The sequence below is a fragment of the Vombatus ursinus genome, unplaced genomic scaffold (genome assembly GCF_900497805.2).
Source record: "Vombatus ursinus unplaced genomic scaffold, bare-nosed wombat genome assembly UNPS02015398.1, whole genome shotgun sequence".
Taxonomy (NCBI): domain Eukaryota; kingdom Metazoa; phylum Chordata; class Mammalia; order Diprotodontia; family Vombatidae; genus Vombatus; species Vombatus ursinus.
Genome location: NW_020955176.1, coordinates 3,258,835 through 3,532,695, shown reverse-complemented (window position 1 = coordinate 3,532,695; position 273,861 = coordinate 3,258,835). Strand labels below are relative to the sequence as shown.

Below are 273,861 nucleotides of genomic sequence, written 5' to 3'. Positions count from 1 at the left end.
AAAAAATGTTTCACATGCAACTGGGAAATAAGAAATACAGGAAATGGGTTACAGAAATCTATCCTGCCCTACAGGAAAATAGAAGGGGAAAGGGATAAGAGAAGGGGGGAAGAAATAGAAGGGAAGGCAGACTAGGGGAAGGGGTATTCAGAATGCATGCTGTCTTGGGGTGGGGGGAGGGGCAAGATGGGGTGAAAATTTAGAACTCAAAATCTTGTGGAAGTAAATGTTGAAAATTAAAAATAAATAAATTTATTAATTTTTTTTTAAAATGACCTATTGTGATTTTTTCTCTTAGACTTCCCCATTACTACTTAGTCTGCTGCTCTTCATAGATGTTTTAAGGAGGAGTCATAGGAGAGACTTGGTTGTATTGTTACCTCCCACTCCATAATGTTTACTGGTTTCAATGTTTGTCATTCTTTTCTGAGAATTCCCATACCCACAGCCTATTTCAGCTCTTTTGCTAATCAGCCACATCCATTTGGCATCACACAAAGTTGTTCAAATCAATTGTCTTTCTTTTCGATAATTTTGAATTCCTTCTGTGGAAAGGATCACAGGATGATTTAATATTTAGATTGAGGTGAGTAAATTCCTTTCAGTTTCCACCATGGCACTGGCAACTAGCACCCAGGGTCATTCAAATTATCTTGGAACTTCAGCTGGCAATCCTGGAAGGGAGTTGAAAGAATATGCCCTATAGTTGCAGGATCATAGATTTAGAGTTGGAAGAGACCTTAGGTTACAACCTCTTAATTTTACAGATGAAGAAACTGAGATCCACAGAAGTTACAATTGTCAGGGTCACAAAGCTAGTAAGCTGGGGCAGCTGTCGCTACATCCAGATCACTGCCCTCTTTGTATTGGCTTTTTTTTGAAAGACTAGCTAGCTTTTGTTCTAGAAAGAAAATAATTTCTTTTCTAAAAGGAAAATTATTCTTTTAGCAGGTACTTAATAATTTTTGCTAGATTGAATTTGGTTGAGCTGAACTTTTTTTTTATTTCTACAAAGAAGGTTGCTTAGATTTGTTGATTCAAGATAATTTGACACTTAGCAAGTAACACTCTTAAGATATGTTATGCTAGGTCTTTTTGCTATGGGTGAAAAACAATATTCTGTCTGTGGAAGAGCTCTTTTTTTCTCATTATAAGCTGTAACTTAGTAAGCCATTCCCCTAGGAAGGAAGGGAGCATGAGTTGTATATAGCATGTTGAAAGCAATGAAGTAGTTGGAACTAGTGTGCTGAAAACAGGGTGTCCAGTATCTATCGGCCCTCGATTCCTTGCTACGAAAAAAGTGCTATTATATTTTTGTACATAGGAGTCCTTTCCTTCTGTCTTTGGCCTCTTTGGGATATATGCCTAGTAGGGATATCACTGGGTCAAAGGGTATACACAGTTTAACGACACTTTGGGGTATAGTGCCAAATTGCTTTCCAATATTCAAAGGTCTTTTATTTCATCCATACTCGGTCTCCAACCAAAAATGTGTTTGCATACAAAAGGTCAAGGTGAGACTAATGTTATTTGTGTAAACTGGCAGAAAAAGAGGAGAGTAAGATAAAATCTAGGAGCCTTAGCTACTGCTCTTCATCTCTTGTGGAGAACTGAATAAGAGGAAATGGCACAAATGGCCCAGCACAAAGATGTAACTTGGACCTACAGAAGAACTTCCTGCTATTGACAATTGTTAGACCTTGGACTGGAACACAGAAGGAGTCTATGGAAATCTTCTCTGGAAGATTACAAAAAGGGCAAGCGATGTGATTGGGTTCTCATCTAAATGTAGCTAGTTTAATAGAGGGGAATGAGCAAGAAGACTTTTCATGAGCCTTTCTGATACTGTTACTTTTAAATAAGTAAAATAAAACAAAAAGTGTGGGGGGAAATTTGTCTCCTGGAACAGTTGCACAGCTCTACTAAGAGTGGATTAATGTATCTGTCCTCCCACAGCCCCTCCAACAATCTCCATTTTCAAACTTTGATATTTTTTAACTGGTAGGTGTGTGGTGGAGTTATTTTAATTCACATTTCCCTTATTATCAGTGATTTGAAGCTTTTTTAAAAAAATATGGAGGTTGATAGCTTGCGTTTATTCATTTGAAACTTGCCTGTTTCTCTGCTTTGACCATTTCCTTACTGGTAAATAGGTCTTGTTCTCACTATTTTTATCAGTTCCTTACACAGTTAAGCTATCAGAGAGTTTGCTACAAAGATTTTTCCCAGTTTGATTCTTTCCCTTCTGATTCTAACTGCATTAATTTTGGTTGTGCAAAAGTTTTTCAATTTTATATAGTCAAAATTGTCCATTTTTTCTTCTATGGTTACTTCTAGTCTTTGATTAGTTAAAGATTTTCCCCACAACCATAGTTGTAAAAAGTATCTTCTTCCCTTCTCCCCCAGTTTTTTATGGTATGATATTCAATGCATAGGTCATGTATACATTGAGAACTTATTATGATGCATGGTGTAAGCTGTTGATCTAACATTTAATTTCTGACATCTAACATTTAATTTCTGACAGCTTCCTGGTTTTCCCAGTAGTTTTTGTCAAATAGTTGCATGAAGTAGAGTCTTAGTAAGTGCTTGTTGAATTAATTTGCTTTAAATCCCCACACCTAGATTAGGGGGTAGATAGAGGCAGGGCTTACCTTAGAGGGTTTGGGGACCTGGGAAATTTTTTTTTAGGGGGCGGGGATTGTTTATATAAACAATTTAATTAGAAAATTAGCGACCACATGTGAGGTATGCTCATTTATCAATGAAGACTTAGAATAATTATCTTACAATGTTCACCTCTTCATAAGATATACTGGGATTTAAAACACTAAACTATACAGAGACAAAATGGTTGTCTAAATTTAGATTTCTATTGTAATTCAGTAGCTCACTTGTTTTACAAGTCCATGCAGTTTGCTGTTTAAAGAGTAAATCCACCCCCACCTTCCATTCTTCCAGCTATTTAAAACAGTATTGGTCAGATATTCTGGGAAAAGTTTAGGCCCATAACAACTCCCCTCATTCTTAGGCTACCTGTGGTCCCTCAACTCCTCACAAATACCTGCATGCCACAATATCAACATGCCACAAATAGCTTTATTTACAGAAAGTCTTCAATACCATTTAACAATTGATTCCTGAAAGTTATACTACCTTGAAGAGCTCAGTATCACTCCCCAATAATACACATTCCAAGAAAAATTGAAAATATTGCCCTTTTTGCATGTATCAAAGAATAAAACACAGTGAATAACATGAGAACTCTGTTTTGGTGCATTTCGAATGAAAAAAAAAAAAAGACTTTTCATAGAAGGCCCTGATAATGGTACTTATTTTTAAGAAAAGGATAACTTTAAAGATTTTTTTTGCTGTACCTCATACTAAAGTTTATGTTGCTATTTTAAAATATTATTTGTTCTGTTATCAGTAGAAATAAACCAGAAGATAAAATGCTGACATTACATTTACATTTCATAGTGCCCTATTTTTTGAAATCTTAGCTATAATGCTATATTTCTTGAAATTAAAACAATAATCACTTTGTATTAAATGCACAAAATTCAACAAAATGATAATTTAAAAAAATGAAATCAAGTGGAACTTACGTTTCAATTACTGATGCAAACTTATAACAATATTTTCATATTAAAATTTTTATTACACCTTGTTTTTGTTTGCACTATTGTTTATGACAGTTTAAACACACACATAAACATGAAAAGTACAAAACTAAAATATTTTTGTCGTTGGTCAGTCATTTCAGTCACGTATGATTCTTCGTGACCCCATTTGGGGTTTTCTTGGCAGAGATAATGGAGTAGTTTTCCATTTCCTTCTCCAGCTCATTTTACAGATGAGAAAACTGAGGCAAATAGGGTTAAGTGACTTGTCCAGGGTCACATAGCCAGTAAGTGTCTGAGGCCAGATTTGAACTCAGGAAGATGAGTCTTTCTGACTTCAGGCCCCACACAAACTCTCCAGTCTCTAACAAAATATTACTTCTGTAACAAAAGCACCATCTTCCCCACTATGATCAACTAGTTCAAATGCATGTTTTCATGGCATTCATCAATCTGCCCCTTCTTTAAATAGGAGAATTTTTTTTAATTTAAGCTTATTACAGTTATAATCATAATATTAATGATTGTGATATATATTTTAAAGCAAATTTGAACAATATTAGTTTATTTAGTGAATTACTAAGAATTTAGGTAAAGCATTCAGAATTTTGAAGCAGCTCGTGTGGGACATACTAGAACATCTAAGAAGCAAATACAGTTAAGTGCTCATAACATATGCTACCAATATACATATTTAAAGATTAATATTCCTCAACTGCAATGTAATATATACCATCTCATCTCCTTTCTCAATGTCTTTGCTGTACCCCATGCCTGGAATTCTTCCTTTCTACCTCCACCTTTTGAACATTTAGTACCCTTTAAATCTCAATTCCAATGTCACCTCGTTCAAGAGGCCTTTGCTGAGTCCCCAAGTTGTTACCCCCACTCCAAATCACTGTGAATTCACTCTGTATGTAACCTGTACTTACTTATCTATGATCTTACTGCCCCCCCGCAGTAAAATGTAATCTGCCCCTTGAAGATAGGGATTGTTCATTTTTGTATTAGTATGTCCAGCACCTAGCACAGTATCTGACACATAGAAAGGCTTTTACTACATGCTTTGCAACTGACGTTATGTAGATAAAGCTACAATCCCTGCCCTCATGGACTTTACAAGTTATGACATGTAACAGGTGGGCTAGAGCAATCTCCAATAGCTGTGAGAGCTGATTACTAAATTTTCAGTGTGAGCATTCCTCAGAAACAGGCAAACATATCAAGACTTCTTCTATTGGTTTGTTTATTGTTCCCAGAGGAAACTACAGAGTAGGGACCCAAACCAGACTAAAATGTAATTAGGAAATGTTTAACAAAATAAATAAAAATACAATATAACATGAATAATGTTAACTTATAGTTTTCTAAGTCAATATGTGATCTAAAGGGATCTGTTTCTATTTGAATTTGACATCACAGATCTAGAAAGTGATGGAGAAACTGTCAATACTGCAGATTAAACTTGGTTGTTAAACATTTACCAGCACACCCCTACAAGTACACAGATAACTACTATGTAGAGTAGGTTATGACAAGTGCAAGGTTGAGATACGAGAGCTCAAGGAAAATTTAGGTTGGAGAGAACTTACGGCTCTGAGGATCAGGGAAGAGGTGGCTCCTAAGCTACACCTTTGGGGGAATAGGAGGTTTCTGACAGGTTTGAGATGAAGAGGGAGTGAGTGCATTCCAGACCTGGAGGACAGACTAAACAAATGCACAGAGACAGGAGATGGGACTTAGAGTTTTGAACCATAGCTCCCAGTCCAGTCTGGGTGGAACACAATTATTGTATAAAACTAGTTATGCGAACAAAATGTAGTAACACACAATTTCAAATAAAGTGTGGAATGAAATAGCACCACCAAAGAAACTATGTAAAAAGCTGCAGAAATAATGAGGCAGTTGTGGCATAGTAAACAGAGGACTGGCTTGCCCTCTACCCAGGGTAAGTCCTTGGGAACATCAGAGTTTGGCTCCAGTCTCTCAAGGACTCTGTTCACCTTCAAGCTCCAAAGCTAACAAAACATTCATCCCAGAGCAGATGTACTAAAGGCAGTAAGAACGCAGAAAGGGGCAGTAAGAAATAATACCCTTCTAGCAAGGTCCTCTTCTTCCTGAGGTTGTGAGGTCTGCATAAATTCACAGACCAGTAGTGACTCCCCTCCTGCCTGCTCAGGTCTACACTATCCCCTTTCACTGCTGCTCTACAATCCTAACAGTTCTTGGCTGAGCTCTCCAACTACAGTCTCTCTCACAACAGCATGGCCACTTCCAGTAGACCCACTTCTGTGCTCTTAGGAGCTCCCCACTCCTTTGAAGCTTCTTCTTTACCTGGTAACAAGATCACTTTCCCTAGGTTGACAAGGTGCCATGGATCCCAGTGGACATTGACACCAGTCTTACTCCCTCAGGCTCCTGGGCATGCCTCACTAGGCCTGTTTGTGCCTTACACTGACAATCATTCCACTTCAAATAGCTAGAGGTGTTTTGAGAAGTATTAGACTGGTTAGTCAAATTTGTTAGAAGCAATTTCCATTGAACTTGGAAATGGGAAGACCTAGGTTCAAATCCAGCCTTAGACGTTTACTAGTTGGATAACCCCGAGCAACTCACTCTCAACCTCATCTGTAAAATAGGACTACCAGTAGCATCTACAGCACATGGTTTTTATGAAGATCAAATGATATAATGTACTTAAGGTATTTTGCAAACCTTAAATGTTCTCCACACATCAGGAATTAACATTAATATTAATAAAGATGAGTACTGGTCATTGTTCAGTCTCCAGCTCAGGTGAGCCCTTCAAATGCTTGCTCCACCAGCTCACACCCACTGTCCTTTGTTGGTTTATCTGAATTGTGATCATTTTCTGTACACATGTGTGGGTGTATATGCCAGAAATAAGTACAAACTCAGCAGCTTGGATTTTAGGCATTTTGGACTCTATCCCAAGGAGCTCGAGTAGCAAAAGGTAGAAATGTTATTAATATAAATGTTCTTTTTTTTTCTTTCTGCCTTTCCAGGGAAACTATAATAAATAATCATGATATCCAAGTCAAACAAATCCAAAAGAACCACCAGGAATCCCAAATGTGCAAATGGGCCAATGGTCTTTTGCAGAACGTGTCCATATGGGAGGGAGAAAACTACAGAAGTGGTTACAGGACTTTCCTATGAATGGAAGCTGCCAATATAGACTCTGGAGAAGTCAACCGAGAAGCCAAATACCAGCATTTGTTTCCCAAACATTGATTAAAACAAATATTTTTTCAGTTGCCATAGCTTTTTGATCTATTTTTGCATGGAAAATGAATGTAGAAATAATGTGGTTTCCTCAAGCCTGCCTGACTTTCAGAATTCTGCCTTCTCTGCGTGGTACTAAGGGAAAATTAGCATAAGACCTTTTCTTGGTCTGAGATCTATGGGCAGATGAAGAAGAGGTGAGGCCCTGGAGCAGCCCTGCCCCAAGGAGGCCCCTCCAAGAGTAGTCACTATTTTACAGTGCTATTTAAAGAGTAAAATGGAATGCTGGATCCCCTCCTAGTCACCTAAGGACAACTGTCCCTTTTCCATTTATCCCCTGCACATGACCCAACATCCTAGTCAGCTTTATGATTTGCTGCACTTTTTTTTTAACTTTGACCAATGTCACATACTTATATACTTAATGCATCTTTAAAATAACCTTCAAGTTTTGAAAACAGATTAAATGAGCCAGAAGTCCAATATGCCATAGGTAGCAAACATGACTCCCAAGTGTAGCCAAATCAGATTAAAATATAAATGAGAAATATTTAACAAAAATAAATAAAAATACAATAGAACATAGTGTTAATATGTGATTTTCTATGTCTACATGCAGCACACAGGCATCCTTATGTCAGACCTCATTTCTATATTAGTTTGATAGGACTGGCCTAAACAATGAAATGAATACAAAAGAATCAGCACAGGAGAGAGAGGGCTGAATTTGGAAACAGAGCACTTTGGTTTGAGTTGTTTGATCCAGAGCAAATCACTTAACCTTTCTACACTTACAGCTCAACTGTTAAATGAGAAGGTTGGACTGCGTAGCCTTTAACGTCGTTTCCAACTCTAAGACTATGATTTGGATCTCAGTTTTCTCATCTTGAAAAATGAGAAGGTTAGACTAGATGACCTCTAATTTCCCTTCTAGCCCTTGAGTCTATGATTTTATACTTATGAGACTACCTTACATCAAGGTCGTTAGAAACCAGGTTATGACTTAGCTTAAAAAAAAATCTTAGAGAATTATGTGAGGTACTTAGTAGTTTTTATTTACCCAAAGAAATACAGCTGGTAAGCAGCCCTGCTAGGATTTGAACTCATGTCTTACCGGCATTAGGTCCAACACTGTCCACTATGCTCACACCGCTTCTTGTAGGGAAGGATCATAATGATGTCTAATATAATTCCTTTGTCTGGAGGGATTCAGTTGCCCATTTATTAATTCTAACCTAATCTGTGAGAGTTAGTTAACAAGTATTTGTTGAATATTTGTTTATAGAACACGCTAGAAGTAACCTGAAGACTTCAAAAATCTAATTTTATCTTCTAATAATATAGGTCACAATCCATTTTGTAACTTAGTAGGTGGTTGATGAGTTGCTGTAACCAAAAATAATTATCATCTGTTGGCCAACCCTTCAAACTTTAATTGGCATCCCTGAATGTTGTTGTTCTTTGTCATTCGTTCTAGAAGAGGACCAATGACATCACAAAAGTGATGTCTTGACTTGCCCGAGAATTGGATTTAAACGAGGCAGAGTTGAACAAAGTGTCAGCCTCATTCTCTCCTCCAGTCATCAAAGTCAAGTGTCAAAACAAAAGTCAAGATGACTGGTGACCACCCAGGATGCAGTAGACAAGATATCTACTGCTGGACCCATATTAAAAGTTTGATAGAACTTGCCATAGTTTGTACTTCCCCAGCATAATCTTTGAGATTGAAGAGTTACCACCATGGTACAATAAGGCATTGAAGGACTTATAAAAAAAAAAAGAAAGAAATTAGCTAAGGAGAGATATAAAAGAAAGAGAAAGATTGATAGGGAAATATGAAGAAACCATACAAAGTTAGAGCTGCGAAAGGTCTCAAGTCACAATCCAAATCTTTCACTTTACAAAAGAATAAACAAAGGACCATTAATTTCATTCAAGGCCACTCAGCTAATTATTAATAAAGCCAAGACTAGAATTCAAGTCAGATCAGTGATCTTTCCAAAATATCATGCTGTCTCTCAAAAGCATAATTTGGGGACGGTAATCAAGGGCTTTCCCCATGGCACTGAAATTTAACAGAAGTCAGTTAACTGACTTAACTTAGCCATAGTAGAGGAAGGATATTCATCCAGGAAAATGGATTGATTCAATTGGGTACAGCTTCCTAGGCTTATTCATGTTGATGGTCTACAGTGTAAAGCTTCAAGGAAAGGCTTCTTCTAAGGTCCAAGCTTTTATGTATCCAGGTGACCAGGAAGCTATATCTATGACCCAAGTCTTAGTCCCTTGAACTAATCAAATCTCAATCAGTTAATCAACAAGCATTTATTAACTACTCACTATGTTGCAGGTTCTATGCTAAGTGCTGAGAATATAAAGAAAAGCAAAAAACAGTCCCACACTCAAGGATTGTATATGCTAATGTAAATAACTAAGTACATATAAGATACAAACTGAGTTGATGAAAACAATCTGAAAGAAGAGGGCATTAGCTACCAAGGGGTACCAGAAGGGGCCTCCTTCAGAAGCCGGAATTTGAGCTGAGTCTTGAAGGAAGCCAGGAAAACTAAGAGACAGAGGTGAGGAGACAGAGAATTCCAGGCATGGGAGATAGCCAGTACAAAGGCGTGGGGATAGGAGGAGAAGGGTCATGTTCCAAGAACAGCATAGGCCAGTGAAACTAGATCAGAGTACATGGAGAGGAGCAAGGTTAAGAAGGCTGAGAAGGTTGGAGGATGTCAGTTATGAAGAGCTTTAAAAGAGAACTTTTATTTGATTCTGGAGGTAATAGGGAGTCACTGGAGCTCATTGAGGAGGGGTTGAGTGACATGGTCAGATCTATGCTTTAGAAAAATCACTTTGGCAGCTTAATGGAGGACAGTGGAGTAGAGAGACACTCAAGGCAAACAGACCACTTAGGAATCTACTGCAGTATTGCAGGTGAGAGATGATAGTATCTGACCTAGAGTGGAAAGAAGGGGACATATGTGACAGGAGATGTGAGGGTAGAAATGATAGATTTGGCTATGGATTGGATATGTGGGTAAGAGTAAGGAATCAAGGATGACAATGAGGTTGCGAGTCTTCAGTGACTGGCAACATAGTAGTGCCCTCAACAATAATAGGGGAATTCAGAAAAGAAATTAATTTGGGATACATAATGAGCTCTGTTTTGGGACAGATTTGCGACTATATGAGTGGAAGTTTGTGATGCCTATAGGACATCCAGTTTGAGATCTTCTGGAGGCAGGAGGAGATACATGACCAGAGCTCAGTGTAAAGACAAGGGCTGGATATATAGATAAGGGAATCATTTGTACAGAAATAATAATTGAACTCATATGAGCTGATGAGATCACCAAATTAGTATAGAGTGAAAAGAAAGGGGTACCTTGTGTTTACAAAATTGGTGGGCTTGACATAGATGAAGACCTAGCAAAGGAGATTAAGAAGGGGAAGTTTGACAGATAAGAGAAGAACTAGGAGGAAACAGTACCATGAAAACTTACAAAGGAGAGAGTATTCAAAAGAAGAAAGCAAGCACTGCAAAGACATTGAAGATTAAGACTGAGAAAAGGCCAAGAGTGTTGACAATGGAGATCACTGGTAACTTTGCAGAAAGCAATTTCAGTTAAATGATAAGGTTGGAAGCCAGATTTCAGGGGTTCAGAAGAGAGTGAAAGAAGAAGTAGAAACAGATTGTGGATAGATTTCTCAAGGAGTTTAGCCACATAAGGATGGAAAGATTTAGGACAATAGCTATGGTAGGATCAAATGAGATCTCTTTTAAGATGGAAGGGATGTGGGCATGTTTGTAGGTAGCATGGGCAGGCAGTCAGTAGTTAGGGAGAGATCGAAGATTAAAGAGAGAGTGGGGAGGAGAGTGGGGCAATTTACTGGAAAATAAAGGATTTGCCTTGGGAAAAAAAAAAGGCTACCTCTTCACTTGAGACCAGAGTGAAGGAAGAAATAGGGGAGGAAGATGTCTAAGTGATATGAGATGAGGTGGAGGAGAGAAAGGGTTACCCTCCACAAATAGTGTCAATTAGGGGAGAGGGAGAATCATGAGTCAAGGATCTCAACTGAGAAGGATGCCATAGGAGACATGAAGTGAGATGAGAAGGTTGGCAACAGCTGCTTTGGAGAGTGCATAGAAAATAAATTAATCAGGAATAGAATGTTTACCTTTCTGCTATGAGGGCCCAATTAAGATCATAAAACATTGATTTGTAGCAGATCCAGTCAGCACAATTATTGTTATTAGCACAAAAAAATAATAATAGCTAGTATTTGTATAGTCCTTTAAAGTTTGCAAAGTTTTGCACATTTTCTCATTTAATCTTCATAACAACCCAGAGAAGTAGGTGCTACTATTATCTCCATTTTACAGATGAGGAAACAGAGGCTGAGAGAGGTTAAGGGACTTCCACAGAATCACACAGCTAGTAATTATCTGAGACAGGATTAGAATTCAGGTCTTTCTGAGTTCATGATTTCTTTCAGCTCCTTTCTATAGTACATGGTTAGGAACAAAGGAAGCAGCTGGTGGGAGTAACCCAGGGTTGGGATTGACATGACATTAGTGGTGGCAGGACAAGGAGGCAAGGGAATTGATGGTGATGGGTAGTTCAGAGTGGAGCTGGTTCACCAAGAAGTGAAGATAGAAAAGGAAGGAAAATGACCTATAAAAGAATTAAAGAGTAGAGGGATTAGAGGCCACGGTAAAGAAGAATTGCAGGGTTAGGGGTCAAAAAGCAGAGAGAAAGATAGAATGATAAGATATGGTCAGATAAAGGAATTTCAGAGTTCACAGACAGATAAGAAACACTGTAGATGATGGTAAGATCAAGGGTATAATAATCTTGAGGTGTATCTGAGGTAGAATGGAAGAGTGGATAAAGTGAGAAATTGGGAAATTAGAGTATTTGGGGGGGTTTCACTATGTATACTGAAGTCCCCTAAAATGGGGGAAGGAGAAGGGAAGGAAAGAAAGACTGTGACTTGGGCACTGAGAAAGAGTGTCTTAGGAGTAGGGGTTTATAAATTAGAGCCACAAGGATCTAGATTAATTGATAAGTTTGGAAAGCATGAACCTCAGAGGAGGAGAGGTTACTTTTCTTTTTAGGTGACTTGCCCAGTCACACAACTAGTAAGTGTCAGGTGTTCAGTCTGTGGCCAGATTTGAACTCAGGTCCTCCTGACTTCAGGGCCAGTGCTATATCCACTGTGCCACCCAGCTGCCCCGAGAGGTTACTTTTGCAGATGGTTGAGGATAGGTCTGGAAAAGTGACAATGTAGAGAAAGGAGTATTCTGACTCTTCCACCGCCACCATTAAAGGCCTGAGGGTATGAATGAAAACATAGCCAGTACTGGAAAAGGATGAGGGAAATAGTATCATTGGGAGGGAGCCAGGTTTCTGTGAGGGCCACAAAACTGAAGGAGTAATAAAGAGGCTTAAGATGAAAAGAGGTTATGTGAGTTATGGAGCAGGCTTTTCAGAGGGCACAGTGGAAGGGGCAAACAGATCTGGAGCTGGACATTGAGAAGGAGAGGAGACAGAGAACAAGTTGAGCATTCAGAATCAGATTATACAATGTCAGCCAGAGGTTTAGAGTCACTGTGATGACGTGTGTATAAGGGGACAACGTTGACCATTAAGTAGATAGGATCAGTAATTAGAGAGAAGTCCAATGAGTGAGGCACTAGATTAGACTGTTCAAGGTCAGTCCTTGAGGTTCAGTCCCCTGACAGATGAAGATGTTATTTCTTAGGCCCAAAGAGTCCCACAAGAAGCCTAAGCAGGTATAGGAACCCTGTCAGGAGACTGAGAAGTCTTGCTTTTCCCTGGAAGCAGGATATAGGAAAGGTCTTTTCTCAAAGGCAGTCAGGAGAAGGTTCTGGGGAGGGAGCCCTCTGAAGTGGAAGGCAGGAAGTAACCCCCCCAGTCACACACACAAGGCCCAGGAAAACAGAAGGGGTGCCAGGAGTCTGCTCCCTTCCTTCCCACTCCCACACATAAGTGGAGCCTAGCACCGGAGGCAGCTTTGACTCAACACACAAAGGAAAGAAGTCGGCAAGCGCAAAGGCAATTTCAATACGTTTAAGGAAAAACCAGCCCAACTCCTTGTAGGGAGGGAGGTACACTTAGAATATTGCTCTAACCTAAATGTTCACAGGCTGTGAACCCCAAGGAAACTCTCCAGGCCTGGATCTGCATTCCTCCCCCTGTCTTTCTTTTGTCCCAACAGTGTGACACTGCAATAGAGCTGAGTCAAAGGACCTGGGTTCAAACCCCACATCTGCTGTATGACCTTGATCAAGTCAATTAACCTTCATAGGCCTTAGTTTCCTCCTCTGTAAAATAAGGCTGTTGGAATAGATGACCTCTGAGGTCCTTCCAGTCCTGGAGCTATGATCATGTGATACAGCTGAATTTGACTTTAAAAGTTCATTTGATATGTTTAACATAAGTGCACATGTCTATCCTAGATCAGATTGCTTGCTCTCTTGAGGAGGGGGATGGGAGGGAGAGAAGGAGAAAAATTTGGAACTCAAAATCTTATAAAAAAATGAATGTTGAAAACTATCTTTACGTGTAATTGGAAAAAATAAAATGCTAAAAATAAAAGTTCATTTGAAGGCAAGTTTTGTGAAGTTTGTTCCTAATGGCTAATTAAGGTTTTGTGGGCTCCCACATCATGCTTCAGACTTGTACCCATTTTCCACAGAGAAAATAGATGCAAGTTAGGGAAGACTTCACTCTGAATCACCTAAGTATTTGAGACCATGGAACTCAGAATTGGGAGTATGCAGTGTCCTAAGCCTTTTACAGATTCAAAGAGAAGACCAGCTCTCTACTCTTAGCAGAAAAAGTGCCTTTGGTTGTTGTTTTTTTCCTAGCAGTCTTCATAGAATGAACCAGCCTTATTTTCTCTCTGCATTTGCCTTGTGACAAATGTCACATATTTGCAAGATGTTTGGCCAAGATTAAAAGTTCCTAATCATGCAACCAAACACAGCTAATTAAACCATGTAGAAATTGAATGTGACCTTGGCCTTATTAGCAGCACACACACACACACACACACACACACATACACGTCATATATGAAGTTAATTGGCAATGTGTCCTAATGCCTTACCACTCTTCTAATCAAGAAGGCACCTCTAACTTAACCAAAATTCCTCTTGTTGAAATCTAATCTTATCTCCTTTTGACCTGTTATCAGTAAATGAAGAGAATAATTGCTCATATTTCTGTATCTCAAGTAATACTAGAGATAGGGACTAGACCTGTGATTTCATTGGTAAAAGGAACTCATGGATAAGGAAACTCCTTCTACTGATTCAGTTCAGCATCTTCTTTATACTTTATAGCCTTACAGATGTGATCAGAGTATTAAGAGGTTAAGTGATTTACCCAGAGTCACAGAGCTACTGTGTGTCAGAGGCAGGATTTGAACCCAGATACTCCTGGCTTTCAAATCAATCCACTACGATACATTGCCTCTCACATATTTATATTGGTCCAAATATAAGCCACTCCTGAATATAGGCTGTATCCCTAAAAAAGGAATTTATTTGAAAGAAAAAAATGCCTGGAGTCTTGTAAATAGAATCAAATGGCTCTAAAATTAAGAAGAAGGAGAAGTGAGAAAATTACCTCTGTATAGTCAACAAGCTATGTACCATATATTGCAGCTACCATGTAAGGAAAAGGGTAGCAGTAGACATAAATAGAGTTAAAAAATGAAAACAAAAAACAAAGGAAGAACAACAATAACACCTTAGGCTCCTTAGCTTCATTCAAGGACCTACTCAAGAGTAACCCCATGTAGGAAGACTATATTAATATCACCAGCTATTAGTAGTCGTCCTCAAATGTTCTTGTTGTTACCTGTACATGTCACCTGTGTACACATGCCACCAGATGAATCCAAGTTCCTTGAGGGTATGGACTCTTTTAAATTTGATCTTTGTACCCATAGCATCTAGCACAGTACTTAAAAAAAAAAAAGGAACAAATAGAAATTCAGTAGGACACAAATCCAAGAAAGCAGCCAGCAAACAAAATAAGATACACAAATGTGCAAACTATGGCTAACATAGTTTCATAATGTAAGGAAGCAAAAGTAATCTCAGAGTTACCATTGAGAATCAGTGGAATGAGACCCCATTCAAAAGGAATGCTCTATTTTATTCAAAAGGAACAGGATAGGTAAAAGGGAGGTTGGTGTGAGGCAGCATTGTAGATATAGTGCTCATCTGAGGAAATTCAGGAGATAAAGGAGGAAATGTGATCAAGAGGATTTAGGTGAAGATCATTAGATGATATTGTAAGTGTATACTGAAGGCCACCTGGACAGAAAGTGGAAATAGATGAGGAATTTAAGAAATGAATCACAAGCCTCAAAGGGAAATGTTATATAGTGGAGCAGTGAATAGTGTACTGAAGTTAGAGTCAGGAAGACTGAGTTCAAATCCTGCCTCAGACACTTACTAGATATGTAACTAACTTCCTATTAGACAAGCCACTTAAGCTCTTTCAGCCTCAGTTTTCTCATCTATGATAACACTGACTTCACAGGGTTGTTGTAAAGACCAGAAGAGATCATCACTTTTCAAACCTTAAGGAGCTCTGTAAATGCTAGCTAGTATTAGCTAGCTAAGGTGGGACTTTCATCTGGATATCAGCTGGAGCTCTCCCTTACCAAATGAAGAGCAGCTAATAATTTATTCACTTGCCTTAATGTTAATTTCCTCCTCTAAAGGTGAGACTTCTCTTCTGGATCTGGTTCTCACTAACAAGAAGGAATTAGTTGCCTGGATGAAAATGACAAAACTTTTGGGGAAGTGAATTTTTGATAGAGGAGAGGAAAGCTGGGCACTGTCTGACGTGCACCCTTGACATTAGAAGAGCAGATTTTAAAAGTCTCTATGAAAAGATGATTTAAAATTCTAGAAAGAAAACCAGCTCAGGAGGGATAGAAAGTTTTCAAGAATGAAATTCTGAAGACAAAAAGAGAAAAGAAGAAAAGGAAGTAATTTAAAGAGACCGATGTAAATGTATAAGGAACTCATCAAATAACTTTTAAAAATAAACAGAAGATAGAAGGGAGGTCAAGTAACAAAGAACAAATACAAAAATGTGGCGCCATCTTGTAAGGGTAGTACCAGGTTAATCAAGCTCTAAATAAGCTGTTGAGTTGTTTCAGTCATGTCTAACTCTTTGTGATCCCATTTGAGGTTTTCTTGGCAAAGATAATTACATTTCCTTCTCCTGCTTATTTTATGGATGAGAAAACTGAGGCAAACAGGTTACGTGACTTGCCCAGGGTCACACAGCGAGTAGGTGTCTGAGGCCACATTTGAACTCAGGAAGATGTCTTTCTGACTCCAGGTCTGGCACTCTATCCACTGTACCACCTACTTGCCCTCTAGCAAGGAAAGTTAAGAACAAAAAGATACTTGGGGTGCAGTTTTCCTTTTTATCTAAATAGAGGAAAAGAGGATGAATAAAGAAGAAAGAAGAATCATAGATTTTCATAGTTTCTAAGTTGGAAGGGTCCTTATTTTCCATCTGGTCCAGCCCAGATGCAAAAAAGAATCCTTTCTACAATATGTCTAACAAGCAGTCAGTCATCCAACCTTTGCTTGAAGATGTCTACTGAGGGGGAGAATACTACCACCCAAGGCCTCCCATTCCATTCTGGGGTCATTCTAATTGTTAAGAAATTTTCCTTAATTCAAGCCAGATTTGGGGAGAAAGTATGGCCAGTACAATATCTTTCATGGCTTAGTGGCATACTCCCCACTCTGATGTGGGTGACAATTAACCTCCTGCCTCTCAGAGTTACTCCTAATTTCCTGCAGGACTTTTAAAGACAAGTAGTATACAATTCAAGAATGGAAGTATAATCCAGGGCTCAAAATCATTTGCATACGGCTGTCTTTATTGGTGGAGATTGATTACTCAATGCTCCATGCATTTGTGAGAGATGGAGTTGAAGAGAATTTGGGAGAAGAGAGATCTTGGTCCTCTGGCTTCTAGCTTCAAAAAGGAAGACATGGGGCTCTAGTTTCTCTTCAGGTCCCTAAATAAAGAGAAAGACTCTAGAAAGAAGCTGACATGTAGAGGAGTGGGCACCTGAACCATGTCTCTATTCTTTGCCGGCTACGTTAGAGACTTGGGGAAATTTCTCCTAAGGGTGTAAGATATGGGATTCTTTTGAAGAGCTCATTTACTCTATGTATTGCCTATTATATCTCATCTGTATAACTTCTCTGATTTTTCTTTGCTATCATCCCAGTTAAATGGGTTTATTTGCTGTTCACTATGTGTGTTTTTTGTGAAACTGGCATTTGGTAGGCAAGGATTCAAACCTTGGATATATAGCTTGGAATACTTCTTCCCCAATATGAGAGCAATCAGGAGCTCAATTTGAGCCAAGAAATGATTTCCTCTACACTAACCATATTTAGGGGGGTAGATAGATACAATTCTAACCTAGTACCATCTAAGGAGAACTCTGGCCCTTATCTCCTACTCTTTGAAAGGCAGGAATCAAAAGTCTTCCTTGTAGATGAGTGTCTCTAGAGATATCTATTCATCTTTCCTTGTGAGTCACATCTGGACACGTTCATGGAAAAATAACTATTAATAAGTTGATGTTATTCTTTGTGTGGGGGTTAGGGATCATCAATATCAGGGTGGAGAGAGAGAGGGTTTCAGTGTCCCATTATATGATTCTACACCAGACTGTTTCCTGTATCTGATTGTCAAATCCTTCAAAAACCTGGAATTAACCTCATCTAGTTTTTCCCTCTCTAGAAAATATTCCTGGGGCAGCTTCAAAATCCCTGAATCCAGTTCTCTAGTAGGGATGTTGATGCTTGTCTTTCACTCTTTGGATTTGGATTCCCTTGGGCCACTGGGTGATAATGTTCCTGTTTCTAAGTGAGTGATTGAGACAGTTGGCTAAATAGTATAATTAGTATTTACCATTTGTTGTGCACCATTTGGGCATTTGGGGCTTTATGCACCAAAATTAGATATAATCTCTAGTCTCTGGGCTCATAATTTAACTTTGATGGATCAGTGAGATTCCTAAATACAGGGTAAGGAAGGGAACAGCTTCAAGTTCTGAGAATACAATGCCCAGAAGGAAAACACATACCTAATAGATACTATGTAATGATGGTTGGAACTGATGTTGTGGATTTATATTCTATCTCTGGAGCTGAGACCCTCTGAATTTTCTTCCCAAGAAGTTTAGCTATACGACTTCTAGGGCTATATTTCAAAGAGATCACACAAATGGGAAAAGGACCTACATATACAAAAACATTCATAGCAGTTCTTTTTGTGGTGGCAAAGAATTGGAAATTGAGAGGATGCCCATCAATTGGGGAATGGCTGAGCTGTGGTATATGAATGTGATGGAATACTAATGTGCTATAAGAAATGATAAACAGGCTGACTTCAGAAAAACCTGGAAAGATTTGTATGGTCTGATGCTGAGTGAAGTGAGCAGAACCAAGCGAACATTGTACACAATAACAGCCATGTTACATAATGACTAATATTGATAAACTTAACCCTTCCTGGCAATACAAGGATCTAAGACATCTCCAGAGGCCTTGTGATGGAAAATGCTATCCACACCCAAAGAAAGAACTATGGAAACCGAATTGCTAATTTTTTTCTCTTCTGTTGAATTTTGTTTCCTCTTTCTGATGATTCCTCCTATTGGTTTTAATTTCTACTTAAAACATCACTAATGTGAAAATATGTTTAACATGAATGTAAATGTATAGCCTACATCAGATTATGTGCCATCTTGGGGAGGGTGGTGGGGAGGAAGGGGGAGAAAAATTTTAAACTCAAAAGCATATGGAAGTGATTATTGATAAATCAAAATAAATTAATAAAAAAAAGTTTAGCTATACGGCACCTACTTCTCAGTCATGTGTGGCAGACATACTTAAATTCTAGATTCCTAGCAACTCCTTGTTAAACACAGATTTGACCATATCACTCTCTACCTAAAAATGTTAATGACTTCTAGGATAAAATATAGAGTCCTCAGCCTGAGATTTAAATATATGCTCCCACTTACCTTTCCAGTCTCATTATTCTCTTTTATATACACCTGTTAATCCAGTCAAAATAGTCCACCAGCTGTTCTCTACACATGATGGTACATCTCCCATTCCCAAGCTTCTGCACAGATGTCAGGAACATCCTCCCATACTAGTACTTCTTAGGATCCATGATTCCCCTCAAATCATAAGTCTGGCAATGACTCCAACAAGAGTCCTTACATTGATTCTCCTAGTTCTCTCCCTCCCTCTACAAATTCTTTTGCATTACTTTGTACATGGTTTGTATTTGCTTTATCTGTGTACTGGACTCCTGCTTGAAGTAGAATGTAAGCTCCTTGAGGGTGAGGTCAGCTTGATTTTTGACAAAGGCACAGTGCTTTAAATATAGTAGGCATTTCATAAATATTTGTTGAATTGTATTCATTCTTTGTCTTTCAAACATGTTTATATAGGATGACCTTTAGATCATTCAGAGGCTCGAACATCAAAAGTCAAGGCATCTTGACTCATGGCAACATTGAGAACCTCATCCTCTGCCATTCAAAATGGCTTTAGGGATGTGCTTATGATGGGATAGATGTCCTTGACCAGTAGAGGGAGCATTAGCCTTATAATCAGTGTTGTTTTTAGAACTAAAAATGACTTTGAATGGAAACTGAGGATTTAGGGGTGAGATCATATAGTATAATAAATTAGGCACTTGGCAAAAAAAACTTTTAAAAAGAAAATTTTATGTTGTGTGATAAGGGCTATCCCCCTACATGTAGCATGAGGGTGTTGTTGTGTAGCTTGAAGGAAGGCAGAATGGGAATATCTAGTCTCTTCTTCCCTTCCCCCACTTTTTTCCCCAAAGGAAACTTTATTTCCTGCCAATAGGGGAAACGGAAGGTTTGGTCCAGAAGCTTGGTCACTCTACTGTCCTCAGAGAGAGGAGGCACCAGAATAGAATCACATCTATCTTCTCCTTTAAATGTTATTAGTCTAAGGGATATGGTTTTTAGGTTCAAACTAACTTCTAATTACCACTCCATTAATTGGTAGACCCCCAAATTTCATATCCAAGGCTTGACTCCCCACCAAATGCCAGTTCCACAATGAACATAAACAGGAAACTGTAAAGAAACTCATGTATCCAAATCATATCAAAAGAAAAATCAGAGAAAGTATACATAAGATATTATGTACCAGACAACACAGAATGAAGAAGCTGTCCCATTGGGTGGGAGGTTACAGCTCAAGGGAGTGTCCTGGATCTCACCAAGAGAAAGTACTGCAAAATCTGCAGAGGAGCAAGCTGGGGATAGGGAATTGACAGAGACTGCCAGCTCCTCTCATGTCAGCTTCTTCCCAATCTTTTCCTTCTGCTACATGAAGTAGGGTTGGTGTCTTCCATCTTCTTTCTCGAAGCTGGAAGTGTGAAGAGATTGGAAGAAAGCCCAGAGAAGACTAAAGGGACTAAAGCTCCCTCCAGTAAACTTTGCCCTGCCCTTCATGCAGACACAGGACATTAATCTCCACCAATAAAGAAAGAGTCCCATACCAATGAGCTTTAAAATGGGAATTACAGATGTTTCTTTTTTTTCCCTTAGTCATAGCTACATGCACTTGTGTGCCTACATTTAACATAGGACATTGTGCTAAGGAAGAATTTCACATTCTCAATCCTGAAAGCATTAAAGATTTTCCAGAGCTACTTATTTTAAAATTCCACAAGCGTGTAATGATGTTCATTATTTAGTCTTTAGTAACAACTGACATTTATATAGCACTTTGCATAGATTATCTCATTTGATCTTCTTTAAGCACCCTCTCTGGCAGGCACTAAAGTTATTATCTCCATTATCTCTAAGTTTCCTTAGAGATGGTAAATGACTTCCCCAAGATCACATAGCAATTAAGTGTTAGATATATGATTTAGACTCAGGTCTCTCCTAAATTTACATGGGCCAATCTTTCCGGTGTACTACAGTTGCTCCTAGGTTCTAAGTAAACTCAGACAGTCCCTTTACATTTCCTCCAGATAAGGAAACTGAGGTTCAGAGCTGGTAAGTGACTTGCTCAAGGTCACACAATTATTAAGTTCTAGAGGTAGGACTTAATTAAATCCAAGTTTCATTACACAGCCTGTTGGGGGTGGGAGAACACAAACTTCTCCAGTATTTCTTTGCAAACTTTCCCATTCCCAAGCTTATGCAGATTTCTATACCTCTGGTGCCCTCAAATCAACAAGTTAGATGCATGTGCTCACATTCAGGAGTCCATCTGACCCCATTAAAGGCATTCTTTCTTTGCTCAACTTCTCTCTATATAAAATGAGCCTAAAGATGCCTACTTACAGTTAATGAGAAATAATAAAATAAGAGTCAAATCTTTTTGCAGATGAAGTGCTCATGAAATTAGCCTTCCTGTAGTTAACATGTCATTTCTCACGTGAAATTTCTGCACAACTTCTCAGCCACATGGGTTTTCCTACCCCAGCTTGTAACAAATTGTAACCATGTGCCTCTCTTTTTGAATCACATTCACATTCCACCTTAAATAAAAGCTATGTGTGCTTGTGTATCTCATCTTCCATACTAGACTGTAAGTTACACACAGGAGAGGACTGTCTTATTCTTTCTGTCTTCCATAGCACTTTGCTGGTACTCAGTAAATATTTGTTATCCAATGAATTGTTATTGCTAACATATGTGAAACCATCTCAGTCACTGAGATAATACTTGGCTTCACTCAGATGTTTCTCAATTTTTAAATGATTCAACTCACTTGACAAAACTACATATTATTGGGTTTTTTTTTCAGAATAAGTTCTCCTAAATGGAATATCTAGTTTTAGTATTATAGTTATTAATATTATTATTTAAAACAATAGCAATCGACTCCAAACCCTTAATTAGTTAAGGTAGCATAAACACACATTGAGATGCTTTCCATGGGTCTTTATCTGATAAAGAATGACCCTCCTCTATTCTCATACCCAATGAACACAGGAAAAACATATGGAACGTTTTGTCTTTGGTCCACTTCATAGAGTACATTACTGCACCTAGAGAGCTATAATGAAAAAAGGTGACATTATAGAGGTAGCTGGATTCCTGAACTAGCACAGGCTGTAGGAATGGCAGCTCTATCACCTATTACCCAATTTCAGGTTGGACTGAGGGAGGAATCTGAATCCAGGGAAGTAGAAAGGAGCAGTTACTAGCAGGCCCCGGGCAAGGAAGAAGTTTGGAAGCAAAGAGTAGCTAGGTGGCTTGGTTCTAGTCTCCAGTCCAGTCTGAAGCCTGCAGTGTAATAACCAGTGAAGGTGTCCCACACTAAAGAGGAACCCATGGTTCAGTCTGTCTGAACCTGCAGAGCTTCCCAACAGGTTAATAGTAGCTGAGTCCAGCCACAATTTATTGAAACTCCCAACCAAGGACAAGCCCACAGAACCAAACTTCAGATAAGAACTTACAGAGCTCAGATCAGGAGGACAGTGAGTAGACTTCATCTCAGATCACATCACTTTGGGAGCATTGAAAGCTCAAAGGATCCCAGTCTGAGATGTGAAAGCAGCAGAATGATATCAGAGGACAGAAGCTCAGGCCAGACATTTATGCCAGAAGTGAGCAAAGCTCAATACTTATGCCAGAAGTGAGCAAAGCTCAATACTAACTTAAAGTCCAAAGTTAAAAAGTAGACTGTAAGAATAAGCAAAGAAAGAAAGAATCCAACCATAAGGAGCTATTGTGGTGACAGGGAAACTCAAGACACAAACCAAAAAGTATAGAATGATTTAAAAAACATGCAAGCAAAGCCTCAAAGGAAAATGAAGCTTAGACCCAAGGTCATCCAGAATTCCTAGAAGAGTTAAAGCAAGAGGTTTGGGGTTTTTTTGAGTTAAAATAATTTTTAAAAATGAAGATGATAGAGGAAAAAATGGGAGAAAAGTTGAACTATAGAAGAAAGATATGAAAAAATAATTAATAGCTTGGAAAAAGAGATATAAAACCTTACCCAAGAAAATAACTCCCTGAAAATTAGAATTGACCAAATAGAAGCTTATGAGTCCATATCAAGAAATATTAAAACAAAGTCAAAAGACTGAAAAAAATAGAAGAAAATATGAGGTATCTCATAGCAAAAACAACTGACTTGGAAAATAGATCAAGAAGAAATAATTGAAGAACCATTGGACTACCTAATGGCTATGATGAGGGAGAGACAGAGAGAGTAAGCGCCTAAATATCATATTTCAAGAAATCGTAAAACTGCCTAGATTTCTTAGAATCAGAGGGCAAAGTAGAAATCAAAAGAATCCACTGGTCACCTCCTGAAAGAAACCCTAAAATGAAGTCTAAGAATATTATATCCAAAATACAAACCTCCTAGGTTAAATTTAAAAATACTACAAAAAGCCAGAAAGAAAGAAAGAATTCAACTATTGAGGACCCACTAGCTGAAAGCTGAAATATGATATTACACAAGGCAAAGGATCTAGGCATACAAACAAGAGTAATTTACTTACCTAAAACTAAATATAATCATACAGGGGAAAAATGAATCTTTAATAAGGTCTTTCAAGTATTCGTGATGAAAAGATCAGAGCTAAGTAGAAAATTTGACATACAAATACAGGAATCAAAAAAAAGCATAAAAAAGTAAACATGAGCAAGCAATCATAAGGGACTAAACAAGGTTAAATTGTTTACTTTATATCTGCATTACAAATCAACATCCAACAAATTGTTATTTATAAGTAACACACTTGAAACAAAAAGATACAGAGAGTTAAAAAAAAAGAGTTAAAGCAAAATCATTATGCTTCAGCTCAAGAAGAAAAGGCAGGTGTTGGCAACCATGATCTCAGCAAAGTAAAAGCATAAACAGACCTAATTAAAAGGGACAAACAGTGAAACTACATTTTGCTAAAAGGTACAATGGATGATGAATTAATATCTAGATTAAATGTATATAGACCAAATAGCATAACATCTAAATTCTTAAAAGTCAAATGAGTTATATGGAGAAATAGACAAAACTATAAGTGTGGGGGATCTCAGTCCACCTCTCCTGGATCTAGTTGAATCTAACCAAAAATAAACAAATAAAGAAACTGAAGACCTGAACAAAATTTTAGAAAATTTAGATATGATAGACCTTTGGAGAATGTTCAATGGATAGAAAGGGACACACTTATTTTCAGCGGTACAAGGTACCTCAACAAAAATTGACTATTTATTAGGGCATAAAAACCTTACAAACAAATGCAGAAATATTAAATGCCTTTTTACAAATGCAATAAAAATTATGTTCAATAAAGGGTTTAAGAAGCAAAGATTAAAAACTAGTTGGAAACTAAATAATTTAAACCTGAAGAATGAGTAAAAGAAGTGGATGAAAGAGCAAATCATAGAAACAATAATTTCATTAAAAATAATGATAACGTTGAGACAACATGATAAATTTGGGAGGATTTTTAGGTGAAAATTTATATTTCATAACACTTTCATCAATAAAAGAGAAAAAGAGCAGATCAACAAATTTGCATGAAATTGTTTGGGAAAAGTAGTCTTCTGGCAGAAACTAGATATAGACTGACATCTCACACCAGATACCAAGAAAAGATCCAAAAAGGTACATGACTTAGACATAAAGGATAATATCATAAACAAATTAGAGGAACATGGAAGAAATTATATGTCATGTGTTTGGAGAGGATAAGAGTTCATGGCCAAACAAGAGATAGAAAGATAAAATGAACAAATTTGATTATATAAAATTAAAAAAAGGTTTTGTGCAAACAAAACCAATGCAACTCAAATTAAAAAAAAACAGGAAATTGGGTAGAAAGTTGCCACAAGTTTCTGATAAATATTTCATTTGAAAGATATATAAGGAACTGAATCAAATATATAAGAAGAGCCTTTCCCCAATTGATAAATGGTCAAAGGATATGACTATGCAGTTTTCAGAGAAAGAAATCCAAGCTATCAATAGCCACATTTTTTAAAATGCTCTAAATCACTAATAATTAGGAAAATTCAAGTTAAAACAACTCTGAAGTACCATCTTACACCCAGCAGATTGGCAAAGTTGACAAAATTGGAAAATGACAAATGGGAATTGACAAAGAATTGGAAACTTAGGGGGTACCCATCAATTGGGGAATGGCTGACCAAGTTACAGTATATCAATGTGATGAAATGCTATTGTGCTATAAGATATGAAGAAGATGGTTTCAGATAAATCTGGGAAGACTTCTATGAAATGAAGCAAAGCAAAGTGAGCAAAACCAGGAGAACAAGTTATAGAATAACAATAATATTGTGAAGTCACCTTTGAAAGACTTAGTAATTCTGATTAACACAATGACCAACCACAATTCCAGAGGACCCATGATGAAATATACCACTTACTTCCAGATAAAAAGGAGATAGACTCAAGAGCTCAGATTGATACTTTTTTTTTGGACAAGGATAATGCAAGAATTTGTTTTACTTGACTGGACATATTGTAATGGGTTTTGTTTTTCTTGATTTTTCAATGGGGGGAGGTGTGGAAGGAGAAATGAGAGGGAGAGAATTCAGAACTGAAAATAAAATAAAATTGAATTTTTTTAAAAAAAGAAAATATTTTAAAAGAGAGGGCTGAACTCAACTTCTACTTTGCCTCCATCTTTTCTGGGGAAGAAATTTAGCAGAACAGGTATCACTGAAAGTAATAATGTCCAAGATAAAAGGAATCCTAGTCAAGTATCTAGTCTCAATAAAGTAAAACCCAGGATACTTTAAAAAAAAAAAACAACTCAAACAGGTACAGTGGAAAAATACTAGATATGTGATTAGCAGATCTGGATTCAGATCCTGGCTCTCCTACTTGTGTGATCTTGAGTAACTTAACCTCTCTGGGCCTGTTTCCTCATCTATCAAATGAGTAAGGTGTACTTGACTAGATGACTTCTAAGGTCTTTCCTTATAGCTTCAAAACTATGAGCCTAGAATCCTGTAATCTCTGAGAAATCAGGGAGAAATGGAGAAGGGCTAAAAGTCTGGAAATGTGGAAGGATCCTAATTTTTAAAAAAAGAGGAAAAAAGATGTGTTTCAGAAACTATTGAGTGGTAAGATAGATATTTCATGTTGGATTATTAAGCAAATGATTTGTGGAACCTTGGAAAAGAGATTAATGCCATGAAGTGTCATAATAAGTTCATTAAGAATAAGCCTTGCTAAACAAATTTCATTTACTTTAATCTTAACCAAAGAGTGTTGATTGATGGATTGATGTCAAACTGAAATGAGGTATCTAGAGGCATGTTACAGAGCCATGGCTTTGGTCCTGGTCCTGTTTATCATTTGTACCAATGACTTGGATAAAAGTCATGTTAACCACATTTATGGAGGACACAAAGATGGGAGGAATAGTTAATGCAATGGGTGATAGAATCAAAATTTAAAATTATCCTGATAGGCTGGAACTTGGGCCAGAACCAACAAGATGACATTTAATAGAGATAAATATAAATTCTAGAATTTACATTGCCAAAGTACAGGATAAGACATACCTAGTTTGATAGTAGTTCTTATGAAAGAGACCATGATGGGAGAGTGTGGATGTGGGGGAGGAATTTGACCATAAACTCAACACAAGCCAATGGTACGACCTGTTTCAAAAACTCTAAGGCAATCTTTAATAATATAACTCTAGCATCCAAATCAAGGGAGGTGCTTATTCTGTTGTGTTCGTGCACTGGTTAGGCCACATCTGTAGTATTGTAATCAGTTTTGGGTGCCACATTTAAGAATAAAGATTGAAAAATCATAATGCAGTTCAGAAAAAGAGAGAGTATAGTGAATTATCCAGGAATGATGTCATATAAAGGACATTTGAAAGAGCTGGAGGTGTTAACCCTCTCTTGAAGTAGTAAAAGGCAAAAATTTGGACAAGGCCCCTAAATAAAGAAGCAAGCAAAATAGCACATCGTTTGTTGTCTGAGTTCACAGGCATGTAGTCTCAAAAGAAAAATACGCACACATATGTGTGTGTATATGCATATACACATACAGATATATCCATATATCACTGTGATTCAGGAGATTTCTCTTTCTCACATTTTCTCCATTTCTTCATTCTCTTCTTGCTTTCATTGTTCTAAATGAACTCTGCTCTAGTATTTCATCTACTAGAACATCTATGCGTAGGTTTTTCACTTTTGTCGTCATTGTTATTATCATAATCATTATTATCACTATTATTTGTTGTTCAGTTGTGTTCAACTCTTTGTGACCCCATTTTGGTTTTTGTTGTTGTTGTTTTCTTTCTTTCTTTCTTTTTTTTTTTTTGACAAAGTTACTGGAGCAGTTTGCCATTTCCTTCTCCAGCTCATTTTACAGATGAGGAACTGAGGCAAACAGGATTAAGTAACTTGCCCAGGGTCACACAGCTAGTAAGTGTGTGAGGCCAGATCTTAACTTGGGGAGATGAATTTTCTTGATTCCAAGGCCTGGCACTCTGTCCACTGCACCACCTAGTGGCTAGCTATTAGTTTGCAAGATTATTTGTATATTGGCATAATTTAACTTTCTAGAGTGCTAAAGGAGAGGGAACAGGGAGTGCTTACAAGGTAATTAAGAGGATTATTTATGCTAACACTTTGGAAATGAATGAGGCAGGGATTACAAAGCTTGACTTCGATTACTGGAAAAATATTAGCATGGCTCACTGGAAGCAATGATTACAAAGAGCCAGCATAGCTTCATCCAGAGCAGGTCATGCCAAGCTAACTTCATTTCCTTTTTTGTCAAAATTGCTGAACTACAGGATAAGGAGAATGCTGTGGATAAAGTTTATCTAGTTTTTTGCAAAACTTTTCTCTAACATATATCATGCAATTCTTATGGAGAAGATGGAGAGGTACAGATAAAGAGTAGGTACTGGACCTGCAATTTAGTGATAGAGGTACTTCCTAGAGAAGGGAACTCCATCCACTAAGCAGGTCATTTAACATCATAGTCAGGAAGGATAATGAAAAGCCACAAACACCTTCTCTGCAACTTAGTTATAGAGAGTTGCCTAGAACACTTAGATTAAGAGACTTGCCCAGGGTTACACAGTAAGTAGATGTCAGAGCCAGGATTTGAAGCTAGGTCTTTCTGGATTCAAGGCCAGCTCTCTATCCATTACTTTATGGCTGCTAAACAATAATACAATCAAATGGATTCAGAATTGGTTGTATGGCTGAATTCAAAGAATAGTTGTTAATAGTTCGTTGTCAATGTGAAGGTCTCTAGGGAAGTATTCTAGGGATCTGTGCTTATCTTGTGCTGTTTAACATTTTTATCAATGACTTGGATAGAGGTATAGATGGTATGTTTATCAGATCTGCAAATGACAAAAATCTGGGAGGGATAACAGAGAAAGGATCCAAAAGGATCTTGATTGGCTAGAACTTCAGGCTGAATCAAATGAGATTCAAGAGAGATAAACGTTAAGCATGTGGGTATAAATAACTTTACAAGTTACAACTTTTCAGTGTTCTGAAAAAGATCTGGGGGTTTTAGTGGACTACAAGCCCAATATGAGTGATATGGCAGCCAAGAAAGCCATTGCAATCTCAAGCGGCATCAAGAGGGGCAGAACTTCCAGCAATAGGAAAGTGATGATCTCACTGTACTCTGAGCTCATCAGACTTCATCTGGAGTGTTGACTTCAGTTCTGGACACCATAGTTTTAAGGACAGTGATAAGCTGCAGAGTATCCAAAGGAAGTCATCCAGGATAGTGAAGGGCCTTGAGTTCATACCAGATGGAGGAGATCAGTTGAAGAACAGGCAGGGTGTACTTTGCCTAGAGAAGAGATGATTCACAGGGGACATGATAGATGTCTTCAAATGTTCAAAGGCCTGTCATGTGGAGAAGGAATTAGATTTGTTCTGTTTGATCCTTAAGGACAAAACCAAGAACAATAGATGCAGGTGGCAAAGAAGCAAATTCAGCCTTGAAGCAAGGAAAAGATTGCTAACAAGTTGTACAATACTTAAATTAACTGCCTAAAGAGGTGATGGGTTTCCCTTCCTTGGAATTCTTCCAGTGGTGGCGGGATGACCACTTATTGGGTAAACTATGCTGGGGAATTCCTTCATGCATGGGTCAGACCAAATGGCCACTGAGGTCCCTTGCAACTCTCAAATTCTATGAATCAATGATCATCCCTTGCCAGCTAGGATGAATCAGTGCCATCTATCCTCCCTTCTAGAAGAAGCCCCAATTAATTTGACTAATCCAGGCCATCTGCCTAGGACGAGGAGGGGTGAAAGGGATATCAGATAGAAAGACAAGCAAGCAGAGAGTAGAGGGGTTTCTCTGAACTCCAGGACCCAGTGTAAGGTGCTTATATGAGCTGAAGATGCACAGCCTCGTGAAGGAGGAAATAAAGGTAAACAGTAAGATAAAGGCTCATATGAGAGGTGCAAGAAAGAGAGGCTCCTATGACTATGCTCTCCCCAACCCACCATAAAGCCTATCTTGTGAGGTTTCGTGCTGTGTGCAAAAGAAGACTTAAAGATAAATGGAATGTAGGGGTTGGACCTATAAAAAGCACCCTCAGGTGACCAACCTGTTTCCCTGGGAAAGAAACAGACACTATTTGTAAAGGAAAGCCAAATTGTGGAAATTAGTGAGAAGTGAGCGACAGGAAGCCAGGAAGCAAGGGTTACTGAAGACAGTAATGGCAGTGAGAGAAATGTCACCTACTGGGGATTAACAGAGACCACAGAAGAATAACGGTCAACATGTAGGAACAATAATGGGGAACAATAACCAATGATACCTTTTAGGCATGGAGGAGAGATGCAAAAGGCAAATCACAGATAAACTTAGAGGAAAACATTGATTTGGAGAAACAAATCTCAATCACTGCTGTCTGGAACCTTCTAGGTCATTACTATGTCATTGAGACTGTAAAATATTCTGTAGAAACATTACTTGTGTGTGTGTAAGGGGGTGGTATTGATACCTCAATGGGCTCAAATACAAATCCTAACTCTTTCCATTAACTTATAAATGAAACTGTTCATATTTTGAGGCTTTGGAGCCCAGGTGCTTGTAAAGGAAACCTAGACAGTATCTCAGGTGAATGCCAAATGCTGAATTTCCTGGAACATCTCAATGGGGGCAAAAAAAAGCAAAAACAAACACACACACACACACACACAGAAGTAAGATGTTTCCAAAGGATACTTGGTCCTTGCATATCAGGAGGGTGTCTCTAACAAAGGGTTACACCAAGAAATGTAAAATATAGCAGAACCAAAGCATTTTCATCAGACACATTTTAAAGGTCCTGTAATAATGAGGGAGAAGGACTGATTTGTGGTAAGAGAGTGGTACATATCTTCATATCTAGTTCCTTTTACTCTTTCTTTCTTCCCTTTTCCTTTTTTTGGGGGGGAGGGGATTGGGCTGGAAGAGAAGGTGACTTGAAAAATGAAGAATTTGCCTATCGTAGACTGAGAAGATGAGATTGAATTTGAGCTGCCTTTCAAAATTAGCTCTTATATCTCAACTGAGGCATTGGCAGCCTACTCAAGGATTTTCAGTGTCACATCACTGGTCACTAGGGACTTATAAAAATTGAGAAGTAGGCAAAGTTTTTCTATGATATCCTCCCAGTTCCCTTTCTGAGCCCTTTCCCCACTTTTTGCCTTCTCTCTCTTACCTACTCTGCACGCCCCTCTCCAATGTCCTAATGCAGCCCTTTGTCCAACACACTACCTCCCATCGGAAATGTGGCTTGCCCTGGCAACCGTAGTCAAATCACCAGTACATGTGCTTCAGGAAAGGGCATATCAATCACTGCAGCCCCGGGTCTACAATCACCGTCTCCATGATTCCACCCCCAACTCCAACCAAAACACTCTTCCTGGCCCACTCATCCCGTTAACTCTATTAGAATGTAAGTTCCTTGAAGGGAGGGGCCAGCCTTGCTTCTGTACTGTATAAAACAGAGCTAAGCACTGTGCATTGTCTCCTCGACTCAGATCTCGGTGCTAATCAGAAAAGTCAGCTTAATCCTAAAGCTCTGGGGCGGAAGGGCATTGCAACCTTCAAATTGAAGCGGGCTGCACTCTCAGCTAAGCAATTTTGGCTGCCCGGTCCCAGAGAGGGGAAATCGCTGGGGCAACAGCCCCGTAGGGGGTCGGAAAGGGGTTGACAGAGAACAGTCGCTGCACCCCTAGGCTCTGTCCGCCAGAGCTCGCTCTTTCTCTTCGCCTCCGCGGAGAACATGCACTGGAACCCCGAGCTCACCGCCCCCCTCCCCGGCGGGGCGGGGAGGCGGGGGCGGGAGCAAGGAGTCCTGGCCCCGTGTGCCCCTCCCCATCCCTTACTCCCTCCTTGTCCCAGCGCCGGTGCCGACGTCGGCGTTGGCTCCAGTCGCCATGGTGACAGATCGAGTATCGAACCCGCCCCCCTTTGCTTCCCTCCCCCACCCCCATCCCGGCCTCCCTGACGTCGGCGGACGTCAGCGACGGCGCGCGCCTGGCTGGGCCCCGCAGAGCGGGAGGGAAAAGGGGCGAAGGAGCGAGCGGAGCCGCCGCCGCCACCGCCGCCGCTGTCGAGCCCGAGCCGGAGCCGTGTCCGCGCCCGCGTCCGCCCGCCCGCCCGCCCGTCCTCGAGTCCGCCCGTGTCCAGCAGCGCGGCCCAGCATGGTCATGGCGGATGGCCCGAGGCACTTGCAGCGCGGGCCGGTTCGGGTGGGGTTCTACGACATCGAGGGCACGCTGGGCAAGGGCAACTTCGCCGTGGTGAAGCTGGGGCGCCACCGCATCACCAAGACCGAGGTGCGGCCCGGGGACCCGGGCACCGGGGGGGAGGGGAGCAGCCGGGCGGACCGAGAGGCTGGATCCCCGAAGCCGAGGCCAGCGCGGCCTGGGAGAAAGCCCGGGGCGCGGGTCCGACCCGAGGGCACCGGGGCCGAGCTAGGCGGCTGCGGGCACGGAAACCCGACCGCCCCCAAGTCCGCGCCCCGGCCCGGGGACCGGAGTGTTTGCTCTTCCCGGCGCCCGGCCGGGGGGGGTAGGGTGTCTTCGGTCTTCGTGGGGTTGGGTGGCATCACCCCCATTTGTAGGAAAGGGACCCTGCCTCCGTCTTCCCTCCCCTTCGGGTCTCGACCGTCCGGGTTTTGCAAAACGGACAGAAGGCGTGAGACCCCTCGGGGCAGGGGTGGCGAGGCTTGCTCCTCGGGGAACCACGGGGGGTCTTCCCTTTGCCCCGCACCTTGAGGAAGCCCCCTTGTCCCTGGGGAGGTCTGTGCCAGCCTCTGTCCCTTTCGCCCCTCCTGCAAGGCGCTCTTAGGTCTCTGGGTTCGGGAGTTGAAGTCTCTCACCTAGGTGGCTTTTGCATTTCACTCCGAAGACAATGGAACTGGCTCAAATATTTAGTGGTGTTGAAGATGTCAGTGCTTAGTTACCTCTGGGTCAGCCTCGCACCGAATCTGAGCTTTAATCTAGGAGGTTGTGCCTTTGCCGCCGGCGCTTGGGAGTTGTGAGCCTATTCCTTTAAACCACAGAAGATTTTGACTCTACTAAAAAAAAAAAAAAAAAAAAACACAAACAAACGCTTCATTACTAACAGAAGGTAGACATCCTTCCATGTATTGCACATCCTGATGCCCCTCACAAATCTCACTACCTTCCCTCTTTAGTCAAACTCATTCGCCTGCAATTTCTATTTACTGCCTCAAGCTGCTTTCTTCTTTTTCTCTATTTTAAGTCTTTCAAATTAGATACCTTTGAAAAACCTTGGAAACAAAAGCCACTTCTCTTGGAGGGTAAAACCCTGTGTTTTTGAGGTAGGCTATTGTGTCGTATTTTAGTTGCTAATAGAATCTTTTCCCTGGCCACCTTTTTCAATTTGTACTAATGGCGATCCCAGTTTGAACGTGAGGTAAAGTTAATATACTTTCCCTTTCTAGGGGTTGTTTTCAAAATGCCAAGCGGCCTGAAAGTGCCATTATTATTTTTTGCTCATTTTTTTTTTCCCGATTGGCTTTCAGAATGATTTTCTCCAAAATCCCTTCTTAATCTGACATGGTGGGCTCCTTTCTTAGGAGAAAGGAGCTTTGTTATTGTGTCATCTTCTATCTTTGGCTTCTCTGCTGATGCTAAAGCATCCCAAATGTGAGATACCTCCTTGTTCCTTTAACAGCTGGACCAAGGTCACAAGGTTGTTTTCTCTTGGTCACCAAATTTACCAGTATTAGCTATCTGCATCAGGTTTGTGCTGACAGCCAGGAAGTAAACATAATGAAATTACCAATTCGTTGATCCATATTATCTCAATACTTATTTAATTTTAAAACAAACAGCAACAACACATGTCGAACTACACACAAATTCATGTGATTCCCTCAAAAATTAAGAACTAACGTAGCAAATTAAATACATGGAAATTGTATTTTAACATCTTTTTGGTTAATATTTGTCTGGAATATAAAGAACAATGTTTCTGAGCAAAAGTTCAAAGTATGTAAGTATTAGAATCTGCATGTTTCATACATTGTGTTACATTCTAAGCAGTTCAGTCTGGCAGTATTTTTTAAATCAGTTCTGATGATCTTAGATAGCAGAATTTACATATGTCTTGTCACTTTGTCATGGCCATCCTAGGTGCTATCTGACCCCTAGAAAATGGCAACTCAAATCCTCCCTGTATTTCCTTTTGAGCAGGTATTGAATTAATACATTATTATGGAACTAGGTGTCTCTATGCTGTAGGTCCTGTCTTTTAATAGAAGTATAAAAGTGAAGGGTCTAATAGCTATATGTTAGATATATCAAGACTCTTTGTAATAGTGTGGTGGAGTCAAGGAAGGACTGAGTATACCAGAAAGTAGATTTCCAGTCTACAGAGAACTGGATCTAGCTTTGAAAATGAGTTTTATTAGTAAGTAAAAAGAAATTTGAAGCCGATTTGGAAACGGGAAGAGGTATTTTCCTCCTATGCTACCCCTTCCTGCCATAGTTCTTGGGCTTGTGTGCCGTGGTTTGGTGAGTGGCCTAATAATGTTAGCTCATGTTTGAAGAAAGAAATGAAGTGAAAGAAGTGGAAAGTCAATAGCCAGTCAAACAGCAAAGAGCTTGCTTCTCTTTAGTTGAAGTTTTAATTTTCATGGTGGCTTTTAAGTAAGAATTGCTGCACAAGTAGTACAGATTCAGATATGGTACTTCACCTGCCTTACAGAGTTATTGTGAGCATCGAATGAGATAACATAAAGAGCAGATTGAAAATCTTAAAGAGCTATATAAATTCTAGCTATCCTTTAACAGACAATGACTTACATGGATAGGACCTAGATAAAACATTTGTTGTCCTGAGTTGTCTGAGGTTTGGAATTATTTATAACTAATTCAACGAAGAGCTATGGAACTAGTTACTTCATTTTACTTCCTCATATGTTTATTGTGATGGGATTTTACCTTATGTATTAAAATTTTCTTATATTCTGGGATGATTTTTTAAATAAACAACAATTATGTCAAAGCTTAGTAAAGCCTAGATTGAAATACCAGTTATGAATTCAGCCTACAAAACTAGGCTACTAGTGGAATTGTTTCTTAATTTTAAACATTTCAAATTATAATGCTATTGAATGAATTATGAGAATTATAATGAGAGCATTTAAATACAAATAAGTAACAAATTTTTGAAACTTCTGTTTGGAATTCTAAATTTGTATATATAGCAATAAAAATATGTATGGACAGCATGTTATTAAATACATCACTATATTTACAATTTTTTTTGAAACTTTTGATTTGAATAGACTTTAGAATTGAATATTCAATGTAAATACATGCTTGGGAAGCTAGAAATGACATCTTGTTCTGAAGTTTAAACGAAAGGTAAATCTTAGGCTTTGCTTGAATATTATGAACAACTAAACACTGGTTCTGTTTTTAATTGATTCCTCCTTTCCTCCTGTGTCTCATTTTTTTAAAAAGTAGTATATGTGAAATGTTCATAGGCGAGTCACTTATCCTCTCAGTACATCAGGCAATTATCTAAAACTTAAGTTGCAATGAAGGTTCTCTCCTGCATTGGTAGAGAGAAAAGACTTGCAAGAAGAGCATATCCACACTTGGCAGGTGACTTTATTCACTGAAATAAGAGGTCCAGTTCCTATCCCTATGTGCATTGTATGAACCTTAAGGAATTCAGGTTTATTTCTGTGTCTCAGTTGTAGCAAAGACTCCAAAGTTGTAGCAAAGTGAAGAACACTAGATTTTTCAGGCTGGGGACTCTTGGATTCAAATCCTGCTTCTGCTACTTTGTCCTTTTCTCCCTCTGGCAAATCACTTAACTCAGTCTCTTCGTCTGTAAATAAGGGGTTTGATTTTGAAGATCTAAGGTCCCTTCCAGCCTGAAATCATGTAGGCACACTTCATTTTGGTTAATCCAGGGGTCTGAAACTACTGAACTGCATATGGCTTCTTGAGCATATGCTTGTTTCTTTTTAAGCCAATATAAAGGAATGAGTCTGTACCTGTGTGACTCATCTGCACCAACTTGTCCTGGATTAGGAATAATGAATCACTAGCCTTGGAGTCCATTAAAGCTCAGAGCTCTTAAGCTTCCCTTTTTTTCCTTCCCTCATTCCCATTCTCCTTTCCTCTCTCCTCCACCCAACTTTGGAGTACTCTCCTTTGGCTTTTTCTCTTTAGATGTTAATTTAATAAGTATTTATTAAACACCTGTACATGTGGAAAAGTTTAGATAAGAATCTGGCTTCATGGAACTTAAAGCTTCTAGGGGGCACGATATACACCAAGAGTTTTAATACAAAATAATGCATTCAGGGTTTATCAAAGTGCTATGCGAAGTCTGAGGGTGTTGAGGAAATGGTAGCATATAAGCTTCATTTTTTAAGGCCCTTCCATCAGTTTCTAGGCCAGACATATAAGCTTTTATATCTTATAGGAACTTTCTAGAGAAAAATTATTACTTGGTCTCTCTATTATTTTAACCTATATAAATAATAATAGTAACTAACATTTATAGATACAATGCTTTAAAGGTTACAGTGCTTTACATACATTTTTCTTATTTGAATTTCACAGCAGTCCTGTAAGACAGGTACTTTAGGTGTTATTCCATTTTTTTACAGAATAAACTGAGGCTTAGAGAGCTTGTGATTTGCTGAAGATTCCACAGCTAATAATAATTAGAGGTGGAATTTGCATTCAGGTCTAATTGATTCAAAGTTATCCTTCTATGTACTCTATTACATTACCTGTTGAAATTAAGTAAAATAACAGAAGTATAGGAATCAAAACATTGATGGAGTTAATGTAACATCCATCACATCATTTGAATATATGTATGTGTGTGTATATATGCATATACATATATTATATGCACACAAAATAGTCTATTTTTAAAACTATAGCCTAAGTGCTAAAATAAATAGCTCTTCTCTCTTAAAAACAGTTATTGACCCCATCTAGTCTTTCAGATCACTTCATGTTATCCAGTACCTTTGGATTATTTCTGAGGTTCTTGTTTCTCCCTTTGTTAATTTAATTTTACATGAAAGAAGAAGCTGGTTTCACTCAGCTGGAGTGGAGAATCTAGCTTATTTTTATTATATATTCCAAAATATATATTCCAAAAAAGCTTTCTATTTGTTTATGGCTTTTTTTAGTCTGTATCAGAGAAATAAGTTGAACTTTCACATGTCATTGAAACTGTGTAGGTTTGACTATTGTTTCTCCTCCTGCAAATTATAATACTTCCATATCTTCTCATTTTGTGTGATTCTTGCCCAAGTTTTCCCAAACCAATCATCCTTTCCCCTAAACCTCGTAACATTTCAATTTTTTTTTTTTACACTAAGCTACTGTTTTTGTAGTTTGAAACAATCAGGCAACAATCAGGCTTTAGCTCTTCGGTCCCCTAGATGGCCCTATCTAATTAGTTGCCAAGTCTTATGGATTCTTTGGCCACAATATCTCCTGTATCTGTCCTCTTCTCTTTACTCACCGTAGCCACCACCCCAGTTCAGTGTTTCATCACATCTCCCCTGGACTGTTTAGCAGCATTCTAACTAATCATCCTGCTTTGAATCTCCCTTCTCTCTGATCCATCCTCCATACGTTTGCCAAAATAATATTCCTAAAACACAGACCTGACCATGCCATTCCAGTGCCACTCTTTTGACTCTAAGAAAAAATACAGGGGCAGCTAGGTGGTGCAGAGGATAGAGCTCTGGCCTTGGAGTCAGGAGGACCTGAGTTCAAGCCAGCCGTAGACACTTGACACTGTCTAGCTGTGTGACCCTGGGCAAGTCACTTAACTCCAATTGCCTCACCAAAAATCAAAGAAAATAAAAATAAAAAATACAAACTCCTCTTTTTGAGATTTAATACAATTTGGCTGTAACCTCCCTTTGCAGATTTAGTACACCAAACTGGCTTACTTCTCTTTCCTTGCACATAACAATGCATTGCTCATCTCCATGTACAGGCAGCCACCCATGTCTGGAATGTAATTCCTCCTCACATCTGCCTCTTAGAATTCCTAGTTTCCCTCAGAGCTCAACTCAGGTGCTACCTCTAGCACAAGACCTTTCTGGATTCCAGACCTTCCTGACCCCACCCACTCCCCCACATACCCCAAGATACTTTGCACCTATTTTGTTTCCACTTACCTGTGTACATATTGTTTCCACAGTTGTGATGGAAACTTCTTGAGGGAAGGACTGTTTTCGTGGCCCAGTGCCTGATACATTTTAGATCCTTAATAAGGGATAGTCTTCAGTGAGTTTAGTGGATCCTTAAACAATTAGCAGTCATTCTTCTTCTTTTAGTGGCTCAGAAGTTTCAGTATACCTATGTTTTTTCTCTTGATTCTTAATTTTGTTGTTTAGTGGTTTTTCAGTCACGTCTGATTCTTTGTGACCCCATTTGGGGTTTTCTTGGTGAAGATGCTGGAGTGGTTTGCCATTACCTTCCCAAAACTGAGACTAACAGGGTGAAGTGACTTGCCCAGGGTCACACAGCTAGTATCTGATTTTTAATTAGTCACTCTATTTTTCTAGGCTTGGATGTTCTCAGTAATATCTTTTATGCTATTTTTCAAGAGGAAGTTATCACTGGTAACTTACGGCAGCCTATTTACTCTTTTTGTCCCCCTTTGGATAATGTGTATTTTATTTTTTCCACTTTGTGGTGTTGTGATTCTCAGTCATGTTGCATTACTGGGAAAGTATTGCTATTAAAAGAGATGAGCAGGTTGGGCTCGTTGAAAGCACTATGTAACTTCCAAGCTGTAATTCAGCCTGATAACCTTTTCCAGCTCCAATTCTGGGCTCAGCTTATTGTCCATCTGTGGTCCTTGCTCGAGTTATACGGAGTGCTGGACTACTTCAGTGGATTGTTCATCTACCTGCATCTCATAGTTGACATACAGCATGAGTCAAGACTCACAGGCCCTAAGTGAATTCCTTCAGACAAAAGTAATGGCTTATATATTATCCTGCCTGTGTAGTTGGTTAGTGGTTTTTGTATTTTGTTGTTTTTTTTTAATAATTTTTTTTTTGGTCCTAACCCGTGTATGAAGAACTTCCCTTAATTTAGATGGGCAACTTAAGTGCTACTTAGCTGTAATTTAGCTGTAGTCTTAAGCAGAAGTTTTAAACCTACTATCCATGAACTTAAAAAAAATTGACAATTGTATTTCTATATAATTGATTCTCTATGTAATCCTGTGTATTTTATTTTATCCTCAAAAGGGGTACATAGGTCTCACCAAACAGGGGTCCATGATACAAAAAGGTTAAGAACCTCTGACTAGGGAGTTGCCTGGGGCACTGAGAAGGTTGCTTAGCTAGTACCAGTGAGAGGGACTGATACCCAGGCTTCATGACTTCAAGGCCAGCTTTCTATACTCTTATTATGATGCCTTTATATTTGGTAGTACTACACAAACATTAAAACCTTTGTCTTGGCTATAGCCAGGGATTTCAGCCAAGGGCCTAGTTTTATTCTTTCCATGCCTTAGACACCTTACCTGGATACATTTGAGCCATAGTCAGAGACCCATTGCTAACTAGTTTGGACCTCAGATACAAAACTGAACAAAAGAAGGACTAGGATCTTGGACACTAGGGGACGTACACCAATTGTGTGTTCCAGGTGTGGGATGTTCCTTCTGGATGTGCCTCATTCCCTACTATCCTAGTATGTAACCACTAAGCTGGTGCCACATGTGAGTCCAGTCCAGTCTCTGGAGACCCAGCCCTGTCTCCTGACCTCCCTTCTATCTCTACTCCTCAGCTCTTCTGTGTGTCACAAAACCCTGGGAAGCAGAGGCCACAATCATTGCCTCATCCCCTGATCTGAATGATTTATAGTGGACATGTTCTCTTGGGATCAAAGGTCCTTCTCTCTGCTACCTCTCCTTTTATTCTTGTCCATATATGATTCAGTCCTTCGGTTCTTTTCCTCCTTGGCTCTCCTTTTCCTTTGTGCTCTGTGTAATCCTTGCTTAATAACTGACAAACTTTTCTTCATCCTATAGACCTGCTTTTCACATTCTTGCCCTCATAGAAACCTGGCTTTCCCAAAAAGGCAGTTTATTGCTAGCCAGAGTCTCATGTAATACTGTTTTTCTTATGTCTCTGACACACTCAAAGTGTTGGCCTTCTATACCACTTTTGTCTGTCATCATCATTTAGCAGTGACACCCCCTCCTTTGAGGTTCATTCATCCAGATTCTTGCTAATGTGATCTGTTAGCTTCCAGGTCGTCTCCTTTTACAAGGAGTTCTGTACCTGGTTCACAGTCTTCTTCTCCAACCTAAACCATGAAGTTGTGTTTGTGAAGTTCAGGATGCACATTGATGTTCCCTCATACACACTGGACTTAACCTCCTAACTCTCATGACCTACAATTTTCCTCTGTCCGAGGCATTCCATATGAATAGGCATAGCACAGGCCTCACCGTCAACCAGAAGTGTACTTGATTTTGAACTCAGAAATTCCTTTCTCTCATCACAGTTTCCTGGCTTTCTGTCTCATCGTTTTTTCTTCTCAGACCTATTCTTTTATTCTTTTTACCTTCCTTGCTCCCTTTTCCCTGAGTTTATCATTCCTGCTTTGTCCTCACTTTCCTCTCTTCATGGGTCTTGGTCAGTTCCACTACATTCTAGCTTCTGCTCCTTTACCTACTTGCTCTACTGTGATTAACGTTCTTCTGAATCAACTCTACCGTCTGCCTTACCCTTTCATACTCTCAAGTTGCTGAAGGCTGCTGCCAGAAATCATGCCACCTTATTGATTGAGTCCATTACAAATTGATACTGTCTAATCTCAACTTTCCCTCCCTGCTGAACAACAAAACTTTTATTGTTTGTTGACTCAAGCTTCTATTCCCTTCTGTGTCTTTTTCCAAATGTCTCTTTTCTCCTCAGCCCCCCAGTGCCTCCTCTGCTCTTCTCTATCCATTCAGCCCTTGTTTGTAAGGGCCTCCTAAGGGTCTTCATTGAGGATACAAAGATAGAAATGGAACAGTTTACCGTCTATTGGGGGAAAATGTGTGCTGATAAGTAAGTACCAAATAGTTTGACAGGAGGTCTCTAGTGGAGTGTTACAGGCATGTGGGCTGGGTCTTTGGCTATTTAACATTTTTATCAGTGTCTTTTATAAAGACTGGATGGCAGGCTCTTCACATTTACCAGTGGGAAGGATAGCTACTAACCCACTGGATGATAGAATTAGGATCCAAAAGGAGCTTAAGAGACCGGAGCATTGAACTGAATCTATTAAAAGGAAATTCAGTAGGGATAAATATAAAGTCTTACGCTTGAGTAAAAAAAAAAATTATCTTCACCAGGTATAAGATAGGGAGACCTAGTTAGATAGCAGTTCTGAAAACTACTGGGGGAGGGAGAGGGCTAGTAGACTGCAGGTTCAGCATGTAGTGGCCAAGAAAGTTATAGCGATTGGGGCTGTATTAAGAGAACCATAGCTTTCCAGAAAAGGGAAGTGAGAAGTCGCACTGTATTCTGCTCTTTTCAGACGTCATCTGCAGTGTTCCCTTCAGTTTTGGTTGTCACCATTTAAGAAGCATCTTGATAAACTGGGGGAGTGTCTAGAGGAAGGCAGCCAGGATGGCAGAGGGCCTTGAGTCAGTGTCACAGGAACATCAGTTGAAGGAACTCAGCCTGGGGAAGAGAGGATTCAAGCAGAGTTTGGATGACCACTTGTTGGTCAGGTTATAGTGGGGATTTCTTTGTGTCCGTGTTAGACTAGATGACCACTGATGTCTCTTTCTACTCTCCAATTCTGGGCTTCTGAATACAAAGCCATCTTGAGGAGAAGGGACGCCAGGTCCTGAGAGGAGCAGGACAGGCTCCGTGTTGGAGGTTTCATCTGTACTGAGTCTTGAAGGAAGCTAGGAATTCTAAGATCTCACTCCCTACCTTACTGTGAGAATGGAGATCATCTGCTCTTGATCTCCCTTTTCTCTGTTCTACCCTCAGAACTGTCTCTCTAAATCTTCACCCATCCTTCTCTTTTTCTCCTGTCTTTGAAGAAGAGGTGCCCTTCCTTTTGAAAGCCAAATTTTCCACCTTGCCCTTGATTCAATCTTCTCCCTTCTCCTCCAAGACATTGTCTGATTAGTTGTTCACTCATTTGCTATCGATTTTAGATCTTTCCCTGGTGTCTACAAACATACTCAAACACACCCAATCCTTCAAAAAAACCAAAACTCTTCACTTGACTCTGACATTCCTTTCAGTTATCACACTATACATTTCTTCCCTTTGACTGCCAAAATTCCTTGAAAGAATACCTTTACCTCCTCACCCACTTACTCACTTCTCTTATAAGCCAGCTTCCAACCCCAACTACTTGGCTGTTGACAAAATCAGAGAAAAAAATTCTAATCCCCTAGTTGTTAAATCCGGTATGGCCTTTCAACCTTCTTCATCTTCTTAACTTCTTTGTTCAGCTTTTGATACTGTAGACTATCCCTTCTTCCAGGACGTGTAGTCACATTATTTGAAATAGGTAGAGTCTTCATCAGCCCCTTAGTCCAACCCAAATCTGAAGAGGAATCCCCACTGACATACACAAGAAGTGATCATCGAGCTTCTACCTAAAGACCTGAAGTGGTAGAGAACTCTTACCGACCATACTGAGAAGGCAGCCTGTACAGCTCCATTGATTAGGAAACTTTTCCTCACTTTAAGCTAAAACTTCCCTCTTTGCAGTGGGTTTCCCTTCTGTTGCTGCAGGCTCAGCTGTCTGAGACCAAACAGAACAGGTCTCATCTCTCTGCCACATGACAGCCCTTCAAATATTTGAAGACAGCAATCATATACCCCCTAACCCTTCTCTTCATATTAAACACCCCCAATTCCTTTAACCTGTTTTCATGTAATGTAGATTCAGAGCCTTTCACCATCCTGTTTTCCTCTGGATGATATCTAGGTTTTCAATATCTTTTTTTGAACTATAAAGCCCCCAGAATCAAATATAATACTCTTGATGTGGTCTGACCATGGCAGAGTATAGCAGGACTGTCACCTTCTTATTCCTGTAAGTTTTGTTTTTCAAGGCAGTCCAAAATCACGTTAACTTTTTTTTTTTTTTTACTATAATATCCCACTGGTGACTCCTTGAGCTTGTGGTCCACTCAAACCTCCAGAACTTTTTCAGACAGACTGCTGTTGTGTCCCTCATCTTATGCTTGCAAAAGCAATTTCTTTGTACTCAAGCATAAAACTTTACATTTATCCCTAAAGTCTTATACTTTTTCTTCCCTTGGCTTCAATGATACTCTTTTCTCCTGGTTCTCTTCTAACTTGTCCAACCACTTCTCAGTCTCCTTTGCTGGATCATCATCCATCTTCTGCCCCCTTACAATTGGTATTCCCCAGGACTCTGCCCTGTTTGCATCCCTTTTTACAGATACTTTCTTGGCAGTCTTATCAGGTCCTGTGGCTTCCAGTATCTTCTCTTCCAGCTACCTCCCAAATCTGTTTATCTGAGCCCTAATCTCTTTTGTACTCCATTCACTCACTTGTCTACTATCTACTGAATTTCTTTCCTTCCATCTTCAATAGGCAGCTCAAACTCAGTATTTCCAAAATGGAAATCAGCACCCCCTCCCTAAAAAAAACATTCCTCTTCCAAACTTATATATTTCTGTTGTGGGTGTTATTATCCAGTTACCTAGATTCATTAATTTAAAGTCATTCTTGACCCTTTCCCCCTCCTTATCCAAATCATTAAAAAGTTTTATTGGTTCCACCTTCATGACATCTTTTGCACCCCTCCCTTTCTCTACTCATACAGTCCTCATACTAGTTCAGGACTTTATTGCTTTCTTCTGTACTGCTACAATTTCTGAATTGGATTCCCTTGCCAGTATTTCTCTTATCAAATCCATCCTCTACAAAGCTCCTAAAATAATCTTCCAAAGCGACAGGTCTGTGAACTCTCTGGTTCAAAATCCTTTTCCATTTAACTGTTTCCTACAAACTTCTTAGCCTTGTATTTTAAAGCATTCTTTTATTAGATTCCACCTACCTTTCCAGCTTCATTTTATATTATTACCTTCCTGAATGTTTTGTATATTCCAAACTGCTAGCTGTACCCTGAACTTGTTATTCCTCTCTGCCCTTCTTCATTCACATAATCCATCCCTATGCCTGGAATGTACTCTTTCCTCATTTACTACTCTCAGAATCCATATATTTCTTTAAGATTCAATTCAGCTTAGAATATGATTGTGATGGAATACTACTGTGTTATAAGAAATGATGAGCAGGTTGATTTTAGAAAAATATGGAAAGATTTGCATGAAATAATGAAGAGTGAAATAAGTAGGATGAAGAGAATATTGTAGGGGCAGCTAGGTGGGGCAGTAGATAGAGCACTAGCCCTGGAATCAGGAGGACCTGAGTTCAAATGTGGCCTCAGACATATAACACTTACTAGCTGTGTGACCCTGGGCAAGTCACTTAATCCCATTGCCTAGCCCTGCCCCCCCCAAAAGAGAATATTGTATACTGTAACAGCAATATTGTTCGAAGAGTAACTCTGAATGACTAAGCTATACTGAGTAATATGAATATTCAAATCAGCTACAAAGGAAGTATGAAGGAAGATGCTGTCCACTTCCAGAGAAAGAACTGATGTGTGGAAGTTTGTATTGAATGATTGCACATATATATCTATGTCAAATGTTGCCCTTCTCCAGTACTGGATTGGGAGGGGGGAAGGGAGACAGCTTTGAAATCAAAATGTAATAAAAAGAACAAAAAAAGACCTTTTAAAAAAAAGAAAAAGATTTAGTTCAGGTGTCACCACCACCCTTGCAAAGTGTTCCTTATTCTCCAGGTTAGTATTTTGTTCCTCACTAGGCAGCTAGGTGACTCAGTGCATGGAGGGCCTGACTCCTGAACCTGAGTTCAGATCCTACCTCAGATACTTCAAAGCCATGTGACCCTAGGGAAGTTACCTTATATCTCTGGGCTTCAGTTTCCTCATCTACAAAATGAAGAGTTTGGGCTCACTGGCCTCCCAAGTCCCTCTAGCTGTAAATTTATGATCTTATGTGATGTCTTATAATAACATTTCATTACTTTCTCATATCATAATTTATTCAACCATTCTCCAATTGGAGGTAGCTAGATGGTGCAGTGGATAGAGTCAAGAAGACACAGCTTCCTGAATTCAGAGCTGGCCTCAGACACTTACTGGCTGTGTGACCCTGGGCAGGTCACTTAACCCTGTTTGCCTGTTTCCTCCTCTGTAAAGTGATCTGGAGAAGGAACAAGGAAACTACTGCAGTATCTCTGCCAAGAAAACCCTAAATGGGGTCAAAAGTCAGGCATGACTGAAAAATGAGTGAACAACAAAAATTCTCCAATTGATGAGTACTCAACTTTGTTTCCAGTTCTTTGCTACAGCATAAAAGTGCTGCAATTAATGTTTTTGTACATATTGAGCCTATCTAGCCTCTGTCTTTGACCTTTTTGGGGTAATTACCTAGTACTAGTATTTCTGGATCAGGGTATGCACAGTTGAATGACTTTTTGTGTGTAGTTTCAAATTGTTTTCAAGAATAGTTGGACCAGTTGACAAGTCACCAACATATGTTAGTGTGCTGATTCTCTCACAGTCCCTCCAACAATTTCTATTTTCGTTTTTTATCACACTTATCAGTTTGATAGGCAGTTAGGTGGCTTAGTGGATTGAGCACTGAGTCTGGAGTCAGTAAGATGTGAGTTCAAATTCGGCCTTAGACACTTACTAGCTGTGTGACCTGAGCGAGTCACTTAACCTCTATTTGCCTTAATCCACTAGAGAAGGAAATGGCAAACTACTCCAATTTCTTTGCCAAGAAAACCCCATGGACTGTATGGTCCACAGGGTCATGAAGAGTCAGACACAACTGAACAACAATAAATCAGTTTGGTAAGTGTGAAGTAAGACCTTAGAGTTGTTTTAATTTGTAGTTGTCTCTTCTTTTTTTTTTTTTAAAAGGCAATTGAGGTTAAGTGACTTGCCCAGAGTCATACACCTAGTAAGTGTTATATGTCTGAGGGCGGATTTGAACTCAGGTCCTCCTGACTTCAGGGCCAGTGTTCTATCCACTGCGCCACCTAGCTGCCCCTGTATTTCTCTTTTAATCAGTGATTTGGAGCCTTTTTTTATATGGTTGTTGATAGCTACCGTTTCTTTTTTTTTGAGAACTGCCCGTTATTATCCTTTGACCATTTAACTATTGAGAAATAGTTCATATTCTTCTATATTTGCATCAGTTCCCTAAATATCCTAGATATCATACCTTTCTATCAGAAATTTTGTGCAAAGATTTATTTCCCAGTTAACTATTTCCCTTTTCCCAATTGATTTAATTTTGTTTGTACATTTGATGTAATAAAAATTGTCCATTTTTATCTGTATGATCACTTCTAGTCCCTGTTTGGTCAGTAACTCTCCGTAATTGTTAAACGTTATCTCCTTCCATTCCTCTCCAATTTGTTTATGGAATGACCTATGACATTTTGATTGTGTATCCATTTGGAACATACTATGGCATATGGTGTGAAATGTTGATGTAAACTTAATTTCTGTCAGATTTCTCTTGGCTTTTTCTTGTTACTTTGTGGGTAACAGTGGAGTACTCAGGTTCTCTGTCTCTTATCCCTCACATTGCAGATGTGGCCAGCCCATTTCTTTTTCTTTCTTTTTTTTTTTCCATTTCATACCAAAATAGTGTTCTATTCTGAAGTTCTTGAGATTTGCAGAAACAGTTGTGCTTTGCCAATTTCTAGCTTAAAAAAACATAACATTTTATGCAGATAATAGACTCTTTAAAATGCCACATTTCCTCTATTGAGCTTTTCCTGGTTATCTTCTTTCCCCAAACCAGAAGTAAGCTCCCTATTTCAAATTTCTATAGAACTTTGCACTTCTTTTCTTGAGCTCTCATATTATATGCCTCTCTTCTTGCACTTTATTATCACTCTCTGTATACATATCACAAAGGTAACTCAGAAGTTGGCTCCACTCTGATCTTGGGGTCTAACTAATTATTCCCTTTCCAAGAATTATTGACTGGAGACATAGCCACTGTACCTCTTGGATGAGCAGGAAGTCTACAGCTACAATACTTGTGATAAGATGGTGTTCCACTGTTCTTTACCACCTGCCCTGTCACTATGCCCTCCAGATTCATAGGTATTTTATCCACCTACCGTTATACCCTAAGAATTCCTGGAATTTGTCATCAACCTTACCACTGAACCCAAAGGACCATCAGGCCTTTCCTGCTGTCCTAAAGCCACATTCTACATAGGTGTTATCTCCTTTAAGTTAGAATGTGAGAAGAGAAGTCTTACTTTTTGTATACCTATCACTTAGCATTGTAGTTGACACATAGGGAATGCTCTTCTGTTCCATTCTATGTCTTGAGAGGAAGTCTGATATAGTAGAAAATGTGTGGGATTTGGAGTCAGACAACTTCAGTTCAAATTATAGTTTTGTCACCACCTGACTGTATGAGCTTGGACAAGTAATTTTTCTGTGATTACATTTCCTTATTTGTAAGTTGAGAGGTTTGGACTAGATCAGAGGTGTCAAACTCATTCTTGACTCAGATTAAAATATAATTGGGTAGTGTTTTACAAAATAAATAAAAATGCAATTCAACATAGTTAATTCAACATATTAATTTGAAGTTTTCTAGACCTAGATTAAAATGTAATTGGGAAATGTTTTATAAAATAAATACAAATATAATACAACATAGATAATATTAATTTGTGTTTTTCTAAATCAATATGCAGCCTACAGGAATCCTTTGAGTTTCCTGTAGGTCCCTTTTTTCTCTAAATCTATTAGTCTGTGGTATATTCTCTGCCACTTGATGGTTACCTGAAAAATTATTCATACCCTTTGTTTAATTCCTTAGTAGCCACATTATCCAGCTCTGAGTAAGCATCAAATAAACATTTATTGACTATTAGTAGTAAACTTTATGCACAGGTCCAATCCACAAATCAGCAAATTAATAGGTTTTAGCTGTGATGTTTATGGTACTAAAGCAACTAGGTGGCACAGTGGATAAAGCACCAAGCCTGGACCTGACCTCAAATCTACCCTCAAACAGCTGTGTGACCCTTGGCAAGTCACTGACCTCTTTTGGTTTGCCACAGTTTCCTCATCTGTAAAACAGGGATTAATAGGAGCACCTATGTTGTTGTAAGGACCAAGTGAGATATCAGTTGTAAAGTGTTTAGCACAGTGCCTGGTAGACACTATGTAAATATTAGCTATCATTATTATTATTATTACTCAAGGATTAGTTCTGTAACAGAATACATTAAATAATTTATGCTTTAGCCATGTAATAAAAATACTATACTTATTATTTTGTAATTGTTTTGCATGTTGTGTTACCAGTTTTCAATAGTAAAGTCTATGGAAAATTGTTTGAATTATTTTTAAAATATTTTTTTTTTGCAGTGGAAAAATACTATAAAAATGCAGAGTAATTATTGTGTAAAACTTTGATATTCTGTAGAAATTTTGAACTCTAGCAGAGTTTCAAATACTTCTGATGTAAAACTTTCCTCCTGGGAAATTCATTCTCAATATAAAGCACATAAGAAAACATTTATTTGGAAATAACTGTAACTGGCTTCTCTTCTAGGAGTCACATGAAGGCATTTGATTAATGGTCTGTTGTAGATTGCACATTGATTTCCTTGAAGCTGAATGGATTCCAGAAATTTGTTTAGACATTTTCTGTTTATCTCTTTCCCATCTTTTTAATTTAAACTATTCCTATAAAGTGTCTTTAGTAAAGAATATTGCTGAAAAGTGCTTTTTGTTCTATCAAAAAAGACACACTTCATGGGTAATTCTAACTCAGTAGTCAAAAACCATAGGGTTAATCAAAAAACTCATAACATTAAAATTAAATTGATTAATGATAGATCCAGAGTGAAGCAAACTGGAAATCTGTACTGAAATTTTAAGTTTTAAGTACATCTTAAAATAACAAATTGCTGGTATATATACTCTAGTAAGTTGCTTTTTACATAATCCTGAAAAGCCTAAGTATGCTACATTTTTTTTAATATCAAAGTATTACTTTGATTTTGAATATTTCTCCAATTCAAGAAAGTTTATCCTAACCACCATGTAATCAAATTAAGGCTCTGCCATTCATTTTTATTATTAAATTCTCTCTTACTTGAAGTGTGAATTTGAAAGGAAAAAATCTGAAAATATTTATTCTCAAAAGTTCAGAGTTACTCAGTCTAGTAAATTTTAATCCAGGTGTAAAATTTTAGTACTTCTTTCACTGACATTTTTTTAGCCATGCTCTTTAACATTGTATCTCATGATGGGATTTAAAATCTGGAATTTTATCTTTGATCCCACGTATTGCTACATTTTTGACCTTGAAAAAGTATATTCCTGCCTTGATAGCTTCCATTGTGTAATGGGTCTAATAACACCTGATACCTTGAAATGACATTGAAGAATTAATGCATTATTAACTAAATGGTAATAAAACAGAATCGGAAACAGCAAATGTATGTTAATCCTTCCTGATGTGATGATTAGAAAAGTATCTCTATGTAATTTCCTTGCAAACCCTCAATGCTACTTTTTTGCACATCTTTCTTTTTTGTATGATTTGATGGATCCTCTGCAAAATTGTTATTACTTAAAATATTTTTAACACCTTTTGTGTGTATGTTTTAAATTCAAGGGTTTTTTGTTTTGCAAATTCAAGGTCTTTTTGTTTGTGAGAAGGAAAATAACTTCTTAAATATTCTATAGTAATAAGCAATGCTGTTTTTTGTATTAATGTGGCTTTCAGACTGAGACATAGTCTCATTCTAATGCTAAGCTTTGGTAAAAAACTAATCTTGCCATAATTTCTTGAAATAATAAAACTGTAATTGTGTCATACAGAGTCAGTGATTTGTTAGCCCAAATTCTAATATAAGGTACAGGTCAACAGTTGTATACAAACATATGGAAAAGTAGTTTTGAATATGCCCTGGATTATAAACATAGCCTATTTAAAGAGCACTTAAAAACCAGTTCATCCACTTATAAGGCAGTAATACAGTGAAACATTCGTCATTAATATTAGTGTTGAGACAAGACTGTCACCTCAACATATATAAGCAAACCTTTATTACCCTCATTTATCAGATTTTTACTGTCTGTATTCTGTGGTATAAACAAATCAGAGTGATAATTGATAATGAACTTTGTTTATAACAGTTCTACTTTTTCTTCTCCCAATTTATACTAGTCATAGAATTTTAGAATTGGAAGGGCCCTCATCAGCCATCCCATCAAACCTATTTCTGGAAAGGAATCATCTGTATATGTCCATAAAGTGGTTCTCCAGCCTTTGCTCTAAGGGGAACCCAGTATTCTGAAGGAGTTCATTCTACTTATAGATAGCTCCAGGTGTTAGGGAGCTCTTCCTGGTCTCAAGCCTCAATTTTCTTTGTTAAAGCTTCTACCTGTTGTTTTTCTCTTTAGGGCCAAACAGGACAGGTCTAATCCCACTTTTATAGGACAGCCCTTCAAAACAGCCCTTAAAGATAGCTATCATGCCTCCGATGACTCTTTTCTTTTCCAGGCTAAACATCCCCAATTTCTTCACTTGATTATCATATAACATGGATCGTATAACAAAGTCCATCAACCATTTTGATTAATCTTGTGATGCTCTCAGGGTTATCGGTGTCTTTCCTAAATTAACCCCTAGAATTGAATTTGTTATGCCAGATCTGCTTGATTGGGGGCTGAGAGTTGGAGTACAACAGGATTAGCTTGTCCTTCCTGTTAAAGTTAGGCTTCTCTTAATGCAACCCAAGATTAAATGAGCTTTTGGGGTTGCCATGTCACAATATTAATTGGTGTTGGCCGACCATTAAAACTCCTGCTAAATTTTTTTTTTTTTAGAAAAACGATTATCCAACCTTGCCTCCCCCACCTTGTCTGTGTGAAGTTGAGTTATTGAACCCAAGTAAGATTTTATATTTATCCCTATTAACTGTCAACATAGATTCAGTTCTAGTCTGTTAAGATATTTTTGGATCCTGACTCAATCATTCATTGCATTAGATATCCCTGCCAGATTGGTGCCATCTAAAAACTTGATAAATGTTATCTATGCCTTTATCCAGGTCATTAACAAAACTGTTAATAACACCAAGCAGAGTGCCCTGGGTCACTTTATTGGTGAACTCCTACCAAAGTGACATCAAATATGACTACTCTTTGGGTCTGGCTATTCAACCATTTCCAAATCTGCCTTGTAGTCTACACCCCTCCATGTTTTCCACAAGAACAGCATGAGATTGCCAAAAGGAACTTTACTTAGTTCTGATCCCATCTTGACCTCTATAGCATTTGACACTATTGACTATCCCCAACCTCCCTTGCTTCTTTGATCCAGTGACAATAGCCTCTTTGCTGTTCCTAGAAGATGTTCCATCTAACTCTGGATATTTTTACTGGCTGTTCCTCATGCGTGGGATGCTCTGCTTCCTCATCTCTCCTTCCTAGCTTCCCTGACTCCCTTCAAAACTCAGCTGAAGTGCCACCTCCTGCCCAAGGACTTTCCTTGTCCCTTTAGCTGCTAGAGCCTTCCCTGCTAAGGTTACTTCATATCTATGTTCTGTATATCTCAAGTATACCCACATATATATTTTTTCTCACCTATTGGAATGAAAGTACAGTCTGAGAGCAGGGATTGTTTTTGCTTTTTGTAGCCTCAGTACTTAGCACAGACCCTGGCATATAAGAAGCCCTTATAAATACTTACTGGTTGATTGAGATGTTTTAGCAAATCTTTTACTAAAATTTATTAAAGTAATATCAACAGTATTTCTCTGCTCTATTAGTTTGGTAACCAAGTTGGAAGAGGAAATAAGATCAGCCTGGCATCATCTGTCCTTGTTGAAGCCGTGGTAATTCTTTGTGATCGTCACTTTCTTTTCAAGATATTGATTAACCATCTCTTAATAATATGAACTAGACTTGTTTCACAAATCCAGGTCATTGTCACTGGCCTAATTTACAGGCTTTCTTTTCCTTTTTTTGACCCTTGCCTTTCCGATCCTATAGAACCTCTCCTGTTTTTCTACTCTTCATACATTACTGACAAAGTCTCAATAGTCAACTAATTAATTAGCAAGCATTTTTAAGCACCAACTGTGTGCCAGGCACAGACTGGAGATGTAGGTACAGAGAATGAAAAAGTCCCTACTGTCAAGGAGCTTATATTCTATGAGTGAGACAACACATATGTCTATAAACATATGCAGAATAAATGCAAAATAAATACAAGCAGCTCATCAGAAAAAGCTTCGTGTAAATTTTTATTTTTAAAATTCTGGACTTAAAAGAATATCAAATAAAAGGAGCATTTTTATATGTGTTGTAGAGCAGAAGGAAGGACTTATACATGAAACTGAATATTGTGTAGAGCTTGCTATTCTAAAAGGTGGTGCTTGAATTTGAAGGAAGAGAGGAATTCTATGAGCAGAGATCATATCTCCCAAGATATCTTGGGGTTTGGGGGGCAGATTTTTTTCTTCTTCCCTACTTATTTATTCTATCATTTTAAAATGTAGTTTCATTTATGATTTCTTGAAATAAAGCTCTGAAAAACCAGGCTTTGATAAAGCCCTTTGGGATTCAAATGGAGCTACTTGACCATGCCTTCAACTCGTTTTCAGTGATTGGTCCCAGCCCAAGCCTCCTTTGGTCATTGTTTGGGTTTTGATGGCTCAGAGTGAGTGTAAATAGCAATTGTTTCTGTTCTGGCCAGAAATCCTGAGGGTCTTCTCCTCCCAGATTGATTTTTTTTTTAAGTAGGCAAGCTAGACCATCTTTTGCCTCATGTCTTACCTAACATTAAATCACTGATGGAATGTTTCCTCAGACAAACTGAGACCTGGGAAAGATCTTAGCTTAAAAAAGCCAAAGTTTCCCCTTGCCACCAGACACAGATGACCCTAGAGAAGAGAGTGAGGCTGATGACTTTGCACAGCCCTGCCTCACTTAAATCCAATTCACTTGCAAGTCAAGATATCACCTTCCTGATATCATTGATTCTCTTCGAGAAGAAAGTACAAATAACAACAACTTGAGCTGTGACATGAAGATGAGCAGAGGTCATATCTACCCATACTTTAAATGTGGATCATTTAGGCCAGGTGATTTAAATTCATCTAGGTCAATGAGGTACTTTCTTATTGTTTCCTTATTTATATTGGGTATTAACTCCCTACTAGTCAATTTGTTCTCTCTTACAATACAAGGATCCTTCTCCTTAATAGAAAAAAACAGAAGCAAATTTAAGAATTGAACTCTCTCTCTTTCTCTCTCTCTCTCTTTGGTTATCATTGTCCTATGTGCTCCAAAGAGTGGTCCTTTACCTTTGGAACTCCTCTTTCCCCCAATATAGCTAAAAAACAAAACAAAACTTTGTTACCTTTAGCCTCCTTACTGACCTCAGCTCGTTCTAAACTTTAGCACTCTGGATAACATTAACATTCTTAAGAGATTGCTTTTGTGTTCATTTTCTGTTACTTGCTTTCATTTTCTGTGTATATGTTTTTTAAAACTTAAGTTGCTTGGTAAATTTCTGTTTATCTATATCCATCTCTTCATAAAACTCCCATTTTTCCTTTTCATAGGAAGTATTCCTTTGTGCCCACAGAATTTCATTCTTGAGAGTTTCCCATCTCTCTGGGACTGATTTCCCTATAGAATTTTGGAATATGAAGTTCTACCTGTCTTTTTTTCTGAACCCTTTGAAATCTGTGCTACCAAAATCTAAGGTTCATGTCAAACTGTGCCTGGGTTTCCTTTCTTTTATCACAAATTATAAGAGGGAGTGGTCACTTCTCCCTCAGGATCCCCATCATTTCCTATGCCAGCAACAAGTTCTTTCCTGTTAGTGAAACACATCTAGAATTGAATTTCTCTTTGTTGGTTCCTTCACCTTTTAAAGGATGAGATTACCATTAAAACTGCTCTGCTTTTGACAGAGAGACACCTGTATCAGATATCTGGATAATTGAAGTTCCTCGTTACTAGTATATGTTTGTTTGTGCCTAGCTTGTAATCAGTTTCCCAAACTCCTCATATATTTCTTCTTTCTGCCCAAGTGGTACGTGAATCACTTCTGTTTGTCCTTCCATTGATCTTCACCCAAATGTTCTCCACTACGCTTAACCCCCTCTGGTTCTTAGATTTTCTCACATGAATATGTCTAATTGATACACATTGTCATATAACTTCATGGTCCAAAACTCTATAAGGAAATTCAGTCCAGGAAAGATGGGAATTTCTCAAGAATAGGGCATAGATGGACACTTCAATGAAGAGTTAATGAACAAGCATTTATCAAAATGCTTACTATTTCCTAGGTGCTATCCTAACTGCTGGGAATACAAAAAAAGGCAAAAAGCAGTTTCTGTTTTCAAGGAGGGTATATTCTGAGGTGGAAGATGAGATGTAAATAACTAGGTGCCTACAAGATGTACAGAACTGATGAAGGTTATCTGAAAAGGGAAGGCATTAGAAACAGGGAGATCATGAAGAGTCTGCTGCAAAAGGTGGAATTTGAACTGAGTCCTGAAAAAGACTATGCAGGGGCAACTAGGTGGTACAGTGGATAGAGCACCAGCCCTGAAGTCAGGAGTTCCTGAGTTCAGATTTGGCCTCAGACCAAACACTTGACACTTAACTAGCTGTGTGACCCTGGGAAAGTCACTTAACCCCAATTGCCTTAAATAAATAAATAAATAAATAAATAGAAAAAACTCTTGTTTAAAAAAAATTATGGAAACTAAAAGGCAGAGGTGAGAGGGAGAGCATTCCAGACATGGGGTGTGGCCAGTGCAAAATCACAGAGACAGGAGATGGAATGTTGTGTTCCAGGAGGTGCAAACAGGCCAGTGTCACAGGATCATGGAGAGGAGAAGGGCCTGAGAAGGTTGAAAAGGTAGGCAGGGACCAGGTAATGGAGAGCTTTCAATATCAAACAGACTTTATATTTGATCCTAGATGTAATAGGAAAGCCATTGGAGTTCATTTGGAAGGGTGGTCATGGTCAGACCTGCCTTTGGAGGCTTAGTGGAGGATAGACTTGAGGCCAGATGATCGATTAGTAGACTATTGCAATAGTTTTAAGTGAGGTGTGATAAAGTCGTGAACTAAGGTTGTGGCTGTATGAATGGAGGGAAAGGGACATATATGAGAGATGTTGTGAAGGTAGAAAAGACACTATTTGGCCTTGTGTTTGTTACATACATAAGTGAGTAAGAATGGGGCATCAAGAGTAACCCTGAGGTTGGGAGTCTAGGGTAATTGGAAGGATGGTGGTACCCTCAAAAAGGAACAGGAGAGTTTGGAAGGAGAGGGGGGAAGTTTTCAGGGAAAGATAATTAAGTTCTGTTTTGGACATACAGAGTTTGAGACTCATGGATGGGACAGAGAGTTCAAAATGCAGCTGGAGATGCCTAATTATAGCTTAGTAGATATCCCAGACCTTATATAGAGATCTGAGAATCATCTACATAGAGATCATTGAACCATGAAGATAAAAGTAACCTCCTTTCCACATTTTTAAAAAAATATTCTGTTCTTTGAAAAAGGTATATTCATTCAGAGCCGTATTCTAGGCATGGGTCTCATATCATCAAAATCTTAGTGATACCTATAAGGTCAAATTCACCTTTTTATGTTAGGACCTCTAGTTGATATTGTTTGTTGCCTAAACTTTGTGTAGTTGCATATAGGCATTTGAGGCCACAGTTTTTATTTCTGGACCCTTTGTTGGATCTTGTCTCCTATAAACTCCTGAGTATTTCAACTGATAGTTTTCTTGCATTTTAGTTACTCAGTATGGGATTTAGCTTGGGGGAGTGCACATAGACAATTTTCTTCTTCTTGCATCCCTTTTAGGTTAAAGCTCTTTTGATTAGGTTTTTTTTTTTTTTTTTTTTTTTTTTGGTGAGGTGATTGGGGTTAAGTGACACAGCTAAGTATCAAGTGTCTGAGGCTGGATTTGAACTCAGGTCCTCCTGACTCCAAGGCCAGAGTTCTATTCACTGCGCCACCTAGCTGCCCCTCTTTTGATTAGATTTTTAAGACATAAGGCAAATATATTTTTAAATTAATTTTTTTTAATTAACAAAAATTGATTTTCTTTCCTTCCCCTTTCCTGCCTTTGTTAGTTACATGTTGTCCCTGGCTAGGAGCCTGTGATCCTTACTTTTTAAGTTGTATATATATATATATAATATGTATCTTAAGTTATGTTATATTTTAAGTTGTATTATATATCTATATTATAGAACTCCAAATTATGTTCTCAGATAAAAATTTAACCTTAAGGTCACTTTCTAAATTGTTTTTTTTTCTTTGTATCTCTTGCCTGCAGAAGATAGTAGTCAAGCAAATGGCACTTGTATCCACGTTTAGTCTTCATTTTATTGTCCAAGACAAAATGATCTTTGACAATGCAGTCTAGGTTCCTTCTGGCAATATAATTTGTGCCACTGTGAGTCATCAGACGTAGATAGTTATCCTCTGTTTTGGCACATCTTGAGAAGTTTATTTATTATGTCTCATTCATGGCCTAGGAAGACAGTAGACCTCTCTATTGTTGTTTTTAGGTTGAAGATAGTTGCCATAGCACCTCTTGAGCAGGGAGTCACCACCACAATTCTTCTCTTTTTTCTTCCTTTGTCACTGGATGATGTCTTACTGGAGAGCCCCTGTGGATCTTGTTCCTTAAAGGATAAGCAGCTACTGCTTCTTCACAGCACTCTGATGGCTCTTCAAGAAGAGTTTCAGATTTGATTTAAAAAAAAAAAATCATAGTTGTACAATGTCTCTTTTTTTCCTTTCTTCCTCTGTATGGGACATTCTTCTATTCTCCAGCCTCCTTTTTCTCAACAATTTGTTTCATTGAAGTTCTGCTTCTGCTTGTTGGGCTTTTTTTTTTTTAAAAGAACAATTCATTAATCATGATAACCTGCAGGATAGTAAGGTATTCCTTGAGCCTCTTCACCTTTTACTAGGAGGGAGACCAGCCTACCCTTTGAACATAGGAAGCAGTTACTTGTCTGCAGCAGACATATAAACATCACACAGTCATTATGAGTCACTCCAAATTCCTCTCTGCTTTCTGTACTAATTGAGATTGTGAGCCTCACTTTTCACACGTTCAGTGGGTTTTTCCAACTCTCCTTCTACCCACTTAGTTCAGACCTTTCTAGACTTTTGTCACCAGGACAACTTGATGGCTTCACCTAGCTTCCTCTTCTTTCACTAACGTCCTATTTGTTTTATCTACTTACTCTTGCCTTAGCATCTGCCTTCTAAGACAGGGGTAGTAACATAGTAATTGTAAGACACTTTTACTATTTTTCTATCAGGAGATAAAGAGATAAATCTAACTTAACCAAGAAGGGAAAAAATGAAGGGGAACAAGATGGTCAAACTATTAGTTTGGCAGTTTCTGGAGGTAGGGTTTTTTTTTAATATATATTTTCAATATCATGTGGAATCCTTATGTGCAAGTATATAAAGAAGTCAAATGTAGAAAGTTACAAATAATAGACATTTATTTTAGAGACTATAATAAAACAAAAATGATAAATGGATAATCATCTAAATTCTCAAATTCTCTGAATTCCTTATGTTCATTGTTTCTTCCAACTGCCTATGCATAGACATACCAATTAGTGTATACTAAAGACCTCTGATATGTTTCTACCAGTCTGTAATGGATGATCTTTTACATTATAAGTAATTCAATTCAGTGAATATTAAGCTCTTACCATGTATGTGTGAGGCACTATGCTAAATGCTGGAAATGGAAACCAAGAAGGTAGCATGGTACAAGTGAAAGAATGGAATCTGCAGGCAGAGGAACTGATTTAAGTCCTGGTTTTGCCATTTACTATCTGTGTATCCTCAAACAAGTCACTTTACCTTTCTAGGTATCAGTTTCCTCCTCTGTAAAATGAAGGGATTGGACCAGATAACCCCTGAAATCCCTTGAGTCGTCTAAGGTCTCTTATCCTGTGATTCTAAAGATACAAACTGAAGTAAAGGTAGACTAAGTAAAGATACTCCAAACAAAAAGTTGGCTAAAAAAACAATTCATAGAAACAGGAAATTATGTTTGAGTGATAACAGTGAGATTTGCCTATCAAAATTTATGGGAAGCAGCTGAAGCAATCAGGGACATTTTTCTAACTTTTAAAACATTAACAGGATTAATGAATTTATCATAGTTTAAAATAAAAACAAATCACAATGTTAGCAAGTTAATCTCAAAAGAAGAACTTTTGAAAATTAAGTAAATAGAATTGGAATTCCAAAAGACTATTGAACTGATCAACAAGCTACTTTTTAAAGACTCAAAAAATCCATAAACCAATGACTGGTCGGTTGTTGTCCTTCATAATCAAAGAGGACCAACATGACATCACTGTTTTGGGGTCAGTGTATAGTGTGTCTGACTGTGACTGATCAGACCAATATGAGCTCAGAAGCCTCTACCATAGATAGGGCACAAATAGTCCATATGAACATTTGGAATGGAGATGTCACTAAATTTGCTCATTTCACGTTACTTTTGAGCTTTGTTCAATGCTGCTTTGCTCAGAGAGCACAGTGCCTTCTTTGATTCAGGCATGCTGTGCTGGGTAGTCCTGTGCCACTGTCTCCCATGTCTCACAGTCTGTTCTTCAGAGACACCTTGAGAATGTCCTTGTATTGCTTCTTCTGACTTCCATGTGAGCGCTTGCCTTGTGTGAGTTCTTTGTAAAATAATCTTTTAGGCAAATGTACATTTGGCATTCGAACAACAATGGCCAGGAGAAAAGAAAAAATATATTACCAGGACTTTTTAGTACTATTTAAAAATAGAAAAGATCAGTGGAATTATTGAGGCAAAGATGTAGAAGAAAATACAATCTCACTTTCAGTAAACCAAGAACACAAAGTACTTGGGAAAGGATTCTCTATTCAGTAAGAACTACTGGGAAAACTGGAAAACAGTATGGCAGCTATTAATGCTAAATACTGCAGGAAACTTCATATGTATGTGATCTAAATTTGACAGATTTCAAAAAAGAAAATACAAATAGATACCTTTAAGAAGTATAGTGAGGGACAGATTTCAAAATAAAACAAGTAATAGAGAAAGTCACAAAAGGCAACATAAACCATTTATATTATGTAAGATCTAGTAAACTTTTGAATAAACAAAAACTATGCAACTAGCAGAAAAGGAAACTGAGTAAAGCAAAACAAAACAGCATCAGATATATGAAAAGAAACCTAGCATATATCCATTATATACATATACATATATGTAGTATATGTGTGTATAGATACATTATATATGTGTTTATGTATACATATGCATATATATGTACACACACACACACTTAGATATATGAAATTGACAAATATAGAAGACCAAGAACCATTTTTCAATGGATAATGGCAGCTAGGTGGTACAATAGATAGTGTTCTGGGCCTGGATTCAAGAAGACTAAATTCACAATGCAGCCTCAGACACTTAATAGCTGTGTGATTCTGGGCAAATTACTTACTATCTCTGTTTCCCTCAGTTCCCTTAATTTAAATGAGGCTAATAATAGCACCTACCTCCCAGGGTTGTTGTGAAGATCAAATGAGAATCATTATAAAGTGCTTACTTAGCACATGGCAGGAATTATATAAATGCAATATTGTTATTATTATCATTATTATTAAAAGGATCCAGGGGATGAATAAAGACATTTTTGAAAGGAGAGTTGCAAACCATTAACAATTATATTTTTAAATGCTCCAGATCATTAATAACAAGAAAAATCCAAATCAAAACATCCCTGAAGTTTCACTTTATACCTATCAAGTTGGCAAAGATGAAAAAAGATAAGAACAGTATTAGAGGGTCTATAGGAAGATGGATATACTGATACACTATTGGAACTCTTAATTGGTCTAGTAATTCTGGAAAACAGATTGAAATTATATGAATTAAAGACTCTAAACTCTTTGTGCCTTTGATGCAGCTGTCCCCTACTGGGTTTGTAATAAACAAGATGGGGCCAAATATAGGAAGAAATGTCCCATATCCGTAGTAGTTTGGAGCAAGCAGCCTCCCCCCCAAGCCCTGGAAACAAAGGGAGTGCCTGTCAATTGGAGAATGTCCAAAGAAATTGCATTATGTGAATTTAATAGAACATTATTATATTGTATGATATGACTAATGAAGAGTTCAGAAAACTGAGAAGACTTATGAACTCATCCAAAGAGAAGGAATTAGAAGCAGGAAAACAATATACAGAGTGACTATGACTACAATAATGTAAATGAAAATGACATCAGAAGGCAGCTGAGCTAAAATGAAATATGTTGGCCAGTCCTAGCTCAAGAGGACAGATGATGAAATATACCATCCTCCTCTCTGTAGTGGGGTTGGTGGAGACTCTGGATACCAAAAGATGCCAAGGCTGTGTCAGACACTATATTGGTTGTTTTTTTCTTAACTGTTTTTCTTTGTTACAAGAGAGGGCTGTATGTAGAGTGAGGAGGAATGTTGGAAAATTACTGTGGTGAAAAACACACACAAAAAAAATCAATACAACTTAGAAAATAAAAAGTTTCCAAAATGTAGTTCCAGAAAACAAAGGTAGGATTTGGTCCACAGGCCATAGTTTGTAGACCCTGATCTAGAGTATTGTGTTAAGCTCTAGTTACCGTGTTTTGAAAAGAAAAAGGAAATAGGCATTTATTAAGTGCCTCCTATGTGCCTGTCTAGTGATATAAATACAAGCAAAAAGAAAAAGGCTCCTGCCCTCACTGAGCTTTTGTTCTGATGAGGGAAGACAAAGTACAAAAGGGAATAGAAAAATAAGGGAGTGGGGTTGTTGATAAGTAGCCTGGGAGAAGTGGTTTAGAAGTCTGGAAAATCAGGAGTAGGGCTGGAAGGGAATGAAGGCAGGGTGGCCTGGGACACCAAAATTACCAAAATGCAGGCAGCAGGAGGAATTCAGCAGTATTGAGAAGGCTGTAGGCCTGGTAAAGGGATATTCCAGAGTGGGAAGGGCACAAGGGCAGTTGGATGTTCCAGAGGGACATCACAGGTACTGAAGGAAATTCAAGGATGGGGAAAAGCTTGGTTTTGAAGCCTGGAAGTTTGTTGACAAGCTGGAAAGCATCAAAATCAATAAATGTCAAAACTAAAATAAGCTAACAAAACTCGTTATACTCTTACTTATATTTCAGATATCCCATTTGTAATTTGTGTAAAGGTTAACCTCTGGGGGGCACCTAGGTTGTGCAGTGGATAGAGCACTGGCCCTGAAGTCAGAAGGACCTGAGTTCAAATCTGGCCTCAGACACATAATGCTTACTAGCTATAACTCTGGGCAAGTCACTTAATCCCAATTGCCTAACCAAAAAAAAAAAAAACCTCTGTAAACTAACTCTTGTTTTTTATTTTGTGATGCAGGTAGCAATAAAAATCATAGATAAATCTCAGCTGGATGCAGTGAATCTAGAGAAAATCTACAGAGAAGTCCAAATAATGAAAATGTTAGACCACCCTCACATAATAAAACTCTACCAGGTATGATTTAAACTTTCCAGTTTCAGCTCTATGTTTTATTACAAAATTAATCTGTTAGTTTTTCCAACTGTAAAAGAAAAACTTTGCTGTTCAGCTGAGTAGGTGTGATATTGTACATTATTAGGATTATCTCTAAATGGAAAATGTTGAGAGAGTAAAAAACACTTATATTCTTCTACATCCAGATGGGACCTGAGGGTATTTTTATAAATTGAACTTGATATTTTTGGTGAACATGTCTAACCAATTAGGAATGTGGTAGCCTCACAAAACATTTTGGTAAGGTGTCCATGGTGTGGACATTTATTTTGTCAGCATTATAATACCTTGATAAAATTCTTCAGTTTATGTAGCTTATGACATGTGAGTTCATTATTTATTTTGTATAAAATCTGGAAATGGCTAAAGCTTGCATTTTATTTTAAATTATGTTATCAGATGTGCTTATTAAGATGTGTTTCTAAAAGGAAATATCTGCTTTTTCTTAAGAAAATGCACCCTTTAGGGGCAACTAGGTGGCACAGTGGAAAGAGCACTGGCCCTGAAGTCCGGAGGACCTGAGTTCAAATTCAGCCTGAGACCAAACACTTGACACTTACTAGCTGTGTGACCCTGGGCAAGTCACTTAACCCCAATTGCCTAAAAAAGAAGAAGAAAAAAAGGAAAAAAAAGAAAAACACAATCTTAATTTAAAAAAAAAGAAAGAAAATGCACCCTTTAGTGTCAAAAGATGATGTTATAATACATAACACTTTCAAGTTTTTAGTCATTGATATTTGGACTTTTTTGTATTTGAAAATTGTTTTCCACCTATGTATAATGATGTGTTAATATTATATCTGCTTTATTATAAAAAGGTGTACCCCTCAAACTATTATATATTCTCCATCTACAAAAATACATTATAAAAATCACATAATGTCAGAGCTGGAGAAGACCTTAAAGATCATGTAGTTCAATCCCACTGTCTTATAGATGAGAAAACTGAGGTGTAGAGATATAACATGGCTTGCCAAAGGTCTCACAGTTTACTAGTAAGTTGTGGAACCGGGATTCCAAGCTCTTAAGTAAAAGCTGTGATGGCGGACAATATCCAATATACGTAAGTCCAAAGTAAGAGAAAAGAAGGCCCAAATTCATGGCTACCAGGGAACTCTTGCTATGTTCAAGGAGTGACAGAAGCTTCCCTCGTTCAATTCTAGGAGATTCACTAATTCAGTTTAAGTCCTGAAAGATCTACTCTTGTTGCTTATTTCTACCTTTCTTGATCATCTATTATTGATAAGCTGGAGAATGTCCAAAGAATGACAACTAGAATGGTGAAGGGCCACAACTCATGCTAAGTGAGGACCAATTGAAGGACATGTGTAGGGTTGTAGGGTCTGGAGAAGGAAAGATCAAGGGAAGACATGAAATATCATGACATCACTTGAAGACAAAGATATCTTCAAGCATTTGAAGGGATATCGTATGAAGAGGAAATAAACTTGCTGTTTCACTCTAACTCAGAGTTAGCAGCAGTGGGTAGAAATTACAAAGGGGAAAATTTATACTTGATGTCTAGAAAAATTTCCATTCAGAAATGTAATGGACTGCCTCGAGAAGTGGTGAGTTTTCTCCCTTGTTAGAAGTCTTTGTGAAACTGGATAATTGCTTGTTGGGTATGATGTAATCAAGATTCTTTTTCAGATATGTGTTGGATTAGATGACTTCATGAGGTCCCTTCCAACTCTGAAATTATTTGATTCTTTTTATCTATAGGAAATAGGTGGAGGAGAACAAAGAAAGGTAAAGGGAGAAAGGTAAAGGTCTTTTTACCTAATGTTTTTGCATTTTGTGGAAGTGAAAACTCTTAGTATCTTTCAAAGGGTTAGTGCTTGCTTTCAGAGCAAAGAGACCTAGCAAGAAAAACTATTATTTTTCTATTTGAGCCGGGGGAGAGGAGGAAACTCGGTCTGAAGCAGCTGGTCCAACCTCCTGGCCTTCAAAAGAAAAAAGAAAAAGAAAGAAAAGAAAGTGAAAGGGAATCCATCCCAAGTGAAAAGTGTCCTTGGAGCACTTCATGCCAAGTGGAGACCAGTTTCCCTACACAGCTCCTCATCTTTGCTTACCATCTCTCAACATCCTTTCCATTCTTTCCTCACTCATGTCCTTGCTGCTGCCTCAAATCATGGAAACCACATGATGACTTAGAGTTTGAGAGTTGCAATCTTCTTGTTGGGGTTTGATTACAGGATAGGGCAGTGTAGGTGTGTTCCTGGCACTCCAAGTTGATATTCCAAATGTATTTCCTCCTGTAAACTTTATTATACATAGTGTGAAAGGTTTATAGGATATAGTACTCTACTTCAGGTACATTATGAATTAAATAAGTTTTTGTGGAATGGCCTGGGGCCCAACAACTCTTTAGGGCATTGTTCCTTTGGCAAAATGTGTTCCAAGGACCTAACAACCAACTTATGAATGAGCTTTTAGAATACAATCCTTTCAAAAATTGGAACTGCCTGTATTACCTTCCTGCAGAGTCTTGCTTTTCTTAGGCTATTTTTAAAGACGATAATTACAAGTAACTATTCAAATACTTTCAAGATTGTGGTGAAACTAAAGGCCAAAGTAAGGGCAGAAATTACCAGTGAGTCACACATATAATTTTATCTTAGTTGAACTGGAGAAGTTACAGTCCTGTTAGTGTCTGACTTGTTTAGGCCCAAATTGTAGGTAGCTTTTTCGTTGTTGTAGTCTGATTCTCGGAGGACTAAGCCAAAGTGACTTACATTTTACAGGAAAAATAATTTTCAACCTTTCAGCAGATAGCAGCAAAGTTGTAGTCTAAGTAATAAGCATAATAAAAGAATGAAGAGTGGTAAAAAGCATGTGTTTTACATCATGAATATGTACAAATCATCTTTCTAAATAGGCATAGCTCCAGAAGCCAAATTTTTATAATATGACTTTTCTTAAAATAATCATTATAGAAACACGAGCACCAGGACTACAGAGAAGAAGCTTTAGGGTGGTCTCCTTGAACTAAATACGGGTTAGGTATATAAAAGCAATATCACAACACACTGTTCAATCGGTGGGCATTTATCAAGTGCCTGCTGTGTGTCAGGCACTATTCTAGACGCTCAGTATACCAAGACAAAAATGAAACTGTTTCCTCCCTAGCTAGACTAACCATTTTACCATTTTCTTCCACTTTTCCCTTGGGATTCACCATGATGGCTTTTGTCAGTGGAAAAACAACAGAGACAATAGGTTGTTCAGTGTTGACTATGCCTTTTCTCATTAAGTCAGTAAGAGAATGTGCTACAAAATAGACATTCAGGACTTCTGGTATGTGCATTCTTCATAATACTGTAACATATCAAATGATCACATGCTTCATCATAGTCAGCTTTTCCATTCATAACTTTTTAAAAAGTAGTTTTAATTAGGAAGTCACATAGACTTTGATGTGGTCATTCCTCATTCTTTCCCATTAAATTAATATGGAATTCTTTATTAAATAGGTGATGGAGACCAAAAGCATGTTGTACCTTGTCACTGAATATGCCAAAAATGGAGAGATTTTTGGTAAGCTTCTTTACTTTTTTTTTTGTATGAAAAGTTTTCTGAACTGTATTGTTTGAGTAGAATACTGTTAATCAGATGCTTTGATGAATAGTTAACTTGTAAACCATGCATGTGTGTGGATTTTCAAAGAATTGGAATATAATAAAATGTACCAATCTTTCTTTAAGGATATAAAACACATTTTATTAGGCAGCTTCTTTGACCTGTGTTGCAGAGATTGTACCATTAAATACTGGAAACATTTTTTGAATTTACATGAAGTTGGGAGGATTTTTCTGCCCCACCCCTACAGGAGTGAAACAAAAAAGTTATGGCTTCAGGTGTTACATTTGTAGTTTTTGAGGTGAGAAATGGATACTTAGGTTGTATGTATTTTGTTCTAGAAGTTAAATAAATTCAAAAGTCTAAATTTTTTTGAAAGCTTAGGTATATAATTATAATTCTTTAAAGTCTTGCAAAGGACTTACATGCATTTTATAGATTGGAGACTGAGGTTCAAAGGGGTAGAAGTAATTTGTGTAAGGCAGATTTAACACCCTTGCCTCTGACTCAAAGGTCAACATTGCCGATTTTGCCCTCTCACTTCTGTACACTTCTGGTCTATTTTTAAAAATTTACTTTTAAAAGTTTAATAATAAATTTTCAACTCTGGTTGTGAGTATTTCACCTAACTTTCAGGAAATATAGCCTATCTAGCCTTCATCCCCTCCCTTGTTTCTTTTGTTAGAAGTTATTCTTTTTTTTTTAAGATTAATTTTCTTTTTGAGGCTTCTTAATAGTTTTTCTTTCATTCAGTAAACAGTTAATTGTATGTCTACTGTATTTATTATATCTGGGACCCTCTTACCTAGGTATTGTTGTCTTTGATACTGATATGATGATTATGTGATGAAAACCCGGTTATTGTTTCAGATTTGTTCTGGAATGGAAGGATTTCTCATAATAAATTCTTATGAAATGATAAGTTACATAAGTTCTGACATTTAATCAGGTAGCTTGAATCTTATGTTCTTAATAAGCTTTTAACAACTAGGAAGGATTCAATAAAGATATTTGGCTGTATTTTAAAGTGCAAGAGTATGATCTTCCAAGTTTTATATTTAGTTTGTACTTAACATGGAGACTTTTGATATTTTTTATCTCAAAACTCACCAAAAAGAAGGTAAGGTGTAATTACCTTGCAGATAGGGTGCTGGAGACTGGTGTTTCTTCATGTGACCTTTTGGTGTGGGTTTGGATTACATTCTTTTATATGAACCAAACTACAATTTGGGCATTAATGTATAAAAACTGATTTTTTCGTGTAAAATTTTTAGTGTGACAGTGAAGCTTAAATACAAAAAGAAGGATTTGATTTATAAAATGAAAACTTGAAGTATTTTACAAACAAGTGACCTGAACCTAACTAGTAAAAAAATGTTATTTTCAATTTTTTGTTGATGTAATTAAATTGAATAAGAGATTTGATACCATTCATACCTCTTTACTTTTACTTCTCAGTGAAACATGCTGCCTAGAGGATAGGTATTTGTTTGTTTTACCCCAAAAATATTTAGTTATCTTCTTCAGCCCAGGAAAGATGTAAACTTTTTTTTATTCTTTTAACAATTATACTTGTTTCTTTTTTAAAGTAGTAGCTCACATTTATGTAGTTCTTTACAGTTTATAAAGTATTTTTTCTCGTAAAACTGAAATATAGGCAGTATTAAGCTGTCATATGTAAGGTATTGTGATAGGTGAGATGAGTAAACCATAGCCTTGCTCTTGAACTTACAATCTATTTGGAGGATGAAGACATATACATATGGTAATATGTGGGGAGTAACTTTAGAGGGGTACATAGTGCTTTATGCAAGTTCAGAGAATGTAGAGATCTCTTCCAGCCCAGGGGATGAGGGAAAAGGCCATTGAAGAGGTTGATGTTTGATCCAGGGCTTGAAGAATGTGTAGGATTTTGATAGGTGGAGATGGTCAGGTGGCAACAGGTAAGGCTGATGCTTGAAAATTTGTTTTCATTTGTTTTGGCACAATCTCTACTCAATGAACAAGCTTTTCCCCTTCCCTTCTCAAATTCCTTCCCTTAAAAAACAGTTAGACCAAATTGTCTAATAGTGATTACATCTGACAATGCATGTAACTTTCCATTCTTACAATTTACATTTCTTAACAGAATGGAAGTGTATTTTGTGTTAGCCATATGGAACCGACATTACTCATTGTATTTGATCTAAATTCTGTTGGATTTTAATGTGTTCATTTTTGTTATTGTAGCAATTGTATAGACTCTTATCCTGGTTCTGCTTTCTTCACTTTTCATCAGTTCAGAAAATCTTCCCATCCTCTCAGTTCTTCATATTCTTTGTTACTTACAATGCAGTAATATTCAATAACATTTATGTACTATAACTTAGTCATTCTGTAGGTGATGGGCTCAGACTGTATTTCCTGCTTTTTCTTACCATAAATTGTATCAGTGTGAATATTTTGCTACATATATACCCTTTTTTCCTGTCATCGACTTTTGTGGGATATAAATCCAATTGAGAGATTTCTGGATCAAAGAATATGAATGATTTAGTCACTGTTACCACAAAATTTCCAATTGTTTTCTAGAGTTATTGGACAAATTCACAGGTCATCACTAGTATATTAAGGTGCCTATCTTCCTGTAGTACTTCCAACATTGATTGTTTCTCCCTTTTGCCATTTTTGCCATTATGATGGATATGAAGTGATTTCTAGGAATTCTTTTATTATACATTTCTCTTATTATTAGTGATTTGAGACCTGTTTTCATGAAGTCATTTAGAGCTTGCCATTCTTCAAATCACTAATCAGAGAAATAAATAAATGCAAATTAAAACAACTCCTAAAGTCCTCCCCTGGAAGAATGGGCAGATGAGAACGATTTGTTCCAATGGCTTTCCTGGCCAACTGAAGCAGGCACTATGGAGTTCACTTAGACATCAAAGAAGCTAAAGTCATCCATGATATTCCAGGCCATCACCAGTCATCCTGACTTTTGTCTTGCCACTGGACTTTGATAACTCTGGAAGAGAGAGTGAGCTGACAACTTTGTGCAACTCTACCTCACTTAAATGCAGTTCATGAGCGAGTCAAGATATCACCCCATGATGTCATTGGTCCTCTTCGAGAATGAAGGAAAAACAACATAATTTGAAATTTAGTAATACTAGGCGTCCTTCATTCACTCATACATTTTATATTTATATATAATATATATTTTATACTTAATATATACATTGCCATTTTAGATGGATTTGGGATATATATATATATACATATATACATACATATGTGTGTATGTATGTGTATGTGTGTGTGTGTGTGTGTGTGTGTGTGTGCGCGCGTGCGTGTATTTCCATCCATCCCACCTGGCTGCTCTCCCATACTTCATCATCTCCAGAAACCCCACATTCTGCAAGATGAAATCAACCAAGAAACTTGTACCTCCTCAGATCATTTCCCGCTGGGACTATAAGACTTCATTGTGGCCTGGCCCCCACAACATCCCCTCACACCCCTTGGGTAACCTCCTGCACCTGCTTTTCAGCTTTTTTTGTGTGTTGTCTCCCTCACTAGATTGTGAGCTCCTTGAGGGCAGGGACTATCTTATAGCTTTCTTTGTATCCGTAGCATTTAGCATGGTTCCTGGCACACAGAGGCACTTAGTAAATGTTTATTGACTGACTGACCCATATAATTTTGAGATATGGTGATGCTCGGGATCCTTTATTTCTCTTCTTTTTCTCTTTTCTTTTTCTATTGGAATTTTTCCTTTTTGTTTCTTTCTATGAATTTTCTTATTATTTTTCTAGCTTTATAAATATATATTTATATATGTGTGTGTGTGTATATATATATATATATATATTTGATATAGCCAGCAAATCTACTTATTAAATTAGGTATTGTTGACATTTTTGTTATAATGAAATTGTCTGGTCATAACATTATCTTTCTCAAGGACTTCATTTATTTCTGAATAGATTGTTATATTTGTATTTATAGATGTCCTTTAAATGGAATTTCTCCTTGTATTTTCCATCCTAGTTTTTGTTTGTAATATAGGAATAGAATGGAATAAGCATTTATGTGATGCCAGCTATATGCCAAGCACTGTGCTATGCACTTTTTGCAGACATCTCATTTCATCCTCACAACAGTCCTGTGAGGGAGGTACTAGTATCATCCCCATTTTATTGAGGCAAATGGGTTAAATGACTTTTCCAGGGCCACACAGCCAGTAAGTATCTGTGACCAATGTCTTCTGGATTCCAGGCCCAGCCCTCTATTCGGTGTGCCACCTAGCTGTTGGCTACCAAATCCACAATCCATAAAATTGTCATTTTCCTCATCTTTGCCAATCTGATGTAGCTTTGGAGTTGCTTTAAGTTGCATTTCTCTTGGTGATTTGGAGCATTTTTTCATAAGGTCATTTATAGCTTTTTTGAGAACTGTCTGTTCATATCCTTTGGTTGTGTTCTATCTTCTCTGCTAGAAACTACAGCGCAAGTCAGTTGGTAGGTGCCATAAGAGAGTTACAAGTAAACTGTTGTGAGACTGTGAGGAAGGAGAAACCATTTTTGAAGGGGATTGGAGTATGGGAAGGCTTTATAGAGAAGGTAGCATTTGAACTAGACTTTGAAGAATGAGTCGGATTTTAGGAGTTGGTGGTGATGTGATGATCAAAGGCTAAGAGGCTAGAAAGGATGAAGTGTAATTGAAGAACAGTAAGTGGTGTGTTTTGTTTGGCATGCAGCTCCATCGTGGCATGGAGGTGACTCTGAGTACTTGCAGGCCATGCCAGGGCAGCATCACTTTGTGTGTGGGTCTGGTGACATACTACATATATATTTTCCAAGGAAAACTGAGCTAAATTCAAAGAGCTTAATCACTAGGTTAGATATCCGGTGATGCATTTTCCAGCCTTTCTTGAAGAAAGCTTTTGAACCTTGTTGATGGGGAGAACTATTGACTCATTAACAGAAACAAGGAAATCGTATTAAGGGGAGGAGTAGATTAGAGGCAGGATGTTAAATTTGAGGTGCCAGTGAGATAGCCAGGCATAAATGTCCAGTAAAGAGCTAGAAACATAGGACAGGAGCTTAGGAGAGAATTTTGTGCTAGAAATACCTGCTTGGTAGCCAAGATGTAATAGAACACTAGTCTTGGCTGCCAAACTGATTTTCCTAAAGCACAGGTCTGACCATGTTGACTCTCCCTCCCCCAACTCAATAAACTCTCATGATTTTCTGTTTTACATCCGGGATCAAATATAAACTCCTCTACTGGAAATGTAAGGCCCTTTTATGATCTAGCTTCTCCAGAATTCTGTGATCTGGCTACGCTGACCTGTTTGCATGCATCCCTCCATCTACCAGATTCTCTGCCTTGTGTCTTTTCACGCACGGCTCCTCATGAAGTTCTTCCTCCTTCCCCTTCCTCCTGGCTTCCCTCAAGATTCAGCTCAAATCCCACCTTCCGACAGGTCTTTACAGGTTTCCCATTCCGTGCTCCTTAGTCCCTTTCCTCTGAGATTACCTTCCATTTACACTGGATGTATCTTATATGTCACGGGTATTTGCATATTGTCTCCCCCGTTAGAATGTGGGCAGGATCCTGAAGAGCAGGGACCATGTTTTTTACCTTTCTTTTTATCTCCAGTGTTTGCTTATAGGCAGCCTTACTTGTGAGCAGCTAGGTGGCACAATGGATAGAGTGCCAGGCGTGGAGGCAGGAAGACCTGAGTTCAAATTCAGCCTTAGACACTTGCTAGATATGTGACCCTGGACAAGTCGCTTAACTTCTATTTGCCTCAGTTTCTTCATCTGTAAAATAGGGGTAACAATAGCATCTACCTCACAGGGTGGTGGTGAGGATCAAATGAGATAATAGTTGTAAAGCACATAGTACAATGGCTGCTGCATAGTAAGTACTATATAAATGTTAATTATTACTATTACTGCCTCAATGACTGGCACATAGTAAGTACTTAATAAATGCTTGTTGACTGACTAAGTTTTGAGCTCCAGCTATGATATTAGCTATGTGATTATGAGCAGGTAACATTCCAGAGTCAACTGACCTTCCAAGAACACTTGGGCCCCCTCCTGAAAGACTGGCTCAGAACCTCTGTCCCATCTCTCAGATCCTTCAAACTCTCCTAGGATCCCTGAGACTCACCTGTGGACCCTGGTGCTCTCTTCGCAGCTGACAAGCCTGGGTCCCCTGATCTACCTCCTCAAATCTTTCAGAGAAGAGAAGGTTTAGTTGGAGACAGAATAACTGTCTTCAAATATTTGAAGTTTTGTCACGTGGAAGAGAGATTGGATTTGCTTTGTTTGACCCAGAGGACTGCATTGTGAACAATGGATGGAAATTCCAGGGACAGATTTAGGTATAATATAAGGAAAAATTTCCTAACTATTAGAGCTAGTTCTTCAAGCTAGAGTAGTTGCCTAGGGAAGTAGTGGGATCCCCATCATCGAGGTCTTTAGGCACAAACGGGATGACTTCTTGTTGAGAATGTTATGGAGGAAATTTTTTTTTTACTCTTTGGTTTGGACTGATTGGATTCTGAGGTCCCCCTTTGTAAAGTCTCCCTTTAGATTTTTTGATTCATTATTCTTTCTGAACCTCAATTTCTTCAACTATAAAGTGAGAATAATAGTACTAGTATTATCTACCTCAATGGATTATTATTTTTTTCTTTTTTTGGTGAGGCAGTTGGGATTAAGTGACTTGCCCAGATTCACACAGCTAGTAAGTATTATGTGTCTGGGGCCAGATTTGAACTCAGGTCCTCTTGACTAAAGGGCCAGTGCTCTATCCACTGGACCACCTAGCTGCCCTTCAATGGATTATTTTTAAAAAGCATTTTGTAAACCATAAAATGTTATATAAGTATAAATTATTATTATTAATTGTTTTATAAAGTTGATTGTTGAAACTGAGGGGGAAGAATATTTCAATATGACATTCCAAAACTGAGATAAGTAGTATGCCAGCCTCTGTCCGCACTCTGCGCATTCTCACCTCAGGGCCTTTGGTTTTGCTTTTTCCCCATCCTGGAATACCAGTCCAAATAATATATTTTCTTTAGGATCTGATTTAAGACTGAGCCAGAAGACACTGTCACTGATATCACCCAATTGTATTTCTTTCTTTGTTTTGTATTCTTTCCACACGTATTACCCTCCCTTTCTATATACCTTGTTTAACCTTGTAATAGCCTCAAGATATTGTCTTATATTTTTTGCCTTTTAAAGACAAGCTTATTAAAAAAAAAAAAACAAGTCTACACTTGTTGCCTACTCTTAGATATTTCTCAACTTCTTGCAATCTGGCTTCTGACCTCATTACCCAAATAAAGCAGCCTTCTCTAAAGTTACCAGTGATTTCTTAATTGCCAGATATGATGGCCTTTTCCTCAATCTTTATCCTTGACCTTTCTGCAGCATTTAACAGAATTGACCAACTTCTCCTCCTGGACACTTTCTGTTCTTTGGGTTTTTAGAACAGTACTTTCTTGGTTCTCTTCTCATCTATCTGACTGTTCTTTCCTCATCTCCTTTGCTGGGTCATTTTTTGAGTCGTGTCCCCTGACTGTGAGTTTATCCCCAAACTCAGTCCTCAGTTTTCTTCTTTTCTCTTTCTACACAGTCTCTCTTGGGGCCTTATTGGCTTCCGAAGGAACAGTGATCACATCTGTGCAGATGACTTTCAGATCTAAATAACCAGCTCCAGGCTCTTTAGTCCTAGTTCTGTGACACTGGCTATCTATTGGACTTTTCAAACTAGAGTAGTTGCCTAGGGAAGTAGTGGGATCCCCATCATCGAGGTCTTTAGGCACAGACGGGATGACTTCTTGTTGAGAATGTTATGGAGGAAGTTTTTTTTTACTCTTTGATTTGGACTGATTGGATTCTGAGGTCCCCTTTTGTAAAGTCTCCCTTTAGATTTTTTGATTCATTATTTCTGAACCTCAATTTCTTCAACTGTAAAATGAGAATAATAGTACTACTATTATCTACCTCAATGGATTATTATTTTTTTCTTTTTTTGGTGAGGCAATTGGGGTTAAGTGACTTGCCCAGATTCACACAGCTAGTAAGTATTATGTGTCTGGGGCCATATTTGAACTCAGGTCCTCTTGAACATGGTTACCATGAACATGTCAAATCCAACATGTCCAAAACAGAACTCATATCTCCCCCCCCCCAAAAAAAACCCTTAAATTTATTCTAATTTCCCTATTTCTGTGAGGGCATCCTTAGCCTGTCAGTTGTGTCAATGTTGCTTGACTTCCCCTCTCCTCATATGCAAGTTGTTGAGCCTTGTTGATTTTTACCACCACACCTCTCACATCTGTCCTCTTCTCTCCACTCACCTGTCCACCACCGTAAGTCAAGCTGCTGTCCTCTCTTGCCTATACTACTGTAGTAGCCCTTCCTGCCTCTAGTCTCTCCCCATTCAAATTCATACTCCACACTGCTATCAAAATAATATTCCTAAAGCACAGGTATGACCATGTCAATCCCCTGCTCAATAAATGCTAATAATTCCATATTATCTCTAGTATTTACACACTTTTCTGTTTTGCATTTAATACCCTTTACAACCTGACTCCAGCCTATCTTTCCAAAGCTTATATATTACTCTCTTATATATTATATGTTACTCTCACTCACACTAAATACACTAAACTGGCCTTCTGGCTATTGTTCACATGCCGTATTCCCATTTCTGGTCTCTTCTTGTGAACACACTGTTCTTCATGCCCGAAATATCCTCTCCTCACCTCTACCTCTTTGAATCCCTGATTTCCTTCAAATCTCAATTCAAATACCATCTGCTCTGTCAGGTCTTTTCTGACCCTATTTCTTCTCCCCAGCCCCCCCTCCCCCAGCTATTAGTACTTCCCTCTTCACCTTGTCTATTTAGTTTGTATGCATTCTGTATTGCAGAGCTGTACAACCACACTGATAGAACACTGGTATAAAAATATTTGTTTCCAAGGAGAAGCTTGAGGTCATTAAAGGAACTTTGCGATTTCCTGAAGACATTCCAACCTTCTCTCTTTTCTGTGGAATTCTTAGTCCACCTCTTTTATTTGAATTGTCTGCCCCAGATATACATAGTGGTGGACAAGCTCTCTACATTTGGCAGGTGTTTCCCAAGCAAGGTGCTTCTTGGGTTTCTTTGGTCTCCTTTTTAATGGCATTTGATTTAAATTTTTTAGATCCTTATAAATTATTATAATTGTTGTCAGTGCTCTTTCTGTTGTGCATTACACATTTTCATTACCATTTACTTGTTTAAATAGTTTAGGATTCATTTGATTCAATTGCATCCCATATAATTTTCTAACTCAACTGCTAGCTTTTTACTAATTCTTATCTTTGCTTCATCAGTGATTTCCATATCAATTAAGAACCTTTTCCTGTCTTTTAAAATATAATTAACTTGATTTCTGTATGACTTTTATTTGGCTATCATGATACACAGGGCCTGCAGATTCTTTCCTCAAAGAAAATATTCATGATGTAAAGCCATGAACCTTCTGTATAGTCTACAAGTCTTCATTTTCTCTCATTCTTTCTTCTTGCCTTCTGCCTTCTGATAAATTTTCACCATTTCCACCCATCCCTATGTTTGCATTGAATTACTGAGTATCAAAGTGTATGTTGATTTAATTTGGAGGGTCTTACCAAGCTCTTTTTAGAAATTTCCTACTTCATCTTCTGCAACTAATATTGAGGCACAGCTGCAATTATTTTCATGATGCTCCTTTTTGTGAATACATTGAAGCACTGCACCGCAAGATGGCCACATGTCCCCTGAGATAATGCCTTGTTGCTTTGAGCATATGCTAAAACCAACTCTTAAATCTCCTTAACCTCTCTTTTTCTCTCTCTCTCCTTTATAGGAGGACGTTCCTACAAGGAATACCATTTAACTGAAACTTACTTCTATTTTCTGGTTTTGCTTATAGTGGGAATCTAAGATTGATATAATCAAATTTCTCCAGTATTAGGTTTGCTTGTTAATTTGTTGGTCAATGGACAATAATCTTACGCTTAGAGTGCCAGGAGCCAAGTTAAAGTTTATAGATGGTATAAAAATTATGTTATTCTTATCATCTTCCTCCTCATTTTTGTCACATTGCTACCATTGTTGCAGAAACAGAAGGGGGCCCCATAAGAACAAGGACCGTTTTATATTTTTCTTTATTGCATGGATTTCAGTGGCCAAATAATTCATCACCAAATGTCGAGCCTACTAGGGATGAGTCTCTTCATATTTAGCTAGGCTAGGCAAACTCAGTTTGTTGCTATATTTAAGCTTTTCTCCAACATGAAAGGCAGCCAGTCAACTAGCATTTATTAACTGTGTGCCAGGCACTGTGCTAATGCTAGGCATACAAAAAAGGGCAAAGGACAGTCCCTGTTCTCAAGGAGCTCACAGCCTAGTGCAGGAGACAACATGCAAACAGTTCTGTGCAAAGAAGATCTATGCAAAGGAGGTAAATGAGAACATAGGTACTAACTGTAAGGGGGATAAGGAAAGGCTTCTTGCGGAAGATGAGACTTTAGCTAAGACTTGAAGGACGCCAGAGAAGCTCAACAGTGGAGATGAGGAGGAAGAGAATTGCAGACGTGGGGCATCTATAGTCATGAAAATGTTCCACATTGGAGGAAATGGAGTGTTATATGTGAGCAAGAGCAAGGAGGCCAGTGTCACTAGATCAAATAGTACATGGGGGACAGGGCCAGAGGTGAAAAGTACAAGAAGACTGGTAGGCTAGGAAGGAGTGAGGAGGTTATGAAGGGCTTTATACATCAAACAGAGGGTGTTCTATTTGGTCCTGGAGGCAATAGGGAATCACTGGAGCTGATTAAATGGGGAAAGGGAATGGTAACATGGTCAGAAGTTTAGGAAGATCAATTTAACATTCGAGTGGAGGATGGATTGGAGTGGGGAGAGGCTTGAGGCAGGCAGACCCACCAACAGGCTGTAGCAATAGTCCCGGTGTGAGGTGATGAGGGCCTATACTAGAGTGGTGGCAGTGTCAGAAGAGAGAAGGGGACATATTGGAGATATGTTACAAAGATAGAAACTATAGAACTTGGTGACTGATTTGGATATGAGAGATGAGAAATAGTGAGGATGACACCTAAATTGTGAACCTGAATGACTGTGAGGATAGTGCTACCCTTGACAATAAAGGAGAAGTTAGGAAAAGGGGAGGGTTTTAGGGAAAAGATAATGAATTCAGTTTTGGAGATGCAAGACTGGAGGTCAGGAGAGAGGTTGTAACTCAACAAATAAATATGAGAATCATCTGTATAGAGATAATAGTTGAATCTGTGGGAGCTGAAAGAACACCACCTGAAGTAGAATGGAAGGAAAAGAGAAGGGGGCCCCGGACAGAGGATTGGGGGAAGCTCTGGGAGAAGCCATAATTAATGAATGTGATCTAGATGAAGATCCAGCAAAAGAGACTAAGAAGGGACAGTCAGATGAGAAAAAGGAGAACCTCTAGTGAGAAGAGGAACACATCTAACAAAGTCATTTAAAAGTAATCAAGATTATAATTTGATTTGCTGTTTTAGGTAGTGATTGGTACTGAAGCCTAAAGAAGACTTACTCTTTTCCCTGGCTGCTTATAACATTCTAATAGAAAATGAATTTGACTAGTAAAACCTTATATAATTAATTTATAACTATTAGAGACTTTGATGTTTTAAACCTTTTAAATTTTCTTAATTGGTCATAAGTACAATGGGGATACCCCAAGACTTCTTGAAATAATTTCCTATATTTGTCTCTCTGCTTACATGTTGTGAATGGTACAAAAAATCTTAGGGTGGTCTCTTGGTTCAGACAATTTGGGCACTGTTCAAACAATTCAACCATTGGGACAGTCAGCAGATTCCAGCCCATAATTAAATTACCCTGGGATTTTGTTTTCAGATCTTTGCTCCTTGATATAACTATCTCTCCAGGCCAAGCATGTGCCTGAGGTTTGTTGATTCATTTCCTGTCATTCCTTCAGTGGTAACATACTAAGCTGCTGGCACTGGAAACTTTAGAAGGGCCTTGTTTGATCCTAAAATACCTTTGGCTACTTGGCTGCTCAGTAATAGGACCTGCCAGGCAGTGAAGAAGTTACATTAGGCTACTAATTTACAGCTTAAAGACCTTCTTCCAGTTAGTTTTTTCCATCATCTCCAGAATGATTTCATTTTTAACTATTAGAACAATAATAATTTAGCTTAACCTAAACCGATGTGAATGTAATGTAGATTTTGATATCTTCACATTGTCGAAGCACCTAATTTTCAGGTGCTAGATGTTATTTTTGAGTACTCTTCTGTGTAAACAGTGGTCTGCTTGTGGTTTAATAGTCTGGATTAGATATGATCCCGGCTTTCAAAAATTATAGAATCTAGTAGGCTCATTTACTTGCATGTGTCCTTTTTTGATTATAGATTGCCAGATTAATTAGTATTCTTAGTTTAAAATAAATTTTATACACCTTTTAAGTCAGTGTGACACCTTAATAACAAGAATTCTAGGGAATGGTTGTCAAATGTCAGAAGGTACAGGTAGAAATTGTGATCCAGTTCAATTCAACAAATAATTATTAAATGTCTACTTTGTGCTAGGAGTTCAAGGTACAAGATAAAGGCAGAATAGTCCCTGCCCACAAGAAGCTGACATTTTACTGTGGATAACATTTATAGAGATAAACAAAAAGAAATAGGGATAGGGATTGGACTGTTATTTTATTGATATAGAAAAATTCCGGGTGAAGACAATCACTCTTTACCAGTGTAGGTCAATACTTTCTCTGCAATTTATAGTCTCAGAGAGTTGTCTAGAGCCCTGAGAAGCTAAAGGACTTGTCCAGGATTACTGAATTTCAGGAAGGAGAGAGGACTGACAACTGGAAGGATTAGGAAAGGCCCCAAGTATGTTGTATTTTAAAGCAGTGGAGTCAAGCTTAGATAGAAGTGTGGGCCACTAAATCATATGTAAAGATCCCTACTGACAATATGTCTAAGACATATTGACTTAAAAAACTACATTAATGTTATCCATATTCTATTGTATTTTTTAAAATTTTTGTTAAATATTTTCCAATTGCATTTTAATCTGGCTGGACCACTCTTGAGTGTTGTAGGTCTCCCTGCATGGGTTTCGCAACTCTGCTTTAAGGGAACTGATGGAATCTTTGAAGTAGAATTGAGAAAGGAGTATTCCGGGTACAAACAGGACATGGAAAATGGCAACAGAAGCAAGATAAGGAGAGTTGTGCAAAGAACAAGTTAACTTTAACCTCAGCGTTGAATGCATGAATGGGAATAATAAGAAGTAAGACAAGTGGTGTAGTGGAGAGCCATGTTGTGCAGGGTTTTAAATACCAAGTTGAGGATTTCGATTCAAGCGTCATCAGAAAGCCACTAAGGTTTCTTGAGTAGTGGAGCAGCATGGTGATATTTATATTTTGAGAATATCCATTTGGCAGCTGTGTGGAGGATAGACTGGAGAGAGGAGAGGCTGAAAACAGAGGAGCCAGTTATGAGACTATTGCAGTAGCAATTCATGCCAAAGGTAAGCAAGCACTTACTAGATAGAGGCTGTTTGAGTAGAGAAAAGGGGCCAGATGCATGAGATTTTGTGGAGCTAGACTCTATGAGAATTGACAACATTGGATTTGGAGGGTGAAGGAATAGGAGGTGTCAATGAAGTTGTGAATCTGGAACCAAAACAAATAGGAAAGTTTGAGAGAGAGAGAAGTTTTTAAGAAAATATAATAGATTCCAATTTTGAGATGTTGGGGTTAAGATGCTTATGGGACATCCAGGTAGAAATGTTTAGCAGATAATTTTTTTTAAGAAGCATTTATAGGAATTAACAGCTTGGTTTAAGAGGCACAAAAAATAATGAAGAACATAATACCTTAAAAACCAGAATTGGCCTAATGGTAAAAGAGGCACAAAAATTCAGTGAAGACAAGAACTCCTTAAAAAGCAGAACTCCATCTAGGGAGGAGGAGAGAAAGGGAAACACAATTCCATTATAATCTCTCCACCGGTCAGCTGAACCTGCCTGCCAAAGAAGATGTAAAACAACTATTGTGCTCCATTAAACTGTAAGCTCCTCAAGGTCAAGGGGACTGTCTTTTGCCTCTTTGTGTATCCCCAGCTCAATGCTCAATAGGCACTTAATAAGTGTTTTCTTGAATTGAAAAAAAAAAGCATTTATAAAATGCTTACTATATGTGAACCACTGCCCTGAGCTATATAGATACAAATAAAAAAGATGGTCCCCGCTCTCAAGGAGCTCATACTCAAATAGAAGGAGAAAATTTATGTAGGATGTTTCAGCCGCAAGTCAGATGAAAAACCCCTGTGGTCCTTAGAGTGCAAGTGGAAAAGTAAATAGTGTGTGTGCTGTTCTGAGGGTTCTTGAGCTTACCTACTTATTAATGGCATTTGGTCAGCATTTGATGTTGGTGGCAGGAAGGATGAGTTTCTTTTCCACAAAGAGAATCCCCTTGATGATTGCTACAAGGGCTGAGTTGGAATCAGGACTGCTGGTGTGGAGACATAGTAATTCTCCAAGTATTGGTCCTGTTCCATCAGGGTCTGAGGTGAGGCAGTAATTGAAGTGGCCTTGACCTGCTTGCCATGTGCTGCTTCCTTTCTCCTCCTGTCTCCCCTTTACGATGCCTTACTGCTTTAGCTAGATTGGAAGGTGGTTATCAGATGATGGGAGACGGGGCGGTTTCAGTCCTTTTTCCACAAAGGTTACTCCACTAGTGATGGCTGCTGAAAGCTAGACTCATACTATGGATATTACTGCTGTTCCTGTGGCTCTTGGGTTTACCTACTCATCAATGGCAGATGGTTGGTGATGTGGGACTCAAGGTCCAAAGAGGTACCAGAACTGGGTATACAATTTTGGAAGTTATCTGCGTAAAGATAGCAGTTGAACTCATGGAAGCTTATAAAATCACTGAGAGAAAGACTATAGAGACAAAAGAAAAGTGGGCTTAGGATAGAACTGTGAGGATCCTCCAGATGAGACTAAGAAGGAACATTCATACACATAAGAGGAGACGGGTGGGCCTAGAATGTTTCAGGGCTGGAAGAGATCCTAGAGATTATCTAGTCCAATCCATACATGAGAAAAATTCTCACTATAACATACTGAGAAGTGGTCACATCTACCCTTTGTTTGAAGATGTCCGATGAGTGGGAACCCACCACTTTCCAAGGCATCCCTATTCCATTTTTGGGTAGCTTTTGTAGTTAGTTTTTCCTGACATCAATTTTCCTCTGAGTAACTTCTATCTGTTGCTCCTAGTTTTGTCTTCTGGGACCAAACAGACATGTCTGGTCTCTCTCTCCACATGATAGACATTCATTCATACATTTGAAGCCAGCTATCATGTCTCTCTCCCCACTTGGCCCCCAGGTCTTCTTTAGGCCAAACATTCCCAGTTCTTTAAGCTGATCTTAATATGGCACGGACTCAAGACTATTCACCATTCTGGTTGCTCTATTTTGGATATTCCCTATCTAATCAATGGTAGACCATCAAGAAAGGTATACATAGGCAATCATATTGGGTCTTTTAGGACTCAAACTCTGGGTCATTGGTGTCAGCAGCTATAGAGAGAATAAAGACTAAGTAGAATGAAGACTAAGAAAAGGTGATTGGGTTCAGCAAGAGGTTGTTGGTAATTTTGGAAAGGACAAGTTTTGTCCAATGCTGTGGTCCAATTGCAGAGAGTTAAGGAGAGAGTAGGAGGTTGAAAAAATGGAGATAAAAATATGGATAACTCTTTCTAGGAGTTTGGCTGTGAAAGTGAAAAAGGATATAGGACAATAGATTGAGGATCAATGGCGGCTCTTTCAACAGCAAGGAAGATCTGGGCACAAGCATAGGTGGTAAAGGTGCTAAATAACAGAGATGAGAAAAGGAACTTTGAGGAGAAATGAAAAGCAGTTTCTTAAGGAAGACAGGAGAGTAAGATAAACTTTTTTTTGAAAGGAAGCATGGCATAGTAGATAGGGAGCTTAGCGTTGGAGTCAGGAAGACTTGGGTTTCAGTCTTGGCCTCTGACACCTACCAGCTGTGTCACCATGAACAAGTTACTTAACCTTGCAGTATTCATACGACCTTTTAAAAGTTATAAATTGTTGATGGTTTGCAGCTCTGCATCATTGGAGGGAGGTTCCATTCTGGGAATTCTCTATATCAGTGAAGTCACAGTCTGCATGTGTACTTACATACATAGATGTTATACATATATACTTTAATCAGAATTCTTTTTGAAGTCTTAAACTGACCATCAAAACTAGTGATTTTGAATTTAAGTTTCCAATATCTCCTGACTTTAATTTCTTCAAGCACACTCAGAATAGGATTGTGGAAGTGTATAGATTGTAATCAGAGATAGCATTCCTACTTTCCAGATCCTAAACATATTTGAGGAGAATAGATTAGACCTCATCATTGGTCATTTAAATTTTGTCTAATGATCAAGAATCATATATAAAGTTGATCCAATGTTCAGAATTAAGTAGATAAAAATAACAAATCTTCAGCAATATAGTGTGACAGCATTTTATACACATGAAATCTTGTGTTGGTTGGAGGAACAGGGAATGCTTACCCTACAGAAGAGAAAACTCAAGGCAGACACGAGAACTGTATTCAATTATTTGAACAGTTGTGATATGGAGGGGAAAGTAGTCTCATTCTGTTTGTTTCCTATGGTAAAACTAGTAACAATGAGTATAAAAATTTCCTAACAATTGTAGCTGTCCAAAAATGAAAAAGGCTATCTTGAGGGGCCTTCCTTGAGGTCTTCACTTGGGCTGCAAGGCCATTTATTGAGTCTGTTATAGTGGGCATTCCTTTCTTGTATGGGTTGGATTAGATGGTCATGGAGAGTTCTTCCAACTCCCAAATTCTGTGAAATCCTGGCTCTCCTGTTTACTACCACTAACCTTGGGTGGGTCCTTTAATCTTTCGGGATCTCAATTGCCTCATTTGGAAGATGAGGTAATTACTCTTACCCCATACAAGCAATAAATTGTGAAATTTTATCATTTCTTCCTTCACAGCATCACATATTCCCTTCTTTCCACCCATGCAGTCACCACTCTGGTACAGACCCTCATTACTTCTTGTCCAGACTATTCCAGTACCCTCCTAATTGGTCTCCTATCTCAAGGCTCTCCCTACCCCAGTCCATCCTCTGCTCATCTGTCAAAGTGAGGAATGTGAGATGAGGAAAGGAAAAGAGAGAGTTATCAGTAGAGGCCTCAAGCTTTAGTCAGGTATGAAGTGGGGTCTTCAGCATAGAGGATAAAGGGAGGGAGTCTTGAAGAGAGAAGAAAAAGTTTGAAACTTATGCTGTGGTGACTGGGATGGGAAGTCATCTAGGGAGGATTTATAGGATTTCCTTGCTGTAGTGAGGGCCTAGTTGAGATAGGTTAGTGTAAATTTAAAGGGGACCCTTTCTGCACAGTTTTGTCATTTTCTTCAGTTCCATTTAGTAATGTGAGTAGGAATAGAGGAGGTGGTAATGAGCAATCCAGAGGTGGATTCTGAAATGAAGGTGTCATTGGCAATAGGACAAGGAAACAAAGGTATTAAGGGTAGAGGATTGTATAGAGCAAGGTTCTTAACCTAGGGTTTATGAATTTTTAAAAATATTTTGATAACTGTTTCAGTATAATTGGCTTCCTTTGTAATCCTGTGTATTATTATGCGTTTAAAATATTATTCTGAGAAGTGGTCCCTAGGACTTTTTCAGCTTACCAAAAGGGTCTGTGACACAAAAAAGGTTAAGAACTTCTCATGTAGAGTTTGGATTTGATAGATACCATTTCAGGTAAACATTAATTATTAAACTGAGGCATTATGGAGTAATGGATAAAAGAGCCGGATATGGAGTTGAGATGGGGCTTGGATTACCAAGTCTTGCTTCGGATGCTTCTTCTCCCAGATAACTCTCTAAGATTAGAAGTTACAGTTGAGTTGCCAATATACTTTGGCCTCAGGAGTTCCCTGTACCTGCAGAATCAGGTCTGTCTAGATGAAAAATCAATAGCCCTTTGAAAACAGCAAATTAATTCATGGAGCTTTCTCTTTTGTTGTAAAACTTATCCCAACAAATGCAAATATACTTCTCAGGATTAGATTTGACTACTGGCATTTTGGTGGGTTTAAGTGAGATAATGATCATTGCCAAAAATGAAATATTAGTGTTTCCACAACAATTATATGTGAAAAGGGGATACCTCTTCTGGGCAGGAATATGTATGATTACACTCAGAACAGCAGGAGATCAGAATGTTGGTATGTCTCTTTGGTAATAGATATTCCTGGACTGAGAGATCAGTTCTGTGAAACTGAAGAGAGTAATATTTATACTTGTTGATTTGAAAACATGTTTTTCTTGTACAGTGTTTTTAAATCAAAATGTAATCTATTATGCAAATGAATTGGTAAACATTGTCTTCCAAAGTAAAGAGAAATGACAAAATGTCCATGAGAAAAGATGTTATAAAGTCTTAAAACTCTTTAGAAATGGGAGGTACATATGCTGGACCTATGGATATAAAATTAAACCTTTCAGTAGAGTGGAATTTGTGATTATTTATTTTGTGAAACCTTATTACATTCAGCGAACTGTGCAGATGATCTTAGTTTTGTAGGCATCTCCGGTCTTGGGTCATAATTTTTTGTTTTGTTTTTAAACAACAGCTCACTTTTATAAGCAATTTACATTTTTTAATGTATTTTCCTTACAATAACTTTGTAGTTATCAGTAGCAGGCAAAGAATAGCAACATGTGATTGGACAAATTATTATCTTTTTAAAGCATGGTAGGATATAATAGAACACCTTGAATCATGGTGAGGAGATATTCTGCAGACACCAATATCGTTCAATTGCTCTGGACCTTAGTTTTTCCAACTGTAAAAATGAAGGACATGGACCTGAGGTCCTTTCTAAAAAATCCCATAATTCTGCAAAAGTCTTAGGAAAGAATCCCAGTGTGAATAAATCTATAGAAATCTGTGGTACAAAAGAAGAGAATATTGGATCTGGAGTCAGAAAACCTGCTTTCAGATCCCACCTTTATCACTTATGTCCTTTATTACTTTGGAGAAGTCACTTAATTTTTCTGTGCCTCAATTTCCTCATCTGTAAAATGAAGGTGTTAGAGCATACTCCTACAAATACTCTTTTGGATGGTTACTCAGTGGTCTAAGTCATCATCCCTGCAAGTTTATTCCATTTTTATATCCTAGCATCAGTGATAGAGAACTGGAAAGAATCTTAAAGGCCATTTACTCTGATGCCTTCATTTTACAGATGAGGAAACTGAGGTACATAAAGTCCCTGGGTCAGCTGGGTGGCACAGTGGATAGAGCACCAGCCCTGGAGTCAAGAGGACCTGAGTTCAAAGCTTCAGACACATAACACTCACTAGCTGTATGACCCTGGGCAAGTCACTTAACCCGAATTGCCTCACACACACACACACACAAAATTAAGTCCCCTGTCCTCAATTAACTTACACTGTAATAAGGGATAAAACATGCACACAGGTTTGAGTCAAGGAATTTTAAATCAGTGTCTCTTTACTATAAATATGATCTGTTGTTCTAGGGACTGGGAATACAGAGATATTTGAAACAATCCTGACCCTGTAGGAGCTTAAAGTTCAATTGTAGCGCTATAATAGCATAATCTAATAGGCTCATTAATAAATATGAGTTTGAAAAAAGTAGAATGTAATAGGAAAAGTAAAGGATACAGACTAAGAATATTTAAAGATCATAATTTTACTTTTTTAAAAGTTTTATTGTTGCCTTTTTTTCTTTATACCACAGTCATTTCCCCATATATAGAACGCTTGGTGCCTATCAACAAAACAAAAAACAAATTTAAGCAAAGCTTACTGCCACAGTGACTATGTCTGTTTGCATATAAATATTCTACATCCCTAGACTCTTAGATCAGTACTACGAGGAGGGAGTTATATCATGGCCTATAGGTATAGAGCTGGACATCAGCGAGGCCAACCTTCTCATTTTACACATGAGAAAAAAGAAGACTTGGAGAGGTTAACAGACTTGGCAAAGATAATGCAGGTAGTTGTCAGAAGTAAGTTTTGAACCCAAGTCCTCTCACTACAAAAGTGTGTTTCATTAACTCTCTGTGAATGAAAGAAAAGAATGAAGGAAGGGGGGGCAGCTAGGTGGTGCAGTGGATAAAACACCAGCCCTGAAGTCAGAAGGACTTGAGTTCAAATCCACCTTCAGACCAAACACTTGACACTTACTAGCTGTGTGACCCTGGGCAAGTCACTTAACCCCAATTGCCTTTAAAAAAAAAATGAAGGAAGGAAAGTTAGCTAAGCATAGGGAGTGTAAAAGAGACACTTCATCATAAATCATCAGATTTGGACTGTCTTTTACATTATTTTAGTCGTGTATATTGTCTCTTGGTTCTGTTTTTTTCACTTCATATGTCTTCTGTATTTCTTTGAATTGAGAGGGTCACCTCACCCCAGGGAATGGGGAAGGCTTCATGGAGAAGGTGGCATTTTAGTAAGTTTTTAAGGAAGAGCAGGGTTTCTATTGGCCAAGTTAAGGATAAAGCCTGACTGTGTAAATGGAAAGAGGTGGGGCAATTCAGAACAAGATTTGGGAACCGGCTATATTGGTCTACTTCGTCATGTGAGAAGGGCATTAAGAGAAATGTAAAGTAAGTGCTTAGAAAGTTTCAGAAAGATTGTTTCTGAGGAGTTTCTTGATCATGATAGTTAGCATTTCAGCTTGTGCCTTAAGGGATTGTTTTGTCATTTAGAACTAACCAAGGATCAATTCAAGTTAGGTGCTTTATACCAGTGTGAGAAATGTTGCTTTCAATCTTCCATATTCAGGGCAGGCAGTGGGAAAGAATTCTGAACATGAGCAGATCCTGAGTCAGATCTTCCAATGTGACTCCCTTATTTTGTTTGAGAGTTTGTGAACAAAATAGGAGGGAATTGCAGCTGGAGCATTCTGATTTTGAATCAGATTTTGAATCTGAGAAGGATCCTGAAATTGACTGGATAATCCATCCAAAAATAATCTGTTATCTGCCTTTTGTGAGGGAGTTGAGTTCTATTTAGCTTTAGATAAGCTAGAAGCTCCTTGATAACTTTTAAAACACCAAACTTGAGATAACTGAATAAACCTAAAGAAATGCAATTTAAAAAAAAAAAGAATCTGTTATTAGTTCTTGCCTCCTGGAGGGGGGAGGCTTACAGGATGCACCAAAGCCTCTTTCCCACTTTCTCCAAGGTAGATTTCAGGTTTTTGTTTTACTTTTCTTTTTTAGAAGTAAAATCTGTTCTAAATTAACACTGTTCCTCAGAATGATTATAACATGTTTTATTTGTAGTTCTAAAGGGAGAATTACCTTCAATTTTAGACAGTGATTAAATTTTGTATAAAAAGTTATTTTCTTAATACATTATTTTCTTTCAGATAAAACTCAGCTTTGGATCCCCCTGTTTTCTAGTTTGTTGGTGTCAGCAGCCAAGTAACTTTGTAATTTGAATCACAGTATTTCACTAAATTTTTATGCTATATATTTAAGCCATGTATTCATACAGAAAGGGAGATTTGCCTGTTACAATTAATAGCCGCTTGAAATTATTCATGTCAGTTTAATATTGCTTTTGTCCTGTGCTTCACTAAAATCTCCAGGGAATTGTAATGCAAGATACTGTGTATAACACATTTGAAACGATTTCAAACCAGACCTTTAACTGTTTTAGAAGCATCAAATTAATTTCCATTGATGTTCTTATGTGCCTAGTTTTCATTATATAAGTAGACTCTTTATAGATATTTAATGAATTGATTTCCTGTTAATTTGTGTAAATAGGGACAAATGTCTTTTTAACCATTGAACTGCTTGTCTTACTGAAAGGCTAGTAAAAAAGTAATTCCAGTGAGAACCTCCTCCTTGCTGTACTTGTAAACAGAGAGGTCACTCTTGCAAAGGCAGCATTCATTTTAACTTTATTTTCACTTGTTCACACTTGTTTCTCTTGTTTTAGCTCTTCCTCTTTCAGGATGAGCATTTTCCTATTTGGTTTCAACCCTAGGGAACTTCTTAAATTTCAAGAGAAGTCATCAGACTCCTTCTTTTCCCTACTTTTTTTTTCTTCTTTAGACTGTGAGCTCCTTCAGGAGCTTATGCTCCCAGCAGTGAGAGCAGTGCCTGCCACACAGTAGGCACTTAATGCTTATGAACTTGACTCTGTTTCAACTTTTCTTACTCTTCCTTCTCCCTCTCTTTCCCCTTCTTTTTGGAGAAGCTGGAGGTAATGAGGGGGAGAAAAGAAATAATTTAGATACTCTTTTTGTTATGTGACCTATCACTGTAATCTACTAAAAAAAATCTCCTATGCCACTATTGAAATTTGCAATGGAATTAGAGTTCTAAACACTGGAGTTGGAGTCAGGAAGACTTGGTGACCCTGGGCAAGTCATTTAACCTCTTCCAGCCTCAGTTTACTTATCTGAAAATGAGAGGACTGTACTTGATGGCCTTTTAAGACCCCTTCCCCTTCCAACTCTGACTGTGTGATCCTAGTTGTTAATCCTTTTCTCAAGTTGCCTTTTTCTCAGTCATCCTCCTTGACCCCTCTGAAGCACTGGGTGCTGTTGACTGGTTTTTTCTTAAAGCCTTTTGTTCCATGGTGTCCTTGGCGTACCACTATCTTGACTCTCTTTCTACCTGTCTTATTCACTGTTTTAAAACTGTTTCCTTTATTGTCTTCCTTTTCTACTTCACTCTCCAAAATGTATGCTCTTGTCAGAGTTCTTCTGTCTTTTACTCCTCTTCTCTTTTTACATTCTTTTCCTTTATCCACTGCCATGGCTTCAGCTATCATCTTTATGAGAATGAGAGAATGACTTGCAAATCTTTATCCACCCACAACCTCTCTTAAAGCACCTGTTGTATATTTTCAGCTGTTAATCTTAGTGCCTCCTACAGGGGGAAGGAAGAAGAAAATGAGAGAGAGACAGAGAGAGAGAGAGACAGAGTGTTGGAGGAGGAGGAGGAGGAGGAGGAGTACCTACTAGGTGTGAGACACTATGCTAAGTGCTTTTTTTTTTAGTTAAAAAATTTTATCTTATTTGATTATCATAACAACCCTGGAAGGCAGTTTCTATTATTATCCCTATTTTACCAGTGAGAAAACTGAGGCAAACAGAGGCAAAGAGACTTGCCCAGTTTTGAGCTTAGGTTTTCCTGACTCCAAGTCCATCTACAGTGGCACTACCTGCCTTGACAGTATCAAGCAGCAAAAAAAAAAACAAAAAACAAAAAACCTGCTCATTTTCAGAACAAGGAAAAAAAAATTGAACATTAATTCACTTTTAGTTACATAAATCTTGGTCTAATTAGTCTTATTTTCTAACTATCACTAGTAGCAATTCTGCTGCATCTTCTGCTTTTTACTTCATTGTTACCTAAAAATTGAAGCTTTTTCTGGATTGAGACAAACTCAAGCTTTTCATGTTTATTTTGTGATTTTGCATATTTTACTTTGTATGCATATATATTAATGTCTCTCATCAAATGAGATAATTGTGAAGCACTTAGCACAGTGCCTGGCACAGAGTAAGTACTATATAAAAGTTTATTATTATTATTATCATTATTTCATATGCTGTAGAATGTGTAAAAACCTAAATTAGGAGAGAACAAAGAAGAGCTGTACGTTGTATGGTGCACAGTCCTTGCCACGTTGGAGGGGGGACACATGTACTTGGCAGGACTCCAAACTAAATACTTGAATGACATTCTCTGTTTTGCAACATTGGCAAATAACTTTCCAGCATCAAAACTTAACACTTGTAATCCAGTCGTATGAAATAGGACTAGTAGTATCATATATTTGCTTTTAAATCTTAGATCTGTGAGATTTGTATCAGCATTAATTGCCTCACTACACAAGTCTTCTAAATTACTTAATAGTCTTTTACCTTACTATCTTCAGCATTTAAGTAGAATAAGCATTGAGTCTCAAAAACTCTCTCTCCCAGGCCATTTGATAAAGAAATATTTTTTAAAAAATTATCTTATTCAGATGAAGGGATTACTGAAGAATATAGAATCTTTGGAGAATGCTACATTTGAGTTCAGGAGACATTAACCAAATGTAATATTATTGACATTTTCAGTCCTTACAGTTTTTCCTGAATATTTTCCCTCTTACCCCACACCTTCCTCCCCCAGAATCCAACAAAAACAACAACAACAACAAAACCTAGTTAAGCAAAAACAACTAATATGGTGATCTCATCTAATATCATACACAGCATTCTGCCCGTGTAACCGCCACCTCTCTGCCAAGAGAAGGGCAGTCTAGTTCACTTTCTCTAGTACAAGCTTGGTTACTAGTTATTCAGAGTTTAGTTTTCTTTTAGTGGTCTTTTCATTACTTTATTGTCCTCCTTGTGTGTACTATTTTTCTAGCTCTTCTTTCCCTTTCCTTCAGTTCATACAGATCTTACCATGTTTCTCTGGATTCTACATATTCAGTATTTCTTGAAGTGCGATGGTATTGCATTGTATTCCTATTCTTCAGTTTTTACAGCCATTCCCTAATCAGTGGGCACCCACTTTCTTTCCAATCCTTTGATTCTTCAAAAAGTGAAGTATTTTTTAAAATTTATTGCTAAATACACAGTGAAGTAAACTGAACCAAGGGAACATTTTTGTGATAACAATATGGTAAACAACAACAACAACAGCTTTGAAAGAACTCTGCATTGACCAACCATGATTCCAAAGGACTAACGGTGAAACATGCTGTTTCCTGAAAGAGAAGTGAAGGACTCAGAGTATAGAATGAGACGCTGTAATTATTTTTGGACGTGGCCAATGAAGAAATTTGTTTTGTTTGACTATATATGTGTGTAAGAGGGTTTTGCTTTGTTTTAGTTTGATTTCTCTCAATTGAGGGGACTATGGGATAAGGAGGATTTTTGCCAATTGATAAAGTATATTGTCACTTATATTTTACCACAGAGTTTGTTTCACAGTTTTATTTAAATTTACTTTACAGAGAAGGCAACTATATATAATTTAAGTAACTTTGAAAGTTGCTTGAATTATATAGGGGCAGCTAGGTGGCGCCCTGACCTGGAATCAGGAGGACCTGAACTCAAATTTGGCCTCAGACATTTACTAGCTGTGTGACCCTGGGCAAATCGCTTTGCCCTGTTTGCCTCAGTTTCCTCATCTGTAAAATGAGCTGGAGGAGATGGCAAACCATTCCAGTATCTCTGCCAAGAAAACCCCAAAACAAAGCATTGGACGTGCTTGAAATGACTGACAAATTTTGAAAGTGTGTTATAGTTGCTTGTCTTCTTCCATGGATCTTTGTTGAGTTAAGAAGTATGTGTAGTTGCCAGGTGGCATCATGGATAGAGCCCTGTCTCAGACACTTATTAATTGTGACTGGAAAAGTCGTTAAACCTCTCTCAGCTTTGATTACTTCATCTGTAAAATGAGGACAGTTATAGCACTGGCTTTGACTGTTCTTATCCTCAAGTCTAGTTAATAAACTTGTTCCTCCTTTCAGAAGGTGGGTCCCAAGATGGAGGGAAGCCCTGATACCTCCTATACCTATAACAATTCCTTGTTGTTCTGCCCTGAAGAGCAAAGGGTGGCAGGATGGGATGGGGAAGTCCATTGTATCTATGGCTCATCCCCTACAAGTCAACCAATTACTCTAGATTACCAGGCTTCTCTTTTAAAATACAATATCCTCTGAAAAGGTTATGCCTATTATTTATGTATACCATGAATTATTTTAATTATATTGAATAATAATAATAATAACGAAAAGCAGCCACTATAATGAATAAAGAGCTGGCGTCAGGAAGACCTGGATTCAAATCCAAGCTTTGGCATACACAGGCTCTGTGAAACTAGACAAAGTCACCTAACTTCTTAATGCTCCAGGCAATTCTCTTAACATTGTAAGTCGCAGAATAATTGATGATCTGCATTAATAGATGGAATTTCCTGTGCTATTTACATCACAGGTTGAGACTTCCCCTCCCCTTTCTTCCCCACCCCCCATCACATATATCACTTTAATAATAATATAGTGTTTTAAAGACTTTAAAAGACTTATATTATCTCATTAAAAAGACTACTTATATTATCTCATTTGATTTGATTACCTAATACCTAAAGAAAATGTAGGGCAACCAGTAAACATTTATTAAGTGCCTACTATGTGCTAGGCACTATTCTAAGCATTAGGGATACAAAAAGAGGCCAAAAACAGTTCCTACCCTCAAGGAACTTAAAATCTAATAGAAGTGGGAGTTTTGATTAGAGAGTGAGGAGGGGTTAATAATTTTGGAGCATGGGACATTTCCTGGATATTCTGTATTGATCCAAGTATGCCAAGACTTTCTCCTCAAATCTGGTTTTTACAAAACTTGAATGTGACAACTAGTTGTTGCAGTGGGGAGAGTGCTGTACTTGGAGTTAAGAAATTAATTTAATTCAAATCTTGACTCAGATACTAGCTGTGTGACCCTGGGAGAATGTCTTCTCATTTCTGGAAAGCACTGGAACCTATGCTGGGCACTTAGAGCCATCTTGAACAGTGTAAGACACAATCTCTGCCCTTAACAAATTTACAGCCCAAGGAGTAGACAGTATCTAGCATTCTCCTAACCTCCAAATCGTTATCTTTATCTCTTAGATTTATATTAAGAATTTCAAATAAGTATGCAAACTCTTGTGAAAGAAAAAAAAATCTACATAGTAGGCTGTTATCAGTAACAAGTTTAATATCTATAATTTCCCTCTTTTTACTAAAGTATTTCATTGATTTGTGTTGAATTTTTCATTTGCTGTCCCATAGCTTGTGAAATGATCTATTTTTTATCAGTTTCTTAAGTTTATTATTGCAAACGTACTATAAGACATCAGTCATTATCAGTATTGTTACTTGACCATGTCACACAATTCAGTCAAAATAAGCATAACATTTAACCCATGCCTGCTTTTCTTGAAAACATCTTTCTTACCTATGTCATTTGCCTTTGTCACTCAGGATTTTTCTGATCATAACCTCATCAACACTAATATTAAATGATTATTTCAAATGGAAGGTAAATTCTTTAATATTGTGCTCTGTATAATTAGTAAAATGACCTTTTTATAAGTGTTATTTTAGACATCTAAAACAGAACCATTTGAGTAGCTTTTTAATTAGTCCCCCGAACCTTAGTAAGACAAGTGAGAATTGTGCATTTTCTTACTTGTCATCAGCTACCTCCTCTCCTTAGTGTTAACCATGTCTTAGGAAATATGTCCATCTGTTACATCTGATTAAGAATCTGTACAGTCATCAATTCATTTCTTCTGGGGAATGTGCTACAGTTACTTGAGAGGTTGATTTTTTGTCTCTTAGATGAGTTAAAATATTTTTTTCTTTCCCAATAGGGACCTTTCCCTTTCTTACTAGAGACACACAAACTTTGGAGGTTAGTAACAGATATGAAATCTGATACTGTAACACATTTGGAGTATAGCTACAAGAGTTACTTAGAAAGCCTGATAAGAATTTTTAAAGTATGCAGATAGAAATGAGAATGATTTGTTCCAGGGAAAGTGAAGAGCCCAACCTAGCTGGAATAGAGAATAATGAGAAGTGAAATGGGATGTATAACATGAGGCCAATTTGTGGGAGGCCGAAAGGAGAGGTTTGGACTTGATCCTTTAGGATGGAGGTCGTTTACCTTCTAGAAGCAGATTGCTGAATTGTTTACACCTGTTCTTTCTGTTCTTCCTGAATTAAAAGGGATCGGTAGCCTGGAGTAGGTAAGGGGCAGGCACCATGCTTAAAAATATCTCCTGCCTCTGTGTGCCATCAAATGGAGATTGATTTGTGATAATTAATATAGTTTTTTTAAATGGAAATAAAATCGGAAATGGTTAAGCGTATTGGTCATTCACATTTTAGTGTAAATAGTCAGATTGCTTTACTCAAAACTAAAATGAACCACATTGAAGGAATGGGAGATTAGCGAGGAAGAAGGAAGGACGAAACCCAAAGACAGAAAATGTTGGCGTATAAGGCACTTAGCATGGTAGTAAATAGATACAGGATTCAACCCACGTCCTCTGATTCTAATTCCAGGATGCTTTTTGCTACATTGGAGTCAAGAAGTTTTTGGAGTAGTGCCCATAGTAGGAGAGTTCTCAGATGTGAGTAGAAATTTAAAGGAAGGAACAAAGCCAAAAGCTACTAAGAGGGGGTGAGGCAGTTGGTGGTTGGAGGGAAGAGAATCAACATTTATTAAGTATCAGGCACTATGCTTAGCATCTTACAGATATTATCTCATTTAATCCTCACAACACCCCTGGGAGGTAGGTAGAATTATTGTCTCTATTTTACACTAGAAGAAACTGAGGCAGACAGTTTAAGTGGCTTGCCCACAGTCACACAGCTATTAAGTCCCTCAGGCTGGATTTGAACACAGCTCCTTCTAACTCCATACCCAGTGCTCTATCCACTGCACTATCTAGCTTCTGATTGCTGATTCAGTCAGCTAACTGGTGATTGAATATAAAGGATGTGACATCATGAGGAGGCTGCTGAAGCTCGGATTGTATTCATTGTCTTTGGAAAAGATACCTTTTTTGGTGATTGGTAGAAGTGACTAGGAGTATGACTGAGGCCAAGAGAGAATGGTATTAGTTGGAGCTAAAAGTTGAAAAAGGCATTGATTGGTTCAGGAATGCCAAGGTTCAGGGTTACAACAACACAACACATGGTCAAAACTTCAGAGTGCTCCAAGTGGAGCAGGGCAGAAGCAGTGAGTCAGAAGACTGATTTCGATATACACAGCTTGATGTGTGTTGGAGTTTTTTTATAATTAGCTGTGAAGTTAGTGTCTCCTTTTCCTTCCTTCTCCCATTTTAGGTGAAATTTCCAGTTGGGGTTATAACTGTGAAGCTTTATTTGGTGGTCTTTTAGATGGCAGTAGTATTTTCTGTGGTCATGGGGGTGTGGGTAGCACTTTGGATCCACCACAAGCTTATGCTATTTAATCTCAACTAGGCCTTCACTGTAGCAAGGCATCTACTTATTCTTCCCTAATTGATTCTCTATAGCATTTCCTGTAGCAGCTGTGCTAAATCTTCTCTTTTTTTCTTCAAGCCTTCTACATTATCTGCTTATCCTTAACCTCTCAGCAAAGGACCTTGCTTCCTACTTTATGGAAAAAATGAAGGCTGTTTCCAGTGAGTTGCCTCTTTTTCTCCTACTCTGTGTCTCAGAATCCCTTAATATCATCCCCCATTTTTTCTTCCTGTGTTCTTCAGCATATTGTCCTCATAATCATACCCTTTCTGTCCCTCTCTGTCTGGCTTATTTCCCTGCTGAATACAAATATGTCCATGGCTCCCCCATCCTTAAGAAGACCCACTATCTCCTCAACTTTTCCTTCTGTGTCTCTACTTTCCATAGTCAGATTCCTAAGAAAAGCTACATATGCTCTTTACCTCCACTTTCTCTCCTTTTACTTACTTCTTAAAGTCTTATAATCTAGCTTCCAGCATCCTCACTCAACTGAAGCTGCTTTCTCCAAAGTTATCAGTGATCTCTTAATCATCAAATCCAGTGACCTCTCATAGTGTTCATCCTTCTGGACGCTCCTGGCACAGTGGATAAAGCACTAGGCCTGGAAGACATGGCCCTTCAGTTGCCAAGTCTTGTGTATTCTTTATCACCACAACAGCTCTTGATCTGTCATCTTCTTTCCTCTTCTAAGGAAATCAGACCCTGATTACCTCTCGTCTTGGACTGTTGCAGTAATTTCCCAACTGGTCCCTTTGTCTCAAGTCTCTCTCCATCCAATCCATTGTCCACACAGCTGCTATATTCCTAAAGCATGGATGAAAAGCTCAGGGTCTTCTTAGCTCTAAGATCAAACACTAACTCCTCTATTTGGCTCTTAAAGCCTTTTATGACATTGCTTCACTTACTTTCCCAGCCTTTTTGTACTTTATTGCCTTTTACACACTCTGCAATGAAACACACAAGCCACCTTACTATTCTTCACACGTAACAGTCCATCTCCCATCTTCTTGCCTTTGTCATGGCTTTCCCTGTGCCTGGAATTTACTCCCTTCTCACTATTCCTCTTAAAATATCCAATTTACTTTAAAGCTCAGTTCAACTGCCACTGTTACATGAGGCATTTTCTTATTCCACTAGCTCCTGCCTCCATACCCTCCCCCCAAAATTACCTTTTATTTTATGTTTACTCATATATTATATATTTGTATATATTTATCTTTTAAATATATTTACAAATGCATATTTTATATATGTTATATGTTCTTTATATATGTATGTGTATGAACATATGTGTATGTCTGTCTATGTTGTCCCTTCTGATAGAATGTTAGCTCCTTGGGTGTGGAGACTGTTATTTTTGTCTTGGTATCTCTAGCATCTGGCCCAGTGTGCTGTTCTTAAGTAAGCACCTGATAAATGCTTTATTGTGATTAACTTATATTTAATATCCAGGTCTTCTGAGATCTTTTGAAAGCCTGCTGTTGATATTTCCTAAGTCATCTTCTAGTTCTGTGCTTTCCCAACCAGGTTACATAATTAAACTACTTTACATTTCTTTACAACAAACATTTTTACTCAAATAACTTAATATATAAAGTCACATTGTGGATTAAATTTGGATTTGTAACTTAAAGCTCTGGAAAAGAAGACAGCAGTAGTTTTTTGGAGAAGGAAACAATTTCAGGCAGTTTGCATTTTTCCCATCCCATAGTTTTTACAGTCATCTTCTCGCTAGTTTTATCTCCTGAATTGCTTTCCTTGCATTTGCCTTACCAATTCCAAGGTGCCATCTAGTGGCAAAAGTGGGGTAACCACAGGCTATACAGTGGCTATATAGCAGGTAGGAGAAAAGACCTGATTTTTCATTCTTCTGCTACCCTGACATGTTTTTCAGGACTGTATTGTGGCAAAAATCAGAGATTGCTTGATTGTGTGTAAATTTTGAGTTATACTTAGCTCTCAGATCCCAATGAGTAAAGTATATATGTAAAATAGTTATGATAAATTTCTGTTCTGGGTTTAAATGAAGTTACATGACTTACAGTCATAGAATGTCCATGTTAGAAGGAGCCTTGGAGGTGTTCATTCTTGTTCCATGTGGAGGAGAGAAAAAGGGAGTCAGATGGAAGGGTATAAATATCAGAAAGAGTAAAGTTTCCATTGTTTCTTAAGAAAATCTTGAAGAGCTTTTGATACTAAGTTAACTGACATTCGTGAGCTATGTATTAATCCCAGGAGGCATGGTTCCAACTCTCACAGATGAGCATGTCCTCAGGCAAGGAAGTCGTCTAAGAACTATCATTTGGTAAACTCATAATGAGGTTCCTTCTAATGTATTCCTTTATATGTGGCCCTAGAATGTGTTCTTTTTCCATTTTAGTTTCACCTGGTCTGGCTCTCTTATTTTATTCTCTCAAGTCACAGCTTGGATCAAGCCTAGAATTGTCTCTCTGGCCCTGATGATGTCCCTTATTCACTGTCTCCTCTTGACCCTAGTTATCAACTTTCCCTCCTGTGATGATTCCCATAGAATATTATATATGTGAATAAGGATTCAAGGTGAGTTAGCATTCTAATCAGAGAATGAGGGATATGAATAGGTTAGATTAATAGGATTTATAAAGAATTTGTGAGAAAAGTACCCAATAGTACTTTCTTCTTTTTAAAAAATATTTTAAAATGTATTTTTTTCCTCTGGTTTGTATTTATACAAAGCTCTCATAATATCTAGTTTTATTTCTGTAAGTACTTTGATGTTTTAAGGATCTCATTTCATCCATGTGGATACTCTATCAGTGAAACATGTCTTAGTCTTTGTTGAGTTGCTGTTGTCAAAAACATTCATCATTTAGTGGCCAATCTTCTTACGTTGAGTCTCTCCAAACCAGCTAGTTAAACTGGTCCTTAGACAACAGACTTAGTCTGTTTCTGGGACAGGACCCAAAGATTTTCTGGCTTGTTAGGACCTGCCAGAACTTGCAGTCTCCTGGCATAGCTTTCTATAACACATAATTCAGGGTTACCTCTGCACCGTGATGAGATGTTGGAGTGGGACTAAATACTGAACGGAAAATTCGTGGTTGTACTCTGGATGTCTAGATGTTAGATAGAATATGAGCCTTATAGTCTGAATCATGTAAACTGAAGACCCTATTGCCATGTAATAGTAGTATGTCCTAAGTTCAGAAGAAGTATCTAGGGAGAAAAACAGCTTCTTGCATTTGAACTTGTAATAAAATTCAGCACTTATAAATGCTTAATTACCTCTGAGATAGTATTAGGGGATATAGCATAGCTAAAAGACAGATTCCCACCTGTCAAAGAGCTAACAATCTAATGCAGAGATGAGAAACCTGCATCTTTGAGGCCTTAAAAGGATTTGTTCTGTGAAGTTTGGATTCAATCAAAGGGTCGCACTTGAGGACCTAGAGGGCTACATGTGGCATCGAGGCCACAGGTTCCCCACCCCTGGTCTAATAGTTGGTGAGGGTAGTGAGGATGGGCATATGCGTGTGTGCATGTATGCATAGTGCAGCACACACATGCGCATATACACATAAACCATGATGTAATAGAGAGAGGTACAGGCAAAGTTCTGTAAGAAATCTGAGAAGAGAACCATCACATCCACCCATGGCAGGTTTGTGTAGGAAAAAGACAAGGGAATGGATCAGTTCATCACTTAAGAATTGCTGTGAATTGGTGGAGTGAGGAGAGAGGCAGATGACATGGAGTGAGATGGAAATGGAGGATTTTTATTCAACGTACAAGGGGTGTTATGACCAAATGCACAGAGATCAGCAGGAGCAAGATGAGAACAGGGAACGGAAAGCAGTTTGACTAGAACAGAGAGTACTTGAAGGAAGTCATACAAAAGAGAACTGGCATGATCAGAAAGATTACTCAAGTCACTGTGTGAAGAGGGGATTTGAGAAGGGAATAGAGTGAAATGAGAAAGACCAGTGTGAGGGAGGTTAATTCATGAGCCTTAGGTCCTAAACCTCTGTGCAACCCTTAAGTTTAAAAAAGATGGCATATGGTGTGATGCATACATGATAAGTTGGTAGAGAAGAATGGTTATTAAAGATAATTCAAGGTGACAAGAAGAATAATTATTTCAGAAATGGTAAAACAGGAAGGGGAAATATTTCAGGCTAGAATATGGGAGAAAGTGGTTTACATGATTTCAGTTATAGATATGTTGAGTCACAGTTTGAAGCAACTCTGGGCTATCCAAGTGGAAATGTCTGTACACAGATGGAAATATGGAACTAGAGAGGAGCACATGCTGCTGTTTGATGAAATTGAGGTCAGCACAGATTTTTTCTTGTCCTCATAAGCCCTCACAATATGGTCTCCAGCTGGATTTTAATAAGGGAAAATTTTGAACCAGCTATGTACATGGCATCATTGCCACTTTACTGCCTCATTGTTTCATGCCATAGCAACCACAAAATGATGGTTCCAGTTGCAGTGTCTGTTTGTAGTGTTCTTAAAATATTCTTCACTTCAACACATTTTCAAGTAGCTGCTTAAGACTGTTAGTAGAGTGAAGTTGGGCTGCTGTCAGTGGTAGCATTTTCACTTAGAAGCAGATCATATTGGATTTGTAGCAAGGAGCAATGAAATATTCTGGGTTGCTAAGCATAATTTTATAAATGCTTTGTTTTTAAGTGTTGGTAGTAATTTTGAAATTAATTTACACAGAGATTGTGTCTCTTAAAATTTGTTTTACTTTTGGTCTGGTAGCACACAGATATCACTTAGATGGTACAGTATTTTCAATGAAAGGAATCTCAGGGACCAAGTAGTACAACCCATACCTTAAAAAAAAAAAATCACTTAATAAACATTTTGTATGTGTCAGGTATTGTACAAAGCCCTGGAGATACAAAGGAAAAGCAAAGTCAGCTCCTGCCCTTAAGGAACTTACATTCTAAAGGTAAAGACAAAATAAATATAAATAGGTATATGCAAAGTACACACAGGGTATAGATAGAAGGTATACATATACAGATTCTTTGGGAGCACCTTGTTCTTGAAACCTTTCTTTCTAGGATGTAGTGTGAAGGCTGAGGAGGAATTAGACACAGTCAGAAAGTTCTTATACCTCTATTAAACACTTACTATGTGCCAGGCACTGAGATAAGTCCTAGGTTTACAAAGATAAGTTTAAAAAAAAAATTCCCTTCCCTCAAGGAACTTACATTCTAATAGAATAGTGTAAATAATTGGCTACATATAAACTATCTACAGAACAAATGGAAGAAGACTTGAGAAGGGAAAACATTGGCCTCCAATAGAAAGTTGGAGTTGAACTGTGTCTTGAAGGAAGCCAAGAAAAATAATAGGGGAAAGTGAGGGAGCAGGGAATTGTGGATCATTGTACTATTCATAGTAACTAAGTCTTTCACAGTTTATCATCTTTACAATATTGTGTACAATGTTCTGGCTCTGCTCACTTCACTCTGTATCAGTTTATATATCTTCCCAGGTGTTTCTGAAACTATCCCCCTCATCATTTCTTATATCACAGTAGTATTCCATCACAGTCATATACCATAACTTGTTCAGCCATTCCCCACCTAATAGATATCTCCTCAATTTCCTGTTCTTTGCCACCACAAAAAGAGCTTCTCTGTCTCTGTCTCTTTCTGTCTGTCTGTCTGTCTGTCTGTCTGTCTGTCTGTCTGTCTCTCTCTCTCTCTCTTACCTATAGGTCTTTTCTATTTTTCTTTTATTGCTTTGGTATACAGACTTGGTATTGGTATTGCTGAGTCAAAAGGTAGGCATAATTTTATAGCCCCTTGGCCATAGTTCCAAATTGTTCTACAGAATGGTTGGACCAGTTCACAACTCCACTAACAGTGCACTAGTATCCTTATTTTTCCACATTCCCTACAGCATTTGTCATTTCCTTTTTCTGTCATGTTAGCCAATCTGATAGGTGTAAGGTGGTACCTCAAGAGTTGTTTTAATTTACATTTCTCTAATTAGTAGTGATTTAGAGCACTTTTATATGACTATTGATAGCTTTGATAGTTTTCTTCTGAAAACTGCCTGTTCATATCCTTTGTTATTGTTGTTTTTGAGTTATTTTTCAGTTGTGCCCTACTCTTCATTTGGGGTTCTCTTGGCATAGATAATATAGTAGTTTGCCATTTCCTTCTCCACCTCATTTTACAGGTTAACAAACTGAAGCCAAGGTCACACAGCCAGTGTCTGAGGTGAGTTTTGAACTCATGGAGATAAGTCTTCCTGACTCAGCCCTGGCATTCTATTCACTGTGCCACCATCCTTTGACCACTTATCAATTAGTGAATGGTTCTTAATTTTATGAATTTGGTTCATTTATAAAGTTGGCTTCATATATATTTGAAAAATGAAGTCTTTATCAGAGAAACTTGCTGTAAAAATTTCCCCCCTAGTTTCCTGCTTTCCTTCTAATTTTGATTACATTGGTTTGTTTGTTAAAAACTTTTAATTGCATATAATCAAAACTATCCATTTTATCTCCTGTGATTCTCTTGTTTGTTATAAAATCTTTCCTTATCCATAGGTCAGACAGATAATTTTCTCCATGCTCCCCTACTTTGCTTATGATAATCACCCTTCATCTAACTCACCTATCATTTTGATCTTATCTTGGTTTAGATGTGAGATGTTGGTCTATTCCTAGTTTCTGCCAGATTGCTTTCCAGTTTTCCCAGCAGTTTTTATTGCATAATGAGTTCTTGCTTGCCCCAAAAGCTTATATCTTTGGGTTTATCAAATACTATATTATTATGGTCATTTACTTCTGTATATTGTGTACCTGATCTATTCCACTAATCCACCATTCTATTTCTTAGTATCAGATAGTTTTGATGATTACTACTTTGTAATATAGTTTGAAATCTACTACTGTTAGGCTGCCTTCCTCCATTTTTTTTTCATTGATTTCCCTTGCATTTTTGACCTTTTGTTCTTTCAGATGATTTTTTTTCTTTAGCTCTACAAATTAATTCTGTGGTACTTTAGCATGGCATTGAATAAGTAAATTAATCAAGGTACAATTGTAATTTTTGTTATATTGGCTCAGCCTAACCATGAACAATTAATATTTCTACAATTAGTTAGACTATTTTTATTTATGTGAAAAGTCTTTTGTAATTGTGTTCATAGAATTCCTGAATGTGTCTTGGCAGGTAGACTTCCAAGTTTTTTATATTGTCTACAGTTATTTTAAATGGAATTTCTCTTTCTATCTCTTCCTGATGGGGTTTGTTGGAACTATATAGAAATGCCTAGGGATTTATGTGGGTTTGTTTTATATCCTGCAACTTTTCTAAAGTTGATAATTGTTTCAAGTAGTTTTTTAATTGATTTTCTAGAGTTCTTTAAGTAAATATACTATCATATTATCTGCAGAGTAATAGTTTTGTTGAAGGAGTTTATATTTGATCTTTGAGTAGGAATTCTTAACCTGGCATCCCAAACTTGATCTTTTTTTTATTATTATATTTTGATTATTTCAGTATAATTGGTTTCCTTTGTAATCATGTTTTTTTTTATTTTATGCGTTTAAAAACATTATTCTAAGAAAGGGTCCATAAGTTTCAGTAGAATGCCAGAGAGGTTCATAGCACAAAAAAGGATCGAGCCCATATTTTAGAATTAATAGGGACCCATTAGAGTTTATTGTCACTAAATCAACAAGCCTTTATTAAGTGTTTACTATGTGCCTAGAACTGTATAAGCTCTGCATATGCAAAGAAAGGTAAACCATGGTCTCTGTCTTCAAACAGCTCATATTTTAATGCCACATGCATTAAAGCTACTATGAACATACGTGATATATACAGAGTAGATGGAAGGTGTAATCCCAGAGAGAAAGCATTAGCAGTTGGGGTGGGGTGTGAGACTAGGAAAGGTCTCATTCAAAAGGTTGGATTTAAGATGAATATTGAAGGAAATCAAGGAAGGAAGGAAAGCATTCCAAGCATGGAAGACAGCTAGTGAAAATGCAGAGAGTAAAGATATAGTTTCCTGTGCAAGGAATAGCAAGAAAGCCAATGTCACTGGGTCATAGAGTACACAAAGGGGAGTAAGTATAAGATTGGAAAGTGGGAAGGGGCTAGATTGTGTAGGGCTTTAAATGACAGAACATATATATATATATTTTTTTAACCTAGAAGTAGTAGGGAGCTAGTGAAGCTTATTGAGCAGAGGGTCAGACTTGCACTTTAGGAAAATCCTTTTGGTGGTTGTTTGGAGGATGGATTAGAATAGTGAGAAATTTGGGTCAGGGAGGCCAGTTGGAAGGTTATTGCAGTGGTCCATTTGTAAGATGATGAGATCCTGCACCAGGTTGGTGGCTATACGAGTAGAGAGAAGGGAGACTTAACCTAGAGATGTTGTGAAGGTAGAAATGTCCAGACCTGGCAACAAATTAGATATGTGGGAATAAATGTGAGAGAAGAGTCAAGGATGACACTGAGATTGTGAACCTGGGTGTCTGGGAGGATGGAGGTGCTCTCAACGTTAGCTGCAAAGTTTGAAAGAGGACAGGGTTTGAGGGGAATGATAAGAGTTCGGTTTTGGACATGTTGAGTTTGAGGTGTCCAAAAGGCATTTGGTAATGTGAGACTGGAATTCAGGAAAGAAATTAGGACTGGATATATAGATAAGACAATCATCTGCACAAAGATAATTAAAACTGGGGGAGCTGAGGTCACTAATCAAGATAGTATAGAAAAGAAGAGAAGAGGGCCCAAGGCAGAGAGCTTTGCAAGACACCCTTGCTTAGTGAATGTAACATGGAGGAGGATCCAACAAAGGCAACTGAGGAAGGCAAGTAGGAGAACCAGGAGGGAGTAGTGTCACAAAAAATTAGAAAAGAGAGAATATCCAGGAGAACGGGGCGGGGGGTCCTCCTTGCAAAGGCTACAAGAAAAATCAAGAAGGATGAGCCTTGAGAAAAGGTCTTTAAATTTGGCATTTAACCAGTTTCCTAGTGTATATTTTAAACTGGACGTCTCAATAATATCTTAAACCCAGTATGTACAAAAAGGACTCATCTCGCACACTACCCACCACCCCCCTTAAAAAAAAATTCCAAGGATAAGGGTTAGGAAATTGCCACTAGATTGGGCAAGTAAGTGAGAAGTCACCCACATTCACAACCTTTGGGTCCTTTGACTTATCACTCTCCCTCACCTTGCCATATGTAGTCAATTGCCAAGTTTTTGAGTCTCCTATCAGAGCATCTCCAGTATGTCCTTTTTCTCTGTACTTACATGGCCATTGCCCTTGTTCAGGCCCTTGTCACATCTTATCTGACTATTGCAATAGCTCTTAATTGGTCCTCTTGCCTCATATCTCTCTCTTCTTTAGTCCATTCTCACATAGTTATTAAAGAGCTGTTCCTAAACCGCAGCTCAGACCATGTCATTTCCCTGCTCATAAAGCTACAGCCTACCTTTCTAGGCTTATTACATGATATTCCCCTCCATGCATTTAGTCTAGCCGAAATTACCTTTTTACTCTTCCTTATTCACAACCATAAAGTTGCATAAAGCATGGGCTGGGTCCCTGATCCAACCTTCCACACAGTTCATGCTGTATGCATGTCTGTATCCATACCATTCTGCCTTCACTCTCTGTGTCTTCACTCAGGCTGTCCCTCATGCCTGAGGTGCACTCTCTGTATACCTCTACCTATTAAAATCCCTAGGTTGTTTGTTTGTTTTTTCAAAGCCTAGTTCAATGCCACCTTCTACATGATGCCTTCCCTGATCCATCCAAATATTAGTGTCCACTGAAATGACTTTGTGTTGACTTTATAGGCATTTTGTATCTACTTATATGTACACGTAGTTTTCCCGTAATGTCAACTCCTTAAGGGAGTTTTCCTATTTGTCTTTCTATCCATATTGCCTGGCACATAGTAGGAGCTTAACAAATTATTTTTTGATCAATGATTTCTAGTTATAAAAATCATTGAAACTCATTTGAATTAATTGAATTAGTATTCCTTAGATACTGATTTTGCACAGGTGTGTAAACATTTTGCAAAGTGTTCTCCAAACTCCAAACAGCATGTTTTAAATAAGAGAGATAAGCAAAATTTTAATAGGGTGTACCTGTGAAGTTAGTCCCTGGAATATACTCCCAAAGATATTGAGTTGCCATCTAAAGATAGCCATCTGGATGAGGGAGGGAAAGGGAAAAAATTTACATGTTAACTTTATTACATATTTTAAAAGGAATAGCAAGTTGTACATAAGAGATTTGCAGTTTCATGTGCAATCATCTTCTTTGTTATACTGTGTTATGGAAATGCTTGTTTTAGTCCATAAATTAAAAATAAAATAAATTTTTAAAAATAAAGTATTGAATTTTTAAAAAATGAATATAAATAAAATATGGCTGACTTTATTCATAGTTAAATGATTTCCTGTCCAAAAGCAATAGGAGCACACCAAATGACATCTTGTAATTTTAAGATTATGAGTATTAAATTTAGAAATAGTTTGAAAATGGGATGATTTTTACACAACAATACCTAACCCATTAATGTTGTTGATTGTTGTTGTTCCCAAGAATCTTAAAGAATATAAGTAAAAAGTGAAAGTTCTGAAATTAAACTTTCAATGTTAAATAAGTTTGTTAAATTTAATTGTTATAGAATTGCATTAATACCCAAAGATCATATTAAATATCATTTGTAGTGATTTATAAAATGCAAAAGCCATATGAAATAATAACTCACATTGATATAACACTTATATTACCTATATTAGCTCATTTAATCCTCATTACAATCTTGTACATTGCATTTTTATTTGCATTTTATTGATGAGGAAATAGGCTTTTAAAAGTTATGTGACTTAGGATCATAGATGGTGAGTTGGAACGGACTTTAGAGGTCCTCTAGTCTGTCTTCCTTATTTTACCAGTGCAGATCCTGAGACATTGAGAGATACAATGACTTGTCCATGGTCACACAGCAAATTGTATCTGATCCAGAACTAGAAGTTAGGTCTCTGTACTCTTCTTAAACAGGTACTCTCTGCCATCCCATATTGCCTTTGTGTTTTTCCTGTTCCAAAGGAGGAAAAAGATGAGTAGCTTCCGTCACTTAAGGGAAGTCAATTTCTCATATATTTTCTTTACCCCGTATAGTACCTAGTTGAGCACATAGCAGGTACTTACACGTAGTTGGTCTGGTCTTCCACTGTTTCCCCTCCTTGTCTCTCCTTCCACTATTGCTATTTGGTAGCCCCCTCAAAACCAGTATTGATTAGGACCAGTATACCCTCAGTAGCTTCCTCATTCCCATGATCATGGACCTTGAATATATTCCTTCACTTGGTAGACATGAGGCATATTTTAGGGAGAAACCAATCCAGTGATTCATGATACCTGGGGCATTATCTCTGTCACAGCTGATTTGAAATCTCTCCCAAGAGGAAAGTAATTTCTTCTTCAAATATTCTGAAGCAATGTTTAGTTAGAAATTATACAAGCAACAAAAGCAGAAATGAGATGGCATTTTCATAGCCTGTGCACCTTGTTTGACATATTCATTCCTAACCTAACAAAAATGCAAAAAAAGACAGAGTAAATTCAGGTTTTTTTTCAAAAGTAGTTTGAGCATAGCTTGGAGACAGAAGAATTGAAGATTACTTTTTAACCTTGAATTTAGCTGTGAGATTGTGACCTTCCCTAAATACCTAATCTTAGTCTCTTAGTGTCTTCTCCTATAAAATTAATATATCACTAATTTACCTTGTAGAGGACAGAGAGCTATCTTTGTTTTTATTGATGTTTATAAAAAACCAAACAAATAAAATCACTTAAGTAAATCTTTTTTATTTGTTTTTGTTTTTCTTTCTATCTCTAGTACAGTGCCTGGCACCTTGTTGGAGCCATATAAATACTTGTTGACTTAATACCAAGGAGAGTTGTCACAAACATATGGAGGATAACCTCTATAGGTCTAATTGGAAGGCTGGAGACGGAGCAGTCTTTCACAGCTCCCTGGTCACAAGTATTGTGACAGTGTTAGGTATAACTGGGGAAAGTACAAGGGATTGAGGAATGTTCTCCTACGGAGAAAGAGAGAGAGATGTATCTATTTTTATCTATTATAGATAAAGCTATAGATAGCTTATTTGAGGTGCTCTTGGACCATTTCTCATCTTAGACATATCCATCCGGGATCATAGCTAGAAATAACAGCTAAACCTGGGATTATGCAGCTGGGTGTCAAGAGTAGGATTCATGTCAAGGTTTTCCTGATTTCAAATTCAGCAATCTATCTACTATACTACACTGTTTCTGCAGTCCCTCAGTCTTTCTCTGTCAAGAGATACACACACACACACACACACACACACACACACACCCCTTATCTTCACATCTCAACTGAAAACTGATCTCCATAAAGCTTTATTTGACTTTCACTCCATGTCACTGTTACTTCCTTCTAATAGCATTGGTTTACATAGTTTGTACTTTAATTTTTTGTTGGTGTTTTTATGTATTTCCTGAATCTTTCCTGTTAGACTCTAATCCATTTATGGAAGGCAGTCTCCAGCGCTCCCTCACTTTTATCTTGTAGAATCTTTTCATTCCTTCATAGCACAGCTCAGATGCAGGTGACAGCTCTTCACCAAGTCTTTTCTGATTTCCTTCATTCCATCCCATTCCCCCTATTAGTTTTCTCTTCCTCCTGAAATCACTTATATTTACTTGTGTATTTATATTCCCTCCCTCCCACTGGTAGAATGTATTGCTTTCAATGGTCAGGAATTGTTTGTTTTTGTCTATTTATACCCAGCACCTAGTAGAAGTATACAGTAGGCACTTATTAAATGCTTATGGAGTTGAAGTTCCATGACTCATGTCATCACTCCACTTCAGTTTCCTGTAGGGATGGTCACATCTTAGAACCCATAATTACTAATACTGTACTGCCTTCTAAGATCTTGAAATTCCCTTCTGTAACCGTAACCTCTTATCCTTCCTCCTTTCCTTCAGTCCTAAACCTATTCTTCATTCTCTCTATAACCCTCAGTTCCTCTGCTCCTCTCTGTTCTTCCAGTCTGTCACCTCTGCTTTGGCCTCATTTTGCTTCTTTCAGTCTTGTGCAGTCCAGCTGTTCGTTGTTTTCTACCCTTGGATCCCTTGTCTCTTTATACTGTTGTCATTCTCTCATTGCCAGACTCTACCTTCTGGTTCCTAGATTCGTTATGCTCAAAGTTCCTGGAGAAGTTCACACACAGCTATGTTAACTAGGTCCATTACAAACATATCTAATTTAAACTCTTCACTGCTGCATGACATTCTTTTTCTTGTTCTCAGATTGACTATCATAAACTCTTCAGTGACTATTCCAAACTTTGTCTTGTGTCTTTCCCCACCACTCTTCACTCTCCCTTCAGCAGAGCAGAAAAAAAAAATTGAAAACATCTGCCATGATTGTCTCCTTTAGGAATAGGAACAGAGACAAGGACTAGATCTATGATTTTAATGACCAGTCTTTCTCATCAATGTTAGTCTTTCATCTTCTGCCCTTGATCCTATCTCCTCAGGAAATTTATATAGATAAGTCATTTTCCCCCTCTTTCTTTTCATCTCCAATCTTTCCTTATCTATCACTTCCTTCTCCACTGTCAACAACATGACCAGATTTCTGGGATCCTTAGAAAACCTTCAATTGACTCTGCCATTCCCTCAAACTATCATCAATTAAGCAATTCTAATGTCTCTTCTTTTTCATAACCAGAGTCCTAGGAGGAGCTTGAAGCCTTCCTTTCCACATCTTCAAGTAGCTTCTCAACCCTTTGTAATCTGACTTTTAAATTTACCACTCTACTGAAATACACAGATTTTCCCATGCTTTTCTGAATTCCTCATTTCTTACAGCTCTATAGTATTCCACTACATTCACATACCACAACCTGTTCATCTGTTCTCCAATAAGTGTTTACCCACTTTGTTTCTAGTTTTTGCTACTACAGAGTACTGCTATGAATATTTTGTTATTTATCAGACCTTTATTTCTATCTGTGACTTCCTTGGGATATATGCCCAGTTGTGTGATCACATAGGGTAAAACAGTTTGCATAATTCCAGATTGTTTTCTGGAATGGCTGAATCAGTTCATAGCTTTACTAGTAGTGTATTAGTGTGTTTGCCTTCTCACAATTCTTCCAACGTGAACTGTTTCCATGTTTTCTCATCTTTGCCAACTTGATAGGAATGCAATGAAGCCTCATAGTTGTGTTAGTTTCCATTTCTTTAATGATTACTTATTTTGTAGCATGTTTTCATATGATTGTTGGTAGTCTTTTGAAAACTGTTCCTATCTTTTGACCACTTATTGAAAAGATCACTTTTGCTGGGATATTACCTTAGCAGCTATTGCTTAAGAGATGTACAGTTGTTCCCCCAACCCTGAACAATCAAGCCCTTGACTGATTAACACCTTGGTGCTGATGAAACAGTAATATAATATAACGGCTTTCAAGCAGACCCTATAGTGATGGTGCATTGCCAGAATAATCCCCTTTTCAGAAGGCATGCTTGGCTAGATCTGAATTGCCTTGTCATTATAGACTTTTTCTTATGATAAATTTGCCTTCTACTGAGAATTAGAGAGTACTATGCTGAGAAAGACATAGACACAATTTTCCCCTCTGCTAACTTCTCTAAAAGTCAACACATCAGTGAAATATGCAAGAAACACCCACCTAAGGAGCTGCTACCCGAAGTACCCATACTACTGAAGCTTCAGCCTCTTTTTTTTTCTTCATTTAAGCTCTTTCCATTCACTTTCCAAACTGTCTTTCCAGTGATTTCACATCCTATCTTTTTCAGGTCTGAAGAACTTACTTAGGTCATTTCTTTCCCTGCCTTATAAATCTATTTTTTCCAAAAGTATTTCTTGAGTCTCCACTATGTGCTGGGCATAGTAATAGGCCAGAGGGTACAAACACAGAAATGAAATCAAACATTTCAAGAATCATCAAGCCCAGAATGAAGCAGGATTAGTCATGGTGAAAGTCATGGGAAGGTATGGTGGAAAATCGAAAGCAATGCCAAGGACTGACAAACAGTTGATGCAAAATAGCCTATTAATCCTCAGAAAACAAGACAAAGATATTTTGAGGGACCTGACAGTGGGAGTAAGGGTTTTAACTTTGACACCAGAGGTGCAGGCAGTCCAGGACACACTGGGCTAGGACCAGATTAGAATGTATTTGGGAAATCTGTAACAAAACAAATAAGTCAGTATGCCACTGGCAAGGATCTGTTTCTGTTTGATTTTGCCACCATTGCTCTATAGTATGGCGTAGACTTCTGGAAATTAGAATAATAATAAAAATAACTAACATTTATATAATGTCTATTATGTGCCAGGCACTAAGCATTTTATAGATGTTATTTTATTTGATCCTTACAACAACCATGGTTTGAAATAAATACTATAATCCCCATTTTATAGATGAGGTTAAGTGACTTGCCAAGGGTCACAGATCTAGTTATTATCTGAGGTTTTGATTTGAACTCATCTTCTTGACTCCAGGCCCAGAACTCTATCCATGTCACTACCTGACTACCTCTAATATAAGAATAGCTAATTAAGTTAATAGAATAGTGAGAAGATCTATGAAAAAAAAAAAAAACCAAGTAGTTGCTATGGAAGATGGCACTGTGTTAGGACCAAGAGGAGCCCAGGGCCCACAAAACACCCCAGTGGAACTTTAAGATGCACTAATCAAAAAAAGAAAAAGGAGAATCATCTGTAGGTTCCTTCATCTCATCTAGCAGTGCACTAAAAGACAGGTAGAATCCCATGGAAACAAGAAATAAAGAGCTGCTCAAAACAGCTACTAGTCATTGCTAAGAAGAAAAAATTCTTAACATGGGCAAGACAGTACAAAGACTGGAGTACTTGGTACCTTAAACGGACAGGAACAAAAGGAAGTTGGAAATTAGTTCTCAACAGGTGCTACTGAGTTATGGACTTGGAATATTCTTCGAATAAGAAAGGGTTTTCCTAGGCCATCTGACAATATCCCCTCCCACTCCTTACCCCTCAGCCCTCTAAGGATTACATGGAATTTCTTGTTTTTTTTATGAGGTCACAGTGAATCAATGGTTACAACAATGTAAAAGAAGGAAAAAAAAGGAAAACACAATATTGTGTAACTATAATAGCGAAGATTAGTCCTAGAGAAGTGTTGAGAAAATATGCTTCCCTCTTTCTGCAGAGATATAGGACTATGGGGGGGGCAGCTAGGTGGCGCAGTGGATAGAGCACTGGCCCTTTATTCAGGAGGACCTGAGTTCAAATCTGGCCTCAAACACATAACACTCACTAGCTATGTGACCCTAGGCAAGTCACTTAAGCCCATTGCCTAGCAAAAAAAAAAAAAAAAAGATATAGGACTATGGGTATAAAATAGTATTTTTTTATAAAATAAAATATACTGTCAGACATGGCTAATGTTTTGATTGTTTTTATTGAACTGCTCCCCTCCTCCCCTTTAATCATTGGGTTGGGTTTTTTTTGTTTTTATTTGTTTGTTTGTTTGTTTGGTTGGTTGGTTTTTGGTTGTTGTTGGGTTTTTTGTTTGTTTTTTTGTTTTGGTGGGGCAGTTGGGGTTAAATGACTTGCCCAGGGTCACACAGCTAGTAAGCATCCAATGTCTAAGGTCAGATTTGAACTCAGATCCTCCTGACTCCAGGGCAGGTGCTCTATCCACTGCATCACCTAGCTGCCCCAGCCCTTTAATCATTGTTACAAGAATGTTTCACTGGTTAAGAGGGAGGAGAGTGATATATTTGGAAATTAAAATGATGTAAAAATAAATAATATCAATAACAATAAGTTTTTGAAAAAAAAAAAGACTGGATAGAGTACTAAAAGGTCATTTTCACCCATGAAAATTTTCTTTTTCATTGAAGTCTATACCAGAGCTATCATCAGAAGTCCAAGTAAGCCTATAAAGATCTGGGCATCTTCTTCAGACTATAAAACATCTACTAAAAAAAGAAAACAGTTGGAGAGATTTTTTTCCCTAACTTACAGTAGACTAGAAGTCTTGTCCCCCATTAGGGACTTAATGAACTCTTATAAATATATTGATATTCTAAGAAAATTTGCAAAACAACAACAACAAAATGTGCCAGAAGGAGATGGAATTCAGCAATATGACCTTGCACTATGCCACATTTTCCAAACATTTTGAAATTCATCTTTGAGATGAAGATAAAACATGCTTAATTGGCCTGGAAATTTGCCTGATTTAAACTACTAAAAACCTATGGAGTATTATAATCAAGGCTAGATTTGACAAAATGGGTTCATCAAAGGTGTGCCTGATATCTCATATGATAAAAGTGTTGCTTCTTGGTAAAGGATTTAAGAATATGTGTCAGAATCTTGTGAATTCAGTGTCAAGTCAGATAAAATAAGTGACTGCAGCAAAAGGACAAAATAATATACGTTAAAAGTTTTTTAAGAGATGGAAAAAGTTGCAAGATTTTGCATAAACCAAGAAATTTAATTATTTTACTTTATTTTACTTTGTCCAGTTAATTTTTCACCCTCTTCCAAATTCTTCTTTTCTTTTCCTTCTTTCTTGTTTCATTGTTTTCTTTTTTCCCTACCTTTTCTTGGCTTCTTTGTACTAAGTTTTGAGGAAGGGTGGCTTTTCTAGCCATCACCAGCTTAGAGTGCTCCTTTCTTTCTATTCTGTGAACGTATCACATTATATTAGTTATATTTACAGTATGTGAACCTGTTATATTAATTCATTCAGCAAACATTAATTACATACCAACTCTGTGCTTAGGGAAGAACAAAGTTTGGATTAAGTCACAATCCTTGTCTTTATAAAGTTTAAAATGGGGAGTAGGAGGATAGATGAAACAAACATTTCTTTGAGCCCTTGGGTGTTTACCTATTTTCATCATTTTTGGGTACTCAAAGGCCTTTTCATTTCCTTTTTAAAAAATTTTTGCAAAAAAAACTTTTTGTTAGAATATGGAAAAGTATCAGCTCTGTGAAGGGAAATGTAATTTTAAATATATATATATATATATCTAGATATATATCTTCAGTACTAAAGACTTCATCTGTCTGTATCTATAACTTCACATACCTTGAAATGTGACCATTTTCCTAACACTTCCATATATTTTATACATCCAAATATGGGTTTTTTTTAACTGAAACTAGTACAGGAAACCACCTCATTTCCAAGCATAAGGCATGTTTCTTCCACCTATTGTTCTGTAGCTGAGTCCAAGGTAGTTTCCAGTTTCTCTTGAATTACCATATAAAAAGCTAAAATAAATAAGAGAAAACTCATGATACTTGCCTGTAACATTATGTACACTTTATAGATCTATCTAGATCTTGCATAATTCTTTTAAGTAAAATTTCTAGCAAGTTCTGAGTGCCTTTTTTGTGGAGAAGCAGAAAAAGGGAGTTATAACTTGAAACACATTTGGAAGCATACATTGTAGAACGTGAGACTTAGCTAGGAAAGACCTTGGAGATTATCTAGTCCACTTATTCTGGAGATGAGGAAATTGGGATTTAAAAGGGAACTTGCCTAAAGCCACGCAGTGAATAATAGAGCTAGGAGTGGAACCTAGGACTTCTACCTCCAAATCTAGTGCTCCTTCCACTGTATCATCAGTGGCTTGTATTGCTGATGGGGTAATCGAGAGAACCATCTTCATAACAACATTTCTTAAGGAAACCAAGGAAAACTAACTTTTTTTAAAAACCCATGATAAGAATTATTTTACCTCTCACTTGGACTACTGCCCTAGCCTCTTAATTGATCTCCCTGTTTCTAGTATCTCCCATCTCCAATCCTTTCTCCACAATTCATATTCCTAAAGCACCAGTTTAAGCATGTCACTGCTCAGGAATCTTAAGTTGCATCTTATTGCCCCTCAGATAAAATACAGACTTTCTTTCAGGCATTTAAAGTCTTTTACAATCCTTCTTCAGTCTAGCTTTCCATTGATTTCACTCCACTCCTTTGCATATGCTCTGTGATGCAGCCAAAGTTGTCTGCTGCCTCCCCCATGTACATGACAATCCCTGGTGTTTAGCATAGTGCCTGGCACATAGTAAGCACTTAATAAATGCTTCTTTATTGGCTAAGTATACATACACATACATGTATTTGGGGGAGGCATCTAGATTTGTCATTTTATCTGTGTGGCAAAAACCCACTTAAGAAATGCCCACTAATGCAGATCACAATTGCTTGAGGCAACAAGAAAGTTAAGTCACTTGCATGGTCTCATAATCAGTAATGTCATAGATAGAATTGAAAACTAGATTTCCCTGACTCTGAGGTTGCCTCTCCATCCACTATACCAGCTTCAGAGGAGGATACTGAAGGAAAGAAACTCTCTTCTACCCCAAAGAGTAACATCAAATGGTCACCTGACCAAAAAGAATTCATAGAACTACTTAAAAAAGACTTTAAAAATCAAATGAGAGAGATTGAGGAGAAACTAAAAACAAACAAACAAAAAAACCAATCCAAGAAAAACAAAAAGAATATGAAAAGAAAGTCAACCAATTAGAAAAGGAAATCCAGAATCTTCAGGAAGAAAATGATTCTTTGAAAATTAGAATTGGGCAAGGAGAAGCCAGCAAAGTTATAAGAGATCAAGAAATAATAAAACAAAAAATAAAACATGAAAAAAATAGAAGAGAATGTAAAACATCTTATAAGAAAAACAACTGATCTGGAGAACAGATCAAGAAGAGAAAACTTAAGAATAATTGGGCTACCTGAAAGCTATGATCAAAAAAAGAATCTTGATACAATAATACAAGAAATAATTAAAGAAAATTATCCAGAAGCATTAAAACAAGAGGGGAAAATAGAAATAGAAAAAATCCACTGATCACCACCTGAAAGAGATCCTATGAGAAAAACCCATAAGAGTATTATACTCAAATTCTGAAACCCCCAGTTCAAGGATAAAATATTACAAGCTACAAGAAAAAAAACAATTTAATTATGGCAGTGCCACAATTAGAATCACACAAGACCTCGCAGCGTTGACACTAAAAGATGACAGGTCTTAGAACACTACATGTCGAAGAGCAAAAGAACTGGGTTCCAGCCAAAAATATTATACCCAGCAAAGCTAAGCATAATTGTGAAGGGAAAAAAAAGGACATTTATTGAACAGTCAGACTTTCAGGATTTTGTTTAAAAAAAAAAAATTGAACTAAATAGAATATTTGACATACAAGAGCCAAGAGAAAAATAAGGTACATACCAAAGACTAATTACAAGGCACTCAATAAAGACAGTTTACCTTTTATGTATGTAAAATATAAAACATATGTCTAAGATTGTTAATAGTAATTGGGTAGTTTGTTAGAAAGATTGAGGTAGACCTGAGTAGGATATTATTTTAAAAAGTAAAAATGTTTACAAACATCTAAAAAGAGTAATTGTTTTACACAAATGAGGTGTGAGAGGAAGAACCAATACAGAGAAATTAGATGGGGGAGAAGGGCTATTAGTTCTGGAAACCTACTTTCATGGGAATTGGTTTAAAAGGGAAATAGATTTTTATTTCATATATACACACATACACACACATACATACATATGTATAAGAGTATAAAAGTCTTCTAAATTCAGAAAGAAATAAAACTCTAAGGGGATAGAGATTGGGGAGAGGATAAGGGAGGGATCTTTAGAGGGGAGAGTGAGGGAATAGGTCATAGAGGGGTATAAAAGGGTGTTTAGATTTAAGGGAATGGGTGGATAAGGGAGGGATCCTTAGAGAAGGCTAGGTTAAGTAATAGGAGGGCAAGGTAGAAGGTAGAAATGAAGTGGAAGAGTTAGGAGGGATAGGAAATAAGAGATATTTACAAACATAAAAACAAAGATCAGAAGTAGAATTTGTTAGGGAGACTATGTCTAATCTGTGCTTAACTGTAGCCTGTGGGGTGGGGGCGAAGGGGGGAAAAAGAACAAAGTAAAAAGTGCACAATAGAGAACAAAGAAAACTAACAAGGAAGCAAAGAAAACACATAATACTTATTATATAGGCTTTCTTGAAATGGAGATTTATTGCTGTATATTTTGAATCCTCTTACATTCTGTTGTGCACATGACGTGCTTTTTTTTTTCTTATTGTATATTTAAGTTTCAGTAATTAAAAAAAAATCATAGTGTTTCTGGCAGTGCTTGCCCATGTTGCATCATTCAACTTCACTGCAGCTTTGGTTCAGAACATACAACATGTGAGCTTTGTACTGCACGTGCCGTCACACTATGCAGAGCCAATGAACGCTGCCAGAAACACCTCGGCTCAGATTCGAGACTATGGTATGTTATGAATTGTAGTGTTTTTACTGTACATACAAAATCATTAAATGAATTTTGGCTTGGGATTAGGATGGAATTTCTGTCAGTTTCTGAAATGGCCTTAAACATATTTCTGCCATTTTGTATTACACATTTATGCAAAGCGGCATTCTCAGCACTGACCAGTATAAAATGAAAATAACAATCAAGTTTGAAAAACATTGAAGATGCTCTGCATCCTACAGTATCAAATATTCTGCCAAGATTTAATTCTTTATGTAAAAATAAACAAGCACATCTATTTCATTAGTATGCAAATTTGCTTTTATCTTTAATAAATGGCAAAATTATCTATATACCAAAGAATTGTTTTAAAATAAATTTCTTTATCATTTATTATCAGTTAATGTTTGATTTGTATATACTTATATATATGTATTATATACTTATACCTGGAGTCATGTAAAAATTTCTCATGTAAAAAGGGGTTGCAAGTGGAAAGTTTAAGAAGCCTTGCATTATACCACATTGCCTCTATTCATATATTTATGTCTGTGCATACATTATGGAATTGTTGTGAAGATCCAATGAGATAATGTAGATAAAAGTCCTTTGCAAACCTTAAAGCTTGATATAAATGCCAATTATTGAGAGGTAGCCTAGATGAGTAGATAAAATCCTGAACTTGGGGCTATGAATGAATGAATGAAAAGGCATTTATTAAGTACCTGCTCTGTGCTAGGTGAACAAACAAAATAAATATAAAGATGAGACAGCTCCCACCCTCAAGGACCTTACATTCTCATGTGGAAAACAACACTTAATCAAGAGCACTTATCACAGAGGTTGCTACAGGTTTGGCACTCACATCTTATCTGTACTCTTAGTTGCCTCTGCCCCTTTGATTGGAGGGCTGGAGGTTGGAGCAAAAAATATACACTAAAGCCTTCCTTTAAAGAGGCTCAGAAACCCAGCCAACTCTTCATCTCCCATTAGCTACTCTGCTTAGTCTCAACTCTACTATCATCCCACTTGATCCCAGGTACCCTTTGTGTCCCCTCCTCTTTCAACTTCCTTTTCTGTGTTATTTTACCCCTTTTGATTGTAAGTTCCTTCAAGGCAGGGACTGTCTTTCTTTTTCTTAGTTGTATGCCTAGTACTTAGCACAGTGCCTGGCACATAGTAGGTGCTTAGTGTTTATTGCTTTGTATTGTACTTATAAGAAGTGTGGTGACCAGGGAAGGGAGTTTTAAGTTTGGGGAGTCACAGGAATGGCAAGTCACAAAGCAGTTAATTGTCATGCCCTTTCCAAAAGCAACAGTAGTACTAATTAATTACTATTTCCAAAGCAAAAGGTGGAAAATTGGGGAATAGAAGGCAAGACATCTAGGATAAATTGTTCTGAATTGCTCTTTACATGAAGCATGGTCTGGGAGCTGTTGGGCAGGTAAATTTGTCCTCACTCATCCACCTATTAATAGAGCAAACAAGAAGATATCTGGGGTGAATGAATGGGAAACATGGTTTCATAGGAAGATCTGAGTTAAAATCCTACCTCTGACATTTATCAGCATTGTGACTTTAGGTAAGTTATTTAACTTCGACATCCCTTAGTCAATTCCCTAGGCATGTGTACTAAGTCATAGTTGGTTCAGTGGTTGGCACTGAAGGGAGGGGTCCCAGATCATTGGTACCCTACCCTAATAAAACATGAATCTGTAGTCATGTTATTGTCATGCTTCTTTCTTGTGATTGGTATGTAGGCTGAACTTGCCAGAGTTTGGGTGAAAGTAGCCACTATTAATGACTCTTTTATATAAAGTTTCAAGATTAAGAACTGAGGTGTGGTAGACGAAGTATGGAGTACAGCCTGAAAAGGGATGGCCAGCTCTGTGGTACTCTGATAAACTCAGATGTCTTCACAATCTTCACCTGATAGTTTCTTTGCCCCCCCACCCCCACCCCAGTCCTCCCTCCCTTTATAAGCCCCAAATCTTTCTGGTTGCGTTACTTTCTCCATCCTGGAATCTTTCATTTCCTGTTGCTCTGCCCCACGGGCCCCGCCCCCCCCCCCCCCCCCCCCGCCCCCCGCACCCTTTCTCTGTAGACAGATAGGAAGTTTTCTTATGTTCGTTTCATACAGTTCTCAGAACTCTTCCCTAGCTTCTCTGTCTGTGTATTTACCGTGTCTAATACACCTGAGTTGGGTGATGATGATGATGATGATGTAGCAGTTAACCTTTAGCACCTTAAGGTTTGAAAAATGATTTACATATAATCCTCACAACAATCTTATGAGGTAAGTGCTATTATTATCTCCATTTTACAGATGAGGCAGGGAGAGGTTGTGACTTGCCCAGATTTACAATTTGTAAATGTCTGAGGTAGGATTTGAACTCAGGTTTTCCATAGTCTAAGTCCAGCACTCTGTCCACTAGGCCATCTAGCTGCCTTCAGTATCAGTTGGCCAAATAGGTACTGCTGCAGGGAAGTGACAAAAGAGCACTGAAATCATAATCAAGAGGGACCAGAATTTGAATCCTATGGTCTAAGACATATTAAAATTATTACGTTTATTGTCATGGGCAAGTCAGTTAAGCTTTCCAAGGCTGGTTTCGTTACTCCTAAGATGGGTGTAATCATCATTGTAATACCAACCTTCCAAGGTTGTTGTGAGCATTAAATGAGTTAATGTGAGGTACTTCGTAAGCCTTAAAAAAGTTTATTTGTCTACTGTTATTAATATGTACTTAAAATTCCTTAAATTTAAAGCTTTATGTAATCGTAGAATTATAGTTTCAGATCCGCAAAGGACTTGACAGGTCATCTAGGTCAATGGTGTCAGACAATGCTACTGGCCACATATTGACTTGGAAAACTACATATTAACATTCTCAATGTTCTATTGTATTTTTATTTATTTTGTTAATTATTTCTCAGTTACATTTTAATATGGTTTCAGCAGTACTCCTCACCACTCCAACCCATTGTTTTTGTGGACACCAAGGCCAAAATGTGACTTGCCTGAGGTCACACAGAAAAGGAAATGAGAGAGCTAAATTTCAAACCAAGGTTCTCTGACTCTGAATTAGTTGTTCTTTCTACTGTACAACCCTGCCCACTTCAGAACCCTATGGTTGCTTACCTACTCAATATAAATACTTGATAGTATGTTTTATGCATTCCCTACACTATTATTATCTATGGCAAAAAATAAAAGGTTAAAAATCTAAATTAGAAGAGCTTCTTAAAAAAAATTGAACAAGCCAAAAATGAACTCCCCAAGAAAAAAAAATATGACTAAATGGATTTATAAGTAAGTTCTATCAGACATTCAAATAATAATTCTAATACTAGCAAAGTATAATTTAAAAAAGGAGGCACCCTTATAATCTCTTCTTATGGCAAAAATGTTTTGATAACTAAATCAGGTAGAGAGAATGTAAAGAAAACTAAATAGGTTTTTCTAATGAACATAGATGCAGAAATTTTAAATAAAATGTTACTTTTGCAACCTCTGTAGCCTTCAACAACATATTAGGTTGTACGTTATGGCCAGGTTGAGTTTTTGCCAGAAATGCAGAACTGGTTCAGTATAAGGAAGAAAATTAATATAACAAACCATATTGTTATAAATAATAAAAAATGTATCATATATCAATAGATGCTTTTTTAAAAAAGCTTTTTTTTAAAGAGGCCAATACTCATTTATATTAAAAATTCTAGAGATTCCAGGAATAAATTGACCTTTATTTAATATAGTAAATAATATCTAAATCTAAGTGCAAATATTATCTTTAATGAAGAAAAGTTAGAGACATTTCCAATATGATCCAGAGATAAAGTAAGGATGCCTGTTATCACCACTAATCACCACTACTGTTTAACAGTGTGCTAAAAATACTAGCTGTAGCAATAAGACAAGAAAAAAATTTAGGGAATAATCATAGGCAAAGAAGAAACAATTTTCACTTTTTGCAGATAATAAGATGGTGTACTTAGAGAACTCTAGATAGATCCAACTAAAAATAAATGGAAACAATAACTTCAGCAAAGTTGCAGGATCCGCGTTCTGGTATATTACAAACAAAACCCAGCAAGCAGAGCTAGAAAGAGAAATTCCATTCAAAATAATTCCAAAGGCTATAAAATATTTGGGAGTCTCTCTAAGGGGCACCCAGCAACTATATAAATCCAATTATAAAATATTCTTTGCAAAATTAAAGGCAGATTTCAATAATGAGAGAAATGTTAATTGCTCATGGGTAGGCTGAACCAATATAATAAAAATGGCAATACTACCTAAATAAATTTACTTATTCTTTGCCTTGGCAATCAGGTTTCCAAAGGACTATTTTATAGCTCTAGAAAATAATAATAATGAAATTCATATGGAGGAACAAAAGAAAAGAATCTTAAGGAAGTTAATAAAAAAAAAGAGGGGGAAAGAAGGGGGCATAATCAGCACCAGATCTCAAACTGTACTACAAAGCAGTAATCATTAAAATGTTTGATGGTGGTTAAAAGAGAGGTTGATCTATGGAACAGATTAGGTACACAACATACAGAAATAAATAAACATCGTAATAGTTTTTGATAAGCCCAAAGACTCAGCTACAGGGGGAAGGACTTACTATTTGACATCAACTGCTGCAAAAACTGGATAGCCATCTGATAGAAATTAGATTTAGGTCACCATCTCACACCATATACCAAGATTAGCTCCCAATGGATACATGACTTCGATGCAAAAGGTCACATAATAAATTATATAGAGAACAGTTGTATGGGAGGGACAGTTCCATTATGAGACAGGAGATAGAGGGGATCACAGAAGATAAAATGAACACTTTTTATTATATAGAGTTAAAAGGTTTTTTTCCCCCTTTAAAAAAAAAATCTAATTCAGTTAAAATTAGAAAGGAAATTGCTAACTGAGGGGGGAATATCCTTATGGCAAATTTCTTTGATAAAGGTCCCATACTTATAATATGTAAGATATTATTTCAAATTTCTTAGACTAAATAAAAACCATCCTCCAAATGATAAATAGCCAAAGGATATGAGCATGCAGTTTTCAAAGAAAGATATCTAAACTATCAACAACCATACAAAAGTACTCTGAAACACAAATAATTTCACACCTGTGAGTTTGGCAAAGATGACAAAAGAAGAAAATAATAAATATCAGAAAGGCTGTTGGAAAACAAATATACGTGTGTACTGTTGGTGAAGCTATGAATTGGTATTCACATTGGATTGAATACTGGATAGCAATTTAGAACTATGTCAAAAAAAATCGTATTACTAAAATGTACATTTGACCAAGCTATACTGCTACTAGACCTTTGCCTAAAAGAAGTCAAAGAAAGAGGAAAAGGATTTATACCTACAAAAATATTAATATTATCTCTTACCATGGTATCTAAAAGTTGGAAACTAAGAAATGTCCTATTGAGAAACAGCTAAACAAGTTGTACCTTATGAATATGACTGAAATAGTTTCAGCGGAAACTGTGAAGACTTCTGTGAATGGATGCACAATGAAGTGAGCAGAATCAGAAGAACAATTTATACCATGATAACAACATTGTAGAGAAAAACAACTTTGAAAGACTTGAGAATTCTAATCAATACAGTAGTAGAATTCTAATCAATAATAGACCACAAGTCCTAAAGAATGAAGATGAAGTATAACAATATAGTAATAGCTCATGTTTATACAGTGCCCTCAATGGACCAAATGCTATGCTAAGCACTTCACAATTATTAATCTCATCTGATCTCACAGCAGTCCTGGGAGGTAGGTACTATGATTATCCCAATTTTACAGGAGGGGAAACTGAGGTAAACAGGAGTTAAGTGGTTTGCCCAGAATCACATAGCTACCAAGTCTCCGAGGCCAAATTTAAACTTGGGTCTTCCTGGTTTCTGGCCTAGCATTCTACACCTTGCTGCCTCCTATCAGAGAGGTAGCATTTTCAAACATGGCCAATGTAGGAATTTGTTTTGTCAGATTATACATGTAAATATTGAGGGCTTTTTAAAAAAAAATTGATCAATTGAGGAGTGGGAGAAAGAAACTTATGGGAGGAACAGGCTAGTAAAAAACAACATATTTGAAGCTCAAGGGCATGTTTATCCCTAATATGGGGTGTTAAAAAATTCTTATTGCTGTTTTAAGCCAGTAAAGACTAAAGGAAATTTTTTTTAATGCTGTTCCATTGGTGGGAAAAAGAGACACTAGTAGCTTTTCCAACAAGATCAGGGGAGTCCTTTATCACTGCTATTATTTAATATCATGACACAGATTTTAGCTATTGCACTTTATGAGGGAGGTGTGATTTCACTGGTATGGGAGACTCCCTCTACCAATGAAGATTTGCATCTACTCTACCATTTAGAGTTTTAGAGCCTTGCCTAGGACAGTGGAGGGGTTAAATGACTAGTATGTGTCAGAAGTGAACCTCAAGCCTTCCTTACTTTACTCCACCAATATAGTTATCGCATAAAAGGTGAAAAAATTGAGAGGAAAAGCATAGGCAAAGAAGAGGTAAAATTATCTCTGTTTGAAGATGATCTGATGGCTTATTTATACAGTCCTAGAGAGTTGATGAAAAAAATCAAACAATAACTTCAGTAAAGTAAGTAGGATATAAAAGATACCCGATAAAAATTATCGCACTTTCTGTATACCACTCATGAAACCCAGCAAACAGAGATAAGAAAAGAAATTCAAAACAAGATATTTATAAAATGCATAAAATATCTGGGAGTCAACCAATACAACTATGAAACACTTTTTTTCAGAAGACTTAAATAACTGGAGAAAGATTCACTGTTTATGTTTGGACCACACCAGTGTAATAAAATAACTAAATTAATTTATATTTCAATGCTATATTAATCAAGCTGGGGTTTTTTTTTAAGTTTATTATTAGAACAGATTAGGTGAGGAAGAACCAGCAGCAGTAGTGTCCTAATGTTCAGTAGGCCTGAGGATACTAACTACTTGGGTGAGGGCTTCCTATTCAACAAAGACTGCTGGGTAAAAATTGGTAGAACTTAATTTTGTACTCACATCTTATTCCATAATATGCTCCAAATGGATACATGACCTAAATATAAAAGATCACATAATATTTTAAAAGGAGAATTGAAGATAGTAGCTTCTATAGATATGACGAGGGTCACATTTCCTAATAAAAGAAGGGATAGGGGTAAGAGTTTGTGTTTCCTAGAATTGAAAAGCTTTTGCACAAATAAAATGAAAGCAACTAAAATTTGAAGAGAATTGTTTGGGAAAGATCCTTGCAACAGGTTTGTGATAAAGTTTCACTATCTAATATCTATGTAGAGAAGTGACATAAATAAATGAAAATAAGAATCATTCCTTAGTAAACAAATGATCAGAGGATATGAATAGGCAGTTCTCAAAAGAAGAATATATGGTATCAACAACATATTTTTGTACCAAATCATCAATAATAAAAGAAATGAAAATTAAAACAACTCTGAAGCTTCTGCCTTATACTCATTAGATTGGCAAAGCACTGTACGTTAGTCCAGCCGTTTTGGAAAACAGTTTGAAATTATTCTGAAACAACTCTCTAAACCATATATAGTTTGACCCAGCAATACCACTATGAGGCATGTATCATAGTGATGTCAAGGACAGAGGAAAAGGTTCAATGTGTACAAAAATACTTAATGTAGCACTTTTAGTAGTAGCAAATAACTGGAAGAAAAATGGCTGCTCATGAATTGGGAAATACTTGAATAAATTATACAGTGTGAATATTAATGGATTATTATAGGTGTAATAATAGTATATGCCATAAAAATGACAAATATGAAGAATTTAGAGAAATTTGAGAATGCTTATGTGAACAGGACTAAGGAGAGTAAATTACACAGTGAACAGTCATGACTTATGTGAATTTATAATTGGTGAAGCATGCCTCCTCTCCCTTTGCAGAGAATGGTGGACTGTGGGTATGGAATGAGGTATGCATTTTCCAATATGACTAATGTGTTGATTTGGTTTTGCATAATTATTGAGGAAGGGGAAATGACATTGATGTTAAGGAGAGTCAGTAAAACATTTAAAAAGCAAAACAAAGCTCTAAAAAGAAGGGACTAGACTCTGAGAATAAAACAAAATTAGATGACATAGCTCTTGAGATAAGGATCAAATTAAGTACACCTCCTTAGTATCTAGTTCTTTTATTTATTTTTCTTTTAACTCCTAACCCACTTTGGGATCCGAAGTTTGTTTTGCTTGTGATTATTTCTTCCTTGTAATTATCTTCTCTCTTTTCCCCTCCTTCCTCTCTTGTTTCCTTGTTGAATTTGATATATTTCTACCCCAAACTCTTTGTGTATAATTTTTTTGTGTCTGTTCCACCTTCCTTTATCCAATTCAAGTAATTTGTGAATTTCATGTTTGTATACTTATCTTTTCACACACCCCAATTATGAAGAATAGCAAGTTTCACTCCCTTCTTCTGACTCTCTACATTACCAAATCAATCCACCTCCAGGCCTTCTGTTTTTTCTTATTTACCTCCTTCAGTGCCCTTTGAAATCATTAAGGTTCTGAGGAAACACTTGTTTTTTCTCCTCTTGTTGGAATGTTAGCATTGCATCATTGTACAGCCCTTCCAATTATTCAAATAAATTACCTTCCTAGGTTTCTCTTCACTCCTGTTTTTACATTTCATAGATCATAATTAGCTTCAGTCTTTTCCTCAGGAATGCTTAAAAGCCCTTTTTTCCATTAAAGATCCATTGTTTCCCCTATAGTATTATACTGAGATTTGATGGCTGCTATTCTTGGTTGTAAACACATAGCTTTTGCCTTTCAGAATATTGTATTACAAGATTTCCTCTTTTTTATAGTAGAAGCTACCAGATCTTGTGTGATCCTGCCTGGTTCCTTGGTACATCAACTCCTTTCTGCCTGCTTGTAGTATTTTTTTTTTGATGTGGAAGTTCTAGATTTTGGCTGTGACATTTCTGAGACTTCATATTTTGCACTTTCTTTCAGGAAGTGATCAGTGGATTTTTTCAGTCTTCACTTTGCCCTCTGGTTCCATTAGATTTAGGTAGTTTTCGTTCATGATTGAAGTAGAGAATATAGGTTTTTTTAAAAGTTGAAATATAATATATAGGGGTTTTTTTTAATCATAGTTTTGAGGTAATCTAGTGATTCTTAAATTCTTTCTCCTTGACCTATTCTCCAGGTCAGTTGTTTTCCATTGCACATACTTTATGTTTTCTTGTTTTATCCCAGTTTTTTTTTTTGTTTTATTCTGATATTTCCTTTTTCTTCGTAGAATCATTGTTCTTTTTTGATCTGTTGTAATTTTCAGGGAGTCTGGAACTTGGGTAAAGTTTACTGCTTTCTGTTCTAAGCCAGTTATTCTCTTTCAGTTCTTTCCTACATTGCATTCATTTTATTTTAATTCCCTTGCATCATGTCTTCTAGAAACTCATGTAGTCCTTGTGGAATATATATATATTTTTTCCTTTGGGTCTCTAGTTATGGAGTTATTTTCTTCTATGCTGGATTTTGGCATATCTCTCCAACGACAATAATATTGTACAGTGTACAGGGTTTTTTTCAATTTACTTATCTCTCCAACCTTAGTCCCTGAATTAGGACTTTGTACCAGAACCAGGCTCAACCCCCTTCTGTACTTTTCTGGGGGGGTCATCAGCTTTATTTGGTCTTGACTTTGGACCCTGGATTCTTGAACTGACATCTACCTCCCAGATTAGTTCAACCCAAACACTCCCTCCCACCCACTTCCTGCATCATTGAGATTCAGAGTGCTATTTTTTCATGACCCTTCTATGGTATCTCAAGACAAAGTATTCAGGAATCTCTGGTCCTGAGTTGTCCCTGTCTGGGTGCTGCCACAACAGTACTCTAGTCACTTCCAAATTCCATAAGATGTATTTCTGTTGTTCCTGGAGCTTTCTCAGGGAAGTTCTACAGTGTTGCTGCCTCTAGATCCAGAGACTGGCAGTCTCTCCATTTCTCTGTGCTGGAAGGTTGCTAGCTATTTTACTGAACTGGTACTGGCTTTGCTGTTAGCCTCTGTTCCTATTACCTATGGACTTCTGACTGACTTTGTGTAAAGTTTTGGACTGTAGGAAGTTACTAATACTGACTTATTTCTTAGAATTCTTGATCATTATTGAGTAGGTATGTTAGAACTGGGTTATTGCCTCCATTCAGGCAGACATCTTGACTGGAAATCTAGGTGTATTCTTTGTGCCATCAGAGGATGAAGACCAATGGGTAGACATTATAAGGAGGCAGATTTGACTGAATGTAAGAACTTCTTTGACTATTAGAGTAGTCCAAAACCTGAATGGATTATCTCCTGAGGTAGTGAGCTTCCTATTACTGAAAGTTTTCAAGGTTAGAAGACCATGATTTGAAGTTATTGAAGGGGGGCATTCACCAGTGAGAAGTAGGTCATAAATGGACCCTTGCAAGTTGTACATTATAGTATATAGTATAGGGTGTTAACAGTTAACTTATTTTAATTAAAGATCTTAATGCGTCTTTTTATAAAGGAGAATATATGGTCCTCATGTCAAAACAGAAAAACTGAGAAATTAAATTTGGTCCTATGTTAAAAAGAATGCCACCCCCAGATTCTGCAGCTTCATCCTTAATTCCTGATAAAATTAATTGATAAGTCCATCTTCCAGACCACATTTCTTTCCTTTTTCAGGAAATAACTACCTATCAAAATAGCTATCTGGATGTATTTGTGTAAAGAATGTGTTAGGAGTGTGACCATATTGCATTATAAATATTGTTGTAACACCATAATAAAATGTGTAAATAATACACATCAGTGGTTAAGCTTGGAATGACTCACTTATCAGTTCATTCATCTGCATTGCTTAGATAAGGATCCACTGTATGCTGTGAGGTCCTATGGAAAGAGTTGAGATAGTTAGAGTGAGGATACATATTTGAGGATTTGCCTGAGGCCAGGAATGTTTAACAGTTTATCTCTATGATGGCATCTCTTATAATTCTAAATACTCTTTCATTCAATAAGTATTTATTAAGTACTTGCTAGATAATGTGTTAGAAACTAGTAATACAAAGACAGAAATGAAATTGTCCCTACCCTCAAAGGATTCACATTCTGTTGGGGGGAAATAACATGTAGACAGATAAGTAAACATAACATATATAGGAAGGGAGAAAAAGTATCTATTAAACACCTACTATGTGCTGGGCACTGTGCTGAGTACTTCACAAATATTACCTCTTTTGATCCTCACAACCCTGGGAGGTGCTGTTATTATCCCCATTATACCATCAAGGAAACTGAATCAGACAGAGGTTAAGTGACTTGCCCAGGGGTTACATGGCTAAGTATTTGAAGCAACTTGGATCTTCCTGGCTGCAAGCCCAGTGCTCTATGCACCATGCCACCTAGCTTGGAGTAAAGGGGGACAAGATGGTACACTGACAATTAAAGTAACAGGAAACACCCTGAGTAGGAGGCAGTACTTGAGCTGAGCCTTGCAGAAAGCAAAAAGATTTTAGGAGATTAAGTTGAAGGCATTGAAGGCATTGGGGGAGGCAGTCTGGGTTAAAGGCATAGAGACAGTAGATGTCATTATGTAAGTGTTATATGACTTGACCAAGTAATCAGCTTCAAGGATGGGATTTGAACCCAGGTGCTGTGACTCCAGAGCCATGGGTATTTTCACTATACCACGTTGCCTCCCTAGGTTGATTTCTATTCTAAGAGCAAAGTAACTCAGGGTATTTTAAGAACATCTAGATGACTTTTTGGATAGTCCCAGGCCTGGAAGCAAGAAGACCTGAGTTCAAATATAGCCTCAGACAAACTTTTGTTTGCTTCAGTTTCCTCGTCTATAAAGGGAGGATAATAATAGCACCTACCCCAGGGCTGTTGTGTGGCTCAAATAAAATAATAATTGTAAATCACTTAGCACAGTACCTAGCCTATAGTAGGCGCTATATAAATGCTAGCCATTATTATTATTATTGTTATTGTTAGGGACTTGCTGAGAGGAGTCAAGAGAATGAGAAACTATCCTGGGATAGCTGAAAAGAATAGATATTGTTTGTGGCAGGAGCTCGTCTTAAGTCTTTTAGCCCATTTGTAGGTTTTGCATTTTGCTATGTATTGCCTTGTGACTTCTATTTCTTTCTTGAATTTTATTAAATATTTTCTGTTTAATTGACTCCACATTTTGTTTTTGTCTCCTCAACTAAGCCCCATGATAACAGAGACTCTTCTGCTGTTCTGTATTTTCCTAGCAAAATGCTCAAAATATTTATTAACTATATCTTAAATTAAATCTCACTTAGCTCTGTCAAACTAGGACTAATACCTTTGGAACTAGTATGAGTGTCTTAAGAAAGTAAAGTAAAGACAAATATTGCTACCTGTAACTATGTAACTGTCTACTATATCTGACTTGCAGAGGCAAGAAAAAATTGTGTAACATGATTTCCATTGCTGTCACTAAGCTAGTATGATTTCATGACTGCTAGTTAGGGTCATAATTAAGGTAAAATCATTTTAGACAAGTTTTAGGCTTTATTTCATTGTTTCCTTGTTTAATATTTTATCACCTAGCAACTAGTATTTCCAAACAATGATGTTTCAACTTAAGAACTTGGAATTATGACACCAGAAATTGGTTTTTCAAATCAACAGACCTTCGTTTGGCTAAACAATTCCATATAACTTGAAGGGTCTATGTGAAGTCTGATGAATACAAACAGCCTCTTGCAGTAATATTGCTGAAAGTGTAACAAAATTGTCAGAATACACAGGCAGGCAATAATTTTGCCCTAATTTTTGTCAAATACACAATTTGAAAATGATTGTGTGGTTTTAAAAAAAAAGTTTTAAAATTGTCAATTTGCATCTGTTGCATTCATAGGCACTCCTCAGGCTTGAAAGGTTGTCATTAATGTTTGAGCATCTTGTCCTAGCTGTGGTACTGAAGGTACACATAAGCCAGTCTTTACTCTGCCCAGGAAGGCTCTTGTGTAAGGTGGCATGAGTCACATACAGCATGTGTCATTGTGCTTGTAACCAATCAGCTAGTGCTTTGTAATGTGTCGTATTATTAGTTGTGCTCTGTTCTAGTGTCAAATAAAATTATGTATTCTCTTTTAGGTACAAGCCATCCAGATACAATTTTTGTTAATTTATTACTGTTCTAATCTAAGATTTTTATACTTAGAAAAATGTCCAAACTGAGAGTCCCCTCCAGATATCTAACAAGGCATTTTGAAGTCAGTTTATAGGATTCATGAAGGAAAAATATTTCACAGTTAAGACTGGGTTTAGGTCATAGTTAACAATTTGTTTCATCAAAAAGAACAATTGTAATTAACTTTCTATACACCTCTAGAGGATTTTTTCCCTAAAACCATTCAATCTCTTTGACTACCACCTTCAAGGCTTCTACTTTATAGCTTGTCCAAGGTGAATAAAAGAAATGGTTCCATTAACTGAAGTAATCAAAGAAACTTCTTCCTTCTCTTATGTGGATGTTCAGTGAACTGCTTTCCCTTTTCAGTCTGATCACTTCTGGGAAGAGGCCTTGAGAAGATCTGGGGAGAGGAGAGCAAGGCATTATTTTGGAATTGATAGTTAAAGAGACACTAAAAATGTCTTATCCTGATTAGTCCAAATGCTTCCAACTTCAGATCAGATTAAAATACTTTTGTACTGTTTCCTTGTGGGGCAAAGGGTGGGGGAGACACAGAACAGTTTCCACATTAATTTCTCTCTTCCTCTCCCTACCCTAAGTATGAACTGATATGGATGAACAAGGATCACTTTGAAACAATTTGGAGCTTTTGATTTGCTTTTTGAAAATTTTTTGACAGATTGGAATGTAGTGGGGGTGAGAAGCATGCCAATGAGATAAGTACATAGGTGTATATAGTTGATAGTGAGAAGAAATAGGTGCAATATTTGTTAACCCAGAATTTAGTTATGAATCTTGAAAATAATAAATCTTGGAAATACCCAAGGAGTAGGGGGTAGTGTTGGGTGACTGGTTAATAATAAAAAGTACAACTGCTAATATAACGTTTTAAAGTTCACAAAGCATTGTTCAATCATTATCTCATTTGAACCTCAAAATTACCATGTAAGGTGGGTGGTTGGTTGTTCAGTCATTTTTCAGTCATGTTCAACACTTGTGGCCCCATTTGAGGTTTACTTGGCAGAAACTGGTGTGGTTTGCCATTTCCTTCTCCAGTTCATTTTACAGATGAGGAAACTGAGGCAAAGAGGGTTAAATGACTTGTCCAGGGTCACGTAGCTAGTAAGCGTCTCAGGCTGGATTTGAACTCGGGAAGAATGACTCTTCCTGACTCTATCCAGGTACTCTGTCCACTGTGCCACCTAGATGCCCTGTGAGGTTGGTACTGCAAGTATTATTATCCCTATTTTAAAGATGAGAAAACTGATCAGCCTCGGAAAGGTTAAGAGATTTGCATATAATCACATAGCTAGTGTCAGAAGCAGAGTTAAAACCCAGGTCTATCAGTTCTCAAGTTCAGCACTTTATCAGCTGGGACATGCCTGAAAAAAAATACCATAAAACTTTAAATCATCTAACTAGATACTTATGGTCTGTGGAACATTAATTAATAAATAGGATCAATATTGATTCATCTTTTTTTTTTGTTTTGTTTTTGTGAGGCAATCGGGATTAAGTGACTTGCCCAAGGTCACACAGCTAGTACGCGTCAAGTGTTTGGTCTGAGGTCAGATTTGAACTCAGGTCCTCCTGACTTCAGGGCCAATGCTCTATCCACTGCTCCACCTAGCTGCCCCGTATATTGATTCATCTTAATCAGAAAGTTAGGAAACAATTTTTACAACAAATTTCTCTGATAAAGGCCTCATTTCTCAAATATATAGAAAAATGAGCCAAATTTATAAGAATACAAGTCATTTCCCAATAGTTAAATGGTCAAAGGATATGGACAGGCAGATGAAGAAATCAAAGCTATCAATAGTGATATGAAAAAATGCTCTAAATCACTGTTGATTAGAGAAATGCACATTGAAACAACTCTGAGGTACCACCTCATACCTGTCAGATTGAATAATGTGACAGAAAAGGAAAATGATAAATATTGGAGGGGATGTGGTAAATTGGAACACTAATGCATTGCTGAGCCAGCCATTCTGGAGAGCAATTTGGAACTATGCCCAAAGAACTATAAAACTGTGCATACCTTTAATCCAGCAATACTAACACTAAATCTCTATCTCAAAGAGATTTAAAAAAAAAAAAAAAAGGAAAAGGACCTACTTGCACAAAAATATTTATAGTAGCATTTTTTGTGGTAGCAAAGATTTGGAAATGCCCATGAATTGAGAAATGGCTGAACAAGTTGTGGTATATGAATGTAATGGAATACTGTGGTGCTATAAGAAATGACAAGCTAATAGATTTCAGTAAAACCTTGGAAGACTTACATGAACTGATGCAAAGTGAAGTGAGCAGAACCAAGAGAACATTGTACACAGTATAGCAACATTGTATGATGATTAACTATGATAGACTTAGCTATTCTCAGCAATACAGTGACAATTCCAAAGGATTCATGATGAAAATGCTGTTCACATCCAGAGAAGGAACTAATGGAGTCTGAATGTAGATTGAAGCATGCTTTTTTCACTTTCTTTATTTTTTTGTGTTTTTTTTTCTTTTGTTCTGTTTCTTCTTTCACAACATGACTAATATGGAAATATGTTTTACATGATGCATTCATGTAATCTACATCAAATTGCTTACTGTCTTAGGGAGGGAGGAGATGAGGGAGGGAGGAAGAAAATTTCAAACTCAAAATTTTTTAAAAATTTGTGTTTAAAGTTTTCTTTACATGTAAATGGAAAAAATGCTATTTTAAAAAAGATTGATTCATCTTATTTCATACTTTAAAAAATAAACGTTATAATGTTTTAATGAAATATGTAACTTTACTAAAACCTTTCCCCCTTCACAAATTACACCTTTGATACAATTATAAATTAATCTTTTATATCTATAAGTAGAATAAATTTTTATCATCTAATTATAGATGATTATTTGGCTTACCTTCCTGTTATACACTGGCAAAAAGAGAGAGGCTTGAAGGAGGAAATCATCCAATGCTGTGAGGTTCCTATAACTTTGAACAATATATGTGGCTTAGTTTCCCCTTATCTCTGTCAGAGTGCTAGAAAGTATTCTCCTCCCACCCAAAAAAAAAATCTGCCATGAAGGTAGGATAGAGAAGTGGGTTTAGGGGGTGCCCGAAGTGTTTTAATTCAATTTTTTTTTTAAGCCTAGGGCTTTCCCCTTCCCCCTGCCCCCTTTTCAGTCTCCTCACACATTTAGCTATCTCCTTGTTACCGAATCCTTTGAGTTAATGAGCTCCTATTTAACACTACAAATATCCCCTGGGGAGGATGGCCCTTTCACTCCTTTTATGTATTTAATGTATCAAATGCCCTCTCCCTTGGGTCAGTCAGTCTTCTCTCTGTCTTTTTCTCTCTGTTTCTTTGCCTGTCTCTTTCTCTCTCCCCTTATCCTCATGAAGGACAGATACAAAGATCAATGATAGAAGCCTACCTCTATCTAACACTTTATGGTTACAAAAAGCTTTATATACTTAATCTTATTTGAGCTTCACAACAACCTATGAAATAGGTAACCCAAGTATTATCCCTCCTTTACAAATGAGGAAACACATCTGGAGAGGTTAAGTGATTTGTTTGTGATCAGAGGGGGCTTGTAATAGTAGTAGCAGGACTTTAGTCCAGGTTGTCTAATTCCAAATTCAATGCTTTTTCCATTACACCAGGCTGCTTCTGAAAACAGGTCTACCTGGCCATCAGGAGTCTATTATAAGTAGTAGAGCTAGGTGAAAAGTAAAAGTGTGATGTATTTCTTAAACAAGTCATTCACACCTCACTCTAAATTACTTTAACCAGATAAACAAATTCCATCCATAGAAATGGAAGTTCTGATTGGGGGAAAGAAGAAGTCCTGGATATTTAGCCTGGAGAAGAAGACTTGGGAGGTAGGATAAAAATAGTGTAACTGTCTCCCAGTATCTGAAAGACTGTCTAGGGGAAATAGGGATTAGATTTGTTCAGACTGGTTCCAGGTAACAAAACTAGCAATGGATCGAAGTTATGAAGAAGTAGATTTTGGTTTTATGGAGGAAAACACTTAACAACAATTAAAGCTATTCAAAAGTGGAATGGATTCTGTTAGGAGATAAAGTAGTCTACTCTTCTTGGGAGGCCTTTAAGAAAAAGCTGAATTAACATTGTTGCAGAGATTTTTATGCAGGCATGGGTTGGACTAGATGACCTCTAAGAACACTTGCAACTGACATTTTCTGATTCTATAACTTGAGGATGTAAAAGATGATTAAAATCTGAAGCTTAAATGATTTCCATGGTGGTTAGAAAGATGGTCTGTGGGTAATATTAAAAGAATAAACATGGCCCTTACCATATTATTTTAGGCAGTGAAGAAACATTCAATTATATCAAAAAGATGTGACCTTAGAGGACTGAATGGGTAGTAAAGGATGGTAAATCTGGGAGTCATGTTCAGAGAGATTATAAGCAACTGTGTCAAATGGAAATGATCCTGCAGTAGATATAGACATCACAGAAGATAGCCTAAATTAGAACTGTAGATGTCCATTAACTGAAAAGTATGAAGAATCATGAAAGGATTGTATCTTGAGAATTCATGTGGTGATTTCCTAGAGGCGGATGGATGAGGTTGGGAAAAGTGTCAAGTTACCTACATTTAAGTGATAGACTAGATGAAAAAGGCATATGTGTAGTGGAAAGAGCATTGGATTTGGGTTACAGATCTTGTGCAAATCTCAGCTTTGCTACTTGCCACCTCTGTGACCTTAAGCAAGTCACCTAACCTCTCTAGACCTCAGCTTCCTCAAATGGGAAATGAAGGAGTTGAACTGGACAACCCTTCTGGCTCCAGTTGGTCTGATGATAATATTCATGGCCATCATTTCTGATTCTTTTGCTTCTGTTACTGCTTTCTCTGCAAGGGAGTGTATCGCTTTTTCTAACTAAACAAATTTTAGATTTGTTAAAGCTAGAAGCATGAAAAGTCGCAGCATTATTTTTCTTGATCAGTTTTATGAGTTGACATCTAAACAAGTACATTATTATACATTGACACTTAAATGCTCTTCTTGATACATCTTTGAACATTGATGATTATGAAAACTTACAAAGTAGGGAACCTGCTGAGATGGAGCATAGGCTTTGCTCCAGTTTTCTAAGTGCTAGCTCTATAGTCATCATGAAGAATGATAAAGAAAGGTCATACATGTTTTTATACCTGCTGCAACTTTCAATCACAGAGGGGAAGTACTATTTCTCTCACTATTTAGTTTCTTAATCTCTAAGACTCATTCTGTGCCCTTTCATCGGAATGAGTGATCAAAAGCTAATTGTATATCTGAAATGCCAGCAAATTGTTTGGCAGTTTTTACTTTCTCATGCAGGATGCCTGGGATATAAAGATTGTCTTTATTGCTGAATTTGCCCTCCAGCGATGAATTACCAGAATGGCAGCCAAATGTCATCAGGTTGAATAGATTCATGGGATCTTTAAAAAGTTTAAAGGACCCCTAGAAGTCTTCTAGTCCAGTCTTCCAGCCCACAGTTACCTGACAGGTAGCCATCTGTCCTCTGCCTGAATGAACATGGGTTGCTTATTTCATGAGACTTGTATATTCCATTTTCAGATAGCTGTAATTATTGGGAAGATCTCCTTATATTAAACTGAAATCTGCCCATTCATCCTAACTTGCTGTATTCTGGGATTAAATAAAATAAATCTTATTCCTCTAACACAAGACTGACCACTTGAAGACAGCTGTTCTGACTCCCAAATAAATCTTCTCCAGACTGAATATCCCAACTGATATTCATGTGGCCTGTATTGTCTCTTATCATCCTTAGCACTTTTGTAAATTTTAGGTTTCTTCTGACAAAATACCATTTGATAATTAAAAAGCCATGGTATTGTTCATATATTTAGAGCAGAAAGTGTACCTTTCTGGAAGAACATTAATTAGCTGTTAGCTGGGTCTTTCCTGGTTTCTCTAAGTGGTAAATAACAAAATCGGAAAGGCAAAGTTGTAATGCCACTTTAGTACAATTAATTTTACATAGATCTCCCCTCTATTCTAATATTTCCAGTAATCTCTCTTCTATAATTACTCTTGCACTTATTTGGACTATATATTTGTACTGTGATAAAGCCTTACAAAATAGGGAGCCTGCTGAGATGGAGCATATCCTTTGCTCCTGTTTTCTGATAAAGAAACATCTCATACGTTGGTATATCTGCTGGAACTTTCAATCACAGAGGGGAAGTACCACTTCTCTCACTATTTAGTCTCAATCTCCAAGACTCATTCATTGGAATGAATGATCTAAAGTTAAGTGTTTATCTTTCCTTTTTCAGATGTTTTCTACATCTGAGGCCAAAGTAGTTATACTAAATATAATTTATAGTGACCACCAATTAGTAGAGAGGATTTTCCTACATTGAATTAGAAGTTAGACTGTATCCTCTGATACCCCTCATATTTTATTCTGTTGTTCATAGTATCATAGATTTAGAGCTTGAAGGGATCTCAAAAGTCATAGAGGCCAACCCTTTCATTTTACAATTGAGGAAACTGAGGCAAAGCAAAGTAAAATAACTTGCCCAGGATCACACGGCTAGGAAGCATCTGAGGCAAAATCTGAACTCAAGTCTTCTTGACTCCAGGCCCAGTTTTCTATCCACTAAACCACCTAGCTTCCTTTTAGCTGTTCTTTAAGAACACCTTCATTGCAGAAATGGTACTTGAGATAAGACTTTGATGGATGAATAAAGTATAGAGTTTTGGAGATGAGTAAAAATTCCAGGTTAGGTAAAAGTATGACCAAAGACATAGGTAGGAATAATAAAGAGGAAACAACACATAAAAGGGGTTTGATGTAAGAAGGAACGGCATCTACATAGAAGCAAGGTGAAAAAATCAAGAGTCCAGAGCAGAACTGGGAGATACATGAGTATTGGTTCAGGGCAAGAACTCACTAGTCAGAGGAGGGGGCTATGGGATTGAGTACATGAAAGAAAGTTGTCTGAGAAAAGGCTGGAGTAGCTGTTTGGAGCTAGATTATAGGGGACCTCCAAGGTCCATGTGATTATACATTTTACAGAAGGCAATAGGGTGCCACTGAAAGATTTTGAGAAGTTAGATTATTTTGACTGGTGCTATGAAGAATGGATTGGAGGAGGTATCGAACAAAGAAGAGGGTGTAAAGAGAAAACAAATGCATGCCAAACACAGAACCTTGAGGCACACTCAGGTTTAAGGGATGAGAAGAGGATAAGGAGACATAGGAGTGGTAAGGGGCAGAACCACCATGATGAGAGGGTATGTCATAGAAGCCAGGAGAAAGAGTGGGTTTCAAGAAGAAATGAATGCTCAAGAGCATCAGATGAAACAGAGAGGTCAAGGAGGATCTGGTCAGAAAAAGAGGAGAAAAAAAAGATTTATCGGTAAGTAAGTCAGTAATGCAAATAAGAGTAGTGGGGATGGAAGCCACCAGATTACAAGAGTTTGAATAAGTGAGTGGTAAGGAAATTGAACCAGCAAACTTTGAGAGGGTAAGATAAGTTTAGGAGCAAAGTTAGAGTTCATATCAATAGGCCTCAGTCTTTTCAGTAAGATAAAGTCATATTCAGAGAGTGTGAGGGGGGAAGGATGTTGGGAGCTTGGGAAAAAAAAAGTGAAGCTTTGGAACAGCCATTGTGGGAAATACCATAGAGTCAAAAAGCTAAATAATGAGACATGTGACAGTGAGGGCCCAGTTGTGTTTAGATTGCAGAAATTGATAGTGGACTCAGTACATTTTTGTGCATTCTAGCAGTATTCATCAACTCAGGAGTGTAGGGGGAAATGGAGGTAAATTGTAGGAGTTGCTTGGGGCTGAAGATTAGTAGGATGGGAACTGCTAAAGAGGAAGACAGTAAGGAATAGAAGGGTGTTATCGAAATTACAGGTTGGATAGGGACAGAAATGATGCCACGGCAGGGCTGACAGATTGAGTGAATGAAGAGAAATCAAGAGACTGAAGGTCTTAAGAGCAAGGCTGGAGGAGGTGACAAGTAGATAACAAGAGTTGTTTTTTTTTTAACTAAATTTTCTTTTTTACTTCTATGAGCTTGACAAATATCAACAAACAAACATTTCCTAATACAAGCAATAAATGAAGGATTTTTGATAGCACCACCATCTATTACACAGCTTGTTTGGGTTTTTTGAAATATATATTAAATTTAATATGGTGGTTCCAACTCTACTCTCCTTGTTTCTCTCCCCTTCTAGACTTCCTTCTGCTCTCTTCTATATATTTTAAGTGGTGTTTTTGTTTTAGGAAAGAATAGTCTTTTCTTATTTTTTGTAGTGAGTGCTCCCCCCTCCACATACACAAAAGCTCTTCCTTGTAACAAATTAGTCTAGTCAAGCAAAACAAGTGTACACATTTACTGTGTCTGAAAATTTATGTTTCATTCTGCACCTCTAGTACATCATCTCTCTGCCAAAAGGTGGGAAGCATGATTCATCATCTCTTCTCTGGAGTCATGATTTGTCATTGCATTGCTCATAGTTCTTAAATCTTTCATAGTTGCTTTCTTTTGTAATGCTGTGGGTCCTGTGTGCATTGTTCTCCTGGTTCTCTTAAATTCACTGAACTATAGCAGATTGTGGTCAGAGAAAGCCATTTCGTATGTCAGGCTCTTGGAGACAGGACAGTTTCAGGTGATGAGGAGTTCTAGGATATGGTCACCCTGGTGAATGGCTGAAGTAGAGTAGAGGTAGAGATGGTAAGAGCTGGAATTTAAGTACCTGCAAGAACAGAATGTTAGAATGGGTCATCAACATGAGTCCTGAGGTCTTAGGATGATGGCAAGGGAAAGGGTTGAAAGGAAGACTGAGAAAGGCAGAGTCATGGACAAATCATATAAATGGATAGGAAGGAGATGATATTGTTAAACAGCATGAATTTCAAAGGAGAAATGGAAGAGATTAAGGTTGCTTGTAGGGCCAAGGGTCTGAAAGTAGGAATATGGAGCAAGAAGTGTGGTGATGACATCTTTGTTCTATATGAGACAGGGGTAGTGGGGAAAGGAACTGCCATCTTTATAGGGGCAACTAGAAATATGACATCCTCAAGAGAAAGTTTCAGTTAATGCAAAGATGTGGTAGCAATATAAAAGAAACAGGATGAAATAAAGTTCAACAATGAAATAGGGGTTCTAGTGGACAAGAAAGGATAGAGACTGGGAGGAGCAGGACTGAGATGAGATGGAGATGGATGACACTTCTAGAAGAGGTTGTTAAGTTTAATTGAATTTGCTTCTGCAGAGTCCATGTCACAAAATGGGCTCATATTGAGAGTGTAATCCTTTAAAATACCCAGGTATTTTTCTCATGAATGCCCTTATGATTACCCTTCCTGTACCTATGTAATTAATTGTTTTAACCCTCTTCAGAGCTTTAGATTTATCTCTCTTAAATTTTATCTTATTAGATTGTGGTCCACTGTTTCAGACTGTTAGGATATTTTTTGATTTAAATTTTTTCTTTCAGCATGTTAGGCATTCTTCCTAGCTTTACATTGTCTGTACATTTGATAAGCATGCTGTCTGTACTACCATCTAAGACATCAATAAAAAAAAAATTCTCCCCTTTCTGTTCTTTTTCTAGATTAGTTTCTTCTCTGACAAAAGTCTTTCTGTGGTGACTCATTTTTTAAAACATAGTTTTTAGTATGGAACATTATAAAAGGTCTTTAGAAAATCCAGTTAGGTATCTTTGCTCTCTATCTACATGGCTGGTTGGGCTCCCTGCCATGAGTGTTTCCCCTCTCCATTCCATCCTCCACTTAGTTGTCAAAGTTATCTTGTTAAAGCTCAGATCTGACACCTCTCTCTCTGCCTCCCTCTCTCTCTCTCTCTCTCTCTCTCTCTCTCTCTCTCTCTTTCTTCCCTCTCCCTCCCCGCTTTCCTTCTCCATCTCCTCTTTCCTTTACTTCCCTTCCTCCCTCCCTCTCCCCCTCCTCTGAATGCAGATAGTGCTTGGTTTGTCTTAGGTCACTTATATTCTGTACTGTATTATCATGATTTACATGCTTTATCCCTTCCCCACTAGATTATAATCTACTTGAAAGCAAGAACAAGAACAAGTAGTTCATTTCATAGATTATAGAACCATAGCTTAGAGATGAAAGATGATTTAGAGGCCCTATTCCAACTCCTTTACATCTTTCTCTCTCCTTTAGTGCCTAGCAGAGTGACTTACATATGCTAAACACTCAACAAATATTTGATGAATGAATAATGTAGCAAATGTATAATGGGTTTAGATGCATAGGTTCCCAAAGTGGTTGATATCACCCCCTGTGGGGCACTGGGATGATCCAGGGGGGCGATAGTAGTTTGAAATTATGCAAATTTTTTAAAAATTGAAGGGTTAAAGAAAATAGAATTCCAGGGGGGCACTGAGTAATTTTTTTTTAAAGGGGGCAGTAGACCAAATAAGTTTGGGAACCTCTGTTAGAGTATATAAGTGTACTTAATATGTCCTTGCACTTATGTAGGGATAGAACATAATTTTTTTTAAAAATATGTGATTCAAAATATATATTAGTTCCTTCTGGATAACAGTTATAATCCTTGTTACCAATAGCTCTTTTAAAAGCTTATTGAAAAGTATGTTTAAACCAGGAGTTATTAACATAATGTCTGTTATTTTTTTTAATGCTTTGATAACTATCCTCCAATATAATTGATTGCCTTTGTAATCTGATGTATTTTACTTTATGCATTTAAAAACATTATTCTGAGAAAGGGTCCATAGGTTTCACCAGACTGCAAAGGGATGCATGACAGAAAACCAGGTTAAGAACCTGTGGTTTAAATGATGTGCCATGTCTAAGAACTGGTTTTCTATACATTTTCTTCCCCTTATGCTAACTTTTCTGTAAAAAATATAATGTTATGAAAAACATTCAGTGAAAATTTTCATCTGAAAGCTAAGCACTGTGTTTGGAAGTGAAAGAGAATGTGAACTATAGAAGAATATATGGCTTACCTTTGTCTGGTTTCATTTCACCAAGTATCTAAACTCCAAAGAATTTTGATTGACATTGCAAAAAGAGCAAGGGATTAGGAAAAGAAAAATGTAATCGAACAAATTTGTGTAGATAGAACACTGAGCTTCCTAAGGGGAAAAACCTGAATGTTTGATTATTATATGTAGGATTATATATAGCAGTAATATACAATATTACTTTGGCTAATAGCTCAAAAATTTTCTCTTCTACAGATTATCTTGCAAATCATGGCCGGTTGAATGAGTCTGAGGCAAGGCGGAAATTCTGGCAAATCCTGTCTGCAGTAGATTACTGTCATAGTCGGAAAATTGTACACCGTGACCTCAAGGCTGAAAATCTGCTGCTTGATAACAACATGAATATCAAAATAGCAGGTACTGGGATGTGCTCTAAACAATATAAAATTCTACCCATAGTAGTTCATATTTGCTGTGATAGATCAGCAATTGTCAAGGAAAGTAGTTCTGTTTCATGATCAAAGACAGTAAGCAAACAGATTCTAAGCATATTTTCCTTATTCATACTTGGCATTTTGTGTAATTAAAAGCAAGGAAAACATAATTTTGTTGTTAACATAAATGGTAGTGTGCTGGAGGCAAAGTTTTGGGTAATCTACTTCCCATTGTGGGTATATTCTTGAAAGAGAGACACTATTTTATCTGTATGTGTTGAATGTTGAAAGCACTCAGAAAGGAGACAGGAGCAGTCCTGAATGTCTGTATCACCAGTACTTTTAGTTGTGTGATAGCTGTAGCTTGGTTGAGTGAAGGAGAGATATGTCAGATCAGAGGTGAAGGTGGAAGAATGAAATGAGAAGAGCAGCTTTAGATACATTATACCTTGTCTCAATCTCTAATAATGTTCTACTTTTTATGATATTGATATAAAAGATTTGGACTAAATGATCTGTGTAGGTTTCTTTCTAGCAGTGATATTCTGGAATTCTAAGAATCTCTGCTTTTACAAAGTGTTGTGAAAAGAAAAGATTACAGTTGAAAAATACTTTTAAAATGACATAAGCATGAGTTATGACCACAAGCAAGTCACTTAACTTGTATGTGCATAATTATCCTGTATATAAAATGGGAATAAATGCCTGAAGTACCCATCTCACAGCACTGTTGTGGGATTCAAATAAGATAATGTATATAAAGTGCATGGTCAACCTTAGAACACTAAAGGGGTTTTAGATATTATTATGTTATTGAAGATAATTTTTTAGGTTCTTTCCATCTCTAAAATGCTTCATTTCTATCAAGTATAAATTAATTTAATGCAATGTTATCTTTATATCTCCCCCAGAATCCAGCACAATTTTTTTTTTTTGCAAATGGGGGAAGGATGGTGCTTAATTCCATGAATGAATGCATTCAGACCAATTATGTAAGCTAATAAGGCAAAGGAGGAACCAGCTAGGTTAGGGTTAATCAGGAATGACTTTCTGAAAGAGGTATGTTTTCCAGGTTGAGTTTTGAAGGACATAAGGGACATGAGATAATAAATGTAAAAACTTATAAAATTATAAGGTATTGTGATCCTACTGAGTGTCAGAGAGAAGCAGAGGAAAACATCCAGGCAAAAGAGAAAGATGAAGGGCAAGTAGATTAAATACCTATTGTAAGAACCACTAAATTCATTGGAGGAATATAAACCCCCCCCAAAAAAAAAATTGTATTAGGTCACTGTATACATTTATATTTGTCTATCAGATGTTTTTTGAATGCCTACTGTGTAAATAGGGAAGTGTTGTAGGCACTATGGGGGATACCAAGAATGAATAATCATAGAATCTCAAATTAGAAGAGAATTCTAGTCTAGCCCATACCCCAAATCATCTCTTTCTAGTTATCTTCCAGTCTTTATTTTAAAAGACCTACAGTAAAGGGGTATACCCTTCTCCCTCCACGCAAGAAAATCCATTTTGGGAGCTTTGATTGTTAGGAAATTTTTCTTTACATTATCTGCCTCCTGCTACATTCACCTATTGCTATTCATTCTGCCATGTGGGACCCAGCAGAGCAGGTCTAATCACTATTAGCCCTTCAAATTATTATTTTTTTTTTTTGGTGAGGCAATTGGGGTTAAGTGACTTGCCCAGAGTCACATAGCTAGTGTGTGTTATGTGTCTGAGGCCGCATTTGAACTCGGGTCCTTCTGACTACAGGGCTAGTGCTCTATCCACTGTACCACCTAGCTGCCCCAGCCTTTCAGATTCTTAAAGACAGATAACATAATCTTCATAAGTCTCATAGAACTTCTCCAAGTCAGATATTTCCAGTTCTAAATGATTTTCATGAAATAATCACCAGTCCCTTCACTGTATTGGTCACCTTTTTCTGAAAACACTTCAGTTTGTCAACGTCCTTCCCAAAATGTAGCTCCTAGAACTGGACACGGTATTCCAAATACAGTCTGATGTGAGCAGAATACAATGGAACTTAATGTCTTCTTCCTTCTAGACCAGGCCTGCACAATATGTGGCCCATAGACTACTTGTGGCCCACCAAAGGATTTTGGGCGGCCCATGAAAAACATTGAAGATGTAAAAGAAAGTAAAGATAGAACAAGTGCTTTGTCTGGTGCCCTGCTTAACCACCTTCTTCTAGTCACTATTGTGCCCATTATGTAACTTGGCAGATAGATTGCCACTGCATATTCTTTCCTGTTTGTCACGTGGTCCGTGGCAACCAACCATCTGTCTCTAGTCAGAGAGGAGCGAGAGTTGTATCTTTTTGCTGGGTTTTTGGTCATTACTAAATGTAAAGAGTAAGAAAACCTGAAAAATGTATTAAAATTTGTGCCACTCAGCAAAGTAATTTTTTTAACATTAATGTGATTTCATGATAAATAAAAATCTTAAGTAATAAGCATAATTAATTGATATTAATTGAAATTTCCCTTTCTTTAATGTGGTTTATTTGCAAAATAGTTTAATTCATTAATTATGCTTTTACTTGGAAAGTGAGCCACTAAAAACCTGTCTGTGGCCTGAAGAAATTCAGCCTGTTTTAATTTTGGCCCCTACCTACTGCCACATTGTGCAGGTCTGCTGTAGACACTATTGCTCTGTCAATTAGCTTTTGTGGCTGCCATATCATATTATTGATTCATATTGAGTTTTTGATCCTCAAACTGTTGAGTTACTATGCCTCCCCATTTTGGACTTAGGCAATCGATTTTTTTCTTTTTTTACCTAAGTATAAAAGTCACCATTTATTCTTAATACCATATATTTGACCCATTGTTCCAGCCCAAAAATGAGCTGAGCTGAGATCCTTGAAGATCTTGATTCTTTGTTATCCAGTGTTACATATTCCTCCAAGTTTTGTGTTACCTGCACATTTTATGATTGTGACATCTGTCCCTTTATCCTATTGTTATTTAAAATGTTGACTAGCAGAGGGTCAAAAATATATCTCTGAGGTATGCCCCTAGAGACTTACTTCTGGGTTCATCTATAATGATTTCTCTTTAAATCTTGTTATTCAACTGGTTCCAAATTGACCTAAGCATATTATCATCTAGCCCATATTTCCCCATCTTCTCCACAAGGATAGATGAGCGACTTTGACAGCTGCTTTATTTAAGTCTGGGTATACTAAATTAAAAGTAGTTTACTAATCTACCAATCTAGTAAGGCTGTACAAAAAAAAAAGAATCAATAATTTTAGTCAGGTTTGACCTGTTTCTGATAAAGCCTCCTTCATGAGGCCTTGTTCCCTACTTTCATGGAGCTTTCCATCTAATAGGAAAGATAAAACACCTACACCAATAATGTTAATACCGGGTATAATCTAAAGATAGGCAAATTACAAGAGAAGAACAAAGTGCTATTATGTTAGTTCAGCTCAACTCAATTTAACTAATTAAGGGCTTACTGTGTTTTAAGAACCTACTGTACTAGGTTTTGGGCAATGTGCCAAAGACCTTGCTCTCCAAGAGCTTATAAGTTTTTAGGGACCAAACCCAAGCAATTATGACCCAAGAAAACATTCATGGGTGCAAAGGAAAAGTCTTAAGTAAAATGAATGCTCTGAGAAATTTAAGTAGAAAAAAATCATTTCAGCTATTGAGGAAGATTTTATGGAAGAGTTAGCACTAAATTGGACTTTAAAAGAAGGCTGTAGGAGGAGTACATTCCAGGCATGAAAACAAGAGAGAAAAGGATAAAAATGGGAGATGGAGAACAGTCATAGAGTGTGTGAAGGAGAGTAATTTAAGTTCAGAGAGTTATGTTGGAGCTAGACTATAGAGAGTCCTGAATGCTAGCATCCAAAGTTTATATTTAATTCAGATGGCTGGTTGTTGCACTTTGTGCTCCAAGAGGACCAAAATGACATCACTACGTCAGGGTCAAGGTACAGCTTGTCCAACTGTGGCTGAGCAAACCAATATAAGCTTGGGGCTCTAACGCAGGCTGGACGTAAATAGTCCATATGAACATTTGGAGTAAAAAAATGTCTCTAAATTTGCATACCTCACATTTCTTTTAAGCTACTGAAATTCTGCCTTGCTCATAGAGTACAGCACCTTCTTTGATGTGGGCACACAATGCTGAGCAGTCTTGTGCCTGATCTCCCGTGTCTCACAATCAATTCCAAAGTTCTTCAGAGAGACCTTGAAAGTGTCCATGTATTGCTTCTTCTGACCGCCATATGAGTACTTGCCTTGTGTGAGTTCTCTGTAAAATTGTCTTTTAGGCAAATGTACATTTGGCATTTGAACAATGTGACCAGCCCATTAGAGTTGCACTCTCTGTAGTAGAGTTTGAATGCTTGTTATTCAACTCTTATTCAGTACCTTGGCAGTATTCTTTCTAAGGATGTACACCTAGATGATGAGGTTGATTCACACATTGCCAGAGATAGCTCAATGTGTGGGAGGCTCCAAAGGAAAATGTGGGACAGAAGAAGTGTTAGGCTGCCTACCAAACTGAAGGTTTACAGATCCATTGTTGTATGCCAAATGAAACCTGGACAGTATGCTAGTGCCATGCCAGGAAAATGAATTGCTTCCATTTGTATTGTCTTGGGAGGATTCTGAAGACCACTTGTAAGATGAGAAACTGGACCCTGAGGTCCTTTCTCAAGCTGAACTGCCAGGTATTCAAACTTCAATTCAGATTGCAATAGAAAGGCACTCTGAAAAAAGAGTGACATGATCAGAATGGTTAGGAAGATTACTTAGGCAAGGGGTTTGAAAGATAAGATTGGAGACACCTTTTTCTAAGCAAATACTTAGAAAACCTTAAGATTGGGCAGCCTGAAGGAAGATATAACAGTTAAGAAACTATTTTAATCTAATCAAGCATAGATGAAGGCCAGTACAAGGGTGGTTGGAGCAGGAATGGAAAGGAAGGAGACTCAGATTGGAAAAGATGATAAAAAACAAAAATGTGAATATTAAAGAAGCATTAGGAAGATAATAATTAACTGTGGGCAGAGCTGTGAATTAGTTTAACTATTCTAGAAATGACTAGGAATTATATTAAAAATCATTAAAAGTGCCATTGATACTGTGATTCAGCACATAACCCAGTGAGTTTAAAGCAAGAGGGAAAAGTCTCATATGTATAAAAATATTTATAGCAGTACTTTTCATGATAGGACACTAAAGGAAAATGCGTGCCTATCATTTGAGGAATAACTGAACAAATTGTGGAATATGAGTGTGATGTAATATAATAATGACAAAGAATTCTGAGAAATCTGGGAACACTTCTATGAACTGATGCAGAGCAAAATAAGTAGAACCAGGAGAACAAGTTACACGGTGACCATGGATAATATAAATGTAAAGACACACCTAATGAAAAACATGGAAACTGATCAAACCAGTATTTAATTGTGATTTCACAAAACTGACAGTGAAGTATGCCTTCTGCTTCTCAAAAGAGAGGTGTGACAAACTTTAAGGAGTCAAGGCCATAGGTTCAGTTCCCATCATAGACATTTACCAGCTCGGTGACGGTGATCACTCATGGACAAAGTCACTTCACCTTTCAAAGCTTTATTTCTGACATGTAAAATGAGGATCATAATACACTACCTTCTTCACAGGGCCTTTATGAGGCAAATACTTAGAAAACCTTAAGACATTATATAAATCATGATTTATTTATACTCTAATGCCACCTCCTTGAATTGAAGACTTGGAGTATATCTAGACCTTAGTAACACAACACTTGAAAGAACTAAGAAAAGTTTCAGAAATGTGTATTATGAAACTACATATGTTTAAAGGAAATTGATTTTTTCTGAGTCAGTAAATGCATTTAGTAAGACATCATCCACATAATTATACAGGTCCATGAATCAGAGGTCTCCTATTGTAAATCCAGGGAAATGTCTTGGTGGGAGATGGGAAAATAATTCCTAGTATCTATGATTTAGCCATTTTCTTATAAGAAAGAGAAGACAGATTTTCTTTGTTAAATAACTTTAGGTAGTGCTTTGTGCCATCCAGAACCAGAAGGAGAAGAAAGGGCAGAATGTTTCACACAAAACATATAATTTTAATGGCCAGATGATTCAAGAAGGACTCTACCACATAACTGATACTTCTTGAGAAAATTGATTTCTCTTGACAGCATAGAATATAAGCCTGTCTTAGGTAAAATGTTCATAGCTATCATCTGGACACAACGACATTTTATGGACTTCTTGCTCTGGTGTTGTAACCAAATGTAGCATGAACTTGGAGTCAGCAAATATTGAAATGCTTTGTCTTCCTCTCTGAAATTTGCACAGTACCAGCAGCACATATTTTTGCATTTTCCACACTCAGATAACATTTCTTTGCTATTGTGAATCTGTGTTTCTCTACTTTAATTTGAGGAAAGCGATCATTTGCTTCTAAATACATTGAACTTGCTGACCCAAGAAGGGAGCTGTCCTGTATTGGTCATTAGAGTCCCATTCTATCTTGACTAGGACTTTTTCCTTTAATCTCCTGTTGGGTAAAAAGTGACTGATATTTTAATGTAGACTTGCAGCTGGCCTTTTCTTATTGGTGACCATCAAAATATGCGCTGATGTCAGTGTTGGCTGATCTGTACTCAGTCCTTGGAGTGAGGTCAGTGTTGCCTCTATCACTCTTCTACCTTTCATTTGTCATCCTTTGTTTCTTCCTAATTGTCTCCTTCATTCCTATTGCCATAATGGTGAATGAATCTCTATTGAGCCAGGCTAGCTGAATATTAGCTGAGAGAATGAATTAACCCTAAAGACTATTCTATAGGAGAATTTTTAAACCTATACAACAGAAACTATATCACATTGTTGAATATACATGAAAAATTCCATTGGCTATGTTGATTCTTAGAAATAGTTTATATCTCTCACCTTGAAAACTGATTTGTTATCTTATTTTATTTGCTAAATAGTATGAACCCACTAACTTAAACTCTTTGAGATTTTGTGTCTTACAAATAAGAATTTTCAAAGAATTATTTTAGAGTATAAATAACCTTTGCATGTAAACCATATGAGAACTATTCATCTGCTTTTTCACAGGCAGCCTTTAATGAAAAATTCTTGATTATTTCCTTTTCCATATGAAAGAGCATTGTAAAGTCCTTGGGCGTCATTAGGTAATAATCAGTGGGGTCAAACAATCAACAGATTATTTGAGCATGTGCTGTGGGTAGGGCATTATTGAAACAATGTCTTCATGCCTGCATGAGGATTTGATATCAGGAGTCCTATATTATTTAACTGTTATGATAATAGCATCTTTATGGCTTCAAAAGGAGGAAGGACAGTTATTACTCTTTTCAAAATGCAGAACACCAAAATAACAGGAATCTAACATTATGTTCTGATAATATCTAATATGATCAAATGTGACAATATTTGTAAAGAGTGTTTAGAACACTTTGTATATGATACACTTAAGTAGCACATAGTGGCTGCTATATCAATACTTAATCCCGTCCCTTCCTGGATATTTCATATTTTCCATTGATGTGGTAGCTCATGTTTACTATTTACCCTCATAAAGTGTTATACATGTATTGTCAAATATGATCTTCACAGCAGCCCTAAGAGGGAGGAAATAATGAAATTTATATAGTGCTTTATAGTTTTTAAAGTGATGCTCTCTCATAATGGTTTTACAAGGTAGTTAATATGTCTTAATTGTTTCCATTATGCATATGAGGGAACTCATACCTAGGAAAGGTTAGTTGACTTGCCACACAGCTAGTATATAGCACAGTCAAGACTTTAGCCCTACTTTTCTTATTCCAAGTCCCATTCCAATATACTAGGCTGCCTCTCATAGCATCTGTAGTGTGTCTGTTTGGCTCACTTGTTTAGAGAAGTAAGCAAATGAGGCCAAGATCATGAGTTTAATCTTCATGTAGTCTGCAGCTATTCTTTTCCATTGTAGCAGATTGCAGCACTGACACTGTCCTTCTAAAGGTCACCCAGGCAAAAACCAGTGAATATGGATTGATCGTGGCAAATTCATAATTGTGTTGGGGGGAAGTATAGATGTTACTTAAGAAAAGTTGTGTTTTCATAGCACATAATGGCCTTTACACAATGAGTATGGTTATATATTAGCCTGGGCATCGAGGTGGCACAGTGGATGGAGTGCCTGGCCTGGAATCAGGAAAACTCATCTTCCTGGGTTCAAATTTGGCCTGGGATACTTACTAGCTGTGTGTCCCTGGGCAAGTTAACCCTGTTTGCCTCAGTTTCCTCATCAGGAAAATGGGCTGGAAAAGGAAATGGCAATCACTCCGGTATCTTTGCCAAGAAAAACAAAATGGGGTCACAGAGAGTCAAACAGGATGAAAAATGACTAAACAACAACATATTTTAGTGACCTCTAATTGTATTTTTCTGAAAAATTTTTTATTCTGAACTTAAACCAAAAAGAACATTTCCGTACTCACAAAAACACAGAGGATTATATATGAAATCATGAATCTCCATTTCATAACATTTGCTTTTTAAATATATACATTATATATATATATATAATCTGCATATTACTTTCAAAACTGCTCTGTTTATCTGTGTGCTTCCTTCTGTTTTCTTCTGTGCATTTTAAAAAATGTTAAACAATGCCCCACTTTTTTTGGTATCACTGTTGCTCATTCCTCCTCCTGACACTTCCCCTACCCAATTAGAAACCAAAAGAAAAAAATGTTTTAAAAACACCCCAACCTTGTAATAACATAGCCAGTCAAAATAAAATAAAATAAAATAAAAAATAACATAGCCAATCAAAACAAATCTACCCTGGGTGTGTGTCTCTCTTTACACACACACACACACATAAGCACGCATACATGTGTGTGTAAGTGTACTTGAGCATCTTGTCTTTTCCCCTTTGTGAGAAGGTGTTGGTCCTCTGGAGACATGGCCACTCATTCCATTGATCAAAGTTCTTAAGTGTTTCAAAGTTATTTATTGTTACAGTGTTGCTGTCCTTGTATAAATTGTTTTTTTGGTTCTGCTTGCTTTACTCTGTAGCAGTAGATGCCACCCAGGAATCTCTCTAATTGTCCTTTTTTTTTTTTCTCCAAATTTCTTGCAGCCCAGTATCAATATTCTGTTACATTCATATACTATGGTTAGTTTAGGCATTCTCCAACTCTCTAAGATGCAACATAGTATAGCTCTTTGAATTCTAGTTCTTCATTTTTCACCTCCCACCTTTTAATTCTGAATTTAAGGTCAGGAAGTTTTTTCCTTGCAGCTATTCCCTCCCCCATATTAGACCCCCTCCTCATTCCTACTTGTCTTCCTATTGAGTTAGATGTATTTCTGCACCAAACCTGTAGGATTATACTCACTTTTCAAAGATGTTATTCCTAGTTGTAAGCTTACATTTAGAATATTGTATTCCAAGGTCTCCTTTTATTTATGGTAGTTACCAATTCCTGTGTGATCCTGGTTGTAGTTCCTTGGTTCTTTCTGGGAATTGGAGTGAGCAGAGACTTGAGGCAGGCGGACCCAAAAGCAAGGTATTGCAATAGTCCAGGTGTGAGGTAATGAGGGCCTGCACTAGACTGGGGGCAGTGTCAGAGGAGAGAAGGGAGCATATTCCGGAGATGTTGCAAATGTGAAATCGACAGGCCTTGGCAACAGATTTGATGGGGGTAGGGGGAGAGGGAAGATAGTGAGGAGTCTTACGATTGTTCCTAGGTTGCAAGCCTGAGGACTGGGAGGATGATGTTGTTCTCTACAGTAATAGGGAAGGTAGGAGAGGGGAAAGGTTTAAAGGGAAAGATGATGAGTTCCATTTTGGACATAGGGAGTTTAAGATATCTACAAGGCATTTGGAAATTTGAAGTTGGAGATCAGCAGAGAGGCTGGGGCAGGATAAGTAAATTTGAAAATCATCAACGTAGAGATAGTAATTAAATCCATGGGAGCTGATGAGATCACCAAATAAAGTAGTATCAAGGGAGAAGGGAAGAGGGCCCAGACAGAACCCTGAAGGACACCTATGGTTAGAGGGCTTGATCTGAATGAGGATCCAGCAAAGGAGACTGAGACAGTGGCCTGACAGCTCCAGTCAAATAGATAGGAAGAGTACCAGGAGAGGATGGTATCCCAAAAACCTAGCAGGAAGAGAATATCAAGGAGTAGAGGGTGATCAACAGGGTCAAGGCTTCAGAGAGATTGATAAGAATGATTGAGAAAAAGCCAGAGAGATCAGTTTCAGCGGAATAAGATCAGAAGCCAGATTGTAAAGGGTCCAGAAGAGAGAGGAGAGAACATGGAGGCACCTATTGTAGATGGCCTTTTCTAGGAGTTTAACTACAGAAGGTGGAAGAGATATAGGATAATAGGTAGTAGGAGTGTAAGGATCAAGTGAGGGTGTACTTTTGGTTTGGTTTTGTTTTTTGGAATGGAAGAAACATGTATGTTTGTAGGCAGTAGGAAATGAGCCAGTAGACAGGGAGAAATTGAAAATAAGTGGGAAAGTGGGTATGACAGAGGGGGCAATCTGTTGGAGGAAATGGGATGGAATGGTATTATTTGAACAAGTAGAGGGGTTAGCCATGGTAAGGAGTAAGCATTTCATCATGTGAGATGGGTAAAGGAGGAGAAAGTGTCAGAAAGCACCTAAGTGATAGGAGATGAGGAAGAGGGGGCTCATGGAGAATAGTCTCATTTTTTTCTGTAAAATATAAGGCAAGGTTCTCAGATGAGAGGGTGGGGGTAGGAGGAACCATGGGAGGTTTGAGGAAAGATGAAAAGTTTTGGAATAGCCACCATGGAAAGTGAGATAGTGAGTTGATAAGGAAGGTTTAGTAGGATTATCTAGCAGCAGTGAGAGCCCAGTTGAGGTTGTACAACATAAATTTGTAGTGGGCCCAGTCAGAATGGTTGCGTGATTTTCTCCATCTTCATTCAGTAACACAGGTGTCGCAAAGGCAGTGAATGGTGGGAATGACCCAAGGCTGAGGCTTGGCTGGGCTGATTTCATATGAAATTTTTTCTGAGGTTGAGATTTGGATAACTGTAAGAGCCCTAGAGAGAGTTTGTTCTTTTTTCTTTGGGTTTTTGTTTTGTTTTGTTTGTTGAAAGAATGTTGACAGTCTTAATTGGTCTTACAAATCCAGGGTATGTGTTGAAGGGAAGTTCAAGCCTAATTACTTCCACACAGATAGCAATTATTACACAGAGAAAAAGTTACTTTATGGCTACCAAAATACCTTCAAAGTTTCACTGGTAAGCCAGTAATGTGTGAATAAAAATTATGTCAGAGTTAATTGAAAATTCTGTAATATAAATTTTGTGATATAGATACAAGACAGGCAGAATAATTAAGGGGTGTATCATAGTTTATCTGTGAATTGCTAGGCATAAAGTCAAGAAAACTTGAATTCAAATTTGACTGTAGGCCCTTACTACTTGTTTGACCTGGGGCAAGTCACTTAACCGAATTCTGCCTCAGTTTACTCAACTGTAAAATGGAGATAATAATAGTACCTACTCTCTAAGATTGTTGTGAGGATCAAATGAGCTAATAGTTGTAAAGTACTTAGCAGGGTGCTTGGCACATAGGAATCACTTAATAAAAAATGCTTTTTCTGTTGTTGTTTTTTTAAGTTTACAAAAGCTCTTTCCTCAGAATAAGTTGCCTCATCTATATAATGAGATTGCCAAGATCACTGATCTCGGAAGAAGTGGATGCTCATTCAATTGCAAAGCAAAATTACAGGTTACATCCCAATCTTACTTAGGTAGAAACTGTAGATTTTGTCTCCAGCATAGCCTCTCCTACTTTCTTGGCAGCTAAGCGGCACAGTGCCTGGACCGAGTGCTGGATTTGGTATCCAAAGACCCAAGTTCAAATCCTGCCTCGGACACTTTAATAGTTGGATGACTTACGGGCAAATCATTTGAACTCTCTCAGCTTCAGTTTTCTCATTTGTGAAATGGGAATGATAATAATAGCACCTACCTCAGGGCTGTTGCGAAGCTCAAGTGAGATGTATACGTCAAAGGCTTTGCAGAGCTTAAAGGGCTCTGTAAAGTCTGGCTATTATTATTGTCCTTATTGTTGTTGTTGTTGTCATTATCCTCTCCCAAAACTTCAGTCTTTGCTTCTGCTATGTAAACTTCCATTTCTCTCCATTCTAAGCCGAGTGTTTGACCCTTAGGCATTTATAACCTAAAAATAACAGCTACCCACAGCAGCGCAAAGGCAAGTATAGGAAAAATTCCACTTTCACCCCCTTTGTCCCCAGATCACCTCATAACTGAAGCAGGTCGAATGCAGGCTCTGTGTAAGGGGGAGTCCCCACTGTTTTTTGTTTTAGGCAGAACAGAGTGAGTCACACAGGATGAACAGACATGGATCAGTTATGTTCTGAATTACAAATATTATGTTATTCCCACCTCCTCTCCCCTCCCCCCAAAAAACACAGCCATATTCCAAATGGCCCTTTTACTCCCAAGAACATCACCAGCCTTCCAGGTACCCAAGTAGGGTGTCATCTTCTACTCCTATTTCTTCCCTCTCCTGCCCCTCCATCTAATCAGTTATCAAATCTTGTCCCTTTTATCTTCACATCTATCTTCACATTTAAGAGCAGTACTATCGTCCCAATCCCTCAGGCTTACAACCTATGTATTAGCCTGGACTCCCCACTACCTGTGACCAATCTGTTGCCAAGGCCTGTCAATTTCACCTTTGTAACATCTTTTGAATGCACCCCCTTCTGTCCTCTGACACTGCCACCACTCTGGTGCAGGCCCTCATCACCTCACACCTGAATTACTGCAATAACCTGATGGTGCATCTGCCCCACTCCAATCTATCCTCCATTCAGTCACCAAAGTGATTTTCCTGAAGCGTGGGTCTGATCATGTCACACACACACACACACACACACACCCCTACCTCCCACCCCCACTCATTAACTTCCAATGGCTTTCTATCATCTCCAGGATCAAATAAAAAGCCCTTCGTAACCAAGCCCCTTTCTGCCTTTCCAGTTTTCTTATGCCTTACTCCCCTGACATGATCCTTCTGGCTGTTCCCTATGCCTGTAATGCTCTCCTTCCTCATCCATACCTACTAACTTTCTTAAGTCCCAATGATTCAAGTCCATCTTCTGTAGGAAGCTTTTCCTAACCCCTCTTAATTCTACTGTCTTCCCTCTTTTAATTATTTTTTGTTTGTCCTATATAGAGTTTGTTAGTAGGTTGTCCCCCACCCCCATTGGACTGTGAACTCCTTGTGGGCAGGGACTGTCTTTTGCTTCTTTTTGTACCCCTAGTGCTTAGCACAGTGCCTGACATCTTACCCTAGAGATGATAAATACCTGGGTTAATCTGATTATATGTATGTTTCTGATTACTTTCCAATAGCTAAATGTTATTTCAAGGAATTGTCCAGTATTTTGTAACACACACACACACACACATGCACACACACACACACACATATATATTTTTTAGAATGGATAATCAAAAATGCTTTCTAAGTAACTGATTGGTAATAAATACAACCTTCATGGCTATTTTATGACCTGACTTTGCTTCCTTTTACACTTACTTTACCATTTACCTTTCAGTATAAAGTATTAGTCATAAATGTGAAACAAATTGTCTAGTTTAGTATTAGAAAATGAAAGAGTTATTTCCTTAGTCATCCTATCCATTGATGCCTTCCTGAGTCTTAAGAGATTGTTCAGGAATAACTACTTATTAGTAGGAATGTCCCATCATATCTATGCTAGAGAAAAAGCATGCTATAGAAGGCCCTACCACAAAGAAACACAGTGTGGGACTTCCCATGCAGAGAAGCAAATGTTCTTCTCTATGTACTCGAATCTCCCTTTTTTTTTTCCCTTGCTTACTTAAAGAAACACGGAATATGGGCCAAAGCATGGTATCAGGGTCCTCCCTCATCAAGGGAGCCCACTGTGAGCTGTGCCCTTCCTGTGAAGTGCCTGGATCAAAACTAGGTTGCTCCCACTGTAGGTTCTTCCCTCACTATTCCCTTACTTCTTTTGCCCATGAGATATTTTTATGAGAGCCTACTGAGGGGGAAGAACCAATCTTCCATTCCTAGAGGAACCTTCCCTATTTAGTCTTTATTTAAAGTCACTTGTCGTTAGAGTCAAGGTGGGCTCCTCAGACTGGCAAATACCTCTCCATTGTTAGAAGGGTAGAATAGAAAGTGACTGTTGGAAATGGCACCATCTGTGCCTACAAGGGAGCAGTCTCTCTTTTCCTTTTGATGGGGGGAGGGGGATGTTAAAAATAAGACTTTCATTGTGCTATGTACTTATACAGGAAGTTTAACTGATTAACCTTGGCTTTCAGGCATTAAAGTCAATGGTTCAGCCCTTTGAAGAGCTTTTCAAATATGTTTGGCTAGAATCCTCAACTTAATGAGTATGTAAGAAGTCATCTTGTGATTGGGCTGGGGAGTGAGAGCCAGCTTGGACGGGTCCCTTCTCACTCTCCTCACATACTTTCTATTAAAGTGATTCACCACTCTAATGCTAGGTGTGTCTGTACAACAAGTACACACATCCAGAGTTTAGTTGTTTGGCTTTCCTGGCATTGGGTGAAATTAAAACATTGCTTTTAAAACTACTTTGGATATCTTGTCCTTGACTGAAGTACTGCTGTTGTTGTTTTTTTTTACCCCAGATAATTTAGACTTTATTTGCTGTTAATCTTTGTAACTTGGATTGTAGCATGACTAGAATAGGTGGTCAGTCATATAGGCAGGCTTTAGAAATGTGGTGTAGATAACGTTTCTCTAACAATTTTGGAAATCTATATGTTGAGCTAGTGAGGTAAACTTGTGAAATAATCATTTTTTTTTAATTCTGTTTCTATTATTGTGGTGCCCCTCCTTCCTTTCTTCTCCCCAATACATTTAGTGGCTGCAATACATGTGGCTGCCCAGGACCAATCATGAGTGGTTTGTATTTTTTTGATATCTTTTCCTTCTCTTTCCATTCTTTCCCATTTTCTATTTCTCTCCTGTGTCCTATTTAATCAGGGACTTGATCTTGTCAAGGTAATAGTAGGTGAAAAGGCATTAATTAGGGGGCCTAACCAGTGCTGGACACTTAAAAACATTTTGTTGTTGTTGTTTTTAATTCAGGGCAGATGTACCAGTCTCTGCAAGGCTCTTGGGCAACAAATTTAATAACAGAAACATCAGACATCAGGGATTGCTTAGGTTGGCATCCAGTAAAGCAGTGATCTCTAAACTCTTTAATCACTCACCTCTCTCAGTAAACCATTTTTGAGTATGCACCCTTCAATATGTACATATTTATGTATTTTAAAATTATACACATGTACTTCTTTACTTACAATTAAGTATATTGTAAAATATTCACCAAAAATGGACTTTAAAAAGGAAGGAGAATAGTTTGAAAGGGGGTAAGAGATGAGGAAGGAGAACAGTTCCAAGGCTACTGCGGTAGTCAGGTGAGAGATGATGTAGACCTGGACTGGGGAAAGGCCATGTGAGGAGAGAGAAGGGGACAGATGGAAGAGATTTGTGGGTAGAAACAACAACCTGCTGTGGATACAGGGTCAGGAAGAGTGAGAAGTTGAGGATGACCCCAAAGTTGTGAACCTAGGTGACTAGGTTCCAATAAGAATTGGAGAGTTCTTGATGCTTAGTGGAATGAGCAGAAGCAGGAGAACATTGTACACAGTAACAGCCACATTGTGCAATGTGGACTTTGATAGATTTGTCTCTTCTCAGCAATGCAAGGAACTAAGACAACTCCAAAAGACTCATGATGAAGAGTGCTATCCATATCCAGAGAAAGAACTATGAAACTGAATGCAGATGGAAGCATACTATTTACTCTCCTTTTCTTTTCTTTTTTTTTTTGTTTTGTTTCTTCTATCTTGTGGTTCTTCCCATTAGTTCTAATTCTTCTTTATATCATGACTAATGTGAAAATATGTTTAATATGAATGTGTAAGTAGAGCCTATATCAGATTGTACTCCATCTTGGAGAGGGGGGAGGAGAGGAAGGGGGGGGAATTTAAAGCTCAACATATTATGGAAGTGAATGTTGAAAACTAAAAATTAATTAATTAATTTAAAAGAAGAATTAGAGCATTTTGAAGAGGGATGGGTTTGGAAGAAAAGATCATGTAGTGAGTTTTGTGATCTCTTACAACCCATCCAGGCCTACTCCTCTCTTATGCCAACTCACTTTGTTCCATTTGAAATGAAAAAGAGGAAGGTAGGCTTCTTTCTTACTGGTCACTGCCCTTGAAAGGGGCCCGCATGACAGGATCTGAGAGATAGGGACTGGGTGTGCTTAGAGGGACCAGGCTTTTCCCAGTGGTACCTATGTAGCTGTTGTTATACAAACTAGGGGAGCAGATAGGTTATAACTGCCTTGAGGGACCTGTATTTGGCTCAGAAGGGGGAGTTTGGTGGCTTGCACAACTGTGGGACAGAGTGGAAAATGGGGGAGTCTTGGGGGATAAGGGTAGGTATGGTTGTATTGAGGATAAGATCCATGATTGGCTTGGAGAGGGTGCCCACCTTTCTTACTCCCAACAATAATTGCTGACCAAACATCACCAACTCTCAGATAGGCACCAGAGCCCTGGGAGTAGAAATACCTCCCAGACCTCTGGGCTTCTAGCCCAGCCCTCCCAGTAGTCATCCAGGGAAGCAACTCCAGTGGAGAAGGGGCCTCCACCAACTGAAACACGGGACAGACAGGCTGGCCTAGCTGAAGCAACACGACCACCCTGAGAGAGAAACAGGAGGCAGTGTGTGCCAGGCAAGTCAGACCCCCACCACCACCTTGACCACCATCTTCCCACAGATCCGAATGGAGACCACCAGGACCTGGAACCCAGGAGCTTTGGAAATAGCACCACTTCCAGCCCAGTGCACGCAGGTGTCACCCTGGGGTGTAACCCCTGTAGGGATGCTGCCTGGCCACTGCTCCTGAGGGAGCTGCAGCCCCAGGTACTGGAGACCCAGAAAACAAAGGTCTCGCCACCAACGTCCTTGGCACTGTCAAGTGGTTCAAAATCAGAAACTGATAATCACAGTATCAGTGGAAATGACATGAAAAAGAGGCATTACCATTTGCTTTGCCTTTGCGCCCTCAGGACCTTGAGACTTCCAGCTGACTTGCTGCTTCCTTGTGTTGTCTCCTCCATTAGAATGTAACTCTTTGAAGGCAGGGTCTGTCCTACTTTTTGTATCTGCAACACTTAGTGTAGTGCTTTGCACGTAGTAAGTACTTAATAAATGTTTTATTCATTCATCTTGGAGTGGGGGGGGGAAGTATGTGACTCATCTTCCCATCCTCTGATAGGCTGATCACATCCTACCCCTTCTGATTAGACTATGGACCTGGAAAGCCCTTGGGCTCCCACTTCGGAGACTTCAGCCTTAAACCACCTTATGTAGGGAGCACCCATTTGGTCCATATGGAAATCCTCTTCACACACACACTGCACCCCTCAGTCACCCCCAGTCTTCATGAAATTGCCACTGCAGTACTATTGTGATGTGGCTTATATCGAGGAATAAACTCTTCTCCCTGTATATATCCTTTGTTGATAGGTTTAGGATTCTAATTAAGCTGTAGGTCTGTGAATTCAGTTCCCTTCCATGTCCAAATCTACAACATAATGATCAAGAAAATTGGGTAGACTTTTCTTTCTGTTGAAGAGACCATTTATCCACAGCATGACTTAGGCTAATTGAATGCTCATACTCCAACCAAAATTAGCCATTATTGAGAACAAAGTTTTAAACGTTTGCTTGAGCATTTACAATAGAACATTACAAAAAGCCATTTGAATCTATAATGAGGCATATGAGGACATTGATGTCAGATGCAGGAAGGCTAGCAAAAAGATAAAAGCAATATTCGTGGAAACAAATTAGGCTTGAAGTTTTCCTTCCACATTCTTGTATATTAAAGGCATCCGAACGTGACTGTATGGTAACCTTTTTCCCATGCAGCAGAACTGTCAGGTCAAACTGAATCTACTTTAGTGAGTGAACTTTTTATTGATGCAATGGAAGCCTAAACAATATCACCTCTTGACAGTAATGCTGCTTTGCTTTCAGGTAGTCCTGAGCTGAGGTCTTGGTCCTTGGCATGTAGTAAATGCTGTTAAAGACAAAAATGATGGTTCGTTTGATACATTGATTCATCCATGGCACTGCTGTTCAGAATAGTTATGGACATTAAATCATCTGACTTTTTTGAATTGGGAAGAAGTAAAACTTGTTGTATAACACAAAAATAGTTTGGAAAGGTATTAAAATAAATTTTACCAGGAAAAAAATTACATGTTGCTAAGGAACCAGCCATTCTGCTTTGTTGTGATGGTCTAGGACCGGGGGCAAGGAAAGGACATCAGATACTTATCTCTCAGGAAGAAATTAAAATAACTTATTTCTTTGTTTTTAATAACTTATAATGGGGACAGATTATTTTTATTTTTATATAGCTTTTAAAAATTCATTTTGAGTTATGTCGTGGTTTCATAGTATAATCAATTTAATTTAATTACATAATAGACCTCAACAGTTGAACAAGATTGTTCTTTTGCCATATGATTGTATTTTAAATATGATTAAATACATGGTATTACTGGTGTTTATGGATGACCACAATATTTCTGGATCACATGCCTAGGAAATACCTGCAAACTAGCACTGAGAATACAGTTACTCAGTAGAGAATAGTTAAGGAACTCTCCACTGAACTGTCAGGAAAAGTTAGATGAGACTTTGACAACCTACTGCTCTGTCTGTGGGAAAACATTCATTACGTGAGCTGAAAATGGTGTCTGAGTGGGCATGTTTTCATATGGGATAGTGGGTCAGATGTTAGACTTGGAGTGAGATATACCCCAGGGCTTCAAGTTCGGCCTCTGATACTTGGGAGTTAGGTGACTGTGAGCAGGTTGCTTACTCACTCTGAGCCTCAGTTTGCTTCTCTGATGGATGGGAAGAATGGCTGCCTCCCAGTGGTTCCGCTCTCACAGGCTTGTTGATGAAATACTCAGTGAACTTTAAAGCATCAGTGTTGGTTATTATCCTTTATGTCTAGCTTATTTTTTCTTCTTAAACGTGGTGGGGAATCTGCGGCCTCGGGGCCACATGTGGCCCTCTAGGTCTTCAAATGCGGCCCTTTGACTGAATCCAAAGGCCACATGTGGCCTACAGCTTCCCCACCCTTGTTCTTAAGTGTTCAGTGCTTTGTCTAACTGATACTACAAATAAAATCAATAGATAAAACATTAACTGGTTGAAGTGGGGTTTATGAAGCCTAGAATGATTAAAAATCAAAAGGATAAGCCACATGGAGGGATTCTCCTTTAACTTTAAGGGGAAAAAATGATTTGAAAGGTGGTCCTCCATCTCTGGTTTTCCTTTAGAGAAGAGCCTTTGTTGATATAGACCTTGCAGTAATTCAGTATAGTCTCACGGCTTTTGACGAAAGTAACATGTATTTCCATCTCAACAGATTTTGGTTTTGGAAATTTCTTTAAGAGTGGTGAACCACTGGCTACGTGGTGTGGCAGCCCTCCTTATGCAGCCCCAGAAGTCTTTGAAGGACAACAGTATGAAGGGCCACAACTGGATATTTGGGTATTTTCTTTCTTTCTATATTAAATATGTTTTGTGGGCATTCCCTTACACTCTATCCTGTGCCCTTTCCTCTTTCTACATTCTCTCCTGATGACCTCATCTGCTTCCATGGATTTATTGTCATTCCAATGGAGAAGACTCCCAGACTTATATATCCAACCCCAGTCTCTCCTCCAAGCTTGAATCTCCTATCACCAATTAACTATTGTACATTTCAAATTGGATGTCCTGTACACATCTCAAACTTAATACGTCCAAAAAAGAACTCACCTTTCTCCACAAACCCACTTGTCTTGCAAACTTTTCTATTTCTCTTGAAGATACTAACATACCTCTAGTCTCCCAAGGCTCATGACCTAAGTATTATTCTTGACTACTTACTGTATCTCATCACAGATATGAATGAAAGATTGAAAAAGGGCTCTGTGTGCCAGGCACTTCACTGAATGCTGGAGGTACAGAGTAAAGCATACATTCTGTTGAGGTAGACAGCAATCAGAAGTGACATGTGAGATGCGTACTTTCTACCTTCACTTCTCCTGCATCAGACCCCTTCTTTCTGCTGCCCCAGCAGCCACTCACCTGTCACCAAGATTATTCCCCCAGCCTTCTAATTGGTCCCCTGCCTCAAGTCTCTCCCCACTCCATTCTAGCTGTCAGATTTCTGCCAAAGTGATTTTCCTTAAGTGCAGATCTGATTATGTTACCTTCACTACTCTTTCAACTCCAATGCCCCTCTATTGCCATTGGCATCAAATACAGCTCCATTTGTTCAGCTTTTAAAACCCTTCACAACCTGACCCTAACCTCTTTCTACAGACCGTTCAGTCCCTCTCCCCAGCCAAACTGTCCTTTTCTCTGTTCGTCACATACAATACTCCATCTCCTGTTTCTGGGCCTCCTATTCTTCACGCACTGTGACCTCCAATCCTCTGACCCCTCAATCCTCTCCCAAGCCATCTCCCCTGCACTAGCCACTCTCTCCTCTTTCAGCCATCTTGACTTCTTGCTAAACCGATTCAACTCTATACTCTCTTCCTCTCTTGAATCCCTAGTCCCTTATCATATCCCCGGTTACACCCAGCCAAGCCTCATCCTTGGATCCTTCCCATCACTTACCACCTCTGTTTCCACACCCATGCTCCTGAATTAAGATGGAGAAAATCACACAACTGTTCTGACTGGGTCCACTACAAATTTATGGTGACACAACCTCATCTCAGCCCTCACTGCTGCTAGGAAATCCTGCTGTACTTCCCTTATCAACTCACTCTCCCACTCTCCTGAGCAGATCTTCCAAACTTTTTCATCCCTCCTTAAGCCCCCATGGTTCCCCTTTCCCCACCCCTAGCTGAGAACCTCACCTCATATTTTACAGAAAAAATGAAGCCATTCACCATGACCTCCCTCTTCCTCAGTTACTCAGGTGCCTTCTGCCCCTCTCTCCTCCACTCCTGTCTCACATGATGAAATGGCCTTACCCTCTACCCTCTACTTGTTGAAGCAAATCCTCTTCCATCTCGTCTCCTCCAATAGATTGCCCTCTCTGCCATCCCCTGCCTACCACTTATTTTCAGTCTCTCTGCTATCTGTCTGCTGGCTCATTTCCTATTGCCTACAGACATGCCCATTTCTCCCACACTCTGAAAAAATCCTCACTTTATTCTTCCATCCCCCGTGTCATCCCATATCTCTTCTATCCTTTGTAGCCAAACTCCTCAAAAAGGCTGCCTACAATAGGTGCCTCTGCCTTCTCTCCTCTCACTCTTAACCCCTCTTCTAATCCAGCTTCTGACCTCATCATTCCACTGAAACTGCTCTCTCCCAGGTTACTAATGATCTCTTAGCTGCCAAATCCAGAGGCCTTTTCTCAGTCCTCATTCTCCTCAACCTCTCTGCAGCTTTGGACAGTGTTGATCATTCTCTGCTCTTTGATACTCTCTTCTCTCTAGGTTTTTGGGACACCACTCTCTCCTGGGTCTCCTGCCTATCTGACTGCTCCTTTTCTGTTTCTTTCCCTGGATCCTCTTCCAGATCACACCCTCTAACTGTAGGTGTGTCTGAGGGTTCTGTCCTGGGCCCTCTTCTCTCCTCCCTCTACACTACTTCACTTGGTGATTTCATCAGCTTCTGTGGATTTTATTTTCATCTCTATGCTAATGATTCGCAAATCTACCCATCCTACCCTAAACTCTCTGCTGACCTCCAATCTCAAATCTCCAACTGCCTTTCAGACATCTCAAAATGGATGTCCAGTAGACATCTTAAACTCAATATATCCAAAATGGAACTCATTATCTTTCCCCAAAAAACTTCCCCCCCTTTCCTATTTTCCGTATTACTATGGCAGACAACACCATTCTCCCTGTTTCTCAGGCTCACAGCCTAGGAGTCATCCAGGATTCTTCACTGTCTCTCACCTCCTGTATCTAATCTGTTGCCAAGGCCTATTGATTTCACCTTTGTAACATCTCTCATATACGCCCCCTTGTCTCTTCTTATATTGCAAGCACTCTAGTGCAGGCCTTGGTCACCTCACACCTGGACTATTGCAATAGCCTGATAGTATATCTGCCTGCCTCAAGTTTCTCCCCACTCCAGTCTATTCTCTATTCAGGCCGCTAAAGTAATTTTCCTAAAGCACAGGTCTGACCATATGTATGTGTCCCCTCCCTGCTCTCCCCCCGACATACACACTCCATAAACTCCAGTGGCTTTCTATTTCCTCTATGGTCAAATACAAAATACTCTGTTTGATATTCAGAGCCCTTTATAACCCAACCCTCTCCTACCCTTCCAGTCTTCTTACACCTTACTTCTAGACACATAATCTTCAATCCGGTAACATTGACCTCTTGTTGGTTCCACAAACAAGGTACTCTATCTGTCAGCTCTGGGCAGTTTCTCTGTCTGTCCCCCATGCCTGGAATGCTCTCCCTCCTCCATTTTTACTACTGACTTCCTGCCTTCCTTTAAGTCCCAACTAAAATTCCATCTCTTATAGGAAGCCTTCCTTAGCTCCTCTTAATTCCAGTGCTTTCCCTATGTTAATTATTTCTTATTTAACCGGTACACAACTTGCTTTGTGTACATTTGTTTGCATATTGTCTCCTCCATTATATTGTATACTCTTTAAAACCAGGGACTGTCCACAGTGCCTAGCACCCAAGTAGTTACTTAATATCTACTTATTAACTGCTTAGAACATATTCCCTCCTTACCTGTACTTTATTGAATAATGCTCTTCCTTCAAGATGAAACTCAAGCACTACCTTCTCCTCAGAGTTTTACCTGATTTCTTCCAGTCGCTAAAGCTCTCCCTCCCTACCTTCTATTTCACCATTTTGTATTGATTTTTATTTATTCTGTGAATTGTTGTTATAGATACACTTATCTCCCTTTAGAATCTAAATGTTTTGCAAATAAGTTTTTTTCATTTATTGTATTTGTATCCTTAGTACCTTCTAGTGCCTAATAAATATTGATTGGTGGATTCATAATACTCAACCCCTTTGGCCCATCCCCAAGGTTCCCCGAACTTAGGCAGTAGATATTGTTGGGGGGGTTTTGGTTTTTTTCCTGTCCATTGGACTCTGTGTGCTAAGAGCTCATAGAACAGGATACCCAGGAAAAGGGATTCTGGTATCAAATGTGTAACCTTCCCTAGATCCGCAGTAATTAAAATTCAACATTCATCTAAATGACCAATCTCTTGATATTGTAAGGAGGAAAAAACTCAGGGTTTTAGATTTCTTTCAGTTCTGTGATTCTCCATTTCTGAAAATTCAAACAGGAATTTTACTTTCTTCAATTAATGAGACTTTAATAGTAACTGAAGATACTTAACAAAGTAAATTGCATTTGAAATATTAGGTAGTACAGTGGGTGCATTATTATTTTTTATCTTAGAGCATGGGAGTAGTTCTTTACGTCCTTGTCTGTGGAGCTCTGCCTTTTGATGGCCCAACTCTCCCCATCCTGAGGCAAAGGGTTCTGGAAGGAAGATTCCGGATTCCTTATTTCATGTCAGAAGGTAAGCTATTTGTCTTGCTGATTGTGCTTTACAGATTTTAAGCTCTGAATGAAGTGCCTTCCTAAAAGTCTCTATGTTTTCCAAAAGTTGTAGGTGGCAAAAAAAAAAAGTGACTGAATCATTTCAGAAGCTATGGAAATGAGAAAAAAAAATCCTCTGTGTAGGTGAGACAGAGTTCCAGCCTTACTTGTGACTGAAAACAGAAACAATTTAACAGATTAAAAGCAGCAAGTCTTTTCAGTCCCATTCACCCTGAGTCTATAAATATCTCAAGTTTATTTTAGACAAAGAAACACATTGAAGATACAGATTCACAACCGTTTTATTCTGAATAGAAAATGGATTTTCCTTTTTCCTTTGGCAGGAAGTCACAAACTAATAACAACTAATTGGCAGAGTTATTTAATTGAATTGATAACTTCCTAGTCCCTTCCAGCCTCTTTTGGATTGTTAAATAGGAGGAAGTTATTTATATCCCTTCTCTGACTAAATTTTAGATTGTCATCATTGCTGTTGTTTCTATCTCTGTGAACCCAAGTATCTTACAAAATTACTAATTTTGATTCTGTTAATAAGTAAAGCTGGCCAGCAGTTTTTCTTGAATTTACTATTACTTATACATCTTTAAATGAAGAAGCCATTCAGAGAAATCTTTGTAAATTACTGTAAAATCTACCTAGAGCCTATGCAACAACTAAATGACACATGTATGATAGATAGCCTGATCATGCTTGAACTTTCCTACTTAAAAATACCTAGTGTAATTTCTAAACTATGTCTAACATTGAGTATTATCAAAGAAGCCAATTCTCTGAGAAGGATGCTATAGAATCCATCAGAAGTCTGTGCATTTACTTACTAAAAAGGCTAAATAGAAGTTTTTCCTATTTATCAGTTGTTACTTTCCTCACTTAAACTCCTTAAGAGACATCAATTAGACTTGGAAGCTACTTGGGAATAAGTTGTTAATTCCCTGCTTTAAGAGTAAAGTTTGGTTTTGTTTTTAGGAGAAAACTAAGTTTGTAACCAGAGGTTTGTTTTCTGTTAGTGAGGAAGTTCATTTAACACAAAAAATGGGACAGATACAGCTGTGACCACTGTTTTTCACTCTCCACAAATTGCCAAAATACATATCAGCAGCATTCACTTGCATGTGGACCTGTATGTCAAATAAGGCAAAGACAGTCTTGTTTACCAGGTGCTTTATTTGACTATTTCCTTTTAACTTTTTATTTTCCCTAGAGTGTGAGCATCTTATCCGAAGGATGTTGGTCTTAGATCCATCTAAGAGGCTGACAATAGCCCAAATAAAAGAGCACAAGTGGATGCTGGTGGAAGTTCCTGTACAAAGACCTGTTCTTTATCCACAAGAGCAGGAAAATGAGCCATCTCTTGGGGAGTATAATGAGCAGGTCCTGCGGCTGATGCATAGCCTTGGAATAGATCAACAGAAAACCATGGAGGTAAAGGAACCAAAGCTATTTTCTGATTTGATTATACTTGGCATCTCTAAACATAATGTGATAGATGCCTGGTGAGTACAAGTAAAATAGCACAAGAAATAGCAGAAAAGTCATTGTTCTCAAGTAAGCAAATTGGAAGAGGAGGCCGGTCAGCCATCTAAAGAGATCGATAGATAATAGGAGAGATAGCCAGAGTGCTTCATGGTACACATGGAATAGGAAGATCCAGAGGATGACCTCCAGTCTGTTGGCCACGTCATCTGTGGAGAGCTTGGGTGAGAGTGGTGGAGAAACCTGAAGAGGGGTTGTGATCAGCACTAATGTCACGAAGTAGTGAAGTGATTATGCCTTTGCACAGTGCATAGCACATAGTAGTTACTCAATGAATGCTTATTTCCCTTCCTTCCCCGCCCCCCCCCCGCTCCACTGTCCTCCCTACCCCCAGCCAGGACTATCACCAGAATAAGTATTACTTAGCCTTCCCTTCAGGTTATATCAGTCTCCTACTATCTATTTACTTACATTATATTCATTGTATCAGTCCCTTTCCTTGTACTTTCTACCTAAAAGTGATAAAGACCTGCCCTTTACCCCTCAGAAAAGAAAAAGATGAAAATTAGCAAATGAATCATGGGAAGATAATTCCTAGAATTTGGATAAAGTTATGTCTGTGTGTCAAAAGTGGTTGAAAAATGAGTGGGAAATGGGATGGGGGGGGCCTTAGGCAAGAGAAGGGCAAAGAAAGCAAAAAAAGAAATGAGAGGGAAAATAGAGGAGACAAGTGAACAAGAAACAAAAGATTTAGTTTGATTTGGAAGTTTTAGAATTCATAGAACTGAGAATTCATAAAATGCTTGCAGGTTATTTTGTTCCATCCAGAAAAGATACCATTATGATAGGCTACATGCATGCAGAAGACTTTTGACAACAATTAGTGAACCAGGCTTAAGGTATTTTTTGGAAGGTGAGAACAAGAAGGAGCTGAAAAATATTCCTTTGGCTATTTTGGAGATGAAGACCCTCCCAGCTTTTCTTTCTCCACTGGAGCCCAGGGAAAAACTGTACTGTGGCTTTCTCATCTGCCCAGAAGTTTTTCTTTGCCTATTCCTATAAGGCATCCAGAGTGGTGGCTTGAGGGGAGTGGAGGTCTTACAAGCTGGCTCTTGCTCTATACTAAAAGCTCAACCCAGCAGTCACGCTTCCCTGTCCAAGGAAGCCATGAGCTAAAGGAGCAGTCAGTCAATCTCTACTCTGTTCTAGTTGGGAAAATGGGAAGGCCAGGAGGTAAAAAACTGGGAGGGAGCTCTGTTTTCAAAGTATCAAAACGGTAGGACTACAAAAGCAAGAGGAAAAAATTATCTAAGAACACAAAGAGTATCTCTTTAATCTAGTCTTTTCCTCAAACCAAATAAATTCCAGAATGTTTTCCCAAAACTCCCATGAGTCTTGATCTAGAATTGTGAGTGTTTTGGGCCTATGTTAAGCTACAAAATTAGTACTGCCCAGGTCAGATTGCTGACTGACCTGATAGGCATTAAGGTTGCAGCTGTAAAATGATTGAGACAAGGTTCCTTCATGAGGCTGAGACCTCATGCCCTTCTGCATGAAGAGTAGCAAGTTACCATTGATTGCTCTTCATTTAAAGGAGCTAGTCAAATGTAGGGAATTGCTGTTTTCTCATTTGTACCCTGGATGCTTGGACTTCACTTTGAGGCATAATTCACTTTGTCCCTATGATTTTCCTGATTCTTGAGGAAAGTGTGGAAGCATGAACTTGATTAGTTATGGCATCTGGCCTTCAGATATTTGTTTTCTCATTTTCAGTCTTTGCAGAACAAGAGTTATAACCACTTTGCTGCTATCTATTACTTATTGGTGGAAAGGCTGAAATCTCACCGGAGCAGCTTCCCTGTGGAGCAGAGAGTTGATGCCCGCCAGCGTCGGCCGAGCACTGTTGCTGAACAAACAGTTGCCAAGGTAACTCCTCGTCCAGCTGGTGGTCTTGTCGGCTACACGTGTAATTATTTTGGACACGTTTTTCATCAATTAGGAAGGGGTTGAGATTTTACTATTTACATTTATATTATTGACTATTGATTAGTATCTCAGAAGTTTCTCTTCCTTTCACTTTTCTGGAAGGATTAATTGACTTCATAAATCCAAAATCCTTCTTTTTTCCCCTTTGAGGGATTTCTAATTTTTTGGCTTTTTTAATTGCTGCTGTTCACAATTGGCCGAATTAGGAGCATGGTCTCATTGTGGAGCACTGGATTTGGAGTGAAATCTGCGTTCCTTTCCCAGACCTGATCAATTACTAGCCACGTCACTAGCCAGCCTCCCTGCATCTGGGGCTGGCATCACCGGCCCTGTCTTACAGCAAGAAAAGGTCACTGTAAAGTACCACGTAAATTTGAGCTCTTGTTATATTTGGTATTTGGTTCTTTGTTTCTCTGTCTCCTGATCATAGTAATACATTACACTTGTGTAGCATTTTACAGTTTACAAACCACTTCAACATATATTATCTCCTTTGATCCTCACCACAACCCTGTGAGGTAAACAGTACTGGAATTAGATGTAGTAAATGAGACTCAGAAATTAAATGACACTTTGCCAAGGTCCCACAGACAAATAGTAGTAGAGCTGAGACTGGGACACACACCTTCTAATTTCCTTATCCAATACTTCCATTTTGCCACCTTGTCTCTTTTTTTTAATATCTTATATTTATGTACCCTTTTAGAGTCTTCAAGGTGATTTCTCCTATCATTTCATTTGGACTCATAATATCCCTACAAGGCAGGGAAGACATATATGCCCATTATAGGGGAAAGGAATGCTAAGGTTCAAAGAGGGTGATTTGCCCAGGGTACTGTGCTGTCTCTCTAAGCACCATGGTTATAGTTTTGTATGTGTCTCATTCATTGGTCCTTACACAATATATAGAGAGGAATGAATATTCCAGTACTCAGATCCATGAGCTTATCAATGTAGATATTCCTTCCAGGGATGGTAAGCACAACTCATCCATGCCTGCTCTTCTGAGAAACTGTTGTCTGTGTTTTTCCATTAGTTTGCCACGAGTAGAACACCTCTGCTTGGAAAAACAGCATGATATAGGGGCAGAGGCATGGGTCTAGGAGTCAAAAGACTCCTAATGTGAATAGTGGTATCTTGGGCAAGTCACTGTCTCTGAACATCTCTGAATTATGGCTTGCTTTTTTTATCTAACAGGGATTTCTCAGTGTTGTCATTGGGTAGCTGATAATGCATAAAATGTTTGAAAGTTACTGTTAAGGATTTTGAAAAGGGTCATGATGTGTAACTTCAGAAGGATCAGTTTAGGGAGTGATGGGATATCTAAAGCCATCTTTTTATATATGTTTTTTCAATTAACAAGCATTTGTTTTCTTTCCCTGCCACCTCATCTGTACCCCTCCCTCCGTGAGAATAGGAGGATAAAGAACAAAACTCTTGTCACAAATATCCAGTCAAGCAAAACAGATTCTTATTTTGACCATGTCTCATTCTGCATCTTGAGTCCCTCTCTTCTCTGTAAGGAGATGAGTAACTTGCTTCATCATCTCTCTCCTGGAATCATGCTCAATCATTGCATTGATCAGAATTCTTATGGCTTTCAAAAGTTGTTCTTTTTTACAGTGTTCTTGTGTAAATTTTCTTCTGGTTCTGCTCACTTTTTACATCAGTTTATAGAAGTCTTCCCAGGTTTCTCTGAAACCATCCTTTTTATCATTTCTTATAATGCAATAATATTTCAACTCATCCATATACCATAATTTGTTCAGCTATTTCTCAATTGATGGACAACCTCTTTTGTGTCTAGTGCTTTGCTGCAACAAAAAGAGTTGCCATAAAATATTTGTGTCCATATGTGTCCTTCTTCCCTCTCTTTAGGACATATGCCTAGTGGTGTTATCATTTTTTGGTATAGTTCCAGATTGCTTTCCACAATAAATAGACTAATTAATAGCTCCACCAACAGTACTTTAATGTATATGTTTTCTCACAGTCCCTCCAACATTTGTCTGAAGCGGCATCTCACTTGTTTTGATTTGCACTATGCTAGTTATTAGTGATTTAGAGCATTTTTTCATATGGCTATTGATCACTGGAGTTTCTTCCCTTGACAATTGATTGTTCATGTCCTAAAATCATTTATCAATTAGGGAATGGGGACCATCTTTTCTTTAGAGAGAGGTTTTCATATATTGCATATTTCACTTTTGTGTTCTATAATACCATATAAAATACTAGTGTATTCTCACCTTTCACATCTATCATCATGATGCCGTGATACTTCTATGATAACCATTTCAAGGAACCAAATATAATGTTGCCTTTTTCTAATATCATTATTCCTGATCCTTGGAAAATATCACTTTACAGTTTCACTGAGACTCATTAGGAATTCATTGGAATTTAAATAATTAAGATGTATCTATTAGAAATTCAAAGCCTAGTGCCCCAAAACAAATTCTGGAACACCAAGTCCAGCAAAAAGACAGGGTGAAACAATATTTTAGCCCAAGAAACTTGGAAGATTGGCAAGAAAAGTCTATCTCACTTGGGTAAAAGGGAAGCACAGTCCAAGACAAGAAGGATCCCATCAAGCCAACAGCAAGCCCCACCTCAGCAAACCAGCAGGAAACCCTGAGCCTCAGTGCAGTGGAGCAGGCAAATGCCAACACCAAAAGCCCCCACGTGCTTCAGCGTTGCTAGAGGAATGGTCAGACTCCAGCTCCAAGAACCATCACGTGTTTCAGCATAGCCCTGGGAAAACAGGCCACCTACAGCAGCCAGAATACCATGTGCTTCAGTGTAGCCCTGGGGAAATTCAGAAACAACTCACTGGCCTCAGCACACACCAGACACCAGCACTAGGACCATGGCTTAGCTTCAGGTAAACTGCCAGACCCCTATAGCCTCCAGCAGCACCAGCCCCTATCCCACCCCCTCAGCACAGCACCAGATACAAGGGACCCCCAGGGGCCTCAGGGCAACATCAGTGCAGCACCAGGTAAACAGCCAGGGCCTGTAGCCCCTGGAACAAGAAGCCTGAGACAGTGTCCCTTCCACCCCTGGATCAGAGCTCAAATTTTAAAAAAGGGAAAAGGCCAAAAAAGATGAACAAAAAACAACAAAAAAGGAATCTGACCGTAGAAAGATATGGTGACAGGGAAGATCAAGACACAAAATCAGAAGAGGACAGTAATGTCAAAACACCTATGGGCAAAATCTCAAAGAAAAATGGAAAGTGGTCTCAAGTCCAGAAAGAACTCATAAAAGTGCTGTAAAAGTAGCTTAAACTTCATGTAAGAGAGGTAGAAGGAAAATTGGGGGGAAAATGAGAGTGATGCAAGAGAATTATGAAAACAGAGTCAACATGGGAAAAGAAAACAACTGCTTAAAAATTAGAATTGGCCAAATGGAAAAGGAAGTATAAAAGCTAACTGAGGGAAACAACCCCTTAAAAGTTAGAATTGGGCAAGTGGAAGCTAATGACTCTATGACACATCAAGAATCTATCAAACAAATTCAAAAGAATGAAAAAATAAAAGAAAATGTAAAATACCTCATTGGAAAAGCAACTGACCTGGAAAATAGATCCAGGAGAGACAATAGTAGAATCATTGGACTACCTGAGAGCCGTAATCAAAAGGAGGACCTGGACAGCATCTTTCAAGAAATTATCAAGGAAAATTGCCCTGATATCTTGGAGCCAGAGGGCAAAAAGAGAATCCACTGATCACCTCAGGAAAGAGATACCAAAATAAAAACTCCAAGGAACATTATAGCCAAATTTTAGAACTATCAGGTCAAGGAAAAAATCCTGCAAGTGACCGGAAAGAAACAATTAAAATATTAGGGAGCCACAATCAGGATTGCACAGGATTTAGCAGCTGCAACATAAAAGGATCAGAGGTCATGGAACATGTTATCTGGGAGGCAAATGAGGTAGGACTACAACCAAGAATCACCTACCTGGCAAAATTAAACATAATACTTCAAGGAGAAAAAATAGTTGTTCAATGAAATAGAAGGATTTCAAGCTTTCAGAAAGAGAAGATCAGAATTGAACAAAAAAAATCTGATTTCCAATATCAAGACCCAGGAGAAGCCAAAAAAGGACAAGAAAACATAAGGGATTCATTAGAGCTTAACTGTTTACATCCCTACATGGGAAGATGATAGTTATAATTCTTAAAAACTGAACCACTAGTAGTACAGCTAGAAAGAATATACATAGACAGAGGATATGAGAATGAGGTGAATTTGAGGGAATGACATGCAAAAATAATTAAGGGATGAGAAAGAGGAGTACACTGGATGGAGAAGGAAGGAAGAGGTAGAATGGAGTAAATTATTTCACATGAAGAGGCACAGAAACCTGTCACAGTGGAGAGAAAGATGGAAGAGTGGGCAATGGGCATTGTTTGAATCTCCTTCTCTATCTTACCCAACAGGAAAGTAGGAAGAGAAGAGATTAAGTAAGGGGTTGGGGACAGAAGAGAGGGCAGACTGGGGGAGGTGGTAGACAGAAGCAAAACACCATTGAGGAGGGAAAGAGTGAAAAGAGAGAGGACAAATAGGAGGAAAAATAGGATGGAGGAAAAGATAGTTAGTAATCATAGCTGTGAATGTGAATGGGATGAACTCTCCCATAAAACTGAAGCGAATAGCAGAGTAGATCAAAAAAAGAATATTATAATATGTTGTTTACAAAAAACACACTTAAAGTAGAGACACACACACACACACACAGAGTAAAGGTAAGGGACTGGAGCAGAATTTCTTATGTTTTCAGCTGAAGTTAAAAAAAAGAAAAACAAAGCAGGGGTAGCGATCTTGATCTCACACAGAGCAAAACCAAAAATAGAATTAATTAAAAGAGATAAGGAAGCAAACTACATCTTGCTAAAAGGTACCATAGACAATGAAGTAATACCAGTCCTACATATATATGCATCAAGTAGTATAGCATCCAAATTCTTAAAGGAGAAGTTAATGTATTACAGGTTCATAACCAAACGAGAGATGGAGAGCATTACAAACAAAACCAATTCAACCAAGGTTAGAAGGAGGGCAGAGAGCTGGGAAACAATCTTTACAACAAGCGTCTCTGATAAACTCCTGATTTCTCAAATATATAGAAAACCGAGTCAAATTTATAAGAATACAGCCATTCCCCAATTGATAAATAGTCAAAGGATATAAACGGGCAGTTTTCAGATGAAATTAAAGCTATCCTTAGGCATATGAAGAAGTGCTTTAAATCACGTTTGATTAGAGAAATGCAAATTAAAACAACTCTGTGGTACTACTTCACATCTAGCAGATTGGCTAATATGACAGAAAAGGAAAATGATAAATGTTGGAGAGGATGTGTGAAAATTGGGACACTAGTGCATTGTTGGTAGAGTTGTGAACTGATCCAGCCGTTCTAGAGAGCAATTTGAAACTGTGCCCAAAGAGCAACTAAACTGTGCATACACTTTAACTCAGCAATACCACTACTAGGTCTGTATCCCAAAGAGCTCATAAAAAAGGGAAAAGGACCTACATGTGCAAATATATTTATGGCAACCCTTTTCATGATGGCAAAATATTAGAAATTGAGGAATGGCTAAACAAGCATATGAATATAATGGAATACTATTATTCAGTAAGAAATGATGAACAGGCAGATTTCAGAAAAACTTAGAAAGACTTTTACGAAGTGATTCAAAATGAAATGAGCAGAACCAGGAAAACATTGTAAAAACTATCAGCAACATTTTGTGATGATCAGCTATGAATGACTCAGGTCTTTTCAGCAGCACAGTGATCCAAGACAAGTATAAAAGACTCACAAAGTAAAATACTGTCTATATCCAGATAAAGAACCAATAAACTCTAAATGTAGATGGAAGTATACTTTTTTCACTTACTTTATTCTTTTTCGTAATTTTTTTCCTTTTGATCCGTTTCTTTCACAATTGTGACTAATAGGGAAATATGTTTTACATGATAGCACATGTATAACCTATATCAAATTGCCTACCATTTTAGAAAGGGGGAGGAGGGAAAAAATTAAAAACTGAAAATCTTGTAAAAATGAATACTAAAAATTATCTTGACAAGTAATTGGGGTGAAGATGCCATTTAAAAAATGAAAGAAATGTAAAGCCTGTGTTAAGTTCTTCACCTGTCAAATGAGAAAATTGAACCTAGATGATCTTTGAGTTAGTGTCCTGCCAGGTTTAAGATTTTGGAACTTGGTGACTTTCACTGTTAACAGTGAAAAATCTACCAAGCAGGTAGACACTTTTGCGTTCTTGTGGTGGCTTATGAACACAAAATATTTCTTTGGTTGTACCTCCCATCAGGCAATAGGAAAAACCATTTCAAAGATGTTTTTACTGCTTTATAAAAGGACTACATTAAAGAAATCCAATAAAATTTAGGGAGAAGTTTCCATTTTAGCCGTAATTTCACAGTAATTCAATACTGTTTGCCCTCATCTGAAATTTTTCCTTTACCATACTAATGAAAGATCTAATTGTGTACTAATTTGAAGAATTGTTGAGTACCAGTGAGATGATAGAGCCAGCACATAATTAATGTGACATATTGCATGAAAAGGAGCTTGCATTTCATAGAGAAATAAATCCTTCTAGAAACTGATCATTTGTTCCCTTTCACTCCCTCAATAGAAAATGTACTAGTCACACTTCCCTAAGTACTGGCTGTCCTGACAATCCTTCTCTGCCATTCCAAAGTGTCCAGTGTGATGAATGTTCCCCTAGGTTGTTCTATGTATCCATACAATGAATATAGTTTACCTAAACAGATAATAGGAGACCCATAATCATGTTCCTTCTTTAAAATAGCACTTTCTGGGTAGCTAGGTGGCACAATGGATAGAGCACCGGCCCTGGAGTCAGGAGGACCTGAGTTCAAATCTGGCCTCAGATACTTGCCACTTACTAGCTGTGTGACCTTGGGCAAGTCACTTAACCCCATTGCCTAGCCCAAAAAAAATAAAATAACATAGCATTTTCCATGTTCCATAAGAGCATTAAGGAACCCCTATTCACATCACAAAGAATAGACACTTTCTTTCCTACCTTCTCCTCTTTCATTCCTTTCTTTTCCTTTCCCTCTCCCCCTCCCTTTCAATTCCTCCTCCTGTTTTGAAAGAAGTATTACTCATACCAGTTAGCCTAGCATACCCAGCAGAATAGACATCAGAGACAGGAGGCAGTCAGAACCACTGGGAGCATTCTGAAGCAAGTTCATTTTTCCCTAGTATAAGCGCAGTACGATACTGGTTACACTGTTTACCTGGGTATAGTGGATATGTGAGATAAATCTCATTATCTCATGGGTGAGTAAATAGTTTGTGAATGAATATTTTTTTCCTACCTCTGCTTCCCCTCATCTTTTTTTGTTTTGCTGATTCCATCCATAGCCACAGAGATATCTTATCTTCTACCACACAAAAATACAAATATAAAAAACAACATGGGATGTATGTTCATAGGCCTGCTCAAAATGTCCTCTGCCACCCTGACAAAATCATGCCCCACAACTTGGAATTGTAGTGAAGATCAGAGACCAAAGTCCAGCATTAGGACAATTAATGTGTCAGATCATTTCTGAACACATATATGTACCTTATTAATGCTATACGTATTAGACCTTTCCTCTTATATAGGAGGGAGAGCAGTCTACCTACAATTCCAACATTTGATTATTTTTTATTTGTACTCAAAGAGCACTATTTTCTTGAAATTTTTTTGGTTGTGATAAATTGTGTTTATTTTACCAAAATGTATTCTTCTTGCTTTATAGGCACAAACTGTTGGTCCACCAATGACCATACGTTCACAGAACATGAGACTGATGAGGTCCCCCATTCTCCCTCAAACATCAAATGTGGAGGCCTTTTCCTTTTCCAGTTCTGGATGCCAGGCCGAGGCAGTATTCATGGAGGAAGAAGGAGTTGATACACCAAAGGTACGGTGTTTTTGCATAGTTCAGAGCTGAATTCATGGGTGGTTTGGTTTCCTCACAGCATTCAGCAATGGCAGTTTTTCAGTGGCACAAACTGGAGGGTACTACAAAAAGAACCCATAGAAAAATACTAGTCATGTGCCTCTGGACTAATCAATGAGGTTTTTTCCTACTTTGGAACTTTTCTTCAGTGCCCTAATAACTGAAATTTCTGTAGCACTTTTAAGTTTTGCAAAACACTGTGTACATCTTATTTTATCTTCACAGTAGCTCCCTGAGGAAGGCACTCAAGTATTATTATCCCTATGCGACAGATAGGGACACTGAGGCTGAGAAGTTAATTGATTTGCCTATGGTCACATGGCTAGCCAGTGTTGGAGACAAGATTCAGACTTGGGTTTTCCTGACTCCACATTCAGTGCTCTATCCACTATAGCACTTTGCCTCTGAAAAGCCTTTCCTCTGTTCCTTAAGGATCCACGTCCCTTCTCATTTCCCTTTTAGTGAGTTGTGGGGTTTTTATGTTTTGGGGGCATTTTGAGGGGAGGGAGAAGCAAAAGGTATTTCTAAATACCTGTGAAATAATGATTTTAAAAAAGGACAAAGTTTGGCCTTCTTTGTTGTTCCCACTATTCTCTGTCTTGTGGCTGTAAACCCATGGAACTGTCTTCTTGCTAGTTAAATAGATGAATTGGTCATACTTGAAGGAGATGAGTTTTTGCATATGTACAAATGACATTGCTTTTCAGATGGAGAGCAGACAGTTTGATGCTAGGATATGAAACAGGAATGCAATGCTTTTGATAAGATGTAACCCTGAGCTATTGCTAACCATTAGAGGTTGTAATGATACTGCTACAAGCACTGCCATTTTGGGTGATAGGCTTTTCTTTCCCTACTATTTCACACTTAGAAGGTTTGTTTGTCTGCTTAGCATGCTATTCAGTGTACTCATGAACTATTACTACCTCCTTTCCCACTTGGTTGGGAAGCCATCTTATTCCATTTCTTTGCACACTTGAAATCTGGACATAAGTTGGGAGGGAGGAGATAAGAGGGCCCCCCCAAAAAACCCTCTTTTGAAAAAACTCTCTTTTGAAGGTCTGAGAAAAGGCGAACATAGGGTATTAAAGTTTCATCTGTGGAGGCGTCAGGCCCAAAACATACAAATGGGACAGTGTGTGCATTATTATTTAGAGTGAGCAATTATTTTAAAGCATGTGAGTTTTATTGTAACTAGGGAACAAATTGGAAATGACTAGGGGGAAGATTCAGAATGCTCCTTAATGCTTTTGTATAGAGAGAACAATTTGAGAATCCTGGTATAACTCTGCTGTGCAAACCAGCTAGGTCTATTTTTTGCCTGTTATATTTTTGTTAGCTTTTTCTCCTCCCTAATACTGCCTCCTTTGGGACCTATAAATCACTACACATAGAAACTGTTAGAGCCTTAGAAAACTGGAGTGAACTGACTCAGCCAGTGGCATACTCCTTGCTTCTGGCGGTGTTTAAGAAGAGGTTGGATGACCACTTGTTGGGGATGGTAGAAAGGGGATTTGAATAGGAGATGAAATAGATGACCCCCGACATCTGTTCCATTCCTTCAACTCCATGGCTCTGGGGGCTTATCAGATGTGACTACAGCTCATCTTTGTGTTCAGTTTGATTGATGTGTATTTGGTTATAACATTTTCCACCCATTGTATTTTTAGGAAGCATTTCATAACATCATATATTCCCTAATTTCACTTCTGTCCTCGGTAACCGACATTCATAGTAAATTTCAAGGGGACTACATCTCCATTTGATCCTTATTGAGACCTTTGACCTTCTTTAAAGGTATGAGACCTTTCAGGTTCCAATCCCAGAGGAGCCAGGATAGACCTTAAGGAGTCTGTGTAGTATAAGAGATAGAGCCCTCTTAATTTGGAATTAGAGGACCCGAATTCAAATCCTGGTCCAATTTTACATGTATAACTTCGGAGAAGTCATTTCAGCTACCCCAGGCCTCAGTTTTGTTATTTGTGAAATGAATAGGGTTAGACTAGACGTCTCTAAGCTCCAAATCCCATGATCCCTTCTCATCCAAACCTCTTGATTATTTACAGCTGTCTAAAATATGCCAGATAGACTACATTCATCCCTGAGGCTGTTAGGGAATTGTGATGATTTTTTTCAGTATTCTGAATCTGCATTGATAATATTCATGATGATTATTTAGATGGCAGATTACAAGTGATGGTTTTATATAGGTTTTGATGTTTGCAAGGCCCTTATCCGTTACTTCATCTAAGGCTCACAATACCCCTGGGATGGAAGTATTTAACAGGTATTATTATCCCTATTTTACAGATGAGAAAACTGAGCCTCAGAATTAAGTGACTTGTGCATATATGTTTACCCAGCCATTAAGTGTTAAAGGTGATAATAACTGCCATGGCTTCCTTACCCCAGGTTCAATGTTCTGTCTGCTTTGCTGCCTTACATTCAGGTCATCAGTCCAAGTACTCTGGACAGTGTAAGCTTAGGATCATGGTAAAGGGAGCTACAAATGGACACTGAAAACTGGTACTTGTCTCATTTCGAGTTTGTAGAATGGGGTTGTATTTGTTGTTTTGGAGGTGGTGAGTGCTGCAAAGAAGTGTTTCTACATATTTCATAATCCCTTCCTGTTTTCATTTTGAGGGGACCACAGAGGCCAATAATAAGATTTTCCAAATCACCACTCCTCTTCTGCCCGCTGAAAGGGGGGAAATTGGACCATGAAAATATGTGGATGGTGATGAATTTTCATAGACAACAATGACATTTGTTTCAAAATGCAGTGGTGTAATGTAGCTTTTTTATTTTTGCATTTTTATTTCTGCTATTTTTGTTGGCTATAAATGATACTATTGATTGGTGCAGGAATCTCTTATTTTTCAAGCATTCTTTTTTATGATAAACCAAGAAGCTTTATCCCTTGTCAATAGGGGCGCTGACTGTTGTGAGTCCTGTTTGTATCCTAAACACTTTAGTGATTTCTGTGTACATAGTTTCTTATTAGTGTGAATTGACTTCAAGGAGAAGGAAAAATGAATGCCTTTCAAAGTGTTAAGAGATCTCTCCAACCCTTGTTCCATTTCAGAATACTTGCCTCAGGCAGCAGAGATTGTTTCCTAGAACAAATATCTTATTTCTAACAGTTGATATTATACAAAAACTGCCAGCCGTTTTTGCCACAGAATGTCCAGAGTTTTTAAGTATTGGAAAGAAGGGAATCCCAAGCTGCCATGGAAAGCATTACTATACTCCGCTTCATCTGATCGATAATCAGTCCAGATGCCAAGTGAAGATGCCTTTCCTTCCCAATGTTGCACAAGCACTTTTTATTGTTGCTACCAAGGTTATAATGTGTGATGATGTTACCTCTGCCCATTTTAATGCCGGAATAAGACAGTGTGTGCCAGGCATAGTAGTTTCTCATGACTCTTTTGCCAGTCTGGCAGAGGAGAGAAGGATAAAGAAGAGCATGAGTCAGGCCTCTGACAATATACTTAGAATTCGTAACACTGCTCCTCCCATAATGGTATGAGATAATGGATAATGGATAATGTACTCTTTCTAGAGTACAGGTAGACTTAGAGTCAGGAAACCTGGGTTCAGATTACACCCCTGACATTTACAAGTTGGGTAATCACATTCAAGTCATTTAACATCCTTGAGCTTCACTTTCTTCATCTGTAAAATAGGATTAATTCTTTCACTGCCTACCTCACACTGTTCTTGGGCCGAGAAGTAAGCCTTACAGCTCTATATAAATGGGAATTGTATAACCAGATTGAAGACAAGCTAAGGAGAATAGCCCAGTATGGGGGTGGGGGGTAGGGAAGAAGCTTCCTGTGGCAAAAGCAGCTGAGCCATAACCAGAGGCTGGTTGCCACTTTTTAACACATTCTGAAACTTGATCAAAGCCCCAAGGCATCAGAGAATGTCTTCTGCCAGTCTTACCACCTTGCCATTTAAGCAGCTGTTACTGAAAGGAGAAGGATATGCGGCAACAAAGAGCAGATTCTGAAATGTGCTGATGAGACCAAGAGTTTATTCTGGCTAATCTCTCCACCATAGCCTCAGGTGGACCAAACTGATTTTATGAGGAAATGGATTAATCATATATAAAAACATTCGTTTCCCAAAATCCAAATGGTAGTTAACTAATTCAGTAAGAGAATATCTTTTCTCAGAGAATCTGGTGAGCACAAGCTTTTCCTGGGTCCGTTCAGTGTGCCATCAAGTTGCCCTCTTCCAAAGATGACCTAGGGTCAGGTGGGCAAGAGTCTGAGTGCCAGAAAGAAGGGACTGTATAAATGTCTGCTCTTTTAGGAAGCCCATGCTCATTACTAAATGCACATCTGTCATTTAAGTACAGGGCAAATCTGTTGTTGATCCTTCATTCTCAGAGAGGATCAATGACATCATGAGGGTTGATGTCTTGACTTGTGCACGAATTAGATTTAAGTGAGGGAGAGCTGGGCAGCCCATAGTGGTGCCTGTTCAAACCTTCTGTCTCTGTCATCCAAGAAGCAAAAATCAGAAGTTGCTTTTCTCCAGGAGTCACAACAGTGTGTAGCAAATTTTTGTGAGTGTCCAAGTGGTTGTAACAGATCCACTGTGGTATCCACATCAGTCCCTGCTCACTAGTAAGATTTTAGTAGAAGTTATAAATTAAACATTGTTAAACAGCAACATACTTAGTCCTTGCCCCACTCCCTGGTCTTTGCACTGTGACCTTATTTTCTTCCTCATCTTTGTGTCCTTGGAGCCCCTCAGACCAAGTAGGGGCTCAGTAAATTGAATGGTTATGTGCCTTGACAGTGTCAGAAAACTGAATCAGTAGAGTATGAACAGGTCTCAAAAACCAAAGTGGGAGTTACAAGATGCTTCTCAAGCAGCCACTTGGTTCTGAAAGACTGTGAGCCACCCAAGAAAGGGAGAAGCCTGGGGAAAGTCCAGGCTGGGAATAGAAGTAGCTGTCAGGGTGAGAGTTGTGGGGTGCCAGGGGACTGGGCAGGCCCTGAAGAAATACTTCTTTGAGACCTCACTTGACTTCTTCTCCAAGTGCTCTTTATTTAAAATGCTGTAGCCACCCTGTTCCCAAGGATGGCACAGTCCCAAAGCTATTTTCATGGCATAACCTCTGCACAGGCAAACAAAGGTCTGAGTCACCCAAGTCTCCCTCTCCAAATAAAGAGCCTAAAATTCCTCCACAACGATTGGCTGCAGGGAAAGGGAAGTTTCTGGCACAGGAACGTCCCACGTCACCTCACATATGGGTCTGTACTGCTTCCAAAGGAAATAGTCATTCTACACCGTCTTCCAGGTGAAAGTGTTGCTTAGAGCTGAGTCCCCTTGTGACTGGCTGTTCCTCAGAAGCTGTTCTCAGGGTATACATGATCACACAAAGTGGGGAGACAGTTTGAGTAACAAGACAAAGGCTTGCTTTTTCTTGGAGCTTTTACCATCCAGGTGAGAGTCAGACTACAGCTTCCTTCTGGATGCTTCTATCCACCCTGGAGTAGAGCTTTCAAGTGTAAGTGGGCTTTCTTGGCAACAGCTTCTAAAGGCTTGGCTCCACCATGCCAAATTCTCACCTCTGAGCAGGACTGAGCTAATCTCTGCAGGAGGTGAGATGTAGATTACTGCATGTGTTGTCCGTGGAGAGTGAGTTCATTGCTCTGGCATTCGTTAACCTCTCCCGGGTTTGTGGGCATGTAAATCATTTATTATCCTATAGTGGAAGGCATTGACCATTTACAGTATTATTTCAGGTCTTTGTTGTGTTTCCAGCCATCAGGGAGAATGTTCACACTTATGTACCGCAGTCACACGGGGCCAATAAAAGCTGACTTCAGTGGGCAGGATGTATGACTGTGGGCACAAAAGTGTGCTGGGAACCTTCTAGAGTAGTTTATGACTTTAAAACATGAAGAATGTTGGAGGTTCCTCCCTCCTGAAAAGTATAACAGACGAACTCTTGTTCCTTACCACTGCTTCACTTCTCCCCCTTTTCTCAAAAAACAAAAACAAAACCTGGTTAATTCCAATATGGAGTGCCTCTGAGAAGGCAGACCCTCAGAGAGAACAGCCTCAAAGAAGATGCCAGTGGTGGAGCAGGCCTTTATCTTGTGGAGAGAGAACACAGCAGTGCTTACCTGAATCTTTGGTCCTAAATTTTCAATGAAATGCCACATGAGGATTCCATATTTCACTCAGTTTACAGTTTGCTCCAAAGTCTGTACCATCTTAGGGCAGCTAGGTGTCACAGTGAACAGAGTGCTAGGCCTGGAGTCAGAAAAACTCATCTTCCTGAGTTCAAATCTGGCCTGGGACACTTACCAGCTGGGTGAACCTGAGTAAGTCACTTAACTGTGTTTGCCTCAGTTTCCTCATCCACAAAATAAACTGGAGAAGGAAATGGCAAACCACTCCAGTGTCTTTGCCAAGAAAACCCCAAATGGGATCACAAAGAGTTGGGCATAACTGAAAGATGACTGAACGGCAACAGCTGTGCCATCTTCTTTTATAGAAACATCTAGTGTTTCAACAGAGCAGTGGCTGATGATTTTCACTCTTACACTCTTCATATTGTAGGTTAATGGTTGTCTGCTGGACCCAGTACCCCCCATAATGATGAGAAAAGGATGCCAATCACTGCCTAGTAATATGATGGAGACCTCCATTGATGAAGGAATAGAGACAGAAGGAGAGTCTGAGGAAGACCCCAGCCATACATTTGATGCTTTCCAGTCAACACGCTGTGGGCAGAGACGTCACACATTGGCAGAAGTGACCAATCAGCTAGTCATGATGCCTACCACAGGTAAATGCTGGGATAGGTATCAGGTCAAGCCTTCATTGTTTAAATTGACCCTTACCACCTGAGAGTTGTTGGTTCCATTTTTTAAGAATCAAGTCCTAAGTTTTAGTCTATGTTTCATTTTTTTATATAGCCCAGATAGCAACAAGATAAAATCTTAGAACTTAGCATATCTAGACCTTTTAAGGAGTTTTCATCTACTCGTGCTGTCCTCATTATATTTGTTCTCAGGTTTGGGGGTTGGGAAAATAGTTCATTTCATCTCTAGAAGATTTAGCTTAGGAATGTGAAAAGTTTATGAAACTGTTGGTTGATTAGTTAGCTGGCTGTACTACGCGTCATATGCCCAAAGAAAGATTTACTGGTTTTGGTTATACCATTTTTGTTGGTTCTTGAAGGCAAAGTCTTTTCTGTGAACGATCACCCCTCCTTGGGCAGTGTGGATTCTGAGTCTGACATGGGATCCACTCAGAGGGATCTGAACTTTCTAGAGGAAAACCCATCCCTGAAGGACATCATGTTGGCCAATCAGCCTACACATCGCTTGACACCTCCTTTCCTAAGCATACGGCCTGCCAATCCAGCCATGCAGGTGCTGAGCTCGCAGAAAAGAGAGGCTCACAACAGGTCCCCGGTCAGCTTCAGAGAAGGCCGAAGGGCATCAGATACCTCTCTCACACAAGGTAACTCTTCTTTTCTTTACTTTTCTACCGTTTTTCACAATTATAAATGATAGGAACTAAGTGGGGCTTTGTAATCATATTGTTAAGTTATTTACAAAAAGGCCTTGGGTATTCAACTGGGCTTTTTGTTGTTTTTTTTTTCCCCCTTTTTAGGGCTTGTAGCATTTAGACAGCATCTTCAGAACCTGGCTCGAACCAAAGGCATTCTTGAACTGAACAAAGTCCAGTTGCTATATGAACAGATGGGGTCAGAGGCAGAACCTAGCTTAGCATCAGCTGCTCCTCAGCTCCAAGACCTTGTCAGCAGTGCCTCACAGGTGGGTATTGTAGACCCTTTAAATAATACGTGCAAATCCAAGCACATCATAGTCCTGGAAACACAATCAATACTTTAAACAATTCCTCCTTCTGTCCAGAATCTTCAGGTTAGCACCTGAAGGTTAACCTAACCTTCTTTTTCTTGTTAGCTTAATATCACTAAAGCCACCCACAGAACTAAGCATTCCTAACTAAATTCCACAGCTGAGACCTCTGGAGCCATAACTTTTTCATACAAAAGGTACTACATCCCCATAGCATCCTCATCCTGTCTTATCCACTAAGCTCTTAACTTTTATTCTCTCAACCCCAGTGATGATGAAGCCTCAGCTCCCTAAGCAATCCACCTTTTCCCATTTGTGCCTTCCGTAACCACTTTCATGGACTCCCACATTCCTGTCCACCTCTTCCTGTTCCTTCCATTATGCTTTCTAGAACTTTGTACCATTAACAAACTTCCCCTCACCTTGGACTTCTTCCTCTTGTGTTCCTTGCCACTCTGGCACTGATAAGGACCTGGATTCCTCCTCCCGTTCTTCTCTGCCCCCCAAAGATATTGCATTCCTGGCTGTCTTTTCCAGTGTTGTATATACTTTCTTTGATGACCTTGAGTTTTCTGGTCCAAGAGGAGTAGGTGTAAGCCTTGCTCCCTATTGCCATTTTCAGACCTCTCCTGCAGCTTCTCAGCATCCTTACCTCCAGCGAAGGTCACTCTATCCACATATATCACCCTAGCCATATCCTCATGGGAGTTATCTACTGGTTTCCAAGTCATTCTCTCTTCTTTCTTATGAAGTTCAGTACCTGGCTTTCCTGTCTGCCCCATTCCCTCTTACCATGCTAGATGACTTCATCGTGCAAGTTAATGATCCTTTGTAGCTCCTTTAGGTCCGAGTTCTTTAGTCTCCTTGACTGGCCTACACTTTCATTTCACCCTAGCCCCACCAGGGATGGTCACGCCCTTGATCTCACTGTTGTCCATAAGTGTTCTACTTCCAGGATCAAGAATTTTTAAATTCTCCTATCCAACTTTGACTTATCATTTCCTCTCTCTTAGTTCCCCTAAACTTGTTATTCACCCTCATCATGACTTTTAGCTCTTCTGTCTCTCAGTGACCTCCCAGTCCATCACCCATGATCTGGCTTCACTTTCCACTTCCTTTCCCAATATTAAATCTAGGATTTACCAATCTTGAATTCCTTGCCTGCTTATCTTACTGTTGCTTATACCTTGCCAATCTTAAACCCTGTATACCTACCATAGACCTCCACTTCTACTCATATGCTGCTGACAGGAACTGGAGGAAATCACATAACCATACTTCAGTCCACTACAAACTGGCCTTCACTACACCAAAGCAATCTTTTACTTCTCCCTGATTGTCTAACAGATTCTAGAACAGCTATGTCAAACCTTATACTCTGTCCTCAAGCTTCCCACGTGACGACCCCCACCATTATCCTTTTCAGGAAAGGACATAACCTTATTCTTTACAAAGGAAATAGAGGCTAATTAATCACCATGAACACTCTCTTCTCTTCCCTGCATTTCAAAATGTCTTGATGTCACTGCCCATTCTTTCTTCCTTTCCTCCAGTATATGATGAAAAGATATCCCTCTTCTTCACCAAGTCCACCCTTCCACTTATACCCTTGATCCCATTTCTTCCCCCACATTGTCCCAAAAATCATTTGTTTTCTCCATTCTTCAATCTCTACCTTTCTATTGGCTTCTTACGAACTGCACATAAACAAGCCCAGGTCTCCACTGTCCTTTAAATTTCTGACTTGACCTTACTATGCCCTCAGAATCTGACCTTCTCTCTCTCCTTCCTTTCTCAGTTAAACTCCTGGAAAACAGGCAGTTGTTTGCTCTCATTACTTCCTGTCTTCTCCCTTACTTCTCAGCCCCATGCAGTCTGACTTCTGACCTCATTACTCAGCTGAATTGTTCTCCCCAAAGTGACCGTAACGGCCAGATCTCATTGGTTTTTTCTTAGTTTGTACTGTTTTTTACCTCTACAACATCTGATCCTATTGACAACTCTCTCCTCCCTGGATTTTTGTGACACTGCTCTCTCTTTGTTCTCCTTCCAGCTGTGGGTATCTCCAAAAACTCTGTACTGGGCCCTTTTCTCTCACTACACACTCTGTCTCTGTTATTTCATCAGTTCCCATGAGTTCACTGGTCATTTCTGTACAGTTGACTTCCAGTTAACCAAAAAGCATTTAAGTATCTACCATGTGCTAGACACTAGGGTCACAAATAGAAAGAATAAGACAAACCCTGCTCTTGAGGAGCTAACATTTTAATGGAGGAGGCAATTACATATACAAATATTTACAAAATATAAAGAGAATGAATACAAATAAATACAGGATAGAGGCACTAGCAATTGGAGAATTAGGAAAGGCTTCATGTAGAAGTGATGCTTACACTGGACTGTGAAGGAGGAGAGGAATTCTGCGGGGTGGCAATGAGGAGGGGAGTGCATTCCTGCCATGGAAGACCACCAGTGCAAAGGCCCAGAAGTGGAATATGGAATGCCACGTATGAGGAACACAGAGAAAGCTAGTTGGGCTGGATTGTAGAGTTTGGGAAGGAGGGTAGTACACAGTGAAATTGGAAAGGTAGATTAGGGTCAGACTGTTCAAGACTTTAAAAGCTAAACATAAAACTTAAGTGTTATTCCAGTAAGGTGTTTCCCATGCACGTGTTAACATCAGACAAGTTTCCTTAATGGGCACAACAGAGATGTCTTTGACAGTCAGTCCTCTGATTATTAAGATCAAGTGAGGCGTTAAACAGGGGCCATGTGTGCTCTTTGAAGTTGTTTATTACAGTCCTAGGGGATGTCAGGGCAAAGTTCAGATGTGAGCAGTCTTCCACGTGTTTGCAGATGATATTGTGCTAACTGCTTAAAGTCCTGAAAAATTGTGGAGTGAGATTCACAGCCCTCAGAAGAATCCAACTTAACAATCTACATAGGAAAAACCAAGTGGATGAAGAATACTATTGTCCAAAGTATGATATGCTATTGGATCTACAGTCTGTAGAGCTAGTCCACCAGTCCATAGATCTTGGGCGGGCACTACAGATGCAGTATGATGAGCTGGGCCCAGAATTAATTGGGAAAAAGAGAGTGAGCTGTACTTCTTTTGGGAAATTCCACAGCACTTTCATTAACCCCAATCTTTTTCCTAAAAATTAAAAAAAAAAAACATTTTTAACACCAATAGCGTTTCTATGGTGCTTCTTGTTGTTGAGTCATTTCAGTCATGTCTAACTCTCCGCGACCCATTTGAGGTTTTCTTGGCAAAGATACTGGAGTAGTTTGCCATTTCCTTCTCCAGTTCATTTTACAGATGAGGAAACTGAGGCAAATGTGGTTAAATGACTTGCCCAGGGTCCCACAGCTAGTAAATGTCTCAGGTTGCATTTGAACTCAGATCTTCCTGACTCCAGGCCTGGCACTCTATCCGCTGTGCCACCTAGCTGCCCCAGTAAATAAAATAAAAATAAAATAAGATTTAATAAAAATAAATAAAAACCCATTTTTAACATTAGTATTTTTCTATGACATTATATGGTTGTAGATATGGAACTGTAGTCTCCATCAAAACTGTGAGTCATCCAGAGTGCCACAGAGAGAACATACAAAAGCATGCACAGACTTTAGCATGTTACCAGTAGTAAATTGGGTGTTAAGGATGGCATAAAAGATATCAAAGAGATAAATATATCAGCAGAAGAGAAGTCGAGCTAGTCAAAGTAGGAGGCGGTCAGCCCTCATGCTGCATTGTACCCATGGAACATTAGGAGCCTTCGTGGAAGGCTTTTCCCTGCCTCCCCCTACCCCCACCCTAGCATGCTACCTGGACACCACTGGACAGTTTAGGGAAAGACACAGACAAGAGCCCACAGGATGAGAAACCACGGATCCAGGAGCACTCTGCACCATTGGAGGAAGGACTTCCCCCATGGGTGAAGTCACAGGTCTGTCTGAGGACTGACGTACGAGAATACTAAGGCCCGCTTATAAACCAGCAGAAGTACCTGGAGCACAAGAACCATTGCACCAGGTCCAGGAGAGTCACCTGGGAGACGACAGTGCAGTCTAGCACCTTTGGAGTAATGTGTAGTCTCCATTTGATTGGACAGATTTCCCTCTTTTCTGTAAATATGCCACAAAGGGGGTGACCCCCCATTGCCTAGCACAAAGGAAGCTTGGTGCCACATTATGGAGAGTTGAGATTCTTCATGGTAGTCCTTAAGGTTACTGAAACTGAGAGCCTTGTAGGGAACTCAAAGTCGTTTTTCTTTCTCTTCTTCCTCTCGTCAGGAGGAAGCCACTCGGCCACAGGACAGTGCCTCTGTTTTCCCTAACACTGTGCATCCACAGCTGTCCAGACGGCAAAGCCTAGAGACCCAGTACCTGCAGCATAGACTCCAGGTGGGATCATTCCCCTTCTTTCTCTGCCAGGATCTGTCAGTGAGCAAAACAAACATTTGCTCTGGGTGGTGGTTATTTAGAGCTGCTGCGTTCTTATCATCATGTACTCTTTGTGGCTTCTGGGAATGTAATTAGGCCCGTGCCCTGGGCTGAAATCTATCATCAAACTCCAGGAAAATAAATGTCCTTGAGGTATTGATTGGGCAGGGGCAGCCTGGCCATCTGTGTTCCCCAACTGACCCTAATCTGAGAAAGTAAATAACTTATTTTTCAAACCCAGTAAATCCTTGTTGTAGTTCTACAAATTATAGAAATGAGTAACTAAAGAATGAGAAGGGTCAAAACTGAAAACGGCCATCAGTTTCTGATTCCATTCCGTCTTTACCTGTAAGGCTCTGCTGCCTTCTTGTCAGTGACTTAACAGTGAAATATCAGTCTTGTATCCTACCAAGATACTCTGATTCTTCTTCAAGAGTATCCTCCAGGCCCAAGAAGTCTTAATTGATATATCCTGGTAAGCTCATTTTTCCTGAGTTCCCTTGTTCGAATGTTGTTGCAGAAACCTAGCCTCCTGTCCAAAGCACAGAACACCTGCCAGCTCTACTGTAAGGACCCTCCCCGGAGCCTGGAACAGCAGCTGCAGGAGCACAGGTGAGGGCCTTTGGCCACAGGAGTCACTGCGCCTGGCAGAGCCCGCTGGAGGAGCCATGCTCGGGCAGGCCAGAGGCCTTCTGCTGCCCTGGGGTGTTAGATTTTAAGGAGGAATGTCCTCTCTGAGAGCCTCTCCAACCAGGAGACCTACTGGTCCTGCAGCACATTAATTGAGGCATTTGCCTGGTGAGGACTGAAAGATATCACCTGTGCCTCTTGATCCTCTGGGGCTTTTTCTCCACTCTTTGCCTGTTGTGTTCAGCTTCTAGAGAGGACACTGTAAACCAAACAAGGTGCCAGGTGCTCCAAAGGGAGCTCGTCAGGCGTGCCTTCTTCTCTCGTGAGGCACGGCCCCTTTCTTGGAGCCTCCTCTGGAGGCTGCCCTAAGGAGTACATTTTTGTCAGGACTGATTCCCCCAGTCTCTAGGTTTGGTGACTTTGACACATCCCTGCTCAGACCCTGGCAGTGGCCACCTCCCTGGGTCCTTCTTTGTCTTGCCAGCAGGTGGCTATTACTTTGCAGCCAGGGCACAAACCTAGCCTCGTCCTAGCCCTCCATGAGCTGGAGCCTCTGGCTTTCCATATGAAGTTCAAAGTTTGAGAAGCTGAGAATTAAAGCTTGACTTTATGTCAAAGGGAAAAACTTGGGGGAGCCCTCCACTTTGGCAGCAAGGGGGAGAACCTCACTTTGGTTTTAGAGTCAGGGAACAGTTGCTGTTGTTGTTTTTCTACTGGGAAGTGAAGGAGGTTGGGGAGCTTGGGCTGGGTCTTCATTTTCATCAAAGACAGAATCCCTTGAAGTATTTATTCCTTTTCCTCTCCCTGATTCAGGCTGCATCAGAAGCGACTCTTCCTCCAGAAGCAATCCCAGCTGCAAGCGTACTTTAACCAGATGCAGATAGCAGAGAATTCCTACCCAAGGCCAAACCAGCAGCTGCCGCTTCCCCACCAGGAGCAGCTCTCCAGTCCTCCGCCACAGCCACCCCAGCCACCCCAGTTCAGCCTGGCTCAGTCGCTAAGCCCAGTCCTAGAGCCTTCCTCAGAGCAAATGCAATATGACCCATTCCTCAGCCAATACGGTAAACTGCAGCTCCAGCCCTTGCCCTCCTCCCAGGTTCCCAGCTCCCCTCCTCCTCTGTCATCACAGCTGCAGCAGCAGCCGCCACAACCACCAGCAGCGCCCCCACCGTTACCATTCTCTTATCAGACTCGTGAGCTGTCAGGTGCTGCCCCCCCTGAGCCAGACTATCCTCCCCCCTGTCAGTATTCCATGGACTCAGCTCAGCAAAGCGATGTAGCATTACCAGACTGTCCCAGGAGCTCCGGGCCAAGGGAGACCCCCTCCAACTATGACCCATTAGCACTCTCTGAGTTGCCTGGACTCTTTGATTGTGAAATGATGGAGGCTGTTGACCCACAGCCCAGCGGCTATGTCCTTGTGAATTAGCCCCAGCACACACAGTGTTCATGTCAGAAAGCAAGCAGGGCAAAGGAAAAGAGTGTGAATTTTTGTTTTTATTCCAACCTTGAAATTCACAGCTTATTTTCCTGCATTTCCCCTAGTGGGAAATGTCAAGTTGCCCCCCTGGAACTGTCAGGGCCTGGCTGAGGCTGGGTGGTTGGGTCAGCCTGGCCTCGTCCACAGGAGCTTCAGAGGCAGGTACTGAACGTAGTTGTTGGACTGAAGATCATGCCCTTTGGGCAGATGGAGCAAACTTGAGGAAGACTCAGAAAATGTTTTTGTAGGAAGAAAGGAATCCACACCTTCATTTTATACCAAGTTATACCAGTCAATTATCGAGAAAAACTTGGTGAAAGCAAGGGTGTGGCATGGCCTATCTCCTGGCAATAAAAGCAATATGTTTTTCACTGAAATAAAGCAACAAAACGTTAGGCACTAAAAGATAAATCAAGAATGCTTCTGGATCGTGGGTACACAGATGATTGTAAAAGAAAGTCATGTCGTGGCATTGATTTGTAGAGTGTGACGAGCTTTGTTCTTTGACTGATAAGTAATAGCATTTCACCGATGTCGGGAGAAGCTAGAGATGAACCCCTTAGATGGGCAGCTCACCTCCCTCTGGTCGACAGTGGCACACCTCAAAAGGTGCAGACCCCTGCATAGAGGGGATGGGCCCACTGGGCTTGGGCTCTAAGGATTGCCATGACTGTCAGAGTCAGTGCTCTGTTCTCCAAAGATACCATCTGTGTGACAGAAAGGAGAAGTAACCAAAACATCACGAAGGCCAGCCCTGAGCAGAAGAAAGAGCAGGCTTCTCGCACACAATCCCTTGGGAAGACTTCTGGTCTCAGAGCAGCTGATCAGCAGGGGTCCCTCAGACTCTTAAAAAATAATGACTGTACTTTAAATTTACACTATAGTCTCTAGTGGTTTATTAAGCTTTGTATGTTGGACAGTGGTGTCGGGTTTTAGCACGTGCTAAGGACAAGCAAAGGCGGCAGCAGCAGCATCCCATGTGAAGCGGGAGCAGGTCTATGCTTCCTGGGTTCTTTGGCGGACAACAGCGCCCCATTGTATCCATGCTGAATCCAAAGTCACGTCAGAGGGGGTGTCCCACCATGTGGGATACAGAGTGCTCACGTCCTCTGCTGTTATGACTTGCTTATCTGCTTGAAATGTTAAACGTATGACAGCAATATTCAAAGAACTCTGGATGTGGTAACCATTTCACAGCAGACCATCTGCCAGTCACTTGACATTCATTAGCAGAACTTAACCTCATCTCAGACCTCAGAATTTATCAAAAATGAGTCAAGAGCAGATGTGACTACAAGTCTCCTGTCTACCTAGAATTAGTGATTACTCATTTGGACAGTGTCCCCCAAGGGTTAGAAATTAAGTATTAATGATGTGGAGTAATTATCCCTCTTCAGAGTGGCCGCTCTTTGATAGAGCAGATGAGCACAGTAAAGCACAAAGACCAGGGATCCTGCACTGTCCCGAAGGGAGGTGAGAAAATACATGGGGATCCTTTTTTGGTTTCTCACAAGGCCCCCCTGGGGGACAGGGAGCAGGATGGAAACTTGAGGATTCCATTTAAAGCATCCCAGCTCACTCCCCTTCTGAGCATTGTTTCTGAGGCCCACAGTTGTTGACCCAATGGAGCCACCTTGACTGTCATCATGTGCTTAACATTCTGGGTCAGGTGGAGAAAGACAAGTGGCACTGACCAGTTCCCCCACACTTCCGGGTTGGCTCCCATGTGATAGAGAAAGGGGCTAGTGGAGAGGATGGAATTACAGTAATTTTTAGTCAGAACCTAGGGAGAACAACTAGTTTTCATTTGTCTAGAAAATGTGTGCAGGGAGGCAGGGTCTTTACACCTAAGGATTGATAGCACATAGAATTGGCAAAGGTGATCCGAGGTGCTTCTGAGTAGGACCACCTACCAGTTGTCAAATTTTAAGATTCCACAGAACTTAAGCCAGAAGGGGAAAAAAATGTTTTTGACATAGATAGCAGCAGTTGCCTTACATTGCTTCCTAATTTGCTAGATGACAGACATTTATTTTATTCATTGTGTTCTTTTCTAAGGCGATATTGATCTCTAACTCCTTCAAGTCTGCAAACAGTTGCCGATCCTAAAATGGCTTGATGTGTTTAGATTGAAGGAGGATGGATGTGTTTTCAAAGATGTACTAATGTTGTTCTCTGGTATTTATGAAACTGAAATACTTTCCATTTTGAACATAGGAACTGTTTCAAAAGCATAGGAATTCTGCTGGTTATAGATTTACATCTCAATTCTCTCTCCATATCCCTTTCACTCAGACAACTGACTAAATCTCTCCAGAGGCCAGTTGGGTAGCTGGCTGCCCCCAGGAATCCCCACAGGGTCGTGTGGCACTATAAAGGTCCATTCATTGAGAAAAGAAGTGGAGAAGTTATTCAGAGGTAAAAGGCTTCAGGGACAAAGGGGAGAAATAGTGCAGCATTCAACAATGTGGGGCCTGAGAGTATTAATTACCAAATAACTGAGGCTTGGCAACATAAGGATTCAGCTGGTGAGGAAAAGAAGCCTCTCCTACCTAGCTGGTCTTTGCAGACCAAATACCAATGGGTTTCAAGGAGAAATCAATAAATTCCTCCAGCAGTCTGTATTTACTGATGTTTCAGCTGATAAGCAGAGAAGATTCTTCCTACTGGTTAGTTAGCTCTACAAGATTAGGTCATTTGCTCTGTTCCTTAATCAGTGACCTGTAAACTCCATATAGTTTTCTTTAAACAAATACTAAAATAACACTAAAAGGACATAGTACCACTGTATATTGATGCTACTTTGAAATAGCTGCTTCTGTTTGCATCTGTTTAACATTAGCAGAGTGTACACTACTGTATAGTAATTACTAGCTTCGTTATCTTGTAATAAGGGATGCCTCTGAAGAAACTTTGGTGAGATGTATATGGGGTAAAAATTTAACATGGAGGAAAGTGCAATATGTGTGTGGTACATTTTTATTTTTCTTTTAGATCATGGGGATTAGTCTTTTGCTTTGGGAAAAATGGCACCACTACTGTGAGTTCCAGTTGGGTGCATTTATCTTTAGTATTTACATGCAACTGATATGCTGGACCCTATAAAGCAGTGTATTTCTAAAGAATAAAGAGGACAGATCTTCTGCTTTTAAATCAGTGGTGGCTAAGCTGCACACCAGCAGGCCCAGACTCAGCACCAGCTCTCTCCCCTCCTTTCAAGCATTATTTTCCCACCATTTATGACTTAAGGGGATGGACAAAGGACAAAATGGGTGTCTGCCTTGGTAGGCCTCCATTATCCAAGAGACAGAAAACACTTGGACCAATACCAAGGAGAGACATGACTCAGGGACTCAGCCCATCCTAGTGTAGACTATTTTTCACCCTGGACCTCTGCCTCATACCTTATTCCCAACTTGATGGGGATGAGGGAGGAGAGAATTTGATACCAGTCTCTTTGGGTACCATTTTCCCCTTGGAATCTGACAGAATCAGTGGAGGGTTGGAGAGGGGGATGCACCAAAATATTGTTTGGGGAGGACCCAAGGCTATAATTAAAACATGGACTTCCCCCCCTTATGTTTCCATTTTAGCTTCATGATTAAGGAGAGGTAGGTAACTCCCCTCATGAAATCAGTTGAGAAAGAGCACAGCCCAGCTGTTTTGGAACAAGCTACTGTGTACCGGTGAGAAGTAGTACATATAGACCCATTAGTTATGGTAATAATGACCTCAGCAGAAATCACCATTTGGGATGAGGCGGTAACCCTCTTTTATGGTTGCTCAGAACCTATACTCAGAGTATTACCTTTGTACCACCCTTTGTGCTGCTGCTAATTACCTTAGGATCATAAGATTTTTTGGGGGGGGGAGGCACCAAAATGCAGCTCATCCCTCAACCTTTAAAGGAAAAATACTTGTATTGCTAGAATTTGGGGTAGGAGTAATGGTAGATTATTCCCAGCAACTTCCAGTTTACTCCTGCTGCAATTGGTTAAACTCTTTTAGGTACAAGCTTATTGAGACATCCCCCAGGTAGGCATAGGATTATGGAAAATTTCATTTCCCTGATCCTATTGCCTTTAGACATCATAAGACCGTCACAATCAAACCACCCACATTTTAGGCTCCTAACGTTTTCTATTTTGCTTGCCGCTCAGAAGTCAATGTCAGACCGTTCTACTTTAGCTCGCTATTTAAAATAAGTTCATGCTCTGAATAACTTGCATTCCAAACCTAATGAGTCATTAACTTTTAAAAAGCAACACTGATGTAATTTACCAATATTGGTCTTACAAGCCTGGTACGATTTGGAAGGCTTAGTTCCCAATTTTGACCTTTCTTGTTTTCTACTTCCCACTTAAATGGCAAAGATGGGGAAATGTTAGGATGGAATAATACTGTCTACAGAATTTATTGCTCCCTTTCTACTTTGGGGACTTATCAATCTGATTTCAGCAGACTAATTCAGAAGCAGATGATTATGCTTTTTTCCTGAAATGTTCAATGGCATTAAACAGATGATCATCTCTGATGAATGAGCATATAGCGAGACTGTAAGGGTTGACTCATATGTTACATCATTAAGATTCCCTGCTTTGGCATATGTGATCTTGTCAGAAGTCAGAGCAATGGACCAAACCCTTCTGAACCCCTCCCAGTTCTAGGTACCATGACTCTACCCTCCTGTACACCATCATGTATTCCTGTTTTGCTACATTTTCTCCTAAGAGAATGAGAATACCTGGAACTTGAGTGTTTTTAGAGTTGTTCTATCATAGCTTCAGAGATTTTAACAGGAATTTTAAAATTCAGCTATCAAAGGTTTCAGACCCACACCTCTTCAGATAATATTCCCCACTACTGATGAGACCTTTTAGGGATAAAAAAAAAATTTGCTTTGATTGGACAAAAACTTGAAATTCTTTCAGGGTAAAAGGAAGATGATATTTCAAAACAAGTAGAAATACATGGTATTGTCCAGAAAATGATCCCAAACATAAGCAGTATTAAGTTGGCAAAGTCAATCAAATAGTTTGCCACTGACTATATCTAAATAGTCTGATATCTAGATATGGTTTAGGCCATATCTAAACTGAATGAGTTTTTACCTAGACTAAGGCAGTTCTAAGTGGTGGTAATACACAATTGTTGGCAAAATATGAAGTCACATGATGGAAAAGGAAGAAGATGGCAAGAATTAGATGCAACCTTCTCTTTTTGTACTGAAATAAAAACACAATCATGTTTCTCTTTGCAGAAAAGGGCAAAACAAGCTGCTTTTATTTCTGAGGGTGATCATTCTTTAGGCTGGTCTGTGAAAGAATTAATTTGATAAAATTCTGTCTAATCATGAATTTTTCATTTTGGGCTTTTTGGTTTTTTGGTGAGTTTGATGATTTGGGGTATCTTGAAAGCAAATCACAACTGTAATGTGAAAAAATCAAAATGTATCCCCATCACCACTCAGTGTTAGGAAATTGTTGAAAATGCAGTGATCTTTGTACCAAAAGGTAATTTAATGGGGTTGTTTCCTGCAAGGAAAATGTTTTTATGTGTAATCCCTGTTGAATTAGCAGAAAATAAAGGCAACAGTGTTTTTATTAGCACTTGAGTGAGCTGCATTTCAAAGGGGCCTGATACTCCAAGGCCCTCGAACTGTTTGGTATCTGTTCCATTGGCTTAACTCCTTTGCTGTGAAGACCCTACATGGCATTGTAAATGTGTGTGTGGAGGGGGGGGGGTAGGTCTATGAGCTCCAGGGCTTATTTCAGGCAGCAAAGGAGAGTGGATAATGTGTTCTCATTGACGTCAACAGGGTAAATAATACCTTGCATGTGTTACCCTTTAAAGCAGACTGCTAACCACAGCACACGCAGTGCTGCCCCACCCCCAAGGCCCCTGCCTCAGCTCCACTGTACAGAGCCTTGACTGGAATCTGGATACCAAGGTGGGGCAGTCACTCCATTATCAAGACTGGAATCTAGAGAAATCCTTTCACTAGAGCAGAGACTAAAGCCAACAGTGGGTTATAAAGAACCTTCACCCACACAGATACTGGACTCCAGTAAATTTATATGACGCTATGGATAGAATAAACTACTGACTAGCCCCCGGTGACCCTGGGGTCATGTGACTGGCTGTCAGATTCAGATATATCCATATTCTGGGGGAGCCACTGACCATGACCAATGAAGCGGTCCCATTCTGAGGGCCAGTTTTCTTGCTAGATAGTACTCATGGTACACAGTGCCCATGACATATAAAGCACCATGCTAGGTTAAAGAGACTTTTTTTTTTTTTTTTTTACCTAGCATGGTGCTTTACATGTCATGGGCACTCACTCAAATGTTTCTGGATGAATGAACTTGCCACATCACTAATGGCTGACTCATTGGATGTGTGTAGGCAGTAGAACCTACAGAGATTCCTGGGGAGAAAAGACAGTAGACCCTGGCCAGGCTGCTTCTTCCCCAGTCAGCCTGTTAGCCCTTTTGACTAGAAATCAAGTAGACAAGGGAATCGGTAAATCAAACATTTGCATTTGTACCTGCTGGCCACCCCCAGCATAGCAACAGGATGTTTTAATCATGCTTCTATGGCCCATCAAATTCTATACCATTTTTAAACTCTTTCATTGCAGCCAAAAACACCAGAGGCAAAACAAATTTGCTGAGACTTTAAGCAGCCCCTCAACTGTTCTGATTTCAGAGAACTTGCCCACCCCAGCCAAAAAATTCTACAGTGCAAATGCACAATCTGAGAATTCCATTTTGTTTGCAAATGGAATTTTTATTGACAACTTCTCTTCCAGTCATGATCCATTTTAGGTGACTACTATTTCTCATCTCACATTTGCTGTTTTCATGTTTGCCATTTCTGCTGTGCCCATCCTCCTTCTAATATCCTGGTATCTGGAAAAATTATTTTTCAATTTGAGAACCTGGCAGCATCAGGGGTAGGGAGCTGCCCAGCTCCAGTCCTGCCCAACCTCACAGACTGTTGCCATCTGTAGGTCCTAGGACATTCAGACTGTAAGTCCAGTCACTTGCCCATTGGCACCCATTGGGGTCAATGATCTTTTGGAGCCAGCCAGGTTCGGCTGCAGCCTTTGGGGTGATGTGTGCAAGTAAAGAAAGGAGCCAGTCCAGGGGCCCCTAAATGCTAGAACACAGGGCATCTGTCCAACCTGAAGCTGCATGGCTGAGATGACAAAACTGCACTCTGCCAACTCCCATTTAAATTTCAAAAAACTGTGCAGCATGATTCACCAAAGTTACTACTTATTCTAAAGTCCCTCATAATGGGAGTACAAGATAGTTTGGCAGTGCCTCTTCCTACAACTTGCCTACATCAACTCATTCAATGCAATATTTATGTAAGCATATTACAAAGCAGAACTCAGATTAACCATCTTTGTTAGAGTTTTTTCAGCTTCCTTATGACAAACTGAGAGCAGCTAAGTGGTACGGTGGATAGAGTGCTGGGCCTGGAATCAGAAAGACTCGAGTTCAAATCCAGCCTCAAGACACTAGCTCTATAACCCTGGGCAAGTCGTTTAACCCTGTTTGCCTCATTTTTCTCATCCATAAAGTGATCTGGAGAAGGAAATGCCAAACCACTCCAGTATCTTTGCCAAGAAAACCCCAAATGGGGTCACAAAGAGTCAGACACGAATGAAAATGACTACACAACAAAAATGACAAATTGAAGGACTCCGTGCTTTTCTAACTTAAATACTCATCTCCTCCCAACCCCCACAAGCCAGGACCCTAGTTTCAAGAGTGTAGGCCTGCCTTCTTTCTCTCCAGGTTGAAAGCCAGTTTTGCCTGTTTGCCATTAACATCTACAATGAGAGGCTCAGCCTTTACAGACAGGATTATGGGGGCTCTCTGGACACAATGATAGAGATAATCCTGCTTCCTCCTCCTCCCAACACAGTAACAGTGCTCTTATATAAGCCCCCTTGTAAGGCATTGGCCTTCAAAGCCAAACAGGAAAAATCCATCCCTTCAGTAGAAAGATCACCTGCCAATCCCAGTTACCACTGTAGACATGATGAAAGAGCAGGAAGGGAGGATGCTGAATCTTGAAAGGTGACTTGGTTGCTGTCCTAACAAGTGTTAGCCTTGAGGGACATCACTCCAGCTGCGACTGGCCTTCACTGGGATGTCATTATTCAAGTTATTCAAGTCCTAGAAAGATGGGTGCTGGGTCACAAACCACGATGGACAGAACCTGTCTGTTCAGTTTTGTCTTGATGGTAGCTAAGTGGCTGGCTCTTCAGATAATCTCTGGCAAATCAATCATCATCAGCCTGGCAAGAAACGATGTTCAGAGAGGGAATCAAGTTAATAGAGAGTGGGGCTGTCCTTAGGCTAGGCAGAGGAGGTAACTGCCTACATTGTGGAATTTTAAGGATGCCAGGAAAGTCCACATCCTCTTTCAAAAGACCAGCCAATGGTATCTGACTGCCTGTTGTTAGAGATTCTTACCTTTAGGTTAAGGCAAAACTCAAAATACGAGTACACCCAGAGAGGTAACACATTAAGCTATTAGGAGTTACTAACACTTCGCTATGAATTAGTCCAGTCTCCTGTCCAGTGGCAAGATAGTCTAGTTCAGGCTTTGAAGGGGAAATGGTAGAGTTCAAAGCACTCTCCTGGCAGGGTGGGCTTCACTGAACTGGGCTACAAGGAAGAGTTGGGGGGACGGGAAGGAGGCATTGTTTGGGGAGGACAAGAAGGGAAAGTAATATAATGCAAGGAGAGGTAGAAAGGCCCCAAGACAGATCACTTGCTTCAAAGAGGGAGCTTAGTGGTGTAATGGATAGAATGCTAAACCTGAAGTCACAAAGAGCTGAGTTCAAGTCTTGATTCAGACACTACCTCCATGGCCCTCGACAAGTCACTCACAACCTCTTTCCACCTCAGTTTCCCATCTACCAAAAGAAATGGGGATAACATCCCTTAGCTCATAGGATCCTGAAGACGAGATGAGGAAATGCAGGTAAAGTGCCTTTGCCGACCTTAAAGTGCTAAATAAGTATTAGCTATCATAATAGGAACAACTCTGACCTGTGAGCCCTTGGGGCAATTCCTGAAGGGAGATGGACACCGAGGGTTCCACCACATTCACTACCAGATCCTCTCAAAGTATGCCCATATGTTATAGAAAAGAAATGTGGATCTCTTGAGGTATAAGGGGGAGGCCAGGGGAGAGGGGCATTAATGCCAGGGCTCCAAAGCCAGTGGTCACTCTCCCTCTCAGGACACTGTTCTCTGGAGTGGGGGACAAGGACCAGGACAGGCAAGGGTGAAGAACATAGAAAAAGAATATTCACAACCATTAGCATTAATCTAGGAATAGACAAATAGTTAAAATGCCACAAGCCTCACATAGGGACATGTGACAAAGGCACGAGGGTCATTGTACAGCAGGGTTAGGGCTAGCCCTTCAGACAAGTCACCCTTGCAGCACCAAGAAGCCCCTTCGCCCCTCCAGAGAGAAGGCCAGGCAAGGAGCATGGAGCTGTTCGCATTATTCTTTAAGGTGAAAAGGAGTATTCTCATGGTCCATATCAGGCTGGCCTGATGTAACAGATCAGCTTGGAGCAGTGGAGGAAAAGGTGGGAGATTACATTCTGGAGGGTTTTTTTTTTTTTTTTGACATGTTAGGAGAGTCATCCTAGACTCTCTGGAGCCTTTCTCTCTGTCTCTGCTTTCCTTCCTTCCCTCCCTCGCTTGGGTTGGGGAATGCCCATATTCCATCATAATGATTAACTGGAAAGTACCTAGGGAGAAAAAGTGAGGAAGAGCTGGGGTCCAGCCCCGACTGTGTCACTGACGCGCTTTAAGAGTTTAAGCAAAATCAGGCTCCAGGCTGCAGGGCTGGTTTGTTTGTTTTCCACTGTGAGGTTAATACTTAGCAGGATGACTGTGGGGGTCCAGTGTATTTCACAATCATAAAATATTATGCAAATTGGAGTATTTTGAATGTCCAGAGCTGACTCCCACAAGCCCTCCCTGGTAACCTATCCCTGTTTTTCATCCAGCTCTTTCTTACTAGACAGCACAGGTCACTTGCAAAAATCTCTCCAAGTCCCTTGCCCCTTTGGCCTCAGTATTGTTAGCTGCCCCAAGACAGACTCCTCCTGATTTCCTGAAACTGGGAGTTTTAGACAACAGCCAGATTTGGGCTTCTGGTAGGACTGACCAGAAAAGGTTTTACCAGAAATGAGCATTAACCCTTCTTAAGTGGTTCTTTGTCCAATCCCAGTGAAAAGCTGCAGCTTTAAGGTAAAGGACAAATTCCCAGGATGAATAGTAGGCCTGGAAGAGTCTAAGGAATTATTACTACCAAAGAGGAACACTTAAATATTTGAGTACCTGCTTCTGCTCCTAGGATTCCACCAAGCACCTCTGAACCCCCAAATCTTCACCAGTAGTACTGAGTGCCCACAGGCCAGATTAAACCAACTAGAGATGCTACAACTCTGAGGAATCACATTTAGAGTGTTTGCTTCTAAATACAAGAAGGAAAATGTTCTCCCCAGCTGGGTTTGTGGGACTGCCCAGTCAATCGTCTTGCTTGATTCAAGAGAGCTGATTTTCTTGACAAGATTTGGTCCTTCAAAGCTTCAAATGCCAGGCATCCACAGTCTGGCTAAGCTCCTTAGAACAGCCGTGTCCAGAGTGGGACGCTGAACAGAATGCCCACTACTGCCCCTAAGCAACCTTCTACGAACAGAACTTTTAGTGACAACCAGACATACTCTGACCTTACTGTGGGAACAGGACTAGGAGCCTAGGCAGTCAGTTAAGGAAAATCAGTTCCTGGATCACAGGTATAGGCCATATGTTTGGGCCCATAAGAACAGCCTTACCCTCACTCATTCAAAGTCCTTGGTTCTGAAGATAGACTATAAATATACAGAAAGAAATGAAAGTTGCACATAGAAGCATCAGAGCTAAGAGAAAAATTTTAAAAACCTTGAAAACTTAAGTGTGAAGAGATAAGGACAGAAGGATGAAGGGAACAGAAGCAAAGCAGATGCGTTCTCCCTCGATTCCCTCCTTGGTCACTGGAGGATGCAGGCTCCTGGCTCTGGTCACTATCTTTGCCCTGGACAGATTGTCCTAGCTTAGAGAGAAAAGAGGAAGAGGAGGAGCAGGGATTCAGTGACCCACAGTGGGTTTTGCAACCACTATTTATTGATGTTTCACTTGACTTCAGTCGCCAGCTCCAGCTCAGCATGGAGACTGAATGTCCCTCACAGCTGCTCCTTCCTACAATAACAAGACTGACATCACCCGTTGTCAGGGAAATGGTGTTTTGATTAAAATCATGTGACAGCTACTTCATGATTCAATAAACAAATCTCCATTAACCCTTGCCTGGCAGCATACCATCCATCAGGAAGCAATCAACCACACTTCTGTCTGGAAGGACGGTGAAGCCCACCAAAAAGGTTTGTCTTTTCAGAACTCTGCTTGGAGACAAAATAGAAGACAGCTGCAGGCAGGAAGTCCGATGTGGAATCAGGCTGTGCGCGGTTTGTACACTGCCTCAGACAATGGGTGATCCTAGGCAAGTCAGTGAAAATGCTTCATCAGTTACCTAAAAATGGGCTTTAGAAGAGAAACTAACCCTCTCTGTGCTGCCTGACCAGATCTGGTGGACTCCCCCAAGTCTCTTCCAGCAGGCACTATGGTGCCTGTTAAACATCCACCTTTATACAGCACTTTTAAGGGTTGAAATTATAAACAACAACAAAAAACCTGAGGATCTCTGTGACAGGGCATGGAATCTGCTACCTCCCTTCATGTTCTCTACATGACTAGTTAACAATTGGCCCAGTTAAACCATTCCCCCAGCCCATGAGAGAGACCTTGACACAGAGCCTAAGGCACTGGCTTAGCAAAATACTTTGAAGACACCCTCTCATTTTATCCTAAAAACCACAGCATGAGGGGCTATTATCCCCATTTTACAGATGAGGAAACCTGGACTTTGAGAGACTATGATTTTCCTAGAGATACACAGCTGCTAAGTATCTGAGGAAGATTTTAACTTGGGTGTTCCTAACTCGAGGTCCAACAGTCTATTCGCTGTCCCAACTGGCGGCCCGAAATGCAAAACTTTTCTGGCACAATGGCAGTACCCAATTTCCATTTCTGCATCACACTTGTTATACTTTCCTTATGTAAAACAAAATACAGGGGAACTCTAGGCATCACGTCGCATGAAATTTTTCAGATTTGAGGCCTATATATTGCTGGGCTTCTGATATTAGTTGTTAGGACTCCCCCAAAATGGAAACACAGGAAGACAGAATCAAGAATTAGAGAACTTTGTCTTTCCAGAGAACCCTACTACCAACCACTGAGAAGATCTCAACTCCCACAATCCTATCCTCATTTCAGGCATATGACATGTTTTTAAAATTGTGAAAGGATACTGAATCTATTAGGAAAACCATGTTCCTGTCTAACGAGTGAAGTTCAGATCTCAAATACTATTGCTACTGCAACTCATCTAGCCTACATATCCCCTAAGTCAAGTTCTACAAGACGCAATGCTAAGGTGTCCAAAACACTGACTGAAATGTACACTAATTTGCAACAGCAAACTAAGCAGCCTGGACATCTCACGTCACACTGCAACATACTCCCATACCAAAGTCACGTCAGATCTCAGTCTAGGCCTCCAAACACTGACCTGTGCTGAAGATCATCCAAACACAGGCAGAATACCCCCATTGCTGACAACCTGTTCCCTTAGCTGTCCTCACACTGTTGACTCTCTGCCTGCAAGGTTCAGAGCCAGGCATGTGGTAGTCTTAAGTTCCACAGAATACTTCTCCAGGAAACAAACTGTACAGCATCCTAGGATGGAGAGTTCCAAGATAAACGGACACAATTATTAGGGCATTGAACTAGGGAAAGGAACACCAGGTTTCATGACCTCACCTTTGGTTCAAATGCAAGAGAGGGAAAAGCCAAGGGGATTTCTAAGACAAACATTTTTTTTCCTGACATTTCCCCCAAGCAAACACTCTACTGCCACAGGGGGAAAAAATCTCCTTGTCAAGAATCCTTGTCCTTCATGAAGAGTGCTTGATGTTATGATAAACTACTCCAAGTAAACCAAACCCAGCAAGTTGGCCAGCTTCACTTCCTCCCTCTAGCTTCTAACCTTTTTAATGTAAATTGAATTTTTAAAAATGCTTTATTTTTCAAAGGTCTGAGAACATCATCACTGAAAGAAACTCTTTTTCCAAATGTGTAAAGCGTCAATTCTAAATGATTCTGTAATTTGCAGCGTGGGGTTGAGGTCAGCCCCAGCTGTATTTGCCCTGCCTATAATTTTGACATGTGTCTGTTAACTAAAGGGAGTTCTCTCCTCAATGAAGAACAGTGCCCAATAAGGCATGCAGTACATTTGGAATACTAAACAGTGAGCTCAGCAAATGCTTTTGTTTCTCTGAGTGGCAATTACTACCTAGGAAAAATCCTGGCAAATATTAACCTTTTAAAATACCAGGAGATGGAACACAACCTTCTCCACAGCAACTCCTCACCAAACTAACCTGCGTTTACCCAAGTTTTGTGTTTGTAGTTTTTTGGATGGATTTGTGTACAGCTTCAACAGGGGGGCTCTTCCAAATACTTTGGGAGATGACTTGAGAAACAGGAGTTTCGAGGATCTAGATAGGGTCCTCTGGCCTTAGCTCTCCTAAACCTGGGAAGAGTTAGTGACTGTGGTCACAGAGTGCTTCCCTCTACAACACCTCATTTGATCCTCAAAATTCTGTACATTTAGTGTCAATCTCACAGATGAAGTAGAAGTGAAACTCAGAGGTTATGATTTGTCCAAGGTTATAGCTAGTAAGTGGCTGGCAGAGCCAAGACACAAACCTAGGCCTTCTGACTTCTAGTCTATTTCTATTAGACCACGATGCTTCTCCTTAAAGGTGGCCTCATACTCAATTGGCCTATTTCCCCTATACTCAGCTCTTTAAAAAGAAAAAAATTGCTGTTTTCTTAAGTTTGGACTTTGGTCTTCTGTGGCACTGACCTCGCTTATGCTCTCTCTCTTACCTGTGGGTCCCAGGTAGTTTCTGTCAGCCCCAGGGGCCTCAGTGTCCTTAGGCAGATTTAGCTTCCTACATTTCTGTACCACCACTGAGGATACAGATAGCCAGCATTTTAACTTGTCCTGGTCAATATATTCCACTGTCTGGCCTCATGCCTAATCCCTACCCACCATATAACCATGAGCCTCTAGGCTTCCAAGACTGCAATAAATGTACATGGTAGGCACAATAACTTAAATATGATGCCAAATGGTGTGATGAAAAGATTGTTCACGTCCTATACTTTATGAAAGGGTCTTCATAGATACAGAAAGTTAAGTGCCTTCTCTAGAGATTCTGTAAAGATCACATTTTCAGCCATCAAGCTGAGTGGTCATACATACACACTGGGTTACACACAAGTGATGATAACCTATAGAGCCTCCTCATTAAAACTTGACCTTTAAAGAGATGGTTATCTCAATATAAGGTACACAATTTGGGAATCTCCCCATCTTTTCTACTTTACACTTAGTTTTAATTCCTTTCAATCTCAAGATGAAGATTTATATCACACTCCAACAGAATGACAATTCTAGGAATTAGCAGGCTGGAGGAGAGGCTACCTTGGAAGATAAGGAACATGAATCAAGTGGAGAACAGGGCAAGAAACATGTGATTAAAGAAGGGTCGATTAGTAAGGTAGAAACGGGAAAATCAAAGCCATCTACATGCCTTGTGATATGGAGGACAGCTAAGAATTAGTGAAATTTAATGTGAGGATGACAAAAGCTTAACAAAGATTAGTAAAGCTGACTCAAACATACTAAAGGCAAGTAAACAAAAGGCAAAAAAAAAAAAAAGCCACTGAGTAACTTATAGCATCTGAGATTACAAAGTGGTCAGTCCTTTGGAAGTTTCTAAAATTTGTTCTCATGTTCCCTGCATGGTCAAGATGTCCAGCTTCATCTTAGAGACCCCATCATGCAACGAGTGCCAGGCTACTTCTTCAGGGATGACTATCATCAAGTATTTCAACACAGGCTCACCAGAAACTATTAACTTGCTTATTCTTCTACCTTAAGAGGCCTGTCTGACCAATAATATCTGCCTGGCAATACAGCAGAAATAAGAAAAAGCTGCTTTAGTAATCCTGACTAAGCGAAACTGAGCTTTTAAGAAAGAAAACATCTGTAACAAATGAGGGATTTACACTTAGGAAAGGGTCTGCGCTGGTACAGAAAGCTCAAGTGCATACTCTGACTCTTTACATTAAAATATAATTCATTTTTCAGGAGCATAAATTTCTGAGCAACTCAGTACTTGTCTGCTTGGTTTAGAAAATTCAACCAAAAGATGAGTTGTGGCTTAAGTAAACAGAGGCTGGCTGCTATTGGGCACAAAGCTGCATATGTCCATTTCTTCACATCCTAAAGGATCAAGTACCTGGACCAGGATAATCTGCAAAGACAACATACACAGAGGCAAAAAAAAAAAAAAAAAAACCCACCAAAGCTGAAATAAGACCAAAGTATAGAAAAGCTCCACATAATCCCAAATTACAAGTTTTACCTCCTTTCAGCACGGCAAATAGCAGAAACAAAACCAGATGAAAGTAAAACATCAGCTAAAGTGAAATTTGATCTTTGGAAATCCTCTGAAGACAGCATATAAAGAAGACATGCCAAGAAATAGGTGTGTACATAAAAATGATCATATTCTACATTACATAAAGGCCTACTCCAATGCCTCCTTGTGGTACTATAACCATATACAATATATATACATGTATATGTATGTGTGTGTATGTGTGTAACTGGCGAGGCAGTTGGGTTTAAGTGACCGGCCCAAAGTCACACAGCAAGTAAATGTTACACATCTGAGGTCAAATTTGAACTCAGGTCCTCCTGACTCTAAGGCTGGTGCTCTATCCACTGCACCACCTACCTGCCCCCTGTAACCGTACATTTTTAAAGGCTAAGTCAACAGATCACAAATTTCATCAGGTCCTACACCAAGTTGAGTTAATAAAATACAAGCCTATCAAAGGACTACGTGTCTAGACAAGACTAGCTAAATTCTGAAAGGCTCATCACTAGAAAGCTGGCCACCAAGTGATGAGATGCATTAGGCAAAAAAAAGGTTGCTATCTATGCTGGTAGAGGGAGTGTCCTCACAGCCCTTCCCACGCATGTGCAATGCACCAAAGGGACTGACTATTTTATAGATAGGAAAACTGAGCTAAAGAAAGAATGCCCAAATCACAGGCCAAATAACTTGGTTGAAAAGTCAGAAAGGGAATTTATTACTGTTAGTGCATGGCCCTATCCAGCCACTAAAAAGAAAAGGTTAAGTTCACAAAAAGCTCCCTCCCTAAAGAAAAGGGACCAATGGTGACTTCACTGAAACACGCTTAAGAAGCAGCTAGAACAACTTCGGCACAGACAGGATGATGCACAGGTCTTTCCATGACGGAAAAATGGAGTAACTTTTAACAGAAACAGGAATGTTTTAGTTAGTCAAATATTAAGTTGGATTTTCTATCTGTTTTGGTTTTTGGCATTAAAACATCACAATCTCTGGAATTTGACGGTTATATTTTCAATTACTTCTTTCATACATGAAATCATGTGAATATGTCAGACTCAAAATGTCACTAGTAAGACTCTATTAGAAAGTCAAATGGAAAAATCTGAAAGATTTTAAGAAAAAGATTAAATCCAAAAAAAAAAAAATAAAGTATAGGCTTCTTAAAAGGCACTTTGACAGTCAAAACACATGTTACTCAAAGGTTCATAAAATAATTTTTTCAATGGAGTTAAGATAAACTTGAAAGCAGTTAGTCAAAACTTGGTATTATGTAATATATAGTATAGCAAAACCTCCCTAATTTATACTGAGGAAGATAAATTTGTGTTAGTGAAAAATTTAAGTTAAAAATTTACAAATTTAAAATTACATGTTTAAAATGTTTAATGAAATACAATTTTATTATTTTTCAAGTACACAAAGTAACTCAAACCAGGCTAACAAAATATTGCCTGAGCAGAGCTCCTAATGGACCCACTTTTATATAATAAGAATGATCAGTAATTAGCACATCAAGGGCCATACAATTGAAAGGGGTCCTTTAAAATACTTGAGAGTGCTTGAAAAGAGATTGTCTTCTTAAATAGTTCAAATATGCTTCCTTCCATCTGATGTACACGGGCAATTTGTTTTAGTAAACCCTCCTATGAAATCCATCTTCACAAATTCCAAGAGGAATTAATGAGGTTTTACTGTTGATGCAGAAAAACAAATTTTAAGCTATAAAAAGACAAGACATCACCATATCAAAAAGAGAGCAATGAAACTTCAGTTTGAAAAGTTACTGTACAGTATCAATGACTGGATCTTAACATTACTGGAAACAGAAAGAGTTTATGTAGGAAATCCACACAGTATTTAAACCTGTGTTCCTTTACTCTTGGGAAATACAAAAGTGAAATCTCACAATGAAACGGGAAAAACTACTGCTTACTAGTAGGCACTAAATTTAAGGTTTCTCACACAAGAAAGAGAATTATTTCTAAATGTATTCACACCAATGAGCTTCAATACAGTTAGGTTTCAACATCACAACAATAAGCAGCAATATGCTTCTGTATTTGGTTTCTGAATGACATGATTACAGTCAAAATCAAACTAATAAAAACTAAAGCAACCAATACATTAAACTTGTGTTTCCACATGGCCCTTTCAGAAGACACTGGTGAAAGTCACGATCATCCAGTAAAAGGAGACTTCCATTATAGCCAAATCTCAATTATCCACACAAATGGAGAAATGAGGTATAAAATAACAGTTAATGTTAAATCACATATACTTAGCTTTGGAATGCAGAGATACTCAGACAAATACATAAACACACAGACACTGACTCTACTCCATGTCCCAGGTTCAATTAAAAACCCTTAACACCCAATCCTGCCCACAATTTGGTCCTGACAAGAAGTCCCCAAAAACTGGCTAGACAGAAACTGCCATGAATAACCCATTAGTGGATAATTGAGAGTTGACTGTACTGAATGCTGAGAATTAGTCAGAAACCATAAGAATGGCTTAAAAATAATTATCTTAGCAAAGAAAACAAATTTTAAAAAAACCATTTCATCTTGAGAAAGTCAAGTCACTGAAATCTGATTTCTTGTAACAGTTGCTGCCATTTGCTTGGATGAGATCTTGAAGGTTTTCCATTTTTTTTTTCTGCATCCCATTTAAGAACACATTGACTAGAAATCTGTGATAAGAATTTAGTAAAATCTTTTCCCTCCTGTTCCTCATTATGCCAAGGCAAGAACTGGAAAATTCCAAATAAAATAAAGTTAGTGATACAGATATATGATATGATATGATACAAGTTTATATACTATCTCTGCAAAAATTAAGAAAAATATCAGACTTTCACCCTATCATAAAACATAAAGTTCTCAAGCTGGCCAGGTCACTCATTACACTAGGCTACAGAAGTTAACTTGTTTATAACTTAAGATTAAAATGAAATTATCTTTTCCTACCATTCTTAATAGTAAGAATATTTTTCTTACCATCTCCTAGTCAAAGATATACTGAACATGTTTGTTATGGGAGGGCAATGGTAGAACAGGAAGGGTCTGTCTATCAATATTTCAGTTTACAACAGACTGGAGGGGCACTTCCCTACATGACATTTATAGCATCTTATAAAATGCCGTACTTCTTGCTAAAGAGTTATGCCCTGTTAGCAGTACAAAACATTACAAAGTACAAAAAAGAAATACCTACCATTTATTGCTTCCTGTGCAAAATACTTGACATCCATGTCTTCATCCTGCCCTAATTTCTGTAGCACTGGCTTGACTTCAACATGCAATGCACTAAAACAAAACAGTATTACTAAGTAAGTAGCCTATTATAAAAATTGCTGCCTAATTATGGTGCAAACCCTATGGCTTCTTTAAAAAATCAGAAAGGAGATTTTTAAAAATTATAGTAAAAATGTGACAGATATGAACTAATTTAATTCCTAAGGAAACTGTCAGAATGGGCATCCTTAACAGCGGCTGCTAAATGGTTAACCAAAAAAACCTCCTTATGATCAAAGATTTATGGCTAGAAGGGATCATAGAGATCACCTAGTACAGGGGTGGGGAATCTGCAGCCTGGAGGCCACATGTGGCCTTCCAGGTCCTTGAGTGTGGCCTTTTGACTGAGTCCCAGTGTTACAGAACAAATCCTTTTATTAAGATTTTTTTTTCTGGGAATTTTGGATTCAGTCAAAGGGCTGCACTTGAGGACCTAGAGGGCCACATATGGCCTCAAGGCTGAAGGTTCCCCACCCCTGATCTAGTACAATTCGCTCCATTTTACAGATGAGAAAACTAGGCCCAGAGAAGGAAAGAGTCTTGTCGAAGGTCACAGAGGCCCTAAGTAGCAGAGATGGGATTTCAACCCAGGAGCTCTGGCACCAAATCACTGCATTTTCCAAAATGCACACTTTCTCTTCGGGAAACATTTTAGCCTCAGTGACACTTCATACTAAATTAAAATTAAAAAATTACTTTATATGGAAGAAAAGAAACATTAAAATCATACCTGCTATCTAGAATTGGACCAATTTTTTGCAGAGATTTAGCCACATTAAAGCGAACATTTGCTACTTGGTCTCCTGCCATTTTTAATACAATGGGTAGCATTTGCTTAGTTGTGATTTCCTGACCACAGGCTTCAGACAGTGCCTAGAAAAACGAAAAACCTCAAGTCAAAGAAAATCCTTCTAGGTGACAGTTCTTCTAGAATTCAATGAAACTTTCAATTACCAACGTAAGAAAATAAGCAGCTAAGTTACTGGCAAACAAACAACATTAAGTTTCCATGCTGTGAGCCATCAATGCACATGGGACAGCAGGTGGCATTCTAAGAATCAAAGAATTTTCAGAGCTGGAAAAGGCTTTCGAGATCATTTAGTACAGGACCACATTCTACAAATGGAGAGGGCTCAGGGAGGCATTCCAAAAACAAATGTGTACCGAATTTGGAAAAAAAAAACTTCAACAACTGGTTTCATGCTTCAACAATAACATGCACTCCATACTTACATTAATACAGAATAAAGTGGTCATCCTATGTAAGTAGTTAGGATCATTTGCCATCACTAGTACTTTGGGAACAATGGTATTTTGGGCCCACTCAGCACCAAATTTCTCTACCAGTTTCATTAGGTTGTTTGTAGCAGCTTCTCGAATTGCATACACTAGAAGAAATGTGAACACATTCTGAATAAGTCCATATCATAATCAGACATAATCTATTTTATTAATAACCAACCATAATTTTTTTTCTGCACACACAAAATTCACTGTCACATTATGACGACACATATTTGCAATAAAATTATTTTTGTCTTCTTACAGAATTAATTCCCTTTCAAAAGAACCACATTAAGCCCAAGGGAAACTAACAACCATGACACTCATCAATCAAAAACTGTTTACTGAGTGACTATCAATTGTTTAGCACTGTAAAAGATACAGAAGAACTATATCATCAGGTCTCTGTTCCTCAAGGAATTTACTTAACCGAGTCAGGGGTCACAAGATTAACAATACACAATACAAAATCCCATGTAATTAAATGTTAAATTGCATGCTACAGTGCTATAAAGGTTTGACCCAACAATATCACTACTAAGCATATACTACACCAACAGCCAAAAAAAAAAAGACACATATGTACAAAAATATTTATAGCAGCATTGGTTTTTTTGTTGTTGTCACTGTTGTAGCAAAGTATTCTAAACTAAGCGGGAATCCATCAATCAATAAATGGCTAAACAAATTGTGGTAGATCAATGTGACTAAATGTTAGTGCACTGTGAGAAAGAACAAATGGGACAGATATAGAAGAATCTCCTAAGACTTGAACTATTGAAGAGTGAAGTGAGTTAGAAACAAGAGAATAATCCAAACAGTTAACTACAACAATGTGAAAAAAAAATTAACTCTGAAAATGTTAGAGGTCTGATCAATGCAATGATCAGTCATGATTCTAGAGGATCAAGGATGAAGCATACTACCCCAGGGCCTGAAGAGATGCTTGAAATGCAGATTGAGCTAGACCCGTCTAGAGAGCATGGTCAATTTGTGGATTTGGTTTTTTGAATATGACTGTCTGTTACAAAAGCTTTGGTTGTTTTTTGAATGAGGGTGGAGGAAGATATGGGAGAGATGAAAGGACGAGCAATAGTGATTCCAAAAAGAAGAGCGCCAGTGTAGCATTTTTAACATACAGAAGAAAACAGGAGCAGGTTCAAAAGGAGTCAACAATGCAGAGTTTTGAAATTGACCATGTTGAATTTATTATATGTATTTTCAATGCATGCTATAATAGATACATAGTGTCATGTTTAAGCCTCTTTTTTGTTCTTCTGAGTAAATGGAAATATTTGTTTTTGTTAATGTTTGTCAAATTTGGAATAACAAAACTTTTTTTTTTAAGTTGAGAAAGATTAATGAGGACTAGAAAAGTCAAAGGTTTCATAGCAGAGGTGAATGATACCTTAAAGGATGAGTACAATTTGGACAAAAGGAGAGAATTCTGAAACAGACGAATACAATAAACAAAAGCATACAGGTGGAAATGATTATGATTTATTTCTGACAGAATGAGCAAGTCTGCTTAAAATTGAGGGATTGTTTGTACATTCATTCAACAACTATTTTTTTTAAGAGTCTACAATGTGAAAAACATTGCACTAGACCTTGGGAGAGAGAAAATGATAATTAAGACAGGGTACCTGTCCTCATGAAGCTTATAATCTATATATTGTGACAGTAAGAAATAAGGTTTGCTAGGTAGGAGTAGATCGTGGAAGATTTTAAAAGTCAGTGATATGAAAACAGGGAATCATCAGTCTTTTTTAAAGCAGAGAACATGATGGTAACGGTTTTTAAAGGAAGCTTTAGTTAAAAATGATGTACACACACACACACACATTGATGATATCTAGCACAAATCGGAGCAGGCAGAGACTGGAAGTGAAGAAAGCCAACAACTAGAGAGCTGTCAGAGTATTATTATCATTGTCACCATTAACAACTGATATTCATATAGCACTTTAATATTTGCAAAGCATTTTACATACATTGTCTCATTTCATCTTTACAAAATCCCTATGAAGCATCTGTTGTTTTCTAGATACAGAAACCTGAGGCTCAGAAGTCAAATTATCTGCTTAAGGTCATGATTCTTTAGTCAAAGAAAAGATTCAAAGCCAAGGCTTTTTGGACGGAAGTTAGGAAGAATCTGGATGGACTGGGACAGTGACAGTGGGAATACAAAGGGACAGACACAAAAGACACTGTAACTGGAGAGTGGCCAGGTGTCCATTGACATTCTGCAGAGGTAGGAACCTCCCAGAAGCAGGAAGGGGCCTCACATTCAGTACATGCAGCACTGTCTGCCTTGGGGACAAGACCAATTAATACTGTATAGTTCACAAGGGTTTCTATGTACATTACATCATCAAGCTTTGCAGATAAATCCTGGCATCCTTCTTGAGACCTTTGATATGAGGGAGGAAAGAATAAGTCAATGACTTCCAAGACTCCTACCAGGCAGCCAGGGTCAGCAAAAGGAGTGCTGGATTCTGGGCCAGGGGACCTTGGTTTGAAACCTCAAGCAGACTCTTAGTACCTCTTAGAACTCCTTAGACCTGGAGCAAAAGACTGGGTCTTATTTTCCTCTTTGTGCTATGTTTCCTCTTTGAACTAAGTTGAACTAATTTTTCCAGCTCAAGATGCCTTAAAAGGAAGAAGTTAGAAATAAAATGTAGACTGTACTTATGAGTCAACAATGAATGACCAGCACATTCACAGCACCCAATTTTATCCTGATTCATTAAATTGTGGTCTTCCTCTTACCTCTGACAGTCTCTTGCTACTTTTTGTCACGTTATTAATTTTTAATGTGTTTAACAAAGGTATGAACTAAGTGAAAACAAGAGTGGGCTGAGAAGAAGACTCCAAGTTTCATAAAGTTCTGAACAGAGTACAAACCATAACATGTCTTGTATTTTCTGGTATTCCCAGTAGATGCACAGTGCTACATATATAGGAGGCCCTCAAATATACAAATGAGACCATATATAATATTTAAGACTTTATGAAATTCTAAAGACATCAAGCAAAATCAACTCTGTTAGTAAAAGGGGACCTTCCTCTTTAGAGAACAATGTGGATGCATAGGGAACAAATCACCAAACTTAGATTGTAAAGACAAGGGCAGAAAATAGAAGAAAGGGCTAAGTAACAGAGGATGAGTACAAAACATAAAATGGCACCTTAAGACCACTATCAGGAATGCTTAAGCTCAGAATGAGTTGAAGCTGATCAGGAAAGCTTAAATCAACAAAAAGATGCTTGCTTTTTAGTGAAAGAAGAGGATCAAAGAAGATCAGGATGAATGGTGCAATGATAACTGGAGAGAGGGAGAAGGGGGGGGAGAGGGAGGAAAGGAGGGAGGGAGAGAGGGAGAGGGAGAGAGATATGCTTAATTCTTAATGCACTTCTTTCAACTTTTTCTGCCAAAGAAAATTACCTCTGGTCCAAAAAGAGAGAACAAAAGTGGCTAAGAGAGAGTTGATACTCAAGATATGTAAGGTGACAGTAGAGAATAACTAGCTGCCCTTGGTGAGTTCACTACATCCTAAGGTACTGAAAGAACTGGCAGATGTTACGGTTAAGCCACTGTCAGTGATATCTGACAGAACAAATGTCCTGATTTCCAAAAAAAGGGAAGAGAATGAAATTTACAAACTATAAATGTGTCAGTAAGCTCGGCATTAAATACCAACAAAATTCTAGAACACTATTGAAGGAAAGGCTGGTAAGCACAATGAAAAGGACACTGTGATAACAAGGCACATGGCTTCATCAAGGACAGGTAATATAAGACTAACTTTATTTCTTTTCTTTTTTTTTGACCACTGTTCCCAAACTGACAGAAAGGAATGCTACAGAAACAGCTTATTTGTTAATTTTAGCAAGACATCTGCATTGGTAACAAATGACCCCTATCTTGATTATTTAGGACCCATGGATTTTGGTGACAAAGATCTGAACTATCCTCCTCTCTAGCAAGGTCACGTGGACCAATGCCATAACAAAGTACCAGTAATATTTCACATAAAAAGTTAAATACAATCCAAGATGTTATCTCCAAAAACATATCATGTCAACGACAACTGTAATATTTCTGAGATATACTATGTTTGTAAATAATTTGGTCCTCTAGAAGGGGAACAATCTCATTAGACATTTCATTGACTCAGGAGCTACTTTCCAAACCAACGATTGTTACCTCTACTTGAGCAGGTTACAAAAGGAAAGGAAAAAAAGGGCCCATAAAAGTCGCACACTAGTCAGTCAATACCCCTATAATCAAGAGTGGGGGAAAATAATCAACAGATTTTGATTGGACAGGAGGCCATTTCTATGGAAAACAACAGGGAATTTAAGATTACTCCAGGACAAAGGAAGTTAAAGTGGTTTTTTCAATCCACTATAATAATTACAAACACACACACACATGTACACACGCATACATATACATGTATACATGCGTATGCAACACACATATACATATACATAAATAGGTATACACATATACACATACATATATATACACACACATTTATATGTACAGATACACACTGACAGATGTTCACCTTACCTCTTACATATCTTTCCCATTATTTTTAACTATATACCCTCCCAAAACTGCAATATATCTGCTATCTTATTGATATAGACATCTCCTTGAGCCATGCACACTGCAACCTATCCATGGCTATTCCTCCTATGCAAGTCTCTACGTCCTCTCATAAATTCAGCAAAGGGGTTCACCTAGCATTCTAGGAGCTCTTCTCACATTGCCTAGATACTAATGAAGACAGACATTAGCCTTCTCTCACTCTTGCTATTTGACCAACCCATGGTTTTTCTGGTCTTCAGTTCTCTGCTAATTAGCTTTACACTGCTTCTCCTGCATGATTCATTGTTTATGTGCGGCAGCCTGCTCATGCCCACCATGTACTTCTTCGCTATCTTTTTGGGGAGCCTCTATCAATTCTTAGGAGGCTACAATATTCTACAACTCAAACTAGTACCTCATCACCAAAGACTATTGGTAGTAAAAGATGGGCCTTTGTTTCAGGGAAAAACATGGTGTCATAAAGAACTTTGTAATTATCCAAATCTTCTCTTCAATTCTAGAACCACCTCACTATCCATTTACAGTCTGTCCCAGATATTGATGGACAAGCTCTATTAATTGTTCAACTACATATGAATGCTAATAGAAAAAAATATGCTTGCACATAAATACCAAACACATAAGCCACACAAGTGCAAAATTTTTCCATTTCATACATAAAAACACAACATCCACATATAGCTACAAAAATATGGCATTGTTTGACCACTGAGTACCTCCAGAGGACAACAACCCATTGCATCTTCCAACATGCGGTGTAAAAGCTAATGCCACTAACGTACTAGGGAGCCACCTTTGGCTCACTAAGCTCTAGCACTCCTCAACAGGGGGTCCCAAAGTTAACACCGTAGTTTCACTTTCTGCATGAGTCTACCCAGTCCCACCAGCACAGGCAAAGAGCATTCCTCTCTGCCAGTGGATTCCACCAGGATCCCAATTATTATTACTACTACTTACTAGCTAGCCCCACTTAAGGATCCTTTTGTCTTCGGTCTAACAGCAGTAGTGGTACCACTACTTTCTTCCTCTAAATCAAGAAATTCATCCCTACTCTTTCTCTAGGCTCAGCACCAAACTATCTCCCCTATCACTCAGATTCACAAAGTAAGAATATTGTTCTATTTCTTTACCATGTTCTCTGACTTAAAATGGTCCAAGTAATTGATTTTCCCATTTTTTGCCTGTCCTCAAACCCTATACAATTTAGTATTGTAACTATTGATGATAATATGATTAAAATAAGTTGAAGGAGGGAGAGAAATGGGTCACTATGTGCATGTACATGTATACATCTATATGTTAGAGAGGTATGATAAGTACTGAATAAGAGAAAAGGGATAGAGAATGGGTTCATGTACCTCAAAGGAAAAAAGGGGAAAAATGAGGACAGGAAAAATGAAAAAGGTGGAAATATAAAAGTCATATCCATAGTCAAAGGAAAACTTTTTTAAACAAAGCCATTCATCATGATAGTCACTCTGGGGTTTCTTTCTAAAAAGGAAATATGAGTGCCTTAAAACTTCTCAGAAAAAGCAAAGAAAATTTTCTTTTCATAATCTGATTAGAATATTCTAAACTTCTACTTACCATGATCCACAAGCCAGGCCATACACAAAGAATTCAGTTTCTCATCAAAGAATTCCACACCCTATATACAGAGAGGTCAGTTAATATGCAACCATCCCAAGGCAAGAAATAAGTAGTCTATTTACATTATACCAAATTGTGATTTGAGAAATGTAAAGTACAAAGGGTCTGGGATTTAGGCAGTATAGGAAATTCAAAGTGTAGGAACTCATTCCTCCAACACAGCTCACAACCCATACATGAGTCACTCCTAGGGAGTTGCCAGAGACACACAGAAGTTAACTGACTTAGCTGGGGACTCACAGCTAGTAAATACCAGGTGAAGATTTGAATCCAAGCCTTCCTGATTCTAAGCACAGCACTCTACCCACTATGTCTTGTTGCACATATCTCTCTTAGAGAAAGAAGGACAAAGAAGGGGAGGAAAGGAGAGAGAGGGAAAGGAAAAAAGAGAAAAGACATATAGCTATATAATGAAAATAGATCAAAGGAAAAGGGTGAAAAATAGTGACGGAGAAAAAGAAAAAAGAAAACAGGCAAAAGAACTGAAGTAAACTTCTGAACCATCTTCTCTCATAGTTTTAGTTTTAACTGTTAATGAGAAAACTATTACAGTATAGATTAATATAGTAGAGTATGGACAGTATAGACTACCTTTTAGTCCCTATACAATATTTTATGTGCTCTTTTTTAAAGTTAAGTATTTCTCACCTGCCCCCTTGATATCTGAACCCTTGTAATCAAATTGTATTTTTCATTTTTGCTAAGTGCTAGTGAATTTCCTCACATTTACATGCATATATCTTGCATGTCGTCTCCTCCATTAGAATATGAGGGCAGGGACTGCATTTTTGCATGGCACATAGTAAACACTTAATAAATGCTTGCTAAGGATGCTGATGAATTCCTAGGAATTTCCTGGTCAGTCATTAAAAATTTTAATTCAATGCAAAGTTTAGGATTTCAGTCCCTTGCAACCAGGAAAAACAATTTTTAAAAATAGCATAATATTATAAAGAAGTTACTGGTTTTTAATTTCCTCTATATTGTCACACCTTCAAATTACTATGTCAGGTCTGAAAGTATTCCTTTTTATACCATGCTGCTTTAATATCTTACAGTATTTTCCTCAAGTCTTATTTGAATTTCACTTTTCTAATATCTATGGCTTAAATTATTCTTGGCAAATGAGAATTTATGGGTTGAGGTTTTATGTTTTGTTTTTTGCTCAGACCTATGATTTCACTGGTAAAGGCAATTCCCAGTGAGAAAATCTCCTTTATCAGTACAGATCAGCATCTGTTCTACAACTTAAGTCTATCTAGAAAGTTGCCTGGTGAATTGACAGGGTAAGGGACTTTCCCAGTCACAGGAACAGTACATATGAGAGATGGGACTTGAAACCAAGTCTTTCTGACTTCAAAGTTGGCTATCTATTCACTACGGCTTGCTGTTTCTCTGTATTAGTTACCTTATTTAAAAAAAAAAAAAAGCTTTACAAATCAGAAAAAAGTTTAGAAAGAAAAATTTATTTAATACATAAGAAACTGTGGAAAATGTTCATAACATGGGATTAAGGAAGACAAAGGTCAGCCAGAGACTATGACTGTCAAGAATCACCCCTGGCCTTGGTTCCATAATATTCTATGCTATAATAACATTCTATTCTATAATACCCAATTCCTGGATTTTAAGTAAGCAAAAACATAAGCTAGATCAGTCTCAAACCTAGAAAGAGATCCTACAAGTTGAGTAGTAAAGACTCTGTAGCTTTCAACCTCCTCTTTCCACCACTGCATGGCTGAGACCATGTCTCCCTTCTACAAGTCCACCAAAACGAAGCAAGTAGTAAGAAGACTACTGTGATATGGGCTCAGACACTGAAGGGAAATGCCACCAAATTTTTCCTTTGGTCTTTTGGGTAACAGCTTCAAACCCTTGTAAAACAGTTGGCTGCTGTTCTGTGGGCTTGAGGAATTGCAATGGACTGAAGCTGGATTCCCAGGCGGAAAGGGGACAAGTTCCACACTGATTCCCATAGGATAGATGGCCCTAATCTATCACTAAAAGCCACATTTAAGAGCTAAATACAACAATATGAGGACAAGGCTCTGAGAAGGAAAAAACAAATCCTCTATCTTTAGATCTGAAAGGGGGAGAAAAATAGATCATTATCAGCACTAAACTAATAAACTATTTCAGTCTTTTCACAGAGGTTTTACTATAAAACTCGGGGGGGGTCAGGGGTATTCTCTTTTAATCAGGTACCTTGGATTTGTTTGTATGTGTCTACACACACCCAAGACAATCAAAACTGAAGACAATTCTGAAGGAGAAAGCTCAGAATTTCTACTGCTTAAAAAAACAATAGAACCCGCAAAAACCATAACCACCAAGTTATAACGTGGTCACTAGCTTAGACAACAAAATAGAGTATCAATATTTCCATAACATATGGTCATTTCTCAATTTTCTTTAAACAGAACATAATCTCAATCACGACCTAGGTACAGTATGACAAAAAGGTTCTACTCTAAACAAAGGTCGAAGGATCTATCTTAAAAAATAAACCAAAGTTTCCTTATTTTGAATTCCCATCCTACTATAAGACAAATTTATGGAGTTCCAGATTTGGAAGAGAATTCAGAGGTCATTCAGTTCTAGTATCATCCTTCACTTGAAGCATGAATCTCCTTCAACAAGATTTCCCCACTGGTGGTTAGTTTCCATCCAAATAGCTCCTCATTTTTAGAGAAAGGCAATCCTTTTTTTTTAATAGCTCTGTTAGGAAGTACCTCATTTATACTCAGCTAAAATCTGTTTCCCCATCTTCCATCAATCCTAGTTCTGAACTTGAGAAATAAACAAATCAAGTCTTAATTTTCTTTTTCATGAAAACTGTGCACATACTAGAATACCTGGATAGTGTTCCCCTATGCTTTCTTCAGGCAAAATATCCAGTTCCTTCCACCTTGTCCCTAAACCAACCCAAATGAGCTATGTCTTCTTCATATCCTTTCTAGAATGCACAGAATTAGACATGATATTCAAGATGAAGCCACAGGGAAGAGGAGGGGTAGGGAAAGGTACAACAAAAGGTACAACCTTTACCATTTGAAAAACTATATTCTTCTATTAAAGTAGCCTTAAGATTACATTGCTTTTTTTTTTCCTTTGAACTGTTATGGCACATTCATATTGAACTCTAGGTACTCAAAAAAATTAGGTCTCTTCACATGAACTACTATCTAGCCACGTCTTACCCCACAAATTGGGACTACCAATTGTTTGAATCAAAGTACAAGAATTTAGTAAGCTGAAATTTAATATCAATAAATCAAATATAAGACTATTTCCAGTCTGAAGTATTTTTGTATACCATTTATTATCAAGCAACATCCTAGCCATCCCTCCCTGCTGATTAAAAAAAATCTTAAGTGGGAAAAACAACAAAATATACCACCCCTAACATATGATAACCCGGTACCATAAATTTGCTACTTCTTAAATGAAAGTATTTAAACATACACAGAATTTCTACTGAAGAACTTCAAAAAAAATTTCAATAGGGCAAAAAAAGACATTCCATTCTTTCATATAATTATTTGTGTCTATTAGAGATGGGACCTGTAATTCCATTGGCAAAGGGAATATCTGATGAGGAAACTCCCCCTACTAATAAAGATAAGCAACTTATTTACAAATTATAGTCTTAGAGAGTAACCTAGATGACAAAGAGGTTAAATGATTGGCCCAGGGTCATGGAACCAGTATTGTGTCAGAAGTAGGACTTGAACATAGTTCTACCTAGCTCCTAAGTTAGGTCTTTATCCACTACATATGTGCAAATTACCTAAAATGATGCACTGCCTTTGCTATCTTTCAATTTACTACCAAAAAAATAGTCATGTTAAACACTCACCAGCTGACCTGCCAACAATGGCATGTACTCAATGATAGCCAATCGTACTCGCCACTTGGCATCTTCAGCCAATTCGACAATAGCAGGAAGGAGAGACTGAGAAAGCTGACGGATTCCAATTACTTCGTTTACACAATCCAAATTAGAGATGATATTCAGACGGACTTCAGGACACTAAAAGCACCAAACCAAAAAGAATGAAAATAACTGTTCAACCTATAAAAAAGATGCCTAATGCCCAAATCACCAATATAGAATAATCTTGCTAAAGTAAATATAAAATAAATAGACATGAAAGATCATATAGGGGCAGCTGGTTAACACAGTGCATAGAGCTCTGGCCTTGGAGTCAGGAGGACCCAAGTTCAAATCCAGCATCAGACATTTGACACTTACTAGCTGGGCAATTCACTTAACCTCGATTGCCCCCCCACACACACACACAAAATATAGTTTTAAAGTAAAATTTGGGGAATTATAGCCTAAAGGACATACAGCACAGTGGATACAGCACTAAGTAATTAATTCCACATATCATGATCACATAAATTATTGAAAGAAAAAAGTATGTGATAAAAAATTAGATATGGCTGGTTATCCAAAATTATTTACAGCCAAAAAATATCATTAAAAAATTTAAATTTAGGGGCAGCTAGGTGGTGCAAGGGATATAGCACCAACCCTGGAGTCGGGAGGACCTGAGTTCAAATCTGGCCTCTGACACATAATACTCACTAGCTGTGTGACTCTGGGCAAGTCACTTAACCCTAACTGCCTCACCAAAAAAAAGAGAAAAATTTAAATTTAGTAACAAACTAAAACTGATAAATTAAGGGAAAAGATATGTATTATCCCCTTTTTATTCACATCACTGGTGAGGAATCACTTGTCTAAATTCAGCATAATTCACACAGGGACTTCTCAAGAATCCCACTCTATTATATCCCAGTGGCCACTTTCAAAGTTTTCCAGGTCCCATTCCTGAGTTTTGAAATTCAACCAAGTTTTTTCCTCAACCCTCACTGTTTGAGGTCCTAATTTGGTGATACCCACACTGAAAAATAACATCCTAGCAAACAGACAGGGTTTATAAATTCCTAGACTCACCTCATCCTTTAACTGAGCTAAGAAAAGGGGTAGAAGGTGTTCAATGGTATTTTCTTTGCCCAAAATGGTAGATAATCCCATAATTACAGAAGCTAGAGCAGACTTGACGTGCTGATTGGAATCAGATACCAATTCCTAAAATTTTAAAAAACATATATTAAAACCCTTTCATTTTATTTTACCAGAGAATAGTACAGGCCTATATCAATCCAAAGAAACTTGAGTATTTCCTCTTTGTATTAAGTAACACATTCAAAAAGATGTTAAAGCACTTTGCATTTTTAAAAATGAGAAATAAAGCATGCCATACATTGAAGTATCACACAAAACTTTATTCCCATACCCACGATCGAGTTGAAAGAGTCTTGAAGAGAAAACAAAATAAACCAACATTAGTCTTACCTTAACAAAGGGAAGAATGTGATTCATAATTATAGTTTCTCTACCATCAACAGGCAAGTTCTCACAAAGTTCTAAAGGGCATAAAGAGAAAATGTTTGCTTGGTATCAACTACACAAAAGTGAAGTAATTTACCCAAGTTTATTAAAAGTTCAAAGTCAAACAACTTTACTTATCTAAGCAAACAAGATTTTGGGGGAAAAACCTACTCTTAATCTAAACATATTTTTTCATTTGATCTGCCAAATCATCCTCTAGTAGCATGTTCTTAAACTTGAAAAAGCAATGACTTATTTTAAATATCTTGCCTATGATATTTTTGCACATTGTATACAGTCTTCTCTATTTGGGAAACATTTTTCTGGAAGTAAAAACAAACATAAACGGCATGCACAGTGAGTGCCCCAATGGTGCAAACACTATTGAGCTTACTCTTTACCTTTCACTTTGTGGGCAGCCGCAGCTCGGACCTCTGCTTCACAGTCCTTAAGGAGGTTCTGAAAGGCCGGGACTAGGTCATTTTGGGTGATTTCTGGTCCCACTGCTTTTTGAAGCTACCAAAGAATATGTGCAGTTTATTAGTGAATGCCACAAAAAGAATCAGCAAGACTGCATAAAAGCACTGTAACCTTCCTTCCATCTAGGACCTATGCCTCTACCTGCACAACACCTATTCTCTCCTCAACCCTAGGTAGTTTGTCATAAAACTTCAACACTCTATTGAGTCAGCTTCTTCAAGGGTCACCAAAGAGATCTTTCTTGCCCAAATCTTTCTGTCTCTCTCAAAACTAAACAGGACACTGATTGGATACCATAAAATGCAACCCCCTCATTTTACAGATAAGGAAACTGAGTCTCAGAGAAATGAGGTTGCTTGCTCAAGTCACACAGCTAGTAAATGGCAGAGCTAGGATTCAAATGCAGGTCTTCAGGCTTGAAATGTAATGTTATTTCTACCATAACCCAAAACTTTCAATGGCTCCCCATCCTCTTCCTAAAATCTAACACCTGTGGGTGTTCAACAATATATCCATGCTTGCTCATCTTTTCTCACTTTGTTCTTTTCCCTGTAAATCTCTTTCACTCCCCTAGTTTCAACTACATGCTTTCCATAATTCATATCTCCTACACTGGCTTCTGTTCTAAGCTCCAGATCTGCATCTCTAATTGGTTACAGAATATCTCCACCTACAGTAGCTCAAACACATCATGTCCAAAGCCACACTTACCTTTCCTCAAAAAACTCTATCTTCTGACTTCATTATTTTCCTAGGTGTACCAACATTCACCTAGTCTCCCTTATCCAAAACCTTGCTAATCTATTACTCCTTATGCTTCATATGCCATTATAGCACTAAGTCTTATTGATTCTACTTCCACAAAATCTTTAGTAATTTGTTCATTTTTCTTGTCACCATCCACTCCAAATTCTCATTTTTACCCACTTAACAGTTAGAATAGCATTCTAACCCATTTTCCAGCCTCTACATATCACCAGTCTACCCTAATAAATCCTTCAAACCAATGCCAGAAAAATTTTCCTTGGCAAAGACCTGGTTGAATTAGGCCTGTGTTATAAACATTTCAACAGCTCTATACTGACTAAAACTCGAACCCCTTAACCTGGTGTTCAATCTGGCACCATGATACAGCTTTTCCTCAATATCATCTAAACTCTAGCTAAACTGGACTGTTCACTATCTCCTAAACTGTAACGCACTGCCCCCCTTGACCCTTGCCTTTTGAAATCCTACCTATCCTTTACAATCCAGCTCAATGCCACTTAATGTGTAAAAAGCCTTTTCTGATTATTTTTCCTCCCAGGCCCCAGTAATCAGCTTTCCCATCTCAAACCTAAGCCAGCACTTTGTTTACATTTCTCCTATGCATTTATATATCATGTTATAGTTATCTGTTATATCCTTTTATTATGCATGTTCCACAAGGGCAAGGGCTGTATCTTGTCTAATCTTGATATTTTCCCTCATGTCCAGCATAGTGTTTTGCACATAACAGACCCTTAATCTATTGTCTTTTGACTTTGCCTGAACAAATGCGTTCAGTTAGAGTACCACGTTTTAGGAAACTAGGCAACTAAAAGGGTGGAAGATATTAATGACACTTCAGTTATCATCTGAAGGAACTAGAGATGTTTAAATTGGAAAAAAAGACTTAAAAAAGATATGATAGCTGTCTGCAAAGCAAAAGAGTAAGGATTAGTCTCATTCTATTTGGTCTAAGAGAACAGAACTAGGAATTTGCAAAAAGACAAAATTATGCTTGATGTAAGGAAAAACTTCCTAACAACTACAATTATTCAAAAAGAGAACAGGCTGCTTTAAGAGATACTGGATTTCCCTTCACTGAAAGTTTTTAAACAAAGGGTGGACAATCATTTGGCAGGTTATAATACAAATGAGATTCTTGTCCAAATACTGATGGTACTAGATGGCCTCTGAGGTTCTTTTCACCTGAGATACTGCAAATTTGGAGTTCTTAGTAAAAGCAGTTCAAAATAAAATATCATCAAGACACTAAAAGCTACCCCAAATTATGCCGTCTTATTTAATACTTCAAGTTACATGTAGTGTTTTTACCTCTGAAAACCTGTCAGCCACCATATAGCGAACTCGCCAAGATTTATCTTCTGCTGCCTGGCGGAGTGTAGGCATCACCAAAGTTTCAAGATCATCTTGGGACAGTAACTGGGCAATGCTGACACATGCTTCTACAGCTAGAAGACGCACAGAATCCTAAAGGAAAAGACTTCACATTGTCAGTCAGTCAGTAATACTTAATGCATACCAACTGTCTATATGCTACTTTTTAAGGTATACTGAAGAAATAAACTATTATTTCCCTGACCTTAGGAGGCTTCTTCTAATTTAGTTAGGGAAGCAGAACATATATACATAATAAACATATATGTAAAAGCAAATAGTATGCTGGAAATTGAGTATATATACTCTCTATACACACAAGAAAATAAGGGCACTATAAAAAGTCACGTAAGTGAAGCTAATTAGTAAAGCCTCTCTGAGGTGACTTTTTAAACACATTTCTGACAAGAAGATGCAGAATGGCAGAGCAAGGCTATTCAAATGAGAAGAAATGGTATGTCAAACGTACAGAAGCAGAAACATATGAACTGTATGCTGGATAACAAATTCTGCAGGAGCAGAGACTATGAAGCAAAGCAAGATCAAAAAAAAAGGAAGAAAGCTAGAGAAGACCTTGTAAGGCTAAATAGTTTTGATACAGTAAGAGAATGGACATGAGAAAAAGGGCATTTGAGGAAGCTATACACAATAAGTCATAATACTAGTTTAGCCATAAGGTGATAAAGACCTGAACTAAGATAGTGGTAGTGGAATTAAAAGTAGTCATTGATAAAAAATAAGATCAAAACTTCAATTTGTGTCAGGGGAGGCAGAAGAGTATAACAAAGAAAACAGTTTGAAAAATACTCTGAGATTGTAAATTGGGAAAGTTATAATACTGGGAGGAGGTTAAAAAGAAATCTTGTCAATATAACTACCTCAGCTTTAAAAATATTATATATTATGTTATATAATTATATATATTACATATAAAAGATATATTACATATATAAAAATATCAGTTTTTAAAATGTTACTGTAACATCTAAAATAATTGAAGATACGGGCCAAAACAATGGTGAGAAAAGAGCTTAAAAAAAAAACCCTGAAGGTACAGTTATTGCTTCCACATCATGGGGGTTAGGAGTGTGGTGCCCCTGGATGGTTAGGCCAATCTCTTTCAAATGACTATGGATTTCATTAAGGTTACATAGCATTCCAATGCGTAATATAATTAATGCAACTTTATCTGTGAGTTTAAGCATTTGAGAAACCTTCCCATCAACACAAAATCCTATCTAGATTCTACATGGCACAATCCCCATGCCATTGGCATATATCTTTAATGAATGATGAACAAATCTCTCCTTCCTTCATGTTTTATTCTACTGGAAAATCATTAAATATCTTTGTTATCTATCATAGAATTATTTTTATCATTTAACACACGAATGGGAGACATATTGCTTGAGGGGCACTTTTAGAGCTATATTTATTCTATTGAGTCAAATGCTTTTTTGAAATCAAGAAATAAGTTACATCAAGATTTTATATACTCTATACCTTTTAGTCATTTGTGTGATTAAAGAAGTAGCCTGCTCCTCATTTCTAAAATATGTAGAGAACGGAGTCAAATTTATAAGAACACAAGTCATTCCTCAACAGATAAATGGTCAAAGGATATGAAGAGGCAGTTTTGAGAGGAAGAAACTAAAACTATCTATAGTCACAAGAAAAAATGTTCTAAATCACTATTGATTAGAGAAATGCAAATCAAAACAACTCTGAGGTACCACATCACACCTATCAGATTGGCTAACATGACAAAACAGGACAATGATAAATGTTGGAGAAGATGTAGGAAAAGTGGAACACTAATACATTGTTAGTGGAGTTGTGAAATGATCTAAACATTTTGGAAAGCAATTTGGAAGTATGCCCAAAGGGCTATAAAAGTGTGCATACCCTTTGACACAGCAATAGCACATCTAGGGCTGTATTCCAAAGAGATCACAAAAATAGGAAAAGGACCACGTGTACAAAAATACTTATAGCAGCTCTTTCTGTGGTGGCAAAGAATTGGAAATTGAGAGGATGCCCATCAACTGGGGAATGGCTGAACAAGTTGTGGTATATGAATGTAATGGAATACTATCGTGCTATAAGAAATGATGAGCAGGCAGACTTCAAAAAAGCTTGGAAAGATTTAAATGAACTGATCCAGAGTAAAATGACCAGAACCAGGAGAACACTGTACACAGTAACAGCCACATCATGAGATGACTGACTTTGACAGACTTGACTCTTCACAGCAATGCAAGAATCTAAGACAACTCCAAAAGACTCCCGATGGAAAATGCTATCCACGCTCAGAGAAAGAAATACGGAGTCTGAATGTAGATGGAAGCATACTATTTGCTCTCCTTTTCTTTCGTTGTTTTGTTTTATGGCTTCATTCTCGTGGTTCCTCTCATCAGTTTGGATTGTTCTTTGCATCATAACTAATGGGAAAATATGCTTACCGTGAATGTATATGTAGAGCCTATATCAGACTGTACACTGTCTGGGGGAGGGGAGAAGGGGAGACAAGTGGAAGGGGGAGAAAATTTAAAACTCAAAATCTTATGGAAATGAATGTTGAAAACTAAAAATAAATTAATTAATTATAAAAAAAAAAGTGGACTGCTGTTAAAAAAAAATCTCCAAGTCTATCCATTCCTTTTTTCATATTTTCACTGATGATATCCTTAATGTGTGCACAGACCATTCTCAGAAAGCTAACACAGAGATGAGAGCAGAGAGAGGGGTCAGCAGTTTCTACCTTAAAAAAGAAAAGAAAAAAGAACACTACCATTGTTTTCCTTTTTTTGTTAGTTTTCTTCAGTTGGAGAACCTTAAAAAGTGTTGCCTCAATGCCTCTAAGTGTGACAGCAGAGACTTCTTCTGATCAGGGCCCGATGTTCTTCCCCACTTCAGTTTAAGTATCTTCATCACCTCTTCACAGGATACCTGAGGTACCCAGGTGGTAAAGTTTGGATGCAAGAGGTGTACTACTCTCACTAAAGCACCACAGAAACACTGGCCTAACTGCTCCATTTCACCACCTTTCGATTTCATTTACAAATGTTCTCAGGATGATCAGATTTAGTTGAGTCTCATCCTAAAAATGTCTATAAGCTTACTTCCTCAACAGTTTTGGGACAGCAATCCTTGTAATCTTGAGTTAAACCTCTCCTGTAATATTTTATAAATGAGCTTATACTCTTAAGTTGCTGTTGCCTATTTCCCCTTATCTGTCCCTTGACAAAGAGATCAAGTATTTCTTGACTCAGGCAATTTCTAAGCTAGCTTGATCTCCTTAATGTAGTGACTGTTTTAGAGTTAAAATCTGAATAGCAACCAAATCCAAAAATTATCAGGACCCTCTTGCTAATGCCAGAATTCTGAGGACTCTGACAGTTATCTACATGTTATAATAATTTTCTAGGGAACCAAAATCTAAGCATATTAGAGGAAAAGGGCTACATTCTTGATTTGGAGTTCCATATACTCATACTAAGTGTCTCTAAACACTAGTGTCACATAAGATGATACATGCCACACAATAGAATCTGAAGGATTATGTGCCTCTTGTTAAGCTGCAAGCCCAAAATGACAGGAAATTTCACTGCCCCACATTATAAAGCTATGTTACTATGCATTACAGCTTTGGTCCACCCTCCTAATTATAGCTCTCATTTCCTCTTTGACCACTCCTTTCTTTTACCCTGTAAATTTGCTTCCTGTTTGAGGGGAAGAGAGTGGAAACAACATGGAATTGCTAAAAAATCAATAGAAGAACATTAAGATAAACTGGACTAATCCATATCCTATAGAAACCTTATTTTTCTAAGGAGGGAACAAGGTCACGGTATCAAATATGTCCAGAGTTGCTGGTAACAAGCAAGTCACTCATCCTGTCTGGACCAAGAGATTCCTGAAATACAAAGCGGACAGGGAGAACAGGGGATTTACCCTTCTAAGTATATATCTTGATAATAACTCATATTCACCTGTTCATCTGAAGCTAGATTAGTGAATAATGGAACTATTTCATTTTTAACACTTTCCAGTTCCAAGACTTTTGCAAATTCACCCAGTTTGGAAGCAGCAGCACGCCGGACCATTGGAGTGTCATCAGAACACAGGGAACGAAAGTGCCTGCAGCAAACAAAATATTGAATGCGTTTCATTTTCAACACTATTACTACAGTAATCAGAAAATGCATTTTAGAATCTTTCTCTTGGGCAGCAAAAATACCAACGCTTAGGTTTCTGAGTATACACATGAAAAGATTCATCAACATTCCCACTATCCCTTTAGGGTGCCCACAGGTGAAACTGTAGGTTTCAGTTACTTGTTCCCAACAACCCAAAATAAGTGAAAAGATACCACATCTTACTGTCTAATTTCTGCCTTGACAGTACTTGAAGCCCTGGGATAGCAAACACTGAACAACCCACATGCAGAGGTGCGAGAAGTGAACCAATCCCCACTGGCCAGGCGTTTCACAAGAGGTACAAAATGGGCTTCTAGAGCAACAGGAGTGTGCTCCTGGGAGATCTGCCTCAGTGACTCCACTGCCTTGTCTCGAACTACAGTCTCCTCCACGGTTGCCAAACTTTCCAAAGGAGGCTGGGAGAGAACCAAAAAGGAAAATCAAAGAAAACTTACTGAATCGGGTTGGAAGCAGCAGAGTATCACCTTTTGGAGTGACTGAAGGAAGGTGGTACATGTAACCAGAACTTTAACTACATAACATCAAATGGTAGCTTTCAGTTCAGTGGCAACATAAGGTATGTCCAACCTGAAGACACGACTTCTGAAGGACAGCCAAGATCTCATGTCCCAGATGGCAACTCACAGACGGTGTCTACAAACGACACAGTGAAAGAGACTTGCCACAATATTAACAGGATTGAGCTGAACGCTAGTTTAAAAGACATGTAGCCAAATATAGGTTAAAAGTATAACACATATTTCAACAAGGATATATTGAAAAATGCAACAGTACACAGAAGAGAAACATTTTTCTTCAGGAATCTCTTCAGGCACTAGAGTTACTTCCATTTTCCAACCAATCACTAAGCCCTCCATTCTCGGAAGTGCAGGTGATAATAACATCGACCTCAACATTAGCTCCATATCCATTTATCCATTCCACTAAATGGTCCTACTATAACACAGTTGCCTCTCAACATTATATTCCAAATCCTTATCTCAGCCAGCCACCCAGAACAAGGACACTTTGTCAGGCCAGCTGAATGAAAGACGTAAGGACAGAGACAGAAAGAAAATCAGCAAAAAAGACCCTAAGGGCTATCTCAAAAGGACTCATTAATTGACTATGACATGGCCATATGAAAGGTAAAAATGTTTGTAGGATGGCTCTAAAGGCCCAGGGCTCTGGAAACACCATGCTAACCTCCTATAAATCTTTGTGCTTCTGGAAAGGTTAAAGCGTCTGCTCAGTTCCACTAAATCTCACATGCAGATGTGGGAACCAAGGTATACCTGAAGTATTTTGGGAAAGATCAAGTGAAGGTAAGTACTATGTTTGTTTAATAAAGTTTGTCCCAAACTATGACATGCATTCAAGTATAGAAAGTCCAGTATCTACAGTCAGGAAGACCTAGGTTCAAATCCCACTTCAGACACCTATTAGTTACGTAATCCTAGAAAAATCACTTAACTCTTATACCTCAGTTTCTTGATGTATAAAATGAAGGGTCTGGACTCACTGGCCTTTAATATCTCTTTCAGCTCTAAATCTATGATCCTATGATTTGTTAATATTCAGGTATGTTCGACTCTCTGTGACCCCATTTGAAGTTTTCTTGGCAAAAATACTGGAATGGTTTGCCATTCCTTTTCCAGCTCAGGGTTAAGTGACTTGCCCAGAGTCACACAGCCACTAAGCATCTGAAGATGGATTTGAATTCAAAAAGATGAGTCTTTCTGACTCCAGGCCCAGTGCTCTATCCACTGTGCCACCCAGCTACCCTTAAAAATACAACTAAGAGTTTGCTGCTCAGTCATTTTCAGTCACTTCCGACTCTTCATGACCCCATTTGGAGTTTTCGGCAAAGATTCTGGATTGTTTTGCCAGCTCATTTTACATATGAGAAAACCGAGGCCAACAGGTTTAAATGATTTGTCACACAGCTAGTAAAGTGACTGAGGCTGGATTTTGAACTCAGGTCTTCTTGACTCCACCAGACCAGGCACTCTATCCACTGTGCCACCTACCTGACCCTATCATACAGTTTGCTAAATCCCCTCTCTCACCACAGGGCATTTAAGAAGCAATTTGGAAAACAATACTGTTGATATGTATAGATGGAGAAACCTGCACCAAGACAAAGGCTCACTCACATGCCATCGTGTTCATTAGAATAAGAAAAGCATAAACATTTATCAATTCTTAAAATGTAGGTGTTAAGAACAAAAAATAAACTAATGAAGTTTCCCAGGGTAAATGACATACCTGGGAGAGAACTTGAAACCCCTATTTTCCAGAAACAATTAAATTCAGGTTCTCCTGAATTAACAAATTTGAATTAACAATTTGAATTTGAATTAACAAATAAGCCCATGAAGATTGATCAAAGAACAGAGAAGAGACTGGCTATGAAGTAACTGGATATTTTGCAAAGCTAAGAGAAGGTTAATTTCCTAAGTCAACAGGACAAATACTCTTCATGCTTTCAATGACTGAAATTGTGATCATCTTCCCACAAGATGATCATGAATCAACTTTCACTAAAGTACATAAAACTTTGCAGGCAGCGGGGTGGGGGGCAATACATCTCCAAATAATACATCATTTAAACCACAAGAGAAGAGAGAGCAGGCCTTGGAACCAGGAAGGCCTGGGTGCAAGTCCTGTCTCTAATACATTATGGCTATCTGTCCCTGGGCAAATGATTTACTCTCTCAGTGCTTTAGGCAAGTCTCTAAGACAAGAAGTTAAGAAAAAATATGCCAACCCACATTGGTAGAGGGTTTTCCCTTATCTGGAAGTTCCTTTTACCAAAGAAATCAAAAGTCCAGTCCCTATCCTTATCTCTTAAAGTTCAGAAAATATAAAGAAGAGAGGTCACACATCACCACTCACCAGGAGACAATGGGCAAAATCTGGTCCTCCTACCAGGACGGTGAAATTTCCCAGCTGTTCAGCAAGTGCCAATAATACCTCATCTTCATCATAAATTGTATCTAAGATAGCAACAATGGGGAGTTCATAAACAGAGTTAGCTGATCAACAGCTGAACACTCAACATGAAACACAAGAGGAAACATATTAGACATTTAAATGGCAACATAATCAAATTATAATCATAAGAAAGCCTACTCTTCCTTCAACAGATACTACCTAGATCTCTCCTGCAGAACTGAGATAGGAAACTACTCAACATCCTTTTCAATGTCATGTAAATATTTTTCTTACTTGCTTAATATGTCTGGAATATTTCTGTCCATATCATTATATTTTGATTTAGACCAAGGCAGGTGGTGCTGTCTTTCTATACCACTTTGCTCACATCAGTATTCAGTAATGTTAATATAACCTATGAAATGGCTAAATCAATAAACAAATGCTAAAAAAAACTAAAATTCCCATACTTTCTAAGAAAACAAAATTAACATACCAGTAAGAAATGGCAGCAGTTCAGTTCGAGTTCTCTCTACTCCAAGAGCTAAAGCAATTGTTGATAACTTCTTAATACTGTTGAGCCTTAGCTATTAAAAAAAAAATCATTACATGAAGGTGCAAGTAGGAAACCAGAACAAAGCAGATAAAGTTCAAACCAAAAAAAAGTGCTAAATAGGCAAGTGAAGGCAAGGAAGACAAAATTTAAACTTCTAACTTAGATTTCTCAGAGAAACAGATACAGCATGGAAGGTTTTCAGAAGTCAGGTTAACGTGATCACATAAACAAGAGATGATTCGTCAAGTTGAGCAGTCATACTTTTCTGGGAAGATAAAAATGAAAGACTGAGAGGCGATCACAAGTCAACAAGTGAAAGAATTTTAACAGGAAAGAGAATTTTGACAGGAATGTTGCAGGAAAGAATAAATTCGGTAATAATTGCTGTCATTTTCCCTTTTAATCTGAAAAAACACATGTCATTTCGATTAATCGTGCATCCCTCCTTCCACCTAACCGGCTCTGCCATTTACAAACCCTGGACACGTTTCAACTTTACAACTCCAAGGACCACTCGACATTCTGTTAATTAACCTCGGCTCTCCTGGGTCCCACCATTCATTTAGCATGGGGGGGGAGGGGAGGAAGCATCCTGATCAGAAATCCTGACCCCGCTAACGCTAAAGTTTTTTTTTTCTTCTTAAACGCGGACTAACGGGGCCCAAAGTTTCTCCCGGGACTGACGGGGGGGCTTTCCCACAAACTAGCCCCCACGAGGCGTCAAAGAAACTGGGAGGCGTCTTCCTCGGAAGCTGCCTCCCCGGGGGCCGGCCCAGCCCGGACTTGGCTCGGGGGAACCCTGTCGGGTCAGGGTGAAGCCCCTGGAGAACCCCAGCGTGAGCAGGAGGTAACTCCGGGGCAGGTTCTGTTCTCCCCCCCGACCCCCGAGCTTTGGGCCGGCCCGGCCCGGCTTCAGGCCAGCTGCTCCCCGCCCCGCCCCAACCCACTGGGCCTTCCTGCCTCAGTCCTACCCCCGGCTCTCCCCATCGCCGGCCCGGCCTCAGGTCCCCCCTCCGGCCCCACTACCTGCACGTCCTCATTCCGAAGCTCGTCGATCAAAACCGCGATGGGGTACAATGAGTCGTCTCCGTCTCCGCCCGCGGCGCCAGGGCCGCTCCCGGGCCCCGCAGCACCCGCCATGTTCTTCCTCCGGCTGCTACCGCCACCCCGGCTGCCGCCTCTTGCTCAGAGCGCCGGCCCACCCCACGCACGCACGCACGCATACGCTAGCACGTCGCCCCGGGCGGCGTCCCACGCACAGCGTGCGCGTGCGTCGGAGCCATTCTCTTCTTTCGCGGTCTGCGGGAGCGTGGAGAGGCTCATCTGTCCTTGGGCTTCCCGCGCTACGCGCGGTCTCAAAGCTCCAGCGGGGTTCGGACAAACGGCTCCGAACTTTCTCCCCCAGGCAGGACAGGGATCCTGGGTCATTAGGTCCGAGAAGGGCCATTGCCCCTGGCCGCCTCACGAGGGCTCGGCCCGGCGAGGCCTCTCTCTTGCTTAGGCCTTAGGCAGCAGGCCAGGCACTTCTCTGTGAGTCCTCCACCCAAACCCCGCCGCCCACCATGCCCAGTTAGCACAGACCCGGCCTGCAGCGCTTCTTTCAGCAGCTCCACCAAAACTAGCCTGCCGTGTTAGAAAACAAGTAATGACAGGGAGAGAAATGAACCGTGCCGGCCGGACTCTGCAGTCGATCGTTTTTCCAGTTTCACCAGGGAAGCTGTTAAAAGCACGCTGCTCTCTTGGTTTGGTGTTCCTTTTCTGTCTCAGTTCTGGAGTTGTTCCTTGTCCACACTTTGTCCCCCGTTCCTTATTTCTTAATTAAACCTACCTTTATAAAGTGGCTCTTCTATGTCGGACGCCGAATTGGGTATTAAGGATACCGAAACAAAGTTAATATTAAGTACCTGCTGTGTGCCAGATACGAAGTTAAAAGCTGGAGATACAGATAAAAACCAAAAACAATCCCTGGGCTCAGGGAGGTCACAATCCAAAGGAGCTGCCTTTAAGGATTCACTGCTTTTAGGAGCTTATAGTCTATTGGAGAGGGAGTGGGGGTCGAGTTATGACATGTAAGTAAATACAAGTTAATTTGAGAAAAAAGAGAACACTTACTATGGAGGTGGGGGAGAGAGATTTTGGATAGCACGTGATCTAAACTTTGGAGGAAATAAAGATTCTAAGGATGAAAGTGAGCAGGAAGGGCACTTCAGACATGGACATTGGAGAAGAATATGAATTTGGGGGTATAGCAGATATGTCAATTTGCCTGAAAGAACGAGTCAGTCAGTAAATAAGTATTATGAACTACACCTTGTGCTAAGCAATGGGGATATAAAGAAAGGCAATCTCTGGACCCAATGAACTTACGTTCTAATGGTGGAGACATGGTGTAAGTAATTAGGTATGTGCAAGATGCGGTACAGAGAAGATGGAAGGTAATCTGAGAGGGGAAGGTGCTAGCAGCTGTCAACCAGGAAAGTCCTTAGAAGGTAGGAGTTAAACTGGGTCTTGAAGGAAGCAAGAGAAACTTTAGAGGCAGTAGTAAGGAGCTGAACAGTTCAAGCATGATTGACAGCCAGTGCAAATACACAGAGACAGGAGATGAAACATCATGTGTGAGGAACAGCAAGAAGGCCATTGTTGGAGGGGAGTAAAGTGTAAGAAAATTGAAAGGATAGAAATCAATCAATATTAAGAGACTACTATATGCCAGGCACTGTGCTAAGCACTGGAGATACAAAAAAAAAAAAAAAAGGAAAGAGGCAATTCCTGCCCACAGGGAGCTTACAATCTAATGGGGGAGACAACAGGCAAAGAAAGATATACAAAGCAAGCTATATGCAAGATAAACAAGAAATAATTAACAGATGGAAGGCGCTGGAATTAAGAGGGATTGAGGAAGACTTCTGGTGGAAAGTCAGATTTTATTTGGGACTTGAAACCAGGGAGGTTCAGTCATTGGAATGGACAAAGGAGAGCATTCCAGGCATGGGGGAAAGCTAGGCAGAATGCCTCGAGCCAAGAGATGGAGTGTCATAGAGGCCAGGTTGTAAAGGCTTTAAATGTCAAACAGAAGATTTTCTGTTAGATCCAAGAAGTACTAAAGAGCTACTTGAAGTTTATTGAAGAGTGGGGAGGTGACAGGGTCAGACTTTTGCTTTAGGAAAATCACTTGGTAGCTGAATAAAGGATGGATTGGAGTGGGGAGAGACCTGAGGCAGGAAGACACAATTAGAAGACTATTGGAGTAATCCAAGCAAAAGGTGATGAGGGCCTGTGCAACGGTGATGCCTGAGTGGAGAGAAAGGGACATATATAAGACATCTGTTGTATAGGTAGATTTGGCAAGATTGGATATATGGAATGAGTAAGGATGAGGACTCAAGGGTGACACCAGGGATGTTGACCTGATTGAATTGGGACGATGGTTATGTCCTTTATAGTAACTGAGAAGTTCAAAGAGGGAAGGTTTTGGGAGAAAAGGTGATGACGTTCTATTTTAGACATGTTGAATTGGAGATGCCTACAGATCATTCAATTCAGGATGTCCAAAGGCAGTTGGTGATGCAAAACTGAAGCTCAGGAGAGAGAATATAGCTTAGTATATAGGTGTGGGAATCATCTGCATAAATAACGATTGAACCCAAAGGAGATAATGAGATCACCAGATGAGAATATAGTGAGAAAAGAGGAAGAGGCCCAGGGACATAACAATCCTGGAAGATAGGTACTTATCCTCATTTTGCAGTTGAGGAAACTGAGGCAGACAAAGGTTAAGTGACTTGCCATGGGTCATACAGCTGGTAATTGTCTGAGGCTGGATTCGAACTAAGGTCTTCCTAACTTCAGACTTAATGCTTTATCTATTATGTCAACTAGCTGTCTCTAGGGGATGCCCACAATTAGTGGGTATGACATGGATGAAGAAACAGCAAAAGGAAACTGAGGAGAGGTAAGGCAGATAGAAGTACAAGGAGAAAGCAATGTCATGGAAGCCTGGAGAGGAGAGAGTATCCAGGAGGAGACAGTGATCAACAGTGTTAAATTCTATTAAGAGGTCAAGAAGAATGAGAATTTAGAAAAGGCCATTAGTTTTAGCAATTAAGAGATCATTGGTAACTACAGAAAGGGCAATTTCAGTTGAATGCTGAGGTCAGAAGTCAAAGTATAAGAAGACAAATGTGAAATTAAATCTGGAAAGGTAGGCTGAAACCGATTGTGAAGGTTTTAAATGTCAAGTTGAGAAGTTTGTATTTTTTCCTGGAAATAACCAATTACCACTAGAAATTTTTTATCACAGGGGTGTCATGGTCAAACTTATATTTTAGGAGCATAAATCTGGCATCTCATTGGAAGATGTCTTTTGGAAGTTGGGGGACCCTATAGGATGCTATTACCTTTCAAGGGAGAGATGATAAGGGCTTCAACAAAAATGGTATCTATGTGAATAATAATGTGCGATCTAAAAGACAGTGAGGTAGGGATGTAAACCTTGGTAACTAAAAGGATGGTGGTGTCTTCAACAGAAATAAGGAGTTTTGGAAGAAAGTTAGCTTTATAAGGATGATGAGGTTCAGTTTTGATTTGTTGAGCTTGAGGTGTTTATGTAAAATCTAAAAAGATATAACTAGTAAGCAGTTTTTAAAGACGAGACAAGTTCAGAAGAGAGAACAGGGTTGGATTTGAAGTTTGGGGAGTCATCTGCAAAATATCATGAGCCTCTGAGAGCTGATGAGATTACCAAGAGAGGATGTAGAGAGAGAAGAAGGCCTGAGGGAATGCCTCACTGGGGGAAAAGAGATGTATGATAATCCATCAAAGGAGACAGAAGAAACAAGTAAATAGGACAATCAGGACAAAGCATTGTTAAAGAAACAGAGAAGAATGAGCATCTATGAGGCCCTCCTCAGTTTCAAAAGCTCCATAGGTCAAGAAAAGTAAAGACTATTTCTGAAAGATCATTGAATTTATTTATTAACAAGTCATTGCTAACCTTAGATGGAACAGTTCAATCAAGCAATTGAGTCAGAAGACATTTCAAAGAGTTGAAATAAAAATGGGAGGTGAGGATGTGGAAGCAATTAGTATGAATGGCTTTTTCTACGAGTTTGACTATGAAAGGAAGAGATATAGGATCATAGTTTGAGGAGATTTCAGAGTCAGGTGAAGGTTTTTTAAGGATGGGAGTGGTGGGCATCTGCAGGCAATCAAGCCAAAGGATGAGGAGGGATTGAGAATGGAAAGGGGGGGAAGCAGAATGAAGGAGAGCTTGAAAGCTTGACTTTGGCAAAGAGGAGAGCCACTTCTTGGTGGAGTTGGGGAAGAAAAGGGCCCTTATGACAAATGGATTCCATTTTCTCTGTAAAGTAAGATGGCGGCATAGTGTACTTAGGAAGAAACGAAAATATGTGAGACTGCCATTGTGGGAAATATGAGAAAGGATCAGGAAAAATAAAAGAATTACAATGATGAAGTAAAGGATCAGTTGAAATTAAATATCACCAATTTACAGCAAACCCAATCAACATAGATTATGACTTTATTGGTGTTCAACAACATCCTAGTAGGAGTGGAGAAGTCAGAAGGGAGGCATAATCAAATGTTGGGGGTTGGCATGAAATGAGCAGCAATAGGACAAGGGATAAGGAATTCCAGGGTTACAGGATATATATTATATATTAACGTGGCTAACTGTAGTGTCAAGACTATGAAAGAAAAAAGGTTAGGGTAGAACAGGGGTGACAGACTGCAGAGCAAGGAAGTGTAGAGGGCAAGGTTGCAGAGATGACAAATAGCAGTAGGTTTAGTGGAGTGGATCAGGGTGAGAGAGGGAAGGCTAGGAGGTTATCATCAGAAAGAAAAAAATGTAAATCATTGAGGTAGAACAGTTATGGGTCATTGTGAAAACTAAGGAGTGACCATCCCTGTGAGTAGCTTGAGTAGCGTGATTAATAATAGCTAACATTTCTATAGTATTTCAACGTTTGCAAATTTACATTTTGCAGTTTACATATCATGTCATTGAAGCAGGTGCTTAATCCATAAAAATTATTTAGTGGACAGATTTCTTGAGTAAGAAAGGAATTAGATTTGGGAATTGGCATGATGTAGTGGTCAGCATAAGGCATTGGGAATCCCCAAACTTAGGTTCTAGTTCTGGACTGTCCTACTCACTAGCTCTGAAACATTTGGCAAATTATTCAGTATCACAGGGCCTTATCTTCCTCATCTTTCAAATGAGATCAGACTCCATAATATCCAGGAACCATACCAGCTTTAAGATTCAGCAGGCCTATAGATTATCTAATCCAGTTCCCCCTTACTCATCAGCCAAGGAAAAATGTAGAGAGAAATTCTGGTGTGGTTTGGAACCAGAAGACCTAGGTTTGAATTCTTGCAGTATTTGTAAGGCACCTTATCTCTCAGGGCCTCAGCTTCTTTCCCTGTATAATGTTGGGGTTATGCTAATGATTTCTAAGGTCCCTTCTAATTTTAAATTCTGTAAACCTAAAGAGAATTCAGTTCCTTTATTTTTTATTTCAATACTCAAAAAAGAAGAATGCAAGGTCAAAAGGAAACAGATTAGTTCCTTGAGCCTAACTAACCTAAATAACAACTGAAGCTTAACAGAAATGTGTATTGATATTTTAGTATAGGAACTAGAACTTAAAACACTTCTAGGCTAGGTTTACATTGGCAACATCTGATAACTGTACACATCCAGTCCTATTAGTGTCTCAAGCCTCTCTTTTCTAGCCATGTTTTTACTTGAAATATCCAGATGATTACTTCAGTTCTTTGCTTCATTTTACCATTACATAAAGAGGTATAGTATAAAGCAATTTTACCTTAAATACCTTAAACCAGTTCCCAGTCCTGCCTGTCAGAAGGCAAGATTCCTTTACTTCCAAACACCAAGGGCAAGAAGAAAAAATCTGAAATCATAACAGAGGGCATTGTGCCTAGAGAAAGATCTTTGGCTTCCGTTGCCCTAGATTCTATTCCAAACTCTCTGACTCAGTGCAATTTTCCCCATTCCAAAGCTTCAACTTCCCCTTAGTAAATTCAGATAACCACCTCTGGTCTCTTCTGTAGTTACTAAGAATGCAATAAGGAAGAAAGATATAATAAATATAGAGATGCTAATAAAACCAGTTTACAATTGTAGCATCATATTCAAGTTGAAATGTATTTAAAATGGCAAATAACCTTCAGTAAGTTTAAAGACATTGACCTAAGTGGGAAAAGAAAATCAAATCAAGGGGGAAAGTTCATCAAGGATCTTGATTTCTATAGAAAGAGCTGGCTCACTGATGTAATGGAAAAGAGATGTAATATAGCCCACCTGCTGCTGTCCTGAAGCAAGCAGGCTACAGGTGCAAGTCATTAGTAAGCTATGTATGGCCTGTTTACTGAAGTACATTCAAGGTTAAGCAGATGCCCACTCTCTTGCTCTATTATTGGAGCTCAGCTAAATATGGTAGCCAACATACTGTTTAAGTAATGCTTTGCAAACCTTAAGTCACTTTTAAAACTTGAGTTATTATTACCAATAAATGAGCTCCATATTATGTCACCCACCTTCCTCCACATACTACAAGCTGCTAATGTCCAAGGAGTGCCAGAAACAACAGCTGAGGACAGGAACCAGAACTACTCTCAAGACACAATGTAGCCTTCTCAGCACTTACACCCACATGCAGTTAGTTTAGGCATCTAGTGAATCAGGGAAGAGAAGACAGGGTTAGACTTGTCTGGTTGCAGTAAGTCATATCATTAAAAAAATGAGAAGTAGAATTCTAAATATCAGACCTGGAAGGGACTTAAAAATCATCTATTCCAACTCCCTAATTTTACAGATTAAAGAAAAAAAAGTGAGCAGCTAAGAGGTTAAATGTCTTGCCTAGGCTTCACAGCTAACAGGTCCCAGAGGATGAGTGGAAACTCAGCTGTCATTAGGAACATTCAGGGCCTATTTTAGGAAACATGCATCAACACTAAATGCACCCAAGCTGTTGCTCTTAGCTATATAGCCTTAGTGGCATTCCTGGAGATCGACACTGAGGCAATGGATCTGGACCAGGAAGATCAATCTTAAGGGAATCTGAAACTTCACTCCCTCATCCAAAATCTTTTTTTTTTTTTTTAAAGTGCCCGTTATGTACTAGCACTGTACTAGGCACTGGGGGGGGATACAAATATAGATGACATCCTTCTTTCAAAGGCTTTACCATGAAGCAGAGATGATTAAAAATGTACACAGCTTAGAATTTGCAGTGTTGTATAGTATTTAGAATTCCAGACTTGGAGTCAGAAAAACCTCAGTCAACAAGCATTTTTTAAGCACTTATTAGGTACCAAGCAGTATGCTAAGCACTGAGGATGCAAAGAAAGGCATTCTAATGGGGGTGATGGCTGACAAATGACTACCTACAAAATACATACACTCTAAATGGAAGATAATCTTGGAAGGAAGGGATTAGCATTTGGGAGAATGCTGGGAGAGTACAGAAGGTAGGATATGAACTGAGTCTTGAAGGAATCCAGGGAACTAAGAGTCTGAAGAAAAAAGGGAGAGGATTCTAGGTATGGGGGACAGGGCCAATGCACAGAAATGGGATATATATATATATATATATATGTATTAATGTGTGAGGAACAGCAAGTATATCAGTGTAGCTAAATCATGGGTACATGAAAGAGAGTAAAATCTAAGAAAATTGGAAAGGTAGAAAAGGGCCGGGTTGTGAAGGGATTTAAATGCCAAAGAGAGGATTTTGTATTTGAGCCAGGAGGTAATAAGGAGCCACTGGAGTTTATTGAGGAAGGGGATGGGATAAGAGGTTTAGACCTGTGCTTTAGGAAAATCCCTTCAGCAGCTAAATGGAGGATAGATTGGAGTGGGGAAAGACCTAGGGCAGGGAAACCAATTAGAAAGTTATTTCAATAGTTCAGGCAAGAGGATGAAGGTCTGTACAAGTATGGTGACTATGTGAGTAGAGAGGAACAGATGTATGCAAGATATGTTGTAAGGGTAGTAGTGACAAGATTTGGCAATGGCCTAGATATGTGGAATGAGTGAGAGCAGTCAAGGATAACACGGAAGGTGTGAACCTGTAAGATTGGGAGGAGACCTAGATTCAAGTCACACCTCTTGGTGTGTGATCTGTGACAAGTCATTTAACCACTCTGTGCCTCTATCTCACCTGAAAAATGGGGGTAAAAGAAATCAAAGAAAGAAGGAAAGGATCCATGTGCACAAAAGTATTTATATTAGCAGTTTTCATTGAAAAAAAACTGAAAACACATGCCTATATTGGGGAATAGCTATGTGAATATAATAGAATATTATTGTACTATGAGAAATGATAAAAAGAATAGATTCAGAGAAACGTGGGAGGACTTACATGAACTGATAACAGAGTCAAGTAAGCAGAGTTTGTACAATGATTAATATTTATTTTATTAATTTATACGATGATTAAAACATTGCAAAGTAAAACAGTTGTGAAAGACTTAGGCAATATGATCATTCCAATGACCAATCACAGCTGGTGGCACAGTGGATAGAGTGCTGGGCCTCCAGAGTCAGGAAGGTCTGAGTTCAAATGTGGCCTCAGACACTAGCTGTGTGACCCTAGGCAAATCACTGAACGTCTGTTTGCCTTGGTTTCCTCAGCTGTAAAATGGGAATAATAATAATACCTATCTCATTTGTTGTAAGGACAAATAGATGTTTGTCAAAAGTACTTGGCACAGTGCCTCGCACATGGTAGGCACCATGTAAATGCTTATTCCCTTCCCTTCCCCCCCCAATTACAGCTCCATATGACTGATGATGAATTATGCTGTTGATGATGAATTATACCTGTTGACAGAGAAATGATGGACTAGATGAGACAGAAATTGTCAAACATGGCCAATATGTAGATTTATCTTACTTGACCATATTATTTTTTACTAGAAGCAGGATGGGATAGTAGGTAAAGAGCTGGCTTGGAAGGCAGAATCCTCCCTCTGAATCATACTGGCTCTGCTCCATGGGCAAGTCACCTAATCTCTCCAAGACTGTAAGTAACAGAGCTGGTGCCAGCCTGAATTGGTAGAGGGAGTTTCCTCACCAGGGAATTTCCTCTACCAGTTAAATCACAGGTCTAAGCCTTATCCCTTAAACTTATTTGTTTCAAGGGAGGACTTTGGGGAGAAGGTGGGAATGTGGGGTGGAAAGGTAGATACAGCAATACTGATGCCAAAAGGGGAAAAAAAGAAAAAAGACTATTATTAATGAAACATTAAGACAATACACAAAAGATAGCAGATTAAAATTCAGGAGAAAGATAAACAGGACAGTTGTTGTACTACTGTGTTGAATATAATTTGAATAACTAAATGGAATAAGCTAACATACTTTTTAAAAAGCTGGTGTAATAGAGATTTGTGATATCATATAAAATCCTCTCTGTTCTTTGTATAAGGAAATGTTCACTTTTGTTCATGTTTATCAAGTTCATAATAATTAAAACTTTTAAGAATAGTTTCTTTTTAAAAGAAAATGACAATACCTGTGGTACTTACCTCACCAGGCTATTATGAAGGTCAAACATGATAACATATGTAAAGTATAACCTTAAAGCACCATAGGCCTGTCAGCTTATTATAAAGAGGAGTGCAAAGTGCTGGGAGAACAGATGAGGAAAGGAGAATCAGGGAAACCTTTATAGTAGAAGCTTTTAAATATTACCCGGAAGAGGGATAGAATGTTGAAAGGCAGAAGGTCGTAAAGAAGAACATTGAAGGTATGGAGATTAAGGGAGATGAACAGTTGGATTAGAAAACAGAATGTGGGAGTGGGAATAGTGTGAGATAAGGCTAGAGGTAGATTGGAACCACAGTGTAGAAACCCTTAAATATCATGCTAAGGAGCCAAACTTTACACCTTAAACATTGAAGAGTCCTTGAATATTTTTGAGCAATAGAATAATCAGACCTTTGTAATAAAATGATTAATTTCATAGTGGTTTGTAGAATCAGAGGGAAGAGAGCCTATAAGCTTGGAAATCTGCAGTATATTATTGTCTTAATCCAAGTAAGGTTCCAAGGACTTGAATTAGATTGGTGTCAATTTGAATAGTGTGGTATTTACTGAAGTGAGATACATGGAGAGAGAACCAATAAGAATCAACATTTGTGTGGAACCAGGGAGAAGGAAGAGTGATGTTGAAATGACATTGGGCTTGGAATCAGGAGACCAAGGCTTAAGTCCCAACTCTAGCTATGTGACCATGGACAAATCTTTTAACCTCTCTGAGCTTCAGTTTGCAAAATGGGGATGCTAACAATTGTACTACCTGCCTTGGTAGCTGTGAAGGAAGTATTTTGCAAACCTTAACACTATACAAATGTGAGATAATTTTAAAAGTCTACAAGTTTATGAGTGTGAGTGAATAGCAGAAAAGATGTAAACTTCCACTTTAGCTATGTTGAACCCAAAGTGGCAGAAAGGCATCCAGGAAGAGATATCTAATGAGCAGTTGGATATGTGAATCTGAAGTTTAGGAGAGAGATCAGGAATAGATAGGGAAAAAACAAACTTTTAGACATACTAGAGACCTCTGCCCCAGTATCAAAGCAGACAAATCCCCAACCACCTCTGGACAGCAGCCAGGGCTCCCTTACAGCAGGGAAAGTGTGCAATCTGTGACAGATCTTGAGATCAAGTAAGCATGGGAGGCCTTCAGTCCCTCCACTCCTCCCATATCCCATTGATGGTGTTAGAGTAGAGCCCCAGATTATCTTGTTGGATGCCAGACAGAGCTCAACAAAAACTCCTTGAAATACAGGTCACCACTCCAAAGATTTTCATCCACTATTCCATTCATCTATTCAACTCTACTTAGATTTGATCTCCCCCAAAAGATTCCTTTGTGAACCCACATTCAGAGTTGAAGAGTAGTCCCTCTGAGAGACCAGTGTTGAGGACTATAGGAGAGAACAGACTTGTGAAGTACCTATAGTAGTAGTTATCAATGCAGTGGGTTCTCTCCGTTTTTTTCCATCTATGTATGGTCACCAGAGCCCTCTCGTTGCTCAGCTGTACCCTGTGTCCTTGGCCAGACACACCGGTCCTACATTACAGGGTGTGGGCTTCCTCTTATTTCTCCTTTATTTTGTTAAACACAGCATCAATATTCCTGGTGTCAAAACTAAACAACATAAGCAGCAGCTGTTCAGAAGCCTCCCGGTCCCAAAGCAGAGGTTCAATTTGACAGTAGCAAATCTTGTTTAAAATACTCTCCATCTTCACTAAAACTTCCCCCTGTGGTCTCAGCTGGATACAGTATTCTTCTACACTTCCTGTTCTGATCTTCTGGGCAGCACTGCCCAGAGAGATCACAGGAGTAAGAAAAAAACCCGTGCCAAGAGCCCTTGGACACTGTCCATATCTTGGGCAGAAATCCAACAGACAATGAAATCAGACACTGGAATTTCCACTAACTTCTAGGACTTTAGGAAATCAGCTCCCTCTCTGATCCAGCCCTGCAATTAAACATTAGCCAGGGGCACATCACGTTCCAGACAGAGCCCCTACTAAAGGTAACCATGTCTGTACACTGCTTATTTACCAGGGTGGCCTTGCAGAGCCCCTGCCACAGGCCACAGCTATTTGGAACATATTAAAGAGGTGATGGAAAAGTAAAAGAACTTGGTCTCAGTTCAACCTTATCAGTGCCCATCCAGTCTCATGGACTCCAGCGTAATATACCAGGAAATTAGAGATCATAGGGTTTTAGACTTCAAAGAGGACAACCCTGACAAATCTTGATCAACCATTCTCCCACCCCTCAAAACAAATCTAACAAGGAAGCTGAGTGGAAGTTAGATAGTATACACATATGGGGGCAGGGCATTCCCTTCTCTACCTGTTAGCAGCTGGTCTGCAAGGCCTGAAGGAGACCACTGAATCTCCAGTGAGGACTTTTAAAATACAATTTAAATTTAAATGTTAAATACTATTTCCTTTTGTAGGGCTTGATTCCTGCTACCAACCCATGACTTGAGCAGAAGCAGTAATCCAAGGTAATTCTGGTGTCCTCTTTATAGCAGGTAATGCACTTAGGCAAACCAAATACTATTACCTTTCGAAGCTATTGCATTTAAGGTAGTGTATTGGTTCATGATGGGAGAAATGGTTTATGTGAACTTTGAGTGTCCTTTGGCAGCAAAAATAAGCTAAAAGAGGCTGTTACATATTGAATGTACCTGGGTTACCTATGAGTCAGTATTTTTCTGTCCTGACTCACAAATTTTTCTGGCAAGAACAAGTGAATGAATACTATATTTTTGAAACCAACTATTCTATCTCCTTCCATTACATATATACATATCTTAACACATGAAATAATCAATGTTCTAAGTAGAACTGAAATAGAAGAGACATGATTGAGTGTCTGTGTACCATCCTAAGGGGGAAGCCAGGAATTAACAGTTAAATATCCATTTCTAGTGCAATCCCACCAATAAGCCAAAGGCAGTGATTCTACAGGAATTGTTTATAACACTGCTACAACATAGCAGTATGCCATTCAGAGATAGATTCTAGAGAAAAAATAACCCAAGGATTCCAACCCTGAAGCTAAATTTCCTTACCAAGAACCACACAAACACAAGAACAAACAGGAAGTTAGTTTTCCAGGAGGGGACCCAGCCCTAATAGCTTGAATGAGAGCAGGGCCCCCTCTGCTGGGAGCTAGGGAAATGAAACGTCAGGATGCCCCAACTATGGTGCTCCTGAATAAAGAAGCCTGGTTGTAATAGATGAAAACCAAGATAGGACCCCTTCAGAATGCCTATCAGAACTTTTTACCATCAGATGAGAATTACAGAAGGCACTCGGTGGAAGCATAAGAGAACCACAGTCAGCTTTTAAGAAGTATCAAAATATTCCAGAAGATCCTTGTGAAAAGATTGTAATACTGCAACAAAAGATGTGTGACCTCATCCATATGGGTATTCCCTGTCATGATGCAGACCACAATCCATCCAAAACTGTCCATGATGATTAGCTATGTTATTTGTATCATTCTATAGCTGAGTATGAACTGATAACTCATTATCAAATTATTTCTCATAAAATACATTTTTAAAAAAAGTTTCAGAGAAAGCTTACATGTATCTTAGATTCACATGGAGTTTCAGAACTTTATGCTGGGTAAGCTATCCAGAAAATTTGTTCAACACTTTACTTTTAGAAGGAATTTTTACAAGTATACTAAGAAGACTGCTTATGTGACCAGCCAGAAGTCAGAAATCCGGCATTAAAGAGGTATTTAACAAAAGCTTGAGATGTTTAAAGTGGCTCTACTACCAATAATGAACTATGTAGGCCAGTGACATTAGGGAAGGAACATGTGGCTGAATGCAATTGCCTTCTGGGAAAGGGAAAGAGTACTGGAATATATTGAGAATGGGGCACTTGACAAAATAGCTGTGTCAAGCACATAGATAAATTTAACTGTAATGGGAAAAAAATCCAATCTAGTATGTTTTAGTAACTAGGATCTAGAAGTTGCAAACCCCTGGCATTAAACAGTCAGATAGAGATGAAGGAACTTAAGGTGAGCAAACTTTTATTGAACTGCAAACTGGTGAGCAAAGAGTTTCAGAAGCAACATGGTATAATGGAAAGAGACAAAAAAAATCTGGATTCAAATCCCTACTCTGCTGTTAACCACCTTCAAGATTATGGACAAGTAATTTCATCTCCCTCTGACTGTTTCCTCATCTGCAAAATGAAGATGGTAGGATAGGCCCCATGTGTGGCAAGGGTCATCCCCCTAACTATAGCATAGGGGTGTCATTGTGTGATTTGAAGGGAGGCAGAATAGATTAAAAGAACCAAATTTTTCAGGAAGAAGAAATCTCAAAGACCCTGAACATAAACAGACAAATTAGCAGGTAAAACAGTAACAGAAGGAAATGTGACTTCCAGATCAGGTAAGTGAGTTCTGGCATCCATGAATAAATACTGCAAAATGAAGGGAAATGATCCAACACTTGATAAGACAGAGAGCCCTGTGGAATTTGAGGAGAACATGGAACCACAACTTGCTGTTCCTGTGTAGTTGAAAAGAGAAATGAAAATTATGAGAGCAGAATTTATGTCCTGCACAGTAAAAATAATAAGCAAAGTAGAAAAACTTGAATCTGCAATGTCAAGCCTCACCAAAGAAACAAAAGAGAGAATAATAGATTGGGAATGCAAATACACAGAAGGGAAGGACAACCTAGAAGAAAAGAAGCAAAAAACAAAATCATTGAAAGAAAATATGCCCGCTATGCAAACAAAACGTGGATCTTGAAGACAAGATGCATAGACAACCTAAGGATCATAGGTCTCTCAGAAGAACACAACAGGGCAAAAAACCTTAACACCATAATGAAAAAAATAATTAAAAAAAAACTATACCGACCTTCTGAACATAGAAAATAAAATTCCAATTGAAAGATTTCACCGATTGCCTCCAGCAAAAAAAACCAAAGGTTGCAAACTCCAAGGCACATAGTGGTTAAATTGAACAATTCAGTTCAGAAACAACAAGCTCTGCAAGCCATCAGGAGAAAGACTTTCAAATACAAAGGAAAGGATATTCCAAGAAATGTAAGACTATTCTGCACTCACTAGAAAAAGGAGGAGGGAATACAATGTGTTTGAAGAGCATTGGAGCTCAGAATGAAGCCCAGGGTGACCAACCCTAGCTTAACCATACAGGGCCAAAGATGGATTTCAATGATAAAGAAGAATTTGAAAAGAAAATCAGAGCTAAAGAAATTATTTGTTTCTCAAACACTTCAAACAACAGAATTACAGGAAGTGTTAATAAATGCAGATTAGTAACAGCAACAGAATGACAGGAAGACCAGTAAGAGACTTCTTTCCAAAAGTACACAAAGAGAAAGGAGTGAAGGCAGAAATCTAGCGTAGGTATCAGTGAAGAGGTAGACAGGGCCATTATAGACCAAACCTGGTGACACCTGCCTACAGGTGAATACTTCTTTTGTGGGACTACATTACAACATGGGAGGAGACATGAAAGAAGGGGAGTGGAACAGGGGGATAGAGAGAAGTGAGTGATGTGCCAGGGTCAAATCAAGGGTCAGCAATGAGGGGAAAGTGACCTCTGTGGTCTCAGCCTATAGGGGAGTGGGTGAGGAGGAAGAGAAAAAGATTGAAAAGGGGGAGAAAGGGAGGAGGCCTTACTTTGGAGGTGGGAAGGGATTCCACTGATGAATGCTTCTATGGGTGAAAGGAGGTAAGTACCTTACACTGGATGAGGCCTCTGGGAATTTGGGGCCTGAAAAGTCTGCTAGTCCGGGGAGGTGGGGAAGTGGAACCCCTGGGAGCAACTGGAAGACATGAGAAAGCATAGACACAAAGAGGAGATTTCCAGGCAACTGTAAAGGTGGGGAGCCAATAAGAGAGGGTACAGATCAGTAAGGGGGCAGTGGGAGAAAGTCCCTACCATGGAGCAGTCTCTCCCCTTTGACACTTTCAATAATTGGTATTGTTCTGAGAGTGAGGGACAATGGAAAAGGGGAATTCATGGAGTAAGCCCTACAAGACAGTGGCAGAAAGCACCTAGAGTGCAGAGTCTAGAATGAATATCCTGAAAGTTTTGACTTTATAAAGAATACAGAGAGAAGAGTGAGACTAGATGATTATAGGGGTTATGAATCAGAGAATGAGGATCTGTAGTAAACAGAGAAGGTGAATAACAAAAAGAGTGAGAGATCCTTTTTGGAAAGGGGCACAAAAAATGAAAAAAAAAATTAAAAACCTAATAAACAGGACTAGCTAAAGGGGAGGAGAGGATGAGGGAACTTATCTGACTGAGAGGAAAAAAGAGAAGAAATATATAAATATGGATAAAAGCAGGAGAGAGGAACTAATAATTCCCTGAAGGGAAAGAGATAACAAATAAGGAGAAGAGGAGGATGGAGAAAAGAGATGGGGGACACTTTAAAAAAAAGATTAAAGTAAAGTAACTGAAGGAACATAATACTAAACTTAGAGCAAAACAGGAAAGAAAACCATAATTTGAGAGAAAAAAGTTTTAGAGACAGAGGAAAATATAAACCTAATTCTTATGACTTTAAATGTGAATGGATTAAACAATCCAATAAAATTAAAAAGTGACAGATTGGGTAAGAAAACAAAACCCTACAATCTTGCTTACAAGAAACATTTAAAATACAAATACATACACAAAATAAAACTTAGGGGATGGAAAAATTTATTATGACTCAAGTGAATCAAAAAAATTAGGAGTTATCAAGTTATCAGACAAAGCAAAAACAAACATTCAAAAAGGGACAAACAAGGAAATATTATCCTGAAATGAACCATAAACAACAAACCGGTATAAATATGCTGTAAATGTCTTAGCATCCAAATTCATCAAGGAAACATCTGAATGTCAAGAAGACATAGAATGGATGCTAACATAGTAGTGATAGGAGATTTCAGTATACCTTTATCAGTTTAGGATAAGTCTAACAGAAAGATAAACAAAAGGGAAATTATTGAACTGAACAAGTTTCTGGAGAAACTAGAATTAAAAGACCTATGGCATCTTCTAAATGGGATAGCAAAAGAATAGACTTATTTCTCTGCACCACATGGAAGTCTTACAAAAATTGACCATGTATTAGGGCAAAAGGATAAGAAGGAAAGTGGTTGAATGAGGAAATAAATCTTTATATTAGCCATCAGTAAGAAAAAAGTACTGTGCTGTAAGAACTTGCATGAGTGATGAGTACAGTGAAGCATGGAAAGATCTGTATGAACTAATGCAGAGTGAAGTATGCAGAGCCAAGAAAGAGTCCTGTCTTCTTTTTAAGCATTCATTTCTTTGATGATGTCCTTTATACCCCTTCTCTGACTCATGACTGACATGTGCCTCTTTATTGCCCTTGGGATGATCCTCAACTTCAGATCTTTGGAAGCTAGTGTCCACGTTGCAGTGATACAATGTCATCTGAAGAATAATGATATTTTTAAAATGGGCCTTTGTTACAGGGAGAAACTTGAAGTTATTACATTAACTTTGTACTTTTGCAAAGGCAGTCCAGCCACTCTCTTCTTGTTTAGTTCTGGACCTTATTCTGGACTGTCTTTTTGCAGTGCCTATTTAAGGTATATATACTGATGATAAGATAGGCTGCCTATCCAACTGCCTAAAATAATCTGGACAATAAGCATTCTTTATCTACTGGGTTTTCCCTATGTGAGTAGTTGGAACAATTTCTTTAGAGTGATTATATATCTCTCTCAGGATTCTCTGCAATGTCCTGGGGTTTGATATAATTAGCACAATGTTATCTACGAACAGCAGCATCAAAGACCTCACCATCTAGAGGGAATCCCTTTTCATTTTAGACTATTCTAGGTCTCCTTCATGAAAGTGGTAAACAACTTTGGTGAATGTACATCCTCCTGGGTTATGTCTCATTTGATCAATCAATAAGCATTTGCAAAGTGCCTGTTATGCCAGGTACTGTGCTAGGCACTGGAGATTAAAGTACAAGAATGAAAAAGTCCCTTCTCTCAAGGCATAATATTAATGATCATCAAACAAATTTCTCTGTTATTCTATTTTTTTCAAGAAGTCTTCCCCCTTAATGCTAGTCCTTTCTCTCTTTTGATTATGTGCAATTTATCGTGTATACATTTATTATTTGTACATAGTTTTCATGTTGTCTCCCTCATTAGATTGTGAGCTCCTTGAGAGTAGGGACTGTTTTTTGTCTTTCTTCGTATCACTACTGCTTAGCACAGTGCTTGGCATGTAGTAGGTGCTTAATAAATGCTCATTGACTAATTGATTGACTCTGGGTTGAGGTATGTTTATATTGGGGACTCCTGGAAGTATCTATGCAGCCCTCATCTCTCCTGAGCTCCAGACCTGCATCAATGTCTTTTGGATATTTTGAATTGGAAGTTTCATAGGCATCTTAAACTCGGCACATCCAAAAGCAAGCTTCTCTTTCCCTGAAACATTCATTTCCCCAAGACTGTTGAGATGGTGATGTAAGAAACAGAAAATACTAATAAAATTTTTTTTAAAAGATACAATAGAACATGTGGGCTGTCCATTATTTATTCCTCACTGTTACCACGTGACCAGCCTGTCTTCTTTTGAAGCATTCATTTCTTTGATGATGTCCTTTATACCCCTTCTTTCCACTCACCCAGGTTTGCAACCTTGGGGTCATTCTCTGCTCTTCACTGTCCCTTGTCCTCCATATCCAGTCAGTTCTCAAGTTCTGTAAATTCTACTTCCACGATATTACTCCTATCGGTGCCTTCTCTCTGCACTCACAGCCCCGTTGTTCAGGCCTTCCATCATCTCACATTGACTCTTGCAGCAGCCTCCTAACTGAGCTTCTTCCATTAAGTCTCTTACCTCTCCAGTCCGTCCTCCTCACAGTTGCCAAAGGGATCTTCCAAAAGCACGGACTTGACCATGTCCCTCCCCTGTTCAGGAAGCTTCAGTGGCTGAGTTGGCAAGTAGGTGGTGCCTTCAAGCACAGAGTACAGGAAGACCTAGGTCAAATTTGACCTCTGACATTTACTAGCTGTGTCACCTTGGGCAAGTCACTTAACCTCTGTGTGCTTCAGTTTCCTTAATTGTAAAATGGTGATAATAGCATCTGACTCCTAAGGCTGTTGTGAGGATTGAATGAAATAATATTCTTAAAGCACTTAGCACAGTGCCTGGCATATAGTAAGTGGTTAATAAGTACTTGTTCCCTTCCCCCTATGGCACCGTATTACCTCAAAGTTAAAATACAAGCTTTTCTTGCTTTTGGACATTTAAAGCCCTTCACACTTAGAATCAAACCAAATTTTCCAGACTTACTACTCCCCTGGATACACCCTACATTCTGATTTTAAACTGGCTTTCTGGCTCTCCCTATTATATAGCTTTTGGTTCCTCATTGTTGAGCCTTTGAAAGTACAGGCAGTCAGTCCCCCATGCTTGGATACACTCCCTTCTCACCTCTGCCTCTTAAAAATAGTTAGCTCCCTTTAAAGCTCAGTTAACTTGCCCTCACCTGTATATGGATTCTCTTGATCCCCCTTCTGTGAGTGCCTCCCCCCATTATTTTGTATTTGGTTTTTATATATTTTGTATTTACTCAAAATCATTGAACCATCATTCCTTGAACCATCATTGCTCCATAGAACTTAAGTTCCTTGAGGGTTGGGACTGCTCATAATTTCCTTCTCCATAAGATTTAAAAAATATGTTTGCATTTATAAATATGTATATATTTATATTGTAAAGCACTGTTGCCCTTGGCTGCCACATTTCTCAGTTTGGCAAATAGGTCAAGTGTTTGTAGGCTAAGCTCTTTGGTCTCCTCATTATGCAAATTGATTTACATCAATTAAACTTCAGTATTAAAATGTTACAATCAGTGATATCTTTTCCTTTCTCATTTTGGAAGAGTCAGTAACTCATTTAAATGGGTCAGGTTGGGGTTGTTTTAATCAAGTGCTGTATTTTCCATTTTTTTTCTTGCTTTATATTAGGCTACTATGTGCTGGGCCTGAAGTTAGGAAGACCTGAGTTCACATCTAGCCTTTAACACTTACTAGCTGTTTTACCCTGGGCAAGTCACGTACCCTCTATTTGCCTCAGTTTCCTCACCTATAAGCACCTACCTCCTAGGGTTGTTGAAGATCAAATGAGATATTTGTAAAAAGTGCTTAGCACAGCACCTGGCACATGGTAGGTTTACGTAAATGCTCATTCCCCAATCCCTACCCTCCCTCACTTTCATATTAATTTTGAGGGTTTTTTTTTCCTAATGAGTCAGAGGTCTAATTTTTTAACTCAATTTTTTTAATTAACAAAAATTCACCTCTTTGCCTCCCCCAAAATTTGTCTAAATCTACACCCTGAATCCATTTCTCTCTGTCAGGAGATGAGTAAGTCTATTTCATCATGAATCCTCTGGAATGGAAGTTTGTTCTTGCTTTGATCATAATTCCTAAGTTTTTCAAAGTTGTTTGTCTTTACAATACTACTTTTATTATATATTTTGTTTTTCTGCTTCTGCTCACTTTACTCTGCATAAATTTGTACAACTCTTCCCAGGCCTTTCTGAAATTATTCTCTTCATCATTTCTCATCTTTACATTCTTTTTTCTTGCTTTTTATTTTTTTGCTCTAAGATGTAGGTGGTCTGATTTTACAGAAGTGGTCCAGGTGTGACTTCCACATCTGTAATCAAGCATTTGCTGTCTGTCAAAATAAAGTTAGTTTCATTTTGAGGGATGCTGGCCATGACCAGAGCTGCCAGATTATTTTTTCCTCAAAGAACTGGGTTCAGGGTGTAAAAGTGTGAGGTTTCTCTGATGACTAGAACCTAACTCCTTGTTCCCCAACCATATTTTCATTTTTCACCATCCTCACCAGTGCCTACCTTTATATTGAAAGACACTGAATAATAACATATATATTGATTTAATTTGAAAGGTCTTATCACATTTTTCACAGAAATTCTGCCTCTTTATCCTCTATAACAGATGTTGGAATATAAACTGCAATTCTTTTCATTATGATCCTTTTGCAAATACTTATCACCAGCACTGCAATATGAGATGACCAAATATCCTTTGAATTGGTGTTTCTTTGACTCCACAAATTGTGGTATGTGAATCAATAAATAGGCATTTATTAAGCACTTGCCATATGCCAAGCACCGTGCTATATAGGCACTGGGAATATATAAAGAAAAAAAAAACACAGCAGCCTCTGCCCTTATGGGGGCTAATTTGGCTAGACCATAGAGTGAATGAAGAAGAAGAAGAAGGCTGGAAACATAGTTTGAGGCCAGGTTGTGAATAGCTTTAGATACCATGCCTAGACATTTGTATTTGGTCCTAGAGATAATAGAGAGCCACTAGAGTCACTAGAATTTATTAAAAGGGGATGGAAGTAGGCAGAGCAGAGGGAGAGGAGTAAGTGTGCAACAGACAGTTGGTGATGTGGGACCAGAGAGGGGCCAGAACTGGATACACAAATCTGGGAGTCATCTGCATAGAAATAATAATTCCATAGAAACACATGAAGTCACCAAGTGAGAGACCATAGAGAAAGAGGCTGAGAACAAAAGCCTTAGAGCACAACCACCTTCAGGGGATGTGGTGGTGGTGGTGGTGGTGGTTGTTTGTTCTTGTCCTTCTGAAAGAGGACCAATGACATCAGGAGGGTGATGTCTTGACTTGCAAGTGAATTGGATTTTGAAGCAGAGCTGTTGCAAAGTCATCAGCCTCACTCTGTCCTCCAGAGTCATTGGAGTCCAATGGCAAGACATAAGACAACTGGCGATGGCCCCGAGGATTCGGTGGTGATGATGATCCAGCAAAAGAGATTGAGAAAGAGTGATCAGACAGGAGAGAATGTAGAGAAGAGGCTAACATATAGAAGGAGGAAACATAACAAAATATTACTATGCCTTAAGATGATAGCATGAACATTCAGAGAAGCATGGGAAGATTTATTTGAACTGCTGCAGTATTCTGAACCAGTAAAACAATATATCCACAACAGTATAAATTCAAATAACAAAAGTGAACATGATACCAGGAAACTTCAATGACCAAGCTTGACCCCAGAAAACAGCTAAGAAAATGCATCTTCTTCCATTCCTTGTGGCGTCTAGTGGCAGCCTAGGGTTGTAGAATATTGCATATAGTCAGACTTGATTGATGAGTTGGTTTTGTTGAACAACTTTTTTTCTTTTTTTATGCTTTATCATAAAGGGATAGCTTCATGGGTAGGGATTTTAAGAGGAATATTTTGGAAACGAAGGGGATGTAAAAACAAGATGAAATTTTTAAAAAGAAATACTGTTTCTTGTTGCTTTTCGATATCCAATAAAACCAACTCTACAGACTCCTTCATTTGTCTCTCTAAGAACCTGTGAGTCATCCTTGCTCTCTGTGCTCTACTTGGACCATCATCTCTACTCCCTCCACACAGGAAAACTGGATTCTGTCCCTGTACCACCTTGGGCTTTGAAAGGCCAGCTTTGGCCTTAAACTGCTTGGATCTAGATGTCCACAGCAGTTCCCAGACATCTCCGCTATCCTACATATACTGTCTCCTCTTTCTAACTCCCCTTGATACATTGCCTTCTCCTGTTAGAATAAAAGCACTTGGAAGGTATGGACTCTCTTGCTTGCTTTTATTTTTATTCTCAGCACTTAGCACAATGCCTGCCGCATAGTAAGTGCTTAATAAATGTTATATGTACATAAATATATATATACATATACAAACATGTATATATGTATGTATATATATGGGAGTATATATACATACATATGGCACATACTAAGTACTTAACATATTTTATATGTATATAAATATATACACGTATATACAAATATGTACATATACATACATGTACATATAGGCATATTGTGTATACATAGATATTTAACTACAACTTCATTTTATCTTTTGGTTTTATTTTATTTTCTGGTTTCAAGAATATCAAGATATGATTCACTCAGCCATCAGACAGGGATCTTAAATTAAAACGGTCACTTCTGTTAATGCTTATAGATAGACTAATCCTGCATGCGTCTTGGACCTCATAGGACTGAGAGCTACTTTGTATTTTTCTTTGTTACATGGTTTGTCGTAACCAAAAATCCATCACCAAATGGCCTGCCTGCTGATAATGAATCTTTGTACTGAGCTAGGCTAGCCCTCAGAAAGCAGTCTGTTAACTGGAACCATGCTTAAAACCTTGTAAAACCTGCTAAAGGTTGTACTTGACTGGCCTTCAAAAGCCTGGGGCACCTCCAGTATACGAGGCTTCAGAGAAGTGTAGAGGGCCCCAAAGTCAGCCTCCTTTCTCCCAAACCTGATGTTTATTATTTTTACTTTTCACAGCTCCTTGAACACAAAGGTAATAATCCATCCTACCTCAGCCACCTGTAGCCTTAGACAAATAATTTAATCTTTCCTGGTCCCCATTTCCTCATCTATAAAAGAGAGGGGGGTTGGACTAGGTGACTTTGGAGGTCCATGCCAGCCTCAGATCTATGATCCTATAATTTGAGGAAAAGCTTATGCAGAAGAGGTAGTTACTGGAAAAGGTCCCTCGTAAAAACAAAGTAGCTATCTGTTCTAGGAAGCTGTCGAGAGGTTGTCAACAAAGAGAAAAAAAGGCAGAGCCAGCTCCCAAGTCATGCCTGACTCTTCCTGCTTGAGTGGACACCTCTCAGTTCATTTCTGCTGTAAAGAGATTATCTGTTTGCCCTCACGCTTGTATGTAATGGCAACATCTCCAAAGTGCAGCCAGCATGATATTTCTGCATATGGCCAGCATGTTTGAGCAGTAGACAGTCTAAACTGGTGTTTCGACAGGCTCAAGGGCAGTTTGATCTTGGTTGACTTTGTCTCTGAAAAAAAGTGAAACAAAGTATAGGCAACAGAGCTGCTGGCTTTTCCTGTATCTGTTCCCAGTGCTGGATCAGGGGTCCCCTAGGATCTCTTTTTACCCCAATGCTTCCAGTCCTGGTGGCCATACACAGCCCCTTACTGCCCCCAGGTGATATAAAATGCACCTCATGGCTGCTGCCATTGCTGCTGTGCTCCTGCCCAGCTCCCACCCCAGTGTCTGCAGACCTCTCTATCTTCCTAAGCTGCCCTAGAGAGAAAAAATGACTCACTGCAAATTTTTCTTGACTTTCCCAATCAGTATTTGGTATAGTGCATTTTTTAAGTTGTTGTGGAGGAGGTGTGTTGGGTAAAGTGGCAAAAATGCTGACCCTTACTGGGGCATTTTGACTCTACCGCCCTTAGAACAAAGTATAAAGATTATATAAAACAAACTGGTTACAATATCTGCCCTCATGGTGGTCTCCAATTGATTCACTCTGTTCACCTGCTGTCAGATGGCCTTATGTTCTATATGTGGGCAGAGCAGGGAACCTCCTTCCTGCATGGGGGAACCCAACTAATTTACCCCATTAGAGGCCTACCTACCATGCTGCCTAAAATCCCCACCATTATAATCACTCCTCTAGATTAGAGTAAAGGTCTTAACCTGGGGTCCACAGATTTCGAGGAGGAAAGGAACTCTGAACTTGGAAGTTTTATTATTTTAACAACTGCATTCCAATATAATTGGCTTTCTTTGTAAACCTATATTATGTTATTATATATTTAAAAACATTATTCTAAGAAGGCATCCACAGGATTCATTGGACTACCAAAGAGTCCGTGACACAAAAATGGTTAAGAATCTCTGGCATTTTCCCCCCAGAAGATCTCTATTTAAATATAGAGTGAAAGAAGGCATGGGGAAATTATTTCACTCAATTATTAGAATCCACCAATGTATCAGAACCAGATTCGTTCCTTAGTTCCCTTGTCAGGTGCCCTAAAAGACCTGGATACAAAATAGCTATTTTTATGGATGAGAAATAACAGGGAGCATATGTCACATCCCAGCCCCTGAAGGAGAGTGGGGCTAACTATGATTCAAGACAATCCATAGGGCCCCAGGGAAGAAGCCTCTTAGGAAAAGGCTATGTGATCAGAGTGACCAAAGCCTGTGCAGATCAAGTCAGAGTTTATGGGAAGGTCGAATCCAAAGACGGAACTGGGAGTCAGCAGAGTGTATCAGGGCAAACTGTACAAAGGGAATGGTAAGTTTGTGCACAAAATGCTAGTTTATCCTTCCTCGGAGATCATTTTCCTAGAAATTCAAGGCATTGCTTGGTAGAAAGCAGTTAAAAAAACCTCTACTAACTCCAGGGGATACCCATTATGTACTGACTCTCATGTCCTCTCCTTTGGCCTATAACCCTGGGTATCTCAAGCCCCCTGTTCTCCATAAGTTGTTTGTTTGTTGTTTGTTTTTTTCTGAGGCAACTAGGGTTAAGTGACTTGCCCAGCTAGTAAGTTTCAAGTGTCAGAGGCCGGATTTGTACTCAGGTCCTCCTGACTCCAAGGCCAGAGCTCTATCCACTGCGCCACCTAGCTGCCCCTCTCCATGAGCTCTGACAGACTTTTTAGACTCCATCAGTAGGCATTTATCAACTTAAATATTCTACCCCCTCTTCCCTAGTGTTCTGCCCTTTCTCATCACTGGACTTTCTATGGTAGGACCCCAATCAGTTGGTACTCCCCAGAACTATGGCTACCAATCCCACCTACTGTGATTCAGAGCCATCACACGTCTAGGCAAAATGGCCTATTATTACTACTTTCATTCATTCCCCTGCAAAAAAATCTTCAGTGGCTTCTTCTTGCCTCTGGGAAAAAAGTCAGACTCCTGGCCTGGCCCTCCGCGACATGGTTCCAACCTACTTTTTTAGATTTATTTTCTATTATTCCCCTTATATACTCTGCTTGCCAACCAAACTGTCCCACCCTGAAATCAGTCTTCAATCTTCAGTCTGGGTGACACTGTCTGTCCTTGTCAGAAGGCACTCTCCAGCTCAGGTACTACACAGCCTTTCCTGATTCCTCACCTTCACTCTGCCCCTCCCCTCAAGTGTTAGTGCACTCTCTCCCTCCTCAAATTACCTTGCAATTGTCTATTTGTGTGTATATTACACCCCCTTGGTCACATATAAGCTCCTGCAGTGCAGAGATTATCTTATTTTTGTCTTTGTATCCCCAGCACCTAGCACACAGGCTGCTGTTAGTAAATGTTTGTGGAATTGAATTGGCATAAAATTAATTTAAGTGTCATTAACCCGGCATCCATGAACTTTTCAGCTTAGCTTAAAACTGCACTAAGACTTTTGGGACACACCATATAGATGAAAGTGTAGATAAATAGACCTCACAAACTGGTTGGGTAACTCTATGTAATGTTTCCGACAGGCCCGTGTAGCCTGCACCTGGGGAGATGTGACAGAAGTGGAGTATTGTCCACTGAGTCTCATCTCACCAGGGGATGACACAGAGGTAGGAGCAAATGTACAGAAGTCCACCAGAAACTGACCCTCCTTCTTCAAGTTTATACCTAGGATAGGGAGTAATTAACTGAGCTTAGATAGCCAATACTGGCAGGTACCTAGTAGGTCTGGTCACATAGGAATTTTAGAAAAGTTTTAAACTACAGGAGTCTGTCAAGGTGCCAAAAACTGCCTTGAGTTAGTTCCTGGTTTGTTTGTTTGTTTGTTTTGTCATAGACCCCTTTATGAGTATAGTGAAGTGTAAGGACCCCTTCTCAAAATATACTGTTTTTAAAGGCATAAAATAAGATACATAGGATTACAAAGCAAACCAGTTCCATTGAAATAGTTATGTATGTTTGTATTTATGTATTTATATTACATATAAAATATATTCTACATGGATATATTATATAACATATATAATTTATATATGTATATATATATGTATTTTTTTAAAGTTCATGGACCCCAGGTTAAGACCCCCTGCCCTTGAGGAATCCATTCACTTTATTATTATTATTAAAAATAATAACAGCTAGCATTTATGTAGTGATTTAAAATTCACAAAGTGTTTTACATATGTTATCTTACTGGATCCTCACATCAACCTCGTGAGGTTGGTGCTGTTTTTATTCACATTCCCTTGCCCGGTGTCAGACAGGTAATTCGTGAGTGTTTGAGACTGCATCTTAACTCACATCTTCCTGACTCCAAATCCAGGGCTCTATCCATAATGCCAATATGGGGACTATTTACCACAAAGTGGGGATTAGCCCTATCAGAATCCTGTCCTGCCAAGAAAGATGTGACAAAGGGCACTATGGAATAAGCTGTAGAGAGGATTTGGAAATACGAGGAACCAGATATCCCATGACTTTCTGTCCACCCAGTGAAAGAATCTAGGGACTCACTTCTGCCAACTGGGAGGGCAGATGACTCCACCCACTTATGGAGCCATTTACTGCAAGCCTGCAAATGCTTCCCAGAATGTGGTCAGCTCCTTGGAAATCAGTGTTAGCTTATGCTGCACTACTGTAGTCTCTGTGACCCCCAACTGGAGAGCTGGGTAGGTAGCAATCAGCCTGACCATTGTCTGAACAGCAAGGTCATGGAAAGACTGGGGGGGGGCATATGGGTGGCACAAAGAGACATAAGACAGTAATAATAACTCACATTTAATGATTTAAGGTTTGCAAAATGGTTCTTTCATAACAGCCCTGTGATATAGGAAGTGTAAATATTATTACCCCCTTTTTACAGATGAGGAAACTAGACTTCTTGCCCATGATTACAGAGCTATAAATGGTCTTAGAGAGGAGTTGAACTCAGGTCTCCCGACTCCACATCCAGCATTTTATCCATTTTGCCTCACTCACTCTCACTTCATCAAATGGGTATAGGGTAATAAATGCCAGTGATTATGGGCAATCAACAGAAAAAGAATTCTGTGTGGTCCAAATCATGATCAGAGGGTAAAACCAGAGATTATGTCAATTCAAACCAGAATTCATCAGACTACTAAATCCAAAGGATGAGGCAAGAGGTAGGACAAAGACCACAGAAGCAGTGCCAATCAGCCATATTATGTAAGGACAAAAGGAAACAGCAACACATTCTAAGGGAGAGACAGGAAGCCTCAGGTGCCAGGCGAGTCAGATTACCTCGACCACATAGCAGTGCCCCCCAAAACACTAGATCTGCTTCTAGCTCACACCTCACAGCGATAACTGAGGGGAAAAATCATTGTGGAGAAGGGACCCACCTTTCTTATCTTCACCAGTGACAACTCCTGACCAATTACCAATGGTCAAATAGGCACAGGAACCCTGGGAATAGAAATACGTCCCAGACTACTGGTCCTGCTTCTAGCCCAGCCCTTCCAGCCATCATCCAGGGAAGCAAATCCCATGCAGAACGGGCCAGCCATCCCCCCACCAACTGTCATACACAGAGCAGGCAGGTCTGTCTAGCTGAAGTAGCAACGCTGCCCTTCGGGAGAGCTAGGAGGTAGCATGTGCCAGTCAAGTCTAATCATCACCACAACCTTGACCACCATTTCCTCTCAGATACTGATGAAGGCCACCCAGGACGCTGAATTCAAGAACCTGGGGAAAGGCCTAGTGCTTTCAACCATCATCCTAGCAGAGAAGCAGCCTGGCATTTGCTCCGTAGGTGCTATAGCCACAACTACTTAAGACTCAGAAAAGAAAGGTTCTTGTCATGGTCAAGTGGCTTTACGTTAGAAACGTATTAATTTATCAATAGAAATGACATTAAAGAAGAGGCATTAATATGTGCTTTGCCACTACACCCTAAAGACCACGGGAGTTCTGCTTGCAGCAAAAATCTTCCAAATTGTTTCCCCCATTAGAATGTGTACTCCTTGAGAGTAGAGATAGCTCCTTTTCCTGTCTGTATCCCTGATGCTCAGCACAATGCTTTGCACATAGTAAGTTCTTAATAAATACTTCATTCATTAATCCAAATATATTACAAAGTTTAACTATAGGCACTGGTGAGCTAATAATTTGTTCCAAACAACTCGAGTGCCCAAAACAGCCTCCATAATGAAGATGGCATGCTACCCTCCCCGTTCTACTGGGTCTCCATGGGCATAAGACCAAACATTTGTTACTAACCTGGGTAGCAAATGGGTGGCTTGAGGGTACTGAGTGGGTGGAAAGAGCTCAAAGACTTCTATCTATGTAATTTTGCCCAAAGGCTTAGCAGGCTTTCCAGGTCACATGGCCTGCTTCCATCTCTCCTTCCTTCAGGTTATCTTCTTCAGCGTGGACAGGCCCCTTTCAAGGTAACCACTAAACCCATCAATTTGCAGCATGTCCTCATCCTGCTGCTTGAGACTACATAATTAAACTGGTAAATGATAGGGAAGAGACTCCAACAGTAAACTACTAAGTCTGGATGCTGATGAAAAACAAAGGAAATCTGGGTAGGGCAGGCACTGTCCTGAATCCATAGATGTGGGTTTGGGAAAGATGTAGCTAGTCTTAAATCACAGACTTCTCTAGCTGAGAAGTAATCTAATCCATCCTTTTATCTAATCTAAACTTGAGAGCTATCCTCCTGCTATTCTGGAAGAGTTCCACTAGCCTCCTAGTACTAGCCTAGTAGGTACTTAACAATAGAAAATTAACTAATATTAGGGGAAAATCTACCCTGAAGCTTTTTACAAAGATGTCTAGGAGATGCACTTTGAAATTTTGGGGAAAAGCTCTCCTACTCTCATGCAAATATAATTATTATGTCCTTTAATCTTCAATTTAAACAGAGTCTATTTGTTCTAAGGGGTTATAATAGGAAATTTCTAGTCCAATTGCATCACCAATGTTTCATAACCTCATGTCCCCACTCTCACGTTCTCAATGGCTCCATTTCCTTATGGGTTTGTTTATTACATTTGTTTAGATATGATTTTCTCATTATTGATTATAACTCAGTTAAATGTCAAGTCTACGCTGATATCCAAATCACCAGCCTACAAATAATTAACAGCTAAAGGCAACCCTAACTTTTTTACATTAAAAACATCATTTGCTGCTTAATGTAAATGTAACACATATTATTAAAAAGGTATTTTGTTTCTACATCTTCTTTTCTTGGGGGGCATATAAGCTGATAGGATCTATGTACCCCCAGATACCAGGTCTATAAAAATTAAATAGGGAAAGAAATATAAAGGATAGGAAGCATTTACTAAGTGCTTACTGTGTCAGGCACTACATTAAGCTCTACACGTTATCTGATTTGAGCCACACAGTAAGTGCTATTGTTATCCCCATTTTGTAGTTGAGGAAACTGAGGCAGAGGTTAAGTGACTTGCCCAGGGTTTCACAACTAGTAAGTACTATTTCTGAGCCCAGACTTGGACTCAGGTCTTCCTTATTTCAGGTCCAGCACTCTAATCACTGTGCTTCTTAGCTGTCTTGGTAGCTTTCTTGGAAGGAATATCATACTCCAAGCATATTGGCAAAAAAAAAGGGGGGGGGGGCAAGACACAACTCTTTGTGTCTGCTCTGTGTGGATTCATCATTTGTGAAAGTCTGTGCAAGTGAAGAGAACTACTACAAGTACCAAACATATTCTGAGTTGTTACTGGGACTCTTTACAGAGCATATGGCCAAATGCATTTCTTTTCTGGGTACAAACTGTGGCCAGGTGGAAGGTAAAGGCTAGAGAGTTTCTCAAGTTTCCTTTGCCATTCTCTCCTCAGCAACTGCATCAGCAAATGCTTAAGGAGTTATTACTACCTGTGGGGAACTGTGCAAGGTTTGGGGGATAAAAGGTGGTCTAAGACTAGTGCTACATCACCTAGATGAGGAGACAGGACATAAATAGAAGCAGGACAGATACCATACCTGTGCTCCAGGAGCACAGGCCTATCACCTGCTCAAAAAGCTTTAGTGTCTCCCTAGTGTGTAAGGATCAAGTATGGACCCATGAACAAAACATTTATTAAGCACTTACTGGGTGCAAAGACACAAAGTCCAAACCCCTCTTCTTGGTATTTTAAGCTGTTCACAATCAGGCTCCAGCCTACTTTTCCAGACTTTTTCACATGTTCTGGGTGTTGTTCATCCTTCGTTTTTGAAAAGGACCAATGACATCCCAGGGTGATGTCTTGACTCATGTATGAATTGGATTTAAGTGAGGCAGAGTTACACAAGTCGTCAGCCTCACTCTCTCTTCCAGAGTCATCAAAGTCCCGTGGTAAGACAAGAGTCAGGACAATTGGTGATGGCCTGGGATGCAGTGGATGACCTTGGCTTCTTCGATGTCTGACCAAGCTCTAAGCGCTCCACAGTGCCTGCTTCAGCTACCTTCATGGCTGTCGGAACAAACTGTTCTCATATGCCCCTTCTGCTGGGGCAAGTCTTCACATGCTCCTTAAGGGGATGGACTCCTGGCTTGGTATCTCCAGTCCCTTGCACTGAGCATGGTACATAGGAGGCACTTTATAAAAGATTGCAGAATTTGAATTTATTGAAGTAATTAACAAGTATTTCATAGGGAATGAGACAAGTTGGGACATAAAAGAATAGAAGGAAGACAGGAGGATAAAATCCATGCTCCTGGCAGAGGAAATGGCTGGTAGGTGATGTCATATAGTAAAATGTGTGCTGGATTTGGAGTCAGAAGAATTGAAAGTTTCAGATCTGACACTCACTAGATGGATGACCCTCAGTCTCAGGTTCTTCATCTGTAAAATAGGGACAATGATTCACAATACCTCATGGGATTACTATGACGAAAGCACTGGGCAAAATTTAAAGCACAACAGACCTGTGAGTTATCATAAAAATCATTTGGTGTGAACTGTATAAGTACAGAAGCATTGTAGTTCAGTTATTTTAGTTGTGTCTGGCTCTTTGTGACACCATTTGGGGTTTTCCTGGCAAAGGCACTAGAGTGGTTTGCCATTTCCTTCTCCAGCTCATTTTACAGATGAAGAGACAGAGGCAGACAGGGTTAAGTGACTTGACCAGGGTCACACAGCTAGGAAGTATCTATGGCTAGACTTGAACTCAGATCTTCCTGACTCTAGACCCAGCATTCTATCCACTGTACCACCTAGCTGCCCTAGTATAGAGATGGTGTCAGTCTTGTTTGCTAAAAACACCTCTATTATGCCCAGGGACCCCCTGGAAAGGGAAGCCACATAATAATTGGAAATAACTATACTCACATGTCTATGCAGATTGAACTTTTATATCCAAATCTATAGAAAGGACTAGGATTTAGGTCTTTAGGCATATCAGTTAATAGTACTACTGGCATTAGTTTCTCTCCAGCTAAAGTGAAACCAGCCTTTGTTTGAAGTTCCAAAGGGCTTCTCCCTGAACCTTCCAAACATTCTTTGCTACCTGGCTCTTTGGGAGCTATATGATTCACCATATGATGGTGAATGGTCTTCTTTAGCTGCCAGTTTCCAATAAGGAATTAAAGCTTAGGAGCAAAGCAGAAAGTATCACCTCTTTAAAAAAAAATCAAACCAATAGGATTTATTTAACTTTCATTTCACAGTAAATACAACAAGAACACAATGTAAACAGTGATATGTCAAACAACAAAGCAACCAGGACCAGGGAGAGGGCAGCACTGGACAATGTCCTTGCTTCAACGCTGTTCCTCTTGCTTCCTGATTTCATTTGCAATATGAATCACACAGTTTAAAACATTGTGAAGATTAAAGCCAGAACTTGTTTAGATTCAATGACATACCAGAGGACCTCTAAAATCCAATGATACTGTACAGAAGATGCCTGTCTATTACAAAAGATTAAAGCTAGACATGTCTATTTGAAGCCACCAAATAACATTAAATCCATTACTCAAGACATTTAGTGGAAGAGCATAAGAATACAGCAATACATAGACTTTTAAAGTGTCAATGGAGGGACTGTCAGATTAAACTCTCTCTCTCCTGTGCTGGGGAAAAAACAAACTGTGATTATGAGAATATGACATGTGAATTGGAGTTGCCTAATACCAACCTGAATACTTTAGGCCCCATACAAATCCTCATCATTGTACTCGCATTAAATGCACAACTAAGCACCACGTTTCCCCAAGAGGTTTCTTACCAATGACCCTCCACCCCCATAGTTGTGCTAGTCTTCAAGATGCTTCTCCTTTCATCCCTGGGAGGAGTATAAAACAAGGGAAAGGGTACTAGTTTGGATGGTTTTCTAAAGCTTTGGGCTCTAATCTGAGCTCTGCTAAGGTGTGGTACGTTGGCAAGTCACTTAGACCCTCACTTGATTTTAATTTTCTCTGCTAAAAATGAGGACCTTGGAATAGATCATCTTTAACATCTCTTCAAGTGCAAAGAATCTATGGTTATGAGGATTGTGTAGAACTCAAAGACTCTCCCAAGTCTCTGTATCTGGGAAAAATGACTCGACTAAATTCAAGAGATACCACCTTGGTTTTTAAAATGAGTGTTTGCTTCTAAGTTTGTTAGAACACTTCTAAGGTGTTCAATTAAGCATAAATATGACAGGATACTTATGGTGGGAATATCCATTACCTATGAATATTCCAAAAGGCTAAAATTATTTCTCTTTACTTGTAATGGTCAGAGGAGATGAACAGCTTTCAAAAATAGAAATCCAAGCTAACAACAACCATGTTCCAAATCACTAAGAAAATGAAAATTAAAACAACTTTGAAGTTTCACCTCATACCTAGCAATTTGGCAAAGATAATATAGGATGGAAATGTCAATTATGCTAGGGACTCTGGAAAGACAGGCACCCTAATGCACAATTGCTAGAATTGTGAGATTGGCCCAACTGTGCTGGAAAACAATTTGGAATTTTTTGATAAAAATGACCCAAAGATCCCATTCCCAGGCAAATACCCCAAGGAAAATAAAGACAGAACTGAGTGGTCTCATATATGCCAAAATATTCGTGGCAGACTTTTTTGTGTTTGGGAAAAACTGAAAACAAAGTCAATGTTCATCATCTGGGGAATGGTTGAACAACCATTTAATATATCAGTATAATGGAATGTTATTGCACCATAAGAAATGACAAATATGAGGAATTCAGAGAAACACGGAAAGATTTGTAAGAACTGATGTAGAGTAAAATAAGTAGAACCAGAAAAGTAGTTTACATTACTATACTTATATAAATAAAAGAACATTAAATAAAGTTGGATGTTAATGTCAAGCCAAATTAACATAACTTATTAAGCACTTACTATGTGCCAGGCACCATGCTAAGTTCTGAAAATACCAATACAAGCAAAAAGAAAGACAGTCCCTCAAAGAGTTGACATTCTGATGGGGGAAGACCACACAGGCTGAAAGAATGGGGAGGAAGGGTAGAGAGAAGATGCCCACAAGGGACGATGGATTCTGGAGCAGAACCTGGAAAGGAATGAAGACATACTTAGACTGGGCACTTTTCTTAAAATGAAAGTTCTGGGAGGAATCATTCAATTAGAGGAAGAAGCTACAGGGACAGAGTGTAATTGTAACGATCAGTCTTAGCTCTGGAGAAAAGATGAGGAGATACATCTCGTACTTTTCATTGGAAAGGTGGAAGAATATGGGTATGATACGTTGCATACATCGTCAAACATAGTCTGTTGGTTTTGATGAACTCTTTCTTTTGTTTCAAAGAACAAGGGGGGAGGGGCAGCTAGGTGGCACAGTGGATAGAGCACCAGCCCTGGATTCAGGAAGACCTGAGTTCAAGTCTGGCCTCAGACACTTGACACTTACTAGTGTTGTGACCCTGAGCAAGTCACTTCACCCCACTGCCTTGCCAAAAAACCCAAAAAACAAACAAAAAAAAAAAGAAGGGAGGAATGGGAGAGTAGAGAAGGATACACAGAAATGATGTGGTAAAAACAAAAGACAGCAATAAAACTTTAAAAAATAAATTAATTAAATGATGTGAATGCTTTCACATCAGATTAAAACTACTGGATATAAAACAGGCATTGAATATAGGTGCAACAATGTTGCTCTAAGCCACAAAGACAGAAGTTAAAATTAGGCAGTCAAAGGACTTCTGTGCAAAGAGCAATTAATCCATCAGGAACAGGTTCTCATATCTAATAGTCCTCAATCAAAAAACATTAAACAAAATAAAAAGCCCTCTTCTCTTCAATTATGTCCAACATTCCTCTCCAAAGCAATAATAATACCCAATCTACAGAAACAATTTTTTTTTTGTCAGCACAATGAATGGACCAGCCACCCCAGAAGGGCAGCCACCATTCTGCTGGAGGTTGGTTCTGTTTTAGAAATGCTACTCATTCTGGCTCCTGTTGCACTTCTCCCTTCTCCCTACAAATCTGTTACAGACATAGCTGCCTTTCATTTATCTGTGCTATATAGCCCATTAAGAATACAAGCTCCTTGAAGCCAAGAACTGTTTTAAACTTGTCTCCCCTGAACATCAGGTACCTCTGGCACTGTACCCTTGCACACAGCAGGTGCTCAATAAATATTTGTTGGCTGGATTGTCTTAATGGACCTACTGCAGAGGACAATGAACATTATAAAAAGGGGGGGCCTGATGTTTCTGATGCATGTCCTGGATTAGGCTTTTTGTGTTTTATACTTCATCAATGCAGACTAAAACCACTCTATACCTTAATAAATCATCTTTATAAATATGGGCCCCCAAATCCACCCCCTTGTGACTTCTGATGATAAGTTCCTCTAATTTAGCTAAGCTGGTTTTCAGATGATGTACTCAGTCTGCTGTTAGGCCCATACTTTCTTAGCTAGGAGGAACTGAGGGTTATCTCCTGGCCAAGATGAAACATCAATATAATATGTTTGTGCTTTTTCAATTTAATTCCTCACTCTGAACTGTTTAACTTACTAGCAAATGCCCAAGTCTACAGTGACATATAAGTGCTGCAAGGTCTACACTGCATCTAGCTAAGTGGCATCTATCAGTTAATCTAACCATTAACCCTTTCAATAATGTTGGCAGAAGGCAGAGACCTTGCCTCAAGGTCCTGAAGTTTGTAGCTCTTGGCCAGACTAGTATGGTGCCAGCGTGGACAAAGAAAATGAAAGTCAGGAGCCTCAGAAGCACCTAAAGGGAACCTACACTCAATTCCTTTCATGTCACTTATATATCTTGTCTGCTTTTCTATCCAGACCTACTGCTTCTTAATGCTTTTGCTCCGTCTCAGATAGAAGTAACCAACCAATCATTCCTTCTTTCATCAGCTCTTTTCCTCTCCTAGGTTTAGTCCTGTTGAGAAGTCATGTGGAATGGAAATTTCAGAAAATTAATTTGCCTCACCAGTAGATAGCAGAAACTATCATTCTTAAAGATTTCTGGCACCTTATTTAAACCTAAATGTTTAGGAACAGTACTGACACTGACCCCTTGGGGCCCAGCAGGGGAATCTGTCTCAACAAGGTACTCTTTGTTCTCCTGAGACAGGGGAGTCCATAGCCATAGAGGGAGCTGCCCAAACAATACCAAAACAGATACTCCCACACGCCATGAATACAGCCTGGAAGGAATAGTTTTGTCCCAGTAGTCTGAGTCATGGGCAGCCACACCCAAACTCAGACCCAAATAAAATCACCTCCTTAAAATGCAAAGTTCCAACTTTCATCTGAACCCTCTTGGATCTAAGTCTTTCAGGTCATGTTTTCAAAGTTGGGTTGAAAACCACTCCGACTGGTCATCTGGCTCTTTCTGATTTTCTGGTCCTGCTTCTCTGAGTGCCATATACAGGTACTGTCTTTGCTACACCACCAAAGCACCCTGAAGGATTTGCTTCCCAATGGAATTGCTAGAGATGCACTGAAGACTCACTTCTGGCCTCTGAGTCTTCACACTTCCCCACCCCATCTCCCCTCATGCTCTCTTCAGTTATATCCTTTTTCTTTCTCTCGCAGTCTGCTAGAAACTTTGTCTCTCCATCACTTCCTCCAGAGTCTGCTATGGATTCTACAAAATACATTTCTTGAAACAATGATATCATCCAGAGAATTAAAAGTAGGCACTTTTCCCCAAATATTCCCCATTCACTTAGCATTCAAGGGAATGTATACTGCTTCAACTTATAGAAACTCCATAAATTCACACTTTAAAAAGGAAATGCAAGAATGGAACTCATGGGTAATTACAAAAGAATAAAAATTAGGTCACAGTTCCACAAAAGTTTGCCTCCTTCATGAGCTACATCTCTAGGAAAGACATCCTTGTCTTGTGAAGTATTTAACAGAAGTTTGGTTTTGCTGGGGGGGAACAAAGACATGTGGATGGGTATTTGGTTGTTCAAATTCACTGCTGAGAATAAGCACAAGGAAGAGTGCTGGGAGATGCCAAGGAGACGCCAAGCAGCCATGGGCGGAGAAGCCCCAGAGGCAGGAGAATTGCTGAGGATTTCTCTGGTGCTCAGCTAGGGCAGAAGAGAACCGCTGAACAGAGCTGACCAGTCCACAGCTTTCCCAGTCTTCCTTACAGTTAGTTCTATTCTTTTTTCAGTCTCATAAATAACTGAACAAAAGAAAATAGATTTATAGGTATCGTAGGAGAAGTCTTCCACTGCCATAATCCCCACTGCTCCAGTTCACACAACTCTAGAAGCAGAGCAGAGATACAGGCAAGAACAGAGAGTACAGAATTAACTTTGAATAGCCTGAGGCACCTGGATTCCAGTATTCTTGTTCGAAAATCTTTATTGTGAATGTTACAAGTGATGATTGGAGGAAATGATGCCGTGGAGCCATGAGTGAGCAGCAATGGCTGGTTTTCTGGTACCACAGGTGTCCTGTTAACCACCAGCCTTCTTCCTGGCTTGCTTTCCTTTCCGGGGTTTGAGAATGGTGTAATTTACATACACTGTATGCTTTTCTGACAGGAAAGGAACATAGAATGCTCGCAGTAGTTTTGAAGATCTGAAAAATTAAAAAGGGAAAGATGAGGAGAGAATTTTAATTCAACAGGTTTATCAGAAACGACAAAAAAAATTTTCCAATGGTACCCAAGATGATTATGGGAAAGAAATCAATAAACCATTATTAAGGACTTACTATGTGCCAGGCTCTGGAGATAGAAAGACAAAAATGAAATAGTCCTTGTCCTCAAGGAACTTTCATTCTATCTACAGAAAAACATGTACACATATAAACAGATATAAAATAAAAGGTCATGTGGGGGAAGGCACTAATGCCTGGATGGATCAGGAAATGCCTCATGTAACTGGCATTCAAATTGCACTTTGAAGGAAGTGAGGAGGGATTTCAAGAGGTGGAGGTGAAGAAGGAATCATTCCAGGCATAGGGGACAGCCTAGACCTAGGCCAAGGCTAGCGAGACTAGAGGTGGAGTATTATAAAGTAAGAGAAAGTTTGGCTAGACCACAGAGCTCATGAAAAGAAGTAATGTGTAATAAGGAGTAATATGGGAAAAGGTCGGCTGAAGCCATGTTGTGGAAGGCTTAAGTGCCAACAAAGAAATTTGCATTTTATCCTAGAAACAATCATCTCGGGCTGTTATAAAACCAAATGAGACAGAATACTACGATCAAGAACGCATTCCCAGAGCAGTAGCAGAGAAGTTCATTACCCAGCAAGATGGTGTTAAGTGGCCTAATCACTGATCTGACTCTTTACCTACTCATTCCAAAAAAATAGCTACTCCAAGGACTCTGTCATCTCTCTCCAAACAGCCTTAATAGGTCTATACTAATTTTGCACTAGGTTGTCCCACAGAAGTTCTAGATAAACTGAAAAGGTTTATAATGACTAATATAACTTCATGACATTTTCATAGTCAAGGCAAAAGGAAACTACAGATGTCCAATCCTCAACTAGCATAGCCTCTGGCTCTTTCTTTCCTCAAGAATTAAGGACATTTGTGTGGTGAATTTTGTAAGCCTCTTTTCAGTACTTTTGAGTACTGAAATCAAGTCTCCAGTCACCTCGGCACTAGACTTTTGCAACAGCCTCCTCATTGGTTTCCCTGCCCTAAGTCTCTCTCCCCTCCAATATATCCTCCCCTCAGCAGTCAAAATGATTTTCCTGCTGCACAGATCTAACCATGTCACTCCTTGATTGATAAACTACAGTGGCAATCTATTGACTCTTAGGTCTGGTATTATATCACCTTTCTCATACTTACAAAATTTCAATTTTTGTGTGAGTTTTCTAATGTACAAAATTATTACATGAAAAATGTTTTATACTGATGGAGTCCATGATTTACCCTAGGGTACTGAGAAGTTAAGTAACTTGCTCATAGTCATGTAGCCAGTGTGTCAGAGTTAGGACTTGACCGTAGGTCTTTATAAGTTCAAGATCAGTCCTTTACCCACTATAATACAATGCCTCTCATCTTGCACGTAGTAGGTAATTAATATTTATTTTAATTGAGCTAAATTGATCAGACAAGGTGGTACAAGCCTGTAAGCCATGCTACTGGGAAGGCTGAGTCTGGTGGACTGCTTGAGAACAGGAATTCTGGGCTACAGTATGCCAAGCCTATCAGGTGTCTGAATTAAATCCTAAGTGTGATAACCCACCCCAGGTTGGAAATGGAGAGGGTCAAAGCTCCCATGCTGATCAACTGGGGGAGGGGGTGCCATGAGTGTCTGCTGCGCTTCCAGCCTGAGCACTATAGGGAGACCTAGTCTGAAACATAATAACACTTAAGCTAAATTGAATTCCTGAAGCAGAAGGAAAACTTGCAAACTCAGGAGCTTCTGAAGAGTGGGAAGGCCCCAAAGGGACAACTTCTACTAGTAAGTTAAAAAAGTGACATTGTGCCACCTTCTACGTCAGCCACTGTTCACTGCAGCACTCATTTCTGAGAAAAGCCAAACTGGAGAGCAGCCTTTTCTCTGCTAAACTGAATGGCACAGATGAGGGGTGTGCCACTGCCTATTCTTCCTTCAAATCCCAAACTAATAAATGCTGGTGTGGCATTTGCACTGGCATCACAACCCCCAAGTCTGCCAGACTACTGCAATGCCCAAACACAACGCTATCAGATTTGGCCCACACACTTCCCCACGGGAGAGCTGGCAGCACTCTCTACTCAATCAGAACTGCACTTCAACAATCAGCAGCCTAGAGGCTTTAACAGAGAAGACTGGCTCTGAAGAGAGAAAGACAAGAAAAGGTTGAGCTCTTAGAAAGAAGGGCTTTAAGCTCGGCAGATCAAAACCAAGGTGATCAAGAGGAGGAAGGACTTTTGTTTGTCCAGAAATTATCAGTTCTATTGGTGCTACGTGGCTCAGGGGAGAGTCAGCACAGAAGGCAAGAAGCCAGTGTAAATACCTAAAAGCCCAAGTATGGTACACATGACTTACAACTGGGCATTTTACTGAAATGTCATACTCCACAAAACACAAATCAGTACAAAATATAATCAGTACCTTGTCCTGATCAACTCACCAGAATAGGAAGAGATCAGGCTTGCAATGATTAAGGCAAAACAAAAAACAATTTCAAAAGATTATACTGGGTTGTTGATGGGATGTAATATCATGAACAAATATTTATTAGTTGTAGGGTACTTTTCAAGGTCTAGGGAATACAAAGAGATACAACACACCATGTCAGAGGATCTGGCTTCAAATCCTGGTTGTGTCACTTATTATTTGTGTGATTAAGTCACCTAATCTCTATAAATCTGTTTTTTTCCACCTGAAAAAACGAGAAAGTTGGAACTAGATAGCACTTTCCGGGGCCCCTAAAAGCTTGATCCTATGGACTCTGCCCTCAACAATCTATTTGAGAGGCCTGGATATGTACATAATAAATACAAAGTAGCAGATGCCAAACAAGTACTGAATGGATATTACAGATTTCAGAGAAGTGATTACTAAGACTTTAAAATGGTCCAGAAAAGCTTCCCAGAGGAGGAGGTGGAAAGTGAGCTGGAACATAAAAGGGAAGGGTGGGGGGACATTCCACGTGGGAAAAACAGCATAAACAGCATGGCCAAAAGCATGAGGCAAGAATGTATATGGTGTATTCAGGGAACAATGGGTGTATCAGTTTGAGTGGAAAGTTCCCACAGGCTGGTTGCAGACAACAAGGATGGAGAGGCAGAACATAGGCCCCCGGAGGGGCAAGGACTGTTTTTCATTTTGTCTCCATATCCCCAGTGTCTAGTCCAGGACCTTATACACAGGGATAGGAACAGGGACTGGGCCTGTGATTTCACTAATACAGGGAACTTCTGGAAGAAGAAACTCCTTCTACCAATGAGGTCAGCACCTTCTCTGTAACTTAGGACTCTTACACAATCTGGCGCATTGTCTGTGATTATAAAACATGATGGACTAATGTGCTGAAGGAGAAACATCCTTTTGGATATGGTCAATGTAGGAATTTGTTTTGATTGACTATGCTTATATGATGAAATGGTGTCTTTTTTTTT

General features: G+C 38.8%; 3 protein-coding genes across 7 annotated transcripts in view; 1 reads left to right on the top strand and 2 right to left on the bottom strand.

Annotated features, from left to right (window-relative positions):
- Positions 1–31,650: 31,650 nt before the first annotated feature.
- Positions 31,651–195,325, top strand: SIK2 (salt inducible kinase 2). The gene is made up of 15 exons (XM_027847294.1): positions 31,651–31,796; positions 61,075–61,191; positions 64,704–64,767; positions 139,856–140,017; positions 159,622–159,746; positions 163,656–163,779; positions 165,022–165,242; positions 167,067–167,219; positions 175,098–175,262; positions 181,890–182,118; positions 182,514–182,798; positions 182,952–183,115; positions 187,460–187,570; positions 188,130–188,221; positions 189,053–195,325. Exons 1-15 carry the CDS (start codon positions 31,662–31,664, stop codon positions 189,666–189,668), a joined length of 2,763 nt encoding a protein of 920 aa, XP_027703095.1. The 5' UTR covers positions 31,651–31,661; the 3' UTR covers positions 189,669–195,325.
- Positions 195,326–206,744: 11,419 nt separating this feature from the next.
- On the bottom strand, positions 206,745–233,123 carry PPP2R1B (protein phosphatase 2 scaffold subunit Abeta). 2 transcript variants are annotated; one of them, XM_027847314.1, is made up of 15 exons: positions 232,985–233,123; positions 231,899–231,989; positions 231,364–231,464; positions 228,649–228,881; positions 228,259–228,406; positions 224,204–224,359; positions 222,046–222,160; positions 221,609–221,679; positions 221,207–221,341; positions 220,100–220,273; positions 216,178–216,238; positions 209,916–210,070; positions 209,413–209,555; positions 208,603–208,694; positions 206,745–208,138 (listed from the first exon to the last, which is right to left on the bottom strand). In XM_027847314.1, the coding sequence occupies exons 1-15, from the start codon at positions 233,096–233,098 to the stop codon at positions 208,122–208,124; spliced, it is 1,806 nt and encodes a 601-aa protein (XP_027703115.1). In that variant the 5' UTR covers positions 233,099–233,123; the 3' UTR covers positions 206,745–208,121. The 2 variants fall into 2 exon arrangements, with proteins under 2 accessions (XP_027703115.1, XP_027703116.1); XM_027847315.1 differs by lacking the exons at positions 228,649–228,881; positions 231,364–231,464; positions 231,899–231,989; positions 232,985–233,123 and adding an exon at positions 228,921–229,020.
- Positions 233,124–270,127: 37,004 nt separating this feature from the next.
- ALG9 (ALG9 alpha-1,2-mannosyltransferase) overlaps positions 270,128–273,861 on the bottom strand; it is a 128,548-nt gene continuing 124,814 nt past the window's right edge. For all 4 annotated transcript variants that reach the window (XM_027847348.1, XM_027847349.1, XM_027847351.1 and 1 more), the window contains one exon: positions 270,128–270,372. In XM_027847348.1, coding sequence (XP_027703149.1) covers positions 270,249–270,372 — 124 coding nt within the window. In that variant the 3' untranslated portion in view covers positions 270,128–270,248. The remainder of the gene's footprint in view (positions 270,373–273,861) is intronic.

Excerpts from the sequence above, each read along its gene's own strand:
- SIK2 (XM_027847294.1), top strand. The coding sequence starts at position 31,662 with ATGGTCATGGCGGATGGCCCGAGGCACTTGCAGCGCGGGCCGGTTCGG. Across the intron at positions 140,018-159,621 it reads CATGAATATCAAAATAGCAG|ATTTTGGTTTTGGAAATTTC; the intron begins GTACTGGGATGT and ends CCATCTCAACAG. Across the intron at positions 183,116-187,459 it reads TTGTCAGCAGTGCCTCACAG|GAGGAAGCCACTCGGCCACA; the intron begins GTGGGTATTGTA and ends TCCTCTCGTCAG.
- PPP2R1B (XM_027847314.1), bottom strand. The coding sequence starts at position 233,098 with ATGGCGGGTGCTGCGGGGCCCGGGAGCGGCCCTGGCGCCGCGGGCGGA. Across the intron at positions 231,990-232,984 it reads TTCGGAATGAGGACGTGCAG|CTAAGGCTCAACAGTATTAA; the intron begins GTAGTGGGGCCG and ends TTTTTTTAATAG. Across the intron at positions 216,239-220,099 it reads CATTGTTGGCAGGTCAGCTG|GGTGTGGAATTCTTTGATGA; the intron begins GTGAGTGTTTAA and ends CTCTGTATATAG.